The sequence below is a fragment of the Girardinichthys multiradiatus genome, chromosome 1 (assembly GCF_021462225.1).
Source record: "Girardinichthys multiradiatus isolate DD_20200921_A chromosome 1, DD_fGirMul_XY1, whole genome shotgun sequence".
Taxonomy (NCBI): domain Eukaryota; kingdom Metazoa; phylum Chordata; class Actinopteri; order Cyprinodontiformes; family Goodeidae; genus Girardinichthys; species Girardinichthys multiradiatus.
Window position 1 is genome coordinate 38,158,512 of NC_061794.1, and position 228,512 is coordinate 38,387,023.

The following is a 228,512-nucleotide window of genomic DNA, read 5'->3' on the forward strand; positions in this document are numbered from 1 at the left end:
GTCACACTTTTGTTTTAAATCCAGATTCAACTCACCACTTTGTCCTCTCCTCTCTCTCAGAGTTCCGTCAGCCGTCAGATCCCAGCGGGCGGGCCGAAATCCAGTCAAAGGGTCTGTGTGTCTTCCTGATGAAGACAGCCGTGCGCACGGTCTTTCCTGGAGTCTACCGACCCGCTGGAATCATCAGGCGTAGTTGGAATCCGGCTCGAAAGGACCAAATTAATGTCAGGTTTAAACAACCTACAATACTTATAACAACACAAAAAGAAAAGAGAGACAAAGTATTAGTTATTTTACTCGCTGCGAGGAGAAACGGTCAAGATGTGCTCACTTACATATCTCGCACCGCTCTGAACAGCATCTCTCCGAATCCTCTTTTTATGTAGGATGGTCCCTAGTTACAATGAACATTAATCTCTGAAGGATGGGAAAACAACAGCTGCATCGTAAACAAGTCATAAACAGCTTTATGTTGATTTATACATATATATATATATGGCTACAGGAAGTCACTGTGCTGTTGGGTGACATGGTATGGACCAGAGGATGCAAAGGAAAGAGTTGTCTAGGAGATTAGAAAGAAAATTACAGACAAGCATGGTAAAGGTTATAAGACCATCTCCACGCAGCTTCATGTTCCTGAGACTACACTTGCACATATTTAGTAACTTAAGATTCATGGGACTGTAGCCAACCTTCCTGGAGGAGGAAAATTGATGACAAAACAAGGAGATGGATAATACAAACGGTAACAAAAGAGCCCAGAAAAACCTCTGAAGAGATTAAAGGTGAATTTCAAGGAACATCAGTGTCAGATCGCACCATCCGACATTGTTTGAGGCAAAATGGACTTAATGGGAGATGACCAAGGAGACCATTGTTGAAAACAAATCATAAAGAAGCCAGACTGGAATTTGCCAAACTACATGTTGACAAGGCACAAAGCTTCTGGGAGAATGTCCTATGGACAGATGAGACAAAAATTCAACTTTTGGGCAAGGCACATCAGCTCTATCTTCGCAGACGGAAAAATGAAGCAAATGAAGAGAAGAACACTGTCCCTACTGTGAAACGTGGAGGAGGCTCTGTTATGTTCTGGGTCTGCTTTGCTGCATTTGGCACAGGGTGTCTTGAATCTGTGCAGGGTATAATGAAATCTCAAGACTATCAAGGGACTCTAGAGAGAAATATGCTGCCGAGTGTCAGAAAGCCTGGTCTCAGTTGCAGGTCATGGATCTTGCAACAGGATAGACCCAAAACACACAGCTAAAAACACCCAAGAATGGCTAAGAGGAAAACATTGGACTATTCTGAAGTGACTTTCTATGAGCCCTGACCTAAATCCTATTGAGCATCTTTGGAAGGAGCTGAAACATGCTGTCTGGAAAAGGCTACCTTCAAACCTGAGACAACTGAAGCAGTTTGCTCATGAGGACTGGGCCAAAATTCCTGCTGAGAGGTGCAGAAGTCTCATTGACAGTTATAGGAATCGTTTGATTGCAGTGATTGCCTCAAATGGTTGTGCAACAAAATATTAAGTTAAGGGTACCATCATTTATGTCCAGGCCTGTTTCATGAGTTTATTTTTAAAAATAATTCTGTTGAAACATGTTTGAAAAGCAATGTCTGACATTCATTTTTTCATTTTCATAGAAAGTTTATTCATTATTACCTTTGTCAGATTCAAGTTATTTATATGACCATTGTGGGTTTTTCTTTCATTAACCGAGGGGTACCAACATGTTGGGACCCACAGCCATGGATACAACATTAAAATCCGGTACAGACATTTCTGGAACTTTCAAAATAAATTGCATTTAACCGACTTCCAGCAACTGAGGAAGGGGGAGGGGTAACAGCAGACTTCCCATGATGCCACTGGCCGTATAAAACCACCACCTTTCCAAGGAACCAATCTCTGGTCAGGGGCGGAAGTGTGGTGCTGTCAGAGTCTGAGCCTGTGTGTGTGTTTGGTGTACTTGTCTACATAACCATTCAGTGTTTCTCAGTTGGTGCTGGAGTTCTCAGGTGCGCTGGATGGCAGGTGTCACCTATTTGCTGATTGCTTGGAGGAGTACTTAAGCGGGAGGCTGCCAGCACTTCGACGCCAGAGTGTTTGCCTTAGTGGTAACAAACTCGGCCTCTACTGATCTTTTGCTTCATTTTTTAATTTCAAGTAACTTTGTATTTTGTTCCCACGCAGGTTTTTACCTGAGGCTTTGTTTACCTTGCTGAGTTCTGATTCGTTCCAGAGTTTCTCTGAGCATCTGGATTATCAACTACTGAGTTAAGGATCTATATTCCTGTGGATTTCTCTCACCACCGGCTGTACCTTTCGGACACGGACCAAGCTGGCGGCTTCCCATTTCGTCCAACTCCAGGACCCAGGCATCAGCATACCCTGTCCCTTCATCCTTCTCAAACATCAGCACCTGAGCTCCATTTGGCTGGCACCAAGATCACAACAAAGAAGACAACTGAATGATCTTCCTTCGCAAGTTAAGACTTTGAATCTCTCTACCCGTGGTGGTTCAAGCTACAACAATTTAGTAAGCCATTTCTCAGATCCAAGTAATCAGTTACTTCATATTATTTGTTTGTTCACCAGTTCATTCTTCCTTCCCGTGCAGTTGGTGTTTCCAGTCCTCATCCCAGATTACTTTGTTGACCATAAAATCCATAAAACTTCTGAGTGTTCTCTGTATGTGGGTCAGATCTATATCAAAAATGACAGGTGCGGAGGAAGAACAAAGAGACAGAGCATGTAGGATGAAAGAAATAGGAAGGTGGAAAGTGACAAGTGTGAGCCACATAAAAGGAGGTAAATGGCAAAAAGGAGTGATTTGGGGAATACCGGCTGATGTCTCAGTTGAAGAAATAAAATCAAATATCAGCTCCTCCTCAACACAATTCAAAAGAGGTTAGAGTTTGGGCAGAGAGATATTTAGGATGAAATGTATGGAAGCAAATCATTACCATATTTCAAATGAAAAAGCATTTTCAGAAATGCTTTTTTCATTTTAAGAATGTGGCTGCATTATTTGACTCATAAATTAAATTAGTAATCAATCATCCTATTTGCATTTTAATTTTCTTCTTCAAGACTGCTCATTCTTTCACTTAAATAAAATGGAAAAAGAAAAAGACATTTGAGATTTATTTTTCAAAATGTACCCCAGCAAATAGATACCAAAATTCAATTCGAAATGTAAAATTTGAAAATGAAAAAGCATTTCCAGAAATGCTTTTTCACTTTAAGAATGTGGCTGCATTATTTGACCCATAAATAAAATTAGTAATCAATCATCCTATTTGTATTTTCTTCTTCGTGACTGCACATTTTATACCATAATCAAAAAGAAAACAAAGCAGACATTGATTTTTCGTTTTTGTGGTCTGCCCACAAAGTTCTGCCCAGAACTCGAAAACGAAAAAGCATTCCGAGCGGCGGGCGCAGCAGAGTGACGTCAGCAGCCGCTGTTCCTTAGCTCCCTGCTGACCGAGCTACCCATCTTGTTCGGTAGGGGGCGCTGTGCACGTCTGCATTGCATTACATTGCAAACGTGCCGAGAAATTTATTGAATTGCAGCAGGACCGAGCTCAATTTGTGGCAGTGACAGGCAGAACCGGTAGTTCCCATGGAAGGCTGTGGCATCCTCGTGGCAGCCTTATTATGGCCTGGGACATCCAGCGTGTTTTTAAGCATTTATTTATAATTTTCTGTGAGTGATAATTCAGAATAGCCGCTCGTGCTCTATAATAAACCGGCTGTTTGTGCAATAAATCTTCGTCATCCTTTCAACACGTCACACATACACATAGTGCTATTTATTTTCCATGTCAAGTAAATACAATCACCTTATGTTATGGGTCTAAAGCTGTTTATTAAATAATAATCAATAATGAAATCATTATGTAAAGGTAACAGGCTATAACAACAATGACATCCCATTTGCCGATAATCAGCATCAGCTTCCGCAAAAACAGCGGCAACCACATTGGCAAGCTTTCACCTGCCACCCTGCCACCCTGCTGTGGCAGTTTCGGTGGCAGCTTCGGTGGCAGGAACTGCCACAACCTGCCACCGGAACTGCCAGTTCTGCCTGCCACTGCCACAAATTGAGCTCGGCCCTGCTGCAATTCAATCAATTTCTCGGCACGTTTGCAATGTAATGCAATGCAGACGTGCACAGCGCCCCCTACCGAAAAAGATGGGTAGCTCGGTCAGCAGGGAGCTGAGGAACAGCGGCTGCTGACGTCACTCTGTTGCGCCCGCCGCTCGGAATGCTTTTCCGTTTTCGAGCTCTGGGTAGTACTTTGCGGGCAGACCACGAAAACGAAAAATCAATGTCTGCTTTGTTTTCTTTTTGATTATGGCATAAAATGTGCAGTCATGAAGAAGAAAATGCAAATAGGATGATTGATTACTAATTTTATTTATGGGTCAAATAACGCAGCCACATTCTTAAAATGAAAAAGCATTTCTGGAAATGCTTTTTCATTTTTAAATTTTACATTTCAAATTGAATTTTGGTATCTATTTGCTGGGGTACATTTTGAAAAATAAATCTCAAATGTCTTTTTCTTTTTCATTTTAATTAAGTGAAAGAATGAGCAGTCTTGAAGAAGAAAATTAAAATGCAAATAGGATGATTGATTACTAATGTTATTTATGAGTCAAACAATGAAGCCACATTCTTAAAATGAAAAAGCATTTCTGAAAATGCTTTTTCATTTGAAATATGGTAACGATTTGCTTCCATAGAAATGATCTTAATGTTTTTCATTTTATGAAGTTTTGTTTGTGTGAAACTCCGCTATCTTGGTGCAAGCAGACGATCTGCAGCACACGTGGTCAGTTTTGTGTTCTTTGTTTGTGTGCTTTTAAAGTTAAGACAAACTTTATTTAAAGGGGTGATTTTAACCCAGAAGATTGATCATAATGCGCCGTCCGCACTTATGCATTTCAAACCTTTTATTGACGGTATTTTTAAAGCTGTGTGTTTGATTCTGGTGCTAAGCTATCAGCTTCCTTTGTTAGCTTCAACTGCTAACAGGTAAGAACAGGTGCTTGCTGCCAAATAATATTTACCCAGAAAGGTTTAGTTTTCAATCCAGTAAATAATGTGTCCCTAACATCATTTTACTAAATTTGATAACTAAGTAAACACCATTAAGCCCCATGTCTCCAGAAAGATTTGGCTCTTTTCCAAAATATTCCCTTAATAATATTTCTTTAAATATTATTTTAATAAATAAAGGCAGCTAATTAGACACCGTTGAGAAATAGTCATCCAGAAGGTTGGTTTTATTCAGCAGATCATTATTTAAAACATTATTTTATTAAAATAATATTTAATCTGATCATGCATTGTGAATGGTTGTCTAAATGTTTGCTGATTATTGCCTAAGTTAGTTCCAAGACTTAACTTCATTTCCAGATTCTTCAAGATAATCCTTGGTTCTCAAACATAAACATTTCATGGTAATGTTGCATCACTCTTTTGGTCATGGTTTCAATCATCTTTAATCAACTTGTTTATATTGTACATAGCCCATTAGTCTTCCCTATTCTTTCATTCTGCTTGGTAGTTTAGTTGGATTGTTTTAGCATAGTAAAGAGTTTGTTGATTTAAATATGTTTGACTTTGAGTTGACTTATTTTTGTTAATAAATTCTTATATAAGAAATTGTGTGAATTCATTCCATGTATGTCCAGCGTTTTGATTTTGTCCTAATACCATCGCCTTACTTGGCTGGTATTCACAGGACAACCCTTAACAGACCAAAATATTATTTGATAAAATATTAAAGTATAAATATTAAATAATATACCGTATTCAGATTCATAGTCACAACAAACAATTTTGTCCATGTGTGTAGCTGCATTGCATTCCCCTCATTAGTCTCACCTGGTTCCCATGTCATCCAGTCACCTCCCGAGCAGTTAAAAGCCAGTCAGTTCTTGTCAGAGTCTTCTGTCCCATTTTATTACACCAGTTTGTTTTGAGTCTTTTTTTTCTCCTCGTGTCTCTGCCCTGTAAATACATTTTTCATTAAAATAAATCTTCTCTTTCAACATGAGTTTGCTCTTGGGTGCTCTCCACTTGGGTCAGTTGCCTTCAACACAATATGACTGGCATAATCTTTCTGTGACACCAATGGGTTTTTACAGACACTGGGTGACTTAAGATGCTGCTCTTTGCTGCAGTTTCCAAACAGTGATCTTTGGAGATTTTTTTAACCTCCACCATCCTCCATACTGTGCGTGATGGCAAGATAAACTTGGGTCCTCGCCCAGCCTTGTTAGTCGCAGCTTCACCTGTTTTAACCTTTTTATTATTGCTCCATTGCTCTGACTGTAAATATATAAGTAAAGGAGAGCAGAAATTCTATTGTTGTAATATCTGACCTATGAAGGTCAGCACATCTGTGTTACTTGAACAGCATGTTTTCTTGTCTATCCTGTTGTAATAAATGGCTTACAGATGTCTCTGTGTCACATTGTATTAATGCTTTAGAAAAAAAAAGAATCCATGTATTGTTATTAAAATTTCCCTTCTCCTTTCAACCTTAAAAAGTATTATGTAAACTAAAAGACCTTAGTTACATTTTTATCGTAGTTGTAAGGGGCATTGATTATTTCTCAACATGGATTTACTTCCCCTAAAAAATGTGTATACTTAAATTAATGGTTGACTTTGTCTAAACGGTTCACTGATTATGCAGCTACAATTAAGACCTTTACACATCTTTAATAAGAGTGCCTTGAAATGAGGAAAACACTCCTTCCTGCTAACATGTTCTTAATGAGTATTCTGCAGTTTCAATCTAATGTGATTGGAGAACATTGGTTCTACTGGTTCGTGGTCAGAACAATTGTCAGTTAAAAGAACTGACCACAGCAGTTGTATAGAACAGCTTACTGTAAGTATCATAAAAAATGCATTCAGTGGCTGTGTGACGAATGGTGTTCCAGGCTCAAATACAGCAGCAGCATGTCCCTGCAGAATGTCTCTATAACTCAGTGAAGTGGACTGTAGGACTGTTGTTTGGCTTTAGATGAAAAATGATCTTTGGTTAACTGTAGGAGCAGCAAAGGGGCTGCGGGGCTGTTGCTTTGTCTACAGAGTGGTTGTACTCCAACCAGAAGGCTAACAGTTTGATCCTAATCCCCTTCACAAAATGAAGCATCCCCAGGTTATCCTGATTGTCAGTCAGTCATTTTCTACCGCTTATTCCATAGTGGGTCGCGGGGAAGCTGGTGCCTATTTCCAGCAGTCTACGGGCAAGAGGCAGGGTACACCCTGGACAGGTCTCCAATCTATCGCAGGGCAAAATACAAACAACCATGCACACACTCATTCATACACCTAAGAGCAATTTAGAGAGACCAATTAACCTGCCACAGGCATGTCTTTGGTCTGTGGGAGGAAGCCTGAGTACCCAGTGAACACACGCATGCACGGGGAGAACATGCAAACTCCATGTAGAAAGACCCCCGGCCGGGAATCGAACCCAGGAGGGCAACAGTGCTACCAACTGTGCCACCGTGCTGCCCTACCCTGATTGATTGAAAGAAGAAATCCAACATATAAATGTGGCGGAGTCTAAAAGCAGAAAGCCATTGTTAGATAAGGATTATAAGGTGTTCTCTTCATGTAGCCTCATTCTGGTACAGATGTTTAAAAAGCCTTGAAATAATTTGAAATAGGCAAAATTAATACTCACTTTGCTTCAATTTAAATAAATTTATACAGTGAGGTAAAAAAAATTCTGAAAAAAAATTATTGTTTTAAGAAAATCACGGATTTGACAATTATGGGCACTCCTAAAAGTTAAACGCAATAAAGCATTATTGTGTCTGGGAACTTCTAAACAGTAATTCTATTCTTCAAAATGGGAAAGTCAAGAGACCATGTGCTGGTCTTCATGAGCCATGAAATTGCAACAAGAAAACAGCGACTCATCAAAACTGGCTTTTATACAAAGATCAATAATCAAAAAATTAAAACAACTGGAGCTGTGAAAAAACAAGACTAGAGAGGATCTAAGCTAATTTTCTTACAACGCACAGTGAGCAGGATAGTAAGGAAGGTTTAACAACATCTCCAAAAGCTCACTGTCAGAGGACTGCAGCAAAGAACGGGAACTCGGGATCAAAAAGTCTCCCTGTTAACCATTTGGTAATGACAACTATTTCACACACACAGAAGTTAAGGACCATTGCAAGTCAAAAACAAGTCCTATTCCTGGCAAGCACATGGCGATAGGGGAGCAGCTGCCTTATGACAGGAAGAAACCTCTGGTAGAACCCGGCTAATGGATGAGCGACCGTCTGCTGTGACTGGTTGGGAGCCAAAAGGACAGAAAGGAGACACAGACCAACAGAGATGATGTGGGTCAGGGGTACTTTCTAACCGAAAAAAAAAAAAAAGAGAGAAAACAAAGTTAGCCCTTTTTGGATTCTACAGTTGATGAAAATAAGAATCCAAATATTGAACAAATGTGAGTTTTATATATTATTTTATGATTCCCTTCACTTTCCTTTGCAAATAAACATGATCCTCTATAACAGCAATACTGATTTAGAAAATGCTGCAATCTTGTGATTAGCAAAAAATATGAAACACAGTGGTGACCTCAAACGACACAACAGAAATATAACATAAGGTCTACCAGCAACATTTCTCATTTCCAGGGTTTCTTCTTCTCTCTCATCAAACATGTTGCCTTCCTTTCTATCATACCTTCACATCAGTTCCTCCACAGTCTCAGTCCTCTTGTCTCATGTCATCTCAGTCCTTCTCTGTGGCAGCAGGCCCTCCTCGTTTCCTCTGTTTGATAGCTTTCACACACACGGTGACTTCTCCAGAATGTGAATGAGGCTCTTGGAAAAGGTCCTTTTAAACACCCTGTCAATCATCAGCCTTACTTAGTCAAAGAGGACACGTTCAAACAAGCTTGCTCTCCTATAAACACCTCCACAATGTGTGCATAACACAAACACGAATGCAAAACAACATAAAATATGGTTCTTCTTGCAGCATGTTATGCAGTCTTCTGCTCACAGTAGTAAATAAATTATGAGGACTCTGTTAAAATTCTTCCAGTACTCCATCTGCTGCTGCGATGAGGCCCTGCTTCCCTCTGAAGGAATAGAAAGCCTCTGGATGGAGGTGGAAACTGTGAGATCAGGCTTTTTAGTTTACATACTACTACTACTACTCCTAACTCTTGCATCTTTTTACTCCTTTCACTTCCATGGAAACTGTCTTAAAACAGCATTCCTAAACCACCTGGAAAAGTCTGGAAGTTGATATAAGTATTTTCCTGGTCTGGATAAGAAAAAAGAAAACAGAGTATGGAATAAATAATTGTATACCCACACTTTATTCATTGTCTGAAAGTTCCATTCATCCGTCCGTCCGTCCATCCATGCATTGATCTATGAATACATCCATGAATCCATCATTCCTTCCTCCCTTCCGTCTATCCATCTTTTATTTTTCATAAAATGCCAGATAAAAGGTTATTTCTTTCCTGTCTTGCAAACTGGTGATGCTTTGTGAATTGCAGACAAACTGGGGGAGACAATAGAAATGGTTCAGTTTTACCGCTGCATTCACGCTTACTATTCATGAAAAGTTAAGCGGTTAAGAGGGTAGAGCAACATTAGGACAAAGGTGGATCTCAGTTGAGAAATTAAAGGGCATTGAACTCCAGGTTACATGACCTCTGTTCAGATGAGGACTAAAAAAAACAGTAATAAACGACAAACTGTGACATTTAGGTAGGAAACTACCTTAGAAGACCTGCACAAGTTGGACCTGCTTGCTCAAGCGTGATGCACTTGGTACAGCTGATATTTCAAAACATGATACCACAATCCTATGGCCTTTTGGGTGCAGCTAAGTAATGCTGACAGACAAAACAATGTCTGTTCATGTGTGATTTAATCTTAATATGAGGGTGCTTTCAGGATTATGGCAAGATTTCAAACTGTAACACAATAAAATAAAAGGATAAACTTACCTTCATTAATCATAGATAAGGGCAGGCAAGTCATGCTTGAGGCAGTCAGTGTGGGTTGTTGGGGTTTAATATGTATTTAGTATTATTATTATTAAAGCATTTATATATATTAATGTGGCTTGTTAGCACTGTTGCATTGCAACAAGAAGGTTTCAGGTTCGAATCCCTGCGTGGACTATTTCTGCATGGAATTTACATTTATCCCTGTGCATGCAAGGGTTCTCTCCAGGTGCTCTGGCTAACTTCCACAGTCCAAAAAACATGACTTTTAGGTTAATTGGTCTCTCTAAATTGCCCTTTCAAATGACTGTGTGCGTGCATTGTTGTTGTTGTTTGTCCTGCGATGAACTGGTGACCTGCCCAAGTTGTACCCTGCCTCTTGCCCAATGACCACCAGAGATAGGCACCTGTCCCCCTGCGACCCTGCAAGGATAAATGGGTAGAGACAATAGATTTATGGTACTGTCAACAAACGTTGCAGCAAAACGGCCAACGCTGGTGTATCTGTAAATATCTACATTGACATTTCTTCTATTTCTGATCACCATGCACTGTAATTTGGCTGGCTTTACGCAGTAAAAGAAAGGGTTGTGGTAGGAATATGTGTAAGCCTGTTGAGCCACACACAGCCACCATGAAATCCTGTATCAGCCTGGATCATGGACAATATCCCAGGAGGGGAGATTGAATGGGTGCTTGTGTGTGTGCATGTTTGTGTGTCTGAAAGAGAGAGTGAAACAGAGGAAGATAGACACAAAAAAAACAGAAAAACAGACATAACAATAGGTGGCTCTTTATTTGGGGCGAGCTGATAAATGACTGTCTAATGTGGCAGAGAGAGCATCTTTCTCCTCTTTCCCTTATGGACTGGCTTCCTTCTGTAGCCTGGTGGCCATTGGCAAAATCCTCTGCAACATAAAGGCTTGCTTGAATGGGAAATCACTGAGTGTAGAATTGCAGATCAAATGAAGGAGACTTTTTACTCATAAATATCTTCCAGGCAGTTATTCAGAATGGAAAATCTCCAGTTTTACCCCCGCCTTCAGCAGGTCATTTTGATTACTGCTGGGAACCATTGTTCCACCTCGTCTCCGCTTCACCACCGCTCTCCCACTTACTCATTTGCATTTCCTCTCTTGGCTCTCCTCCACATCTTTCAATTTATCCTCTCACACCTGTTATTCGTTTGGTTTTTCTTCTCGTTTTTTCCCTATTTGGCTTTTTCTTTGTGTTCGCGAAAAGCCTCATCTGAATGCAGAACCAGTCACAAGCTCTCTACCTGCATTTTTACTGCTTGAAGAATTGTAATATTTTTCTTTTCCTTTTAGGATATCTAGAAAAAAAAAAAACACAAGCAAAGTCTGAACTGTCTAAATGCCATGAAATGGGTGACTGAATCCTGCTTGTTTGTGTCTTGATGACACGAAAATCTTCATATTTTATTCACTTTCATGCAGCTGTGCTTGTTATCTCGCTCTGTCCTGCACAGATTGAACACACAGACTTTCCAGTGCTTGCTCTCTCCCTTGTCTGCAAACGAGCAGAGACGGAGGCAGGATAGAGTGAGGAGGGGCGAGAGGCGAGCAAATGAGGTGTGGGTAAAAATTATGGGGCGGACTGGAAGAGATTGCAGCAGCCCAGCCCTGAATCAGGAGAAATGGAGGGTGTGAAGAGGAAAGGAGACGGAGAACGAGAGGAGTTCTTAGGTCCAGAATTCTGAAGAGTCAGGTTTAGTTGTGGCAGTGCTGCATGCAGATCTGCATCCTCCTTCACCACTAGGAAAAGAGTGCCTTTTGTGTTTTCCCCCTGCTGCAGAGGGGGGAGTGCGTTTACCGGCGTCCCCTGAGGGAGAAGGCAAGAAGTCTCCTCCAATCAGCCGTTAGAGCTTCCTCTGATCTTGTGGGGCTGCTGATGGACATTTATCACTGACCTGAGACAGGCACTGCTCACCACTCCAACCACCTGGAATGTTCTTAGTGCTTTTACATACTCGTTATTATAAAATTATACTTTAATGTGGACACTCCAATCAGCTTGACAAGAAGAGGAAGGAAGGAATAGCTGGACATGCTGGATTGTTGTTCTTGCTGCAGAGTGATGATGGACTAACTTTTACATGTGCATTTTTCCACCTGAAGACTATTTTTCTTAAAGCCAATATTTATCATGCCATGTTTTTCATCCTAACTATGTAAGGCTGACACATCCAGATAGATATACGGCAGTAGATAAAGGGAAAGGGAGACAGTTGGTGCACACCTAACTGCTGAACGCGTCTGGTACCTCGCTGCAGCCCGCTCTCCAGAGTTTGACTATTAGGGTTGTTATCGAGCTTCTAATTGTGCAGAGATAGCTTTCTTCTTGGTGTGTAGCCGATGTGTGGAGCTGGAGTTTTGGGAATTACTGGCTTAAAGCAAAAAGGAAACAGGTGCTGTGGAGCCTTGAACGAGGATTAGCTTGTGAAACCTCGTAGATGGACCTTTCAGACAAGACTATCCAGCTGCGGCCCCTCGCTCGAGAATTGAAGAAAAAGATGACGATATAACCAACATGATGAGACTGATAGCGTCAGGAAGAAGACAGGAGAGGAACTTGCAAGACTGAGATCAGTTCTCTGAGAACTGGATAAAGTGAGGTCTCTAGGACGTCTGTCAGTATTGACAAATGTGTTTGAAGAATTTCGAGAAAGAAAAAACTCTCTTAAATACGTCAGCAAATTGAATTGATCCATGAGCTGCTTTTCATTGATTTTCTCTGGACATCCAGGAGTCTTGTCTGATTATTGCTCAAGAGGTCTCTAATCTAAACATAATCCATCACTAGTTTTGCAATAAAGCACTTTGAGTGCTGAGTATGCCACATCTGAGGACTAATGGATGGACAGGATTAGATTATTGCTGAGATTCACCACGTGCATTTGTAGTGACAGTTAATTTAAATGTCTTGTATTGTTTTTAGGAAATATAGTGAGGTGTGTTTGTAAGTAGAAAGGCTTGTAGCTCAAATGATTGAGTGTTTTCACCCATCCTGACAAATCTGAAAGTTTGTATTTACCTTATCTTCACTGCACAGTAAGGGCTTACAGCTTCTGACTAATGGTGTCATGGGCACAACCTGGCACAAAGCTCTCAATCCCACCTGTGCCCTCAAGGAGTTTCAGTGCAGTTGCATCAAGAAATACCTCTAACCATGCACTGATCCTAAGTAAATGACCAGAGCAGAAGAGTGTGTTGACAGGGCTTTAAGCAGAGACACGTTATCTCAGTAGCCACACTCAGCCAACCTGGAGAGCACATAGCAAAGCAGGAGGGAAGGACAACATGGGACTGAGGGGTGAAAGGCAACTGAGGCAAGCTGCTAGATGCTCTCATTGTCTGAATGTGTAGCACTGCCAGAGTGGGGTAGTTCAGCCACACTTGGTGTCTTCTAGGAGAAACTGCTTGATGCTGCAGATCTAGACCCACATGAGTCAGAGTAGCTGGTTACAGCAGGGGTTCTGCACCATTGGATTTGACTGAATGAAGCACTGAGATGTCTAAAATTGGTGCCTGATTGATTAATGAAGCACAAACCTGCAGGACAATTAGAATGTGAAGGGAGATTGCTCAATACGCACACAAACGTCAGTGAATTTGAACCTCTAATGGAAAATAGCTGCAAATAAAACGAATTGTGGATGACTAACGTTTGAACCGTGAGCACAACAAAAGACAGCGGATCAGTGACGCAGCCAATTAAACTGTGCCGTTCCCTGTCGTGGATGAGCTGCATGTCACTCTGAGGAGGACACACAACCCCCTGCGAATGAGGGTGGGGCTCTCCCACTGCCACAGACAAAGAATACTGCCTTAAGAACCGATCTTCTGTTGGTGGACCAGCAGAGTGCATCATCCCCTGCCAACAGTCGCCATGGGGTGCAACATGTGTGTGGTTCAAAAGCCCGAGGAGCAATACAGGGTGATGTTCCAGGTGAGCGCTCTCCTCCTCTGAGCTAACACTGACTGCTGCTGCAAAAGTATTCGCATCCATTTCCTTTTTACATCTTGTCACATTACAACCACTGACTTCTGCGCATTTTATTGAGATTTCATTTGAAATATAAACACAAAGAAGTTCACAGCAAGGAAGTGTGGTGAGCATTCGTATTATGTCTCCCTGAATCCATCTTTTGTAAAGTAACATTTAAACTGTCTCTTTCAGCTTTGCCCCACATAGCAAAAGAGATCTGGCCTAGTTCTGGCCCACACAATGCAGTTACACTCGGGCAGCGTACCCCAAAGAATGACGGCCCTTCGGTGGCCCAGATTAGGTTTTCCAGTGATGGCCCAGCACAATAGCAGCTTGAAACATAGTGGTGGCTATGTACTGGCCCAGAACTGCTTCAGTACTGTCTCCAAATGCCAGCCTAACATAGTATATGACAAAAGTGAGTACATCCCTCACATTTTTGTGATGCACAGTTTTCATCCACACAATGTGTTTTGCATGCAGGCCAAAAGCTACATTTCTCCAACATGTTTATTGTGTCCCCTGCAGGCTGTTGGCAAAATACAAACAGCACTTATTATTGGTTTTTTTTTTATCAGTGGCTTTCTCCTTGCTACTCTTTTAAAAAGACCAGATTTGTGGAGTGCCCAACTTATAATCTCCCATCTGAGCTGCGGATTTCTGCAGCTCCTCCAGAGTTGCCAAGGGTCTCTTGGCTGCTTCCCACCCTACGTGGCGTGTTCCCTGGTCTTCATGTCTTCTGAAGGCAATATGTTGTGCTGTTTTATATTTTGGGTTATCAGAGTAAAGACTATGCATGCTAGATTGTTCCATTTTTCTTTTTATTCGTAAAAAGCTTAAACATCATTTAAATGATATTCCTTCCACTTCATAGTTATGCGTTTGTGTTTAACACATAAAATCCCACTAAAAGCTTGTTACTGTGCTTGTAACGTGACGATGTGTATAAACATGTGACTCATATGCTAGGCACTATATTAGAAAGTAACACTTCACCTGATGTTTTTCCTCTTAAGAAGCTGACACCCACAGTTTCATTACTATACGTTACATAAACAAACGATTCATTACAAAACTGAACAGCAACACACAGTTTTGCATGGTTAAATCATTATCACCAGATGTAGTGGTAACATCCCAACTTCGAATATTTGCATAAACATGAAAAACTAAACATCCTGAATGAAAATCTAACGTCAAAATATGATGCTAAAATATCACAAAACCAAGTTAATCAGAGAAATCAAGCTGGATGTTGGACTGAATGTGATGAAACTGATGCAAAACAGTTGCTTGACATGCATCTCCTTTTATGGTTTCAAATGCAGATATACGCTCGTTATCTCATTAGCCCTGCTCCTAATTGCTTCATGAAGCAGTCATTCAGTGACAATGATACTGATAATTAGAATAATGATGCTTCACTGTGATTATGAAAGTATGATAGGAGCACACAGAGCAAAAGTAGATAGAGTCACAGAGCCAGAAGGATAGATCGGTTGTTAAACTGGGATAAAGTGAAGAAAGGGGTTGCCACGGTTACAGCCTCCCTACCAATAGAAACCTCAGCCTGCTTGTGAGTAAGCTCATCTAACTGTGCTTTGCCACTCAAATGTTCCTGCTCACCTGATGATGCATCCGCTGGTCCTAAATAAGTCCCCATCTTGCAGAGAATTTAAAATTCTCTGTACTCACAGTAATGCGGTGGAACATTTTTACTATCTGTGGAGCCCACAAGCCTCAGCTGGGGCACTGTTGCATGCTGGACTGGGCTGCATCGGGTGCCAGAGGCAATGCCAGGAGAAACAGAAAGAGCACAAGTCCAAGCAAAGGCAAGCTAATGAGTTGAATAGGGAGCAGAAACATGCAAATGAAACCAGGAGAGAATAAGGTCAGACTCATTTTTAAGGCACATTTTGTCTTACAGCTTGACCTTCAAAATAATTAATATGAGTGCTTCGTATAGCAAGGTGGAATAGTAAAGCTTTGGGAGGGCTCAGTAATCTTGTAGGTGAAGGCTACGGAGAAGGGTGGTGCGTGCACAACCCAGAGGAGGGCAGATTTGTTCTACAGTAGCCACCTTTTCTAAGAGAAGTTAGAAACACCGAGTTCATGCAGGCAAACAACCCCTGAAAGAGACATCTCTAGCAGCAACCAGCCTCTTTAAATGTCTTTAATAATCACATGTGTCATGGGTTAACAAAAATCAGATGTGATTTCTTCTAAAGCATGAATGAGATTTCCCCATTAGGTCAACAATTTGAGTAGATTTTTGTTAACTTTATCATAAATATTTGTTCAAAGGAATAAACATGGCTGTCTTCTCCCCACTGATGAACTAAGGTACATAAATTAAGCTTGATGTAAATTACTATCTACAAGACAACCCTATTTATCGAGTAAAAGTTAATATAAAGACAATTGTTTTCATTCTTTTCAATAACAATTAATCACCCTAAAAATGATCAAGAGAGTTTGATTAGGATGTCCAGAAGAAGATAACTTTGATGGTCCAGCTCCAAAGTTGTATGATTTCATTAATGAGTTTAGAAGAGGAACATGGGATGAGAAAAATTATAGCTCCAATAGTACAAACAGCATATAAATATAGAACAACAGTTTGAAATATCAGAAACAAATCATGATTTTGGGAGCGTTTTGTTTTGGGAAAATTTTTTAATTTCAGTTAAACTAATACAAGACAATTCAGCTAAGTGGCTGGAGATGAAAGGTCAAAATGCAAACCTTCTACAGATTTCCCTGATTTCTGTTGAAGAGATCAACTGTGTGGTAGAACCCTGCCGTTTAGGAGCATTTTCAGCTTTGGCTGACACATGCACGGGCGTGGCGATGAGCAGAGTCCACAATGACAGCCAGGAAGAGTGGTGAAGTGTGGAGAGATGTCATGTTGTGTGCAAAAGCCGCAGCATGGATATCGTTTGTGCAAGGTAAACAAGAGTTTCTATAGACAGCGGTCTGTTGGAGCTGAAGCAGCACTGCTGGCTGGGAGCAGAGGAGCGTGAGTCCACAGTACAAACACAGATGGCATAACGAAGCAGTGAAAGAGCCTCTGGGTGCGAGTCAACATGCATTCAGATTAGAATAAAAACAGGGCGTCTCACAGAAGCCTGAGCTGGCACATGTTTAACCAAAAAAACAATACATCAAGCAAAAAACAATTCATCAGAAGAGAGATGATTGCGGACAGCATGCTGCTTTTTTAAATTTAGTTTTATTTCTTGCATGTAATGATCACAAAAACTGAAAATCTGGCTGTGCAGCTGCCTGATTAATTTTAATATCATGCCAAATAAAAGGCATGAGGTAGACATAATTAAATCTCAGTTTCATGGTTCACGCTCTGCTCTTCAACGTTACAGGATTGACGTTTGGGGCCGTTTTTCTTTACTCAAGTGTAAAATTTAACTCAAATTAGCTGTGTCTGTTTTCAGACAATAGTCACAAAGTTTTACAGCTCAGGGCCCCATTCTGCTGCAAATTTGGGCTCTTAAATTTAACTATATCTAAATGCTTCTCTTGCTGAAGGAATAAAACTCATGCATTATACATTCGGCCTTTTGCTGCACATTCATTTTACTCTCGTTCTTGGTACACACCCGTCGGCATGTTTCTCATCAATACTGCCTCTGTAGCCCCAATAGAGAAAAAGCAGGAGAAGTTGATAAATTAGACAGAGCGGCAGCAGACTTGTATTAGAAGCATAAACCATATTGGATTTTATGTCATTACCTGACCCACGCAGACCCACACTGACACGGTAAACCCTGTTACCCCCCCAACTCACTCCCCGAGCCCAACAGCCGCTCCCATCGTCTTCTCTCCCAGCTCACCGTAAAGCAGGAGGCTGTTTCCATGGCAACAGGCATCATTAAACAAGCCTAAAGTGTACTTTCGTTCAGCATGGCACACAGAAACAAGAGACACACACATATAGGAATGGATGCCTACGGACGACCTGCAAACAGATGCAGGTGTGAGCATACAGACCGAAGGCAGGGAAAACAAGTGATGACACACTGCAGAAACAACAATATAATACTGGAAAATAGATAAATCTGGTTGATTTGATTTTTTTTTTTCCCATTTGTATTTGGGTTTATTCTTTATTTAATCATTCCAGTAAAACCTTCCATAAAAAGAAGATTTTCATCTTTTGCAGAATTACATGATACATTTATATGTATATTAATCACAGGGTTCTGCTTGTCCATAAACTGGGTCGGTATCAGTTCCAGGAGGGAAACCTAGACATCCCTCTCCCCAATGATATTCTACAACTCATTCTAAAAGATCACAAAGCTGTCCCAGGTCAGGAGGGAGTTGGGCCAACACATTCGAAGTCCACCACTGGGTTTCCTCTCAGAGGAGACTGATCCTCTCAGCATCCTCTCATGCTCCTTTTGAATCCAAGTTTCTGCAGTTGGTTGGAGGCTCCTTTCCAGCAGCCTGGAGTAAACTTTCCAACTCTCTGGTCCCCTTTCTTAGAGACTGGGACCATCATCCTAGTCTGTCATTCCACAGATGTTATGCCTCCTGGGAACTTTTTACCTACCACAGTAATGACTACCAAGGTGATGGAATTACCTTTCAGTCAGTCCCTCAGATTCTGCATTCTCCATGGAGGACATGGTCACTGAATTAAGGAGCTCTTCAAGGTGCTCCTTTTACCACCTTACAGTCTACTTAGCCTGGTTTCACAGTTCAGCCTGGCCAAACCAAACACAGTCTGAGATGGTCTCTGTTTTTCTTCAGGGTCATTGAATGGTTTTTCATAACATCCTTGAGGCAAAACAAAGTTCTTCTACAATGCTTCTGCAATTTTCTCCTATGCCCTCATTTTTACTTCTGCAACAACACAAGCTACAGTCCTGCTCTTTCACTAACCCACAGAGCCAAACCAAATTAATTTTACCTTGACCTCTTCCAGCACCACAGTTGTCCAAAAAAAATAAATCGTTTGGTCAGACCACAGCTCCTGGAGGCTGCATCTGCAAATAAAAACCCTAAACGTGGTTCATTCAGATTCCATGTCTCCAACCTCCCTCAGAAGATCAGAGAAATTGTCTCAGATGTTCCCATTTCTCCCTCACTACTCAAAGCTTAAAAAAATAATACCAATAATAAAAGAAACATTTAGTTTCTCTGGAGGAGAAAATAAGGTAAAATTAAGAGATGTTTAAGGGGAAGACGTAGACCCAGCTGAGGTTACAGTCTGAGATTACATGAACTATTTAAGACCAGCATTATAAGAAGAAAACAGACGATTTCAAATTTGAAACTACATCAATACTTTTCTAACTTCCTGTAGAAACTAGCTGTGCCAAGATGCCAACATTAGCCTTTAAGTAAACAGGAGCAACAAAACAACAATTGTTAAAAGGTAATAATGCCTTTGTGCTATTTAATGGTAGAGTTGAAAATTGTTTAATAAATGTATTTGAAGCTTTTAAATACCGACTGTCAGACAGAGCAACAAAAAAACATTGATTTGTCAGAGCAACTGATAGATTGCTAATAACCCTGTGTGTCTGTTTTTATCAATGATCGTTAGTGTCTGTGCACAGATGCATCTGTTACTTGTAGGCTTGGCAGGAAGATAGGAGCAAAAGGTGGCTGATGGAGAGGTTGCCACTTCTACTGTACATTTAATAACACTGGAATGACTGAAAAGCACAGTGTTCCAGAGAGATATTGTCGAGTTATAAAGAGTGTTTTTTACTACTTTCTATTCAGACCCCACAACCAAAACACCTTATAAGCAATCTTTAGTTCTGACTGTATGATATACGGATTGATATGTATATTAATGTACTCCCAGTGAGGCTTGTTAACTGAATGCTGATCATTTTGAGAATATTTTGAAAACCTTTACCATCAATACCTCCTTACTGGTATCAGTTTTAGGTAGTCCTACCTTTTCGCTGCTTAATATCAAACAGCTGGAGCTGCAGAGGGTCAGCCCAGTCTCCAGATTAATTGATTTTCTGAGGTGACTGCCGCAGTCTTCAAAGTGGGGGAGATGAGAAAAATCAATTACCAAACAAGTGGAATTCAATGGATTCTTGGCAAGGATTTCGCCCTTGTAGGAAAGCTGTTTGAAATGCATATGAAGCAAAACTCCGTGGTGCCTTAGAGGAAAGCATTAGCATGTGACTGCTGATGTGGTTTTTTTATCTTAATGTGGCGTTGCTTTATCATGTGCAGCTTGTTTTCATCGCAGCTCCTGATACCTTGTCATGTGTTTGCTCTTCAAAGGACAATTAGATAACAATAATTGTGCAGCAGCCATTTAATATTTTCCCAGGAGCTCCTATTGTAGGTCTGTTTACCAGCAAGTAAACTGAGAATATTCACATCCATCCGTCACCTCCTTGTTTTCTTTGTTTCTCCCCCTCCTCAACCCTCTTTTCCTCTCTGTTTCCTGTAAACATCTTCTGCCTTGCTTTTTCTGTCTTCACACTTTGAAGTCCTTGCATTTCTTTCATCTATATCCACATCATCCCCACCCAGAGCTCCACAGCCGCTGCTGATACCGCCACCCACCCCCCACACGGTGGATTCTAGAGTACTTTTTATGAATTATAATTCCACTTTTATACACATTTAATCATGGGGTGTGGAGACCGGGCTGTTCATTATCGGAAAAACGCAAAAACATGTGTACCTTATAAATAGAAGATAGATGTGACCAAGTAACTCAGATAATGGAGAACAACACATGAACGTGGTCTAGTCGGGACCAAAAACATCCTTGTAATGCAGAACAACCATTACCCTCCATGAAGTCATCTTCAAAGCAATCTCAGCACCTCTCATTGATAATAAATGAGAACCCCCCTTCTTTTCCTTCCATCAGTATTCATACCTGTCACTCACGACCACAGAGCTGTCTACTAATAGCTTTCTGCTTACCTTTGAGAGTGCAGAGCACTGAGGCTAAACATACTGGGCCACTCCAAAGTATTCACACCATTTCACTTTTTTCCACATTTTCTTGTCCTACAGATTTATTCTGTGCAGTTTTTTTTATCCCCAAGAGCTGGTAAATTCAGTGTTTCATACATATTCACACCCCCAGCTTAATATTTTGTTGAAGCACATTAATCAGCAAGTCTTTTTGGGTGTGTCTGTACAATCTTGGCACGGATTTTTTGGGGTTAATTTTTCCATTGTTCTCTGTAGATTTTCTGAAGCTCAGTCAGGTCAGATGGGCAGAATAGGTAGCAGCCATTTTTTAAATCTTTCCAGAGATGTTCAGTTGGATTTTGGTCCGGGCTCTGGCTGGGCCACTCAAGGGCGATCACAGAGAGCTCCTGAAGCCGCTCTTTCATCATGGCTGCGTGCCTTGGGTCATTGTCATGTTGGAAGGTGAATTGTCTGAGCTGGTTTTCTTGAAGAAACTGCTGTTGTCATTTCATTATCTATGTGAACTAGTTGCCCTGTTCCTGATGCAGGAAAACATTCCCAGAGCACGATGCTGTCACAACCATGCTTCACATTAGGGATGGCATTAGCATGAAGTTTAAAGCTAAGGCCAAAAGGTCTGAATACTTACTATGTTCAAATGTTTGTGTACAGTTTTTCTTATTAATTCAGACAAACATCTGAAAATATGTTTTTACTTTGTCTTTACTGGATATTTTGTGCATACTTGTTCTTTTTTCTGTTTTATATTTTCTATACTCAAACCGGTCTGTACTGTGGAAAAAGTGAGAGAAGGTGGACATAAAATCATGAGTTCAAGGCAGAAATATTTGCACAATGCAGAACATAGAGATAATGAAGTGTTAATATCTTTCCTCACTAACCTGACATGTAGGCTGCAAGCATCTTATTTGCTGCAAAGAAGCTCATTAAGACAGACAGCAAGATTTATGGGGGAACGTTAGCTCGAGGAAGGACAAACACACACAAGGAGACGAAGCGGCTGAAATAGATGGAAAGAGAGGAGGGTGAGGCGGTGGTCCCTCCAGGGAGGGGACAGAGCAGACAGAACTGCTGAGGCAGCACAACAAAAGGAATCCAGAGTCCGGAGAAGCAGGAGAGAAATGTGGGGAAAGAAGCAAAGAAAGACAACAAGAGGGGAAAGGAGTAAAATATAGACCAGAGGAGCAGAGGTTTAAGAGTGAGTCAAATAAAAAAAAGATAGGGAAAAATATCAAGGGAGCAGGAGCTGAATGTGGCAAGAAAGTTTTTGCGCTTGGCTGCACAGGGGAACATTGATTTGACATGCAATTACTGGAAAGGGGACATGAGATGAGAGAGGGAGTTAGAGAATAAGGCGAGGCTGGAGAGATGTGGAGTCGCAGACATCCAAGGTCAACAGCTGAATGAAACTGTTCAAAGATGGTCTGGATCAGTGACTCAGTCAGAGCCTCGTTGGCATCATCGTGTTGCCTGCGTCTCTGTCTCATGTAATAAAATCCAAACAGCTGGACTTGTTTATGGTAAAAATGTGGGTAAATGTATCAGTTTAAATCAGTACTAAATCATCAGTTCTGTCAGGAGACTGCACTAGCTTATTCATGCTGATTTTAATGCAGGATCGATCTGAGCTAATGATGATAACACTTTAAAATGGGTCCCTGTTGAATTATTTTAATGGTGCTGTGTTGCTGACTTAAATCCCAAAGCAAAGCTGGGAATGATGGGAATGTGACTGGTTACCATAAACCAACCAAAACAAATCAAACTTTATGTTCAAAAGTTAAAATCTGATTTCTAAATAAGGTCAAATTGAAAACCACTGATGATCAAATTGCTTCTGATTTGACCTGAAAGGAAATGGCACTTCAGGCCTATAGTTGTCTATTTGTGACTCAAACGTGCACTCATTTACAGCAAATTATAATGACCACTTTGATTCTATACAAAAAACAACATTGAAACTTGATCAACATAAATGGTCTTGGGGTGAATTTGCTCAGACAGCCCGACCTGGACTTGCTGGCAGCTGTTTTAAAACTCCCTCACTTGTAGAATAATTTTCATTTAGTGGAACAGCTGATAAGCCCCTTACCAGGCTTATAATCAGCCACGGTCTTCTTTCTGGGTTAGGGCTCTTTAAATCTTATCATGGTGTTCACTTTCTCTTCAACACTGAAGAGCACTCCAAATCCGAGGTTTAAACAGGGCAAACCTTCAAAATGCTGAGTAAGGATGTTCTAATGAAGTGTGCTTTATGTAAAACACCTGTGTGTAATTGTTGCCATTTTAAATGCGAATAGATGTCCGTGTGTCATTATTTATTCCTCACCTGAAGATTTTTACATCTTACAGAAACCTTAAAAATTATTTTCCTCATTACCTAAACCAGTGATGAAAATGGGATTAATGTTGATGTTTCAGAAAAAGCTTCAAGAGACTAATTAGATTAAACATTTTTATTTTTCAGAGTTCAATCATTTCTAAAGTATCTTCTAAATAACTCCTGGGTTTTAAATAACAAAACTGAAACTCACTGCGTCTAAACCAGACATGGAAAACATTTTGTTGAACAGTACTATGTACCAGGTGGCAGGCTCCATCAAAATTTCATGAGGAATTATTATTTTTTGATTATTGCAGTCTTGTTTAAGAATAGGGTTGCACGGTGGAGCAGTTGGTAGAACTGTTGCCTCGCACCAAGATGCTCCTGGGTTAAAATCCTGGCCTGGTGTTTTTCTGCCTGGCATTTGCATGTTCTCCCTGACCATGCCTGAGTTTACTCCACATACTCTGGCTCCCTCCACACATGACAGTTAATTGCTTTAAATTGCCCTTAGCGTGTGTGTTTCTCTGTGTTGCCCTGTGATGGACTTGGCACCCTGTATGCCATCTCTTGCCCTGCAACACAGAAAGGATAAGTAGACCAAGATGATGTTTAGGATTATTTCTAAGAATATATAGTGGGTGGGAAATCATTTCCACATATTTGTTATTGTGGAGATAATTACCAACTTTGGTTATCTCCTTTATGACAGAAGTTCTCAGAAACATATTTTCATTCTCCACCAGATGTAAATATTCACTAATGGTACATTATTGTTGCTTTGTTTTCCATTTCTCTTTGCAGAGGGGTCATGTAGGCAACATGCTGTGCTCTTTTGACGCCGACGGTCGATTAAAGGTCTCTGTCATCTACTTTCTCCTCCGGTGCTTAGTGTTATCGTTATCCGTTAAAATCCTACATAGAAATATTTTTGTGGTTTCTTTCATCGCACCGACACAAGGCTAAAGGATATCCATGTTGCTTTTAGCTAATTCTCATACTTATGACGTCACTTCTTCACACATCTTTTCAAATTCTGGTTATGTTCGCATATTTTTGGCTTGTTTGGGTAAAATTAGATGCAAAGACCCACATGAGTGGCACTTTTTTACAGATCTTCTCCATTTATTACTGCAGTGTGATTTTCTGTTGCAGGTGAATGCAAAAGGGCTCTCTCGCCTTTCTGGAGATCCCACGCTGGACATACGAGACCCCAGGCTGTCCAACATCCTGAAGCGGGGGGCTCGAAGACGGGCGGGCCCAGCTGGAGCCCCTGGAGGGCAGGTGCCAGTGACCATGGGCATGGCCGACTGCGTGGACAGCTGCACCCAAACAGACATCAGCTTTCAGCATATGTTGACTCTGGGCAGGAGCAGAGAGCATCCCTGCGGAGCTCCACCCCCACCCGACCCTCCTCCTTCCCCTCCACTGCCCCCTCTGCCAGAGCCATATCTGTTCAACGAACTGTGAGTAGGAATGGTTTAATAGGTCTCTGAAAAATGTCCAAGAATCTAACTGGAGCTCACCTCTTGTGTTAGTCCATGACATGCTGGTTTATGCATTTGAAGCCAGACGTTGCTCCAGTTACATGGTACTCTCCTGAATGTTTTCATCCTCAGCTTCTCAGAACCTGTGTACTATGACCCCACTGACTACTTTGACATCAGTCAGCATGAAGTGGACAGGAACGATGAGCTAGAATATGAGGTGAGGGCCTTCCAAGCAACTTTAAATCACACCAGTACAGAAAGCCGGTCCTTTTTTATTTTTGCTCTGACAACCATGAACTCGCCTGTAACTGCTCTAGGAGGTGGAGCTGTACAAGTCTCGTCAGCAGGATAAACTGGGTCTGACGGTGTGTTACAGAACTGATGATGAGGAGGACCTTGGGATCTATGTGGGAGAGGTGAAGCCAGATATACACAAGCAAAAGTTCTATTAGTTTTTGAATAAATATTGTTTTCATTGTTTTATGGTTTTAAACTCCTTGTCCTTTTTTAAGGTGAACCCAAACAGCATTGCTGCGATGAATGGACGCATCCGTAAGGGAGACCGAATACTACAGGTATCATGAGGACTTTAGTGAAGCTCACACTGCTGCCCTATATTGCTATTGCGGTTTCATGATAGGTTTTAGACAGCATCAGTCCTCATATGCTACAAGAGGTTTAGGCAATTTGGAGTGCACTGCAAAAGTATTTACACCCATTGAACCTTTCCACATTTGTTAATGTTACAGTCACAAACCTTTATTGGGATTTTATGTGATAGAATATCTCAAATTAGTCTATCATTTTTACCAAATTTTTACCTAACATTATCTGGCATCAGTTCATCTTTGTCTTTCCCTCTCAGATAAATGGAGTGGACATCCAGAACAGAGAGGAGGCGGTAGCTATTCTCACCCGAGAGGACAGTACAAATGTGTCCCTGCTTCTCGCAAGGCCTGACATAGAGGTGAGGAAATTGATTATGCAGTCTTTGGGGAAGAGCGCTGCAAGACTCAATTCTGAATGTTGATCTGAAAAGACAGTTTTCTCAGTTTATCTTACAGAATATATTACAAGATGCTAAATTACATTTTAAAAGACTAAACATCCAGTTGTAAGAGGAAAAGGAAATGGGATTCTTCGTCTCATTCAACCGGCAGAATCTTTTTCAAATATGTACACAAACATGTTGAGACCAAAGATTGTGCTGATACAGAGACAAGGACAAATAGTGCATTTAACCAGAGTGCCAGTGTGGAGCTCACAAGGTCACCTTTAACAGAAATGAGAGTCTACATGAGCAAAGCACCTCCGCCAAGTTACCTACAAGTTTTTTTTAGTTGAATATATTTACAGGGACATGCACTGTTTATGTGAGCAAAGAAACATTTGTATTCTCTCTGAGATTTAAAAGTCACTCATTAAAAATGGTAGGTCAAACACTGACTCTCGTATAAGAGCACTGTGGGGCCTCTTTTGCGTTGTAGAACCCTCAGACAGAATGACAAAACCCAGCAGTTAGGAGGAGGACCATAAGATGAAAAAAAAGGCAACAACAGGCTTCATCAGTTTTCCAGAGCTCTGTTTTTTCATTTTATTTCTTTCATAAAAAAATGTGCACCATCAGCTCACCGGTGCAGATTCTGGTACAGTTCTCTTGCTTCACAGGTCAGGCAGAAAAATAACTTTGGCACAACCCATCTCAACAAAGAAAACAAACGAACAAACAAAAAAAACCACTCCTACTTTGCAATCCTGCTTAAATATATACGGATGCTACCACTTTTCAAATTCAAGGGGGATTTCCCTTAAGCAAAACAGCTACATAAGCTATCAGAATTGCTCAGAAGTCATTTTAAACACATACACACACTTGACTAAGAACTTAAATATGAATATACAAGTCAACAAAAACAAAAGAGCAAATCAAAACAAAAGCTTCAGTCCATTTCAACCCTCAGCTTCACCCAGTGGTCTGCCCCAATGAGATGGATGATTAGGGAAGTCCCTCCAGGTAAAGTCATTAGACAGCCATCATGTGTGCACTCCATGAAGCTAGCCCTCAGGAAGTGGACCTCAAAGAAAAAGTTAATCATCAAAATAAAACATTATACCAACTTGCTATTAGTGTTTGTGCGTGCTTCACTTAGTGAGGGGGATGCTTCCCAGCACCCTCACAAGCACAAACAACCTCTGCTCTCTGCCAACATGTCCTTGTGTTTGAATATAAAAGGACGAGTAAATACCTGCAATGGGCTTATGACATTTATATTGGCAGGGTATTGTCCCACATTAAGATTCAAGCTAGGGAAAGCAAGGGGGGAGGACGGAGAATCATCAGAGGGAAAAGTAGTAGAAGAGATTAGAGCTTGATCTGTTGATGAGGAAGATGAAGAAGTGAAGGGCTTTGCTAAAGCATGGGAATGAAGACGGAAGAAGATCAATACAACATGTCTAGCTGTCTGCATGCAGTTCACATTTAAGTCAAACCAATTAGATGGAATCTGCAGAGCGGAGGAAGAGGAGGAGAAGGAGGAGAGGAAGATGCTTAAGCATTTTCATTTCATTACATCAGCTTTTAAATAAAACTGCAACATTAACAAAAAAAGAGACTGCACCATTTTTAAAAGGAACATTTTCTTGTTTTCTTCTAACATCAAATAATAAAAAATGTCTCTTCAATAGATTAAGAATTGATTACTCCTTTTATCGTTCAAATCTCTCATTGGAAACAGAAGGCAATATTATGAATACTGAAACAGTGATGAAGGTTTCTCAGAACATTGGCGCCATCTGGTGTCAGAGACGACCAATACTCTCATTTAACAGATAAGGATACCGCAGATTGAATCATATTCAGTACCTACATGAAGAGTTACAATCAGGAATGTCCTGATCACAGTTTTTGTTTTGTCCCGGTACCAGTCCGAGTCATTTAAGAATGGGGATTTGCCAATATCAGATACCAGGTCAAGATGTTAATAAAAACAATGTCACCCAAACCTGGGGTTCAGTAGATTAAAAAATAACAATAATGTCCTGATTCTGCATCAGGAGGGACAAGTATAGCGGTCCATAAATAAATCTGACCAGACATATAGCAGTGAAGTCTTCAGTAGCCTAACGTGTTTCTCCTGACAATGTTTTCATCCAGATGAGTTTGTTGAAGTGCTCGGCTAACGTTAGCATGTTTCTCCCTGTTTTTATATGACTTGTTGATAATTCGGCTTGTAACTTATTTCAGGGCAGTTCCAGTTAATTGTGTGCAGAGAAAACTTGTCCAAAGGTTGTCCTTTAAGATAAGATAAGAACTTTGTTTTGAACCCCCAAGGGTTCAGATTGGGGTGTTACTTACGTTCTTATGTGAGTGAAGGAATATGAGCGAATACTTTTGTCAAAAGACAAGATCTCTTTACGCTTTAGAATGTATCTCCTACTACTGTCACATCAGCATTACCATCCTGTGAACCAGGATTACCGGAGGTTCTGCAGGACACCAGTGCCATGCCAGTAACATATGGGTCTGATTGTTCCATTGTTTTTTCCTGAATGTTAAGGTGTTGGCCAATAATTCTTGCATTCCCAAATGTTTTTGGTAATGCCAATTTGTTAATTATTGAGACTTTTTAAAGCTCAGCAACCTTTTAAGTCTTCCAGACCCTTTTTCCATTGCTCTTTTTCTCAGAAAGCACCAATATTACATAGATGTGACCATTCCAATGTTCCAAGTGACTGTTGACTTAAAAGTATTTGGAAAATGTTTTTATTTTCAATTATCTAGATGTGTCACTAATCTATTATTTCCCTTAATGTTTTCCTTTCTCAACATTAAACCTCTTCTCTGTAATGCAATGATCTAAATTCGTCAACCTGTGTTAGAATGAAAACCAACTGGATCCAGACGAGCTGGAACTGGAGCCTCTGGACAACACTGTTCATCTGAGCAGCAGTCCCAGACTGGGGAGCATTCCCTCTGTTCCCGGTGCAGGACAAATCAGTGCTGCAATCGGAGGTGTGCTTTCCAGTCACAGTCACTCTCACTCGATCAGGGATTCTCCTGATTTGCTCCAGACAGTTCTAAGTAATAGCCAGGAGTTGGATAGCGGGGTTGGCCGTACAGATGAAAGCACACGTTATGAGGAGTCATCAGAACACGATCTCCTAGGGGATGACCACACCAGTGCCTCCAACACAAACACAACCAACACACCTGGCAGCATGAGAAAGTTCTTGTCTGGCAGAGGGGACACCCCACCCTTGCTACACTCCCAAGACTTCCAGTTCAGCACAGACTCTCTCTTAGGACTGGACTGTTTTAATGGAGGAGGAGGCCTAGAACTGGTGGATCGGTTGGAGAGGACCTACATGGCCGATCCGATGAGGATCATGATGCCTGGGCTGACTGAAGAAGAGTGCGAGCGGTACAAAGAGCTCCTGGAGATCAAGTGCTTCTATGAGAAGAGCAGTCAGGGGGTGGCACAAGAGGAAGGGGATGTTGCACTGGATGAGAATAGGAATGAGAGTCTGACACAACACGAGATGGTCCTTATAGAAGAGGAACTGCGGCATCTGGAGTTCAAGTGTCGTAACATCTTGAGGGCACAGAAGATGCAGCAGTTGAGGGAACGTTGTATGAAGGTTTGGCCTCATGAAGACAAAAATGGAGCAAGTACAGGGGCTTTACTAGGAGCTGGGCGCTTGGAAGCAAATGGTTGTTTAGTGAGTGAGGAGTCCTGTCACCAGGCTTTGTCAGACATCAACGAGCTTCCTGAGAGAGAGCGGTCTGATAAAGACAGCACGAGTGCCTACAACACTGGAGGAGAAAGTTGTAGGAGCACACCTCTGGTCAGTGAACAGTACCCTTCGCTCTCAACTCAGAGTCTGGAAGGAGGGGAGTCTGCTCTTCCATCCTCCACCAGGCAAAAAGAGAGATGGGATGGGATCCAAGCAAACTTAAATCAACCATACTCTCCGCAAGCTCACAGGAGAGGAACCGAAGCAAAGACATCCAGTCCAGGGGCAAAGGTTAGGTCTCTGTCCCGGGATGTAGGAAGCAGGAGGGGCTCCGATGGGGGAGTGAGACGCAACCCCAGAACCAATGGGACAGTTGAGAGAGCTGGTGGACGCAGTGCAGAAAACAGTCCATATCTGTCCCGCCGTCAGACAGACTCAAACCCCCCCCAGCATTACCTGAGCTGCATGCAGCTGAGGACCCCCTCGGCGTCTGAGCACCTGGGTGGACTCAGGAATCCCCCAAAAGAGGACACCATAGAGATAGGAGATGATGCAAGTCCAATGACTTTAGGCAGCACATGTAAAGACACTCCCCAGATTCCAGGAAGCGTGTCGTCAGCATTGTCCCCTCCACTGCTGCCGGCCTCCCCTCGAATGGAGTGGAAAGTGAAGATCCGCAGCGACGGCTCACGCTATGTGGCCAAACGACCTGTGAGAGATCGCCTCCTGAAGGCGCGTGCCATGAAGATCCGGGAGGAGCGCAGCGGAATGACGACAGACGACGATGCTGTGAGTGAAATGAAGATGGGCCGCTATTGGAGCAAAGAGGAGCGGAAGCAGCAGCTGCTAAAAGCCCGAGAGCAGCGGCGGCGCAGGGAGTACATGATGCAGAGCCGTCTTGTCTGCCTGAGGGAGCGTGAGAGGGAGCAGGGTAGCGGAGGAGGTGGAGGAGGGGAACAGGGGGCGACGCAGCAGCAGGAATCAACGTCCATCCTGGAGCTCTGCCACCGCAGGAGCATGAAGAAGCGTAGTCGAAGAATCCTGGACAACTGGATCACTATACAAGAGCTGCTGGCGCATGGGAGCAGGTCTGCAGATGGGAAGAAAGTCTACAATCCCCTGCTGTCTGTTACCACTGTCTGAGATTAGACGGACAACGGAGACTTTTAAAGATCACATAATTTGGCCCAAATAATAAAGAGAAAACATCTTGTGCTTTTACCAGAAACTTCAAGAATCTTCCAAAAGCACAAGAAAATGCATACCATATATACACGGTGAGCATAAATATCCATTCTAAGTACAGCTTCTTCAAAGTATCCTGTAGCAATTCCAGTCCTAAAGACAAAGGGAAAAAGCACAGATTTGCATTCACTAAAACATATTTACATTAAGTGAAATAATGCTACATACCAAGATCACACCAGCTACTCTTAAAAAGCTCACAAATAAAAAAGCAATGTTTACAGGTCTTGAATACCTTTTTATAATTAATGGAAAACGGGGCCAAGAACAATGCAGCTGTGAAAGAAAACAAACACAAAAAAAAATCACTTGTGTGCCATAAAAACTGGACAATTAGTGTCCAAGTAGGACTTTTCATAAATCACCTTTTCTGCTTGCTGCATCTTTTGTAATATTTTTTGCAATGTTCATGTACAATTTGTGAAAGTTTTGTTTTTCCATTATCTAAGCACAGACGTCTCTTTGACACGAGGAGCTGACCGTGCCTTTCTTACAGGCAGAACTGACAGTATAGCACAAAAAAGGCTGGACCAATTCACTTTTTTCATTAAATCAATGCAAAATGCCTCTATAAAAAAGCTATAGGTCACAGGTGTTGTTGACCTTTAACAAGCACAGATTAGATGTTATTATCCTCACCTGAAGAATAGATTAGGCTGTTTGGATTAACATACACACCTAGACTCATACTTATTCCACCTTCCAAAGAAGAGGGAGCTGGTGGACCCCCAGTTGTAGCCCTTATTTCAGCTGGCTGACAAGTTAATGACAAATGTTCTGCACAAGTATTCATACATCCTGATCTTTTCCACATTTTGTCACCACGACGAACGTCTGTCTCTACCAACTCTGCATATCTAGAGACTCAAATCTGAGCCTTTTCTTCAACAAAACAGTTCAAACTCAGATTTTGTGGAAAGGACCTGTGATCTTGCAACAGGTTTCCAATTGGATTTGTGTTTTTATAGGTCACATGAAAACATGTGCAACCATTACATTTCTAACAAAACGCATCTTCACACCACGACACAGCCAACACCATGTGTTACTGTGTGAGGATGCGCAGTGTTAAATTTGATGCCACACTTTTCAATGTAAACCCTAAAGTTACATTTTGGTCTCAACTTACCATGTGTCTGCTGTATCCCCTCCGCTGCAAACAGGACTTTTTAGTGGCTTTCTTCCCACCACTCTTCCATAAAGCCTTGATGCCTGAGGTTGTTCCTGTGAACAGATTCTCTCAACTGAGCCGTGAATCTCTGCAGCTCTTCCAGTGTCACCCATGGGTCTCTATATTGCTTCTCTGATTAGTGACTGCCTTGTGAAGCCTGTCAGTTTAGGTGTACGGCCATGATATGTTTGCAGCTGTGCCAATTTTTGAATGATGGATTGTGGTCTGTGGGACTGCCTTTTCATAACCCATCTTTGTTTTAAACTTCTCCACAACTTTATCCATTACCTGTCTGCTGTATGTCTTGGTCTAAATTATGTTGTCTACTAATGTTCTCTAACAAACCTTTGAGGCCCTCACAGAACAGCTGGATTTACACCAAGTTTAAATACCAGATGGCTGAACACTAAATGTCAAAGTAAAATCAGAAAAAAGTGACGTTTATTAATGGGAAAACCTTCCTCTTCTAAACTGTGCACTAATATGTGATGGATATTGAGTTAAATTTCATTAAAAACGCACTGATGTAAAGTGATAAATGGTTAAAAAAAAGAAAGGGGTATGAATACTTGTGCAAGGCACGGTATATTCCCTCCCTGATGATTTTACAGTTCTCTACTCCCACAAACCAGTATAGTATTGTTTAAGACTGTGACCAGGTCTATCAATGGATACTTCAAAACACAATTTCTGCTGCTGTATCTGCCGTTTTCTGAATCTTGCTCCTACTATATGGAGTAACTTCGCTATTATACCCAGATAAATGCTGCTTTTCCATTAGACTCATGCATGTTTGATACAGAGATGACTTTCTCCCCCATATGCTCCAATATTGAAGGCTTTTACTCTAATTGTGTATGTATTTCTATGACTTTGCTAAAACCATAGCATAGAGAAAAGAACAAAACCCAGTGTAATTGTTAAATGTTGTGATGTGTCTGCAATTTTAAAGCTTTTATAAATAAATGCTGCGAACATGAAGACTGTCTATTCTTTGTAAGATTTTTACCAATTCACCAGTAAATCATGCTGAGGTCAGAAATAACCAGCCCAGAAGTCCTAAACAATTCTAAACCTTTATTTTTTACTAACAAGAGTGAAAAGAAACAAAGGCAACAGTAAAATGAAAGGTTTATACACAAACTCAAGACAACTTTGTGTCCGCAATATCAACAATAATAATAATAATAATATAGTCATTTGAGGCCATAAACAAAACAAGTTGAGACCGAGTGAGTTACAGTGAAGTAACCTTAATTTGAAAAGTGAAAATAATGAGGATGGATGAGACTGAGCGGAATACATCATGGAGTCCAAAGGATGGGATCTAAAAAACAAAGCGCTGAGCAGAAGGTAAGGATAAAACAATAAAGCCAAGAGGTACATATATTCATTTTGGAAAAGTAGCACCAAAAACATTAATGCCTGTTTTTAAACACTTCCCAAAATTTACTCAGGGTGTTGAAAATGCACGTCTCCTAGAAACAGCTTCAAACACAAGATTAAATACAACTAAAGAAGAAGCATGTGTGACCATGGTAACGTTCGTCTCAGGTCAGCAGTCTGAAATCCTGCACTGTACCCTCAATGTCGGGATTCAGGCCCAAATAACAGATTAAATTAACCCATAGCTTATCCAGGGTCAACATGAGAGCTCCTATGAAGTGAAACTGATGCTGTTGGTCCTGAGACTGAACTAGCATTTAACAACGTGGGGAGTACAAAGCAAACTGACCGACCTCGGAGAACTCGAAACCAAAGAAGCTGCTTTAACGGCAAGTCTCACATCGGTCCAACAGTCTCTGGAAACAAATGCTCAGGTAAGAAAGTATGTGACAAAATAATAATGAGAGAGAGATACTGCTGAGTTATTGATGCAACAGTGGAGTGTAGAAGAACAGTCATTTCTCTGTTAGTGTCTGATCACATGGGTGAGGGATGAAGCGGGCGTTGGGGGGGGGGGGTAAATGGAGGAGAGAGGGGATGTCCTGCATCGTTCTAGAACTTGACACTGTTTCTGGCACGGAAAGTTCTGCTTCTCCAGTATCTTTCAAAAGGACAAATCCTTCTGAACACAGCTCCCACGTTGACTGCATCACAAAATCTGTACAAACAGTAACATGATTACACTTTGGTATATTCAGAATAGATTTACAAGCATTTCTGAAAACAACAGAAAAAAGAAAGTCTTACCTCTGGATGGATTTCAACATTTAAGTGACGAGCTGGGCTGTTTTTGAGAAGACAGGTTTTCTTTGAGTGAGAGACATCCAAAGGTTGGTCTCCTGCTCCGTCTGCGCTGCTGCCACTGTGACCCTTTCTCTTCCTTTTGTCCTTTGGTCGTCCACGGCTCGTCCTCGCCCCTCGCTGCTCCTCAAGCTCAATCTGTGTAACAATCAAAATGATTCAAATTCAGTAACCAAACCTTGTTAATTACACACTTTTTAAATGATACGGGTGTACAATTTGGAGAACAAAGTTTCCAAATTAAGCATTCAATTTCTAGATTGTTCTGGCAGTTTGACCACTTTGGATTTATGAAATTATGTGGAAATTATCACGAAGATAAGGATTACGTGATCATGATCACAAATCATGAAAGAGCTTGATGCTGAGGTTGGCTTCACATTTAGCCGTGTGTTAAAGGACAATTTCATCATTTTATTTTGTTTTGTTTGTGAACAAACTTCGATCCGCACTATTTAAAAACCTATAATACTTAAAAATGTTGATGTGGGCATATTTGTGCCAGTGCTTTGTTTGCCGTCTAAACCAGGCCTAGTTTAGAACCTTATGCCAAGTTCCTGACCCTGACCTTGGAGAATCTATTTGCCAGAACGGAGAGATTTTTCCCTAGTTTCTATTTTTGTTGGGGCAACATGAGACACACCACTCTCCATAAAGGCCGTATCTCACCACTTAATCAATGTTTTCTGGTTTTTCCGAATGAGGAATAAGATTTTCACAGTAGCTAAACAGTTAATGCCGTTGTTTTTGACAAAATAGAAAATATAGAAATATAAAAAACAGGGAAATGAAGTAGCCAAACAATTACCTAAGGTTGCCGATGGAGGGGGAGGGATAGTGTAGCAGGAGGACACCCCAGTTGTAAACACAGCATCATAATGGCTTTCTGCTAAAAAGATGTTAATGATGAGAACTAAAGGCAGGATATTGCAAGGAGTTTTTTTGGGGTCAAACCGGGAGCGAAGAGCAGATTTCAATGCTGGATTCATGAGGTAAATGAGCCACAAAATCTTCAAGATTGAGCTGACTGAGCAGCCGACGCCTGGTGACCCAGATTGGTATGTTGCCTTTTGTAGTCATTTATTATTTGAGATGCAATGAGCATATTGCAGGTGTTGAGCAGGTGTTGAGCAGAATTCATTTTGTCTGCTTAAAATGGATCTGTGGCACATCTCTGAGCTAAAACCGGAATTGACACAAGAAGTTGAGGGATGCTGCTTCAGCATCAGGAGATAATACCAATCGGTATGTGTATATTCACACTATTCTTTAAACTTGGCAGCTCAACGTTTTGGCATCTTTTCAAAAAAGAAAGCAAACAAGCAAGCAAAAAAAAAAAAAAAACATGTTTTATTGTGAAAGGCAATGAAAAAATCTCGATTCATCTCACTGTCCTTTTAACGTAGTTTGACCATTTTCCATATATGGTAAAGATGAAAATTTTCACGATGTATCTCAAACTGTAAATTTGATCTACTTATCAAAAATTCAGATGCATGTTTGTTTTATTTGTTCTTGTTCATTTATATTTGTTTCGTGTTGAAACCAAAAAAAACCTAGGATAAGACCTTTCAGGTTTAGCACCTTGGTCACTAACATCTTTATCTGCTGTTTGGGCAATGCTTGCAGAGCTAAAATGCTTGACATCTGTAAATAAGACATGTAAGCAGCCCACTGGGACGGTGGTGCGCACCCATTGGACTGCGATGACGATCGTCAATAATTTCTAAATAAGAGTGGATTTATCTCTGGGGTTTGTCAATCCTTCAAGATCCATTAAAGCCATTTACTTTTTTACAAAGTGGAGAATTTTACCTTTTAGATAAAAAAAAGTCTGGAACATTTCTCACAGTCAATTTTCTTTTTCCCATATTTTAAGACTGTAGGAACCTTGTTCTCTACTAGCTTGTAGTTCAATAAATATTCAATAAACCTATTTCAGCAGAACTGGGTTAGAGTACATAAAAACAATATGAATGTTTTCAAAAATTCTAAATTTGATGGATGAAGCTTTAACAAAAATGAACTTTTTTTCACTCTGAAACCAATCAAAGAAATCCGACTTTTATTTCTGCCTGTGAATGCATCAGCAACTTTTTGATGCCCTATGTTTTGGGTTTAGTAAAAATTAGACAAATGTTAAGCAAATATGGATTGATGCATCAGAAACCTGCAATACATTTTTCATTTTAAAGTCAATCAAGTTAAAATGTTGTGTTAAAATAAAACTAATTTTAAACAAATGAGTTTGTGTGGATTACATAGAAATAAAGTACCAAAATCAGACTCTGCAGATTAGAAACATTAATCCTGACCAAGAAAAGCCTACGCAGTGCGTCTGCCGTTTTAACGTCTCACCTCTTTAATACCTTTACTCTAAAGATTATACATGATCACATCTGTAGCTTTTACCTCCTTATCAAACACAGTGGAGGCCTTTTCTGCTTGGTTTTACCAAAAGGTTCTACCATATGTTCTAGTCTGACCTGAATGAGTGTTTGCAGTGTTTCTTTGGGAGGGTCTGAGGCAGCTTGCAGGACTCTGTGGATGGTGTACGTCTGGTCCAAGGTGACCTCCAACAGGTCTCCTTCTAGCTGCAGCTCCTTCAGCTGCTCCCTGGTGGTTGGGGAAAGCTTCACCACTCGGCCTTTCAGCAAAGGCAGCAGGGGCATCAGAGACTCCACACCTGAAATAAAACAAGAGGGCAGCATTAAAACGGTGCTCTTTCAGCAGGTTACGGTCCATAGCTTTTATCAGCATGGTGTCCTACCTGTAACATTTGACTTCTTGCTGACACCATTCTGACATTCAGCCTGCCAAACAGGGACATGACAGATATTTAAATGTTTGCAGTGTTTATAGAAGATTTGACAAAACTCAGGTTCTGCTGCAACGTTAAGATTTGATTAAAGTGGTTCAACTGGAAAATATAATTTACCTGAGAAGCACTGAGTTCCTTTGTTTTCTTAATGGGGGAATTGTCTTCTGTTAAATCAATAACTCCATCCTCTCCTTCTCCTCCCTCAGAGTCTGATAAAACAATAACCGAATTCCCTTCTGCATCCTCTTCCTTCTGCTCCTCTTTCTCTGCGAGTTCTTGTAGCTCCTGAAGTGCTTGCTGCAGTTCTGGCATCTCCAGCGCCTCCTTGGCTCGGCCCTGCCACGTGATGGCTCTCTCTGTCAGACACTGTAGAGCTTCTCCTTCTGGCAGACGCACAGGTAACCTCTGCAGGGCTACGAGCAATGCGAGAATAGTTGCCAAACGAGGCCGGCGTGACCGCTGACACTGCGGGCATAAAAAGCGGGTGTCCCAGTCCCACCAACAAAGATGGTTACTTTGTGGGCTAGAGGGCGGCAGGAGGGAGGGGAAAGAAACACAGCCGCCATGGAACCAGTCTTTGCACAGATAGCAGCGGAGCTGAGGAGCACGGGAAGGCCCGGCGCAAACACACACTGACTGAAGAGGGGTGGTGCCACTGTGGCTACCGTTTATGTTCTCTTTAACAGAGTTCATGGTCTCATCCCACCACCCGTTGTCCTTACAGCTTGCTGTGTTAAGTCCAGATTTACACATGTTCGCTTTCTGCAACCTCAGAAGTGCCTCCTTTTCCTGATGCTCCCCTTCTTTGAATGCCAATACCTAAAACAAGACACAAGCAAATCACACAAACAAGTCTGGGAATGAGGCATAAGACATGAATCTACAGGGAAAGAGCTGCATGTTTCCTTAAAGATCTAGGATCAACGACAACAGGACCAAAAATTCTTACAATAGCTGCAGGGTCCCTCAACGCTTGAGCTGAGAGCCCCAGAGTGTTGGAATCTGAGTCATCTAAAGAATCATCCAACGGCGTAGTCTCGGTCCGCCTCTCCCTCCTCTTCACACATGGACATAAAACCTGCAGGAGGAGAAGAAGGGATTTCATTTCGGTCATCATTACAATTTTGCATTTACAGCACCATTTGAAAAGGCACAAAAACATTTGACTTTACAGTTTTAACAAATGCAGGGTTTAGAGGTGCACAGAGGAATTGTCTGATCCTGGCCAGCGTGTTCACCGAGCTTCTTACGGTCAATCGACACATCATACTAAACTTCAGCAGGTTCGTATTTGTTTAGTATCAGTGAGGTATTAAAAATAAGGCCAGAAGAATCAAGGGATGTAAGCAGCTACTTAAAAGAAAAGTGTGTCTTTAACAGCATTTTCAGATCATCCTTTCGTTCCAAGACCTTCAGTCACCACACTTCATGATCAACTGGGGAGGTTGTGAAAAACTCATCACCAGAACTCCACCCTGGGAACTCCCCGCAGGAGAAATCCTCTGCAGGTGAAGGCTAAGAGTTATAAGCCACACCCCTTTGATTTCATAATCACAGAAACATGACCTGAAAGCTCACACAACCCGTGATCGCGGCAGATCTCCTTTTAGGATGTAAAAGGACAATGTCATGCTTAATGGGGGTTCATGGTTGTGTGGTTATTGCAGAACTATGATGTAAAAGGGGATTATGACATGTCAAGACATGCCTGCGATTAATCCAGTCGGCAAAACAATGAGGCTTTCAGCGGATAACAGGAAGGCTAACTGGAGAACAGGAAAGCTGCTGTGTTTTAGCTTTTTGAGCTTTCTACCTCTATCTGTCAGCAAACATGCTGGATTAGGACACCACGGCAGCCTTTTAGGAATCTCAAAAATTAAAGTGGTTATCTATAATCTATAGGAAACACACACAGACTGCTGTTGTAGTAGTGCTAGCCATGCTAACCCTGCGAATCACCGATATAAGATGCTAAAGACTGTTCAGTTTCCCAATCATTTTTTTAAATTTTAAAAACAGTAAAATCTGTTGTGCAGTGAACGCTCTTACACTCTGACATGACATTGCATCTGGCTTGAAATGTAATATTTATATATAAAAAAAATAAAATATTGAGTGCTCACATATCTTCTTATAGCTCTTAATTGAGAAATCAAAAGCAAAAGCAACAGGCCAGAGCTTTACAAAAACCAGAGGTCATAAATCATGTTTGGCACTTCTCTGAAAAAATGATGAGCAGGTTTATTTCAGTCTTACCTCCAGTAAGCTGTGCTGACTGCTTTTCTTTAGGAAGGTCTTGGTGGCCTTGTCCCTCCAGGAGTGAGCACTGGCCACCTGCAGCTCCAGCTGCCTTAACTCTTCCATTAAGACTGGTAAATCCCTTCCTATTGCCACCAGACCCTCCAGATCATCCAGACATGGGTAATGCTCCCCATTCTAAAACAACACATTTCATTCATTTATTGATTTATCCAGCCAATATTAGATGGTTTAGAGCACAGACATCCAAGAAACAGCAAAACACAATAGTTGGCTTGGAAGAGATAATCAAAATTATTTAAAGAGGCCTTTAAAGTACCTTCTTCAAAATGAGTCCCAACCTCAAAGAGTGTCAGGGGAGACCAATATCTGAATAAAAAGCTATGTCTGTATTGTCCCACTCATAGTTTGGGTTTTTCCAGAAAGACTTGGTACTTGTCCCCAGCACGGTTCTCATTAGACAAAGCATAAATTCTGTCTTCCCTATCTCTCCCTCTGCATCGTCCTTTAATATTCAGCCTACTACAGCTGGATAACTTGAAGTCAGTAACAGCTTTAGTCCTTTAGTCTTTAGTCCTAATTCTCATGCAGTAAATACTTTGAAAACTTTAATTCATCTTTAACATGAACATAAATATCATAAAAGGTTCTGCTCTCTAATTCTGTATAAACTGTTTTAAGTCTCAGTTCAACAAACCTTTAAAGCCAAGTGATTCAAGTAAGAGGTAAACATTTTAAAATCATCCATGGGGACATAAAGGAAATTATTATACAATTATTACAAGCATTTGTACCTCATACTAACACAGTTAAGCAAAACAAGAAGGCACAGGCTTTTTTCGTACCTGGATTTCCTCCAAGTCTGTCACCCAGGCCCGAGCTCGCGTTAAACAGCCCCGTAGAGACTCAATGTTGGGAAGCTTGACGGGAATAAGCTGGGCCTCATTTACAATTGCCTCGAGGGTGGAGAGAGGATGCTTCTGCCTAGAGGAGCAAAACAAAAGACCCTATGATATCTTCACACGATGATCACTGTTGCCATTTTCAATAAGGGGAGAATGTATGATTTTATTACTTTTGTTCTAGGCAGATCTGTGCTTTTTCCTCCCAGCGTTCAGCGATCGTGAGCAGTTCCTGAAGCTCAGCCATGGCCGTCTCCACAGATACGCTCTGAGGCACGTTGCAGCCTGCTTCCATTAGGTTCCTCAGTACTTCCAGTGTTACTTCGTGTCTCTGCCCTCCTCCTGTGCCCAGAGTGCGCCTCACCTCTTCCAGCCAGTGGCCTTGTGCCTTTAGGCCCTGGAGTGAACCACACTCTGGCACCACGACAGGCAGCTTGCCTCCCTGCTCCAACAAACTCTGCAACTGCTCAGGAGGAGGCGACTCTTTCCTCCAGTCCTTGTTATTGACCAATACTTGGGCCTGTTTTTGGAAGTCCTCAACAGTCCGCAAAACCGCCTTGAAAAAATACAAAAATAAATAAAATCACATATTGACGGCAGACTTTTAGACTAAAGAAATTCATGGGGCAGTTGGCCATAACTTAAATCTGTTTGTAGAGAATAGAATATTACGATCACATTGGGTTATTTAATACGGCATTATGTTTCTTACCTTAACTTTCTCTAAATGGTTCATCACACAAGGTAAGTTTTGCATTTTCTCAACCAAGGACTTCAGCTCAGCCCAGGTCAACCTGCTATCACTGAATGAAATATAAAAGTAAGCATAAATCTGAATAGAAATGAGCACTAATGTAATAGGTCAAGTTTGTGATTCATCTCACCCAGTCTTTGAATTACTGAGCAGCTCAGCACTTGTCTGTTGGCAGTATGCTATATCTTTAAAAACAGTGTTGAGTTTCCTAAGAAGTTCATTGTCAGGAAACTTCTTCTCTGCTGCTTCGGCCTTCAACTTCTCCAAGTCATGAGTCTCTGCAATTTAAGATTAATTTAACATCAGCAATGACATCACCTACTGTCTTACATGTTTAGTTTATGTGTATTATTTATGGGGATTTCCCACCAATTTTGTTTCCTTCTTCCTGTTCAAGTGCTTCTTTTACCCTGTTGGCCCAGGCATCAAAGGACTCCGACCTAACCTTCAATCGATGGAGCATTGCTAACAACTCATCCAAGGTGTATCTGTACCTGCAGATTGAGGACCAAAAGCATGAGTAAAGGTTATATGAGAAAATAAATCTCAGAAAGCAAGTGGGGTATTTTTCTGTATGCATGAGGGAATAATCCTCTAATTCAGTTGTGGTATACCCCCAGGGTCTATTCTCGATCTCACTAAATGTTTTGGGATATATAATATTTCCTGTCATTGTATGTTTATGACAACCCAACTAATTTCCCTTTCCAGTGTCTCTGCTCGACTGCAGCTTCCACTTAAAAGCTACAGGATCTCAAAGACTGGTTACCACAGTATCTTCCGAATCTAAAAAAAAAAAAAAAAAACAGAATTCCCGGCATTTAAAATCATACTTCCTTGATTTGACTGATGCCCTTAGATTAGAGAAGCCAGTAAATACTGTTGTTAAAACCAATTTTTCAGTTACATCAAATTGCCTTCATCACCTCTAGACTTGTTACAACTCTCCATATTGGCCCCAAACAACATCGTCTTCATCTCTTGCCGTTTGTGTAAAATGCTGCGGCTTATCATTTAACAGCTATTGGAAAGCATGACCACTTCACTCCAGTTCCAGCAGATATTTTAATGGCCATCTATCAGTTTTCACATAGATTTTAAGATTATTTTACTTCTTTTTAAAGGTTTAAATGGTTAGGCACACCTTCAGTAACCGAGATGCAGGACCTATATAACCCTGAAGGAACACAGATTATGCAGCCAGCTGCTCTTACTGCTACTAAAGTTTAAACTAAAGCTCAGAAAGAATCTGGGTTTTGCACAACAGCACCAACTCTCTGGAGAAACATGCAACTTGTTACCCATAAAGTGGAGTCCACAGTGACTGAATTAGAGTTCATTTTGAGTCTTTTATGCTGTGGTGTCTACTTGTTGTAGCTGGTAAAAACGGTACAGAAATAAAACTGACAGTGACGATGTGTACAGACAGGATGAATACCTGAGGTAGAGCTTTTCAGTGGGACAGATGCACAGATCCTGAGTGTGGTAGAGACAAACCAGTCGTTCAGGACAGTTGGAGCAAGCCAGAGCAGAGAGGAAGCATGTCGTCTTACATTTGTCACACTGCCTTTCATCATCAGGCAGCAGCTCAAAAGCCTCTCGCTCGGCTTCTGTGATGCCCTGCAAGTGCACCAAAGACAATAAACACAAAATTCTTACAAGGTGAGCTATTGTTTACCTACACATAGAGTCACAAAGAATCCATTTGATTTATTTCAGTGACTCACCCTTTCCATCAGATTCTTGCGCAGTTTTCTCTCTTCTTGAACAATGATGAACATCTCCCGATGCGTAGCTGCAGCCAGGTTAAGGTCCAGTTTCTCTGGGGATGCAGCCATTTTACAAGTGAGCTCTTCATGAGAGAACACACAATACCTCCTCAGACGGCGGTAATGCTCAATACAGTGTCGGCCAGCAGGAAGCTGCAAATAGAGAGAAACTCTGCAGTATTGTGGATAACTCCAAATTAAGCCAATGTTAAGACAAGCTTACCCAATCTGCAGTGCAGAAGTTGACTGCTTCAGCAAAGTTATATCCCTGATTGAAGCCACTGTGGTAGGCTCTAGGAAAGGTGATTACAAACTCACCAGCACACTGGTTGGTGCGAACGACCTGAAGTTTGGAAACAAGAAGTTAATTAAAAAGAAACCTTCACAACCTGGTTCTTTTCTGAACATGTGGTGATGTGGGACTGACCGGGACACCATGAGCCATGAGGATATTTGGGTTCATAATGGTGACGAGCTGGTGCAGAAGGTCAGGCTGGTACTCAAACAACTCTGGTGTCAGCTTCTTCATAACATCTTCAAGTTGTTCAGCTGCCGCAGAAGGAACCCCATACCAAGTCTTGGGTTCGCCCCTGGAGATATAGGATACATGGAAGGAAAACGGAGACTCAAATTATCCTTCAACACCTTAAAACTTTCATAAATGTTCTAACATAGTCACAGAAGGTAGCGTACCAGTGCAGGTAGTTAATAGAGTAGCTCCAGTGATCCTCAATGTGCCAGCAGAACGTTGAAAATACCATGCCCACATAAAGCCATGGCACCTTCATCCCAGAAATGTCTCCATTAATGTGGCAAAGGAGCGACTGCTCCAAAACAGGCATCACATTTAAGTTCCAGCCAGAACGTGCATATTCCTGCCCACCAGAAGCACAAACAGCAGAAAACAAGGGGTCAGTTTAACTGTAAATGCTGTGATCTTGGCTGCTTCTTCTTTCGGCTTCTCCCTTTCAGGGGTCGCCACAACGGCTCGTTGGTCTCCATCTAACCCCATCTTCTGCATCATCTTCTCTCACACCCACTACCTTCATGTGCTCTTTCACTCCATCCATAAATATTCTCTTTGGACCTCCTCCAAGCCTCCTGCCTGGCAGTTCCAGCCTCAGCATCCTTCTACTGATGTAGTCACTATCCCCCCTCTTTACATGTCTAAACCATCTCCATCTGGCTTTATCTCCAACACATCCAACATGAATTTCCCTTTGATGTCATCTTGGCATAATCTGAGCAATTCAGACTAAAATTATATTTCATTAAATGGACATATTGCAAAACATGACCTACTATTTGCATCTATATTTCCTGATATCCTAGTGATAAACTCTTTGCCATCAGCTAACCGTCTAGCAGTATTGTGTTTCTTCTTCTCATCTGTACGCTTATTATAAAATGGAAAACCAGTGGTGGTCTTGGTTAGTTTTAAGATGATTTAAAACAGAAAGTGATATAAAAGACTTAGAGCACTTCAACTAAAACTGAATTTTCAAACAATGCTGTCAAATAAGAAAATAATGAAACATTTTTATTAAAAACACAGATCAGTTTACCTTACATTCAAACAGGTGTTAGTTGTTAACCAAAGCAGAGTAGACTGCTTTATGTGTGCAACTCCTCAAAGCAATGTTGGAAAAGATGGATCCCTCTATATTAAACTAATGCACTGATTAAATAATACACAAAGTTCCTGTTCAGTGTCACTGTGTGGCTCTCAAACACCTGATCGTTTTCTCCACCACGTTTGTGAGTTAACAGAATGCTTTGGGGTTTTGTATTGGGTCAGTTAAACAGGAAACTCCAAAATTGCCTCAACCTTTCTTAATTTTGTTGCTTTGGTGATCAACTCAAAATGCATCATTTACATTTGGTCTGTGGTGAGTTTTAGTTACAAATTAATCTTGACTGATTAAATTGTGTTCCATCAGACTCATGAGTGACAGAAGATGCTTCCTGAAGAGAGGAGGATTGGTGGCTGAAGACAAAGATTTTTTACCGAACTACTTGATCCTGGCAGTAATTTATAGGAGGAGCTCCAGTGATAAGTGCTGTTTGATGATGAGTTCTTTTAAAATAAAGATATATGTAGATTTTTTTATACTCAGCATATGAAACCTCTTACAAGACAACAGGTCAGTTTTATTTATAAAAATAGTTCAAGCACATTTATCACTTTAATCTCCTTTAACCAATCACCGTCATCCCAAACTAACATAATTGCTGCACTTAAGGAAACTACAGTTCTTACATTACCTTGTAGCAACTAATTAAGTATTAAATATAAATAGCATAGTCAATATTTTAATTACATTGTACACAATGATATATAATACTCAGCTTCTATTCATGTAATAAATAGAGAACTCTACAATATCACTAATATAAAACTAAAAGTAACAATAACTTTTCCTAAACAACAACAACAAGAGAAAACCATAAGCATACCTCTTCTTCTTTTGTGAGTTTCTTCTTCCCGTTATTCATCGGAAAGCCACTCCCAAACTCTTTGGAGTGTATGTCTGCTCCATACTCAACCGTCACGTCTTCTTCAATACTGCTGACTAATCTCCAGAACTCTCTCTCCACGAGCTCAGTGGGAACCATCTACACGTAACAGAAGGGTTGGACACTTTAAGCCTGTCTCTGTTTTACATCACATCAGACGGAGTCCTGTTTTCTAACAATCTCTAGGTGCTCTCACATGAACAGGCATGTTGAAGTAATCTGCTTTGAAAGCGTCTGCCATTTCTCCGAAGCTCTGCAAAGTATACTCTCTGGTTGCTTGTTCAAAGCCGAATGCTTCTGACGGTTTCTTGCACTCCTGAGGAAAAGACAGGAAGCGAGAGTGAGGAAACTCAAAAGCAACCAGGTGGGTTTTTTTTTTTTTTTTTTTTTAGCTGAAGTAAATCAATAAATCTCTTAAAAAACTTTGAACTTACTTCAACCACACACTTTGGGCATCGCCACTTGCTTTTGGGAGGATCAGTGAGGGGGGGCAGGAGACAGTAGGTGTGATAGTTTTCATCACAGCTGTCGCACTGAAGGAGCTTCTCATCCTCATCTCCCCGACCACACATTCGACAGATAAAAGAATCCACCTTTGGAAGTAAGAAATAAAGAAAAAGTTGATTAGACGTTTATTAGACCAACAAGTCAGAACAACTGGCTTGTCACCCCCGGTTAGCAACTACAGGACTTACACACTGTGGGTTGGTTATGTTTCGTCTAAGCCTCATGGTCATTTTGGACCCATCCTCTCCATCTTCCTCCTTCTTCACCTCAGTTTTCACTGTAACAGTGTGAGGAGGTAGCTGAGGGGTGGATGAGCCCCCATCAGTTTGCTTCTCTTCAGAGTCTAGTGGCTCAGATTTGACAGGAGAATCACCAGAAGCAGGGAATGTGGCATCCTTGATGGTAACAGTCTGAGGCAGCTCATCTAAAAGAAAACAATGAAGTCTTCAAGATTAGATTTCGGTCTGTTTATCCCAGACACTGAAGGGGTTTCAATTATGGATGAAAGCCATTATATAAACCAGACAACTTATGCTGAGTCAATGTTTAAGCACTTGCCTCTTTTTGTGACGCTTTCTTTGGTTAAAATAGGCTGGATACACAGGTATGTTTATAAGTAGGACTGAGAAGATTGGAGTCACTTGAGTGAATTGATTATTTTGATTTGATGCCATGTTTAAACCGTATGATCGTGCATCCCTTCTTGCCAATAATATGTTAGACCATGGTGATGGGACTTTATGCCCACATCTGATATAGGTCTCATTGAACGAGATCAGAAAACTCAAGGAGAATGTTGAGGGTGTGGAGATGCACAGAGATAGTCACAGAAATATTTAACAGTAATATCAAAACGTCATGTTTTCCTCATATCAGGCAGCCTGAGTTTAATGCTAGAATTCATGACTCGGTCTGTCCTTCCGACAGAAACATATTTGTGGTTTTGGGTTGGTTTTTTGCCAACTTATTAATGATTTTTTTTGTGTGGAAAAAACAACAATCAAATGAAACCATATTTACACTACCGGTCAGACCGGTCAGAGTTTTAGAGACACTTTCTCCAAGGATTTTCTTTATGTTTATGACTATTTACATTGTACGTAGATGTCAGCCTGTTTCATTAGTTTCACTGACGCCACGATACTCCATCTCACCTGGTAAACACTGTGCGGGCGGAGCTTTCAAGAAATGTAAGGGAGAAGGTAAGTTAGTGAGGTTGGGAAAAAATACTCTAAGCAAATTAAAACGCAGATGTGCAAAGACTGCGCTCCGTTTTCACACCTCATGATATTTTCGCTTCAGAAATCTTACATAGAACGAGCCTTAAAATATCAAATACATCTGATGTATTGCCCTGTCCTGCTTTGACATGTATGATGGCAGAAGGTAAAACACTAAGAGAAGAAAGTCAGAGGACAAGCCCAAAGCGTTATGCCTAACAGTAAAAACCAGATTAGCTAACAAGTGTTTGTACAAACATTTGTCCATACGAAAGAAAACATTTTTTGCCTGAAATGTCCTCCTTGAGACCATGAGCAACCGAACTGACAAGCAGATACAGCATCATCATATATAAACTGGGGGAAAACAATCATACAAATCATAAAGAGTATGCGTAATACTCATGCAAAGTCCAGTAGCTTCAAGCATGTATATTTACATACTGATCTGCAACATGTTCCATGAGCAAAGATGACCCTGTTTTAGTAGTGATAACATATTTAGAACACAGGACGGCAACTTTGCATAAAGGACACAAAATATCTAGGGTATGGGAGATCATTTGCCTTTAGTGACAAAAAGATTTTTCAAGAATATCATTGACAAACGTATTTTGGATCGTCAAAGAGACGTGCTGGTAGACGATGGAGTTTCAGGTTATTTATCTTAATCAGGTCTTTGTCTGGTCCGAGAATTCAGCGCCAGGTCAGAATAAAAACAAATGCTTTTAAGAGACCATCAAAAACAGCCTAGCTTATAATCTTTAATAAACAAGCTCTGCATGAATGAAACAATGTGGCTTTTTATGAGAAAAATGAAGGTTTTCCAATAATATAAAACTAAACTGATGTTTTATGGTGCATCTGCGCGTGCACAAGAATGTGCAGATATAGCGGGACAGATTTTATTGTAACAGGATGCTGTCTCCACCATAGCACCTGCTATCCGATTACTTGATTTAGTTGTTTTTTTATTTAATAACATACTTGGATACAAAACTATGTAGCAAGGTATGCAAGTATTTTAGAATCAAACTTAAGGGAATGCTGCCGAATAATAAAGCTTTGAAAGAAATTGGATCACATAAGACGATAATCCAGGATGCAGCATGTTAAGTAGGCTCTCCAAAAGGAGCATCATACTTCTAACATGAATGATAGAGCATTAAATTCACTTGTTACAAAAAAAAAAAGTTAAATAAAAATATCTTACCTTTTTTCTTGATACCTTTGTCCCTTGCTACCAGTCCAAGTCCCATCATCTTTGGCCCCGCACCGTAGATCTGTAGTTTCTTTAGCTCGGGGTTCTTCTCTATGTCTTCCTCTGTAGGTTCAGGCTGAGAATGAAAGAGCACTCTTTCATTATAAAGTCTCAGATGGACAATGGCTACTTCACCAAGCACACAAGCAAAGCAACAGCCGAATGATGACCAAGTGCAGAACAAACTAAACTTAAGAATATAATAATGCAAAACAATGCATCACAAGAAAGGATTAGGGACTGAAATCAAGGAAATATTAACCTATATCACCGTGACAACTAAAAAGGATAAGACCACCCATCACAGGAAAACACAACCACCAGCAGATGCAACCACAGTCATAATGAAGAAGATATTTTAAGATCCATCATGTCTCTGCGTATTGTGATAGTATTTAAATTTAATAAGAGGCATAGAGAAGAAAATAAATGTCTGCAGATATACGCTTCCATCTGCAGTTACTCGTTATAAACAGGCATGTAGGATACATTTGTTAATGAAAACCCACAACAATAAAATTATCCTTTTTTTAAATGACAAGAAAATATTAAGCACTTGCTAAGCTAACACGACCAAACCTTGGTCACAAAGATTTTATACCAAAATCTGATTTTGAAAAACACCTGTATGAACACTGGAACTGCTCTAATTTACTCTGGGTTTTGCTCTTATTTACACTGAAATGAACCGTGCTTTGTGGGGATTTAGGTTTTTTTTGAAGAAAGCTCAGTTCTGATAAAAATTAAAGAGATCATATTGCTCCTATATTGGCTTCCCTTCATTGGCTCCCTGTTAAATCCAGAATAGAATTTAAAATTCTCCTCCTCACATATAAAGCCCTTAATGATTTAACTCCATCATACATCGGAGATCTGATTGTTCCATATGTTCCTAACAGAGCACTTCGTTCTCAGACTGCAGGTTTACTGGTGGTTCCTAGAGTCTCTAGAAGTAGAATGGGAGGCAGATCATTTAGTTATCAGGCTCCTCTCCTGTGGAACCAGCTCCCAGTTTTAGTCCGTGAGGCAGACACCCTGTCTACTTTTAAGGCTAGGCTTAAAACTTTCCTTTTTGATAAAGCTAATAAGGCTTAGGTTATCCTGAGCTATCTCTGTAGTTATGCTGCTGAAGGACATAATAACCACTTTCACTCTCTCTGCTACATTCTCATACTACTCCCCAGTTATTTGCCGTTATTGTTTTTAACTTAATATTCTCTCTCTGTGTTTCTCTTCCTGTAAGTTTCACCACTAGGCCTGGTTCTGTGTTTAGCTGTGACACCTTCCTGGAGGGGGCATCGGCCCAGCTACTGCTGCCGACAGCTTAATGTTCTCCAGATGATTCACCTGACCCTGTCTGTCAGGGTTTAACATTGTCTCTCTCATAGACATAGCTTTTGGCTATGTGTTCTCTTTCATACTTAAGACTTGAAAACTGGCTGGAGTTCATTTGCTTAAAGACCTACTGCTGCCTTTAATGCATTTTTCTTTCACATTGGCAGTTCTCCTAGATCCGTGCTTCTGTGTTCTTTTGTGCGTATGGTCTGTTCTCTCAAACCCCCAGTCAGTCGTGGCAGAAGGCTGTTCACACCAAGCCTGGTTCTGCTGGAGGTTTCTTCCTTTTAAAGGGAAGTTTTGCTTTCCACTGTCGCTACATGCATGCTCTGTAAAAGGGATTGCTGCAAAGTCAACGACACAATGCAAGCGACTGTCCACTGTCGCTACATGCTCATCCAGGAGTGAATGCTGCTAGCCACTGACTTGAAACAATCTGTCAGTGGCTTGACTTGTATCCACATTGAATAATAAACTGAATTTGCCGGCATTGTTTGATAATTAGGATCAATTGGAATGTACGTACTTGACTTGGAATCGATATGATTCGAGCAAATTCTTTGTGAAGTGCCTTGAAAGGACATGTGTTGTAAATTGGCACTATATAAACTGAATTAAATTCAATCATTTCAAGTTATCAGACAAGAAAAAGAATCTGTAAGAAATTCTGTCAAAGCCCATAACTGATTCAAGTTTAAATCTGAAAAACATTTCAAAACACATGTAGACAAACGTTAACCCAGCAAACCATGTCATTAATTTGAACAAGTTACAATTAAAACGTACCCAATAGCAGTGTCATGAAATATAAATGCTGAAAGCAGATATCAGATCTAATGTCCAAATGTCCATTAGAGCTCATCCACACTGGATTGGATTATCAACATTTTTCTAAATCCTTGGAGGAGATATTGCCAAACCCCAATCTGAACATCAATGACAAAAAATGAAATATACATTGCCATAAAACATGCTTTTAAATAAATGTTCCTTTTCCAAATAGTTCCAAAATGGTTGCAAAAGAAGCACGAGTACCTAAAAGCAGTTGCAAGTAGAGATGCATCGAGATGTCGACAGATACTCAGGACTGATTTTCAGCTTTGCTAACCCTGACAAATGATAGGTCTGTTGGAAACTCAAAACAATCAAATAAAATTACATTTTTCCGATGATGGAACGCACCCAACGTCACTGTAAAAAGGGCAAGCTAACAACAGCACTCTTGGTGATGGAAGTCGTTACTAAGAGAAGAAGTCTCAGTTAGCTCTTTTCATTTTCAGTGAGGTGATTGAATTCAGACGAAACCAAAAAGCTGCCTAAAAGGAAACTGGATGGGTAGAAGCAGTGGTGGAAGGATTAAACGCGCGACCCATATTCAGAGGCTTCAGTCCCCGATGAAGCCGTTGCGGGTTTGACTCCTGGCCCAGGAGACCTTTGCTGCAGGTCTTCCCCCTCGCTCCACAAATTCCCGTCAGCTTACAGTGAAAAAAATTAGAAAAATAAAGGCCACTAGTGCTGCAAAAAAAAAAAAAAAAAAACATTGCAAAAAGGAAACTTTTTATTCTGTGTTTATTCTGGATTTATTAACTTATAACTTCTGCATTTCCATTAACTTGATGGTATTTTAAAAAAGCTTCATAAACAAGTTAACCGTCTAAAAAAAGTGAGAGTTTCAGCAGTTTATCAGTTTATGCTTTCAATCTCTGTCCATCCCTGACCAAGCAGGATTTTAAAATATTGGCAGCCTTTTGGAAAACTAACAGGTAAAGCTCTGTACTGCTTACAGTTAATAATGCTAACCATGATAATTACTAAAATAAGATATAAAGGACAGCTTAAAATGTTCAACTCCACTATCATTGTTTTTGATCTAATATAGGACCACAAAGCTGCTTTACAGTGACTCCTCTCACACACATGGTGTGACATCACCACTACGCCCATTATAAATACTTAATGAGTCCTCACAGCAGTAAAAAGCTGGAAAAACATTCCAAATGCTGAGTTATATCTCCTAAAGAGAATAAGAATCTGCTAAAATTGGTATCTGCAGGTCAAGGTTTTACAAAACCGGAATCTGCCACAAAACTCTGATCGGTGCATCTCTAGTTGCAAACCATTTAATCATTTAGCTGCAACTTGGTCTTTCCTCAATCTTTGCTTTATGCTCTCTACTAATGGAAAATTAGGATACGGAGAGACTAAGAGGTCGACAATAATTAAACAAGTAGTAAATATTAATGAGGGATCATACTAAGTAATTAAAGATGTGTAATAGGTCTAAGTAAGTGCACTCAAATGAGAACACATGCAGCCACACTGTTAGCTTTAAAAGTGATTACAGGGCAGGCCAAATCAAAGGAAGTGGAGAAAATAAGGTCACTGACAGCTCGGGAAGTCAGTATTTAAGGGCAAGCATTAGAAAGGAGAGAATATAGGTGAAAGAGCAAAGCGGATCAAAAAAATACACTGGAAGAGTTAATTTCTCAATAGCACTTTAAATGTTTTTTATAGGTGTATAGATAATCTGACCAAGGATACCAGAACACCTGCCAACATCTAAAATAAGGTGAATATGAAAAACCTGAAAAAACTGAAATTCACCTTTACACTATAAAGATTATAACAGAGTGGGTAAATCTACCAGTTTTACTGACAAACCTCCAAACTGAGACCAGTGATTTTTTATAATTATTGCTTTTGCAACTTATTGTCCTGAAAAAAAAAACAACCAAAAAAACACCCAAACATTGGGAACAGCAGAGGAGTGAGAGTGCATGTTAATGAAAATGTTTTAGTATTTCAAAAGAAATGTGAGACAGACATAATTTTATATGAGGTATGGTGGTTTAGGGTCAGCAAAAGGAAGGAAGAGGGGGCGGAAAGTGAGCTCTTATGCTCAAGGGGCAGTACCGCAGAGATGAGTTGAGAGCCAGTGGTGAGAGGATGTGGGGTCAAATCCTCTGGACCCTGCAAGGGGAGACAATAACAGCAACAATAAACTAAGACAAGGAAAATGGAAAGCGGTAGGGAGTAAAGTCTGGAAAGATGAGCCAGTATAAAACATGTCTGAACATCTGCACATTATATTCCATCAACATAATGTTCTGGAGAGAGTTGCCTCATTTAAAATATGTTTGTCTGTTCATTTGCAGTTTTCGCAGATTTGAATGTTTCAAGTTCGGGTTTTCTTTTTCAAAATTCAAAATCAGAGGCAATCAACTTTCTCTTTAATTCAGGGATTTTAAAATTTGTTGCCAAAAATACTAAAAGACATAAACAACTGGATTTGCCTTTTTTTTTTTTTTTTTAAATGAGGCAGCTTTTGAGACAGAAACAAAATTACATTTTTTGAAAGCTCTCAGTTATGCATCTAAATTCTCACTTACAATTTTGCTTTTCATGCACATTTTAAGTTAAAACAGTTTGCCAGCATTACTGGATAATGATTGATCTAGAAGTATATGTGAACAAATGTGCTGGGTCCAAACCTTGGAATCTGTCCACTCCAGCTGACCATTTTTAACTGTATGATTTAAATGTGATTTCTTGGATAAAAAAAAAAAAAAAAAAGAGCATTTGGGGCACTAATAAGTTTCATGGTGAGCACTAAGACCACATTTAAGGGATGTCAACTTGTGTGGAGATATTTTAATTTCAAATCATCAGCTCCCTGATGACAGCTGGAGAAACACAGTGAGTGATTTTGATTTTGTCTCGCTACAATATTAAGACCCCTGCAATTCCGATATATTGCCATTAGACTGAGGCTAAAAATGCAATACAGGTGCATTTCAATAGATTGGATGTTCATAAAACGTTAATGCATTTTAGTAATCCAATTCAAAAAGTTAAACTCACATGGATTCCTTCACAGAATCACATATTTGGACAAATTATTCCTGGCAATTTTGATGACTATGGCTCCTTTTGCGTGAATTCCTGTATCAATGCAGCACAGCATGGAGGCAACCAGTCTGTGACCCTGCTGAGGTGTCAAGTAGTCCCAGGTTGCTGGTTACAACAGCCCTTAGCTAGTCCAAATTGTTCCCTCTGGTGTCTTGCATATTCCTCCTAATACTCTACAGATCCTCTATGGGGTTTAGGTTCAGGCTTCTTTGCTGGCAAAGCAAGCCCACTGGTACTGTGGTTATTAAACCAGGTACTGGTACTTTTGGCAGTAATGGTAGAAGCCATGTACTGCTGGAAAATGAAATTGACTTCTACCGTAAACGTGGCTGTACAGGGAAGCATGAAGTGCTTTAAGGTTTCCTGGTAAACGGCTGCAGTGACTATGGCCTTAATAAAACACAGTGGAAAAACACCTGCCAATGACAAGGCGCCAGTGACTGTGGACACTTCAGACTGGACTTTAAGCAACTTTAGATTCCTCTGATGCTTTTAGCTCCCGAATCTGGGACCTGGATGCAGAATTTACTTTCATCTGAAAAGAGGACTTTAGACTAGTGAGTAGCAGTCAATTTCCTCCTTAATCCAGGTAACATGCTTCTGGCATCGTCTCTGGTTGGGGAGTGGCTCAACACAAGGAATGCGGTTGTAGGCCCGGTTCTCCCTGTTGCCTGTGGACTTTTTCCTACCACACCTTTTCCTTCTGCTACACTTTCAGCCAATATGCTTGAACACAGCCCTCTGATCAGCCAGCTTCTTTAGCAATGACTGTCTATAGAACAACTGTCAAGTCAGTAGTCTTCCTTGTCGTCTTCATTAAAAATCCTTGTTTCATTTGGTCCTATGCTATATTCTATAAAAAAACACAGTCTGGTGTTTTTATAGGCAGTAAGCCATTATTACAAAAATATACACCTGATATACTAATTTTATGTAAATCCATATGAGTTTGACTTTTCGATATTTAATTAATTAAATAAATTACATTTTCATTATATTCTTATTTATTATACAGACCTGAATATAAGAATGAAAATTCTGTCTAATTTCAGGCAGCTATGGTAAACAATGGCTGCAACACACAACTGAAAGCAGAATTTCTCCACTTGTGATTAAGTCTGGATAGTCACAACCCAAAAAAAATTTTGTGTTCAAGCTCAAACAGATGTATTGATTTTTAGCTACAGAGCGTAACCTATGGACCGCATGGACATCACTTTCTTATTCTTCTTATATATTTCAAATCTTCACACTGTCTCGCCTCTGTTCCTTTTAATTAATTATGCAAAACAATAAACAAAACGAAAAAAAGAAAAAGTCATTACAGTAAATGAAGAGAACTGAAGCCAATAGGCATGCATTAGTATTCATGTTAAAAAAAAGCATTGCAATAACCAGATGTAGCCTGACCCAAAAGCTTTGTTTGTAATAAACACAATAATAGCATGAAACAGATTTATACATCATACAGCTTGTAAAACAACTTCCTTTCTGTATACTTTGGTGAAAAAGTGCCACAGAAAAGCATGAGAATGCAAGCAGAGAACAAAATACCCCAGAAGCACAAAGCAATAATAGCAGAATTAGGCACAGCAACATGACCGGGTGGAAAGCAAGCAAGCTGGAATGCGCTCTGAGTGCACTGTAACATTTTCTGGACACAACCATGCCACCTGATGCTACACAGTTCACTGGTAAAGACTCAATTATAGTCATCATCGCAGCCCACATTGCAAGAGTAGTTTAAGATACACCTAATGTGCAGAATGCTGCATTTACTTGATAAGACTGCATCATTTATTTATTTGGGTGAAGATCAAACATATGAAACTGTTAAATGCTGCAAGAGGTTTTTATGCTTACAGCTGAAAAAAACAAAAAAATAAATAAATCAAAGAGCAAGTGCAGTTTTCAATCTTATGGTGAAAGTTATCCAAATAGCAGTTTCAATACCCAAGTTACTCAACCTGTCAGATAATTCTTATGAGTTGGGATAAAGGGCAAACACTCAAGTCGGTTACTGGAAGATCAAAAATATCAAGAATGGAGCTAATTTTTCCACCTACACTGTTGTTTGTGGTTTGTTTCTGAAAAAAAAAAAATCCTAATAATACATTTACTGATTATAAAGATGATGAAGAGGAGAGCGGAGACAATGAACAGCTAAAAGGTTGTGGGCGAACAGCATAATCTGAGTCCAGCAAAATGTGTTCAATCAGGAATGGACTTTTGGACCACTCCAAATTCCACCTCTGACCAAGCTGAGAACAGTTAAGACAACCAATTGATGTGTTATGATGAACTGCAAAAATTATCATTTAAAAAAATTATAAAAACCACAAAACTTTGAAATTATTGCTTTGCAGTGATTAGCATACACACACGTGTGCACATGTGGTTTCTTCAAACTGGATGAATCAACACATTGCCACAACATATGCTGTCCAAGCTGAGAAAAGTATTTTAACCCGGCAGCACACATGGACAGCATGCTTGGCATTGTGCTACACCAAGAAGCTGTGCTTCATGACCAGCAGATCCACTCAGCCGCTATGCAACACACAGGCATGAGCGGCTTGGAAGTGGCTGCTTTTAGCTTCCAATGTAACAGCATGACGATTCTGATGAAGCAAGAAGCTGCAGTCATGACTGTTTTATTTATGATGCTTTGAATATGGATGTTCATTCACAAGAAGCTACCACGGCAGATCTCTGACCTAGCAGCAGATATTTTACATATTTTCAGCAAAAACATGTAAAAAACACACAACAGTCTGCAAAACTTGAAAATATGTTGAATATGTGAGCAAACTAGAGTTTTAATCCATACCTTAAAAAATACAGAATATATAGACACACACATGGATTGTAATGTTTGGTTTCTTTCCTGTGGGAATCACTGCTGGTAATACAATTACATCGTTTCCTCTAATTTACTCAGTGCAAATGTCAAATTCATCCTCAAACAACCACAATCAATAAGAGGCAATGTGCAGCTGGACTGTATATACCATTGTCAAAAACAGTTTTCAGCAAAGGGTTACTGGTCCCAGAGGTATGCAGATATACAAAATAAGTAACAGCAGGTACTCCAACTCACATCGGGCTGGCACCGGTTTGCTCTGCGTCCATAACTGCTCATTTTAGATGGCGGCACAGACTGTCGCAATGGGATGGAGTGAGGCTTGTACTCTTTATCCACATCTTCACCGTCATAATGCTTTGGCTTGCAATGCTTGAAATTGAACAGAAAATAAATATTTTTTAGTTAAAACACCAGAAAGGCGATCAAAACAGAGAAGTTTTTGCGCAATAATGTATTTCTTTACATCTGATTTGCATGTCATCAATTAACTGAAATTGAATAAAAATAAATAAATAAATAAAAAACATCGGTAAAATTCAACTTAGAGTGGAGTTATACCGTAAGGCTGCCACCAGACTGAAACATTTCAAACGGATAGACAATCCTCTCATAGTGTGACCGCAGCAAAGACCCGAGGTTCTTCCCTGGAGGGTAGCCGAGCCTCTGTGCTATACGAGCCCATCGCCGTTCCTTACAGATCAGCTCAAAGCCACCTTCCTCTGCCACAATCTGAAAAAATAAATACACTGCTTATTTAAATCTTGGCACATCAAAGAAACCAACAGCTATTATTCCTGAATGAACATCGATTAAAAACTATTTGACCTTTACTCACCTTTGACAAGCTGTACAGATCGAGAATGCGCCTTTCGATATGTGGGATTTTTAAAGATGATCCTTGAATCTCCCAAAATCTGGCAATGCGGTCCAAATAATTGAGTTTCACTCTGGTCTCAGCCTAAAATGAGAACACAACGATCCCAAATCAAGCCACTTCAGACGAAATACCAGCTGATGAAGAGTTTCTATCAGACAGTCGCATATTTGTACAGAACAAGTGCAGTAAGATGCACAGCTGGAGAACAGTCTGAAGCCCTTTAGGTTAATGCAAGGTGTTCCTTTCAGTTCTAAGTTCTAACCAAATTAAGGTTGTTGGATACCAAATAATCACAGACTTCCTTGACTGAAACCCTGATTTTGAAATTAGATTGTGACACGAACAATAACAGTCGTCATTTTTATTGGAAGGTGACATTTAGCGCGAGAACAACCCTTACCTCCAACTCATTTAGCCTCTGGATGCGAGGAGTGAAGTGAAAGTTTTCCAACTCCACTGAAAATGGTGGCTGCCAGTCCTAAGTGAGAGTAAACACATTCAAATTATTAACTTGTGAACTCTGTATTATCTCGCCTTATTATTATGAATGTACCAAAAACTAAAATAGGATAGAGCACCAACCAACAAAGTTGAACTTAGATTAAGTTTAATTCCTCTTTAGATACGGCTTTCAAGCTTGTGAAAGTGGTAATAAAACATGAGGTCTTACTACAGGTGAAATTTGGCATTATCAGTTACAAGATTTAATTTGAAGTCTGTTCATCGCAGAACATTTCAGAGGTCTCCCATGTAAATATTCATACATTTACATAATTGTTTTAATGTAGTTTAAAATCCTTTTTTATTATGCTATCAACACAGATATCCAACTCATGGTTTTCTCCATCCATAGATATAACAGATCTACAAACTGTCTACCTCAAGATGATGCATCTTGGAGGGAATGAAAAAAAAAACATTTTTCACTCCAAAAATATGTAAAACATCACGTTTCTGCAACATAACTTAGAAGTAAGCAGGTACTCACTGGTGGAGGCCGAATTTTACAAATTCCGGATTTCTCGGCAATTGGACGTATCTTGGCAATGTAGCCCAGCGGATCCTGGAACTCCTCCCATGACGGCTCAAATACTGGACACTCCGGAGGAGGGATAAACTCTTCCACTTCCATTTCCCTGACAACAGGAAGAGCACAAAGTGAAACAAGGTAAACAACTTTACTTAACAAATGGGCACAATATTATCAATATTTCTGTTTGTTGAGTATGTGCAGCTATTTATAGGGTCCAGAATTTTAAATTAATATGCAACCAAATATGTTTTTCTAATCTGTCAAAAATACAAAAAATTAGAATAAATGTGTCACTTTCAAATAAAGCTAGAATTTCCAAATCAACAATTTAAAAAGCAAACCAAATTTTTACAGTTCGTTTCTACAAACAACACCTCATTTGTTTAGTCTTGCAAAATCAATACTTCCTCATTTTACCACCAGCTCTACTTTAAAAAGACAGTTACTAAAAATGTTTTTCAATCATTTTCACAGGACAGTAGTTTCTATTACGCTTGACGGAAAAAACCCAAGGAAGCCAATTTATTGTCCAGGAAATCCCCTCCCCCAACATCAGACACAACGAAACAATTCTCAGGAACATGAAGGGCCAGTAAGGGTTCATGTTACACCTTTTTAGGTTAATTTCAAACATTACCTAACTGCATAAGAACAGCTACCTGATCCGACAGCAATAATTTGCATAACAGTGCTGTTCCTTATTCTACTACATGGAAACCTGTACCAGCCATATTCCATTTTTTGAAAAATTTGTATTTCCCATCTAATTCTAGTAATGTTCTAGAAGGTGCCTATATGTATTAACTAACCATCTTTTTGGGTTTAATTTCTTAAACTGAATCACACAGCTAAACACAACAGCCCTTAAATCAACTTGAGCTAATTTAAGCAGAAGACAACTAAGTACTAACAATTACATATGTGACCAACATTAAGAAATACTGTAGAATTGTAAACAAACCCCTTAAACTTTCTCAGTTTTACTCCACAACAATGAGCAAAAAAGACGAATGTTTAACAGATGTTAGCAACAATCACACTGAGTTTGAAAGTATGTTTAGATCCATTTCGGCAATATTCATGAAAACAATCCTAAAATATACTCAATTTCATGTTGGGATTTCAAAGACAATCAACCACATTTTTCACGGGCCTTCAGGCAAACAATGGCGTTGAGCCAATGAGCCCTAATGCATTAAAAGGCCAGAAAGGCATCACCACTCGTAAGTGGGCAGAGCTTGGTTTACAGTTATAACATAAAACGTCCAACATTAAGCTAAATATGACACACAGCCTCGTTTTAATGTCTTTATAAACCATCATCCTTACATTATCCCATTAGCTGACGGCGTTAGCAAGTAAACTTGTGAGAACTGACGTAAAACACTACGCTTACCTTTAGCGACAGCCGTTAACAAAGGAAGTATTAAAAAAAAAAATGCCTACAAACTAAATTAACAGTAAACAGATAGCTAAATGTCATCCATCTGTCCCTACTGATAACAATGACCAGTTTTGACGTCTATTATCTAGCAACGAGAGGCCATAACACCACTAACTGCTTGGATTAGCATCAAGGCCTCCAAATTTTTCTAGCAGCACCGTCCCACTGCCTCACATAGGTGGAGATAACTAGCATCCGTTTGCTAACGTTAACTGGAGTCAACAATGTAACCGCAGACCTGCTAACCTATGACTACACAGCGCTAATAATGTCGAGCCAACATTCAACTATAAAGTAATTATTATTATTTTTTTTTTTACAAACAAAAATTCAGTTATGTATCCAGTCCGTTATAGTAAAGTGTCTAGCTGCATTCCTGTGACTGACCCGAAGACACCTCGATGTCCCGGGGTATGATAAGGACTGTGGCCGCACTCCTTCCTCTGTTGTTGGGATGACTGGTAGTTAGCTAACCAGCTGTGCTCGGTCCTGTTCTGTTGGCTAGCAAAGTTGACCGTTTTCAGCTTCGGTTCTCCATACACACCGCTCTGCCAACCGCACGAGCTTAATATAGGAGTGGCTGGTGTTCGTTTAACAGTAAACGACAATCTCAAACTTTTCTCAATAACTGTCGGGATAAATCATTTTTCGATCAACATCATGACTCTCTTCAGGCCATCCTGTGCATCTTAACGAGACGCCATCTTAGCTTTTTCTCACGACCGAAGTACAACCTCAAATCTGAACACGCCGCCTCCCACGTTTTCTTCCTGAAAGTAGTGCGCACGTACACCAACCATGTCATATAATTACAATGGCACAGTTGTGGGAGGAAGTAGGTCAAAACGATTTTATGTGGGGGTTTTTTACGAAAGTTATATCAATATCACAGCATACACGCGTTTCAAAAAGCCGTAGAAATATTATACGCACCCTGTGTTATATAACAAAAAAGGAAATTAGCTCAGGTCTTGTCTGGAATGAATGTTCTTGCAGAATTGATGAAACAGGGTTTAAGTAAAGCCTAGCCATCAAAACCTTTCAAAGCAATCTGGCGAATGTTGGATTATTACTTTCTAATCCTGTGGCTGAAGTCTTAACCGACGGGGTCAGTTCTGAGTTATTTAAATATTACAAGGGGGTGTCCTCAATGCTCGCAATTATCTCCATTTTTATTCAATTTGGCTAACGAACCACCAGCAATGGCCGTAAGGGTAACAATGTGCGTGAAATAGCTTTATATGCCGATGACGTAGTTTTATTCCTGTGACAGTTAAATACCTCCCTGCCAGCGTCGTTGCATTTGATCGAACAATTTGGTAGTATTTCTGGGTATAAAACAAACACATCAAAGTCATCGCTGATGCTGCTTAGCAAAGAAATTGGTCACTCCACAACACTTGTGTACTTTTAAATTATCATCCAGTATTACATGTCTTGGTATTAAAATAGTACCCCAGTTGGAAACTATAAACTATGAGGTGATGTTGGAATTCATTTCCAAAGACAGAAAGATAGATGTCTCTACCAAGTTCTTTGTTTGGAAGGATAAATATATTAAAAACACACTGGACCATTGTTACGCAGCTTTAAAGGACTCATATCATGCTGTTACCAGGGCTGTTCTGGGTTTTTCGGATCATTGTCTTATCCACCTTATCCCAACCTACAGACAGAGACTAAGAGCTTCCAAACCCAAGGTTCACACTGTTAAGAAGTGGACTGAGGAATCAAAGCAGATGCTACAGGCCTGCTTTGAATGCAGAGACTGGACTGTTTTTGAAACCTCAGCCACTGACTTAAACCAACTAACTGATGTGGTGACATCATACATCAGTTTCTGTGAGGACATGTGTGTGCAGACACATGTCCTCACAGACACCTTTGGGAACAATAAGCCATGGTTTACTCCACACCTCAGGAATTTGCGCATGGAAAAGGAAGAAGCTCACTGCAGTGGAGATTGAGTGCGGTACACGCAGGCCAGGAACAGACTAACAAAAGAGATCAAAGCAGCTAAGAGAAGCTACAGTGAGAAGCTTAAGAACAGCCTTTCTACTGGTGACACTTCAGCTGTATGGACTGGTCTGAGAAACCTGACTGCCTACAAGAGCCCCTCCACCCATCCTGAACAGAGTCGTCTCCTGGCCAACCGTCTGAATGGCTTCTACTGCAGACATGACAAGAAGCCGTTCACACCTCAAATCATCCCCTCCACATCCCATTCAGGAACAAATTCCTCCCATAAAGCAACCAACCCCCCACCATCAGATCCTCTGCCTGCACTAAAGATCTCCGAGGTAAACAGGCTCTTTCAGCGCATGAAAACAAAGAAAGCTGGAGGACCTGATAACGTCTCCCCATCATGTCTGAAAGCCTGCGCACATCAACTTGCTCCAATCTTCACAAGGATCTTCAACAAGTCACTGGAGAAATGTGAGGTCCCCTCCTGCCTCAAACGATCCACCATCATCCCGGTTCCCAAGAAACCCACCATTCTAGGATTAAATGACTACAGGCCTGTAGCCCTGACGTCTGTGGTCATGAAATCCTTTGAGCGGCTGGTGTTGAAGCACCTGAAAGACATCACAGGACCCCTGCTGGACCCCCTGCAATTTGCTTACCGAGCAAACAGGTCGGCAGATGATGCTGTTAACTTAGGTCTACACTTCATCCTGCAACACCTCGACCGTCCAGGGACGTACGCCAGGATCCTGTTTGTAGACTTCAGCTCGCCCTTCAACACTATCATACCAGACATCCTCCACCAGGAGCTCACACAGCTCAACGTCCCAGCCTCCACCTGTCAGTGGATCAACAGCTTCCTGACAGACCGACAGCAGCAGGTGAGACTGGGGAGCATTTTCTCCCGATCCAGATCAATAAGTACTGGTGCCCCCCAGGGGTGTGTTCTATCCCCACTCCTCTTCTCTCTGTACACAAATGACTGCACCTCATCGGACTCGTCCGTGAAACTCCTGAAGTTTGCAGACGACACCACTGTCATTGGACTGATCCAGGACGGTGATGAGTCTGCATACAGACAGCAGGTGGATCGGCTGGTACACTGGTGCGGTCAGAACTACCTTGAACTGAACCCACTCAAGACTGTGGAAATGGTGGTGGACTTTCGGAGAACACCACCCCCATACACCCCCCTCACCATTCTCAACAACACTGTATCGGCCGTGGACCACTTCAGGTTCTTAGGAACCACCATCTCTGAGGACCTGAGATGGTCTTCACACATAGACACTGTTCGAAAGAAGGCCCAGCAGAGACTGTACTTCCTGAGGCAACGCAAGAAGTTCAACCTTCCACAGGAGCAGTTGGTCATCTTCTACACTGCCATCATTCAGTCTGTCCTGTCTTCATCCATCTCAGTGTGGTTTGGCTCATCCACAAAACAGGACAGGTCCAGACTGCAACGAATAATCAGGGCTGCAGAGAGAATCATCAGGGCTGACCTTCCCTCCATCCAGGACTTATACAGGTCTAGGGTCAAGAAAAGAGCTGCCAAAATCTCTGCAGACCCCACACACCCTGCACATAAACTGTTTAGAGTTTTACATTCAGGCAGCAGCTACAGAGCACTGTTTACTAAAACCAGCCGCCACAAAGACAGTTTCTTCCCCCAGGCTGTTTCTCTGATGAACATTCAATAGAGTACAGAACAACAGCATACAGATGTTGCAAATGCACCTTTTCTATTACATATGTGTATATTGTACATTGTAAATTGTAAATTTGTATATTCTCTAATGCAAAAACAGAACAAAAGAGCAAAGTGTGCCGGAGTCAAATTCCTTGTTTGTATGCACGAACTTGGCAATAAAGCTGATTCTGATTCTGATTACCTAAATTCATATATTTATTCCAAAACATCCCTTTGGCGCCACCAGCTGGAATATTTTTGAAGATTGACTCATTGTTCAGGAAATATATTTGGAGTAAGAGATGTCCTCGGTTTCGGTTATCTTTACTCTATCTTCCATTTGATGCTGGGGGTTAAAATGTCCTAAATTGTAATGTTATTATTTAGCTGCACAATTGTGAACAATTATGTGTTATATTTCCTCTGGAAACAAAACAACATGGGTGGATATGGTGTCACGCTTTTCTGAATTGCTATTAAACTTGTAGGGGAAACCAGGGACAGTAGCAACATCTGACTCTTTGCATTCAGATGCAAATTGTGAAAAAAATTACTTTCTTCAATCAGCTTTAAATTGTTTTGACTATTAACAGATACGTGTAAGTTTATTGTATAAAAATGTTGTTTGCCTAATCCAAACCATCTCTGCGTAACAGAGTCAAACACAAAAAGTGCTGCAACTGTCCCCGGTCTCCCCAACATATACTCAGATAATTTCAAGCACTTGAAAACAGCCACCACCCACCCTATGGTTCGCAACATGACTGTAGTTTGATATGAAGTTAAAAAATACATGAAAATAGCTGATTCTTTTTCTCAATTTAGCCCCATTTGGGGCAACACACTATTAAACCAGGGAAGAAGGATCCAGGTTTTCAGGGATGGGCTAAAAAAAGACTAAGTAAAGTTGGTGATCTTTTTTTAATGTCATTTGAGCAAATAGATAAGAAATATGGGATTCCAAGAAGGAATTTCTTTAAATATTTAAAAAATAATGAGTTTTATTCTTTCTTGGCAAAACCAGTCACAGGAGTTGCCTGCACTCTCTCCTCTAGAAAAAGAAATTATCAAGAAATGCAATAATAAGGGATTATTATAACTTTTTTTTTTTTACCATTGGCTTTCAGCCGGGTCTACTGAACCAATAACCCCTAGACTTGAATCTTGGAAGTCAAATCTGAAAAGGGACATTTCAGAAGAGGAATTGAAACAAATATTCTCTGATATTCATTTTGGTTTAAAACCAAACCAGGAATCTGACATGTGTAAATACTATATTCACCCAAGGGAATGTCGAATCTTTTTATGACCAAACAAATATTTGTGTTCCTATACGTCCATTATTGATGCCTCCAAACCTTTTGAAATGTAATCACAGAAAACTAGTTATTACATGAAAGAAATACTTTCTTATTTTCTTGCTGATTGAATCATGGAGTTTTCAGAAATGGAAGTAATGTGCAGTTTAGCCAATCAAATAAGCCAGCGTGATATATATTCATTCATTCATCTTCTATACCGCTTATTCCATATTGGGTCACAGGGGAGCTGGTGCCTATCTCCAGCAGTCAGAAAGAACCCATTTCATGCAGAAAGACCCCTGGCTGGGAGTCGAACCAAGGACTTTCTTGCTGCAAGGCAACAGTGCTACCAACTGCATCACCGTGCAGCCCTAGTTTGAAACAAACATTCCTCTGATATTAATTTTGGTTTAAAACCAAAGCAGGAATCTGACATGTGTAAATATAATAGTCACCCAAAGGAATGTCGAATCTTTTTATAACCAACCAAATATGTGTTCCCATATGTGCATCATTGATGCTTCCAAACCTTTTGAAACATAATCACAGAAAACTAGTTATTAAACAACATTTTTACTAGCTGACTGACTGAATCATGGAGTTTTCAGAAATGGAGGGTCTGAAGTGGATGGGGCTAACACTGCAATAATTACAGGTGATTAGTCTAAAATAGAAGTAATGTGCAGTTTAGTCAATCAAATGAGCCACAGTGATATATATTCATTCATTCATTGTCTGTACCGCTTATTCCATAGAGAGCTGCGGGGAAGCTGGTGCCTATCTCCAGCAGTCTATGGGAGGGAGGCGGGGTACACCCTGGACAGGTCGCCAGAGCAACACAGACACACTCATTTACGCCTAAGGGCAATGTAGAGAGACCAATTAACCTAACATTCATGTTTTTGTACTGTAGGATCAAGCCAGAGTACCCGGAGAGAACCCATGCATGCATGGGGAGAACATGCAAACTCCATGCAGAAAGAAAGACCCCAGGCCAGGAGTCAAACCCAGGACCTTCTTGCTGCAAGGCAACAGAGCTACCAACTGCATCACTGTGCAATTAAATTGTACAGGGAATGACTAAAATTAATATAATTCAGGTTAATAAAATAATATTTCTGTTAAAATACATCAGAACACTTTTTCTGGGCCGTTAAGTTCTGAAAGTGCTCTTTAATATCAAATAATTCACACCCACACACACTTGTTACTTCACTGCAAGGACACTTTAATTTATCAGAAGCAATAAATATTCACATCTCAGTTCTTTATTCTTCCAGTACATGTAATACATACACAAAAAATGAAATCATGTTCAAAATAATATCAATAAGTGCACTGACATATTAACATATTAACTTTTCTCAGGCCTTGAATTTATAATTGCTGTAACTCATTCTCGCTCTGGCAGTATCAAACAATAAGAAAAGAAGAGGTCAATATTCCTTTTGGACAACATTTCCCGTCCCTGTCTGTTTAAAATGTGCATACCTAGAGGCACTCACATGCACGCACCTGAATACAGAATGGGAGCAGTTCATCCCATAATTATAAGAAGCCTATGTATATTTTAATATGTACATTCATGTTTATACAGTACAATCTATTCATTAAGTGCAGATATATTCATGCAAGAATAGTTAAAAAGGACACAATAAAAAGAATAGCCGTAACATACTTTGAAATTTTTAATATTCTTAACACTCTCCATACCTTCTTGAAATCCCTTTTTAAAATTTAAATTCTTCCCAAATTTTGCCATTCTTTTTCATCATCTTATTAAAGAGACATTTTAATTTTGTTCTCCATGATTTATTCTTTTCTGGATCAAAAAATATGGCACTGAATATTAAATACATCAGTGCTCAGTTTTATCTTGAAAAATGCAGTAGCAAAAAAGGAGAAACACTTACATAAAGCCCACAAGAAAATAAATAAATAATAAAACAAACAAAAGAACATGAATTACAGTACGTACCAGGCGTCAGAAAATATAACAAGGCATCAGAAAATATAATAAATTTTTTTCCAGAGTGGTAGAAGAGGGAGGATTAGAAGAAGACCATTTCTTACTTAGGACCCCACATGTGCAAAACCACAAAGCTTCATGTAAAAACGTGCATCCTTTAACATAGAAAAAGACACAATTACCAAAATCTGATAATTGTTAGCAAATAGTCCCGGTTTCAGTCAGAGGTTTACACACAGTCATCCAGAGCAAAAAATATGATATTAATTTTAGGCTTCTAATGATTTACTTAAGTTTTTCTATTTGCAGGGTGAAATGATTATGCAGTATACATCTTTAGTGATTTTTGAAAGCATAACTTGGGTCGAGAAGTTTATTTCATTGTGGCATTTCTTAAATCTAGACAGGATAAAGATGACAAAAACAGGCCGATTTCTATACATACAATCCTATTAATACTGGATCTCTTATCAAGTTGCATCTTGACCACATGCTTTTTGTAGCCATCAACAACCGTCTATCAAAATTCTGGCTCGACATCTGATCACTATTCTTGGCAAAATTGATTGAAATAACCTGGCACTGACTAGGTTTTAAGGATAAGTCCATGAATTTTTCATGGTCAAGGTCGGAGACATTCCCGAAGCATTACCTATTCTAGTTGGCCAAAACTGATGTGAGTTTGGGATGGTTGTTCTGTTGGTATACCCACCCACCCACTCATCCACCCATCCATCCACCCATCCATCCAGGAAATTGTTAGCTATACTGTTGAAACTCAGACAAAATTAGGTGTTCAAACAGGACAAAGAAGCCAAATATTCATGGAGGCAGGTTTAGGAATGATAATGCAGGCTATCTTTAGGTTTCAAACCTAATGAAAATTAAGTTAAGTCCTAAATAAGCTAAGTCTTTGCCAGGAAAGCAGTCAGCTTAGATAAACTTCACAAATTCTGACAAGAAAGTGGTCACATATCTTGCCAGGATTATCCCAAAAACATGTTGAGGGCTACAAAAAATGCAACTTGCTAAGGGACAATTAAGCAAGTATTAGTGGGGATGTATGTAAATATTTGAAACGGTATGCCCAATTTCGGGTCTGTGTGGATCAGATAAAATCCATAATACATTTAAGCTTTTGGACCTTGTTATTAAGAGATCATGAAAATTATATGTTGTATAATCATTCCACCCTGGAATAAAATGGGTAAAATGAATCATTAAAAGCCCCAAATTAATTTGACATTCAAGCAGAAGATTACTGTTTGCGAAACCTTGACGTGAACTATAGGTGCCCTGCTTGTTTATTGATAATTAAATTTCCACTAGCACATTTAGGCATCTCTTCAACGTAGAGGAACTCATTAAATAAATTAAACTCTCAATATTAATTTTCTTGGACATGTCATCTAATAAGTTGATTCTGTTTGGAAAAATCCAAACTTATATCATTATTTTAACAGTAAGAAATACTGAACATTAAAAACTGAAAGGAAAATATGATAATATGTAAAGAAACCACATTTCACAAATCAGAATACCCTTCAGTGTTTATGGCGAAATAAGTATGCGCACATACTTTCTATAACCATGTACAAACATTTTGCTGATATCATTAATCACTGATCAAAACAATGATTGGACAATATTCATTATACTCAGGTAGAGCAGGTATATCATAATATCAATAAAACAGCAAGAAGCTTCAGAAACATTTAAAATATGATTTATATCACTCGTTTGATTCCCAAACCCCACACACAAAGCGTTAACAAGCCCCATGACTCCTGCTGATGTGTGTAAGACCAGAAAGGCAGAACACCATTTAAACCTGTGATTGTTTTAGAAGTTTAAAAGAGAGCAACATATCTGAGGTCTTCTTTTGAATAAAAAATGCCTTAACTGCAAAGTGTAATCAGCAATAAGGTATGGAGACATCATGAAGCCAAGTAAATTATTGCAAAGTTAAGGGAGATTTTTTTGCAACTTTGTTTTCTCTTTTCAATGCAAAACTACAACTGGAATGCATTCAGTGGTTCAGTCTTTATGTACAAATCCATTGTCAGCCAGTGGATACATAAACTGCAATGTTTATAACATCTTGGTACTATACATTGTAATATTCTCATACATACTCATGACTTCAAACAAATAAAACTTAAGCATTATACTCAGATATAGATTTAGTTTCATTTTAACTTATATGGCTATAGACTCTTTTTGATTGTGTATGGCAAAAGTAGTGACTTGTGCTCATGTGGTGTTGTGTGTGCAGCTTTTTAGGTATCTTGACACAAGCCATTTACCTCTAGCTGTTCTCTTAAGCTCCACCTACATATGTGGGAAGCGGAGGTGAAAGTAACAGAGTCGGAGCAGCCTGCGTTTTCTCTTGTCGCCAGCACTGCTGCTGTTGCTTTCTGTCCGGGCGGACTTGCTTCGAGTCCGTGATCTGCCCACTTCCTCATATCTGTCCTCCAACCGGTGACCCCTGGAGGTCCACGTCCTGCTCACACCACGGTACTTATCCGGTTGATAGGCTTGGATTTGGAGCTGCCCACCGTACCTGTCGATCCAGCCCCTGTCACCTGCGGCCCCTGCTGAGGCTGCCCTTGGTGCTGGGGGGGGTGAGGGGAGAGAGGTGTAAGAGGGGTAAGGGGGGACGAAGGGGGGGGTAAAGGGGAGTGTGGTGGGGGAGGGGGGATAGAGGAGAGAGGAGGGTACTGGGGCAGATACGGGACGGCGGAGGCTGCGTGATGCGCACTGACGGAGGCGGATGGAAGGTTGTGGGGCAGTGTGCCGAATATAAAGTGTGCTTGATGGGTGGAATGACTGGTTGGGTGTGGTGTTTGAGCGTGCCTGGGGTGGGTTTGGGAGTGTGCGTGGGGGTGGGGGTGGGAAAGAGACAACGTTAGTGGGGGTTTGGAACCAGGGCCGCCGACCCCTCTGGCAGATTGTGTGGGCTGCACGTGGTAGAGGGCGAACTGCGGGCTCTGGGAATGTTGGGAGAGAGGAGAAAGGGGGGGGGGACATCCTACCACCATGTTGGTGTAGCGACCCTGAAGCCCATGCTGGGAGAGCTGGGAGAGATGGGCCAGCTGCGGGTGCTGGACGTGTGGTGGCCCAGCCGGAGGACGACAAGTTAGTGGGCCTCTCTGTAAAGTATGAGGGGGCACGCCTTGCAAAGGAGGGGGCACAGGTTGGACATGAAAACGATGGTGATGGTAGTAAGGTGGCGGAGGCTGTATTGTACCCATGTGACAGAACTGTGCATGTAGTGCCTGAATCTTGGAAGCCCCCCCCTCCAACTGGCAAAGGGATGAAGGGGAGTGAGGAGGGGGTCCTCCAGTAGTCGGTGGGGGTACAGGTGCGGGGTAGGGTGGCCCCGGTGGAATGAGGGGCCCTGGTGGTTTGACGCGTTTGCTGCCGAAGAGTGAACCCAGAAAGGAGGCGCTGTTGTTGCTGCTGTTGCTCCCTCCAGGGGCGCCCCCCGCTCCTGATCTCTCTACACTGCTGGAGACTCCCCCAACTCCTGTCCCAGCAGTGGTAATTTGCTGCCCCGGCCCACCCCCCACCCCCGTTCCGGGGCTCAGGATGGGGCGGTGAGGCCGGAATTCTTCTGTTCCGTAACAGCCAGGGATCACACCTGGCACTGGATAGCGCTGGTGAGGTTGTGGGCTGCTAATGATGGAGCCCTGGGAACATAAAAACTCATCAGGTTCTAAAAAACACACTGGAGAATTACAATCCCTCTCCCCCTTACATCACCAAACATGCTGGGGAAGATATAACTGCAAAAAGCCATGCAAGGGTTGCTTCAGAAATCACATATGCATGTTTACTCTATATGTACATGCATTCAGAAAGACATGGCACCAATTAGGGAAAAATCTTTGTCATTAAACTAATCTCAACTAATCTTTTATAGACTTACTTCCATTGTACTGTCCAGAGAACCAACACTGTTCCTGCGACCACGTTTCCCTGCACCCCATTAGGAAGAATCAGGTTAGCAAAGCGTAAAATATTGATTTAAAAAAAAAAGAATCCAGTGCCTTGCAAAAGTATTTTTATTCCGTCAAATTTTGTCACTTCAAAATGCATGTTATTGTGATTTTTTTGTGATAGACCAACATAAAGCATTACAGCCGCTAGTCTTTGTGGCATATCAACTTTGGTTTAATGGATGGAAAGTGTCTTGGAACAGCAGTTCTTAATTCTTGCTTTAGTTTCACAATTAAATTTAGGATCTATAATTTGACTGGGCATTTCTAACAGATTAATATGCTTATATTTAAACCATCCAAATGCAGCTGCGACTTCCAGAGTTACTACAACCATAGGCCTGTTTTGCTGCTTGTCTGTTTAATGTTCTTCTGGGCTGGCTGTGAGTTTATGTTTATGACTATGTCAACTTTGGTTTGTAGTTTAACAATACTGTTTCCATTTTGGATGATGGAATGATAAGTACTCTGCGAGGTGTTCAAAGCTTTATAAAGTGTATTGGTTGTACTAGATTTTTTCTGGGGTATCAGAGTAAAGGAGGCTGAGTACAATTTGGATGCCATACGTTTTAGATTATTATTCATAGAAAAGTTTGAGAACCATCTATCAGTTTTTTTTAAACTCCAAAAAATTTAATTTATCAAATCTAATTTGAATTGGTCTATGACATAAAATCCAGAGTTTGTAGTTGTAGTGTGACTAAATATAAAAAGGTCAAGGGGTAAGAATATTTTGCAAGGTACTGTATGAAACCTTAGCAAGACAGAGGAGCTAGATGTAGCATTAGAAAGAGAGAGTAAGATCAGCCAACCTGAATCAGAAGAGGTGATAGCAAATAAACAGTATTGACCCCGTCTCAGTGTTTATATTGTCTCACCTGTGTCCGAGAGGTCCCTGAGAGATGAGCTGAGTGCGGTGCGTTTGAGACCGTCACCCACTGAACAGTTGTCATCAAAACTCGTCCTTCCCAAGGCGCCATTCACAACATCGCTCTTCACACCTACGCCTCCACCAACCACAGTGCCAGTCAGTAAGCTGGGCCGCATCACACCTTTCTGCTTCTCCAGTTCCGCTGCAAATTTACACAGAATCACAAGGGAATATTAAATGAGGGAGAGACAAAACACAGAAGAATGAGCTGCGTAGCAACAACAGAAAACATTTGGGTAAGTTTCCATTCTCTGATGCCCAGAAACATGTAGACAATGGCTTTGGTAATCAACAACTACAATGACCAGCAGATGGGGCACTTACACTCCACTCTGTATTTCTCCATCTCTTGCACTTCAGCAATACTCTCCCTGAGGTCGCTAACAAACCGGGTGCGGTCTTGCTGACTAGGTGCCATAAACACGACAAGAACCTTCCTCTCTCCCCCTAGGCTGGATGAGGACAGCCGGATGCCGTGAGGGTAATCTAATTGGAAACAGCGGCATTACTGTTACATTCAAACAGGGAAATGAGGTTCAACTGAAAGATGCAAAAGGAAAAAGTTTCTTACATGAGTTCTGAAACATGTGCACTTGCATGTCAACCAAAGGGAAAGATTGTCTGAAACTATAAGTGACTGATGTTTTCTTCTTTTGGAAGATTTTGGTTACCTGGTGCACAATAAGAAATGTATATATTTCCAGTGCATGATCATTTATTAAAACTTCTATATCATATCAGTCTGAAGGTCAGCCTTACCACTAGCAGGTCATTAAAGAGGAAGACCTCGCGTTGGTGAACTCCTGTCCTCTGAGGTCTGTTGGGGTCAGGCACCTCGTAGAGCTGGCAGCAACACACCAGCCTGCGATGAGGAAGGGACAGCACCTATGTGGGCAAACAGGCAGAGACGGACCAATGGCGTTTAGATAAAAGAACCATTAAAAATCCTCTTATGATGCCTTGAACAGTTGTAGTAACTCACAGGCTTCTTGCCAACAATAACCCTTTCCACTGCCTGCACCTGCGATACGTGGTCATCATTTGTCCGTAACTCCCACTTCTGTATTCGCTGGTAGATCCCAACCAACAGGTCCCGGGGTATATCCTGACCATTGTCCACGCCTTGGGTTGGATAAAGACATTAAAGGTTTTAAAAAATAATGACACCAAACAAATGTATATTAAATACCTCTTACACAAGATGTACAGGTTATTAAAGAACACTACAGAAAACCTCTTATTAGTACTACACAGTCTAATTAATACCTTAAACCTTAACAGTGTTAGAGTCCAACAGCAAGGAGTATGTGCATGCTGAAACTCTTGTGTTTTATAAAGTGTTGCTATTAGCGTATGGGTCAGCACCTCTCAAATTCTTGATGAAATCTTCAAGTTTCATCTTCCTCTCCGCTTTGATGTTGGGGCTATACATGTCCGTGTTGAGGAGGATTATGGCAAACGCCAAAATGAAGATGGTGTCAGGGTTCTGGAATTGCCGCACCAAGGTCGGATTGCACACACAGTACCGCTGACTGAAAACAAAAGGAAGTAATAGAAACCTTATATAATTTTGGTCTAGTTAAGACCCAGCCAAAATTTACATACGGGGCCCAAGATTACAAGATTGGCTCAAAAGTAGCCCTACTTGTGTCCACTGACAAATATGGCCCATATTAATTGCAAATATATATCGATATATATCTAGTAACCCTTACTGGTTTGAGACACAGCTAAGGCCTAAAAAGAGTGTCCAGCTGGCCTTACCAATAAGGGTTGTATTTAGTCCACCGAAGTGGGTCACAAATAAGAAACTTGCTTTACCTATTCAGTCTGAACGAAGTCCTTATGGGGTCCACATACACCTGCTGGCTGGGCAAACCGATTGAAATACATTTCTCTTTAGCTATTTGTCATATACAAACCTGAACGCCTCTATGAGCCTCTCCACCTTTTGCGCTTCCCCTTGAACTTTAATTTGCGCCTGGAATTTCCTCAAAGCATCGTCGATGTCCATACCTGAGAAATCCATCTCATCCACCACACAGCTGCAAAAACACACACAACTCAGAGGTTTTAGCTGAATTTCTTTCACAGCAAGCATGCTTGGGCTTGAGTATCAGCATTACATAATTCTTATCACATTGTCTGTATATGGTGGTGGGTTGAGTAAAGGTCTAGAAAATCCCATTGCTTCAAAGGTTCCCCCTGAAGCTGCTAGACTATACAGATATACAGATATCTGCTGCTTTTGCTTTTTGTCACTCTTGAAGGTTTCAGATGATCAAACAAATTTAAAAATGACAAAAAGCAGAATTTAAATGATGCCTTCATTTTTTTTTAAAGAAAAAATTAAATCCAATGAGAATCAAAGTCAGTGACATCTGTCAGTCTGCAATGGGTTACAAGAGCCATTTTAATCCTTTGAGACTTCAGTGAGCCACAGTGAGAACAAGTATCCACAAATGAAGAAACTATGGAAAGGCATGAAACAGTGGCGAACCTTCTCAGGTGTGGCCAGCAAACCAAATGTTACTCCAAAAGTGCATAGATGACTCATCCAGCTGGTCTCTGAAGAACCAAAACAATCACACTACAGGCTTCACTAGACTCTGTGAAAGCCCGTGTTCATGGTTTACCACTTAGAAAGGGACTGAGCAAAATGGAATCCAGCTTTTACGGCAGAAACCACTGCTAACCAAAAATAAATGGTAAATGGCCTGCACTTATAGCGCTTTATCAAATCTGAAGACCGTAAAGCTCTTCATACCACCCATTCATACACACATTCACACTGACAGTAGTAAGCTACATTGTAGCCACAGCTACCCTGAGGTAGACTGACAGAATTGAGCCTGCCATACAATCGGCACCACTGAACCCTATAAGCACCATCAGCAGGCAAGGCAGGATAAATGGATGGAGCAAGGGTTCTAACTGGCAACCCATTGGTTACAGGACCACTTGAGCCACAGTCGCCCACAGAAAAAAAGCAAAGGCCCATTTACATTTATCAAAACACATCTTGATGATTCCCTAGACTTTTTAGGAAATATTTTCTGGACTGAAGAGACAAGAGTTTGGAATTTGGAGTAGTCAAATCAAAGTCTGGGCATAAATCCAATTAAGATGCTGTAGCATGACCTTTCATTCATGCTTGATAACCTCTCTGAATTAAAACATATTTGGTGAGAAAAGTGGGCCACAATTCCTTCACAGTGACATAAAACGCTTACTGCCAGTTATCACAAAAACTTGATGGGACTTGTAAATGCCAAGAGTGGCAAAAGTAATTATTTGGTTTAGAGGGCAATCATTTTTTTACATAGGTTAAGGTTGGTTTGGATAACGTTTGACTTAGTAACCTAATAATTATTTTAAAACAGTTTATTGTATTTACACAGACTTACTTTGACAATCAAAATTTGTTTGAGGATCTGAAACATTTAAATAGGACAATAAAGTAAAGATAGAATAACTCTGTAAGAAGCTAGATACTTCTCCACAACAGTTTTATACATATTTATTTTTAATACTTACTCCAAAACATCTTTGTTGAACTGTTTCTGCCGGTTTCCAAGAAACTCGCCAATCATCTGCCGGCTGAGGCCCTTCCTTTCCAAGAGGAAGTGAGCAATCCCAACAGGAGTGTCTGATACAAAACCTCTTTCTATCAGGTACTGGATGCCTTTTTCTGGTTTTCTATAGTTGAAGCAAAAAAAAGCATTAACCTTATCAATGTCCATATACGGACTTGAAAATATTGCACTTGGATGGAACTGCAGCTCACTTGTTGAAGAGATTGAGACCAATGCGGTACTGACGTCTCTGCACCACATCGCTGTTGAAGGGTGGAGAGTCCCAGCTATGGCGGCTCTCCCTCTGATACGTCTGCTTGCCCAGAGGAGGAAGAGGCTCCTGCAGGCTGTCCTGAGATGAGGAGCCTGAGCTGCAGTTGACTGTCTCGTTGGAATTGGTGGTGGAGTTGAGGGAGTCGTTATCTCCATCAGAGCAGCAAGGCTGCTCCAGAGCACCGGATGGCAGAGCTGTTGAGGAGGAAGATGACAGAGGGGTGGTTGGGGGCTGCTGAGGGGAGGAAGAGGATGAGGGTGTGTCAGGGTACTGATGGTGGTGGATTGGATGGTGGTGATGGTGGTGGTGGGCTACCACCTGATGTGGGATATGTGTTGGTATGGATCTGCCAGGTGGCCTGGTCTGACCCTGGGCAGCTGCCGCGGAGGAAGAGTGGGTGTCTGAGTTCGGGGTGTGCTTGAGGGTTCCCTGTGGGGAGCCTGAAACTACCCCAGGTTCCTGCTCATAGACTAGCTGTCTGCTGAGGGAGCCTCGGTCTGAACGATCACTCATGTCTACTGAGCTGTCACTGGGTGGCTCAATAGTAAGCAGAGGCAAATGGGCCCCCCTTAGTCGGTAGTCTCTGCACTCTGTGCATGGGGTGCTGCGCCTGCTGTTGCTGCTGCCCCCTCCTTCAGTATCCCTGCTGTCCTCACGCCCTCCAACACCACCGCTAGGGCCCCAGTACTCTGTATCTGTGCTGCTGGGTGCCCGGTCAAGGGACAGCGGAGAAGATGGCAACCCATCATCCATGTAAAGAGTAACGTCACTGTAAGAGGTGGCAGTACTGTCGCCATGCATACTGAGTCCTCCTCCAGCTCCTCTGCCTCTTTCTCCCAAACCTCTTTGGGAGGATGGGTTGCTGCTGCTACTCCACATGCACTCTCCAAAGTCTTCACTGGTAGGTCCACCCTCCCTGCTGCCCTCCTGGGAGTCATCGCGACCCGCACGGCAGGTAAGGGCATCATCAATCGAGTCGGCTAAGGACTTGACCTTGTGGAAACACGAGAAGTGAAATTATAAAGGCCAAATACATTCTTCAATTTTGTCAGTTTGAGGTTATAAAAAATATATTCAGTTGAATTCATCTTTATTTATATAGCACCAAATTACAACAAATATCATGTCCAGGCACTTTAGAAACCAAAGAGGTCCTATTCATATCAAGTTATACAGGTCCATAAATTATTTAATTAAGTCCACTAAAATCCAATAAAGAAGTCATAGATTCAAATACAAACACTTGAAAGTAAGCCAAATATAGTGCAATACAATGACAGTCAGCTGATCAAATAATGCCGAATGGTGGAAAGTTATCCATCTACACAAGTTCAACTGTGGTGGCAACCAACACTCAAATCAAAATTTTCACACACATTTAACTCTCCCACTATAAGTTCTAAAAAAAACACCTGGACAAAAGACTTCTAATTAAACAGAGATTGAATCTCCAAATCTTCAGGATATAAAGGTTTTAAATGACCTTGTCATGCAATTATGATCAAGAGCTGATTGTCAATTCATGTCAAACCTTCTGTTAAATGTCAATATTCTTATTTTAAAGTTGAATGATTCAGAAGTTTGATAAAATAATCCATAATTAATTCATGAGAAGTCCTAACTTTAAATAATGTGCATTTCTTCTGGGTTTAAAGAAACGAGGTAGGAAAAAGAGAACATAGTCCATTTTATTGTTGGTTGTCCATTGCAATGTGGTCTACTGTTCTTATTAGTGATCAGGCTTGTGATGCCTTCTTCCACAGAAACTAAGGTCTAAGTGTTGACACAGAGATTTAGATGAAGGACGGAGAAAAACAGAAACAACATGTTGCTAATCACCTTGGCAGATTTCAGTTGCAATAAATATTTTTGTACCATGTAGGTTTTTTTTTTCTTAGCTTTGTTTAATTATTGTGAGAAACTCTTTCAAAGTTATGCCTTTTGCTTGTCCTTCACACCTCCAACGTGCTCGGCATTACCCAGGGACTCTCTTAAGAGCATTTTCTAATCCCATTTGGTTCCAGAATGATCCAAAGTGAAGACATACCATCTTTTCTGACAACATTCTCCCTTCCAAATGTACCTTCAGACATTATAACTCATAATTTGGTCATATCTTAATAATCCAGAGAGACCAGTTAAAACTTTGAAACGTTAAACCTTAACTAAGTAACTTGAACCAGTGTAGGGATTTTATTTTGTGTTTTTTCTATCACTTACATAAATTACTATGTAATTGATCTTATTGTGATTACTGATTAATGTAGTTCTTGAATGCATGTAGTTACTTGTAGTGATTAAAAATATTATTTTGATAAATTTACAAAATCTCCTCATTCCTACGAAATGTGATAAGATTAGGAAATAATTTCTACTTCAGGTTAATTTTTCAGTATACATGAAACTGAGACTAATTTATGTTACTCTAAAATAGTTTAGTGTAGCATATAAAGGCTACATCATCCGACTGCAAAGAATCAATGTCTTTGCAGGAAGCACGCTTCCTAAGAAGCATGTGGCAAAAAAAATCTGAAGTAATTAGTGCTCTATCCATTTATTTCAAAAGTTTTATCTTTGGCTCGTGTGTTTCTGCTATAAAGTGGATTAGAGCTTATGAAGCTGATGGTTTCATAAAATCCCAACAGTCTACCTGTTTGGAGAAGGAATCCTCCAGATGGGTGTAGTCTGTAGAGCGGCCGGGATCAGGGGAATGAGGAGGCCCTATGGCCACACTGTGTGTGAAGTTGGTCTGTGTCTGTGCCTGTTGCTGGGACTGCCGCTCGTCAAAGGAGTACTGCAGTCTCATGTTGGACAGGATGATGCGGCGTGTCATGCGACTCTCTGAGGCAGAGCTTCGGAGGCGCTCAAAGTTCTTATTCATGCGATATTGTCTGAAGGCCGTCTGAATAGTTTTGGCTGCTCTGCGACTTACAAAGGAGCCTCCATACTTTCTCTCCAGCATCTCCACCTGGAGAAGGTGAGAAAGATAATGTGTTGTTAGAGCTTTGCGCTCATTATGACAGGAACCCCGTTTACACAATGTTTAGTGCTCTTTACACAACCAGCCTGAAAAATTACTTGTGATCATTTAAAAATTATATCACAAAGCAACCCTAAACTTGAATGTATTTCACACTAACAAAAAGTAGTAGATAATTGTGAAGTGAGAGGAAAATGACACATGTTTTTTAAAGATTACATCTAAACAAAGGTTACAAATATTTTCAAACAAAAATGTGAAATTGTGGTGTGCGTTTATATTTAGTCGCCATTACTCAACACTTTGTAAAGTCACTTTTCGCTGCAATTACAGATGAATCTTTGGTATCCAAAGACTTAAAGTTTTGCCCGTTCTTATTTGCAAAATAGGTCAAGATCAGTTAGGTCTGGACTTTACCTGGGGCATTCTAAAACATATCTATAATTTGATGCAAATATTCAGTTCTGTCTTTAGCTGTTTATTTAGGATGAACATGGAGCTCAGTGTTATGTCCTGTGCAGCCTCAGCATTACGTTTTCTTCTGGTGTTGCCCGGCATCTAGTTCCAACCATTTTCCATATCAGAACTTACCAGCTTCTATGTAAAAAAGAATCGCCACAGCATGATGATGTCAATACCATGTTTCACAGTGGGGATAGTGTGTATTTAAGATGCATATGGCCCAAAAACTTAATTTTGGGCTCATCTAAACCAGAGCTCCCTCTTCTATGTTTGCTGTGTACCCTGCAAGGTTAGCAAACTGCCAATAGGACTTCATCTGGGTTTCAAACATTACTTCATACAGTGGCTGACTTTTATATGACTAATCCATAAAGGACAGATTTGTAGAGTGCATAGCTAATTTCCTGCTAAAACATACTCCTACCTGAGTCATGAATTTCTGCAGCTCCTTCAGTGTTACTATGGGTCTCTTGGCTGCTTCCCTGATAATGCTCTTTTGACCCGACCTGTCAGTTTAGGCATGCGTCAATGTCTTTGTTAGTTTGCAGTTATGCCATTTACTAATGAGTGGTTGAACAGTGTGCCATCAGATGTTCAGAAAATTATTTTCTAACCTAAACCTCTCTTCAGTGTTATCCCTGAAAGCTCTTAAACATTTTAAGAACCCCCGGACTTATACTGAGATGAAATTACACACTGACCCAATTTACTAATTGGGAGCCCTCCAAACGCAGTTGGCTGCACTAGATTTTATTTAGAAGTATCAGAGCAAAGGAGGCTGAATGTAAAAGCATGCAACACTTTTAAGATTACTCTCTATAAAAGAACTTTGAGAACTATACATCATTTTTCATCGACTTCACAAATACGTCACTGGCGTTTCTGGTTGTGATATCACACAATATGAAAAGGGTAAAAGTTCTGAACATTGTTATTAATAGTACTGCAAAACTCTTTACAGCTCGTCACTCTAATTATACAAGGAATACCGTTACCTTCTTATCCTGCAAATCCGTTGAGAGCTCATAGCTATCAGAGAGGGCCTTGCATCTCTTATTTTCCTCCTCCTCTTGCTTGCGGAGGGCCAGGCTTGCCGGCTGGTGGCGGGTTCGTAGGGCCCAGGCCAAGCTGGCCGAGCTGGAGGTGACCACGCTGGCGGGGCCCCTTGAAGCAGAGGGAACACCGCTGCTGCTGTCACTGTAGCGCTCTGAGCCGTGAAGATAAGGCGACTGGCTGAAGGAGTTGTCTTTGTGTGTGACCGTCTCCGGACACTGGGACTCCCCTTCCACACTGAAGACGACAACAAGAAGCAGAGGTTAGAAGAATGCGTCACGAACAGCTTGAGAAATTATAGCACAAAACATTTTTGATGTCCAAAACACTGTGACTGAAGTAGATATCAGTGTTGTCCACAATAAACATGCTAAATAATCTTTCTGTATTGCTAAAACTGGACTTACTTGTAAATCTTAGAGCGGCGTGAACCTAGCCACTTCTTACCGGAATTCATCGTGAACTTCGGGGTTTATTTTATGCAGTGTCAGCTCCAGACAACATTCCCTGTTTACAAGGTGATTTGGTAATTCGACCAACATAAATGTTTCTGTCATCCGTCCACTTCTGTTGAAGAGTTCAGGGTTAAGTTAATATTTTGCCAGGTCAACATATCTTTCCTCAGTATTATGCTGTCCTTGTTTGACAAGCAGAGTAGCAGTAAAACTTTCTGACAAGTCAGCTGCTACATAAATACATTTCTGCAGCGCCGCATACCAGTAAATCTAACCTAACAGGAAAACCCAGCTTGTTATGTCAGCAGCAGCTGTAAAACCAGCACTACCAGGGTACAGGGGAATATGACAAAATGCATTAATCAAAATGCTCTTCAAGGTTTCGATTATCCAGAAATAATTACAAGTTATCCAAGATTAAACGTCTGCAGCCAGAAATGTTAATGATCATCAAACTTATCAGCAATCGAGTAAGTCCAAAAAATGTTCCAGTCCTGCTACTTTCTGACTAGAAAAGTCCACTCGAGTCAATCCCTGTGTGTGTGTGTATGTGTGTGTGTGTTTGGGAAAACAGCTACAGTCACATGTTCCTGCCTACATTTCCTCCCTGTGTTGGCCACACCCCCTCCTGTCAGCCGTGTCCGGTCTCACACTGAGTGCAGCTAAGATCAGGGATGTGTTTAGACATTACATTCAGCTCAAGAAAATGCTGATGAAAATGGCAAAGCATTTCTAAAAATGTGTGAAGATCACTAGTTAAGATTACAAAGAAAAACCGAAATGAACTGTCTGTCCAGCATTGTCCCTCCCTGAACTGTTACTTTTCAGCTGTACTGCAAGAACTTCCTGTTTAAGAGCTGAGTTAGTGAAAAAAAGCAATACTCAGGAAACAAGCTGCCCTTTTTAATTAGTTAAAATCAACATGTTACAATGGATTCTGTAGAGTTTCAAACATCCCAGCTGCCTCTTTACATCAAGACCTGGAATTTTTGGAGTGGGCAAACGGAAAGCATTGTACAATACAACGTCCTCTAGCAGGACATCCTGTGCCTTTAAGCAACACATGACTTAGCTCAATGATTGTTGAGTGTATTAACAGTGAGAGCATTGCAGCCATGTTGCATAACATAAACGTTGTAATAAAAAGTCCATTCCAACCTCTATAAGGAGGTAATTATTATAATCTGTTGTTTTACAGCAAGTCTAACAATCTAACTATAGTATAAGCCTACTTATGCCTTCTACACTGTTAATATTGTGCTTTTCCTCCACTTTGAGCAAATAATCTCCTCTTGCAGAGTTTATTATGTGCAGCATCATTTTTCAGTCCTCCTCCTCTGCTCCTTCAATAGAAAAACAGAGAACAGGGAGGGGGTTGCTTGGTGATGGTTGCTGTTGGACTTTTGTGGGCGACTAGGCAGTTGTTAGGATGAAAAACGTTGTTGCCATGGCAATGTATTGACTGTTATCATCTTTAAGGTGGGTGTTGAGGATGTTGCAAAGGTTGTGAATGACAGTCTAAAAAGTACTTCACTCCTTATGTAAATAGATGAAATAACATTTAATGACCAGAACTAAAGATGACATCTTACAGAATCAAGAACAGAAGCCTAGCTGCCTTCTTTCTAAGCACTCACAGAAGTGTCTCTTCACAATGCAGGTAGTTGCTGGAAAGGTTACTCTTACTGTAACTTGTCACACATGAGGAATGGACGGTATTTTGATTTGACTGAGTCGTAGATGTAAAACATATTGCACTAAGGATAACCTGAACTAGTTGTGAGGTTTTTAGACTGCAGTTTAAACTCAATGTGTAGAAGTTAAGCTGTCATCATATTAACAGATGAGGGAAAAGCAAGATCCGTGTCTCATAGGGTTTATAACTTACCTTATCTTGGGGGGGCATGCACACCTCCAAAATGTGCATATGGTTGCTGGGACATTAGTTGGGTTCTTCGGGCAATACAAAATGTATTTGTCGGGCTGTTAAATAGAAGCCCTGCAAAGTATTTAGCAATGAGGAGGAAGTGACTGGAGGAAAAATACAGGTCCTTCTCAAAATATTAGCATATTGTGATAAAGTTCATTATTTTCCATAATGTAATGATGAAAATTTAACATTCATATATTTTAGATTCATTGCACACTAACTGAAATATTTCAGGTCTTTTATTGTCTTAATACAGATGATTTTGGCATACAGCTCATGAAAACCCAAAATTCCTATCTCACAAAATTAGCATATTTCATCCGACCAATAAAAGAAAAGTGTTTTTAATACAAAAAACGTCAACCTTCAAATAATCATGTACAGTTATGCACTCAATACTTGGTCGGGAATCCTTTTGCAGAAATGACTGCTTCAATGCAGCGTGGCATGGAGGCAATCAGCCTGTGGCACTGCTGAGGTCTTATGGAGGCCCAGGATGCTTCGATAGCGGCCTTTAGCTCATCCAGAGTGTTGGGTCTTGAGTCTCTCAACGTTCTCTTCACAATATCCCACAGATTCTCTATGGGGTTCAGGTCAGGAGAGTTGGCAGGCCAATTGAGCACAGTGATACCATGGTCAGTAAACCATTTACCAGTGGTTTTGACACTGTGAGCAGGTGCCAGGTTGCGCTGAAAAACGAAATCTTCATCTCCATAAAGCTTTTCAGCAGATGGAAGCATGAAGTGCTCCAAAATCTCCTGATAGCTAGCTGCATTGACCCTGCCCTTGATAAAACACAGTGGACCAACACCAGCAGCTGACACGGCACCCCAGACCATCACTGACTGTGGGTACTTGACACTGGACTTCTGGCATTTTGGCATTTCCTTCTCCCCAGTCTTCCTCCAGACTCTGGCACCTTGATTTCCGAATGACATGCAGAATTTGCTTTCATCCGAAAAAAGTACTTTGGACCACTGAGCAACAGTCCAGTGCTGCTACTCTGTAGCCCAGGTCAGGCGCTTCTGCCGCGTTTTCTGGCTCAAAAGTGGCTTGACCTGGGGAATGCAGCACCTGTAGCCCATTTTCTGCACACGCCTGTGCACCGTGGCTCTGGATGTTTCTACTCCAGACTCAGTCCACTGCTTCCGCAGGTCCCCCAAGGTCTGGAATCGGCCCTTCTCCACAATCTTCCTCAGGGTCCGGTCCCTCTTCTCGTTGTGCAGCGTTTTCTGCCACACTTTTCCTTCCCACAGACTTCCCACTGAGGTGCCTTGATACAGCACTCTGGGAACAGCCTATTCGTTCAGAAATTTCTTTCTGTGTCTTACCCTCTTGCTTGAGGGTGTCAATAGTGGCCTTCTGGACATCAGTCAGGTTGGCAGTCTTACCCATGATTGGGGTTTTGAGTGATGAACCAGGCTGGGAGTTTTAAAGGCCTCAGGAATCTTTTGCAAGTGTTTAGAGTTAACTCGTTGATTCAGATGATTAGGTTCATAGCTCGTTTAGAGACCCTTTTAATGATATGCCAATTTTGTGAGATAGGAATTTTGGGTTTTCATGAGCTGTATGCCAAAATCATCTGTATTAAGACAATAAAAGACCTGAAATATTTCAGTTAGTGTGCATTGAATCTAAAATATATGAATGTTAAATTTTCATCATTACATTATTGAAAATAATGAACTTTATCACAATATGCTAATACTTTGAGAAGGACCTGTACAGAGCAGCAGGTTATAAGGTTTATACTATTTCACAGCAGACGCAGCTCATCTCATCAAAAATAACCTGGCATGGTTATTCTTTAAAGAGTGGCTGTTCCAGCTATAAAAGGGTGCTAAGTGTTGTGCAGCATGCAAAATCACCTGTACCCTCTGATGCTACTGATCAGATGATGAAAATACTGAGAGTGGAGAGAAAAACTTATTTGACAAGTACTAAGGGCACAGCAGAAATATAATTGCCCCAAACAGAAGAAGGGTTTGAAGACCATAGAGCTATATAGTTTCTATCAATCATGGCTTAATTGTCCATCATCTACCACCTATCTGAGTGAAAAATCCAGGAGGGAAAGCCAGACAACCCTTTCCCAAGCAACAGCCTCCAGCTCCCATTCCAATGTTTTCCAAAAGCCAGAGTGCATATGTAGTCGCTCCAGTGGGCTCTGGGTCCATCGCAGATTCTTCTCCCAGCAGGATGTGCCTGGAAAAGCTCCAAAATGAGATCTTTAGTAGGAATCCTTTTTAGAACCAACTCAACGGACTCCTTCTAATGCAGAGAAGCAACAGGTCTGCTTCATGCTCCTCCCTCAAACCTTGAAGTCTCAGTCTAGATCTCCCAGATTTGATTCTCATTATAGCTGCTGTAATCCAACTCCTTGTTCTTTCAGTCAGGATTGACATTAGATTAGGGGTCAGAACATGAATGGGCCATTAAATTCATGCCTTTGCTTTTTGGCTCAGCTCTTATTTCACCAAAACAGACCGGAGCAGTGCCAACATTACCCGGGACAAGGCCGCAGTCAGTCCATCAATTATCCGTTCCATCCTGCCATCACTTGTTAACAAGACACCCAAGATATTTCCTCTGGTTGAGGCACAGACCAACCCCCGATGTGGAGATAGCAGTCCATGTTTTTCAAGTTGAGTTTCCTGATCCAAAAGGTATTTTCTTTACAACAATCCCAAGGGGCAACAAGGGGGCAGCCCACATAGAGTCCAACCTGCATTGGGAACAAACTCGACTTGAGCCAAGGATGCGTATACAGCTATTGTACAACAGCTGGCCTTGTCTGAATCTGAATATTAATTAGTGATATTACATTTTAAATGCTTTAAATGCAGGTGACTTGAATTAAAATTTTTTATAAGCACTTACAATTGCCATGATGATAATTAACTAAAGTGATAGTGGCATCTAACTGCCAAGCTGCTAAATGCAAATCAATGAATATCCTTCTTACTATTTTCCCCTCCCAAGTACGTTGGAGAAACTATTGCATTTGTGGAAAAACTAAACTTCATGCAAGAGTATACCTATGTGCCATCTGTAAATAGTATTCTGGCCTGTTTTAAGGTAGTAGAACACAACTAATATTATTTGATCTGGTGTTATTCAAATGCTTGGGTTAGTTTTCTGCTTCTTTGTGCAAACTCATGACATTTCAGGTATTACTTCTCACAGTAGGATCACTACCCGACCCACCTCCAGATTCTATTCACCCTTTCCCATTCACAGTCAGCCAGCTCTGCAGGATTTCTTTATCAGCACGCGACTCAGCTGTCGGATCATGCTTGCCTAGTGTGCCTTGTAGCTTTCCAGTGGTTAAATACAGACTGACTTTGCTTGTTTACTTTTTCCACACATAGCAAAGTCTTGAGTATGTTTGGTTTTCATATCTGATTTATGCTACTTTGTATGCAAGATGTTCCTTTGGGTACATACTATCACTTATTTAATCATTCAATATTTTTAATATAAAAACTAATCTTTGTAACAGATCCTTGCTTGTTTTGCTTACTTTGGCTTTAATAAACATAGGTGTCCAGTTAGTTGAAATTAATTTTTTTGTCTGGGTTAAACCGAACTGACTGAATATAAATTGAGTAAATTAATGCTTTTCTGGCAGCAACCTTTGCAGCAATCATAACAAGTGAATATTTGTTCCTTACAGGAGACATCTTCATTTGACCACTGGTATTCTGGTCCTCTCTTACATAGAGAACTGCTCTTGCTTTCTCAGGTTTGAAGAAAAGCCTCTGCGCAGTAACTGTCAGGTATTTTCCATTGATGTTCAATAGGATTAAGATTTGGGCTCATAGAGAACCATTAAAGAATAGTCCAATGTTCCTTTTTAGCTGTCTTTGAGACCTTTTAGCTGAATGTTTTGGGTCATTATACTGTTGTTCCAGGATGGACTTGATGGTTGTGGTTCTCCGTTGTGCTCTGCACAGAATTAAGGTTTCCCATAACAGGCCTAAAGCAAAACTGAGCCCCTTCCATTTTTAACAGTTGGTTTAGTCAGTGTTCTTTCCTAAAAATTGTATTTTACGTTCTGTCAACATTTTGCTGAAATGTCTCTCCACACAAGTTCCAGTTAAACACCAGAGGTGGATAATAATTAGTTACATTTACTCAGATGATTAAGATTTTGGGAAAAAAAAGTATCTTTTGGAATAGTTGTACTGCACGATATATTTTACTTCTACTTAAATATTATTCCAAATTAATGCTACTCTTACTTGACTACAAATTCTGACTACTTTACCCCCTCTAGTTACTTCACTGAATGATGAACAACCTAGTTTTTACCAAAAATGCACCAGACACACATTTACAGTTTACATTAAAACGAGACTTCTTGTTTGTACACAAGCATCACTGTGTGAATGTTACTATCTGTCCGTTGAGCCTGTAAAGCCTGCACAGTCATTTGGAGTTCAATGAGTAAACAGTAAATATGGTCACTGGTAATACTTTGCACTGTTCTAACATATAAACTTCACCTTCTGTAAGTATTGGTTTGAAAAGCTTTATGTTCTAAAGAAATTGGTTTGGAAATGTGTGTTTTCTGCCTGAATGTATTATTTGTACTAAGTTTTATTTCATTCTTTAAAATACCAGAATTTGCACATAACTTTATATATTTTTGTCTTTTTTATTACATAATGTTTACGAATTAAATCAGGTGTTATAATCAAAAGTTTTGGCAGTCTTTTTACCAAATACCTTTTTAGTTTTATATGAATAATTGTTTGGATGGGAATTTTTTACTTGAGTACAAGTTTGGGCTACTCTGCCTTTCTCTGTTAAACACTTTGTAAAACATTCACTTTAGGAGCATCAACAAATCTGTCCAGACTATTTTCAGATATCTTTGTAGAATAACCAACAAGTTCTTTGTTGTCTGAAATTTATCAAATACTAAAGGCATGAACGTATACACTGGACAGCTGGCTTTAATCATATCAAAGAAATGAAGAGTTATAATGAGCTGTAACAAATGTCTCCCTTTCTGTAAATCGAATTAATTAAAGCTGTTGACAATACTGTACAAAAAGACAAACTGCATTCATTTTTAAATTAGAAAATCTGTCTAAAAATTAAGTATTTGCAACAAAATTCTTAGAGCTCTAAAAAAGATGGAAATTATTTCATTTATTTTGGGAACATCAGTTTACTCACTTTTACAAGCACCTGAAAAAAACCTCCCTGTTTTTCATGTTGCACAAGAAATAAACACCTTGAATTTTATGAGTAAGACGCACGGTGCGTGTTACAATTCAAAAATCTAATCGCCTCATTTTCTCAGGGGAGGTAATATCTGAAAATCCTAACAAAATCTGGCATCTTTACTTATGCCAAATAAAGGCTGTACATTTGAGAACTTCTGCAAATATAGAAAAATGCAGTTACAGCTTATTTAAAAAAATCTCTAAGGAGTTTAAACAAAAAAAAGAAATAAAATACAGTAACTGAAAAAAAGATGTCGATGAAATACAGTTTTGTTGTAGGAAACAGAAATGTGGCCACATCACAGCTGGCAGCTCATCATTTATGTAAGAAAGCCTGTTTTCTCATTGCAGAGCCAGAGAGAGAAATACTCTTGAGGTTTCCTCCTGAGGACCAGCCAACAGTATCACTACCCCTCACCATTTAATTGGAACTGAAACAGATGGCTGGACTCTAATAAACTTGGGAGTGGTCACAGATAAGAGTTTAAAGAATAAAACAAGTCGGCAGAAATTGAAAAATGAACGAGGGCTGCTGAAAAAGCACAATGTCAACTTCTCTGGCTCCTGTCCTCCAATCATAAGATATTAATGTGATGGTGTGTGTTTGTGTGTGTGTGTGTGTGTGTTTGTGGCTGTGACTGAACCCACAGCAGGACACGAATCTGCTGGATTAACCTCTCTGCAGTGTGCCCTGGGGAAGCCAATAACGGCATCCATTTGAGAGTCGACTCATTTCCGCCACAGCATTGCAGTTGTCTCAAATGGTTTCGAATCGTTTCACCATTAAACTTCAAAATAACATTTAATGATTATTTTAAAGCTCAGTATCTGATACAGTACCTTGCAAGCAATCTCCATCCTTTAAACTTTGTTTTTGATTTTAACCACGAACCTCCATGTATTTTATTGGGATTTTATGTGATAGACCAACACAAAGTAGTGCATTATTGTGACGTAAAAGGTTTTATAATAAAAGTTAGAAAATTGTTGCCTGCATATGTATTCACTTACATTTACTCTGATACCCCTAAAGAAAAAGCTGTGCAACCACTTCCATATAGAGGTCACCAAATTGGTAAATAGAGTCCACCTGCAGGTAATTTAATTTCAGTATAAATCCAGCTCTCCTTTGAAGCCTCAGAGGTTTATTAGAGAACATTAGTGAACAAACAGCATCATGAAGACCAAAGAACACAGCAGACAGGTCAGAGATAAGTTTGTGCAGATGTTTAAATCATGGTTAGGTTATAACCCTGGGATAAGCATCTCAAAGAACAGGGTACAATCCATGATTCAAAAAACGTATGACACAACTGCACAACTACCAACTGCCAACCTAAACTGACCGGTTAAGAGGAAGATATAAGAAGCCCCGTTTACAATTTAAGGCAAACATATGGAAGTATGTGCCCTTGTCAGATGACATTAAACCTTTTTTGGACTCTATGTAAAAGGCTACATGGGGCAGAAAAATTAACACTGCACATCCTACTAAACACACCATTCCCAGGGTGAAGCATGGCAGCATGTTGCTGTGGAGATGCTTTTCTTTCAGCAGGGTCAGGGAAGCTTGTCCAAACTGGAAGGAAGATGGAAGGAGTTAAAAACAGGACAAACCTGGAAGTGTTGTGGATCAAGTGTGGATCAAGAGGTGGAAGCTGCAAACGATTTGAAACTCGGATGACAGTTTAACTTCCAGCAGGACATGACATTAAATAGAGCCAGAGCTACAGTGTAAGGGGTTTGGATGAAATAATTTCTATGTGCTTGAAAGACCTAATCAAAGTCCAGACCTAAATCTAAGTGAGAAACTGTGGCAAGACATAAAACGTGATGCTAACCATCCAATGTGACAAAGTTTGGGCTCCTATGTAAAGAATAATGGGCAAAATTTCAGTCTGTCTTATGTCTGTGTCTATGTATGCCTTTTGTAGAGGTTTACCCCAAAAGACTCGCAGACTATAATTGAATAGAAAAGTGGTTCTGCATAGTAATAACTCAGAGGTACTGTGTACAAATGCACACCACACTTCAAATTTTTTGTTTGTAAAATACATTTTAAAAAACAAGTACTATTTTCTTCCACGTCACAATTGTGCACGTCTTTGTGTTGGTTTATCAGATACATACAGTTTCAATGCATTTAAGTTTGTGGTTGAAAATCGAAAATAATTCTTTTGCAGGGCGCTATACATGATGCTCAGGGCTGTCCTCTGTGAGACTTCAGCAAATACCTTTGGGTAAACCTGTGTGTGATAAGTCTTTGTAACAATTTCAAGGTTTAAAATGATACAATAATGAAATAACTGTTGGTGGAGCAGTTTCTGTAAATCTGATTTCCTTCTTTCAAATTGTCAAAATGAATGGAAACAATAAAATCATTCACGAGTCAGATCCGAGCATTCCTGTGTCGCCAACACTCTCCAGCCGGTCTGCTGCTTCACATTTTCCTGTGACCATCAAGTTTAAAACTGAAACGAGCTCAGAGGAGGCATCAACATTCCTGCTCTGTCAGATTGTTCAAAGGGCCAAAAAGTGAGGCAGGTGGAAGCATCTTTAAGCATAATCTCTTTGGATAATCTAAGGCTCTCATGCAAGAAAGATTAGGAGATAGGGATTGTGTAAACAGATACTGTCACAGAAAAATTTAAAAGTTAACTGCAAAGTGACTGTTAGTTCTGCTTATCTCTACTTATTAGTAAATTGCTTTCACTTTCTAGAAGAAATCGTATTTGAGGAAGTTGCTCATTCACTTAAGATATACTGTATGTTGTGTACTCCACCATCCCTGCAGACATGCAGAACCTAAAAGCTTTGAAGCTGCAGTAGGAGGCACAGCCATTTCTGATAATTGCTTATTAGCATTACCTCAAGAGTAGGACTAATTTTAGGTTTGGCATTTGTCATCTCAAAGGCATGTACTCTGTCAGACAGGTAGGCTGCAAACCGAAACATCATTTTTCTTTTGCTTATGCTAGTTTTTCAAAACATGTCCTTTCTTTCTAAAGATGAGAACAACTTCAAAAGCAACACATTTATTATCAATGTCCCTATTTTGGAATCTGTCTTTGAAGAAGGTCTTCCATCTCATAAACACAATGCCCCCGCGGTGAGACCCACCATCCAAACACAAAAACAGCCCAACTAAATTCCCTTTTGTGACAACTTAGGAGGTGAAATAAACGTGAAAAACCTCTTACCATCCTGGCGATGTCAGAGAAAAGACTCACACTGGTTGTGACAGCTTGAAAACACCCCCTCTCCTCTCTCTGTCTCTTTCACTTTTTCACACTCACATTTTATTGGCTCCTGTTCGCCCTGCTGAGCTGAACAGGCTGCATTCTCCACAGTCCTCTGACAGCTGCGAACTTGACTATCCTGCCCTGTTTCCCCCTCCTTCACCCTCTCTTAGTCAGACATCTGGCTCAGGCGTCTTTTTTTATCCAATGGGAAATCACAATGACACACACATGTTGAAATGTTTTTGTAATTTATTGATAAAAGTGGAAAGGTCAAAAAAGAACTTAATGAAAAAATGTAATGATAGTGTATTGTGACAGCTTAAACACCTTTTAAGCCGTTCATGTTGATATATACAGGAAGCCCCAAACATTGGTTAAAATCCTTTCAGTTTATTAAAAATGCTGCAGCAAGTTTATTTGAAAATCAAAAGGAAAGATCATGTTTCTCTAGTTTTAGCTTTAGTGTTCTTTTTACATGGTGTTTCTAAATCTCTTGTTTCAAATGTATCTCTGGTTATGAATTTGATCTTTTTGTCTTGTAAGGTACACTGAGATGACATTTGTTATGAATTGGTCTTATGCTAAAAATTCAATTCAGATTAATTCAATTATCTCAATTGATTTTAATATTGTCTCATATTTGAAACTGTAACAATACTTCAGCAATGCCATCATATTATTTTTATTTATTCAGCAAAAATATAATTGCTTGATTGTAAAACATTCAGTTTGTTTCTTCTTTGCATAGAAAGCACTCAAGGGGGCGCGGCGCTGTTAGTGTAGGGGTGAAAGCGTGCGACCATATACAGAGGCTACAGTCCTCAAATGGCAGCTGTCCCAGGTTCGAGTCCTGGACCCAGCGACATTTACCAAATGTCTCCCCCTCTTTCCTGTCTACCTACTGTCAAAATGGAAAATATAAAGGCCACTAGTGCCAAAAAAATATCTTAAAAAATAAAGCACTCAAGGCCCAGCTTCTGTGTTTAGCTGTGTCTACTTGGATGGCAGATGTTCAAACTGGGCCTGGTTCTACTGGAAGTTTCCACCTGCTACAAAGGAGTTGTTCCTCTCCACTGTCGCCACATGGTTGTTCAGGATGAGCGACTGCTGAAAAGTTAGCAACTCACTTCGTCACAGTTGGCTGGTAGCCTTAGATAGTTTACTTTTTCCAGATTGTCAGCTAAATCGGACTGTCCTGTTTTTTTTGTATCTGGTTTGAAATAGATCTGAATCTTTTATTGGTTCTTTTATCTGGAATGAACTGGATTGATTAAAACTAACTTATTTGATCAATTGAATTGTATATAATTTGTAATGAACTGGGCCTGTTTGTCTTGGAAAATGCCTCGTTATGACATCTATTATGAATAGGCACAAGATAAACGCATTAATTAAGCAGAATTGAACAGTATGTCTGAGAGTTCACACACGCCAAGAAAACATGCTAACACGTTTTTAAAAACTATGCACTTCACTCTATAATAAGGGCTTGCTAAGATAAAAAAAAAAAGTATTTTTGCAGCAAAAGTAGTTTAAAAGTCTTTCTTTTGAGATCTCATTTTTGCAACATCTCAGATTCAACTCTGGGCTTTACTGGCCTTTTAAATAACACTCATTTAGAAAGTATGTCCAAATAGAACAAGGTTGCACCAAGTTTCTTGCACATTTCATGATGCATAAAAAAACATGGTGTGAAAATGTGAGGCTGGAGTGTTATGTTGAGCAGCCCTGACTGTGTTTCACTCTTATCCGTTTCTGCCAGTTGACAGTTCCCCATTAAAAAATCACTGTCTCTACACAGAAAGCTTAAAATAAACTATGCAAGCAAATCAGTTATTGTGCTGTCAGTGAAAACACTATCATGAAGGTCTCTACCCAGTTGGTTTGGCTGTTTATGAGGATTATTTTGAATCACAGAGAAGCTTAACCTGCAGTGTATAGTTGCCCTAATGAGACGGTTTCTTTAACTGACAACTAAAGCTGCAACCTATATTCTAGCTGATGGGGAGCGATGTATTTAGATTTATTAGTATAGTGATGTACGGGAGCAATCAAGGTAACTAGTTTCACACTCAGTGAGATTTAAAAAAAGGATGTGAACAGTTTTACAGATGCAAATATTACATATAAATATTTGTATTTATTTTCAAAATTCACACTGTTTCATTTTTTATTCTGTCATTTATATGCTACTATTATTATATTATTTACATCAAACTGTAGAAGGTCTTTTCAGACAGCTCCTGATAAATACTCCATGCAGGTAAAAACTTGGTAAATGCAACCATCTCAATACCAATAACTGCAACTGTTGCCTGCAAGCAGTGTCATTCTGTATTATGATGGTTAAACAGCTTTTTAGCGCCAGATGATTATGTTTTGGGAAATAGATGTTTGCCAATCTGAATAAATAAAATTTGTATGTCACGATCCACAGGTGTTTGGGTTTTATTTTCTTTTGTGCTCCTTTCTAAATTTTCCTGGGTTTCATATTGTTAAAAAAGGTCTCACCATATTCAGTTGTTTACTGTTTCTTTTAGGGTTTTGCCATATCTGTTAAGTCTTTTGTGTTTAGTTTCTAATTTTATTATTATTTTTTGTGTTCTTTCATCTATGCAGTTTGGTTTATTCTCTTATGTTTGTTCCAGGCCTTTTCCCGTTTGGTGTGTAGATCCTTCTGAATCTCAGTTCTGCTCCCTTTGTGCTTACTAGTATCCCTGTCTCCATTTCCCTGCTTTTATTCTGCCACAGCTGTTCCACATCTCCTCTGATTAGCTCATGTGGTTCCTTTGTGACTTTCCGCCCCTGCCTCAGAATTTAAGATTTGATTTGATCTGATTTCATTGTTCCTTGCTGGATTCTTCCATTAATCTGCCTGTGCTCCATGTTCTGCTCTTCCTGTGATTCCCCCCCTGTATGTTCTCCAGTTATTTATGATTAAAAACACTGTTGCCACTTGGGTGCCTTACTAACCTGCAAACATGACATAATAGTGCTTATGGAGAATTTCCACTACAGCAGCCCAATTTGATTTAGTATATATATACATATTTAAAATTCTTATTTTAAGCTCTGTCCATAATGGATTATTATTCACCTGAATAACCACACATAAAAATTTAATTTTCAGATTTGTAAGTGAAATGGTTTAATTATTTATTCTTCATTGAAGATGGTGATCTGTTTTTGTAATTTAAATTGTCAGTTATTTAATTAATTTTGAGTTTATTTTTATTGCAGCTCTATATCCCTCCACAAAGAGTGGCAACCCCAGTAACGGTGAGTAAAAACGTTTAAATTCAGAAAATCAAACTAATCTTGAACACATTCACTCCTTTGGGAGGAAAATCCTATATTAAGTAATATTTATAAAAACATTCCCCAGGGACACAATTATTGGTACCCCTGCTGTTAATGCGTTGTTAAAACCCTATTAATATGATAGTAGGCCAATTTGTCTCCTATAACATTTTGAAAGGTTGGAGTACAGGGATAGGGTTCTTACCTTAACACCAGGGATCATCAATGGCCATCAGGTACTGTCCCACCTTTGTTATTACACTAGAATCACCTGTAGTGTTTGCCTGATCTGACCAAAGCACACGGTTCCAGTCCTGGTTCTCAGTGTGTGGTGTCAAAATAAATCTGGCTCCTCCTCCAGCCTTGTTTCTCACAGTTCCCATTGTTTGGGGATTTAAACATTTTCAGAAAAGCCATTTTCGTTTTATAATATATAAATTAAAGGCATTTCTGGACACGCAAAGATCAACTCTCATCTGCCTTACTTGAGTGGCATGCTCTCTTGTCTTTCTCATGTTGAAGAGTGTCGTCATACCACAAGCATCATGATGTTATGCATTAATATCTAAACGTTCATTTACACTGAAATAACTCTGAAACAATAATTCATAACTTAAACAAATTCTTCAAATATATATATACAGGGGTTGGACAATGAAACTGAAACACCAGTCATTTTAGTGTGGGAGGTTTCATGGCTAAATTGGACCAGCCTGGTAGCCAGTCTTCATTGATTGCACATTGCACCAGTAAGAGCAGAGTGTGAAGGTTCAATTATCAGGGTAAGAGCACAGTTTTGCTCAAAATATTGAAATGCACACATTATGGGTGACGTACCAGAGTTCAAAAGAGGACAAATTGTTGGTGCACGTCTTGCTGGCGCATCTGTGACCAAGACAGCAAGTCTTTGTGATGTATCAAGAGCCACGGTATCCAGGGTAATGTCAGCATACCACCAAGAAGGACGAACCACATCCAACAGGATTAACTGTGGACGCAAGAGGAAGCTGTCTGAAAGGGATGTTCGGGTGCTAACCCGGATTGTATCCAAAAAACATAAAACCACGGCTGCTCAAATCACGACAGAATTAAATGTGCACCTCAACTCTCCTGTTTCCACCAGAACTGTCCGTCAGGAGATCCACAGGGTCAATATACACGGCCGGGCTGCTATAGCCAAACCTTTGGTCACTCATGCCAATGCCAAACGTCGGTTTCAATGGTGCAAGGAGCGCAAATCTTGGGCTGTGGACAATGTGAAACATGTATTGTTCTCTGATGAGTCCACCTTTACTGTTTTCCCCACATCCGGGAGAGTTACGGTGTGGAGAAGCCCCAAAGAAGCGTACCACCCAGACTGTTGCATGACCAGAGTGAAGCATGGGGGTGGATCAGTGATGGTTTGGGCTGCCATATCATGGCATTCCCTTGACCCAATACTTGTGCTAGATGGGTGCGTCACTGCCAAGGACTACCGAACCATTCTTGAGGACCATGTGCATCCAATGGTTCAAACATTGTATCCTGAAGGCGGTGCCGTGTATCAGGATGACAATGCACCAATACACACAGCAAGACTGGTGAAAGATTGGTTTGATGAACATGAAAGTGAAGTTGAACATCTCCCATGTCCTGCACAGTCACCAGATCTAAATATTATTGAGCCACTTTGGGGTGTTTTGGAGGAGCGAGTCAGGAAACGTTTTCCTCCACCAGTATGACGTAGTGACCTGGCCACTATCCTGCAAGAAGAATGGCTTAAAATCTCTCTGACCACTGTGCAGGATTTGTATATGTCATTCCCAAGACGAATTGACGCTGTATTGGCCGCAAAAGGAGGCCATACACCATACTAATAAATTATTGTGGTCTAAAACCAGGTGTTTCAGTTTCATTGTCCAACCCCTGTATATTCATCTGACTTGTTCAGGGTGGCACCAGTAATTTTTACTGGTGCAATTAATATTTAAAAGCAAACAAATTAATTTAGAGATCTGAATTTTCTAAACTCTTTCTGGGGGAAATTTTGCTACTGCAATAAACCATGAATTTTATTTCCAATCTTTTCACTCATCTTTACCCGGCATGGCCATCCACTTGGAAGGTGCTTTATATTGGTCAATTATATATCCATTCCTTATCATATTTATTTTTCTCACTAATTTTTTTAATAAGAACAAAGCTGCTCTGTTTTTTTTTAAGTATCTCTCCCTGTAATAATGATAATGTCTTTAATCTAGCATCAGATATTGACAGTCTGCTGATGCAGGCTTTTATATTAATGGATACATAAAACAAAATAGACACCAGATCTTTAGCAATTGAAGGCAACACACTATCAGGATCCAAACATAAATGCTTTATGATTTGTGGAGAAATGCATTAAGGTTTGAAAATTCTGTGCACCACACAACAGACTTATTAATGACAAGAGCATTTCTGTTATTACTTTTAATGTGTAGAAGGGTACAATGTCCTTAAGGTAGAGAAGAGTGATGTAACAAATGTGTAGTGATCCAGCGTGACGAGAAAAACACAGTGGAGCGTATAAAAATACCTCAGGAAGGATGGCAGCGTCCTCAGGAGCTAAAAATCTTTATTAAATCGAAGGAATAATTAAACTTGATGGACGAGAATATTTAATAGAGGGAACAATTTACAGGATTAACAAACTGAATACAATTATTATTTTTACATTACATAATTCTCGGGGACAGAAGTTTATGGAAATCAGCACATAAATCATATGACATGACTCAACTAATGAACCCAAGAAAGGCATGGATGCAACAGCAATGAGCAGATGATGCTGATGTATTCTGACAGCAAGATATGGCTGTAAGAGAGGAAATAAATAGCAAGGAATACAGAGAGAACACAACATTGAGATTCCATAAAGTAATGATTAACACACAAAGCATGTAATACATGAATAAATCAGTGACACAGATACCACAGATTGCATGCGTTTCAATTTTCTCCCAACAGGAATGCAGCATTAATGTCTTTTTGGCGCACAGTGACGTCTCAGTTTTTATTTGCAGGTAAGCGCGCGAGTCGTCGAGAGGTCAGCCGAACCTCTGCTCAGCGTGAGGAGGGGCTGCTGCAGCCTGAGGCAGAGCAACAGAACTGATGGGCACCCTCATCCTCGCCCTCCTCACTGGGGAGGAGTCCCAGCACAGAGAGAAACACCGGACAGCAGGCAGACAAGAAAAAAAAGAGAAAAAAGAAAAGAGCAGGATAGAGAGTGAAAAACGAAGCAGTATGAGACAGAAGCAGAAAGCAAGCAGGTGGGATCTAGGACCCTTTAGTGTGGGTGGCATTAAAGAGATGAAGCTGAAACATAAAAGGCATCTTTGTCATAAATGATGCTTTCTTTAATCTGGGCTAGGATTCTCTGCAGCAGTCAATGCCATTAGATGGCAGTGTTGCAGCATCCTGTGCAGATGTGTTGGAGAGTAGCATCAGCTGAGGGATAAGTAAGAGCAGGAGATAAAAGAGGAAGAGAATCATCAGGTTCACTTGTGACTCAGTCAACCAGAGTCCCACACCTTACTGAAGATCACCGTTTCCTCTCGCTCTGCTTGAGGAGCAGTGTGTTTTTCTGAGTTTGCAGAACAGCAATCTATTAGTCACACCTGGGAGCGGTAGGAGACTGAAGGTTTTGTAGGAGAGGTGGAGGAGGTGGACGGGCTGTTTTACTGGGTTTGGAACTGCTGCAGGTGACTTACAGTGACTTGGAAATAATTTGTATGTCACAACAACAAACTTAAATGTATTTAATTGTGATTTTATGTGGTAGAGCAAAACAAAGGATACATGATTTTCAAAATCATCTATTTATATCAATAAAATCTAGTGCAATCAGTAGTCTACCTGTGTGCAATTTAATCTCAGTATAAATCCTGCAGTTCTGTGAAGGCCTCTGAGGTTTGATTTTTAGTGAACAAACACCATAAAGATCAAGGAAGACAGCAGACAGGTCAGCGATAAGTTGTGAAAAAGTTTAAAGCAGAGTCAAGCCTTGAACGTCGCACAGTAAATAAACTGGCATATAAACCTACAGGCCAGGCTATCGCAGCATTGCTCAGAAAATCAGCCAAGAGATCTTTAATAACTCTGGAGAAGCTGCTGAGATCTATTGCTTAGGTGAAAGAATATGTCAACAGGACAAATATTAATTATGCACTTTACAAATCAGCCTGAATCTGCCATGCCCACAATAAAACATGCTGTGGGGAATATCTTCTTTAACAAGGATAGGACAGAGTTTTCGGGAACATGGATGGACCTAAATACAGGGAAACACTGTAAAGAAACCCTGTTTGAAGCTCAAAAAGACTTGCGACTGGGGCGGAGGTTCACCTTCCAGCAGGACGACGACCCTAAACATACAGTCAGAGCTCCTATATAATGCTATTGATCAAAGCATGGCCATGTGTAAGATTGGCCAAGTCAAAGTCTAGAACCAAATCCAATTAAGAGTCAATGGAAATGCTTTAAAATTGTTCATGGATGCTTTCCTTCTAATATGATTGAGTTTCAGCTGTTTTACAGGAGAATGAGCAAAAATGTATCTCTAGACGTTCTTGCAGCATAAGGTTTTGACTCAGGGGGCTGAGTAAAAATGCACTTTGAGGAGTTTATTTGAAAAAACATTGTGAAAACCATGTATCATTTACCTTTCACTTTGAGTCTTATACAATGAAGTTCGAGGTTGTAATGTGACAATATGTGCAAAGGCACTCTACAAGCCTCCTTATCAGTGGAAAAGGTTAGCCTTGCTTCCTATACAATCACTGTAAACAGGAACGCTGTGGCCCTTACCTGTTGTCCTGCTGTAAACTTTGGTCATTAGACGGGCAGCAATACTGGTGGAGGCTGCCGAAGCTGTGAACGGTCAGACTGGTTGGAAACAGAGCGGAAAAGGCAACACCGCTGACTGCAGTGGGTGTGTTGGGAGCCGAGGTGGGCTGCCCTGAGACAGACGGACGCCGGACGCTGACAGGGAGCATTCAGAGATGGACAACACATACAGAGAGACACACAGAGTCATGAAGAAGCTGAGGGACACAGAGACACAAATGATCAGCACAGAAGCAGAAACAGTGACTGAAAGAGAAAGCAATCTGAAGCTGCACACTTGCTGTGTGCTAGAATGATCATACAAGGAATGGCAGTTCTGGAAGACACTAGATGCAGATGTGTGACAGTTTGCACAGAGGTCGACAAGAGCAAGGTCACTAACTTAATCTCGCCCACACAAACAAAACAGGTTTGCTGAGAACTCCCTTCTGGTAGATGCATGACTTATAAGGGGTTTAAAGCTGAACATTTAGAATTCAAGAAAAAGAAATGAGGCAATTTAAAATTCTGAGTTACTCAAAGCTGGAGTTTTGTTAAACTACCCTGCTAGATTACATAAAAGCTCTTTCCTGGTCTGCAGTGGAGTTCTTTTCTGGATCATCTTTTATGGAAATGGGAAAGCACTCTCTGTAATACATGCAGAAGTGCACATAAAAACACAAAAGCCTCTCGGTTGCGCCTCTGCTCTGATAGGAATTAGAGATGTTCCATCTGCAGCTGAAGAGTGAGCAGTGGTTAGATTAGCATGTAAATGGCTGGTTCCTCACTGGGGCCAGCTGCTTTAAGGACAGACAGTCTCTGACACTTTAGCATGTTAACCCTTTCAGAGAGGGTAAAAAATACACAAAGTGGGGTGAAAAAGGACACAAGATGTTGTATTTAAACAGTTTCCTGCTGTCCATGGTGAGCTAACCTATTCAGAGTAAATGTCTTCTTGAGTGACACTTTTCTTTTCCTAAAAACTCTGATTTTTACCAAGTTCCTTGAAACACAAAACAAATTTCACCCAGTTTTGCTGTATTATGTGAAACAAAAAGGAAAACACATCCTGCACTGAGTGACAAATGCCCTCATTAGTATGAATAGTAGTTTATTTTAAGTTAAGCCTACACATGCCCTCCTGCTGCCGTAAATGTTTACTAGTGCACCAACTCAACAGCTAAAAATAGTTCTCATCGCAAATGTAAAATTTACTCCCGCTTGAGTCGATTTTCTTAAAACTACAGAACCGAGCTGTTTTAGAAGAACCACTAATATTTTTACTTCCCACATTAATTATAACCCAATGACCTCTGAAATTGCTCATATGCAATGAATTTACAAAAAGTGAAAAAGAAACAGTACATCTCCACCTAAGGCACTCTTGAAGTTGCTGTTTCAGTATTAATGGCTTTCATGAGCAAGTAGAGAGCTGGACCAGCAAGTGAACAACGGACTTATAAGATGGAGAGAAATTATGATCTGCAACAACTGCTCTCTGTGAAAATATATTCACTTTATCAGTTGAAAAATAACTATGTCTAATTTGCTGTCTTATCTATTTAATTCCTACAGATCACATTTGGATTGACAAGATTAGCGTACAACATCACTTTCAAAGCCCTTGGGTTTTTGTGAAGAAACAAATGAGATGCACGAGTGGGCAAGAAATGAAAGTAATATTGTATGCATTATCCTTTAAGGGTGCATGTTTCATTTGACATAGATATGTTCAGCTGCAACTTTTTCCTCATTGTCTGACGTTACATCCGAATAAATGTTTTGTGTCTTTAGGTTAGGATTATTTAAATTATTTTTAAAGAAAGTATTTTTTTTATTTCAAATTAAGTGTCCATACACTACTTTCCCTTTCTTCAATATGAGAATGTCCATATGATAATTTAATGGCTTTATAAGTTTCTAAGAGTAAAAACAAAGTAATTCTGGGTCATTTGCAACATCTGAATTGATTGGTGGTACACCTGTGGATGTATTTTAAGGCAGCATCTTAAACATGCTGCTTCCTCCTGTGACATCACAGGAAATAAAAGAAACCAGGGAAGACATCAGATCCAGAATTATGTAGCTGCACAAGTCTGGTTCATTCTTGGGTATAATATCCAGATGCTTAAATGTGCCATGTTCATCTGTTTAAACAACTATCTGCAAGTCTAGACATCCTGAGAATGTCCAGCCATTATACAGGATTCAGGAAGGAGACCCTATCTCTGACCCAGAGACAAACATGTTTTGCAGGAAACTGTGTGTAACAACTCCAGAACAAACGCAAACATCCTTGTGAAGATCAGGGAAGGTCAATATACACAGTGAAATGGGTACTGAACCCACATGGGCTGAAAGGCCACTCAGAGAAGAAGAAGATGCCATTACTTCAAAAACAACATAAAAATGAATTTCCCTTTGCAGATGCATACAGGGACAAAAACCCTATTGTTGGAGACATATCCTGTGGTCAGACAAAACTAAAATGAAACTGTTTGGCTATAATGATTATTATTACATTCAGAGGACAAAGGGGGAGACATATATCATGCTGTGAGCGTTGCTGCTAGAGAGACTTCTGGATGGCGGTTTGAGAAAGGAAAACTGAGTGGAAATATTGAAACAACATCTCAAGACATTAGTAAAGAAGTTAAGGCTTGGTTACAAAGGGGTCGTCACAATTGGATACTGACCCTAATCATTCTGCCAAATTAGTTACAAAGTCCAATTTCTGGATTGACTATTTGCAAAGTCCTTATCTCAGCCCCATAGAAAACGTCTGTGTTCAGCTCTGAACACCAGTATACCAGCAAGGTGGCCTAAAAACCTTATTCAGTTACAGAAGTTTTGTTAGGAGGAACAACTGATATTATAACATGCCAGAGTCATATTTTTAGCAGATTTTAACTTTTATTCCCAGTGGGCAGTTAAACTCAAGGCAGGGTCATTGCTTTTTTTATTTTTTTATTCAAAAGTTACTTGAAAAAAGGAAACTTTGAGAGTTAGAGTCACAGCTAAGTCAGTTTTCTGCATAGGATGTTTTGATATTAAGTTGCTCCCCCAGTGTTTTACATGTTGATATGTATCGTGGTGTATGTAAAAATATGTTCTTCATGGGCCTAAACCTTAAAAGACTAAGTGCATATTGACATTTATCAAGTCCTTACATGTCAGTGATGCATGTCAGTCAGTCATTTTCTATACCGCTTCTTCCATAGTGGGTCGCGGGGAAGCTGGTGCCTCTCTCCAGTAGCCTCTGGGTGGGAGGCGGGGCACACCCTGGACAGGTCGCCAGTCCATCGCAGAGTGATGCATGTATACATAATATTTTCCATGACACCTCTGTCTCGTTTGTTTTTGTCCACAATGATCGCATGGCCATCTCAGGATTAATGTCTACATACACAGATGCACACATATCACATTCTGACCAATATTGTTGAAAATGCCCTTATCCTGACATTAGATTGTCCCGTCATGAACTGGTGACCTGTCCATGGTGTACCTCTTGCCCAGTGACCACTGGAGAGAAGGACCAGCCCCTCAAGAACATCCATCCATCAAACAATGGATGGATGGATGGATGGCACTGAATTGAGTTAAAATAATCCTGCAGATGATGACTATCAGATTGTTAAACAATGATCAAAGCAATGTTTTTATAACTATTATGGTGAACCATTTACTTGGATGCCTTGGAACAGATGTCAAATACTGCTCCTTAAAGTCTTTTTCCATTGTTTTTTCCATTAGTTGAGCCGAATGCACATATTGGTAATCTTAAAGGGGTATTATGCATCCAACCAGTGAAACAGCATCATAGGTTAGGTTTGGAACTCTGCAAGCAAAACAATAAGCTTTGAAAAAGTAGTAAAAGTTATATTTTCGTAGCTAATGAGACGTAACACACATTTACTACACTCCTCCATGACCGGTGTCTGATGACATTATAATGAGCTGACTTGTGGGACTGAAAAGGATGATGAGAGCTAAAGGGAGTAAAGGGAGATGGACTGAGACAGAAAAACATTCAGAGCCATTGGAGAAGTTGTTCCTCAACCAAAGTCACCATCTAGACCAGAACCCAATTTACCCAACCAGATTATTTTTGCACTGTTACGATTCAAATCCAAAGTCCATGTTGGGAACCCACTAAGACAGTCAAAGCCCAAATTTGGTTCCTAAAGAAAGGTGACACCACAGTCTGATTCTGGACCAAAGTTAAGAGGCCTTCTTCTCAGGTTTACCGTGGTAATTCAAGATGGCTAGAGATGATGGATCAAAGGTAGCTAACAAAGCTGACTAACTTGGAGTTCATTGTTTCTGTTTTCTTCGAAACCTTTCCTTTAAAGTTAGGTGAGTAATTTAGACAAAGTTAGACCCTCAATCAGCTAATGGTACTCTGAATGTTTTTTTCTCAGTTCCCTTCAGAAATTCTTTTGAATTAGTTGGTAGTGGCATGTTATGTTTTGTTTCATTAAGTAATTATTCATTGAAGTATATTAGTGCCAAATTCCTTTTGACGAGACACTAAACTTGACTTAATAAGATCCGGTCCTCATTTTATTGTCACTTCGTATAAAGAAATATAATAATAAGAGAGTTATCTTTTCTTTCCTTACAACACAAGTAGCCACATCTACAGTGTAACACCAAATGGTCACATGGTTAACGTTTTGAGAACATACTTGACATTTTGATAAGATTCTGAAAAAGAAAAGCACAAACCACTGTTTATTTTTCTGCAACTGCCTTTTTTTCTTAAATCTTCATAGCATAAAGAAGCTCTTTCTAATGGAGCTTCCTCTGTGTTCATTCACTCAGATCTTATTCCTGCACCAACTTACTACACTCTTCTTCCATTAGAATGTAAGTAGCAATCATGGCAATTATATTGTCATAATTACCTTAACAATCTGATTCTATTTTAGATGCAAGTACACTTTGTGTTCCACATGTTTCAATTGATGTACTATGCACTTGAACTTGCCCACAGATGGAGAAATAAAGGATTATTCTTTTCTACTCTAAGAGAAGATTATAACTTATGATGTGTCAACAAAGTCTAGGGACTTAGGGTGGATTCTGTTTCCAAAGTTTGTGTCTGTGTCACCAAGACATAGGACAGCATACAATATTTCAGTCCCACTGTTTCTTCAATTTAACTCATCTTGCTGAAATTCATGGGAAGAGTGTGAGAGTAAGCAGAGCTTTCTCCAGTCGTAGGCTATGTGATGGAGTAGTCTACCTTCTGCCCCACCTGTTGCTCCTGCATCAGTCAGCTGACTGAAAGACAGGCGCTGTGTTATGGGTAATGAAAAACCAAGACAACATTTGGATACACCAGAAGTGCCACTCAGTATTTTTATGTCAACACTATTTTTAGAGGGGGGATATGACAATGCTAGATCCTGAAGGATTAGAACATGCTGATAATCTGCCAAAGCAGAGGGATTGTGATATCGTCTAAATGGCACATTCCTGTTCTATGCTCTTGAGAGGATGGATCTGTTTATTTTTCTCCTTTACCTTGAGCTTCAAAAACCAGCTTTTATGAAGTGAGTGCATTTCACCAGAGAAGTGTTGTGAATGCCCCCTTTTTAAATTATTTTGAGTTAGGAAAAATAGTCTCAGAATGAATGTAATTTAAGTCTCAAATACAATAACATGTTTATTAAAAGTCAGTTGTGCTTGACAAAAGTTGACAAAAATGCACAAGTTGACAAAAATGCACAAACTGGTTAATATATATTTAGAAATGTTGCTTGGTCTGAAAACGTCCTGGTGTGTTTATTTATTTTTGTTATCTGAGCAATATTTTTACATAAGGAAACTGGGATAAAACTGAGTATGGTTTTACTGTTTTAGAGATATTGTGATATATTTTTTCCATATTTCCATTTTGAAACAGACAGCTTTAAACATTATTATATGCTCCTTAGATGCAGAGAAAACTGGCTGTATGTACAGGGGTTGGACAATGAAACTGAAACACCTGTCATTTTAGTGTGGGAGGTTTCATGTCTAAATTGGACCAGCCTGGTAACCAGTCTTCATTGATTGCACATTGCACCAGTAAGAGCAGAGTGTGAAGGTTCAATTAGCAGGGTAAGAGCACCGTTTTGTTCAAAATATTGAAATGCACACAACATTATTGGTGACATACCAGAGTTCAAAAGAGGACAAATTGTTGGTGAACGTCTTGCTGGCGCATCTGTGACCAAGACAGCAAGTCTTTGTGATGTATCAAGAGCCACGGTATCCAGGGTAATGTCAGCATACCACCAAGAAGGACGAACCACATCCAACAGGATTAACTGTGGATGCAAGAGGAAGCTGTCTCAAAGGGATGTTCGGGTGCTAACCCGGATTGTATCCAAAAAACCTTTGGTCACTCATGCCAATGTCAAACGTCGGTTTCAATGGTGCAAGGAGCGCAAATCTTGGGCTGTGGACAATGTGAAACATGTATTGTTCTCTGATGAGTCCACCTTTACTGTTTTCCCCACATCCGGGAGAGTTACGGTGTGGAGAAGCCCCAAAGAAGCGTACCACCCAGACTGTTGCATGACCAGAGTGAAGCATGGGGGTGAATCAGTGATGGTTTGGGCTGCCATATCATGGCATTCCCTTGGCCCAATACTTGTGCTAGATGGGCGCGTCACTGCTAAGGACTACCGAACCATTCTTGAGGACCATGTGCATCCAATGGTTCAAACATTGTATCCTGAAGGCGGTGCCGTGTATCAGGATGACAATGCACCAATACACACAGCAAGACTGGTGAAAGATTGGTTTGATGAACATGAAAGTGAAGTTGAACATCTCCCATGTCCTGCACAGTCACTAGATCTAAATATTATTGAGCCACTTTGGGGTGTTTTGGAGGAGCGAGTCAGGAAACGTTTTCCTCCACCAGTATCACGTAGTGACCTGGCCACTATCCTGCAAGAAGAATGGCTGAAAATCCCTCTGACCACTGTGCAGGATTTGTATATGTCATTGCCAAGACGAATTGACGCTGTATTGGCCGCAAAAGGAGGCCCTACACCATACCAATAAATTATTGTGGTCTAAAACCAGGTGTTTCAGTTTCGGTGTCCAACCCCTGTAGGTCTTAAAATACTTATTGTTGGTCCTGTCAAGTTTGTGACCCTCTCATATTTGGAGACGACACGTTTTGCCAAGCTTAGCCTTATGGCCTCAAGATCAGAACGGACAAGACAAAAGTCCTACCCAAGACAAAATTTCTGAGCCACTGTTCATCTTGAGTGTTCAGATAAGGAAGTTTAAACGCAAAAACCCAAAAAAATGTCATGGTAACTTTCGATCAAGCTCTCTTTGGGGCTCTTATTTTTATTTTTTTATCAAATTATGTGGCATCCTTTTACTCTTAACACATTACCCATTCCATATACAGCATGACTTTTTTTATTGAGATGTGATGGGCTTTCAAAATATTCCTTCATTTTTTTAAGCAGTGTATTTTATTATGGCTATAAATATACTAACCATAGCTCATTATGTAGGCAAATTTTATTATCATACCCATTATTTTATTATTATATCCATTATTTCAGTTTCATTGTCCAACCCTGTATCAGTATTAGTATGCTTTATCTGGGGGCTTAGGACAAGCTTTTAAAATCAAAGAAACAGAATGTAGGATAATTTTAGCGATTTTGAAACTGCAGCTTTTAAACATACCATGATATTAGTAACTGGTTGATGACTTCCAATTACTTTTGGTTATTAAACTACGCACGATGGTTTCAGAACCATGCTCCAAAAGGCTAACAGAGTACAGGTCCTATTAACTGCTAATGTGTGGAAAATTACCTTAAACTATAAGTGGGCTAACAATAGATTTCACTAAGAAAAAAAGTACAGGTGAAATGCTCAGAAAACAACAGCATTAAATAAGGTTGATTATTTTTAGCACTTTGTCCACAACCAAGCAGATCTTTGTCCACTGTGACTCCTGTCTTTCTAAAGCACAGCTAAAGATAAAGCTTTAATCTTGATAAAAGAAGACTGAAACAACAAGGAGGTGTGTTATCAGCACAAGAGGAGGAAACATACTTAAAGTTGGGATGTAATCATGTAGATGGAGATTGTAAAACAACAAACTGTCAATGACTATTTCAACTTTACAGTTTACGTAGATCTTGTTTTTATATTTAAGATTCATGTCAGCACCTTGATAAGTTTCAAGCTACGTAATTGGCAGAGATGAATACCATATTTCTACATATCCTAAAAGGATAGGTGGTGTGTCTTGTTAATTTTTTACTTATTAGCTCTCTGTAATGCAAACAAGTGAAATCCTCTTAAATAAACTCGTTGACCTGTTCGGCTTCAGATGGGGATGTTGAGAGAGGCAAGGGAGTTGTTATGTAAGGCTGAGCAATACTTGTACACACTGTGTGTTGCACACTGCCAAGGTTTGTGTTCCAGCAGCAGTAACTAACGTCTCCTGTTGGAGCATCCCCAGTGAGGCAACTGTTGACGGGCTAATCTGAAATCTGAAGAGCTGCTTCTGTATCTCTGAGCAGCATTCACACAGACACACCCACACCTCTTTCTTTAAATTCTCCAAGGAAAAACAAACATGCAGACAAGAACGTATCAATAAAGGTTCATTTATTTTAGTTATTCAATGAGAAAAGTGATACTCATGCATAGCATAGATTAATTACTAACAGACTAACAGATAGCTGACATATTTTTAGCATTTATTTCTGTAATTTTTATCATTTTGGCCCAAACAAGTTGAATAATTCATAAGAGCAATTAAACAAGGATTCCTAATATATAGATGTTATGTTGGGGCCTTCACCATCATGGGGAAGCACGTTAAACTGACACTAGAAACTCTTGACACACTACATGAGGAAGGTAAGCGGGGAAGACTGCTGACCAGACGGATGCCCACAAGACAGTCACAGACACATATTCAGAGAAAGCTGAGTGGAAAGAAAATGTGTGGTAGAAAAGGTGCACTGCAACAAAGATAACCACAGCTTTGAGATGATTGTCAAGCAAAATCCAGTGGAATGAGGCTGGAGTCAGCACATCAAGAGCTACTAAGCGCTTGATGTGCACTGCTCACCTGGGCTACAGAGAAAAACAACTGGACTGTTGCTCAATGGTCTAAAGCCCTCTTTTCAGATGAAAGTAAAGTTTGCAATTCATTTGAAAATCAAGATCCTTGAGTCTGGAGGAAGAGCGAAGAGCCACATAACTCATATTGCTTAAAGTCCAGTGTGAAGTTTCCATAGTCAGTCATTATGTGGGATGCCATCTACAGTTGTTTGTCCACTGTATTTTCTGAAGTCCACAGTCAACACAAGAGTCTACACTTCATGCGTCCTTCCTTCAGAATCAGAGTCAGAATCAGAAAAGCTTTATTGCCAAGTACGTTTTTGGACATACAAGGAATTTGTTTTGGCGTAGTCGGTGCAATACAATACAAATTAAACAGTATAAACATATCTACAATATAATATAAATATATGTGCACAGTTTTAAGTGAGTGAGAGTAAATATAGAGCAGTATTGGGTGCGAGAGCAGTACAACAGTGCAGATGATCATTGTGCAAGTAAAGCAGGAGTCCAAGCTGAGCGTTAATGTAACGCATAGAGTTGCGAGTTACAAGTGTCCTGTCAGCAAAAAAGGGGGGTGTGGGGGAAAGGGAGAGTGTCAGTGTGGTTTCCGGGCTTTGTTAAAAGACCCACCTTCTACAAGCTTTATGGAGATGCTGATTTCATTTTCGTGCCGGACTTGCCACCTGTCCACTCCGCTAAAGGTAACAGAATGTCTTGACTGGCCAGCAAACTGTCCTGACCTGAACGCCACAGAGAATCTATTGGGTGTTGGAGAGGAAGATGAGAGACACCAGACCCAACAATATAGATGACAGGAAGGCTGCTATCAAAGCAACCTGGGCATCCATTGCACCTCAGCAGAACCACATGCTGATCATCTCCATGCCACGCTGCACTGATGCAGTAAATCAAAAGGAGCCCCAACCAAGCACTGAGTGCAATGAATATACCTTTCAGGGACTGGACATTTCTAAAATATCCTGATTTTGTTTAACACTGAATTTTGGGTATTCATTATCTATAAACCATAATCATCCAAAATGACAAGAAACAAAGGCTTGAAATATTTCACTCTATGTGAATCTATGTAAGTTATGAGCTTCACATTCAGAAATCAGTGACAAAAACATTGAACTTAATATGTACCTGTATGCAATATGCGAGGCTCAGTTTCTCACTTAAAATACTGAAATAATTTAACTTTTTAATGATATTCCAATTAATTTAGCTGTGCAACTCAAGTCTCTCAATGTGTAAAGTATCTACTACTAATAAAATATTCAAGATAATGAATCAGCACAGCGCTGTTTAAAGGTTTATAGCCAAAACAAGAAAGAGAAAAGAGGAAAGGTGGAAGAATGTGTGAGTTTGCTCGTATTTTAGGCATGTTAGGCTACATGAGCTACAGGCAGGATGAACAGTAGAAAGGAGAGCTGTGAGAGGAGGGCAGGGCTGAAAATAATCAAGATGAATGGAGGCAAGTAAGATAGGAGGGGAGATTTAAGTGGGAACGCGTTGTGAAGTGATGCCTGCTGCCGGATAAAGCGTCCCCTCCGAACCCACCTGTGCAGGAGCGTGCGGGCGTCACTGCGTGGGTGAGCATCTATGAATAGACGAGCGAGGAGAGTGGGAGACTCACATTCACAGGAAGACATTCAACTGCGCTCTTGTGGCAGTTTTTGCGTACAGCAGCGCACGTTTCATCGAGCAGCAGCCCACGGCCACTGCAGAGCACAACCATTTCACAGCCATGTGTGCTTCCGGGCGGTGGAGACTGAGAACTGGTCCGCTTCAGGCGGCGCTTTCACCATTTAAGTTTCACTATTGTCTGTGAAAGCAACGTGTGGGAGCGCACTGCGTCATCCCACCTCCAGCATGTGACCCACCTGACTCCGGTAAACAAACTGAAGATGCTTGACAACCATACATGCTGCCTCGTAGCATAAAGTTAAGTCAGTTGTCAGCGCTCCCTCCCTCCTGAACCACTTGCACCAGCTTCTCCACAGCCAGCCTCACTGGTTTCCCACCACTATATCGAGTCTGCTGCTGCTTGGCAACAGTGTGCGCTGCCTGTGTGGGTGCCTGGTGTTCAGTGCCAGGAGAAAGGCACAGGAAAGCAGAAGGAGGGGCACATTTACAGCCATGGTTGGGTTACGCATAAGGGGCACCTGCTGCGCACTGTGGGTTTGAGTGCATGTGTGTGTGTGCAGCTTAGGTCCGTGTATCCAAATGGATGAACAATCAGACTTCATTTAAATGCTGAGCGGGCGACTTGGAAGGAGCAATATTCCAGTAGATCACCAGCGGAAAGACTGAAATAGATCCTGGTCATAAAGTACGAAACTTTTCAGAGGAGAACCTGTAACCTTTAATAGGTAAAACGTCTCCTCCTCCATCCCCCAATCAAGCCGTCATTCAGTCCTACTTCCGTCTTTCACCCGCTCCTGCTCTCACTCCTACCCTCTCTCCACTTCTCTCTTTCTTCCTCTAATTCTGTGTCTCTCGCCCACAGAGTTCTTCACAGAAGAGCTCACAGCGTTCCCACGGTAACAAGCATCCCTATTCTCATCCACGGAATGTGCGCACGGGTGTTTGTCAAACATCCCGCCTTAAAAGTGTTACTTATCCCTATTGGAACCGGGAAGACAATGAATAAAGTGACGCTAAGAGCTGTGAAACCGAGTCCTTGAGTTGGGTTTGAGGGGGGGAAAGGAAAACACCCGAGGAGGGAGTTCATGATCAACAGTGTCTGTCCTCTTTATTAATGACTGCTAATCTGCGTTTTTCTGCAAAATAAGAAGCAGAGGTCACTGTAAACAGAGCGTGAAGGTACAGGGATAAGGGCTCTATCTTCCAAAATAAGAATATCCCTTGAACTTTTTCACATTTGTCACATTACAACCACTTCAGCATAGTTTTTGTCGATTTCATGTGTTCGACCAACACAATGTAGTGTACAATTGTGAAGTGTAATGAAACTGATTTTTGGGTGTTTGTCTCCACCAGCGTTGCATGTCTAGAAGTGTGGCCCGTTGTTCTTAGTTAAATGGCTCAAGCTCAGTCAGATTGGATAGACAGGTTATGTGAACATCACACTTCAAGTCTTGCTATAGATTATTGATTGAATTACATGTCTGAACTTTAAATGGGCCATTCTAACCCCAGTTTCAACATTTTTGAAGCTTCTAACAATCCCTTTTTCCAGGATTGCCTTGTATTATAATTCTTTTAGGCATTCCCACAGCATGATGCTGCCATCACACTGTCACCATGAGGATGGTGAGTTTAGGTTGATTTGTTGTGTTCGTTTTCCACAACAATCAGTTTTTCCATGTAGGCTAAAATGTATAATTTAGTGTGATGTGTCTCATATGTGACTTGTGGCAAGCTACAAACAGGATTTTTTATGGCTTTCTTTATTACCAATTATCCATAATGACCTGATATTTGGAGGGCACAACTTATAGTTTTCCTGTTGATAGATTCTACCAAATAAATTATGAGTGAATGCAGCTCCTCCAGAGTTACCATGGGCCTCTAGGCTGCTTCTCTACTTAATGTTTTTCATACACTGCCTTTCAGTTTAAGTGGATGGCCTGTCTTGTGAGGTTGCAGCTGCGTCATACTCTTCTGTTTTCCGATGATGAATTGAACAGTTCTCCATTCTACCCACCTTCATCCCTGACCTGTCTGTTGTGTTTTTTGGTCCTCAGGATGGTGTTTGTTCACTAATGTTCTCTAAGAAACCTCTGAGGCCTACACAGAACAGAACAGCTGTATTTTTCCATCAATCCATTTTTTATACTATTGCAGTCGGGTTGGGGGTGCTTGGTGTCTATCTCCTGTGGTCAGCTGGTGAGTAGGAGAGCACACCCTAGACAGATCACCAGTCTATCACAGCTCAAGACAGAGTAACACAGGACAAACAACCAAGGACAAACGGAAACAAATCACAGTGCTTTTTCTGCATGTATGTATGTATGTATGTATTTGTATTTGCAGCATATTCACATCTGTACCCTTTACTAATGTTTATTAGTGTGCGTAATCTTTTCATAAACTTACTATATTTAGGATTGCAGGGGGCTGAATACAAATGAGAGCCACACCTTTCAGGTTTTTTGTAAAGACGTTGGGAAACCATGTGCCACTTTTCTTCCACATCAGATTTATGCACCACACTGTGTTGAGCTATCACATAAAATCCCAATAAAACACATTTTATTTATAAAAATACAAATGCGGTGGTAAGGTGACTGCAGGGAAAGGCGAGCAGCAGAAAAGGAGCAAGAACGTACAGAAATGTAATATTACTATTGTCTTGAGGCCTCCTGTACAGTTTCCACAGCAACTATACTGTGTCTCTCACAGCATTCTGGCTCCAAGAACATTGCACTTACAGTGGAAAGATTTACATCACAGCTATTCACTTGTTTTCTCACTATTTATGGCTCTTGGTATAAGCAAGCAGATGGGAAATGAAAGTATGTACAGGCAAACCCATTAGCACCTAGTAATTTACTGTCTGCGTAAATTAAATGTTGTATTTCTGATACCCTCTCTTCTGTTCTGCTGTATTTTCCCAGCAGAAACTACCAGGGAACTGTTAAAATGGGTAAAATGTACTTGGTTTTGATAACTATGAAACATGACACCATTCTGACAAACCATATCAACCTATGAACTATAAAAATCCAGCAAACACATCTGTATTTACACTCAGTATGCATGGCAATGCAAAATTGAAACTACATTTGTGCATCCAGCATAAAGCCCAGCGTGCCTCGGTGTGGTGAACACAACCATCTGCACAAAGCGGGAAGGTCATTGGTCACTGGGCAGAAGAAGTTTCAGAGCAGTATGAGGCTAAACATAGATAAACACAAATATGATTTTTCCACACGCAGCGTGAATTCACGAACAATCATTTCACTAGAAGGCAAAAAGCACCACCCACTTGCAGTTGCCTCCTACACAAACACACGCACGCATACACTCACTCACTCACTCACTCACTCACTCACTCACTCACTCACTCACACATAAATGACATATTTATCATTTAAATTTATGTCAAAATAAACTGCACCACTACAATCTTTAGCAACGCTGCAGAATTGAAAGGACAAGATAAAAACAACAAACAGATTGTTTTATCTTGAGATCAAACAGCTTCAACTGGACTGGCTTTCTTCTCCAAAAGTCATGGCAGATTTGGAGATGGCAGATTCCCTCCCATCGCATTCCTTGCTGTGTTTGGATGAGGTCAGAAAAAGCTCAGGTGAGCTTACCCACACATTTGCCCAAGGTCAGTTCACTCCTCTAACTTGTTTCTTTGCTAATGTGTAAAGAACAAGTCAGTAAGCACAAATAACTGCATGATTTGCACCAGGAATAAATGTTCAACCAGCGAGAATAGCTAGGCTTCAGTTAAATGTTGAAAAAAAAAAAAAGAAGGGACAGAGCTCAGAGGTGAAGAGAAAGAGAAAAGCACAAAAGTAATTTTTGCAGCTTCTCTGAGTCATATCTGCAGCAGTGGAAAACAGAACCAGCGAGGGGGAGAGAGTGAGTGTACTTACGTGGGTATGTGAGAGAAAGAGTGTGAGATGGACGGGGTGGAGTGGGGGGTGTGCAAAGGGGATGAGGGTTATATGTTGTGGAGCTCCTGAGCTGCTTCTGAGAGAAAACCCCATTAGAGTTCTCCAGGTTCCTGAAACAAAATTAACGTCTATTTTGGTGAGAATGGAGCCTCCAGTGAGGAGGGGAAATAGATGGAGACACAAACACCTTCGCGGAGCTCTCTGGAGCACCCCCACTGTGACAGCCAGTGAGAAGAAAAAAGACACGTCCTTTTTATTTGACTTCTTTTTTCTGCATTATGTAATAACTCTTTCCTAAGCAACGACTCTTCGGAGGCTGCTGTCAAGACCTCCAGCAGTCCCTGTCTCTCAACCTTTAAGCTGCGTGACAAACAAACGGCATGTATGTAGAACGGAATGAAGATTGCACTCCTCCCCCTTTACAACTGTCACCCACATCATGACTGCAGGGTCATTTTAGCTACAAAACAGCAGCCTGGCCCAGGTGTAGTATTCTGCAACCAATAAAAAGAGATGCAGTGAGTGTCATCGTTAAACTAATAAATCTCTTGTGTCTTCCTTCCTACACATACAGGCATGGACAAATTTGTTGGCAAACCTTGGTAAACATTTATAAACTTCCATAAAAAACATTCATATTTTACTGCAGTGTTAGAATCCCACGTTGAAAACCCAACTTTAAATTTAAGTAGATTTATTCAGAGGAGAAAACATCCTAGTTTAAGGACTATTTGTTTTTTTTAACAAAGTCTCGAGGTCTACAGCTTTTAACAAGTCATACAAACATTTAAGATTAACAACAGAGTTTGATCATTGACCAAATGTGAATCAAATTGCTGAATGGCCATCGTATGCATGTTTTCAAGTTCTGCAGGGTCCATCTGACCCAGAGACACATCTAAAAGTTGCAGGACTAGTCCCCCAGAGGACAGGAGTTTGAGACCCCTGCTCTAGATCATTCAGAGTATTGAGTCCTCTACTCTTCTTTGTCCTCGTCACCTCAGCCCACAGGTGTTTAATAGGTTTTAGGTCTGGGGACTGAGATAGTCAATAAAGATGGCTATTTCGGTGTCATAACAACCATTCCTATGTTGGTATGCCCATATGTTTTGTATCATTATCCTGCTGGAAGGCCCTGTGATGACCCATTTTCAGTTTCCGATATGAGTCCTCCAGATTTTTATTTAAAAAATCTTTGCATCAGGCTATACAGGTCCTTCTCAAAATATTAGCATATTGTGATAAAGTTCATTATTTTCCATAATGTCATGATGAAAATTTAACATTCATATATTTTAGATTCATTGCACACTAACTGAAATATTTCAGGTCTTTATTGTCTTAATACTGGATGATTTTGGCATACAGCTCATGAAAACCCAAAATTCCTATCTCACAAAATTAGCATATTTCATCCGACCAATAAAAGAAAAGTGTTTTTAATACAAAAACCGTCAACCTTCAAATAATCATGTACAGTTATGCACTCAATACTTGGTCGGGAATCCTTTGGCAGAAATGATTGCTTCAATGCGGCGTGGCATGGAGGCAATCAGCCTGTGGCACTGCTGAGGTCTTATGGGGGCCCAGGATGCTTCGATAGCGGCCTTTAGCTCATCCAGAGTGTTGGGTCTTGAGTCTCTCAACGTTCTCTTCACAATATCCCACAGATTCTCTATGGGGTTCAGGTCAGGAGAGTTGGCAGGCCAATTGAGCACAGTGATACCATGGTCAGTAAACCATTTACCAGTGGTTTTGGCACTGTGAGCAGGTGCCAGGTCGTGCTGAACAATGAAATCTTCATCACCATAAAGCTTTTCAGCAGATGGAAGCATGAAGTGCTCCAAAATCTCCTGATAGCTAGCTGCATTGACCCTGCCCTTGATAAAACACAGTGGACCAACACCAGCAGCTGACACGGCACCCCAGACCATCACTGACTGTGGGTACTTGACACTGGACTTCTGGCATTTTGGCATTTCCTTCTCCCCAGTCTTCCTCCAGACTCTGGCACCTTGATTTCCGAATGACATGCAGAATTTGCTTTCATCTGAAAAAAGTACTTTGGACCACTGAGCAACAGTCCAGTGCTGCTTCTCTGTAGCCCAGGTCAGGCGCTTCTGCTGCTGTTTCTGGTTCAAAGGTGGCTTGACCTGGGGAATGCGGCACCTGTAGCCCATTTCCTGCACACGCCTGTGCACGGTGGCTCTGGATGTTTCTACTCCAGACTCAGTCCACTGGTTCCGCAGGTCCCCCAAGGTCTGGAATCGGCCCTTCTCCACAATCTTCCTCAGGGTCCGGTCACCTCTTCTCGTTGTGCAGCGTTTTCTGCTACACTTTTTCCTTCCCACAGACTTCCCACTGAGGTGCCTTGAAACAGCACTCTGGGAACAGCCTATTCGTTCAGAAATTTCTTTCTGTGTCTTACCCTCTTGCTTGAGGGTGTCAATAGTGGCCTTCTGGACAGCAGTCAGGTCGGCAGTCTTACCCATTATTGGGGTTTTGAGTGATGAACCAGGCTGAGAGTTTTAAAGGCCTCAGGAATCTTTTGCAGGTGTTTAGAGTTAACTCGTTGATTCAGATGATTAGGTTCATAGCTCGTTTAGAGATCCTTTTAATGATATGCTAATTTTGTGAGATAGGAATTTTGGGTTTTCATGAGCTGTATGCCAAAATCATCTGTATTAAGACAATAAAAGACCTGAAATATTTCACTTAGTGTGCAATGAATCTAAAATATATTAATGTTAAATTTTCATCATGACATTATGGAAAATAATGAACTTTATCACAATATGCTAATTTTTTGAGAAGGACCTGTACAAGTTTAAAAAAAAAACATGTAATGGCAATATCAGTTGCCATAAATACACATTCCTTTACTGCTCTGTTTCTCATCTGACGTTACAATGTTTCCAACTCCCTCTGTGACCTTTAGCAGCTGTGTCAGGTTTGGGTAATTACTGCACTGAATCTCTATCCTACAGGCTGATTACGTTATTGGCATGAAAGTTATGAATTCCAGAAACTCGGTATACCTACCCCTGAATATACTGCGTTACAAATAGTCATTTGTGAAAATAACATTGCACACAATGATATTGCAGAGATTGTGTATTGTAATATATTGTGTAGCTCTTTCCTTGTATTTCCAAGAATATATGGAGCCAGGAGCCCTAACAATATTCCAAAGCTTTGAAGGGGAAAAGGGGGCCAGAGCATCACAGATCCTCCACTGTACTTAACAATAGCATGTATCCATCTTTTGTTTCATTTTAAACTGACTTGTGTGTTTTTGGTGAAGACATCAATCTAACTCTAATGTGACCAAAACATGGTTCCAGGTAAGGTCTCATTAAAGTTCAACAATTTCTTTGTTTTTACATTTGCGCTGGCAGGAAACAAATGTCAGTAGCTGTGGAAATAGGATTCAAATGCAGGCAGCACCCTGGAGGCAGGTTGAATCTAAATAAAGTTTTGAATTAAACATTTTTAATTTTTTTGTAAATAAAAACATTTACATGTAAATTTTGATTACATCCTATTCCTAATCTATAAAGTTAAAATTTGTTGATGGTCCAACTGTTGCCTGCAATAGCAACTTTAATTCCTCTGTAAACATCTTCCACAAGATTTAGGAGTGTGTTCACAGTTAGATGAGAAAAGCAGGATTGCAGCTTCTGCTCTTTTCATCTTCACAAGGTTGAAGTCAGGTCCAGTCAACTTTCTCCACACTAAACTTTATACACTTGCAGCCATGGAAGTGATTGTAACATCAGAATTAATTGATTTGGTGGTTTGACCTAATAAATTTGGCATTATGGTGTAAATGAATGGAAACAGTAGAGAGAAACCTGAGGTCTCAGACAACTTACAAGGAAAACACAGAAACCAGAAAACTAAACAATCACTAATGAGAACACAAGAATGAATCAAAATACACAGAAATAGGGTAACAATAAAACTGAGAAAGAGGAGAGACAAGCAGAACAGGAGGCCAATTAGAAAACAGCACACAAAAGGAACTGGACCACCAAAACAAAACAAGAACTAGGATCTGCAAAGAGCAGCACTAACTAAAGATTAAAGTTCTAAATAAAATCTTAACAAAGATATAAAATCCAATGCACAAAACACACATGCTCAAAATCAACAAAAGTCCTTTACTCGATGAAAATAAAATGCTTTTTTCTGGCATCACTCCCAAGCACCTGATTGGCAAGACAGCATCTAATTGTGGTTAAGGAGAGTTGGTGACCCCAAGATGCCACACTTTCTAGAACTTGTTTTACCACCATCACTGTGATCACTGTGCATGGTAGCCAGATAAATGTGGGTACTCATTCAGTCTAGCGGTTCGCAGCTAAAAGAAATGGGCTTCTGTGTTACTTCATATTAATTCCCGAAGGAAACAGAAACTCATGGATTACTAATCAGAAGTTCATAGAAACTCTAAACAGCTTCAAAAAGTAATGTATAAATTTAAAAAGCACTTTAATTTATTTTGAAGAGGCTGTTTGGGGCATCAATAATTGAGCCACAGTGAATAATGTACCCAATAAATGTTTTTGTAAATGGCTTTGCATAAGTGTTGGTACAGTAAAAGATGAATGTATTTAAATTTTTACACGTTTACCAGGAGAGTTTTTAAATCTGGCTTGCACTCTAAATGATAGAAAAATCATCTTCTTCTCACACACGTTCAATAATGTGCTCCCAAAATAACAGCAACAAAACATCATGTGGCAGTTCCCTCAATCCTGCTGCTTCCTGGGGGCTGGACTTGACATCGAATATCATTTCCCCCCTCGGCCACAGGCTCCTATTGTTCATGCTGCCGTTAAGAGCCAAAGAGGGACGTTACGGGGCAGCGTTTGGGACAGCTGCTTATGACACACCACTGGGAGAAAGAAGAGGAGGCGGCTTTGTTTTGATGCAGCCTCTACATGCATGACTAACAAAATGGAGATGGGTTACTCAGCCTGAAATGAAAAAACGAGGGTTATGTTAAAGCCGCGGAGGCGAATGCTCCTGCTTCAAGAGCTAAAACTAATTGGGGAAAAAAAAAAAAACTGGGCTCTTGGAGCCTTGTTCTCTCTCTCCCTTGCTTACAGCCTGTTGACAGATGGCAAATCAGTGTGTGTGTTCCACCTTTTCTCTTTTAGAGCGACGCATGCTGAGTGAGGTCACCCAGTCACTTTCCTCCTCTGTCATCTTTCCCCACTAGTACTTCATCCTTCTGTCTCTCTCTTCCCCCAGTCTGAGCCACAATTAGACACTCACAGGCACCGGACGATGAAGTGTGTGTTTATCTCAGATCCATTATTAGAGGAGAGCGAATTGTCACTGACCAGAGCCAGCAGGCCCGTTTGGGTGAGGCTGAGTCACAGCCAGACAGGGACAATATGGCTCAAGAGCGTGACTCTTTATTAAATGTGACACTCCATACGATGCGCTTGTCTGAGCCTGGATCCAAAGTTAGCCACAACTGCTACAGACAATTAAACAGGGGAGGATCAGCAAGATCTACATTAGCTATTCATCGCTGCATTTATCACCCACATAAATAACTAATATGTGCTTCTGTCTAATGACTAAGTCCTCTCTAGGGACACAGCAGGAGAGAAGATGGCTCTGATCGATGAGGGATTTGGGTAAATCTGAGTCATTCATTGGGAAGAGGATGGGGACCATAAGAAAACAGACAGTGAACAGAATCCAACTACAACTGCTGAGATGGTTTTTTGGATGGAAAGTGCATACTTTGGAATGTATTTTACTCTGTACTTTTTCACATGAATTCCTGCCTACTCACAAAGCTGAATGCTTCCAGAACAAAAGCCGACGCTGAGTGCGTGGTTAAGTAAAAGCAAGGACAGATGCTCCCGCTGTTTGCCAAAGCTGGGTTTGCAGCAATCTGGCTTCAGGTCAGCTTTAAGTTGGAAAATGAAAAACATTCAGTGCCGGCCACATTTACTGGCACCTTGGTAAAGATTTGCAAGAAGCCTTAAAATGAATTCATATTTTAAGGCAGCGGCATAGTCTCACACTCAAAATTTCACCAAAATCCAACCTTTATATTTTTCAGTGAGGGAAGTTATTGGTACACCTAAAAATCCTTTTAAAATTAATATAACTGAAACATCTTTAAAATTTATACATGAGTTGGAACATCAAATTAGTAATCCACTTTCTGTTTCTTTCAGGTATAACAATGAGATGACACAGATGTCCATTTCTTTCACACACTAGCCACCAGGCTGGACCCATGTTTATCTATTATGCTGCAAGGTAAGTGAGAAAAACACTCCAAAGCTCACTGAATGGGTGGCAGTTTCTCAAACAACAATTAGAAGCCATCTAAGTGCCTGGTCTACCATCACAAATGTATACATGTTGAGTTTGCCATAAGCTCTTGCATGACATTGACTGGAGCAGTGTGTTTTGGTTAGATGAGACTACGAATTAACATTTTGACAACAAACACTTCAGGTAGGTGGAGTTTCACTTCCAAAGGGCCTGGGATCCTAGCTTAGAACACGTTGCATCAAGAACACTTCAAAACCCCAAGTCATTTAAAAAGAAAACATCGGAGACTTTGGTAAAAAAAAACTTAAAATGGATCTTTTAACCAAAAAATTATTCAAAAGAAATGGATCGCAAGACACAAAAAGCAATCAGTCTAGATGATCCAGCTGAAATCGTAATGATCTGGAGAGAACATACACTTAGGAAAGGTGTAAGATCTCTGCACTGTTTCCATAAAAACCAGTATGTGCTAACATCAGACCAACTGGTTGTTTTTAGAATTATGCCTAGACAAATCTGTGAAATTTGCTACAGAGACTATCTAGAACTGAATGCTTTGGCCAGATGAAACTAAGATTTTCAGCAACAATCACCCTAGATGGATCTGGTATGAAACAAAAGATGATTAAGTTGAAAGCCCCCGGTTAAATATGGTGGATAATCTGTGATGCTCTGAGCTTCTTCTCTTCCAAAGACCATGGGAACCTTGTTAAATAACATATGAGAGCACAATGAACTATTCAAAATACCAGGACATTATAAATAAAATATAAAGGTGAACTCATCATCATTGGTCCTCTTAGCAAGAGAATGATCTAAAAACAAGTGAACAATTCAATCTAGAAATGGTTTCCAGTTACAAAATCTATGTGCCACTGGTTTTATTTGGGCTGCCTTTAAAGGTACTTGAAGGAAATTTTGCATTCATTATTTGCAGGGTAGAAATGAATAAATTAACTGATTTGAAGCTAATAAGCAGTAACAGAAGAATGGGTATTAACCAATACTTATTTCTACACTTTGTGCTTCCTTCACTGAATAAATGTAAAGTACTCAAGCTAAAGGTAGAATTTTTCTTGTTTTTTAGTTTGAGATTATCCTGGTGCAATAAAGTTTTAATGTTATGTTAGGGCTTTTTACACATCTTTAACAGTTATGCCAATAAATATTGCAAGCGCTGTGCAGTATAAAATATTTTTGGTCCATGTCGACATGAACAGCGTTACTACAGATTTGTTGGGCGCACATCCATGATGCATGTCTCCCTTTCCATCACACCTCAAAGGTGCTCTGTTGGACTGAGATCTGGTGGCCATTGGAGTATAGTGATCTGATTATGATGTTCAAAAACCTGTTTTGAAATTATCCTCGTGAATGGGTGCTTTATACTGCTGGAAGTAGCCATCAGAGGAAAGGTACAATGTGGTCATAAAGGGATAAACATGATCAGCAACAATGCAACATTTAAAATATGCTCAGATATTATTAAGGGGTCCAAAGTGTGGAAGTACAATGTCTTCCACACAATCCATGCCCTAACCCATGGACACGATCCAAGGGTTAGGGCTAGGGAGTTCTTGTTGTGTATACCAAATTCTTACTCTACCATCTGAATGTTGCTGCTGAAATCAAGACTTAGTGAACAAGGTAGCAATTTTCCTATCTGTTACACAAACCAGCTCAAAGTTCAGAATAAAAAGGAGAACACAATGTTTGCAAAAGTTCATTCATTCATTCATCTTCTATACCACTTATTCCATAGTGGGTCATGGGGGGAGCTGGTGCCCCAGCAGTCTATCGGCGAGAGGCAGGGTAGACCCTGGACAGGTCGCCAGTCCATCGCAGGGATACAGAGACATACAGGACAAACGACCATGCTGTTTTTTAAAAGTTAAGATAATAAAAAAATATATATATATTCTTCCTGAACTTTTCCTCAACAAGGAATCGTTTACACCTACACACACAATAATGTTAGATATCATTCTACCATTTAAGCTCCCTCTGCAGGCAAGACACCCTGATCTCTTAACAGTTTACCCACAATCCTCCAGTACTATGTTAATTTTCTTATGTTGCCCCCTCCAAATATTCAGTCCCTTAATGTGAGGATCATCATTAATGACAGGAAAGATAGCTGTTTTTCTCAGCCTGTCAGTATCAGGGCTTATAGTATAAATGTTGTGTCAAGAGTGGAGATAATTTGGAGATTGTGGTTGGACCTTAAAGTTAGACCAACCGGACTGCTCTAGCAGAGCTACAGAGGTGAGAAAATGAGGCCCATGTGTTTGGCAAACTTACTTTCTGCGTGCACTGGAGCTGGTGTTGGTGTCTGTGCTGTCAGTGCGTTCCAGCCGGTCACGGTCCGTGTTGGAGGAACCACAGGAGAGGCCTCGCGTCAGTCTAGCATGGCTCCTCTTCTCCCTGCTGGGCCCTGGAGTTGTGGCTGATCCAGATGTCACCTGAGGTGTTGAGGTGCCACCACTCCCACTGCTGCCCCCGCCGCCTTGTTGGACTGGAAGCGACAGGGGCTGGCTGTGGTTGTGGTTCTGCTCTGGGGTGTCTGACCCCCGTGGGCCACGCTCCTCCCTCAGGTCCTGGTTTTCTTGGCTGACCCGGTCCAGCTGGCCCTCGAGCTCCTCAATGCGCCTGCGCTGTGTCTCAAGGAGCTTGGCCTGGCTCTCAATGATGTTGTTGAGCTCCAGTAGGTACTCCACGGCCCGATTGGGGCTCTCTGGGTTGGACTCCATGGTGGGAGCACTTCCTCTTAGGGTATGACCACCACCAGCTGGAGTTTGCGACCCCCCAGTGGGGCCGAGATCCACCCTCCCCACCAGCCCTGATAAGGTGGGGGGAGGGAGGGACCAAGAAAGTCTCTGCTGAAGTTTAACTGTAGACTTTTGATGTTCAGAAACAGAAAGTCACAAAGGTGAAGGGATTGAGAGTTTCAAAATGACTACATATCCCTGAGGATGAGGACGAAAATTCGCATTATAACATGTTACGGCATGATGAGGGTTCAAAGCTCAAAATGAAGCTCAGGACACTGGTTATTGTCTGCTTTCCTGAAGTCACAGTCATTTTGACATCACCATGGAGAAGGTCAAGCACTTGAGACATCATGATTCACAATTTACTGGGAGAAAATGAAAAACAAAGAGAGATTGGAAGATGGAGGGATAAACAAGGGTAACTAATGACTAACAAGGATTGCTGGAACAAGGATTGCTAAAAGTTTTCTTGCCTTAACTGACAAAGGGAGAACAGGAGAGTAGATCATGAAGTTACACTTTCACCGATGGCACGCCCCTATCAATAGCTTTAAGATCGATAGTGTCAGTTCTTACTAAATTATAATCATCAATAAAAAGCACACCTTTTGGACAGACGGGGGAAGAGGAAGGGGAAGGGGAAGGGGAGGAGATGCCCGTTGTGATTTACCAATTTCTTATCAGGCGCTGTCAATCATTACATAACAGAGAAAATGCAGCTCCCTCCCACGTTGAGGGTCCCCGCAGTACATCTTCTCCGCTTTCAACCCATGATTTAAAAATCTCTTCAAGGCTCAAAAAGTACGCAGGGTTGGATTATGGAGTTCATCCTCGGAGTCCAGATCCTCTTACCCCGGGTCCGGTCCGAGAAAAAAAAAAACAAAAAAAAAAAAAACACTACATCCCGGTGTTTTTAAATTCACATCCCAAAGTGCGCGTCTCTGTGCTTTTCCTCCACTTTTCCTCTAGATTAAGCATTAACACACAAGTTGTTGCTTAAAAATCTGACAGGGCTATTTTCACGGTAATAGTGTTCAAATCCTAAAACTGCACTTCTGTGTTCGCAGCCTTCGAATCTGACATAAAATGTGTCTAAACAGCTCACCAAGCCGCTTTTCTTACTTATGTGATCTTCAGCTGCTTCAGGTCCTGAGTCTCTCCAGAGGTGAGGTGATGTTTTCCCTCTCAGCAGCCGAGGAGGCAGAGAGGTTTCGCTGCTTGCGCGTCTCATCAGCACAAAAAGGCGCTTTGCTTCTCCCCCGGAGCGCATCTCAGTCAAGTTTCCACTTAAAATACAAACAATCTCCGGAAAAGACTTTCACAATAAAAACCAGTCAACCTCATACATGTTGCTATTTTGGACGGAACCAAAAAGTAAATACTAATAATATTAATTATTAGTATTACTATTACCACCACCAGGATGCACTGTGGGAAGATATAGTTTAATGCTTTAGGTAATGTTCGGCTAGGAACCTTTGGGCCCTGCAAACATGTCCATGCTACTTTGAAACTACTTTTTCGGATAATGCGATTTGTTGCAGTAGATTTAAAGCATCAGCTGTCAACATATTGGCGCAAGATACCTCAGACCAATATCAGGGGTCTAGTAAAGTCCAGGCCAGGTGGTCACGGTGGGAACATTCTGGGATCCCCGGAATGAACTACAGTGTCGCTGGGGATGGATGGATGGATGGATGGATGGATGGATGACTTTCCTCTCACAATGTGTCACACAATGCTTCACCATATTTCATTTTTAGTAAGATTTGAGACTAAAATGTGTTCCCTACATGAACGCGTAAGCGTGACGCTTCAGCAGACATGAATTTGTGTATTTTATTTTGAAAGTCCTGTCAGAATCTCATATGCGTCTTCGTAGCTTTGCTCTGTACAGTGAGTAAATCCAGTGAGGACAGGTAAAACAACACAAACAGTGCGGTGGCTGCTCTTATCCTGCTGAATATTTCTCCATAATCAGAAATAATCAAAAGGCCAAAACTTGATTTCACATGTTCTTTTATTGCATTGTCTCTCATTATCATCAGAGAAAACAAAGCTTTTTCTCTATTTTTTACTAATAACGTCGAGCCTGAGCTGACTTGAACAGAAGGATGAGGCTTTTAGTAGATAACAGAGAAAAACAGGCCTCAGAGCGCTGTTATTTTTAGAGCTCATATGTTCACCTGCTCTCTCTCGCTCTGTGGCCTTCATAATGAAAAAAGAAAACAACCTGAGATTCCTCGTGTAAAAAAGTAAGTTTAAAAACTAAAATGATGAGATTTAACACTGCAACCTTAAATATGTTTGCAGATTATGGTTTATTTTTTCTTTCCAATCTTGTCACAATGACAATAAACCTAACAAACAAGTCTAATTTCCGTCTTGTCCAAACACACTCTAGTGCATTTGTGCTGCCATCTGCTGTCCATTATTGAGGCTCCAAAAACAATAATAACACAGACATTCGAGCCAATGCATAAAATTACATCAGGACTTTATTTGCACTTTACAGTTTAGCGAAACAATCCCCCCTTTCAAAATGAATGTTTTTTTGTTGTTGTTTTTTTTTTCAAAAAAAATAATATTAACAAAAGTAAAAAAATAGGCAAAGCTACACTGTTGGGTGACTGGTTGGAGAGTAGAACATGATCGTTTGGTCATTTGCAGGTAAGTTGATATATGTCTTTGGGAGATGACTGGTAACAATAACAGTCTGTGTCTCTTAATGCTGCTGCAAAGAATCAACATAATGTTGCTTTGACGTTTAAATAATGCGGGCCCACATCGTGTTATGACCATGGTGTACCTCTGTAGCTTTTCGTCCTAATGGCTTATCTAGAGCAAAGTGTCAGAAAACCTGAGTATATAAAAAAAAAAAAATGTTTTTGATAGAAAAATAACATCTCACAGTATCCATGCAGGTACGGAATATCCCTAAAATATTCATTTAAAAGGAGAGCAACAGAAAATGATTTGCTGTTTCACCATCTCAGAGCTCAGATTATGCAGATTTTCCTTTTTTTATTTTTTAGCATGGCTGAAATTCCTCAACGGCACACCCATCCATAGTATTAGACACTTTCAAGCAAAAGATTTTCACAGTAAGAAAAACCAGTGGTTAGGAAAAAGTGGTTTGTTACCAAGGCAACTGTACGTGGCACGATGGGAACAGCACTCTCAGGAATCTAGATATTGTTTTTTTCTGACCTCACATACACAATGATAACAGTACTGGCAATATGCACGCCAGGTGCATATATTTTGGCATCCTTTGCTAATGGTTTAAGAAAGGGTGCAACATGTCTGAAACACACTCAAGCAGCATTTTACAAAACATTCATTTAAGACTAGACAGGTGCTATATTTCTGTGTGTTTACAAAAGGTGGGATCTTCACATCATTGCACAGTAATAAATAGGAACAGACACATGTAATTTGAAATGCATATTTACAGTGCCTTGCAAAAGTATTCACACTCCTAACTTCTTGAGATTTTGTCACATAACAACAGGGATGTTGTCCAGCCCTCGAAAGCTACTATTCTGCACCTTTTAGATGCTTCCCCTCTCCAGCACACCTGATTCAAATGAATGAGTTGTTGCCAGGCCTCTGCAGAGCTGAATGACAAGCCATTTGATTCAGGTGTGTTGGAACAGCGATGGATCCTTAAGTTGCAGGTTAGTGGCTCTCGAGGACTGGACTTGGGCACCCCTGTTTTACAACAACAAACTTCAGTGGCTCTTATTGGGAATTGTGTAGCATACCAACATAAAGTAACACCTAAATGGGAAGTGTAAAGAAAAAGATCAGCAGCAGTTCCTGCGTGAATGGTGCCCTGGGCTAGCCACTTCTTCTGTCGTCTCCCACTTGCACTAAAGGTCTGAACAACCCTTGCTGTGTCTTTAAGTTTCCCAGTTGGGTTTGGCCAAAGGTAGACAAGCTAAAAGAAGCAAAGATGCAGGTAAACTTGAAGCTCCTTCTACGTGGGCACTTGACTGACTGCAAACACAGCAAGATCTTCCTTTTCTTAGCAGCAAGCAGAGTGTGCCTACTTCTATTTGACTTCTAATGGATAATACAATTAGAAAACAGGGATAAACATTTTTCAAATGGTGTTTGTGCACCCCTTACCCCTTTCCAATGTCACCCTGGGCAACTTCCCATATGAACAATATCAAAATCAACCACTGAAAGTGTTGGATGGGTGCAAAAACTTATCACTCATGTAAAAACCTTGTGTTGCAAGGCACCTGCACTATGCCTTCCTCCCTGTGTGTGTGAGATCATTGTTATCTCTGTGTGAACCAGCCTCCTTTCCGTCTCACACACACACACACCCTGTCTGAACTGTCTGTTGAACTGTGCATATAAATAAAGAGATAGGGTGTCAAAAACTTTGTAGTTTCACTGCAAAGTGGGCTACCCTTGTCACAAGTAACTCTGACTGTATCGTTCTTACCTCTGAGTTGACTAAATAATACCTTACAGAAAGGGATACAGTGATTTCTACATTTTTGTGTGTAATTTAATTTCAGTATAAATACAGCTATTCTTTGAAGGCGTCAGAGGTTAGTTAGAGAACATAAGTGAACAAACTGCATCAAGGAGATCAAGTGGCAAAGCAGACAGAGCAGGAAGAAAGTTGTGCAGAAGTTTCAACCAGGCCTGGGTTATAAAAACAAAAGCACCACTGCAAAATAGGGCTGCACAAAATGGCACTGCATCATTGCATACAATTATATGCAATGGTAATATGCAAAGAACTACTTGGATTGCAATTAATATTTGCTAGTTATGTACATACCATACTAATCGTTTTTGGCATATGCATTTGCAATAAAAAAAACTATTAGTTTATTAAGTTTTTATCACAAATTGTTTCATTATTGCAACATTCACTAGCAATATTGCATATTGCTTGTTTTTCTGCCATCGGGCAGCTCTATGGAAATCCTACCAAGACATGGATGTCCATCTAAACTGACAAGCCTGCTGGGAAGAGCATCAGTCAGACAAGCAGCTAAGGTAACTTTGTAAGGGGTGCAGAGATCCACAACTCAAGTGGGAGAATTTTCTGACATAACTATTCATGACACACTCCACAGATCTGGCATTAATGGAAGAGTGAAAAATAGAAAGCTATTATAAAAACAAATCCATAATAAATTCTGTTTCTAGTTTTCCACAGGACATGTTGGGGACACACCTAACATGTGGAAGGAGGGACTGTGGTCAAATGGGGCCAAAACTGAACTTTCTGGCCTACATATAAAGTGGTATTTGTGGCAGAAAACTAGTACTATCTTGAACACACCATCCCCACTGTGAAACATGGTGGTGGCAGCTTCAAGCTGTGGCAATGCTTTTCTTGAAAGTCACAGCTGATGGGAAAATGGATTGAGCATCAAGTCAAATAAAGCATATCCATGCATCAGAATTACCTAGTACAAGTACAAACATTTAACAATCAGCAAAAAGACTTCATAAATTGATGTGCACATACCATTTCCATTCAATCTGACTGTCCTTGAGCTAACTGACAAAGAACTGGCCAATATTTCAGTCTCTAGGTGTGTTGCAGCTCTAATTGCAGCAAAGTGTGGTTTTACAAAGTATTGCCTCAGGGGGGATGAATACAAATGCACGCCACACTTTTCAGATTTTTATTTTAAAAACATTTGGTCTATCACATAAAATCCCAATACGATACACTGCATTTTGTGGTTGTAAAGTGGCAAAATGTGAAAAAGTTTAAGGGGTTTGAATACTTTTGGAAGGCACTGTATTTTCATGTGTACAATAAGTAGGAACCAATTTTCACATTATCACACAACAATAAAAGTGATCAGTTACCTGTTATTTGTAAGATATTTATAATTATATGTGTGTGTGTGTGTGTATTTGATTGTGGCATATATTCAAATATATAGACTTATAAGTTTTACAATAAAGGTATACAAATCAGGGCTTCTCTGATTATAATATTTACAATAAACTCTTAACTTGTTTCTGTACAGATATTTACAGAATAAAGAAGCTTCAAAACAGGGGTTTTCACACACAATAAGACAGTTACTGTTACTGTACAGACATGTTACACTGACACAGTGGAGTGCATATGATAGTTTTGGACAGTCGCAGCATTTTTATTGCTCAGTATCTTCATGAGGTAAAGGTGTTTGCCGTAATCGAGAGTGAACACTCACAGAAGCTGATGAAACGGGTGAGTGGCTAACAGAGGGTAAGCTGAAAATTACCATGGTTTCAAATTAAATGTGCAACAATGCTCTGAAAGGACATTTACAATGTTGGGGGAGGTTCAAACTGAACTGTGATATGACATCATCCAGAGATCAGCGGCAGAAAGGCACAAAGAATGTGAGCTCTATTGTAGGTATTAAAGTGACTTAGAGAAAAGGTTGATGATAGTTGCAGAAAGCAAGTAGAGATCGAATGGTGTGAAACAGAATCTGATCTGGGGTCATTTAAATACTGCTTGCTTTGTTCTCTATTGACAATCAGGAGACAGCGCTTCGTCTTCCCCTCTGCCTGGTCCTCCTCCCGCCCCGCCTGTGTTCCTCACCTACAAAGTGAACCAGACTCTGCTGACCCGGCACGAGCCACGGGCCCGGCAGCGCCCCGGCAGCCACAGAAAGACCTGAAATACTGGCGGCAGAGAGGCTGCCATCAGACTGACTGTCTGACTGACTGTCTCCTGACTCTGACCCGGCATCCCCCAGCTGGTCCACAGACCATGTGGAGGTGAGGAAGGAGAAGGACTCTCTCTGCCACTTCGGATCAACCAAAGCAACACCTGGTAAAGGCCTCTCAAAGGTCACAGACTCTGCATCATAGTTTCGCTCGTTATCATTCAGCTCCACTGCTGAAGCCCTGTCCTGTAACCTCTCCTGCTCCTCATCCCTTTTTAACCCCCTATACTCTGCTGCCATGTCCGAGGTTTCATCAGTTTTCACCTCCCAGTTCTCCTTGGGTTTGGGAAGTCTATGGATTGGGCTTGGAATAGGTAGGAAAACTTTGTCTTCTTCACTCTCTAATAAGTCCACTCTTCCCTCCAGTTCCTCCACTCTTTCCTTCTGCGTCTCTTCAACAGTAGATGCTTCCTGCTCCTCCAGTTCAGACTCCTCCCCCCTTGTCATCCTCCTCCTCTCCTGACTCCTGCTTTTTCTCTCTCTGTGTCTGTTCCTCCCTCTTCTTCCCCTTACTGTCTCAGCATAATCTTCTTCACATTTCCTAATAATATCTCTTGGTAAATTCTGAGATCTCCTTTTCCTCCTCCTCTCCCTATCCTCCCGGGACCTCTCCCTCCACTCGGAGATGGGGCTCTGTAAGCGTTCTCCTCCTACTGAGCCCCGCCTTCTTCTTCTTCCTCTGCTGTTTCCCCTCTTATTCTCTCTCACATCTCCGACTGATTTGCTTCTCCCCTTCTGGTTGGAGCGGCGCCCCCTCCTCCCAGCGGAGTTTACTGCAGCCAGACCCTGCTCTTTGGGGTTGTACAGGAGGGAGGGGGAGGTGATTCTGTGCTCATGGGCTGGACAGGTGAAGAGGAAAGAGGGAGAGAAAACAAAATCAGTCTGCAGATAAGAGACAGAAAAACTAAGATTTATGTAATCTGCAGTGCCTTGCAAAAGTATTTATGAAATTTTCCACATTTTGTCTTGATACAGTCACAAACTTGTTATTTTAATCAGGGATTTAATTTAAAAGACCAAGATATAGTGCATAACTGAAATAGAAGAAAAAATACGCATAATTTCTATTTTTTTTTTTACAAAGAAAGTAATATGAAAGTGTGGCATTTATGTGAATTGATTCCCATTTACTCTGAAAGACCGTAAATAACATCTAGTGGAACAAAATGCCTTTAGAAGTCTCCTAATTTCTAAATAGTCCACCTGTGTGTGTAGTTTGTTTAAGCATCATGAAGACCAAGGACCACACCTGACAGATCACAAATTCGGTGATGGAGATATTTAAAGCAGCAATAGGTTATAAAACAATATCTCAAGCTTTAAACGTCTCCCTGAGCACTGTTCAAGCAGTCCACAAATCTGGCTTTTAAAGAAGGGTTAAAAGAGTGTCAAGGAGAACGCCAAAAAAGCCACATTTATATTTTGTCTAGCTATTTCTTAATCTTGTGTTTGTATAAGTAGCCTATTTTGCATCTATGTAAGTAACTCTGCCCCAAGAAGTCATTGAAAGTTTGCCACAAACAAGGGGGCAAAGTAAACATGTGGAAGAAGGTGCTCAGGTCGGATGAGACCAGAATTTAACTTGGGCTACATGTAAAGTACTACATGTGGCAGAAAGCTAACACTGAACATTGCCCTGAAAACCTCATCCCCACTTTAAAACATACTGGTGGCAGCATCATTCTGTGGGGAAGCTTTTCTTCAGCAGGGAAGGGGAAGGTGATCATGCTTAATAGGAAGACGGACTGGGCTAAATACAGGGCAACCATGGAATAAAACCCGTTAGCACTGAAAAAGACTAGAGACTGGGGTGGAGGTTCACCTAACCAGTGGGAAAATGACCCCAAACATACAGCCAGAGCTACAACGGCCTATTCAAAGGCCATACGGAAATCCAACTGTGCAGCAAAAAGTAGTTCTACCAAGTGTTGACCTATTAGGGCAGAATACAAATGCTCGGCGCATTATGCATTACTTTGTGGTGGTCTATTTGACAAAATGTGGAACAGCTCAAGTTGTGTAAATACTCTTGCAAGCACTGTACATTTAAGTGATTTACTGGTCTTAAGGTTAGCTTGGGTAAGAACATCTGCTTTTTTATTGTACTGCTACATTAATTAGTCATACAACATGTATTTAATTATCTGCATGATCTGATATTTTGCAGGTATGCCGATAACTTTGCATACTCACAAATTATGATGGAAAGCATTCTGCTTAGAGGCAAATTTGCAAGAAACAGAATGTTGTACATACCTAAAGTACTAATTAATCCTCATAATCTTATTATGAGAAAGTCCAACATATGCTTATTGCTATCTTTTGCTGAGTGCAGACAGCCGTGGTGAGTGGTTAAAGAGATGTAGAGAGGCAGAAAATGGGAGAACTAACAGGAACCATTACCAACCGCGTATTCTCTGTTCGTCCAATGACATAGAAGCAAGGCTCGCCTAGCTTGGAGTTGGTCATACATAGAGACAAACTGGAGAGCTCCACTGAGAGTCAAAGAAAAGAAAAAGGTAGACACAAAGAGGAATAAAAAGGGTAAACCAAAGCAGGGCACAGGCACAATGAGTTACCAGAAAAAGAAGATTTTAATGAAGCGGATTAAAAAGTGGGAGACATCAAAAAAGTGGAAGAGAGAATGAAAAAATGGAAAAGTATTTTAGTTAGTTATTGTGAAAAAAGAGAGTAATAGAGGAAATACCAGCCAAAAGACATACTTATCACATTTAAAAATACAATATGTGTATCATTAAACATTTCTGTTCATTCATGTACCTAACATACTGTATTTTAGTGCTTTTATCTTGGAAAAATCCCAAGCTGTGTTTTACCATAATCAGGCACGTAGCCGTTCCCCCTCTTGAGGACCAGGTGGATTCGGTGTCCTCCACGGCGGATCATTTCCACAGCTTGGCTGTGGGTCATCCCGGTTGTACTGTCTCCGTTGATTTCCACAAGCTGGTCACTCACCTGCAAGCACAGCATCACTTTTGATTTCACTTGCAGGAAGAGAATTGATGCAAAAGGTGAGATGGCATTTCACACAGGAGAACCTCATGGTGGTTCTAGATCACTAGATTCACCAAAAATCATCCTGTTAACATTGTGATGGTACCAAATGTTACCACAGGTATGTTGTCTATATTTTAAACTCCTGAATTACAGTTATTTCATGTTACAGAACAACATGTTGCAAACATTGCAGTATACACAGTAGTTTTGGTTTTTTTTGACAGTAGGTAGACAGGAAAGAGGGGTAGAGAGAGGGGGAGACATTCGGCAAATGTCGCCAGGTCCGGGACCCGAACCCGGGACAGCTGCTTCGAGGGCTGTAGCCTCTGCATATGGTCGCGTGCTTAACCCCTACACCATCAGCACTGCGCCCATACACAGTAGTTTTTGCATACTATAAAACATTTATTGCATATTTATGACCACTCTTTAAAGTCTTGTGATGTTTAAATTAAAATTTGCAATTAGCAGTCATTTTATATGATTTGAGATTAACTCAATGCTCCCAACTTGTTGAGCAAATTTAGCAACCACTGTAATGGAGGAAAATTTAGGGTTTCAGAGAATTGGCTTCCGTTGAGCACATATGTCATGCTCCAAAAACAGTCTGAATTTCTTTTTGGAGAATTCTCTTAATAATAAGCCCGGACTATATTAAAGTCTCATAACATATTTTCTTATGATAAAAAAAAAAACACTAAAATGTTTAGATAAATCCAGCCTTTAATTTAAGTACATACGTTCACTGGAGAAAGTAAATTCCATGTTAAACATCTAATTTATCTTCCTGGTAAAAAATATGATGGTGTAAATTTGGACCTATTTTACGGTCATTATCCTGCTAAAAGACCCACTGACAAGCAGAGACCACCAGATTTTTATTAAACTGTCCTGGTATTACAAATATTTCATGATGCCATACTGTCTAAAACATTACCCAGGGTCTTTGGAAGAGAATGGGGCCCTCAGCATCACACATCCACCACCATGCTTAATAGTGGACGTGAGATTTCAGTCTCCAACTGACTAAAAGCACAGAGTCCGTGTTAATGCCCCAGGAGAGTTTAGCACATTTTTTCGTTTGCGCTGAAAGGACATGCCTCCCAAACAAAGAGTTGGCATGTAGATAGTTTATAATGGTTCTTACAGTAACTTGGTGTCTAAAAAGATGCCTCTCTTTTCTGCAGTTCTCTAACAGTGAGCTTTCATGATTTCACCTCCCTGACCTCCTTTTAGTTTAAGTTGTTTTAAATGTTTTAATTATTGCCCTGACTGTAGATATGGACAAACTAGCTGCTTTCTTTGTAAGAATTACCTCAAATGAAGAATAACACCATATCTTTTCAATTTTAAAGAGTGTCTAAGAGAAATGGGCCTCTATTTTGTTATTTTATCACCCAGGAATATAAGAAGCCATTGATTTCTCGTTAAAAGTTTTAGACACTCAAAAGAAATGAACTATAAATACGAAAATACTGATTAAAAATAATACTATAAGAAGTGTTAGGAGTCATTTTATTTAATCCTTGTCCGAATGGGTTTTGGAACGAAACCGGAGTGCAGAAAAACACTTGGCAGCATAGTGGACATGAGAATCTTGAGGCTTTAATAACGAAAAGATAAACTTACACGAGTTTCCAAAATGACAAGGAACAGGGATCAGCATAGAATTAACAGGAGGACCGAGCAAGGAACAATGAAAATGATCAAAATATATACTGAGGGAGAGAGGAGTAAGAACCAATGAAAATAGATGACAGGTAATCAAAGGAACTAAGAACAGGTGAGACAAGGAGGCAGGGAGGCAGAGGGAGCAGGTGAACCTCATAAAACTAAAGCGTGAGGAAAAGAACTAAATGACGAGACAGTGAGCAGACCTAAGAGAAACTATAAACCAAGATAAATAAAACATAGAATCAAGAATAAACATGAACTAAAGGAAACTGAGAAACTGGAGGTAACACAACAACCTAAGATCTAAGGACTTAGCAAAATAGAAACAATAAGGAAACCCTGACTAGAAAAGTAAGCAAACCTAAACAAACACTGACTGAACCAAACAGGGAAATGAAGTAGAGGATGTGAGGACTTAAATACAAACCAAGATGTAAACAATAACTAAAGCTGACCTAACAGGAGGGAGAACTAGAACTAAAATGTGCAAACCCTGACAATCCTGTTGAGTAATCTTACTCAAATTAAAGGTTGTATTTTTCTAAATTTTTCAGTGTGAAATTATGCTGCTGCAGAAAAAGCCTAATGTCTTCGAAAACGTTTTACACACCTTTACCAGGGGCCTCAGTAAGTGCAATGGAAGCAATGAATAGCACTAACATACCTGTATTTTTTGGCTCCGTGATGCAGGACCCCCCTCCATCAATCCCAGGACATAGAGGCCCATGTTGTACTCACTTCCCCCTCGGAGGCTGAAGCCAAAGCCCGAAGGCCCCCGATCTAGGTCGACACTGTAGTACCTGGAGTCACGCTGGATAACAAAGTTAGAAAGGGTGAATGGAAGAGTGATCATTCCCATTGCAGAAAGTATAAAATTCATAAGGAAATGGTTTGGCAACAAGATTTGTCTTCACCTTTGGGCGTGACCTCTGACCCTTTCTGCTCCTGTGACCATGATCATGGTCAGCTGTTTCTGTGTGATTTGAGGAGTCTGAGAAGGATGAATATTTTGGTTAGATCATTAGCTGAGAACCAAGCTGTATTCCTTTGTTGTATGGCTGGTGTCTTTATTTTTCTGTAACTTACAGGTGCTGGGCCGGGGGACGATGGTTAGACGTAGAGTGTTTCCTGCTCTACGAAGAATTTGAGCGAGCTCTCGATGAGGCAGAGTTACCACTGAACGGCCTTCTACAGCCTCTAAACGATCTCCGGGTCGGATCTGGCCGCTCTTTGCCGCAGGACTTCCGCGTCGGACAGTGACAAAACGGTGAGGAAGAAGGGACACAGCTGAAATAAAAACAGACTGAATCAGTCAAAGTATCCTAAATGGTAAACGCTTAATTTTATTCAAACACTCAATTATATTCATTACTTAAAATAACAAAACCTTAACTAGCATTAAAGTGTTCCTTTTAATTGCCGATTGCATTTAAGAGCTGAAAGATTTATTCCAACAGTGCACATGCCAGATTTACTAAAATAAGCTGTAATTAAGCCCTGGACTGTTTTTTCTGGCTCGGTTTACCTTATGAATTACATCCAATGGCAGCTTTTTCTTTATAACCACCCTCTTTGTCTCTGTGAAACATTCCCTCTCTGTTTCATATTCCATCTTTCATCCTACCTCACCTCTTTCAATTTGTCTTTCCCCTCAAGAACAAAGAGTCATGACCAGAAGCCTTTAAGCAAATATTTCTGTCCTGAATCTGTAACACAACAACAGATTTGGGATTTTTATACTGACAGTATATACATTTTTATAGTATGCTGTTCTGCGATTGGCATATTTGCAGGCTGTCTGGATTAGTATGGCATCTCCTTTTAGAATATACCAGAGAGGTGCCAAGACCAAAGTAGACTTCTGTCATCTGAAACCAACTCTAGTATAAAAGATTTATTTTACACAGGTACATTTTATGAATCCTTACCCATCGCTAAGTTAAATTAGAGGGTGATTATTTACATGGGTAATGGAGATAGGAGATGTTGTGTAACCAATGATCTCTCTGTGTGAAACATAGAACAGAGCTTTTCCAGTCAGAGAAACTATCTTAAATAGAAATAAAGCATGTAAAAAGCTTAAATATTATAGCTAATTAAAGGGCAGCTTTTTTGAATTATTCGTATGCTGCTTTACTCTGACAGGAAAGGCTTTTCATGTTCTGTTTTCAATGCATGTTTCACACAGGAAGATTACTGATGGTGCACCACCTCCTACCTATATTTCCTGTGTAAATAATTATTGGCTTATTTGTAAATATTATGCCCAATTTAAATCTAACAGCTAAAATATTGTTCACATGAGTTACAAGTTAAGAGATCGAAGTTGTTTTAAGTGAGTGTCAGGATCTGCCATTTTGAGTTTTTTGTTAGTTTACTTTTTCTCTGTTAGGTGTTTTTCTGTTCCTTCTGATTAGTAGTTTACTTCTGTTAAGTTATCACTGTCTAGATTCTGTTGTTCATGTGTTTCCCTTTAGATCTAGTTTTTCCCCCAGGTCTGTTAGTAGTATAGTTCTCTTTTGGTTAGTCCCTCTTGTTTATGTTCTCTGTCTGGTCTCTGTCACTTGGTGTTCTGTGTGTGTTTATTTTTCCCAGTTAGGGTTTTGCTCTTATCCTCAGATTACTCTTGTTAGCTGTTGCTTTCCAGATTCTTATATTTTATGTTTTGGTTATAGTTTCCTTTGATTTGCATCCTGAGTTTTGTTATTTAGTCTTGCTTCCCCTTCTAATTCGTTTTCATCAGATACATTCCCCTTCAATTCCCTGCAGCTTGTCCTCACACCTGTTCATTATTCATCTGATTACCTGCCTCCCTATCTCATTGGTCCACACTGCATTCCCTCTGTTTATAAGCTTACTGGTTCTCGTTGTCACTCGCTGGTTCCTCCTGTAAATTCCCTGATGTCTTCTGGTTCCTGATCTATGTGTTGTCAGTTAATGTAAGTCCATTTCTGGTCATTATTAAAGAAAGAAGATTGAATCGCACAATGTTGGTTCCAAATGTTTGTCCGCGCTTTGGTCCAAACCAACCACAAACCCTGACAAAGAGGGCAGAAGTCTGTTTTGTTCTTGTCCCATTTTTGACATGCTGCCTTCGTAGCCTTCGTAATCAACTAACATAGATTTATACTAAACAAAGATACCAAAAGAGTTTTCTTCTGCAGGTAGTATTATGATAAACCTACACTGGTGACTCTTGGGTTGCCTTTAAGGAAGGCATTTATGTGTCAACCGTTTAAAGGTAAATTTAGAGCTAATAACTGGGATTTGGAGCAACTAGGCCACAGCCAAAGAGATGAGTTGTAAAACTGTAATATATTTAATCCACATTAGTTTCTTCATAAAATCTGAGCTTTTCAATGAAAGTCTAAGCCCTTTTTACAGTTTTTTTTTAATTTCACATTGAGAGTGAGAAAAGAGGCTTCAGCGGATGTTATGTGACCTGTGTGTTAGGTGCATAAGAGAGAAACACTTGCCAGCAAGTTTTATTATGTTCAAAACAAAGACAACAACCTTTCCTGAAAGTTTTTTGATAAGAATACGTTAGAAGACGAATAATCAACAAGTCATATCAAAACTGTCTTTTAGAAAATTGACTTTGTGTTGGTTCTATTATGTGCTTTGAGTCTCAGAAATATTGTTTAGGTTTTGTGGTGTTAGGTTTAGTTACTGTTTCCTGTATAAATCTTAGTTCATATTTTTTCTGTAATCTGGTGCCATTGTTCACTATGTTCGATCTTTTCTGTTTTGCTTTCATATCATTTTCATTTCAAACTTTTTACTTTTGGCTATGTATTTTGAGTCATTGTTGTCTTGGGTTAGTCTTCTGCTTAGTAACTATTAGGTTTTATGGTTTTTGTCTTTTTGCTTCTGTTCAAGCATTCCTCCATCAGTTTCTGGGACTAAATAAGAATATTCTGTAACACACACACAAAGCAGGCTCGTGAATGTGATTTCGGAAAGAAAATGGTGGCCATTAGGGCGAACCTAAGGCTTTTTGAACCTGAAAACGGAGTCATCCTTAACAAGACTGGATGGTGACACTGGAAAGCACGAGTCAGGGTTGGATGTGAAGAAATCAAATAGGAAGAATGAGATGAAAACCATAGAGACTGCGTTACGAGGGGGATGAGTAATTTTCTTCCTCAACATTCATGCCTTTGTGGTCCAAAGAAATAATAAATTTTTCAACTAAATAAATTAAAATGACGGAGTTCTACTTAATATCTGTTCAAATGTAATGAAGGTTAATATAAATTCAAGGGAAATTTTATGCTCCTTTGCAACTTTGTAAGCCTACTCTTGACCCAGTCCATATTCTCGTCACCCCTTTATACTATTTATATTCTATTCTGTCTTTGCTTTGGTTTTGTTTCACTACGTTACCTCATTAAACCCTTTTTAGTGTTTTGCTACTTCTGCTTCTTGTCTGCATTTGGACCCTTTCAACATACTGACATAAAAGAAAGAGCTAAAATGATAATGTTAGCCAAACAGTGAGGAAAACTGCACTGCATAAACACAGCAGGGTGAGGTCATAAATTTCCTGTATTTGTTGAGTCTGTTTAGAAATATATGATAAAGCTAGGCACATTTTAGGTCTTCACCTAAGACATGTTCAAGGCTTTTTGAATTGAGATAATCTGTGTTGAAGCAGTGTATTTTGAAGATGATCTGCAAAAACTCTGGTTGAAACAAAATATTTGTCAAAGTGAATGTAAGTGACTTTATTTATTTATTCAAACAAATCTGCTATAAGTTGAAGGAATCTTCTTGTGCAGTACATCCTATTTACATTCTGTTACACCTGTTTCTGAGTATTTTATCCCTTTTGGTCTTGTATTTCTAGTCAGTCTTATGTTTAGCCATGTTCTACTCAGTTATTGTTTCCCCTGGTTTCCCTTTTGTGCTTTTCAGTCATTCCAGTCAATAGGTTTTCCTCTGTCTATGAGTAAAATACTGAGCAGCTGAGAATTTAATGTTCCTCCAATAATCCTTTTCAATAGCTAAAAAGCTCCTTGCAGTCTTTAGCTGGACAGCATTCCTCTGCTCAGATGTGAATCTTCTGGTCTTTTGATATTAGTTAACTCCCGGGTAGTACACCCTCAACCCCACCCCCCACCCCCCATCCCTGCATTGAGAGCAAGCTGTGTTTTGGTGACAGCTGGCCCCTCCAGAGTCCTGCCAGGGACCTTACGTAACCAGGAATAAAAATTTTTAAGGCTCTCATTTAAGCCAAAATAAGAAAACCCTCATGGCTCTCAGGATAAAAATAGCATGTTTGAACTGCAGTTAAAATGCTTGTTAATAGATTAAACCTGTATAGAGGGGGCAAAGAAAATGCCAAAGGAGGTAAAGTGCATGTCAGACAGGGCTGATGATTCAGTTAAAAGGCAACTCAGAGCCCAGAAACATCTCCAATCAGGGTGTAATCTGGGTGACCCAGGCAGAAACAGCAATCAGGTCAGATCAAAGCCAAGGCAGCTTTGGACATAGTCTTCTTATCATGCATAATACATCAACAAACAGATGAATAAACCCACACGGCACTATTGTGCAGACACGCATGCCCAATGACTCACACACCGGGAGACTGGGACAAACACACTTGGTCACAGATGTAGAAAAACTGGCCCACTCAGACACATACAGCTGCATGCTAATGCACTGATTTATTTATTATTTATTATCCCGTGGCTCTCTGAGTTCTCCTGTCTACAGTAATCCCACTGTGGTATGTCCTGCAGTCAGCCTCTGACATGATGCACCGATCACCATTCATGAAAGGTAACAGCCCCCTTCCTCTGTCATCATGAAGTCCCCTCCTCTGCAGCCCAGATGAAACTGCAGACGTTAACCGCCAAGCATAGGTAGGTTCTTCAAGGCAAACATGACTCCAGAAAGTACTGCTAAATCCACTGCATGTGTTTTCATACAGCTGTAATACACAGATCATGACCACATCAGCATTGTGACATGCAAAAGTCCCTTCTATAAATGTCTGCCTCCGTCATCACTAAAAAGAGCAAAAATATTAACAGCATCTGGCATTTAGAACATGTGACCAACTTTCATACAGCTGACAGACGAGACCAAGCAAACTTCAGAACATGCAAATATGAAGTGAGAAGCAGAGCAAATTCAAATAATTACGTTTAGACTCCTTCACAGTTTTCAAAGCAGACTGTAGTCTCTCCAGCATGGCTCTTTGATTAGCTAATGCAACAAAAACGAAAAGAAAGAAAACAACAAAAATGTCCTTTATTCCAGCAGTCCAGCAGCTTGACAGCTCAGAGGTGCATTTGCAACAGGAGCTACAACACAAGCTGGCCGTTCCCCCTCTGTTGCTCCGCAGCGAGGGAAATGTTCAGCGTAGCATTTCCCTTAAGCATTCAGAGGGTGGTGGAGAGAGCACGGAGGTAAGAGGGAGGGGGGAGAGAGGGAGAGTTTTTAATCTTCTGAAAAACCAGACTGGACGCTTTTACTGCAGAGTGAAAAGGGAGGTGAGAGATAGAGAGTGGGCGGGAGCTTATGAGATGAAAGTCGGGGAGGGAGAGAAAGATGGGACATAAGGAAGAGAGAGAAGGGGACAGAGGGGGCTTGACACGATAAGAAGAGATGGAGGTTTATCGTCGTGAAAACATGCACATGTTCATGTTAGGCCATAAAACAGCTTTATCTGCATCCCAGTGGCAGCCTGTACAAGAGAAGAGAAAAGGTAGAGAAGGCTGCATAATGGGAATGCTGCGTTTTACCTGCTGTAGATCCATTAAACACTGCACTGAAAGGTAATGAGAGCAGTACTCTTCTCAGAGAGAACATAACGAAGTTTTGATGCTCTTTTGTGTCAATGGAAAATGGTTCTGCAGGACACAGTTGTGATTAGGTGGAAACAAAAGTTCACATAAAGTATTATTGTTAAGAGGAAAACCAAACGTCTAATTGCTTGGTGCCTCTAATTCTGTTAAAACAAACATCATCATCCAAGTATTCATAACACAAAGCAGTGCATAATTCTGCAGTGGAAGAAAACAGATGCACAGCTTTGAAAGTTTTTATAAATAAAAATCTGAAAGTTGTAATGTTCATGTATATTGAGCAGCCCTGAGTCAACACTTTGTGTAATCACTTTTCACTACAATTACAGCTACCAAGGAGCTCTACCAGCTTTTGCATATCGACGTGGAAATTATCCCACTATTATTTGTCGCCCAGTCAGATTGAGTGGAAAGTCTCAGTTAACAGCATTTTTTGAGTCTTGTGACAAATTTTCAATTAGATTTATGTATGAACCTTGACTGGTCCATAAACTAAACCATTCCCTCGCCACTTTGGTTGTATGTATAGGGTGGCTGTCCTGATGGAAGATGAGCCGTCTTTCTAGGATTATCCTCTATTTACCTTCTTTCATCTTCAGATTAAGTGTAGCCAGCTTCCCCTACTTTCTGAAGAGAAAACATCCCCACAGCATGATGCTTTTACCACCATTTTTCAGTGTGGGGAAGGTGTGCTCAGTGGTATGTGCAGTTTTAGTTTCTGTCACACTTAGAGTTTTGCATGTAGACCAAAAACATTTTGGTCTAATCCAACTAGAGCACCTTCTTCTACATGTTTGCTCTGACCCCTAGAGTTATCACAGGCTTCTTGGCTGCTTCTCTAAATACTGCTTGCCTTGCGGATGGCCATGTCTTAGTGGGTTTGCAGATGTGGCCTTATCTTTTGGATCAAACCTTCCTCTATGAGGTGTTCAAAGCTTAGGATGTGGTTTATGACACCACAGTAAAGAAGGTGCAAATGCACACCAAACGTTTTAGGTATTTATTTGTAAAGCCTTTGAAAAACATTTATCCTTTTCCCTCTACTTCACCGATTTAGGTGGGTCTATCATAATAAATACTACCAAAAATACACTGAAGTGTGTAGTAAATACATGATAAAAAAGCGAAATGCACAAACGTTCAAGAGATATGAACAGTTCTGCAAGGCAGTGTACATGACAGATATGAGTATGGGTGGATTTAGGACACTTTTTTTAATCTTTTGGGAGATCCAAGAAAGTCCTATTAATCAATTTGTAGTTGTTACACTCAGGTTCTCATCTGCAAGCCTTTAATATAATATAATCAACTCTGGACAAATGCCCAAAATTCCATTTCAAGCAAGCAAATTAATTCCAAAAGTAGCAGCAGATAGCGATTTCAAAATATATAATTGGATGTTTTGCATTTCTGTAAGTTGGCTAAACGTGGACCTTCAAGTAGGTTACGCTGAATCTATGTTTTTTTTCTGCTTCATCCTACAGTGGCAAGATAAACAACAGACATGAACCTTACCTAGAACACTGTTGCTAAACTTATAGTTAACCTGACCAATGATCAACTACCTGAATTCAATGCTCCGCAAAATCAATAGAAACAAAGCTTGGACAATCTACTGGTCGAAGACCATGCCAAATGTCAGTCCCCTTTTGCATTGGCTGTGGATGCAAGCAAACAGCTCAAGAAACAAGAAGAAGCATGATCCTAAAAATAACTAAGCCTTAGATTTCAAAAATTGGTGCAGTCATAAAAATATGGCCTAGCAGTGACAAAACGGAATTCTTCACAGGAGCTCTTCGGTGTCCAATTACGTCTAAGAACTCTAAAGCTTGACAGGGTCCTTTGCTCTCTAACAAAGGACCTGAACCTTGTTGAACTCTAGGAGGTAATTATTAAAGAGGCCAAACAAAAAAGTGTTCTGAACTACTGAAGCCAGGAGATTTGTGGAAGATTACAGTCCTGAAATCCTGAACTTGCTTTATGAACGAGGATTAAAATTGGTCTAATTAACCAATTGGTCTCTGTAATTAACCCGTCTGATGGGTTGTAAATGCAAAGGAAAGTTGTTTCAAAATGGAAGTTAAACCAAGGTGGACAAATGCACCAGAATAATGCAATGATGCATTCTGACTCATTCAGTGGCTTGTGGCCATGCCGACCACTTTTATTGTGCAATTACCTAATGGTACTTCTTTCCACAAGGGCATCCAAATAAAACCCACTTCTCTGGGCAGGTAACCAAATGCTTGTGATGGGCCAAAAAATGCTATTCAAACATCCTCCAGTTCTGTTTTCAATCAGCTGGTAATTTAAAGCATTGAAGTGGATGATGCTAGTTCTTACCTCTCCCATTCTCCAAGTCCTGTGAGGCAATCACAAACCCAAATCCTTCTTCTGGTTTTCTCTTCAGTTCCACGTCGAACCCTCTAAAGTGCCGTGTTCGTTCGCCTTTTCGCTTTTCCAGACTTGCTTCAGGCACAGGTACACCACCGCAAGCCTCGTCTTCAAGGCCAGTGTCGATCCAGTCTTTGGGCTCCATGGTCAGGGTCACTGGAATTGACTCCAAAAAACTGGTGCTCTGGATCAGACAGGAACTTGTGAGGAGCGGGGAGGAAGGGTTGCTGGTGGAGATGTGGGGCACAGGCAGGGCTTCTGGAAGCAAGGACGTATTGTCTGAGTCAACAGGAGGAGGTGGAGGGCGTAGCAGAGGTGGAGGGAGTCTCCGAACAGAGCCAGGAGAAACAGATGAGTGATAGGTGCCTGACAAGAAGAGAGTGAAAAAATTATCCACTCATATATCCACTGAGTATTAAATGTTAAGAAGTCGCTGAGCCCAAGGAGGTTGTGAATATTGTACCTCCTCTGTAAACCAGCAGAATAACTTCTCCCTGCTTTGTGTGCTCCTGCAGGATTGTTTGAATCTATATAAAAGCAAAAGTTTGGGTTATTTTCTTCATTTCAGTTAGTTTGGGAACTATTGTAGACAAAGATATGAAAAATTAAAACTTAAACAGATTGTTAAAGCACAGGTTTAAGAGTTAAAATCATCATGGTGGACTCTGAACTTTATTACCTGCATGGGGCTGAGACTCTGGACATCAGCTCCATTGATCTTGACAACAGCATCCCCTGGCTGTAGGGAGATGCACCGCTTTCTGTCCCAGACTCTCTCCACTACAGTCAACCTGCCAGCAGAACCACCAGCCATCAGGTTGAACCCGAGGCCCCTGTCTCCTTCAGTTTGCGCCAAGGCCACTGGAACGAGTTCCCCTCCACTGAATCCTCCAAATCCACTGCCCACACTCATAGCACCAGAAGAGGAAACGATGCTGGGGCTGGCAGTGGGGCTGGTGTTGCCATGAAAACCATTCACACCATGGAGGTGAGGGCTTTCTCGGGTGGGAGGTGGTCTGAGATGGGAGGTCTGTGGTCCAAAAAGGTGTGAGTGAGCACTGCGTGGACCACCAGGGGAAGAGGAGGGTCTCCGTGGTGACTCGGGGAGTGGCAACCGGGTCCCTGGCATCGTGCATGTGGACAGGTCACTTTCAGAAGACTTTGACGTTCCATTACGATGCTGCGGCGTTGTAAGGGAGTTATTGTTGTGATTTCTGATCATCGACGCCCTGATGAGAAAGAGAAGCAGGTAAAATCAACACTGAGCTAATCTCTGCACTGAAAAGTGAAGTTTGGGTTTTTACCTGTGTGATCCAACCGCAGAAACAACCTCACTGTCACTCTGGCTGGCCAGCATCGGGTCTAGCAACTGCAGCCTGGCTAGGCTCCTGTGCGACTGAACTGGGGAGAATGATGCAGCATTGCTTACACTGGAGCGTCTGTATGGTGGAGGGAGTCTGGAAGCGTAAGATGTGGCATTTCCATTGGCATCTAGAGTCACGCCATGTTCCACGTAGCCTCTGTTGCTGTGGAACCCGTTAAATTGCTGGCTCTGCGGCGAAGGTGTTGAAAGGCGAGGTAGCTGGTGAAGAGGTTGGGGCTGGGTGGTGGTAGGTGCTACATTGTGGTCCTCACTGTCCAGTAATCTTGGTGAGGGATGCCTAGGACAACCGTCAGGGTTGTAGAGCATTGGATACCCTCTTCTCACCTCTATGTCTATGCTACAGCCCACAGGCACGGATTTTAGCATCTCTACAGCCTCTTTGTGAGACATTCCCAGCACACAAGCATCATTGATGTACACGAGTATGTCCGCTAACAAAGCCAAAACAAAACAGACACAGAGATATTTATATATAACAGACATTGTCATTTTTGGTCCTTATTTAATATTTTTGGGAAATTTTGCTTGGGTTTGTACCAATCCGTTGGTACCCTTGCAGCATATTGAAACAATGGTCTACTGTCTGACAGGATATTGTCTAATGTATACCAGCACATCTTTAATACTTAAAAGAGTAAACAAATAAAATTGTGAAAAGAAATAAGTTGTTTTTCATGTTACAAATATAACACGGACTAGCATGTACGGATTTATGGTAGCCCCAAAGAAACACCTAATCATAACTTAATAGGCACATTTTAAACTGTTTAACCTTGACCAATAACACAGGTCTCTTCAAGCTTTTCACAAACCATAAACCAACAAGCCTATGTCAAGGGAACAAACATGCTGCTGGGTAGTTTGGTATCACTCTGTGCACCACACTGACAATGTATCAGAGACGGCAAAGGTGAGAGCTGTCTGAGGTGTTCACTAAGACGATTATAGACTTCCATGTTAAAGGTAAAGGCTGTAAGAAAATCTCCAAGCAGTCATGACCATGACTGCCAATATTATAAAAAGTTTAAGGTTCATGGGTCAGTCGCCCACCTCCCAGGACATGAATACAAGAGGAAATGCAATGCCAATTAATCAGAGAGCTAGTGAGGGTGGTAAAAATAGAACTAAGGGAACTACCCTGTAGCTGAACTTCTAGGTCAAGGTACTTTACTTTTGATTGCACCATCCACCACATTTTTAACCATAGCATATATCAAACTAGCTGTTGGCAGATGCAGACTTCTTTCTCCCTGTGAAGTACAGAGCTTGCTTGTTGGCTGTTATGGCTGCAAAAATGATGTTATCTGTTTGTTTGTTCATACCATTGCCTTTTGTTTATATGAATCAATCATCAAAAGCAAAGTCTGATGTAAAATTGATGCCTTTCAGTCTTTTTCAGTGTCAAGTTATTGTGGTAAAATGCAAAGACCTTCGCCTGCGTTTCTACGTGTTTGCATATAAAATTTAGTTTGTGCTTCTGTGTGCTTGTGGACTAATCCAAAAAATTAATCTGCCTAAACCAGCCTATTTAACAGATATGAACTAGATCAGCCCCTGCAGAGACAGCCAGTGCTCTGGCCTCCTAGAGTGGTAATAGCTGCCTCTGTAAGACTTTGCGTGGCTGTCCGTAAACAGGATGTGCACCACTGTATTTGCAAGTGTTATGATAGCAAGATTATGGAGTGCTAGCCACTAGGATTAAAGGGTTTTACCTACACTTTCTCTTTTATATGAAAAAGTTGTAGAACTACGGGTGTAAAAGAGTTGTGCAAACACACTATTGATTTCAATACAGTAAAACATTTACAAGACTTAAGTAATTGTAGGTACAGTCTGCATATAAGGCTTTTTAAAATTGTTAAAAGAAATAAGCTTTCTCAAAACAATTTATATGCTTCTTAAATATTCCAAGCGCTTCTAGTTCAACACTCTTTAGTGTGGATGGTGTTACTGAGTAAAGAAAATTCAACGTTAGTTAAGTTCAGTTTCGCTGAGAAAGGAGTCAGAGATATAAAAGGCTAATTCAAGGAAATTGTGCATTCTTTGACATGTTGAGATATCTGTAGTTCATCCAGGCTGCAAGAGAGAGATTGAGAGCAGGACTTTCAGATTGAACAGTGTACAGCAAATATGTTTTTTTTTATTATTTTTAGCTTTCTACATCTGTCTGTAATGGAACATGCTGGCATTCAAATTGATGGCAACCTTTTGGAAATCTCAGTGCTAAGTAGAGAAAATACGCATAAAGCTAAATGCTCTAACTGGGGTAATCACTAATATAAGATGCTAAAGATAGATTGAAATTGAAACTCCTTAATAATTTAGTCATTGTTTTCAAATAGTAGTAAACGTCTCTTATACAGTGACTGCAAAAACCTAAATTTAGAAACACTTTTTCATTTTTCATCTCTAATGTTTTTACCTGTCTTAAGAGTCGAGGGTCCACTTGCTGTCACACTGTAGACCTGGAGAAACTCTCCTGGTCTGCTGCCTCCAACTATGTTGAAACCAAACCCTCTGGAGCCCTTGATCAAGTGTGCATGGACAGGGAAACCTCGGAGGTCCTCGGGCTGGTCCGTGAACCCTGGTGATCATCAGCGTAAAGAGAGAAAAACACAAAAAAGTAGAAGAGTGATTGATGAGATAGATGTCAGGATAAGATCAAGTCACCGGATAGAAGAAAGAAAGTGAAAGCAGTCCAAAATTTTTATACACAACTAAATGCTTGGAAGTGGCGGGTTTGAAGAGGGAGGGGAAAAAAGGAGCCTAACACTAAAAACCAATTGCCAGATGGCTTTTAACAAAATGCTACGCAACTCAAAGCATATGGTGGAGAGATTGCTTTAAAAGCAGAATCCATTACTGAATGTGTGCTAAGTTAAATGTGGCAACATAATCCATTTGCTTGACCAAGAGTTGCAGAGTTTTGTAGGTCATTTTTGTATTTATTTTTATATGTTAAATTCCATCAAAAAATCTGTAAAATAGTTGTTCAGATTGTGTATATTCCACAGGTTCATCTCTTATAATGTAAACATATGTGCTGTCTGCATTTAGACATGCATGATATTACAGCCAGAGACAAGATCCCTTTAACATGCAGATGTCAGTGATCAAAACAAATACAACATTGCCTTCTGCTGGTAAGGAAAGGGGACTACACCTAAACTAAGAGATTTGAACCAAATGCAAGTGAAGCTTTTCCTTTTCATGATGCTCTGATTACAGACAGGCATCATAAACGACATTTGTTTCATTTTTATTTGAAACAGCAGATTATGATGGCAGTCACATGTTCTTCCCATGTTGACCCGGCCAGCCTGCGCAGCAGGTCTGGCCCTCCTCCAGCAGCTCAGAGCTTTAGGCGTTAATCACTTACATGCCTCTCTTTGGCCAAAAGCTCATTCTATCTCATCCTATCTCATTTGACTCTAACAAGCTTGCTGTGTCTGTGACTTCCATGCGTTACACATTTGTAGCTTCATTTAGCATGTTCAACTGTTAAATATGTTGCTCATGTGCTGATAATTGCATAGTGAGAGACAAAGAGGAAGAGAGACTGAAGGAGACAGACAGGAAAGAAAAACAAAAAAAGCTCACATTCATTTTTGTAGTTAGCCTCTCTGCTTGAGGAACGAGGACCCAGCCAGCTGGTCCTCCTCGGGCTGCGCCTTGGGTAGATAAAGGGGAAGAAGAAGAATCACCAATTTTAGTCAAATTATAATGCTGAACACAAAATGAGAAAATGGGATTTACTTGGCAAAAGACAAGGGCTTTGTAGTAAAAATGTTTTTTACTTAAACATCCATTGATTTTCTGTACTGCTGGTTGCTGGTTCCTATCTCCAGCGGTCATTGGGCGAGAGGCGGGGTACACCCTGGACAGGTCACCAGTTAATCACAAGGCAACACAGAGAGAGAGAGACTCACAATCTAGAGAGACTGTTGTCCTACCAGTCATATTTTTGGACCTAGGAAGGAAGCTGGAGTACCCGGAGGGAACCCACAGATACACAGGGAGAACATCAGAATGTGCAGAAATAACCTTGGGATGTGAACCCAAGACCTTCGTGCTGCAATTCAACTATGCTACCAACACTGCCACCATGCAGCCCTTTATTTAAACAAATAATTATAAAAAAAAAAACAACTGATGGTATATCTTCTTTTTGCATTCAGTAAATAGCGTTCTCAATATATGACTCCAGAAAGAGTTAATGGAAGTCAGTAACAGGGTGCCAGCCAAGGCCTGAGATGCTCAATGGTGAAAGCAGAGGAACCTTTTCTGCAGAACGTGGACTCATCAGACTCTTTTAAAAAGAGATGTTTATACTAGATTGCAAACTCCATCTTTTTTTGTCCACTCACCTGAAGTCAGTCCAGCAAGGAAAATCAGAACTCCTTCATCGAACTGAAGTCCTCGAGTTTCTTCTGGGCAAATCCAAGACCTTTCCAGGCCAGGAAGGATATGTATAATCCCAGTAATAAATTCTATGTCTTCCATGGGTTTTTTCTAGTTAGATATGTCACAAATACCCATAAAGGGACGCGACAGGGAGTCCTGATATAATGATTAGAACAACACCCTTTGAAGGAGAGAAGCAGAACTACTTTACTCCAAGCTCTCTCCAAGTATCTCTAAGGCTTAGACCCTTTCCAGAAAATCTCATTTCAGGTGGTTGTCTTCGCCGTCTAATTCTTTTAGTCAGGGTCCAATCAGAGGTGAGGGGTAGAATATGGATGAATCAATAAATTATTAGCTGTGGTTTCATCTCAGCTTTATCATGACCTTACAAGCATCCTACCAATAAAGCCCTGACTTATTTTTATTTCTACCCTTTCATCCTACCATCTCTAATGAAGAGGATGACACCAAATTTGATGTTCTACACTTCAGACAGGAACTTTCCTCAATGACAGGAGATCTCCTTTTCCTTTCAGGAACCATTGCCTTAATTGTAGAGAAGTTATCTCACTCCAGCTGCTTCACATTTGGCTTAATGGCTTGAAGACTTCAGCAGAACATTCTTAAAGGTTCCCAAAGCAGGCACTCTCCTCTTCATGATTACATTGTGAGGCTGCATCAAGCCCTTGAGGAGCACAATTTGCACTGAAAACGAGCTTGACTTAGCTGAGGCCCAACAGCAGACAAAAATGAGCACCCGCAGTGATGGATGTAGCCTTCAGAGCTATCAAAACTACAATACATTTACTAATTCTTTGCTTTAGTTATTTGCTAATCAGCCAGTGAAACTACAGTCAATCTTTTATAATTTTACTGCAGAGAAATTTTGTTGGAGAGAAATTTAAAAAGAAATAAAAAAGGATGCTTACTTCCAAGAACAAAATGTCTTCCAATTTTCCACATTCCAAACCCACAACTGTGTTGTGATTTTGTGGTAATTGTTGAAATCATGTGTTTCACTTCTACATTACTGTGGCTAAACCAAAGTAAGACTAGAATACATTTTTATTCTAGGGAAAACAATGATAAAAGATAACAACACTAGCTCTAGCTAACAGCTAACAGCTGGTTAATATGCTACTGAAAAAACACATCTGAATACTAACTATTGAACTTACTTGGTTTTAAGAATTTCTGAGAGAAAAATAGACACTAATATGCAGCCACTCCCTCTTCCTTCGTGATTCACCCAAGGCTCCATTGGATCAGCCAAATGGTCCATGGTTATCAACCCGCCTGCATGCACAGGGCACCAGGAGAAATGAAGGATGCTGTGTTGCTAATGACCAGGAGGACAACAGCATGTGTGTAAGTGTGTGAGTGAAGTTTGAAGTGATGGATGCTTTACTATTTAGTTAAAACTAGATTTTGCTTTTTCTTCAAGGATAGGCCTAGGCTTTCAGTTTTGTTGGTATATGATAAAAATAAGGTTTTAAAAACAAATGGGTGCACATTAATGTATACATGATATATTTTAAAAGACAAGTATTTTTACTTTTTTACTTTAGAAATTTTCCATTGTTGTCGACCTCTGTTAATATTATTTTACACACTTGCCCTAATAGTTATTAGTACCTTTGGGTATTTACTTGTTTGGTACCATGCTATCTGTATGTTATTTGATTCTTGCATGTGTCTCCTGTTTGTAATGCCTGCCGGTTGAATTTGGGTTTGTTAGCTGATCTGGTGCCCACCATCTGAGTCCACTTCCTTGAATAAATTATCACAAGATTTGGACATCTGGATGAATCACTTATTCATTCTGCTGGACAAAAATAATGACTCAGTTTTAGTCAAGTAATTACTCAGAGATTTAACTTAGACTTAACTTTAGTCTAAGAATTAGCTAAAATCATCTTTAGCCAAACAGACTTGAGCTCTTTTGACATATATGTTGTACCATATTGAGCACAACAACATGTTTTTGTTGGACCCTGGTGGTTTCTTGGTAATACTAACAGACCATGTAGACGAGGTGCTGTTTAATTAGCTGACAGCAACTTTGTGGTTCCACACTTATTGGAACCCTTGGCAAAGATGTATAAAAATCCTGAAACTTACTTCCATGACAATAGTGTCATGGAAGTTTAAATTTGTATTAAATAATTTTTTTTAAACTAACAAATATGACGTAAGGCACAATTTCTATTAGTAATTCTAAATGGAAAAGACCATGCCATGAAGCGGAAGACTACAAGTACAAGTACCAGTACATTGCAGGAAGATGAAATCAGTCAGTTCTAATTTTAGTTGTATTGAATGGTAGGATGAGCTGGAAAAATACCCAATGTTGAACTCTTGGAACAATACAAAAAATACATTCCTAAGCGGGTTCATATTTAGTTGACTAAGTTTTCATTAAATTTAGACCACTAAATGATACTAAAAATGTGTCCATTAAAACTAGCATAAAACAAAATTTGGTTATAGTAAAAAAAAGTCTACCTAAATTTAAATTTACACATTTCTCACTGCATGGCAGGTAAGCCTGTTCTCTAATCTCCTACCATCACAAACATAAATGTTTTGACTTTTACTATTAAAACAGATCAAAAAAACATGAGAAATAATTAATCAATTAAGAGAACGATTCTATATTGCTTATCACTTCTCAAACAAGGTTTGCCATTCTTTGAAGTCTTTAGGCCAAACTAAGCCTCTGTTTACTCTCCTTCCTTAGGTAGAATTGACATGCATATGAACACAACACAAAACGACCACAGTTCTTAAACTTCCCTGTGCCAGATTTGTTTGGTGAACACTCACTCTATGTAAAGTAGTTCTCCAGGATCGCTAAAGGCCTGCTCCCAGTGATCTGGCATCATGCATCTGATTCTGGCGCCTCTTCTGCTGCCGATGATCCCATTCTCTATGCCATGACCCTCACCTCCACTGCTGGATGCCCGGGGCCGACCAGGGGACCGGTGGCCAATAGGAACGCTCACTCCTGCAGAACCTCCTGTAATAATAGTGATGAAAGTTAAGACACAAAATTAAACAATGACATATCCAACTGATACAGAGAGTGAAAAGTTTCTCTGCAAGCAAAATGTATTGATGTTTGTTCTGACAACTCACGTAGAGTCAGCATCTCTGCCATTTCTGTCTATCCACTGAGAAGTATGAGTGGCCATGCGTATCACACAACAAGCAGAATGAAAATCAGCATTTTTTTTTCCTTAGCTCTCCTTGTAGCTGTCCTTCAGCTTTCAGCTCCAACATGGATCGGAGAGATCTCAGACACTGGGGGCACCCAGAGTCCTGCTGCACATGACAAGTGCTGCCGAGCAATCCACCCACAAAGTTACACTTCAAAAGATGACTCAGCAAAGGTCAGAGTGTTGGATGACTCTCTCTTCAGACTCCACTCTGCCTCCATCCTGCATTCACCCCCACTGGTCCCGACTGCCTGCCGAACCTACCTGACTGTCTGGAACACTATCTTTCTTTATAATTATCTGGATGTCTGCCTGCCTGCATTTTTCTCCTCCCACTACAGGTCCCTCTCTCCTTTTTATTCTGCAGCACTCTGGCTTCTTGCCTCAAACCTCCACTTACCCTCCTTCCTTGCCACAACCACGTCTCTATGTTGCTTTTTTCTATGTTAACTTGACCGTATATGCTCTTCCTCACCAAGTGTTGTTCTTGCCCAAGGAGCAAACTAGACAACAATGACATGCAAACACATTTGGACCCTTTTGTTAAAATGTCAAAAATGTCAGCATTTTATTGACTACCAAATTAAACTGAGGGATTTTAGTGCCGTCTAGTGGCACAATGCTCAATATTAGTGATCTTACAGCCCAATTATTGACATTTACAGTCCTACTAATGTGACTGTTCTGAATACAGCTTATAAGCCTAATATTCTAAAGCCATCAGAATAAAATGCCTTTTGTATGAGAGTTGAAACAAGAGTTGAGATATTCTGCTGGGGACTTCAACACCCACGTGGGAAACGACAGTGACACCTGGAGAGGCATGATCGGGAGGAATGGCCTCCCCCGATCTGAATCCGTGTGGTGCTTTGTTATTGGACTTCTGTCTAGTCACGGATTGTCCAGACTTGTCCAGACTTGGCAGGCCCAAGCGCATAGTGAGGGGTCTGCTGGGAACGTCTGGCGGAGCCCTCGACCAGTAATGTATTCAACTCCCACCTCCGGGAGAGCTTTGACCAGATACCGGGGGATGTTGGAGACATAGAATCCGAGTGGACCATGTTCTCCACATCTATTGTCAATGCTGCTGCCCGTAGCTGCGGCCGTAAGGTCTGCAGTGCCTGTCGCGGCGGCAATCCCTGAACCCGGTGGTGGACACCAGCAGTAAGGGACGCTGTCAAGATGAAGAAGGAGTCCTATTGGCTGTGGTTGGCTTGTGGGACCTCCGAGGTGGCTGACGGGTACCGTGAGGCTAAATGTGCTGTGGCCCGGGCTGTGGCAGAGGCAAAAACTCGGGCCTGGGAGGAGTTCGATGAGGCCATGGAGAAGGACTACCGGTTGGCCTCGAAGCGATTCTGGCAAACCATCCGGCGCCTCAGGAAGGGGAAGCACTGTTTACAGTGGGGGTGGGAGGCTGCTTACCTCAACTGGGGACATTATCGGGCGGTGGAAGGAGTACTTTGAGGATCTCCTCAATCCCGCCATCACGCATTCCCTGGTGGAAACAGAGGCTGGGGACTCGGGGTTGGACTCTTTCACCCAGGCTGAAGTCACCGAGGTGGTTAAAAAGTTCCGCGGTGGCAGGGCTTCAGGGGTGGATGAGATCCGCCCTGAGTACCTCAAATCTCTGGATGTTGTGGGGCTCTCATGGTTGACACGCCTCTTCAACATTGCGTGGTGGTTGGGGACAGTGCCTCTGGACTGGCAGACTGGGGTGGTGGTCCCCCTTCATAAGAAGGGTGACCAGAGGGTTTGTTCCAACTACAGGGATCACAGTCCTCAGCCTCCCTGGTAAGGCCTACGCCAGGGTATTGGAGAGGAGAGTCTGCCCGATAGTCGAACCCCGGCTTCAGGAGGGGCAGTGTGGTTTTTGTCCCGGCCGTGGAACACTGGACCAGCTCTATACCCTCTACAAGGTACTCGAGGGTTCATGGGAGTTTGCCCAACCGGTCGGTCCACATGTGTTTTGTGGACCTGGAGAAATCATTCGACTGTGTCCCTCGTGATGCCCTGTGCTCCAGGAGTATGGAATCGGGGGCCCTTTACTAGGGGCCATCCGATCTCTGTACAAGCGGAGCAGGAGATTGGTTCGCATTGCCGGCACTAAGTCGGACCTGTTCCCGGTGCATGTTGGACTCCGGCAGGGCTGCCCTTTGTCACCGGTCCTGTTCATAACTTTTATGGACAGGATTTCTAGACGCAGCCAAGGGCCGGAGGGGGTCTGGTTTGGGGACCAGTGGATTTCGTCTCTTCTTTTTGCAGATGACGTGGTCCTGCTGGCCCCCTCTAGCCAAGACCTACAGCACGCGCTGGGGTGGTTCGCACCCGAATGTGAAGCAGCTGGGATGAGGATCAGCTCCTCCAAATCAGAGGCCATGGTACTCGACCGGAAAAGGGTGACTGTCCTCTTCAGGTTGGAGGGGAGTTCCTGCCTCAAGTGGAGGAGTTTAAGTATCTCGGGGTCTTGTTCACGAGTGAAGGAGGAATGGAGTGGGAGATCGACAGACGGATCAGTGCAGCTGCCACAGTAATGGGGGCGCTGTGCCGGTCCGTTGTGGTGAAGAGAGAGCTGAGCCGAAAAGCGAAGCTCTCGATTTACCGGTCGGTCTACGTTCCTACCCTCACCTATGGCCATAAACTTTGGGTCAGGACCGAAAGAACAAGATCCCGGATACAAGCGGCTGAAATGAGCTTCCTCCGTAGGGTGGCCAGGGACTCCCTTAGAGATAGGGTGAGGAGCTCGGCCATCCAGGAGTGGCCCGGAGTAGACCAGCTGCTCCTCCATATTGAGAGGAGCCAGTTAAATGAAATGGTAAACAGACTATATATAGCGCTTTTCCAGTCATACAGACCGCTCAAAGTGCTTTACACTAGAGCCACATTCACCCAATCGCGCTCACACATTCATACACCGATACACAGATCGGTAGGCAACTTGAGGTTAAGTGCCTTGCCCAGGGGCACATTGACATACAGAGGGGGGAAGCTAGAATCGAACCCACAACCTTCTGATTGCGAGACGCCTTCCTCGGGAGGTGTTCCAGGCACGTCCCACCGAGAGGAGGCCCAGGGGACGGCCCAGGACACGCTGGAGGTACTATGTCTCTCGGCTGACCTAGGAACGCCTTGGGCTCCCCCCGGAGGAGCTGGAGGAGGTGTCTGGGGAGAGGGACGTCTGGGTGTCTCTGCTGAGTCTGCTGCCCCCGTGACCCGGTCCTGGATAAGCGGAAGACGACAAGTACGAGTACGAGTAATTGGCTGATTTTTCAGTTTTGGTCTCATCTGACCAGAGCAACTACTTGCCAATGTTTGATGTGTTACCTTCATGGCTTGTTGCAAACTGCAAACAAGACTTTATCTGGCTTTCTTTCATCTAGAGCTTTCTTTATGCACCTCTTCCATAAAGGTTAATTTTACAGAGTGTATGACTAATGGGTCTGCTGTCTACAAATTCTTTCACCTGAGCTATGGATAGCTGCAGCTCTTCCAGAGTAGCATTCACAGAGCAGGTCTATTCATACTGAGGTTAAGTTAAACACAAGTGGATTGTATTCAATCATCAGATGATACCTGGAGACAGTTAGTTGCACAAGATCTTATTAAGGGGTATTAGAGTAAATGGGGCTGGATGCAAACACATGCAACACCTTTTGAATTTTCATTTGTCAAACAATAAATAAAGAAATAAGACCATGAATCCTAATTTGCATTGGTCAGTCACATAAAATACCAATAAAATGCATTGAAGTTTGTGGTAAAATGACAAAACGTACATTTGTACAGTCTCACTGATCAGAAAGTAAATGAGGTGTATGTGAAAAAACAGAGGATCAACGGATTTGAAGTTTATCTATTTTAAGACCAGTTTTTTTCATCTAACATAATTATAGTAAACTGGGCTGTTTTTTCTCTTCCTTTGGCTCCCAGTTTTTATGCTTGCCTATCTGCTTAGTCTGCGCTTGTTTTAGGGCTCCTAAGACAAAACGACCTTCCTTTGGAGGTGATCCAGCAATCAATGAGGCCACAGCTCCAATGAGAGTTTTCAGCATACTAATTGTGCTAATGATTGATTAATTTGGGGATCAGAGACTCAGCTATAGATAGAGGGAAACTGGATATTGTGCAGAGCTTGGCAACAAACAGTATCTTTTACTACTAAACAATATCTAACTATTTCACTTTTATACCTTGAGCTCTGAACACTAAAATGCTACTTTTTTAAATTTTGCAAAGTGAGACACTAGATAGCATTTATGTTCGACACTTCTATTTATGGCATAATTTAGTTCTACAACACTTGCCTAAGTCGTCCTCACTGTTTATGCCTTCGTCTGCAGCCTTTTCCAGGTTGCTGAGGGATTTGCTGCGTGTGCGGAAGTTTCTGAGCAGGTTACGGTGTTCCTGGTAGGTGATGGGGGGACTCTCTGGACCTATGTGAACAGGCCGAGGTGTGCCGTAGTAATTCCCTGAAATAAATAAGGGCAGAACAAGATAACATAGCTTTAAAACATGAAGCAAGCACATAAATCTGTAATACAATATACATTTAGGGGAGGAATATACATTCGTTTTGAACAGAAGTTCCCAAATCATAACTATTATTGTAAATCAAGCCAAGTTAAGAAAAAAGGAACTGGAATAACACATACCGTAAAATAACGTCATTTCTTTCAGCATGGTTTGAATCCATGAGACATAGTAGTCTTATGCAGTTATGGACACTTACAGAATAGGCCACCCATGCCTGTATGTACATTATGTACCCCCTGGGATCATACACTGTTTTTGTTATAGCCATCTGCTGCCTCTTCTAAAAACAAAATGACATTATCCGTGCCACCCCCACCTTCCTCCCTTTTGGCTGATAGGGACACAAATGGGTTGAGGGGCAATATTAGATTAGAGAACTAAACAGCAAGGTCACCAGCCGTCACCGTTTACTGCAGCTTCTGCAGGCTACAGCATGCACAGCTCTGCTGATAGTGCTGACACTGATAGCAATGTGCATGTCAATGTCAGATGTGAGGCAGGTGAGGATGACATTTATTGGTCCCATTAAACTCATAAATTATGGATGCTAATGTATGTGGGCTTTTTAACCAGAGGCAGTACTCTTACGGGAGAATGGAGATGGGAGCTGAGGTCAGAAATATACAAGGAGTGGATTTTGACTTGGTGGCAATTGCTGACTTTGTAAATCAATTTTTTTTTTTACAGTTTTAAATGTATTTGTTGCAAGTAAATATGTAAAAAAAAAAGTATAGATAGGGATAAGGTTAGAGGGGATAGGCCGGGGGTAATTCAGATATTTGAACAACATGATTCGTTTTTCTTGGAGTGTCCTCCAATTTAAATAACTTTTATTAGTAGTAATCAAGTTTCCAACATATCTTGCACACACATCATGTTTCTATTAATAATAGCATCCTATTAAACTAAATCACAATTTTATTGTAAAAAACAACTTAAGAAATACTTTGACTGGCAATTATTTTTGGATATGAACCCACCAGTGTTGCATCTTTTACTTTACAGTTAATTCAGATTTCTATTACACTGATTGCATTGCTAAAAATTAATGATTTGTGGCAAGCGGCTGGTCACAGGCAATGATAAACCACATGATCAATAACTAAAACCTCTTAGTTTTATACAGTCTGGTAATGACGTATCTTGTTGCTATGACATAACAATCAAGCAGCTCCATCTTCTCACATTGCATCAAATAGTGTGAGGAAACAGTAACAATGATGTATATTCTGTTGCTCTAAAGGATTAAAAGTAATTATTAAGCAGACTTCAATGATTGAGGGAAGATGCCCTTCAATACCTAGGCACGTCAAGAAATACATGTTTTTTAGGCAAACTACTGAACTCCACTTGATCATTCTCATATACACACTGAGCAGAGTGTTACGTGATCAAACTAATCAAAGAAAACATATGTGCAAAAACATGTTTTTGAAGGGTAAAAAAAATACTATGTAACTGCCAACTACTTACAATTCATACTTTGATGTGCCAATAAATATATTTATCTTAAGAAAGGAAGTCTAATTCCAAGGGTTATCTAGTTATGAAGCGACAAGTGCTGACCAACACACAATCGTGACATGAATTTTAAGTGGCTTAATTTGGAGTCTAATGATAACAGGTGTACTTAACTGCAAAAGATTGCAAGATTTAATTAAAATCAATACAAAAAAATAAACAAATGTCCTGTAAATTCAGTCTGCCTGTTGGTTACCAATGGTGTGTACTGTGTGGTTAGTAACAACAGTTTTAATGCCATAGGGGCACATTAATATAACACAAATTCAGATAAATTTGGTACAGGAGAAATCAACTCTGCAAAATACTGTGCTCATTTAGTCCTAACTAATATTTTGACTAAATGTTTTATTAATTTAAATGAGGTTTTACTAAAAGATCAAGTCATTTCATTTTATTTGCTATCTTACAGTTTCAAATACTTAGGTTATATTTGCTCTGCATCTGAATCCCTATAATGTTTAAAGAGAATCTTGTTGCAAAAAGACAATTTCCGATTAGTTTAACCTCACCTTTGAATTTTCCACTCTCAAGCAGTGCTCCGGACTCTTCCAAGGAGAAAAACTCCTCAATTGAGACAAAATTGTAATCTACCCCTGAGATTTCCGCATCTCTGGGCTGTCTGGTTGTACCTGTGATAAAGGAGACGATGTCAAACATCAGAGTGATGAGGCCACATATAAAGTCAGCTGTGACATGGGTGATGTATTGGATAATAAAAGCCCTCTCCTCCAATCAAGGGTCATCCATCTGAGCTCAGTGTTTAGACAAACTGCAGATCAGCAAACTATAAATAATCAAGCTTTGACAAATGACGCAAAATGTAAAAATTACACTCATTTAAATAAAAATGGGATTATTTAGACTCAGCATTGTCATTTTGTCAACAGAGCATCCACTATCAAACCAAACTTTGCCCTTTTGTTTGATAAAAGCCGATGTTTACCAAGGCCTCATTATAATGAACAGATCAATAAGATGTGGATCAAATATTAATGAGACACTGGCAAAGTCTTAAAGTGTTTCTGTCACCATTGCAAAGGTGGAGCACTTAGATGATCAACGATCTGTCATCATAATTAATTCACATTGACCTTGGCCTGGAAGAAAGCAGTGAGGGTGAAGCATCCTGCACAATACAGGATCACTTATGTGCTTTATTTCAACTCATACTGCAGATCTACACACAGCTGTATGCAAGCACAAGCATGTGGTGTGAAATATATCACATTTATCCCATTAAGCTACTGGAGTGGTTTTAATTAGCAAATTGAAGGGGAAAGCACCCATCCTGACCTTGAAACATGTCCAGTCGTTCCTTAAGACAGAATCACTTCAAAGTAAAGACAAATCTCCGTCCTTCCCGGGAGGACCACATGTGATGTCTCTGTGTGTGGGGCCAGCAGGATGAAGTCACACCCAGCTACCCTATAAAACCTGTGATTAATGCACTGCTGTCCTGGGAGCAGCTCTCGCAGCTACAATGACACATGCAGGACTGCCCTGAGTATCCACATACACATAAAAACACGCTTAAGACAGGAAACAAACAAAATGAGGGCTTTTACACACTGCAGCCAACTCTCACAGGTAGCCACACAGGAGGAGACACCAAACACTGGACAGGTCCTCCATCACCCTACCCTGTTCCCTCTGCAGCACAGAGTGTATTTACTTTGCAATCTGCTCTGGCTGTCTGCCCTCTGGTCTTCTGCCAGCGGTAAGCCCTGTACTTGTAGCCTGTGTCTCGCCAAAATTTCCACAAGTCTGAGTTAAGTTGTCCAGTGCTTTGATTTTAGGGTATTTTCTTCCATTTACAATGCCTTGCAAAACAATTCATACCCCTTGAACATTTCCACAATTTCTTACCTTTCGTCTATAAACTTGAATTTATTTCAGAGGGATTTTAGATGATTTACAAATAAAAGTAAGTGGAGAATAAAGGATACAGGATTAAAATGAAATTCTAAAAGGTTGCTTTTCAGGCCCATATACTCTGATATCCCAAAAAAAATCCAGTGCAACCCACAGCCTTCAGAAGTCACCTGATTTGTAAAAACACTTCATATTCTCTGTGAAAATACAACTGTTATAAGAGGATAATAGCACAACTGCAAAGCTGCCAAGACACGGATGTGTACCTAAAATAACAGTTGAACAAGGATAGCTTTGATTAAAGAAGCAGCAAAGAGGCCTATGATAACTCTGGAGGAGTTGAAGCGAACCACTGCTCAGGTAGGAGAATCTGTCTAGTATTAATCATTAACTCCACAAAACTGACCTTTATGGAAGAGTGGCAAAGAGAAAGCCACGGGTAAAAGAAAGCCATAAGAAGTCCTGTGCGTAATTTGCCAACAGCCATGAAGTCCATGTGGTCAATGAGACCAAAATGGAACTTTTTGGCCTTTATGTAAAATTGTGTGGTAGAAATATTACACTTCACATCACCATGAGCACCCCAACCCCACAACGAAACATGGTGGTGGCAGCATCATTGTGTGGGAGAGCTGCTCTTCAGCGGGGACAGGGAAGTTGGGCAGAGTTGATGGGAAGACGGATGGAGCTAAATGTAGGGCGACATTGGAAAGAAACCTGTCAGAGGCTGCAAAAGACTTGAAACTGGGGTAGAACAACAACCATAAACATACACCCAGAGCAACAGTGACATAGTTGAGATGAAAGTATAATTATGTGTTAGAATGTCGCAGTCAAAGTGCAGGCCAAGACTCGAAAACTGATCCACAGATGTTCTCCATCCGAATCTAACTGAAACTTCAGTCTCCAGGCCTGCAAAGCAGGTGCAGACATTCCCCTAAAGACTCGCAGGTATTATTGCAGCTTTTATTTATAGAAAATATTCAAAATCATGTATCCTTTTACTTCTGCTTTACAATTATGTGTTTTTGTGTCCACCAAACACCCAAATTCTAATTTTATTTAATTCAATTTCATTTTTATATAGTGCCAACTTGCAACAAATATCAAATAAAAACGTTACAAATGCTACATATAAGTAAACTGAGTCCTGTCATACAGACAGATTTAAAGTCAATTACATGCATCAATTTGGTCTTAGTTAAAAAACAGGGCAGACAACTTCAGTTTATAATGGAAAATGTTAAAAAGTTTTCTATCTAAGGAAAACCAGTTGACTGCATCAAGTCATTGACTTGCCCCAATCACTCCTCCTGGATGAGCATGTGGCGACAGTGGGCAGTTGATTGGATTGAGTTGACAACTTTGCAGCAATCCCTCACACTGAGCATGCAAAATACATGAAAAGCATGAGAAAAATCAAGGGTTATTAATACAATTTCAGGGCACAGTAGTGCAATGAAACCTCTTGTTTTATCTGCTTTCATGTAGCTGGGATAGCATAGTGCATGCAAGTTTATGTGTGTTCTTGCACCTTGTTTTCATGCATTCTTGTTTCTAAAAATATCCTTTCTTCTCTATGTGTGCGCAGCTCAAATTTGAACAACCTCCACAAAAAAAAAATCTTGTGTCTAATTAAAGACCTGATAACAAACTGTCACATAACGTGTGTAATTCTTCTTGTTCCCTCAGGACACACAGTATCTCTCCAGCTGATATGGTGCAAGACAGGGAATCATTAACTATACACCCTCCTTGGAGTTATATATATGACATGTCAGCAGGGAGACAGAATGGATTATTGACATCTTCTTCTTCCCTGACTGTCCCTGTAGGCACCACACACACTGATCCCTTGCAACATGGATGAGAGAGGGATTGAAGAGGTAATTACACAGAACTCTGTATCAACACCCAGAGAGCTCTGTCCGTCAGGATCAGACGCGCACAAATAGCAAAAACAACGGACACTATGGAGTCTAAAAGGCCACAGACGGCCTGGCAGACATGCTTGAGGGGGTGCATTAGAACAAGTTGAATGATGATGCTCCTTATCTCAGAGTCAGACAATTAGAAAAGTCTTTCATGGAGGAGATGAAGACGCAGTCAGCCTTGAGACCATGTCTTGGCTCTGAATCATCCAAGGGCACATGTGCAAATGCAAAGTGTGATTATAAAAGAATGGATGGGAAAGTTGAAAAAAAAAAAGGGTAACGTGAGATTTGCAGAGCCGAAACCCGAAACAAAACAGTATGAATGAAGAGACAAAGAGGTTTAATCTACTCTTAACTGTAGCTCAGTTTGCACATGTCGAGCCATGACCAGGAATGAGATTCTTACTCTGTGATACCTTTCAATAAGACTGCCACATTTCCTTGGTATTTACACAAACAATTTATGTAAAAATAGGTGTAATTGTTGTATTTAAACTGAAAAAATCAATGATTCCAATTGATGCTGAAATAATATTTTTAATTTTACAGGAATGATGTTATCTATACCTTTCAATCATTGATATTTCAATTTTGACTAACAGACTTAAAAATACAGAAGAAACACCCCTAGATTTAGAAGTTTTCAAAACTTCGCACAATGTTTATAACTGCTGACCTCCACCCCTGTGCGAGTGCTGCAGACAGAGATGACGACACACATATTGACCGGTCACATGCAGTTTGAAGAGAAAAAAGTGAGAGAGAAGTGGAAAAAAAACCTCAGCTCCCAATCAGGAGCCGGCACCGGTCATTAACTTTAAAGGACCGGCTCTTACCCACAATTTACACAGCGTCCGTCCCCACTCCGCTCTGCCATGGTACAACTCAATAACAACAATTACACTGGCTCCAAAGGGCAGCATGGCGCGGCACAAGGCGGCCATCCAGAAAAATTCAGAAGAATTTGACCCAATTCTATTTTTGTCAGATCCCGGAGCCAATCAGAGGTTGGAGTCATTCTACACAGATCACCCTGCACCAACAGGACACTGAAAGAGCACATCTTTATTTTCAAAATAATTCACTAAAGACAGACTAGATTTTCTTAAAGGCCTTGCTGTTTAATAAATATATGCATATATTTATATGACCATATTAGCAATTGATTAGATCTGGGGATTAGATCTGGGGAGAGTCCGACCGATAGTCGAACCTCGGCTTCAGGAGGAGCAGTGTGGTTTTCGTCCCGGCCGTGGAACACTGGACCAGCTCTACACCCTCTACAAGGTGCTCGAGGGTTCATAGGAGTTTGCCCAACCGGTCCACATGTGTTTTGTGGACCTGGAGAAGGCATTCGACTTTGTCCCTCGTGATGCCCTGTGGGGGGTGCTCCAGGAGTATGGAATCGGGGGCCCTTTACTAGGGGCCATCCGGTCCCTGTACGAGCGGAGCAGGAGTTTGGTCCGCATTGCTGGCACTAAGTCGGACCTGTTCCCAGTGCATGTTGGACTCCGGCAGGGCTGCCCTTTGTCACCGGTCCTGTTCATAACTTTTATGGACAGGATTTCTAGACGCAGCCAAGGGCCGGAGGGGGTCGGGTTTGGGGACCAGTGGATTTCGTCTCTTCTTTTTGCAGATGACGTGGTCCTGCTGGCCCCCTCTAGCCAAGACCTACAGCATGCGCTGTGGCGGTTCGCAGCCGAGTGTGAAGCGGCTGGGATGAGGATCAGCTCCTCCAAATCAGAGGCCATGGTACTCGACCGGAAAAGGGTGACTGTCCTCTTCAGGTTGGAGGGGAGTTCCTGCCTCAAGTGGAGGAGTTCAAGAATCTCGGGGTCTTGTTCACGAGTGAGGGAAGAATGGAACGCGAGATCGACAGACGGATCGGTGCGGCTGCCGCAGTAATGGGGGCACTGTGCCGGTCCGTTGTGGTGAAGAGAGAGCGGAGCCGAAAAGCAAAGCTCTCAATTTACTGGTCGGTCTACGTTCCTACCCTCACTTATGGCCATGAACTTTGGGTCATGACCGAAAGAACGAGATCCCGGATACAAGCGGCTGAAATGAGCTTCCTCCGTAGGGTGGCCGGGCACTCCCTTAGAGATAGGGTGAGGAGCTCGGCCATTCGGGAGGGGCTCGGAGTAGAGCCGCTGCTCCTCCACATCGAGAGGAGCCAGTTGAGGTGGCTCGGGCATCTATACCGGATGCCTCCTGGACGCCTTCCTCGGGAGGTGTTCCAGGCACGTCCCACCGGGAGGAGGCCCAGGGGATGGCCCACGACACGCTGGAGGGACTATGTCTCTCGGCTGGTCTGGGAACGCCTTGGGCTCCCCCTGGAGGAACTGGAGGAGGTGTCTGGAGAAAGGGACGTCTGGGCGTCTCTGTTGAGTCTGCTGCCCCCGCGACCCGGTCCCGGATAAAGTGGAAGATGACGATGACGACGACGGAGATCTGGGCTATACGCATTAACTTAGGTAATCAAGACCCAATGATTAAACATTAAATGCAACAAAATAAGCAAAAACATAGCTTCTCTCTACTCTGTGTACTCAACCATTGTAGAACAAACCTGTGAAAATATCTGGATGCAAAAAAGCAAAAAGTGAAGCAGTTTTAAATGTTTAAACTTCCAAAGAATTAATTGTTTTGGTCTGACTTCTGCATGGTGGTTTTTTATTGCGTGATTTGAGCATGCCTCACTGAGCATCTCCTGAGACCATAAAAGTGTTCACAAAGTCAGATTTTTACCATAACTAGTATTTATTTGTCAAGCTATTGGCTCAGTTGCCTAGTTTGGATGCCTAACAGACCTGCTGCTTGTACCTTGCCAACAGCCAACAGCAGTTTTACCTTAACAAGAGAGATGTGTGGTGCTTCTTTAATTTCCACCAAATGATTGCCCATAACTTTGAGTCATAAAATATTTCTCTTTTTACAGCAATAGTAAAAAGAGATAGCACAGCAATAGTGTAACTTTAAATCTGTATTACCCATAATACGGTAGACCTACATATTGCTAACCAGTCCGACTCCCAGTGCACAGTACCATTCTGTCTGCCTCAGCATGAGCACACAAGTCCATTAGACCGCCCTCATGCCCTCTTCACTTTGGCTGTGATAGACATTAGCTTTTAATTTAATACCTCTCTGTAGATTATTGATACTCCAGAGCATGCATTTACTTAATTCTGTCGTTCATTTCCATTTTTACGAGCTGCCCTCCCAAATGAGCCTATGTTATTTCTTGCATCAGTGGCAACTTCAATATCGGAGAATATTGTCTCATCAAAAGAGCTTGACGCCTGAATTGCTGTAAAATAGCAAAGCAGCATGAAGCCACATTTACACAGAGAGATAAAGCACCTAACAAAAAAATCTGAAATAAAAAAAGATATAATCCGATGGCCTAAACACTTTGCTTCCTTACTATAAATACTATTTTAAAACCTAGAATTGAACCACATAACAAAACCTACAATGACAAGTCAAGGAAGAAAGCAGGAACATACTTATGGTCCTGAAGGGGGCCACAATGAGCCACTGATGAGAACTCCTCAGCTTTTCGCTCCTGTTAAACACAGCTGCCTCATTCAAGGGAAAAAAACAATACGGGAAAGAAAAGGCTCTATAGTCTGGAATAGTGATGCTGCCAGAGCCGTGTGGGTATCAGGCTCACACGGGTGTGCCGGTGTCAGCATGAGAAAAACAGCATCTTACTGTGTCATCTTCAGAAGATCAGGGGATTACACACCCATGGGGCTGAGCCTACCTTGTTGTCACTCTTTCTAAATTAAAGCGCCCAGAGACGGGAGGAAGTTTGCCAAGTTTGGCAACAATAAACCAAGACGGAAGTTAGTTGGGATTTTAATTTTTTTTAATCAATAATTAAAATCAGAGCACTGTTTTCTTAAATCCTTCTCTGGCTCGACCTTATCTGATTCGCTCATATCCATGCCTTTTTAATTATTAAAAAAAAAAGCTGAGAGCACCACAGTTAATTTGGCAAGCGCCCTCCCAGAGCAGCCACTTGTAGATGCAAAGCGTGGTAATAAGATGAAAAGCAGTTAAAATTGCAATTAAACTTCAGCTTGATGTCCGGAGAGAGATAAAATGAAGCTCTTATACCATCCTGTGAGTTCTGAACTGTTCTTTGTTCTGTCAGTGGGTGAGTTGTGTGGCGCGGCGGCAGACTGTGCCATTTGACCTACTTCCTGGACTAAAGGAGAGATTAACAGCAACGCCACACTCCCACGACAAGGTTAAGACTACACACACACACACACACACACACACACACACACACACACACAAACACACACAGAAAAGTGGTGGTTGGTGTCCTTTGCATCAACTCTTGTACAACAAAATTAAAAACACAAATCAAGGCAGAAAATTACATTAAAAAAATTAGATCGCTAGGCTTGACTCAGAAAAGTCAGCTGTTATATCCTGCAGCCATTTGCACTGACGTCACGATGGAGGGGATTAAGATAGCAACAGATGTACAACTACTAGCTGCCTTTGGCTGCCACTGTAGATGCTTTTATTCATTATAATCAAAATGAAATCGCTTGAGCAGGATAAAAAACAAAACGAAACAAGAAGAACCTGTTCCATACAACTACCCTCAGATTTAGCACCACCTGGACAAACTGCCTGGAGCACTGAGGTGGTGGATTCTAGGTAGCACACAACATAAACAGTGTTGTGGCAATACTGAGTGTCCAAACTGGTTGAATTGTTTGTCTTTTACTTACATTTAGGATATTCTAGTGATATAATTGACCCTTTTATGTGCAATGCTTAATTCACAAAATTGAAACACCTAGTGTGACCATGCTTCAACATGAGGAAGTGAGGAAAACAGTTCGGCATGCTTAAGTACTAATTAACACCAGGATATTCACGTGACAGCAACAGGAGATATGTTGTCACAGAATTAATGAGGCCGGTAATGAACAGAAAAGACACGCTTGGCTAAATTATGAATATGAGCCAGGTTGCAGTAAGTTTAATATTAGCCTTAAACAGAAATGGTCTGACAGATCACTTGAGAGGTGTAAATGTATGTAGAGGAAACCTAAAGGACATAAACCAGCAGTAGGCAAAGACTGAAGACATAAGGAGAAATAATAGCATCAAAAGAGAGAAAGAAAGACTTACAGGGTACGGCTCGGAGGTAGAGGTTCTCTCTGATGACCTGCTGAAGCTGGCTGTCCACTGAGCCAGGTGTGAAACATTTACTCAGATATAACCTGAGATCTTTGCACAATGTGGAGCCTGAGGGGAGGGCAAACAAAACAAAGCATAAAGGGGAGGAACCAGGAGGAAAGAAGCAAAGTGTGCAATTAGGAACCAGTCAGTCAGTCATTTTCTACCACTTATTCCATAGTGGGTCGCGGGGGAGCTGGTGCCTAACTCCAGCAGTCTGTGGGCGAGAGGCGAGGTACACACTGGACAGATCGCCAGTCCATCGCAGGGCAACACACATACAACCAAGCACACACTCATTCATACACCTAAGGGCAATTTAGAGTTACCAATTAACCTAACAGGCATGTCTTTGGACTGTGGGAGGAAGCCGGAGTACCCGGTGAGAACCCACGCATGCACGGGGAGAACATGCAAACTCCATGCAGAAAGAGCCCCAGCTGGGAATCAAACCTAGGACCTTCTTGTTGCAAGGCAACAGTGCTACCAACTGCGCCACCGTGCAGCCCAATTTGAGTATCTGGTTCCCAATTAGGAACCAGATACTCAAATTAGGAATAAGCTGGTATGAGATTCTCGTGGTATTCATAACTACTATTATGGTAATAAAACAAAAATTAAGAGCAAAAAATGACATGATATAATGTTTATGAAATGTATCTTTAACTCTATTTTTTTGTTATCCTGATTTTGATACATAGACTTATTTAAAAATATAGAATAACCACCAAATACATTATGCAATAATTTTTATAGCCTACCTTTTAAGCAGATTATTATACCTTTTTGCTGCTCTTAACTTAATAACACAAGAATAACAAGCTGATGTCTGTTTGTCAGGCTATGTCTTGCAAACTTTCAAAACAGCGTTAAACAAATAAGGGTGATGGATGGCGTTCCTTTACGTTCTACCTCATGATTCGCCATGTTATCATTGGCCAGAAATATTTCCAAACAACAGTTTGTCTGTTTTGTAAACGAGGGAAAGGCATATGAGTCTTTTTTTTTAGCCAGCTGACCAGCAGTGCACAGCAACAAGTGGGGGAGGGGCAGCACTAAACCCTGACACTGACACCTGCTCATCCCTTCATATCACTTTACATATAACCTGACTAGGAACTGTCTTGCATAAAAATAGAGGGTGCAGAGGTTAATGGAGACATATGAATAAGTTTGAGTTGATCAGCAGAACTCAGTTTCCTTTCGGTGATCTCTTAACATCTCGAGTGCTTTCATGACAGGCTGCTTCCTGTTATTGATGGGCTGAGCACATCTTCACTTGTCACCCTCACAGACGACAACTCTGTCAGTGCCACCCCTGCAGGCAGCCGCCTGCCTGTCTACACCCCTGACACCTCCATACAGACACCCCCCTGTCTGTTACACTTGTCCACCTAGTAGCAGACTGATTATAATGCACGGTTCAAAAATATCAAAGAAATTAACTTAATGTTTGATAGTAAGCTGCATGTAAGTATGAATGGTCACATATGGTGGCTGTCTTTAAAGGAAAAAATGAATCTAGTCTGTTGCCTTTAGGGAGAAATGATGGGCTTTTGTTCAACGTGTTATAAAACAGCTGATGTTTTCTAGTCTGTTCAGGCCTGAAAATTTGCTCTTGGATTCAGTGAACAAACAGAGTTCGGATTACGGTGCCATGCAAACATATCCACACACTTTTAAATGTGTTTTAGTGGGATTTTAGGAGATTTAACAAAACAAAGTGGCAAAAAATTGTGAAGGAATAATGATAGAGACTTTTCTAAAGTTTTTACAAATACAAAACTAAAAGTGTTTTGTATATTTGGATTTAATGTCTTTTATTCTGATACCCCTTCAAAATGTGTGATTGCCATAAGAGGTTATTTAATCAGTAAATAAAGTGCACCTGTGTGTAATCTAATCTCAGTTTGAATATAGCTGTTCTGTGAAGAAGTTTGAAATTAGGTTTAAATTATTAACGAATTTCAAAGGCAAATAAAGCATTACCTTAAGAAGCACCCAAGAGTCCAACACTAACGCTAGAGGAGCTGCAGAGATCAGGTGGGAGATTATTAATTGTGCACTCCACAATCTGGCCATTATGGAAGAGTGTCCAGAAGAAAGCCATTTTTGAAAGAAAGTTATATGCAATACTGCTTGCTGTTGACTAAGCTATGTAGGGGACACGGCAACCTTGTGGTAGAAGGTGCTCTGGTCAGATGAGACCAAAACTGATTTCTTAGGCCTTATTGCAAATTGTTATGTGGTGGAAAACTAAGACTACACTTCACTTGAATAGAACATCATAATAAATTTCTGCTTCTGGTGCAGTAAGCACTGGAGGCTAGCTAACCTAGGCAACAATGTGGATAATTAACCAGCTAATATCAGCGTGTTAGAGTTCTAGTGTTTCCCTGTAAACAGCAGAATGGCAAGAAGTGATAATTATTTGCACAAAAAGTACATTTACTTAAAAATGTCAGCTAAATTCAATGGACATCTTTTTCATATTTTGCCCTAGTTTTCCACCAATGTGTACATCTCTGGCCTGCATGTAAAATCTGTTAGAAGCTGCAAAAGGCTTGGAATTGGTGCAGAGATTCACCTTGCACCACAACAATGACCCTAAATATAAAGCCAGAAATACAACAGAATGGTTCAGATCAACGCATGTTTATGTGGTAGAATGGCCTAGTCAAACTTCAGACCTAAATCCAATTGAGAATCTGCGGCAAGACTTGAAAATTTACATTAAGTGATGGTCTCTATCCACTTTCACTGAGCTTAAACTATTTTGCAAAGACAAATGGACAAAAACTTCCGTCACTAGATCTGCAAAGCTGGCAACGACCCCCCCAAATATTTGCAGCTTTAGATGTAGTGCAAAGTGTTCTGCAAAGTATTGACTGAGGCTCGATAAATGCTAATACACACCACACACTTGCCAAATATTGTTTATTAAGTAAATTAGAATTTATGTATCATCACAATACTTTGTGTTGGCCTTTCACAAAAAATCCCAATAAAGTTTGTGTTTAGAATGTGAGAAAATTTGAAAAAGTTAAAGGGGCATAAATATGTTTGCAAAGCACTATGTAGGACAATTTTACAAATTTAGCACAGAAAGGACATTCATCATGTAAATATGAGCATCTAAGACTGTCTGTAATAAAGCCCCTACTCTAATTTCTCAGTTTATCAAGACATCGGTGCTATTTGTGCTTCCTGCGTCTGGGGAACACAGCTTGGTGTCCGGTATTTGAAAGCTGGGGCAGAGGGAGTTGTAGTAGTAGTAGTAGTAGCTCTACAGAGAATGGGAGGAGGAAGTGTGCCACACCGACCCAGAGCAGCAACACATCCATCACTGTCCAGGCTGCATGCAGTCAAGCTGCCCGGGGATGGCCAGGAAGAATTTCACAGCTGATAATGGATCTCTACCAGCAGCAGAGGTACCTGGAGCAAAGGTCCCCATTTATACCCTTGTGGCCAAACCAGCTATCAATCAAACAAGCCAAGGCCACGGGGGGCCACGGTCAGGTGACACTTCAGTGACATATTACCCTGTTCAGAGCCAACAAAGATATCAATGTCTCAAGCCCCCAACTCACAACATCAAGGCCTCTTGTGGCTGACAGAAAACCATATTGCAAACCCTTTTGTCATGTGCCATTAGTGATTGTAGAGACAACCTGCATATCGACCAGTTTACTTGACATGCACAAACAGACTTATTGACAAATCAGCACTAACATGCTACAAGGAGCAGATTTGGGTTGTGAGAGTCTAAAAGGATAACAGAGCTACATGTAAATGGATGACAGCCTCAGTGTGACAGATTATTTTGGTGTGAAATGACACATACAGAGTAGCACCAAGTCAAAACTCTCTGCAACTGAATGAAAGTTTATTGATACCAATATAAAAAAAAAGAACAGTCAATTTCATAATAAATACATGTAAGCAGATATTTAGCATTTCATTCATCAGTCACTGACAGAAGTTCTGATGCTCAAGAAGCTGCAAAATCAAGCTGCACAATCAATGACTTAAGACCTCCTTAGATAGACAGCTTTTTACCAATGGTATCATAGGACAAATTGTTTTTGATTGTAAATTCCAAAGATTGTAACTCAATCTGGATGTGGTGATATGATTGGAATGGATAATGTTGTTATTAAATAAATCATCCCAAAATAATCTGGGCTGAATTGGATAATTTAAAACTTCAGATGATTTGTCCCTGTTAGTAAAATGCCTTTAGATGACATATGTTGCAACTTAGTGCTATTTAAACATTTATAAAAATCTATTTAATTTAATTCCTTTAAATTTGTAGCTTTTTTTAGTTTGGAATTAAATGTCTAAATAAGATAAATGATAAATAAATAAATATTAAATATAAAAACAAGTACAAATTGTATAAATTGTAATATAATAATTAGTAATATTGCAAAACGTCTCCTAAAAATGATTTGAATTTGGTATAAATAGATAAATATAAATATTTATACAAAAAACTATCAGTATATTTGCATAAAGAAAGTATTGCTAAAGATACACTGAATTCAAAATAATGAGAACATGTGTAAAAATTACATTGCATTTTTAATTAATGGACTAAATTTCTATAGCACTTTCTAGTCATATCGACCACTCGATGCGCTTTACACTAGAGCCACATTGACCAACCACACTAACAACCTGCACACTTTCATTTACCGAGACACAGATCGGTAGGCAACTTGGGGTTAAGTGCTGTGCCCAGGGGCACATCGACATGTGATAGGAGGAAGTTAGAATCAAACCGACAACTTTTGGATTGCAGGAAGACTACTCTTCCACAGTCTTTGGGACCAAGTTATTAGGAAACATTTTCAGAGTAGTAAATTGGCATCTTGTAATAATGGAAAAACTTTTCAGATCTGATTAAATGTTTTAAGAAAATAAACTCAAAATACATAAATAATTTAGTTTGTATTGGTGAAAATCTCAAAAAAATATTTTGATTAAAGGCAATGCTCACATGTTTTGTGTGTTGCTGTTTCTGTGCTTAATATTTTTACTTTATTAAAGTAAAATCTAAATTTTATCGATGTGATCGTATTGGCATAAAAATGTCACCTGATATCTATAAGTAATCAAAACTAACGTCATACCTGGTGAAACGGTTTTGATACGGATAGGATGGGGACAGGAGTTGAGGACTCCTCGAACATCTCCTAAAGTCATCCCCAGTACAGGTGTTCCCCCGATTTCTAGGATGATATCTCCCACTGTGAGGCTGCCGCCTGGAGCCGACGTGACAAAAGGAAACTCTCCATAATCTGCTCCACCGCCAATTGCAACCCCAAGCTCTCCTGATGCACCAAGCAAGGGTATGAAGGTGTCCTGCACATTGGACCGCCAGTGCAGCTTCTTCACCGCTGTCTTAGACATGGCAAATGAGCTGGAGAGGAAAAGAAAAACAGGAAGGGAGGATTAGCAGAATGTATCAAGACTATCAATTACATAACAAGCAAGAGAAATAACCTGCGATTTTCAGTAATGTAACCTTTGCTAGTTGTCAGCGATTCAGTGTAGAAAGTTGCACCATTTCACATCAGAAGGTGCAAAAGTCATGAATAATTCCAGCGTCTTATGCCAGGATATTCTAGCAAAGAGGGTGGCGACTTGAAATTCAGGAATAACGTCACATGGAAACTGCGCCTTTGTTTTATGCAAACACATCACGGCCTTGAGAACATGCTCTGCAACCACCAGAATCAGAGACTTTCCCTCATGTTCACATCCTTAGCTGTAGGCTGACATGTTTACATGTAAACAGGCAATATAGGAGCTGGTGCACATTCCATCATATTTACGGTCAACTGGGAGAACCACGTTTACATTTCAGGAATCTACGTACATACATTTCCATAGGCAGGCCAAGACATTTCACTCTCTGACACCATCAATTAGATTAGTGAGGAATTTTGTACAAAATTGTGAAGCATCAAAATAAGTTAATTTGGACAAATTTCAATTACATCGATAATCCCAAGTATGGAAGGTTAAAGTCTCATGTTGAGCAGGCTCTACAAATATCCTACATAGGCACATTAAATGTTTTTGTACTTTAAATTGTACTATTTTTAGTAATTTATTCCATGATGAGTATATTAAGCCATGGAAATAATAAACATTTAATATAATGTATGTTTTGAACATAAGCAAATTCTTTCACGCATAGTTTTACATGATTTTTGTAATACATCAAATTCAGCAACAAAACAAAAACCACAGGAGCCACTTTTCTGTGAAATGGCTCAGGTCGTGGAAAATTAGACTCCATTTTGTAAAACATGTCAAGAGATTTCTGCAGTTCAATCAAGAGGGGACATTTAAACATAGAGTCAGACTTCAGAATATAACATGAAGGCTCAATGTTTTACAGCAAAGATGTTCTGATTTATCCATTTGAGCTTAGAACCTCAGGCTGTCACTAAACATGCTGGATTTGGAAATTTTTCCTACCTTTAAGAGAGATAAGGTTAAAATCAGCGCAATGAGACTGAGGCAAACACAGCAGCCAAATGTTTCTCCATAATCAAGACAGTAAGGAAAACTCCTGTGTTGGCAGTAATTAAGAACATCTTGAGGATTTTTGAGAGAGAAGGTAATTGCAGTGATACATGAAGAGACACATTCAACAAGATGATACTGCTATGCTGCCGGGACCTCTATACATTCATTCATAAGCTTTATTTATAGAGGTAAATTTTATTGAAAGACAATGTCTCATTTTCAAGTGAGACCTGTTTAAATTATCATACAGCACTCATACAGTACGAGTACGCTTTATCTGGGACCGGGTCGCGGGGGCAGCAGACTTAGTAGAGACACCCAGATTTCCCTCTCCACAGACACCTCCCCCAGCTCCTGCGGGGGGCGCCCAAGGCGTTTCCAGGCCAGCCGAGAGTCACAGTCCCTCCAGCTTGTCCTGGGCCACCCCCTGGGCCTCCTCCTGGTGGGGCGTGCCTGGAACACCTCCCGGGGGAGCCGTCCAGAAGGCATCCAGTACAGATGCCCAAGTCAACTGACCCCCCTCCCCTCAGTGTTGAACAAGACCCCGAGATACTTTAACTCCTCTACCAGGGCAGGAGTTCCCCTCCAACCTGAAGAGGACAAGCACTCTTTTCCGGTCGAGAACAATGGCCTCGGACTTGGAGGAGCTGATCTTCATCCCAGCCACTTCACACTCAGGTATGAACCGCCCTAGTGCATGCTCTAGGTTTTGGCTAGAGGGGGCCAGCAGAACCACGTCATCTGCAAAAATAAGAGACGAAATCCACCGCTCAAACCAAACCAACTCTGGCCCTTGGCTGCACCTAAAAATCCTGTACATGACAGTTATGAACAGGACCGGTGCCAAAGGGAAACCCTGTCAGAGTCCAACATGCACCGGGAACAGGTCCGACTTGCAGCCGACAATGCAAAACAAACCTCTGCTTAGCTTGTACAGAGACCGGATGGACCCTAATAAAGGGCCCCCTGGCAAGCACCTTGTAGAGGGTGTAGAGCTCTACCAGTGTTCCAAGGCTGGGGCGAAAATCACACTGCTTCTTGAATACCCTTCATTCATTCATTCATTCATTCATTCATTCATTCATTCATAAGCTTTATTTATACAGGTATTGAAAGACAATGTCTCATTTTCAAGTGAGAACTGTTTAAGTTATCATACAGTAACACTACTCATAAAATATTTTTATACTGTATACATTTTCTAGTCCTGCTTATGTTCATCCTTTTGGAAATAAATGTAATTATTTACATATGCTCATACAGTCAAGTAAGACACTGCTGTGTTTTTGTTTTTGACTGACTTCATGGAAACATATCTGATTCTGTAATCTAGGTGGAAGTACTCGCAGCACTGGTAGCTGAAACATACATGAAAACAATGAACAGTGGCTCTGCCACTGCCATGTCTTGAAAGATGACCAGAAAAATCTTCTGAAAACCTCAAAATCTAATTTGTGTGCTACTAAACAATCTGGTAGTTTTATTTAATAGGTTCCCAACATTACATCATTTCACATATAGTAGCAGTGAGTGCAGCTGAGGGATGCTCAAAATGCAATTTAGCTATTTTATATAATTATCTTTGTATAAACTTGCCACATTTTTTAAGTGTTTGAACTGTTCTCAATTCTATCTGTTTTCATGGTTTTATGTGTACAAAAATGCTGTGGGACCTCACTTTTGAGGGGAAAAGTTACAAGGTAAAGTGGCTCTGGGTTGAAAGTCTGCTGAAATGTGGTTCCTCAAGAGCAGCTGCGAGCTTGAGAGGCTGTAGACGAGGCTGACATGGTGAAGATCTGTTTGAGGCGGCCGTGATGTGACAGCTCTGATGCAAAACAACAGATGATGTTTCTCTGATGTGATCAGAGGAGGCCTGTCACCTTAACACACAGGACGAGAGGAACGAAAGATGGTCGCTGATCAAAGAGGCAAACATGGCATTTCAAAGAAAAAGCAGTAAAGGTTCATAAAGGAATGCTGTGAAATGTAGAAAAAATCAGAAACATTAATTCCACTTTAATACTTAGCTGCCTTTACAAACTTAAAAGCCAAGAGAGACACATTGCATATATAGTAAATTATCATTATCTAGGGGCTATGTCCCAAAATGGCAGCGCAAAAGTTAAAAATAGTAGTGATCTATCTTTTTTTCACAGCTTTCCTTTTTCAGTTGTGTTAAGGCTTGTAGATCACAGCACTTATATTAATTTACATGTCTAAAATAAAATAAATACTTAAAAAACCATGAAAGAAGGAAATTCAGCTGCATGGAAGACAATGGCTATACAAGTTAAAGTAGTGAGCAAAGTAAAAAAAAACTCAATTGTGAGTTCAAAATTAGAAGATTCATATGCAGATTTGTCCGAAAAAGGGGAAAATCAACTGTTATGAAGAGCAGAAGATTGGAAACCAGATAAACTGACACCCTTCCAAGAGATTTAAAAGTGGACTGTGGTGGGTCTAGTTCCACCACAGTGGGAAATGAAGCCTTGCTGTTCTTAAAAAAAATATTCTGTTAGCATTTAAGTAGATGTTTTAAACTCTCCCCCATTTCTGGCCAGCCTTGATGTTCGGTGGGAAGTACCACCACTCCCATTTCTCCCAACTGTGTCACTCGAATTATCTACTTTCTATTAACGAGCCATCTAGTGGATGAAGAAAGCTGAAAGTCTTAGTTTTCTTAACATACTCAGCCCAGGATTTAACTGCAGTGTAGTATGTAGCCTTAAAAATGTTTTAAGGACACTGTCTGTCAGGCCACTCAAACTCAATGTCAGTCTAGAATTAATTTTCTCACAACATTTTAGCCCTAAAATAGTGATATTGTGATGCTTCTTGGGTGTTTTGGTTTTGATTTGTGTTTTAAGCCCAGCACAGCACTACCGCAGCCCTCTCTTTGAGTACCCTGGTAGTGTGGGCCAAATAAGTTGATGTGGGGAGTGTGAGGAGAAAAGGATGTATCTGATCTTTTCCATTTGAGTGACCTATCAACAGGCTGAACTGACAGATATCCTCCTTTCTTACTGCTCTGCTAAACGCATAAGGTCCCAGGTGATTTACCGGCAAATAAGGAAAGGAATTATTTAAAATAATTTAAAAAATAGACATATATGAATTGTCGTGCTAAGAGTATAGGGAGGGAAAAGAGAAAAAAGGGAGGCATAAAGGTCAAAGAGAGATGGAGAGGCACCGCACAGCCTGAGGTTGGCATACAACTCATTTTATTGACCTTGCAAAAGAGCAGCTCAGTAATGAAGCGCTAAAACTAGAGACACGGTTTAGGTTCTGCTACATCAGGAATGCCTTCAGAAAAAGTTAAAATTAAAAAAAACATGCAGTACTGTCTCATATCGTAATTCCTTTATTGTTAAGGCATAGTGGAATAAAACACTATTAAACCTAAATTTTGTTTTATTTTAGCATAAAATTATTCTTAGCACATCCTCCGTGCCACACCGTGCCCCCATTCTTCCTCCGTCTACCCCACTGTGAAGCCTTCTGCAGCAACATTATCCTCCTGCTTCCCCAAAGCCAGTCTGCCATCTGCCCTAAACCTGAACAGAGTAACCCTGCAGGTAAACTGTTTGCCTGGAGAGGAAAATATAACCACAAGCAAATTAAATCATGCTTTAATTTTACATGCAATGTCAGACATGTTCTGAAAAACCCATGAACATCAGTCTTACAACATAACAACATAATTCTCTTCGTGCTCCATTCAAAGATTTCTCAGAACTGGTCAGCAGTACAGATTAAAATGCTAAATATAAATCATATGATAGGTTTTGTGTATTATCCTCTCCTGCCACTGAGCATATTTTTGCAGATGTAATATGCATACATGCAGAGCGTTTCGCCTGAGATTTATCTGTCATCTTGACCTCCTGCGTCTGATGGGGGTTTAATGAGCCACAGCCTGTCAGGTCCACAGACACCAGGACTCGTCCTCACGACGTTGGTGGAAGTTGGTGAATGCCACAAACATGCTCATGTCACCCACGTTCCTTTTAATTTGTGACAATAAATTGTCATCACAAATACTGTGCTTTGTGTAACTGAGACTGCTGGTTTATGAATGAGCTCCAAACAACCTTAGCTTGTCTATTACTGTAAAAAGGAAATGCGTGACATTTAAAAGATGACAGGCTAAAATTATGACCTATTCACTGACTCGTGCTCCTTTAAATTAAGAAATAAGGATCTATAGCTGTGCTTGGAGTCCTGTGATTGGCTCTAAATGAGCTATAGCTCAACTTAAAGTGACAACAGGTTGAGAATGAATTGGTGTAATGCTGACTATGATGACAATGATTTATTTCATTAAAGAGGATATTTGCAGGTTGATGTTTTAGTTTAAATCCAAGCTCACATCCTTTCATTTTTAATAAATCTTTTACTTTACTTTTTTTTACTCTTCATTAATTTATACTTTATTTGGAGAACAAGAAAAGAAGATTTCTGTATCAATTAACTACTAAAGGTATGAGTCTTACCACTTAGGGATAGGCCGGCTATTAGTTCAAAAGTATATCAAGGTTTTAAAAATGAGAGAAGATGGATGGATAAGGTGAGAGGAGGCATGAGAAAATAGGGATGAGGAATGAGAAGAATAGATGAAAAGGATGTGGGCAAAGAGTTATCACAAGATGAAATGAATAAGGGAACTGGTATGTAAGAGATGAGGTATGAGAGTAACAATCGACGCTAGGGATTGTTACTAGGGACTCTAGGGAACTAAAGGAGAAAATAGGGATAAGAAGGATGGAGAACAGGAGGGATGAAGTAATAAAGACAAGAGCGCTGACATTGAATAAAGGGTTAATGGATGAGAACAGAGGGGGATGGTGGACTAGAAGGAAGTGGGGTGAGGGATAGGGGAATAAGAATGAGAAGGATGCTGGATGAAACTGAATAAGAGATAAAAAGCGATCAGGTAATGTTGACAAGAGAAATAAGGGATGAAAGGGATGATGGATGAGAGGAATGAGGTAGTAGGAATGAGACGGACGATAGATGAGATTGAATGAGGGTTGAAAGGGATGGTGAATTATAGGGATGATGGATGTGACTGAATGGAGGATAAGATGGACGAAGAGTCATATAGTTAAAAACATCTACTTTTTTGTTCTATAAGCAATAACAAATGCACTTTTTGTTCTGAGAGTTAGGTTACAGCCTTCAGAGATCTAGTGAGAAAAACATTGCACCTGTCTACCACATGTTAAAAAGATGCATTTTCACATTCACATTGAGAAATATCACAATCTACTCAGTTCCTTTAACTGAGCAGATTCACATCTACATTAACACTTTCTGTTTCTATCTGTTGCACCAGCTGGGATATGTTAAATTAAACTACACATGTTACCACTTTTCAAATCAGATTTTATTGATTGTTTAATGTTTTAAAACCAGTGTAGTAGGTCAATTAAATTGTAAAGCCATAGACTATACTACTTTGCACCATCTGTACCTTGCTTTTAAAGCAGCAACACTTAATGCATCAGAAGCAAGCAATTTGGCATTCAATTTGCTGGTATTTGGACATAAAAAATGATCTTTGTTTTTGCATATGTACCAAAGGCTGCAAACAAACATGGACTTGGCTCTCCAAAATCTGCTTCAACATAGGAGTTGTTAAGAGAATCCTGAGAGAAATTAAGTGTTTGAAGACAAATCTCCTCTAATCAAACATTAATCTTACATAAATTTTATGAATATATGAAATGCACGCTAAAAAATGCAGACAAACTGAAATCTTTTTTCCCTGTATTTCATACAACCAGATTACACAACCTGACACTACTGACTGTAGATGCCTGTCACAGAGGTGCTTTGTTCGCAGGGACCAAATGCGAGCGATAGGAAGAGCCCACTGGGCTGATAATTGTCGCTGAGTGGTTGCTCAGGTGTGTCACAGATATCAGAAGGTTTTTCAGAGACAAGGAGCTGCAGGTGAGACTGAATGAGGAGAGGTTGTATCTTTTTTCTGAAGCAGCAAAGTTAATGCTGCCTCATCTTTAAGCCTATAAATTAATGAGTTGAAAGAATCCTTAGGAACCTTAATGGCTCTAAGCATTTTTGTAAGGTAATCTACTTTTAAAAAATAATTTCGGTACACCACCTTCCAAGTTTATTGGATTTCTCTGGCAAAGAAGTGTAAAAAGCCTTAAAATAATTTAATCCTTAAAAATCTATATTTAAACTGAGTACATTTATTCAGGGAAGGAAAGGTCCAACTTAGAAACAGTTGCTTTGTGTTTAGGAGGATCTACACACATATGCATTCAAATGATGCAGATGTGTGTAGATCTTCCTAAATCAGGAAAGTGCAATAAGAAAATATTTACAATCAGCAATACTGAAAATGTTTAAAACAATTGGAACGGTGACTGGAAAGGATGGACAACAAATATGTTTATCTTTCCACCGCACAGGAGTGTGAAAGAAACTCTCCGTGTAGCATTATTACTAACGTTACAATAACTTTATCTAAAATCAAACCAATGACAACTCTTCATTATGTGTAATATGTATTTTTTAAGAATTTCTGACCACTGAAATTGCTTTTATACAACTCACTTAGACTCAAAATAGAAATGTCCCAGAACTGCCAGATAACTCTTCCTGGCTGAACAACAACCACCAAAAGCGTCCAAATTAAATTTTCAAAATTGAGACAAGATGACTTTATTGTCATAGTGTGGTTTGAGGGCGGACCAAAGTGCAGGCAAGAGCTGGGCGGCAGCATGTTGTAAAAGGTTTTAGCTTTATTTCCAGAGGTTTTCAAAAGAAACCAAACAAGGCACTGCAGATACAAACAAAGTCCTGATCCAAAAACTTACAAGAGGTTCTGCAGGCACATGGAAAAAACTCAGCACAAATACGTGGGTTGAGAACGGGGTATGACAAACACAAGGAACCAGCAACAAACAATGACACAAAACCAACTAATATACTGAGTGATAACAAAGGGCAGGTAATCAGAGAAAACAGAAAACAGGTGTGACGAGGCAGGAGGAACAGGTGAAACAAATACAAAGACTGAGGATGGGCAAAGTAACTAATAAACAATAAACAGAAACACAGACCAAGCAAACCTATAGACAAAGATAATTCATCAAATGGGGAATAAGAAAACTAGAATAATCATGACTAAAGTAAACAGAGAAACTAGAGGGAACATAGGAACAACAATAACAACCTAAGAACAAACAAAGAACCCATAAAGAAAACCTGAATACAAAAGTAAATAAACCTAACCACACTGACTGAATTAACTGGAAAGGAAACAGAAAATAAACTAGTTAACAAGAAGAGTGCAAAGGAACAAATAATAAAACACAATTAAACGCAAAGATACTATAGAGAAATAAAAGTAGAGAATCCAGGGAAGATCAAGAACTATAATAATTACAATAATAATAATAATAATAAACCATACAAAGTAATAAGAAAACAACCATAAAAGAACTTAAGAAGTAAACACTAGGAGGCAGAAGAGGGAGAAAAAAAAAAACATGATACAAAAACCAAAATGGAAACATCTAAACAAAATAAATCACAAGAAACCATAAAACAAAGTCCAAAATGTCACTCCGTGACATTTATTGATCCAAATAGAAAAACACCACTAACAGCACTAAAGGTGACAAAATGACAAAAAGCAAAGATCTTAAAATTCTGCGAAGAGTTTTAAATGTATGATCACACAATAAAAATTTATAATAAATAAATAACTAAATAAAATAAAAGTTAACTTAAGTTTATATTTAATTTGAGCAGTTGGTATAAAAACCCACTGATAGATTCTTTATAGTTATTCAAAATTAACATAAAGCCAAACTATGTGCAATAATTGTTCAGAAGACCTTAAGATAAAATTTGTTTATTCATGAATAACTCAGTTATACACAGTCAGCTAGAAGCCAAACCAAAAAGGCACATCTTGAATTAAAACAGTGGGTACTAAAGTATCTGACTGCTGCAGGCACAGAAGACCCTCTCATTTGTTTACTTGTGAACCAGGGCACCAACACTCCAACCCTTTTTCTTCTCTTGGACCAAAAAAAAAACAAAAAACAAATAATATGCTGATCTACAAATGCCAAACCCAAGGCTTCAAAACACGTCTTCCAAAACCAGTTACTGAAATCACATTTTTATCTGAACTTCTTATAAACGTCTGTTATTTACAGGTTGCCTTTTAAATCAGAACCGAAAGAGGTCTGACACCTGTGTAAAACCCAGGTCTGCTTTAACTGTCCAGTGCCACTGGCTGGTACAGACACAGACCACCACTGCATGTCAGTATAGCTGAAAAAGTACAAATCTGAGAAGATGATTCAGTGGGTATAAATTAGAATATGGCCCAAAGCTCAGAATGAGTCATCTTCATTTTTAATTGCATTCCAAAAAAATGACAAAGTCTATTAGGACTAATATCTATAAAGAGACCATTTTTTTCTTCGTTGGACCAAATACTGGTGTAGAGGTAAATACACGATGATGAATAAATATTTCAGCATGGATATTTTTAATGCCAAGGAGTCAACAAAGCAACATTACTGTCTTTATCAAGCCAAACTATAAGCGTGACTAAAAATAACAAACTGTATATGAATCACATGAATTACAGTCATAAGTTAGGGGAGCACAATATAGGATTTCAAGATTTCCAACCCTATAAAAAGAATGCTGCATTGAGATTTGTGTCCTTTAGGTCAGAAAAGAGCTGACAAGCACGTGTCGTGTTACCTGGTTTCTTCACCATCGGCAACATGCTCAAGATCTTTACAGATCCTAACCATGGCCCTCCACTGTAATGGCAAACCAAAGTGAAACACACACACATTTTACTCGGAGGGCTACTCTTCTTCTTTATTTTGCTCCCTTTATTCTGATACCCATAAATAAAATCAAGTCCAACCAACTGCCTTCGGAAGGCTCTTAATCAGTTAACAGAGTCCACCTGTAACTAATTTTATCTCAGTAAAAATCCAGCTGTCTTGTGAAGGGATCAGAGGTTTGTTAGAGACGATAGTGAACACCCTATAATGCAGCCAAAAGAGGAAGCAAAACATCAGACTGGTCATGGACACAGCTGTGGAGAACTTTATCCAGGGTTCATTTCCAAAATAGTATCCCTAAGATTTTACAGAGAACTGTTCAACTGCAAATCTTCAATAACACTGCTGTTCACCTAAACTGTAGACATTCCTTCCCAGGCTGGACAAGTAGAGCATTAATTAGAGAACCAGCCATGAGATAACTATAGTAACTCTGGAGGAGCTTCAGAGATTCACAGCTCAGGTGGAGAAATCCCTTGACAGGAAATCTAGTCTCCAGTCTTCATAGAAGAGTGGCATGAAGAAAGTCATAGTTGCAGAAAAGCCATAGGAAATCCCATTCACAGTTTGTCAGAGGCCAAGGACACAGCAAATATGTGGAAAAAAAGGTGCTCTAGTAAGAGGAGACCAGAGCGTATGTGCAAAATATTAAGTTTGGTGTTAAACATCCCCTGAAACATGGCGGTGGCAGCATCATCCTGTGGCTTTCCTCCAGAAAGCTGTAATTGCAGCTAATTGTGGGTCTACAAAGACTCAGGAGGGCTGAATACAAATTTTTGCCAAACTTTCCTTATGTTTTTATTTACAAAAAAGTTTAACTCTAACCCTAACTATTTTGTTAATCTATCACATAAAATCCCAGTGGAATACACTGAGGTTGTAATTTGACAAAATGTTATAAAGGTTTAAGGGGTGTGAATACCTTTGAACCATACTGTATGCAGTTATAATCTCTGCAGTGATTATTCTAAAACAGTTGGGGCCCCTTCAATACCAGCAGCTCATGAGAGAAATATCTTTATTACACAAAAAATAAACAAGCAGTTATTTCAGGCAGTATCTGGGGGGGATTGCTGATTTATTAAAAAGTTACAGAAATTAACTTTCCCATTAAGCTTAATATATCAATGTCATCTTGAAGCATGAAAGCTGAAACAAGACGGAAGAGGTTTTGACACTGGGCCATATGATTTCCCTTAAAGACATATTCAAGCAGTAAAAAAGGTATAAGCAATACACATTTATTAAGATAAATGAATAATGGAATTGCTTTGTTTAAATTAGTTCCAGCAGGGCTGTAAAAACAACTGTTTCCTCTGAAATATTTATTTCAAGATAAAGTCTAAAGTGCACACTCTTTTATTAGAAATACATGGAAATCAACCCACTTTCTAATTACATTTTTGCTCCCAATTATTTAAGAAGAAGAAATAGCTATTGAGATGTACAATTACTGTCTCAGACTGTTATAAATCCAGAGGACTCACAAATCCACCGCCTGCCAGGAAGTAGCATGCTTAGCTGGGCTTGAGCCAAGGCAATAAAAATGAAAGGCTGTTTTTATTTAATTACTCTTACAGGGAAGATGGGTGACTAGAAAACAAACTTCTGATTCTGTTCAATAGTTGTCTTTTAAGACTGTTTTCCTTGTGACTTGTGTGGTTTTCAATGCACAGACATCTTTTTATCCTTTTCCCTATTATCAATAAAATGTGTCTGGCTGGAAGAAGAAAGCTACGACTGTCAGCTCTCGTGACTCTCCACATGTTCCTGATGTCTATCTAGATGCCGAGCCTCATCCTCATCAAAGCCAACTCTCAGCTTGTAGATCACTCCCTGACATAATCGGCTTTGACCGCAGCTGAGTTTTAACAACTTTGGCAAAGGTGAGAAAACCTTTAACACAATCAGATTTTGCTGTGAAAGTTGCTCCAATAAAACCTTGTTTTACTCAGTCTGTTTGTGTAATTCTTCTTGTTTATGTAAAAAAATATGTTTCTGGGTAGGGTAAGGCAAGTTAGTTTATCAATTCATGAATAAACGCACTTTAGAGGAAAATAAATAAGGTAATAAAATTACATCAGAAGCAATAGAGGTTAAAAGTAACACTTAAACAACACAAAAATTTAAAACAATTAAATAGCAACGACATGATAAAAAAAGAAACAAATCAAGTAACCTTTGACTTTCATGGGAAAGTTACAGTAAACAGCAATGTTTCGGTCCTGAATCAAAGAAGTCAACAGTTTTCTCCGGCCTCCACTTGTTTAGTTCTGGTCGTGGTAACACTGAGTAAACTGGTTGCTGTTTACCTGAGGGCTGTTGGTGGTTCATAAGGCCATTTAGGCCAAAAAACATTCAGTGTACGCCAAAGACATTAAAATCTATATTTTTACAAGCAGAAAGCCAGTGCAGGCATTTGAAGACTGGTGTAATATTATCAATTTTCCTGTTGTTGGTCAGGACTCTGGCAGGAGCATTTTTTTGATTAAGCCTCAGCTGCCTGATTGATCTATTTACAGTGACCATTGAAGACACCAATACAATAATCTAACATGCTGAAAACAAAAGAATTCAAAGGGTTTTTCTGTGTCCTTTCTTGATAGGCAACCCTTCTCTCTGGCAATGCTTGTGGTCGTAGGCAGTGGATGTTGAATGTAGGTCTTAGTCCATAATCATTGATACTGGTTGAGTGCTGACCTTCACCCATGCATTCTTGTTTGAGACCAAAAGCAAAGGCTGTCTCCTTTGCATTAGGTTTGAGGAAGTTCTGACCCATCTTCTCAGTGATATTAAGGAACCCCCACATGTGATCCTTCCTCGCTCGGATTTATAATTGCCAAATGACAAAAAACAGTCCCAATTTGCCAAATAAACTTTTAACCAATCTAAAACACTGTTAGAAAACCCATGCACCTTAATGTCACCTGTTTTAAACAAAGCACTGAGATCCAGTAAAACCAAGAAAGAAGTCTTAGAAGCAAAATGGTTAAGACAAATGTCTCTTAAAACATTTACTATTGCCACCTCAGTATGATAACAAGTGGATTATAATCTGTGGATCATGAATGTTGGAGCTGTGACCTTTCTCTGTTGTTGATACAGTGCTGTGATAAAGTTTATGTCCCCTTACAGTGTTTACGTTTCTGTCAGAAATTTTCAGATCATTAAATAAATTGTTGTATCAGCCTGATACAAGATGCATTTCTCAAAAAGTAATTTTATTTATTAAGGGACTAAGGTATCCAAACGCATATGGCGCTATGTAAAAAAACATAATTGCCCCCTAATCCTACTAACTGGTTGTACCACCCTTGGCAGAAACAGCTGCCATAATGGACTTACAAAAACTGGCAATGAGACTTTTACATAGCTGGGGAGGAATTTTGGCCTACTCTTCCTAGCAGAAATTATTAGAATTGTTTATAATGAATTGCCTTTTTTCAAAGTTATGTCATAAAATTACAGCTAGATTCGAGTCGAGACTTTGACTAGATCACTTCAAAGCTTTTAATTTGGTCAGTTTTGAGCCAGTCAGAGGTGGACTTGCGTATGCATTTCAGATTATTCTTCTGCTGCTTAGCCCAAGTGTGCCTGAGCTTAATCTCACAAACAGACGATCGAAGATTCTCCAGGAGGATTCTCAGCTAGAGAGCAGAATTCATGGTGCCATGAATTACAGTTAGTTGTCCAGGTCCTGAAGCAGCAAAGCCACCACAAACCATCCCGCTACCACCACCGTGTTTGACTGTCAGTATGATCTCTCTCTAAAATGCTGTGTTAGTTTTATGACAAGTGTAAAAGGATGTACCTCAAGTGACGTCTGCAGTTTTTTAGATGTTGTTTAGGGTTCTTTTGTAACCTCACTGTGGTTTGCTGGAGTCATAAATCCTTTGAAATTGCTCTGTGCCCAGACTTATAAATGTCAATGACTTTGTTTCTTTTTGGTTCTTGAAATTGTTTAGATCTGGGCATGATCATTTCGTGTTGTCACACAGTTTCAACAGGTTCTGGCAGTAATCAGACTGGGGTTTAGCAACTGACAATGAACCTAAAAGTTAATTTAACAAGGGGGGCATTTACATTTTCACACTGGGCAAGGTTGCTTTGCATAGCTTGTTTCTCTTAATTCAAATGAAATCATCATAGGAAAACTGTTTGTTTGATGACCTGAAACATTCAAAGATAATCAACCAAAGATATACACACAAGAAATCTGTAAGGAAAAAATACGTTTTCAGGACACTGTGTATTATTTATCTTCTAAATGAAGTCTTCAGTAATAAACCAAAATCAATTGGCTCAGCTAGAGTGCTCTTTAATTTTCTGTAAGCCTTTTTGTATTTTATGCTTGTGCTCTGAAGGCTCAATGCAGTGAAAAGCTGTCTTTCCTAAATGTGAATTGTGGTGGATATTGATGGACTGACTGTGTGGTTTGTCAGTTAAAGTGTGACCAGAATTTCGAAGGCTTCATTTGTCCCTCAGCGAATACTGGCAGTGAATAAACAATTGAAAAGGACTGGTATTCTTTTAGGTATGAATATATACCATAAATAATTTTTATACAGTTACAAAAAGAAATTGATTTACTTCTGGATTAACTGGCTAATCATGGTGACTTTAAATCAAACACTCAAGTGTTATAGGATGTTGAATATATTAATAGAAACAAATCTGTGCTTACATTACCGCTCACCAGCAGGGACCACACCACAACAGTGTGGATTCAAAGATTTATGGAAGAGAATGTTGGGAGATTTGATGCTGCAGTCTTTAGAGATGGAGGCTCAGAGTGGGGGCTCCCCGGATGCTACTAATCACACAGAAGAATGATTAGTGGCTAATGGATGAATAGCGGTATGAAAGAATGAGGAAGATGAGAGGGATTGGGGGGGATGGTTGGAATGAGAAGGATAAAGTGATACTGGTTTGAGGGACGGAAATAAATGAGGAATGGAATGGTTGCAGGAACAAGGAAGAGGGGGATGAGGGTGGAGATAGGGATGAGAGATTATAAGGGTAGAATGAGAGGAGGTATGAGTGATGAATGAGGTATTTGAAAAAGAAAAAGAGCAAAGATTAATGAAGGATCAATGGGATAAGAAAATAGAGGGGTGAGATTTATTGAGGAACAGAAGGATGAGGGAATAGAGATGAGGCTGATCATCGATGAGGGGTTGGGAATGAGAATGATGTTAGTAATTGGGGAAAGGGTGGATTTGTTAAATAATGGATACAAGGTATAAGAGAAACTGGTAAAGAAGAGGGATTTAATTAATTGAGAGATAAGAGGAATGAGGTAATAGAGATAAGAGGGATAATGGAAAGGGTTGAGATTGAAGAAGGGATGAAGGAGGGTATGGGGACAAGGAAAGATGAGAGTGATGACGGATGACAGAGCTGAATAAGGATAAGAGGAATAACAGTGAATAGGGATGAGAGAGATGAGGTAATCGGGATAAGAGTGACATTACTAAATGAGATGTAAGAGGAAATAAGGGAGTAATCACTGGGAGGGATAAAGTAATAGTTATAATACGGATGAGATTGTATGAAGAATGAGGAATAAAGGTTAAATGATAGATGGGAGAGATTGAGTTATATTGACAAAAGGAATGAAAGAACAGTAATAAGAGTAATACAGGGTGATGAATGAAAGGAGTGAGGAAGCAGAGATGAGAGGGAGGTGACAAAATGATGGATGAGTGGGATGATTAATGAGGAAGATAATCAATGGGACTGAATGAGAGATGAGAAGGATGATGGAATAGGGACAAGAGGGATAATAGATAAGATTGAATAATGAATGAGAGGGTTGATGGACTGAGGTTAAGAGGAATGAGAATAAGTGAGAGATGGGAGGAATAAGCGGTATGAGAGGGATAAATTTAATGAGGAATGAAATGGTTGCAGGAATAAGGAAGAGGGGGATGAGGATAGAGATAGGGATGAGAGATTATAAGAGGGATTAAGCATGAAGCGATGAAGAGTTAAGAGTGAGGCAGGTTGGTGTTTGAGTGAACATGAAGAACAGTGCTGAACAAGTGAGTCAGGTATAGACTGTTGTGTTGTTAGAGGTGTGATTAAAGTGAGACCCTGCTCCCAATCCAAGGTTAAACACAATTGCATCATTTGCAGTTTGCATTTTTGTTAGTTGCACAATATACATTTTTAACAGATACCTGACATAAGCAAGCATTTAATTGCAAAGACTGACCAAATATGCTCTTCATAAACTACTAGGCAACTTGCTAAACAAGATAGACACAATGTACCAATTTAACCATTTACATGCACTGAATTGAGCTGAACTGAACTGAATTAAATTGCTTTGAAATTATTTGGTGACAGTCTCAGAAATTGTCAAGTTTTTAAATATTGTTGAGCTTTCAAACAAAACTGAAATTGACTGAAATATGCTGGACTTCTCTTTACAGATGCATTATCTTTAATATCACATTAATAACACATTTTATAATATATATATGATGATAAAAACACAGTAGCGCAGTTGGAAGCCCTCTTGCCTTGCAGCATGCCTGGCCGGGTTCGTTCGACTCCCGCCCAGGGGTCTTTCTGCATGAAGTTTGCATGTTCTCCCCTTGCATGTGTGGGTTCTCTCTGGGTACTCTGGCTTCCTTCCACAGTCCAGGAGAAGCAGGTATAAATAAATAGATGGATCTTTTCTCAGTTGTAATTTTGAAAGTATTTTACAATGTTTAATAAATAGCTGAAATATGAAGATACATTATTTGATGCATTAAATCTCTCAGATTGAAGGTTTAATTGGCAGGGAAGACATTCTAGGAAAAATAATAATATGGGAAAAATATTGTTGGGACCACAGCCATGGATTGCAACATGAAAACTCCTGTACAGACTTTTCTGGAACTTTCAAAATAAATTGCATTTAACCGACTTCCAGCACAACTTCAGAAGAGGAAGGGGGTTAACAGCGGATTTCCCATGAGGCAACTGCCCGTATAAAACTCCCACTTCTCCCACAAGTCTTTCTCTTCTACGTGGGTCACACAGGGACCTGGACAGGGAGACCCAGCGTGCTAATGTCTCTTTGCTGGCAAACAGACATTAACTCTTCAAACTGGATCCAAGGGTGTCATACGATCATCGATCATATGCACTGAGTTAAATATGCACTGAGTTAAATATGCACTGAGTTAAGTATGGATGAAATACTGTTTGTGTATCCGGTATTCATTCATATAAAAGGGAAATTAAGGTATAAGCATTGCTTGACTTTCTCTCTGAGGCCTGCAGAAGCAAATGGTGTTCCAGAGAATTCCCTGCAGAGACGCGGTCTTTATAAAGCCGAGTGGAGCGGTTTTCCCAGTCTGGAAAGAGGACAACAGAGACCGCATCGCTGTGGTAACGTGCAGCTTGGTCGAAGCTAACCTTCGTTCAAAGTGGATGTTTTGTCAAACTTCGTCGTCGCCCGGACAACTCCTCAGCATGGTTCATACAAGGTTAGGGTTTGGGCAGAGTAATAGGGAAAGATTTATGATCTGAACGTTTGTCATTTAATGAAGTTTGGTTTTGTTTGTGTTGAACTCAGCTATCTTAGTGCTAGCAGGCTATCTGCTACACACGTGCTCAGTTTTGTGTTCTTTGTATGTATTTAAAGTTAAGACAAACTTTACTTGAAGGGTGATTTTAAACAGAAGATTGATCATAACGCGCCGTCCGCGCTTATGCATTTGAACCCTTTTATTAACGGTATTTTAAAGGCGTGTGTTTGATTCTGGTGCTAAGCTATAAACTTTTTTGTTAGCTTTAACTGCTAATAGCTAATGAAACACCATTAAGCCCCATTTCTCCAGAAAGGTTTGGCTCTTTTCCAAAATATTCCCTTAATAATATTTCTTTAAATATTATTTTAATAAACAAAGGGAGCTTAATGAGACCCCGTTGAGAAATAGTCATCCAGAAGGTTGGTTTTATTCAGATCATTCTTTAAAACATTATTTCATTAAAATAATATTTTATCTGATCTTGCATTGTGAATGGTTGTCTAAAGGTATACTGATTATTGCCAAGTTGGTTCCAAGACTAACTTAACTTCATTTCCAGATTCTTCAAGATAATCCTTGGTTCTCAAACATAAACATTGCATGGTAATGTTGCATCACTCCTTCAGTCATGATTTTCAATCGTCTTTAATCAACTTGTTTATATTGTACATAGCCCATTGGTCTTCGTTATTCTTTAATTCTGCTTGGTAGTTTAGTTGGATTGTTTTAACATAGTAAAGAGTTTGTTGATTGAAATATGTTAGACTTTGAGTTGACTTATTTTTGCTAATAAATTCTTGTATTTTAAGAAATTGTGTGAATTCATTCCATGTGTGTGCAGAGTTTTGCTGTTCAATAATGTCAGAGATCGCCTTACTTGGCTGGTATTCACAGGACAACCCTTAACAGACCGAAATATTATTTGATAAAATATGAATATTAAATAATATATTCAGATTCATAATCACAACAATATATATTTTCTTTAAACCTTCCTAACACTGAACGAAGGTCCTCTGGTCACTGAAACTTGTGATGAAACACTCTGCTGCTAATCCTACAACATTTTTCTCTGTTAGTTCATAGGGTCAGCCAAGTAAAGCATCTTAAATAACCAGAGGTCCTAAATTCATTTAAAATGAAAAACTAGTGGCGAGGCAATCAGATGAAAAAGAAAATCCAGAGAACTCTCCCAATGCGTTAACGTCTCCTTTTATATGCATGCTCTGACATCTTCCTCCCAACATTAACACTGGAACGCACAAGCAACATGGGGTGTTGTAAACCTCACTGATGCGCGCTCACTTTCAAATCTAGGGCACGGGACTGCTCAACACAAAACAGATAGCATAGACAGATTTAGAAAAAAAAAAGATTAAACATGTGTGAGCTGAGGAACACACAAAAATATCCCCTTTCTGTCACTTACAGAGGCATTTTGCTCGCTAACACATTTAATCAGAAGATAAAAAGCAGATAAGTCTCAAGCACATGAAATAAAAAGTACATTCGTTGAACTCCATATTCCCCTTCTACAATAGTGTGTGATTTACCTTAACATCAACTAAAGCTGCTCTGGTGTTGACCACAAAAAGATTTAATCAATGATGAGCGCAAATGTTCTCAGACACACCTGGAAGGATAACACCAGCCTACTGATGCTCCCTCTGGGGAAACTGTATATTTAGAGTCAGGGGATCAAGGTCAAGGCAGGGGGCAATGCAGCATAGTATTGTGTACACCTCTATTTTTTTTTTGCAGAAAACCGCTGTGACAACAGGTCATTTTCTACAGAGCCTCACAAAGTATTCCTACCCCTTGAACTCATTTTGTCTCATCACAACCACAAACTGCAATGTATTTTATTGGGATTTTATATAGTGAAGAAAATGAAAAATGTTTTTTTTATTTTATTTTTTTCAAATAAAAAACTGAAAGTGTGGAATGTATTTGTATCTATTCCCCTTTACTCTGATAACCCTAAAAACATTTTTAACTTATCGCCTTTAAAAATACCTAATTAGTTAATAAAGTGTAATTGTTTGTAATTTAATCTTAAATATATACAGCTGCCTCACACATCTGGTCAGGAATAAAGTTGTGGAGAGGTTTAAAACAGGGATAGGTTATAAAACTACATCCCAGCTTTCAACTTCTCACAGATAAGCAGAAAGACTCTGACACCATTGCATACCTATGAAATCATGGCCGTCCAACTAAGATGGTGATGGCTGTTGATATGGGCCACATGGGCAGTTGCCCAGGGTGGCATTAGAAAGAAGGGCGAATAAGCACAGTCAAAGAAAACATGTGGAAGATTGTGGCCAGATAAGATCAAAATTAAACTTTTTGACTAACATGCAAAATACTTTGCAAGGCAAAAAACCAATACTGAACATCACCCTGAACACATCATCCCCATTGTGTAGCACGTTGGTGATGACATTATGCTGTGAAGATGCCTCTTTTAAGCAGTTCAGGAGAATTTGGTATGAGCTAAATACAGAGCGATCCTTTGGGAACATACAGCCAGAGCTACAAAGGAATTGTTCAGATAAAAGCATATTCATGTGTTAGAGTTCCCAGGTCCAAGTCTAGACTCTGAGGCTTTAGATGTGCAAAAGTGGTACACACATGCCAAAAAAGGCTTGCTTCCACAAAATACTTACTCAGGGGTCTGAATATAAATAAATCCACTCCTTTCAGACTTTTTTGTGAAAAAGAAAAATTGAAAACCATGTGTTATTTTCCTTCCACCTAAGAATTAGTCACAATTTTATGTTGATAAATCAAATAAAATCCCAATGAAATACAATATTTGTGGTTGTAATAATGAGTCAAATTGCAAAAAAGTTCAAGGGGTGTGAGTACTTTTGTTGAGTAACTAAATGCGTTACACCACTCACTGAGATCCCAGATTAGCTCTCATCAGGACGAGGTGGCGTTTTAATTAAACAGAGCAGATCGGCTCCTTGACTGTCTGATGGATAAGGGAGGCAGGGATAGGCGAACACAGCAAGAGAGAGAGATTAGAAAAATTAAAGGTGAATAAAACAGAAAATAGATCCAGTCCGGGAGGAAAAACAGAAGAGAATAAACACATGGAGGGATGCTGTAACCACATAAAAGAACAGCTGATATCATAATAACAAAATAATAATTCACAAGTGAATGGGGAAAAGATTCAGCTTTCTATAATGAGCGTTTTTGTGAGGTCATAGTTTTGTAACCTAAGCAGGCCTTTGAGCGTGCACGTGTGGTTGTGTGTGAGTAGGAAAGATACTGCTGATTCAGTAGGGATAGATGAAGGTGACCCTCTCCTGCTCCTGCTGCCTGTCCCTCCTCCTGATATTGATCCCAGTTGTCCAACTCAGATCTTACTCAAGGATACACTCATTGCCTCCTTGTTATTTCAAAGATGAGTGTGTGAAAGCTGCAACTCCATGCCTGGTTACTGAATAGTTGCTGATCTGCATGCAAAGTTAGAGTAAACCACTTAATGTTAATGCTTCAGTTGATCAAAACAGTCTCTAAATAGGGTTGCACATGGGCCACGCTTCTGGCTTAGATGTGTTGCTGTTGTTTTTGTTTTTATACCAGACTGCACACAAAGAGTTGAGAACTAAGAATAGAGCAAGCTACAACTGCAGAATTCAAATGCAGTGGCTGGGAGCAAAGGTTTAGACCACAGATGGGAGAATGTGCCAGCGTAGACCTGCACTGTCAAGGGTAAACTACCTTACACACACCACACAGACACACACACCTGCATGCTTTCACCTCACCACAAAACAGCAGCATGAATATGCATGATGCCGAAGGACGCAGGAGAAACATAATTAGACAATCAACAACTCCCAGATGACACGCATTACTACGACAGACAGGATGTGCCCCTCACTTCATCCTCCCCTCTTGTTAGCAGTAAAAAGGGGAGTCGTGGTTATACGCCAACATGAATTTCCACTTACTAGTGGCTCAAACTTGGGCTGAGAGCTGGAATGAGGCAGAAGGCAAACAGAGAATAAAAGCCAGAGGTTCAGCCACTGCTAAAGTAACAGCAGTGGCTAAGCTCATAGAACAAGACGTGTGAGAAGGATGAGAGCTGCATGTAATAACAATTCAAAATCACATATATCTCCTTCACAGATAAATGAATTACATTTTATTAGTGGCAATACCTTGAATGTGCTTGAAATTCAGAGCATTGCCCATGCACGAACAGGTCAGGGTCTGGCATGCATCATTTTGGAACAAGCTCCTGGTTTCAAACCAAGACACACCCTAAACCAACAGCGACACACACACACACACCACACTGTCACACTGAAAGTGCTGCAAGGCTCTTGTGCATGCACACACACCTGGCTGTGAAGTACAGAGTACATTTGAATGTGTGAGTTATTACTGGATGTATGGGAGCAGGTGTTTTGAACAAAGGCTTCTGTTTAGGTTTCATTAAGGTCATTTGTGGAGGAGATTGGAAATTTAAAACAAAAATAGGAAAGGGATTAGAAAAGTCACACAAGCTGTTAAAGCATTCAGATGCACTAACACAATCAGGGACAGTTCTTAAACAAATGGTGCCCCTTAAACAAAGGATGTGCCCCTTCCTATGAGCCCTATAACACCCTTTATATATATATAGATTGTTTTCTCAATGCTTGTAGCATTGAGTTAGCTTCAATTTTGTGTCAACTACAAATCAAAATTTTTAAATTCCTTTCATCTTTTCAGCTGATACTGTCACTTAATTTTTTTTTTTTTTTATGGCTGTGCTGCCTTCTTTATATCATTCAGAAAACATGTTTCTCAAACAGTGCTTTCAAAATAATAAAGGCCTTTATTAATATTATTATTATCATTATAGGGTTCCTGTGTAACAATAACACATTGAAAATACAACTTCTATGTGTTTCAACAGATGATTTTTTTTTTTTTGTTCCTTTTCAAATCTGTTTCTCAGAAAATTACAACTCAGGTACAACACAGCAAATAATGGAATATTGTCAAAATTTTGAAAAGGCTCATTTGTCAGAATAAGAACACCTTTTGTAAATACCAACCTTTAAGCAATTATTAAACAATTTAATTTCCACAGGCCTATATTTCTATATTAAAATGTTTTTATTGGTCTGATGTAATAATATAATCTTCCAATATATTAAATGTTGTAGTTTCATTAGCTGTAAACCAGAATTATTATAATCAATGGAAATAAAGGTTTGAAAAACAGGCGTCTGTGTGTAATAATCTGTATAATGTGTTTCACTTATTGAATTTAGTTACTGAAATAAATGAACTTTTCTGTGATATTCTACGTTATTGCACAAGATCAAAGAAAAATGATTTTTCAGATAGAAAAATCAGCCTACTAAAAATTATGTCCATGTACTGCACCGTATATGCAATCCAAAAATATTGGTGGTCCTTTTGCATGAATTCTTGCATGAATGCGGCATGGAACCAACAGCATGGATTTGATCAGCATAGGTTGCTTTCATAGTGGCCTTCAGCTCATCTGCATTGTCAGGTTTGCTGTCGCTCATCTTCCTGCAGACAAACTCCATTAACTCTCTTTGGGCTTCAGGAGTTAGCTGGCCAATCAAGAACAGCTATGCTATACTTGATATTTACCAGGTTATCCTTGCTGCTTAAGAACCTCTTTTTAACCAGATTTTTTTCTTTCCATTCAACTTTCTACTAATGTATTTAAAGGGTTAAGATACAACTCAGATTACCTTATCTATAGGTTTTAAGCAAGTGGTCATGTTTTTTCAAGCAACAACCCATAAAGTTGACGTGGGAGATAGACAGTGCTAACAGGGAGGTCTGGAGAATAATTTCAGGTAGTGTGTGTTTTCACATCTAAATATTTTTTATTGTGCTTCAAATAATCTCAGTTTACCATTAAAAAATTCAGTTCGGGTTTTTTACATTTTAAGTAAAAGATGATCAAATGCAGTCAAGATTCCCAATAACAGTGTAAAAAAGTTTTAAATCAGACCTGCTTTCTACAGCCTGATTGTCCTAAACCGCTTTTACTAGGCTTAACATGGAGGGTAACCAGTCCTTTACTGAGTGGACATGCAGATGAACAATAAAAACTTCTTCTAGGTGCTACTGATAATAACCTAAGGGCTGGTGACGAGACCCCACCGCCCCCACCACCCCAAAGTCGTGCAGCCATGAGTGGAGAGCCATATCACCCATATCAAATTCACTAAACAAAACCACTTACATGTAGCCTACATACACAAACTAAATCAGCTGCAAAAGAAACTCTCATCCCAAACATGGCTGACTTTTTTTCAGAAGCAAACTCACTACAGACACCATGCTGTCAGTCACACACTCCCTCACTTGGAAACAAACACGTATAATTGGATTTCTCACAACAGATTATCATATTTCTCATATTTAGTCATAAAAAAAGAAAAATACTGACCTGCCATGCCGCTGACACACACACATTCTCTTTAGGCAGTTCAGCCTTTCAAAGAGGATCCGTTTGAACGCGTCTATATACATTGACCCTGTTGAGGTTAAAGAACAAGCCAGCACTTTAATATTTTGACGAATCGCTCGGTTTGAAAAAGCAGCAGCAGCAGCAACCAGAGCGTCCTGATAAATGATGAGGGGAGGCGACCACCGCAGTCAAACCCAAGAGAAAGAGAAAGTCAGACACGATGTGCGCGGCTGACGGGATGTTTGGACGCTACTGATGCTCTGAGAGCTCCGTGGTGATCTTGTGGAGAGGGAGAGCGGAGAGAGAGGGAAACAACATGCATGCACACTATCAGGCAAATCTGACAGCACCGCTTATAATGTTAGAGCAGCTGCTGCACAGTTGGGAGCAAACAGCGTGCAGGATGAATGGGCTTGCTCAGAAGGAGCTATTTTAACTTGTGCAATTTACAGAACAATCAATTTTACCTCCATATTTGCTGTCCCCGCCTCAGATCCTTATTTCTCCCAGACCGCACCAGGTATTGAAGCGTATATTTCGGTGCAATAAAAGTAGACGAAATTACAAAAAAAAAACATAAATATCAAGTAAGACTGCTTTAAGTTTGAGGAAAGTAAAGATGCTCCTGAACTTGTTCCCAGACGCATTACTGCAGAAAACGGTGCTTTTGGTAAATAGAATAAAACTACTACATGCGATTAGGGTGATGATCCTGACAGGTTCGCTGGCCGAATAGAAACAATGACACATCAAATGAGAAGGTTATTATAAGGAGTTCTGGAGCAAAGAGGGGGGAGGAGAATAAAAAGAGTTAAAACACCGCCCCCACCAACCCAGTCTATCTATCTGAAACCTACCTGCATCAACAGCATCGCTTTCTGCTTCATTTTTGCTTCCGGGACTAACAGGCGTGAGAACAAGATGAAAACTTGAGTTTTTCCCAAAACATGATATGCACTGGGCCATGTAATCAAGTGGTAAAGGTGACTGACTGACATAAAGCGATGTTTTCGTCATATATCTGGGAATTTTGTATTTAAAGAACACGAAACTTACATAAGAACTGCATGTGCATCTTAAAAAATTTAAATATTAATAATAAATACATTTATTTCTAAAAGTGAGCATCATAAATAGCTTAATCACGCACAGAAATTAATATATTTCAATCCTTTACTTCTATTAGCTAGAATGATTATGGCATGCAGCGAATGAAAACCGAAAATGGTTTCTCCGAGAATTTGTAAAACTAAAGGTTATGTATGGCCATGACTTGACAGTTGTCCTGCAAACAGTCACTGATACCTTTCAAAAGGGAGGTAAGCCTCAAAAATGAATTGCTAAAGAAGCTGGTTTTTCATACAGGGCTGTATTCAAGGGTAATAATGGAAAGTTAGGTGGAAGGAAGAAGTGTAGTGTAGCCCCTGTTCTGGGCTACCCTCCAAGAGGGGGGGGGGGTGACCGCGGATGTGGCTTCGCTTCAGGCCGGCCGGCCAGCACCTCAGGCCTCTGCTTGGGGAGTGATGTGCCCTCAGGTCTGCTGGATGGTTTCTGTGTGGCTCTCGACTGCTCTCCTCTGGGGTGGTTCCCAGGTTCCCGTGCTCTGGGGGGGGCTTTGGATGTCTGTGGCTCAGATCTCCTTCGTGTCTGTCTCAGGTCCAGGGAAGCAGGTCTGTGACTCCTCACACTCACTATCACACATTTTTACGGAGAAACCTTATAAACACAAGTGCACTCACACACCCACAGGTGTTTAGTTTCAGGTGTTGACAGATACACGGATGTTATATATCGAGCCGCAGTTACCACTAAATACATCTTGCATTCATTAGTACCGTGCATTTTTCGGTAACATTCCTGTTGTTATATATGTTTCTGCATATGTAGAAAAGGTGTTATTGTATTCTCTTCATCCTTCTTTCTCTCCTCATTCTTCTCTCCTTCTCTCCCTTTTTCCATTTTGCCCCACCTGTGTCTTTTTCTTGCTTCTTTTCCTTTTCTTTTCCGTGTCCATTGCATTTGAAATAATCCCAAAAACAGTTTCTAATAAAGTTTATTTTATAAATATCTAGCGGAGCATTAAAGCGTTAGCCGTAATGCTCCACTTGTGAAAGTAAATGTTCTGGGCTTCTTGTCGGACAGGACACCGTAAAAAAAAAAGCAGCCTGGGACTTCTTCACACTTCAGAAGAGTCAGCTGATCAGCTCCATGCAGTAATTCAGGCAAATACACATATACAAATAATATAAAGACACAATCTCCCACTTATATTTGATTAAATGTAGCTTTGTAAATAAACAGCTTCGTGGTTGAATTTTGGACACAACTGATTAGTCTAACAGGACATTAAAGTCCACAGAATGGCTGATTTAGGGGCTGTCAAGTTTCTGGCAGGACTGGATTCTTCAGTCATTTAGTTTATTTCTTCAGTTGGGCAGCTTTGGTTCCTCAACTAAATAAACTACATCTAATTTTTTAATAACATTTTATATTTCCTTGTTCAATATTTGAGACAAACAGGCATTCTCCCCAAGGGAAGATGAAACATAGATAGTCCAGTCCCGTCTGAATAAAAGCACGTTTAGGGGTGCCCACTGCCAGGGCAAGTCAACGCACTGCCCTCCTTGATGGCAGCAGTCGCTTGGAGCTTTGTTTGGTGATATCATGGCAGCATAAAATAAGCAATTATATTTGCTCTTCAAATGAGGGTTTAGGATTATTTAAAGAGCCATAAAATCATTTTAAAAATGTCACAAAAGCACACTATTTTCATTTTTCAAAACCTGTGTTTATTTTATCTGAAAAACAAATTGAATTTGAGTGATAAGTTAATTTACAGTCATAATCAATAAATTAGACTATGCTTTTCGATGATGCTTAGTCAGATTATATGTAGCCACCTTTTGAAAATAACAACATTTAAGTAGGTATTAAAAATACTTTTTATTAAGCACACATTTCTGTATAACCAATGTTTTTTATGATCGCTCTGACGTCATATTCTAATCTTAAAAGTCATGTTTTCATTAGTTGTAAGGGGAAAATTGTCATAATTAATAGAAATAACGGCTTGAAAACATCGTTCTGGTGCAATTATCTACATAATGTGTTTCACTTAAGGAACTGAGTTATTGAAATAAAGAACTTTTCAAAATTATTACAATTTATTGAATGAATCTGTATGTATAGCAAAATCTATTTGAAAAAGATCTGAACATTTCGATACGACTTTTTATTTATTATTATTATTTTTGCCGAAGTAAGATAAAACCGCAAGGGAACAGAAAATCAACGCATGTCTGTACCCGTGATGCATTATGGGATATGTGGTGAAGTTAAGCAGGAGGAGTATGTTCAAATTTAGAAAATACACAAGTCCCATAATGCACTGTTCTCGTTCGTTTCCTCTACAAACAATAATGGCGTCGCACGGAGAAGATACAGGTGCTAGCAAATCTGCTTTTGGAGAGGACCAAGGAGAGAGAAAAACGGCGGCGGTGTCATTTGGTTTCACTAAGACAGTCAGTAAACTTAAGCCGGCCACCGGCGGCACTGCGACTGCTAAAGTTGAAAGAGATTATTTGACTGGAATTGACAGGAATGAATTGCGGAGGTAAGCTCATTGTGCTAATGCTACTATTAAATCGTCTACGTGGTGGTTACGTTAGAAACGTGACGTTATCTGGTTATGTGAGAACGTCATTTAGCCAAAATAGTCGTTGCTAACTCTGTTGTTGGACTCTTTTTCTACCACGTCTTTAACTATCATTTCCTTGCAGTTCAAAACCAACCGAGAAGCCCAAGGAGCTCATCATCCCCCTGATCCAGAAGAACCGCTGGAACAAGGCGGATCGATCGGGCCAGAGCGAGGAAGGGAACGGGAAGTCCGCGCCACCGAACCAGGACGGGGATTCTGTGGAGTCTCAGGCTGTGAAGGAACTGATTGAAGGTGAGCATGCGAGGAAAACATTAAGGTGGAGAATGAATGAGAGCATCAGTCTCCTCATGAGTCTCTAACATTTGCTTTTAGATTCGCGGAGGCAGCTTGACCTGTGGCAGAATGGACCTCAGTCAGACAGCAATCTCAACCTCTCCATCCCTCTGCTGATGCAAAACAAGGTGCCGGAGGGCTTTGAGGATGGAGACCAAGTAAAGGTGGACCTGCGGCCTGAATCTGTAAGTAGGGGACATAATTGAATTTGATTTAAGCATTTGTAAATTAAGGAATCGGGATGGAAAATGAAAATAACGTATAAAAACATATTTGTAGATCCAGAAATTATTCCCTGTCCCTTTGTGTAAATCTTGTTTCCATCCATCCATCTGTTCTTTAATTTATTTGTACATATGTTTGGCAGTTTATCCACCCATTAATTCACCTGTTAGTCCATCAACCCCAGTCAAGCTGCCCATCCAATAATTCTTTCATTAATCCATCCATCTGGTTTTCATTCATTCATCTCTTAATTCACATTATTTCTCATCCATCTGTTCATCCATCTATGCACATCATTTTCCAGTCTGTGGTTTTTACAGTTTTTGGATTCAGAGCCTGACCTCTGTAGTATTCAGCTTATTTAAAAAAAAAAAAAATTTCCATATTGTATTCATACTTCATAAATGGGACACCATGAGATGGGAACTCCGGAAATTTGAGTCCCGAAAAGTGTGGAGTTTGGACATGAACAGTGTGTAGGACCCATGCACCTGAACATGAACTGGGAATTTTTATAGTCCATTTAAAATGTACATTACACGTGCATTGATTAGACTGTGTTAATGTTTTAAACCGTAATGACAAAATAAGTTCTCTGTTATTCCAGGAACCATATCCAGACATCTGTTTAAAAGCAGAATGTTGAATTTATGCATCTATTCTCAGTTCTATAGTTCTCTGCTTAAAAATCCCAACTTCGCTGCCTTTCACATTTGGGAAATAGACAATAAAGAACTGCATCACTTTCAGGTTTATCATCCATCCATGCATGCATCCAACAATTCCAGGAGGGAAATCCCAGCTGAATACAAAACGTTCCAGCTCATTCTGAACATTTAAACGGTAAATGAAATATAGTCCGTTCAACAAGTTGATCTGTAACAGGGCCTCCTTGAATGAGGCATGAAAAAAAAACCAAACCCGTCTGATCGATTCCTTTGGATGCAGAGGAGCAGCGCCTCTACACTGATCTCTCCCTGGGTGATGAAGCTCCTCACCCTATCTGTAAGGCTAAGTCCAGAAACATTAAGAAGGAAGCTCATTTCAGCCACTTGTATTCAGGATCTTGTTCTTTTATGCATGATCCATATTTTATGACCATATGGTGGGTTGAAACTCTTAATTGAGACCTTCACTTTTTTTGACTCAGCTGTTTCTTCCCCAGGACAGACTGGAGGAGTGTTTGCATTTCTGCAGACAAAGCTTCAGTCGGTTTCCTAATTTGTTCCATCTAAGGCTGATTAGGATTTCCTCAAACAGTATGAAAACGTGATGTGAACATCACGATAGAATCTCTGAGGCAGGCATTTTAGTGAGTGCATGAAAATTCCTGACAGTACAGAATCTCTCATACAGTAGTCTGGCAGCTGAAATTTGAGTGTGTGAAAGTGCTGAGTGAAGTAACATGGCTGTATCCATATACAGTTGCAGAGATGACTGTCAGTACAGTAAGGCCTCGGTGGCAGACAGACATCAACGTTCTCCCCAGAGACGTGAGGGCAGCCAATCAGATCTCTTTGTGTCTTTTCAAAAGTGGCCTCGAATGTCTCCTCAGTATGTTCTGTCTGTGCTCAGTCACCTCAGATCTGAGTGGCAAGACACGAGTCAGGAGGCAAACTGGCTCACGGTGGCTCCGAGCTCATTTTAATGTCTTCTCCTGTGTCCTGTGATGCTTCCGGCCATCCTCTGAGGAAAACTTTCAGTGGAGACAGGGATGGGTGGGGAGAGTGGGGGCAGCTCAGATCAGCCTTTTGACTGTAGTCAGCTCAAGCTGAGTGTGACAGCCTGGGGACAAAAGACTGAGTAAGAGCCACATTACAAACTGCTTCTCTCTGTCAGTTGCTACTAACACTTTTGTTGTGTTTCAGAACTCCAAGGTTACATAATCTTCTAAATAAGCCTTCATGGAGGCCATGTTGTCTCGGTTTATTACTTGTCTGTTTAATAGGTCTTGATTTGTCGTTAGCTGATTATTGTTTTTAGTCGACAGAGGCAGACTATGAGAGCATTCCTGTTGAGGCCTATGGGCTCGCTATGCTGAAAGGGATGGGTTGGAAGAAAGGAGAGGGGATCGGACGGACATTTAAACAGTAAGTGAAAGATTTATGTTCACTTTACTATTTGTATCTGATCAAACTACAATTATTCTAAGTGACCTTCTGCTAGGTGATGTTATGTATTTATTGGAGTTATTGAACTCAATGTTTTTTACAATAGATTATAGGTAGAATATAAAAAATTACTTTAAATCATCGGTTAGCAAACCGGATGTAAAACATCTTCCTGGCAGGCACGAATTGACACTTCCCACTGTGGGGGGCATCATTTCATACCTCACAAAAGTTGGCTGGTTCTGAAACCGTGAAGGGCTTAAGTGACCAGATCTGCTCGAAATCCTTGAAACAACCTTCACAGTTTAAACTTAATTAGATGTTTTTAAGGTTTCAGAAGTGCCTGAATTTTGAAGAAAGAGCTTATAAGTTGGGCTGCACGGTGGCGCAGTTGGTAGCACTGTTGCCTTGCAGCAAGAAGGTCCTGGGTTCGATTCCTGGCCTGGGGTCTTTCTGCATGGAGTTTGCATGTTCTCCCCGTGCATGCGTGGGTTCTCACCGGGTACTCCAGCTTCCTCCCACAGTCCAAAGACATGCTGTTAGGTTATTTGGTAACTCTAAATTGCCCGTAGGTGTATGAATGAGTGTGTGCTTGGTTGTTTGTGTGTTGCCCTGTGATGGACTGGTGACCTGTCCAGGGTGTACCCCACCTCTCGCCCATAGACTGCTGGAGATAGGCACCAGCTCCCCCGCGACCCACTATGGAATAAGCGGTAGAAAATGACTGACTGACTGACTGAGCTTATAAGTGCTAGAAATGGCCACAATTCTTTTGTATGGTGTTACTCTGACCTGCCACCTGTGCATATTTTGTGTAGCTAGCTACACACTCTATCTTTTTTTGCATATTCAAACCAGATGCTTCCTCTGGTTAGATTCTTGAACCTGGAATAAGGAGGTGAATGGAGACCAAAACTGAAACTGTGATAGTCGAGCTGATTAAAAATAGTAAATATGTGTTACGATGTAGTGTGTGCCTAGACAGTATTACTAAGAATTTCGACACATGTACCCTTCAGGCTGCATGTACATTGGATCCGTTTTGCAGCACCTAACTTGCCAGGGTTAGCACTTCAGTATTTTATTGTATTATTGCAGGAAAATATTGAGTTTTACAGAATAGATCTATTTGACAGGGACTTTGTACATTGATAGCCTAGCTGCAAATGCATCAGAGTTGGCAAAAAGGCTGTTTTTCATCTGCAGTCTCAGGGGAGAGAAAAAACTCTGCAACATAAAAATAACACATATATATATATATATATATATAACAACAATTAAAATATAAATATACACAATAGTCTAGGTAAGTACAATAATAGGTCAGCACAGGGCACACAAACTGTTAATGGTATTGTTGGCATGTCTGATTATCAATAAACCAGTTTTTTAGATGTATTTTGAACACGTTGTATAAGGCTAGTTTTCAGATGTTCCTACTGTGCAGCTCTAACAGGAAATGAATTCTGACTCTTTCTGAGAGGAACAATGCAATACCCTCTTGCTGCTTTTATCTCTGACTTGTTTCAAACGTGTGTAAAGCCACCAAAATGTTATGTTAACCATATAAACATATTGGTCACTCTTTTTAAAGACGACAAATATATTTTTGCTATCCTTTGTTCGGTTATCAGTATCGGGTATACCAAAGTTTCAAACAGTTTCAAAACCTCAGAAATGCTGTTTCATACGATTTCTATGATCTCACATCCTTTCCATTAGATGTCTACGGTGGCCGACAGGTGCAAACGCTCAGTAAACAGCTAAACGTGCCACAAAGGGGAAAAACGCCCTGTAAACACATGAATGATGCAACTCCAAAACACAAAAATCAGTGCAACAGAAAAACAATGCATTAGAAAACCGCAGCAATCACAGAAAATAGCCAGAGGCAAAAGAAAAAAAATATGCAAATATGAAAACAGCAAATTAAGAAAATCTGCAAACTTGCTTCACAAAGCTGCTTGTAAAATATTATGACCTTATACTTAAAAAAGACATTAAGGAAAATGTACCTTTTTCTTTCTTCCCTACAAGTTTCTTCTGGGCATCGTGTCTTTACTGAGGGTCTGATCCCATATGACTTGTTGTTCAACTCCCCCCTACTGGTCTACTGCACTTTCGTTTTGTGGAGCGAGTTTGCGGCTTTTTTTTAACTTGCTATTTGCTGTTTTTGTATTTGCAGCATTTTTCCTTCTTCTGGCTATTTTCTGTGACTGCAGCAATTTTCTTTTGCAGGGATTTTTGTGTTTGTGTGTTTTGGAGTTTGCATCAGTCATGTGTTTGCAGCACGTTTTCGGCCTTTGTGGCACTCAGAGCCGTTTGCTGCGCGTTTGCACCTGTCCACCACCGCCAGAGAATGGGCCGGAGTAAATAGCATTTTCTCCAGCTGCTCCATTCTTCACCTGTTGCTGCGTACTGCTTAGCAGCTGGCTGAAATGCCTTTCCGACTCATACAACAAAGACAAATTTGGCTGTTTGGAAATATTTGCAGTTGCAAAAATCCCAACTTTGGTGTGGAAGCTCAAAGAGAGCATCCCATCCCTATAACCTTGTTTTGAAACTGCAGTAAAAGGCATAACATCCTGCATAATAGGCGTGTTAACTTGAAAACCAATACTGGAAGTACGTGGTGTTTTTTTAAATATTTTAAGTAACATTATTATAACTGTAGTGATCAATATGTTTGATTATTTATGCAATTATCTGAATAATTGATGCTTTTTTGCAGATCACATTATGTATTTTTATTTGTACATTTTTGTCCAAACACAGTGATGCAATAAGATTTAGATATTTTTACTCAACGTTACAATACCATAAAATCATAAACTGGCACATGCCTAGCTACTGTAATAATCAGTATCTTTTAATATAAAGCATTTGGATCTTTTTATCCATTTTTTGTATAAAATTTATATTGAATACTATGGGCTTGAATTTGTTCATGTTAAGAACTGTGAACCTAGTAACAAGGCAGTGTATTAAATCTGTGTCTCTTTTCATTCATATATGCTTATTTGTGAAGGCCAATGTTTGCTTCTGCACTGCACCCCTAACAGCAGATAGGAGCAGCATTTTTTAGAGCAAAACAGTTTGTTTCTTTAATAAAGTACCAGTTTTTGTTGCTGTTGCTGCAGTGAGCATCATATCTGAATGCAGGCCGGTCAGTCCGGTCCTCTGATGCTACAGAGCCTTGCTGTTCAGATCTATGCAGACGCTAGTTTTACCATGTGATGTTTCTACAGAAAATGAGGTCTTCTGGATGGCAGCACACGCTTTACCTAAACCTCCATTTATTGTGCAGCAGAAATGATGTTTTTAATGACTAAATTACTCATGCTCCGATCACTACCAAACCTCCGTACCAATATTAGTGCTGATTTATGAATTGTGCAAAGATAACAAGCAAGGTTATTATGCAGGAGCTGTGATTAAAAACAAAATATCAAGCTGATTCATTTTTATATTTTGGTTTTATTGTACAGTTTTGTGTTTGTATTCCTAGATGTGGCAACAAACAATGTCCTCTTTTGATGCTGTTCTGGATCGCTTCGGAGCGCTTGCAGAGATTTCCACAACACTCATCTCTATTTTTATTGCAACTGCCTCAGGGCTTGAAGATCACAGCCATTCAGTTGTTTTTTTGTCTCCTTCCACTTGTACAGATTTGTTTCTGCTTTCTCTGAGTGTACCAATGATTTAATTCAGCGTATATAGTAAAACCTTTATTTTCCTTTCTAATTTGGTTCTTCATTTTACTTATTTATAGTTGAATATTGTTTGAAGTATTGCATAACTTTGTCTTTGTTGTAGGTTTTTTTTGGAAAGCTTTGTCAGCCATTAATAAACGCTGACTTTCTAAAAATGATTAGATCGTCCATGGTCAGCATTTAATTAGATTTTCATGCAACATTTTTATTCACTGCAAATCATTGCATTCCTTAGTTTAAAATGTGTAATTCTGCTCAGAAAACTGAAGCTGTGTGTCTCCCTGCTGCTGGTTTTAAATCCTGCACATGTCCACGTCTTTGTTCATTGATTTAACTCTGTCGCCTTCAGAGACGTGAAGCCGATCGAACACCAGCTCCGTCCAAAAGGGCTAGGCCTCGGAGCGGATCGTTCAGCAATAAAGGATCTAGAGCCGAGCAAGCGTCGGCGTCCCCCGAAGCCAGGCGAGGAGCAAGCCAAAGAAGAGGAGTTAGTGATGGCTCCTGGAGGATGTGTTTTGGTGGAATCAGGGGCCCATAAGGAACTTTACGGCAAAGTAAAGCTTCTTATTTATTTAGTGAACCCAGCTTTCCTCTGGCTGACTCATTTGTAGAAGAAATGTTTCATAGCTCTTTATTTCTGTGTGGCAGATTGAAGGTGTAGATGCAGACAATGCTCGGGTCTTAGTCAAGCTTGCTATCGGCGGGAAGACGGTGACAGTCAGCCAGTATGGAGTTAAACTGGTCGGAAGGAAAGAATATGAAAAATACAGCAAAGACCTCAGTGAGTAGTTTGACTGTTCTTGATATGTTTTGTTTTTCATAAAAAAAGAATGAGAATATTGACAGCTGCCATTTCCAGCTTTACTATAGGTGCATCACAATAACTTAGAAAATGACCAAAACATTTATTAATTTCAAGAAATCAAATTCAAAAGTGAAACTCGTATAAATTCACACAAAATTATATTTTGCAATTGTTTTGTTTCTGTTGATTTTGATAGTAATGGTGTACAGCTAATGAAACCCTGGAACTAATTTTCGTAGACCATATATATAAATATATATATATTAAGTAGCACCAATAAAAATGATTGTTTTAATAGAGAAACGTTATGGCCTACACACTATCATGTAGAAGACTGCTGACAACCTCAACAAACGGGTACTAAAGGTCATTGCTAAAGTAGCAGGCTGTTAACAAGGCTGTAACAAAGCATATTAATGGAAAGTTAAATGAAAGGAAAAATTGTGGTAGAGAGAAATGAGAAGTGTAGTGGAAGGAAAAAGTGGTTGGAAGAAAAGGCACACAAGCAGTAGAACTGCACAATACATCACAAAATTATCGTTGTACGCAATAACTGCTTGAATGCAATAAATATTAGCTTATTAAACAATTACTAGGAGTTGGATAGTTTTTCTGGGGACACCCGTTTAGTTTCAGTATTTGTTTACTTATTGCAAGTCATAATGTTATTGCAGCATTCACCAGTATTATCAAATATGTTTTGCTAATATTGTGCAGTCCAAACAAACAATTGGGAGACCTCCACTCTGGAGGGGATTGTTAATTCAGGCCTGTTCAAGAATTTGTGGATTAAAAGAAGGTAACATTCCAGTCTTATTCTAATTTATTATGATGCATCTGCATACTGGGTAAACAAGTTTATCCTCTTATGCTGAGAAATTTGAGCTTTTATGCAAAAAACAAAAACAAAATAGAAACCAAAGAGTTTAACCCAAACTTCTAAAGTGCCTTCTTCCTAGAATAAAACCATAGGTCAGAAGCACACATCCTTCTCCAACAATACAGCAACTAATGACATTGTTCTGCCCATCTAACAGGCCGGCTCAGTAAGGCCCACAAAGACAAGCAAAAGGAGAAAGAGCGACAGAGACTTGAGGAGAAAGACAAGAGTAGCGGCAGTAACAAAGTTAAACACAAGTCATCTGAAAGGGATGAAGCCAAAGATGAGAGGAAGAGGAAACACAGAGAGTCGAGTCAAGACAGGTATGTTTTCTCTTTGAATTGTCTTGTCCAGTCCTATTTTAACTGGACATGTCTCCTTAAATGTTTGGTTTGCTGCTGGTTCCTGTGCAGAGATAAGCCACCAGTGAAAGAAGCGAGGCAAACATCAGCTCCCCCTTCCTGGCTCCAGAGAGACCTGAAAGTCCGCTTTATAGACAAGGCTTTTAAAGGTGGCAGGTACTACAACTCAAAGGTACCAAAGCCTCAGCATCTTTTCTGTGTGTCAACTTTTCATGCAAAAGTAGATCAGTGCTTTAAATTGATCAAGGTGTAAAGTTGAAGATGAGCGCATGATTATTGACTCTTTCTCATTGCCACCCTACCCAAGGTTGTCTTTGTTGCCTACAGATAGAAGCCTAACCCCACCATGTAGTGGGGGAGGCAATAGTTACAGCTATACTTTAGATAATTTATATGTTGATATCTTTTAAAGCAACCTGAAACAAATCTAGTTGGGAGTCAGGTGACTCAAATGTTTTCCAAACTCTTTATTTGGAAGTGTTGTTTTTACACAATTGGTTCTACTGCTGCTGAACCAATTCAGTATGACATATTAATTATCGTAGCTATAATAATTCGAAATGCACCAATCTAATGGTCAGAGATGGAAACCTGCTGTTTTTGCCTTGATTGGTTCTGATTGGTCGACAACAACTCAAATACACTGCTCAAAAAAATAAAGGGAACACTCAAATAACACATCCTAGATCTGAATGAATGAAATATTATAATTGAATGCTTTGTTCTGTACAAAGTTGAAAATGCTGACAACAAAATCACACAAAAATCATCAATGGAAATCAAATTTATTAACCAATGGAGGCCTGGATTTGGAGTCACACACAAAATTAAAGTGGAAAAACACACTACAGGCTGATCCAACTTTGATGTAATGTCCTTAAAACAAGTCAAAATGAGGCTCAGTATTGTGTGTGGCCTCCACGTGTCTGTATGACCTCCCTACAACGCCTGGACATACTCCTGATGAGACGGCGGATGGTCTCCTGAGGGATCTCCTCCCAGACCTGGACTAAAGCATCCACCAACTCCTGGACAGTCTGTGGTGCAACATGACGTTGGTGGATGGAGCGAGACATGATGTCCCAGATGTGCTCAATCAGATTCAGGTCTGGGGAACGGGCGGGCCAGTCCATAGCTTCAATGTCTTCATCTTGCAGGAACTGCTGACATACTCCAGCCACATGAGGTCTAGCATTGTCCTGCATTAGGAGGAACCCAGGGCCAACCACACCAGTATATGGTCTCACAAGAGGTATGAGGATCTCATCTCTGTACCTAATGGCAGTCAGGCTACCTCTGGCGAGCACATGGAGGACCATGCGGCCCTCCAAAGAAATGCCACCCCACACCATTACTGACCCACTGCCAAACCAGTCATGCTGAAGGATGTTGCAGGCAGCAGATCGCTCTCCACGGTGTCTCCAGACTCTGTCACGTCTGTCACATGTGCTCAGTGTGAACTTGCTTTCATCTGTGAAGAGCACAGGGCACCAGTGGTGAATTTGCCAATCCTGATGTTCTCTGGCAAATGCCAAGCGTCCTGCACGGTGTTGGGCTGTGAGCACAACCCCCATTTGTGGACGTCAGGCCCTCATACCATCCTCATGGAGTCAGTTTCTAACCGTTTGTGCAGACACATGCACATTTGTGGCCTGCTGGAGGTCATCTTGCAGGGCTCTGGCAGTGCTCCTCCTGTTCCTCCTTCCACAAAGACGGAGGTAGTGGTCCTGCTGCTGGGTTGTTGCCCTCCTACGGCCTCCTCCACGTCTCCTGGTGTACTGACCTGTCTCCTGGTAGCGCCTCCAGGCTCTGGACACTACGCTGACAGACACAGCAAACCTTCTTACCACAGCTCACATTGATGTGCCATCCTGGATGAGCTGCACTACCTGAGCCACTTGTGTGGGTTGTAGAGTCCGTCTCATGCTACCACGAGTGTGAAAGCACCACCAACATTCAAAAGTGACCAAAACATCGGCCAGAGAGCATAGGTACTGAGAAGTGGTCTGTGGTCCCCACCTGCAGAACCACTCCTTTATTGAGTGTCTTGCTAATCTCCAAAGATTTCCCCCTGTTGTCTATTTCATTTGTACAACAACATGTGAAATTGATTATCAATCAGTGTTGCTTCCTAAGAGGACAGTTTGTTTTCACAGAAGTTTGATTTACTTGGAGTTATATCGTGTTGTTTAAGTGTTCCTTTATTTTTTTGAGCAGTGTACAAATGCATTAAACGCATCAAAACTAAGAACTTACACTGTTTTTTTGTCTATAACATATGCTTTGATGCGTAAATGGGAATGATCTTGTATTATTTTTTTTCTGGGGGTTCCTTACCACTACCTCAAAGAAGTTTCAGCCCAGTTTTTCTCTTTTATGTTTCTGAAGCTTAGAACCAAAAATCTGAATCCATGAAATTAAGGTCGGACCTCAGAAAATACATGAAACTGATATCTGTCTGATGAGTGCATCTCTAATAATAATGTTATCTGCAACATTTACTCTTTATTTGGATTTGTATGTGCAGACCTGGGCAAAACTATAGCAGAAACCAAATTTAACCTAAATGAGCTGAATATTATACATATATTATTGTCTGTATTTTGTCATTCTGCTCTTTATAGAGGAACACGGAGTGAATCCGGCTGACATTGGCTAATTAACAATAGTTAGTCAGGCTGTCAGCTCAGGTAGCCAGCATGCAGTCTGCTGCCTTACAAGCATTGTGCTTGTGGTTTAATTAAAACTGAAGATAGCAAATATTTCCAAACTGCTGAATGTGCCCATTTTCTAAGTCAGGGAGAAGTGTGGTAGCCCTTTTTCAGCCAGCTGAGAAACAGTGTGTAGCAACATGTGGTCAAAGAAAGCTCAGTGCTACTCCGTGCAGCTGGAAAAAAGTCCAGTCACTTCAGCACTTTCTCTGTTATCTCATTAAAACATTTTTAAACTGTATGAATTGTATCAATGGAAATTTCAATAGTTTTGAAACTATAACTTTTTAAAACCTTTTTAAAGCTTAAAACCAGTAAGAGACTCATTTCTTATTTGCTTTGATAAATTCTGAATTTCCATCCCAGCATTTGAACTCAGTCTCACTTTGCTGCAGATGCGAGTGGAGGATGTCCTGACGCCGTTTACCTGCGTGTGTCGAACTGAAGAGGGAAGACTGTTAGACGGTGAGTCATCTGTGCGATTTCTTCCTCACTCTGTGTCAGTTTGTACTCTGATAATCCCCTATGGGAAAAATGTGTGATTATTGGAATTATTGGAATAAAGTCCCTAACTGTTGCTCAGCCATTTTCCTTTACTTTGGTTTCAAATAAACTGTGAGTGGGGGCGTCGTGGTGAAAACTGCCTCAGTCGGGATCAGACCTCTGTATGAACTCCTTTAACCTGTTTTGGTAAGAGAGGTTAAAGTTCACCAAGTCCAACAAGTGTTGTTAGTAGTTTCAAAAAAAAGCAGAAGCAGTGAATTTAGTTTGGTTTACAAGTGTAGCATGACAAATTCGACATGTGTAAACAAAAATCTTTCAAACCACATTTTCCATCTTGTTAGATCAGTTTTTTTACACTTATTTGATTTAAGCATGCTGTACTTACATCCCCAGTCGGTCGTGGCACTTCTTCCTGTTAAAGGGAAGTTTTCCTTTCCATTGTTGCTACATGCATGCTCTGTGTGAGGGATTGTTGCAAAGTCAACGACACAATGCAAGTGACTGGATGCAGTCGGCTGGGTTTTCTTAGAAAAACCTTTTAACCAATTTGAATAATAAACTAAATTTGACTGCATTGTTTGATAACTAGGATCAGATGGAATGGATGTACTTAACTGTCTGAATCGATTGAATTGACTTGAGACGACGTGTTGTGAATTGGCGTTATATAAACTGAGCTGAAATTGAATTAAATCATTTTAATTTGTGCACCACCTGCATGCTGTTTTTCTGATGAAGCATTTAGTTTTATTTCTTTCGCCCATTAATTTAGCCTTAGCTTGCTAACTTTTCCACCACACTTTTCAGATTACTATTTGCAAAAAAAAAAAAAAAAAAAATGAAAATACAAAGTATCACAAACTAAACAATTACTAAACAATGCAGTAATTTGTTTGTCACATAAAATCATATAAAAACAAGTTCTCAAATAATGAATACAATTTGTAAGGCACTGGACAGTGTTGATTATAACACAGATAATTTATTCTGTTTCTAAATGTTAAACCTTATTTTCTGCCAGTTGCATACAGATGCCTCTAAATTTTTTGCGGGTATGAAGAGAAACTGGATGTTCAGGAAATCTTACAATTCTGAGCAGAAATATTCAGCAGCTTCCAGTCTATATAAGTCTGCAAATAATAATTGGTGACCAGGTAATCAATCCACTCCCGACTGTTGCTATAGTAACAGCCGCTCTAAATTACATTAGCGATTAACCCATCTCTTGTCTCTCTGTGGCAGACGTGAAGCAGGACATGTTGGAAACCATCGTCCCTAAAGGAGAACATGATGCTGTAATGGTTGTACTGGGTGAGCAGAGGGGACAGGTGAGCAGCCAGCCAGCTCTAATGCAGTAGGCTTGTACTGGTTTAGAAGTGATTAACTGTTGCTAATCACCAAGTCTTCATTTGTCTCAGGTCGGTCGTATTCTTCAGCGGGATAAGAACAAGTGCAGGGCGATGGTGCAGCTCGACAGATACGAGGAGAAATTATTTACTCTGGATTATGACTCCATTTGTTACTATGTGGGAGCCTCAGACCACTGATCTCAAACCTGCACTCTGGGAACTGTACCTTTTAATCCCATCTCATTCTTTTCAAATATTCAAAAATACATCTTAAATCATTGTAACTTTTTTAATTAAAAAAAAAATGACATCAAAAATTGTGTTTTTACAGATGTTTATTTCATTAAGAAAAGACATGAATGGTAGGTTTCACAGCAATGTTGAAATTTCTTACGGTCAGAGGTGGTTCTAGTAGCAACAAAAATGTCAATCTTTAATATAAAACATATTTACAACATATTTGATGTGAGTGTGGAAGCACTGAATCTGACATGCACACATCTACAAATAAAAACATGTTTAGATGTGCTCAAAAGAACTATCATCAGTACACTTGTGTGTTTGCAGCTGTCTTCACAAGATCTCCGTTCACTCCTTGGGTGGATGGTTAGCAGCGTTAGCTCGCAGCACAGCTCCAGGACTTGGGTACGGTCGCTGCTGGAACAGCGGCCCTGCCGCTGTCGTGTCTGCGCCTGTCTTTGCTTCATTGCGTTTGGGGAGACCACTTGACCAAGAGCCCCTGTGAAGATGAAAACAGTTTTAATTAACAGCCTGATTTCATGCATTATTCCCACAGCTGTAAGAGGGATCAGTGACTTTACACATCAAAGCTACACTATAAGTACTGGTTACACTTGGCTTATAAAGAAAGCTGCTGGAGGTTTCTCTAATAGGAGCTCTCTGAAGAAAACCCCAATTTGTTTGATTCCTGACTACGGCAGACTTCATTATCGGTGATGTAGAGAATCGGAGACTTCACCAAGTCAAGCAAGGATAGTTTGTTTTAAATCCATTGATTGTATTTTGCTTATCAGAAATCAGGAAGTAACCCAGACTTTGTGCTCTGCAGCTCAGTCTGGGGGTACCAAGAAATTCCTTAGCCTGAAGGTATTTAAAGCCACATCACAAATTAATCAGAATGTGAAAGTTTTCTTTTCATTCATTCAATTCAAAAATTGAAACAGATTCATTAAACACACAGTGATAAGTGTTTTTGCTAATGTTGATTTTAGTTTACAGTAAATGAAAACCCCAAATTCAGGTTCTCGGAGAATGGGATTATTACATAGGACTAAAGAAAGGATTTTTTTAAATAGTTATTAGAGTTTAAGTTATTTTAGTTATTTTATGTGAGGGATGGAACATAGAGCGGTAAATCAAGAGCTCTACTTTTTAAGTTAAGCTCCATCTTCACGGCAGACCAGAGATGCAGCAGAGACCTTAGTCTGTCAATGCGTCTTCTGCTTCATCCTGCCATCACTTGTTAAAAATTGATGTTCCTAGTAGTATAGTTCCTTTATAATTTGTCTCAAAGAGACTGACTTTATTATGATCTTTAAAAGTGGCGACCAATATCTCTGAATGATAACTGAAGGTCTTTAGGGGGCCAAACAGGCCCCTCTCTTTATATTTCCACTATTGCCAGATATGTTTTTGAATGAGAAGCTGCATAACTTGTTGGGATTTGTATCTGGATTCAGGTTGAAGGTGAAAAAAACTATTTTGAAGTGCATCCTATTAAAGGAGTTCTTTTTCCCTAAATGTTTAATATCAGAATATTTCATCTCGCAGTTCCTCCATCCAAATAAACAGCTAAAGCAAAAAGGTCTCCACAAGGTCTGCTGATACTGTACCTTGGAGCATCAGAATAAGCACTTGGATCCATGGGGTCCATCTCATCATCTTTTCTTCCTGAAAAATAAATGAAGCACTCAACATTCATTTCTGTAGAAAACTTAAGTGTAAAAACAAGACATTTGGGTACATTACCTCTTTTGTTTTTGCCATACGGTGCAATGTCGTCTCTCCTCTGTTTCCTTCTGTCCCTCCCCTCATCCCGGTCTCGATCTCTCTCTCTGTCCCGTTCTCGCTCTCTGTCCCTCTCCCTGTCCCGGTCTCTTTCCCGTTCTCGCTCACGGTCTCTTTCCCGTTCTCGTTCCTTCTCTGACTTCTCAAATGGTCTTTCTGCTCTTTCATCAACGACATCAACTTCAGAAAAACAAACAAGATGATGTTCAAAAAACAAAATTGACAAACAATATTAGTCAAAAATGAACTGCTCTGTGAGACTAATTACAAAATGATCTCCAGATCTGCGTTTATATGTTAGTTTCAGAGACATAGTTCTAGAGAAAGGTTTGCATTCACTCATCATGGGCATGAATCATACTTATGTTGAGCTTCACATTATTTGAATCATTCTTTATAATAATTTTATTGTTTATTTTATCTAATATGCACAAGGTCAAAATGATGCATACATGCTCAGATGTACACATACACCCCAGCAAATATTTGGCTGAATGTCCCTAAGCAAAGTGCAGAGAAACAACATTCAGTTCGTAGCAATCAACAAGCCTCTGGCATCATTCTGAATGGATTTTCAACCCGTCTTTCAAGCAGAACCAGTATAGTTCCTTTTTGTAAGCCTAGTTCAGAATTTATTTATTTTTTCATGCCATGGCTTTGGGAAGGTCATTCAGAAGTTTGATATTAGTCTCCTTTACCTTCAATAAAACCAGTTTGGGGGTTTGTTTGAGATAATTCTTCAGTTGGAACACTCAACTGAGCTCAAATTTCAAAGAATTTGGCCCAAACCGTCATCCTCGAATATACGGAAATTGGTTAAGAAAGTTCAAGAACAACCCAAGAAGCAACAAGGCTCAAGCCTATTATAAACTGGAGGTTGCTGGAACACCAGTGTCACTATCCACAATGAAGACAGTTTTACATCGACAGATTAAAAGGAGATAGAGAAAGTAAAAAGCCCTGCTCCAAAATACCTTCAAGCTCGACTGAAACATAGTTTGCCCACACGGACAAACCAAGTGCAGATTTTTCAACTTCGCCTTAGAACAACTAGATGGTTGAAACTTGGACATGACTGAGAGTTCCAGGACAGTGATCCAAACACACATCAATCCTGGTTCAGGCATACATAAAGCTACACATAAGCTTCTGAATTGGCCCAGACTTCAACCCTAATGAGAACGTATGGTCTGTGAATAAAAACTTGGGTCAGTGAAACCAAACCAAAGAGGTTAAATGATCTCTGCTATTTCAGAAATTTCAGGACAAAGATTTGGGATTTTTTTGCAACTTGAAAAGGATATTTATCAAAATATTAGTGGGGGTATAATATTAGTAGGAGTATAGTTATATATATTTAAGGCCTGTATGTATATATTTGATCCTGTGTAGGTTTCAAAAATGCTAATTGGTTTAAACTTGTGCATATAATTTAACTTTTTTTTTTTTTAGAAAAACATTGAAGTTATATCTGTTGTTTTATTGATAAACCTGGGAAAAGGAAGAGTTAAAATAAATAATTAAAAGCCCAAAACAGTCTAACATTTATCTAAAACATGTATATGTAAACCTCTGACTACAGCTGTAAGAATTAACAACTAACAGATCATTCAGAGCTCTGGCTGCTCTATAAAAATCATACCTTTCACTTTCTTGGCAGGTTTTGTTATCACTGCAGTGGGGTCATTTGGTGATAGCCAGGCAACCATATCTGTCTCTGCATTCCAGTAGTAAGGAAGACCACTGTGGATTACAAAAAAAAAAAAAAAAAAGGGGTCATAAATCTGTAAGGTAGAACTAATTTAGGATTACTATAAACTCCCAAAGGGTTGCATTTAATTTGAGTACATACCAAGCCGGATCAAACACTTTGTACCAGTTTGGAGGTAAATTCTCTAATCTGGTGGCTTCATAATCCACATTGTTGTCATCGTAATCTTCAGCAATAATCTCCTCATCTGTTTCTGCTGTAATTATTCAAAAGATTGTTGTTAGGCAACAAGAAAAAAAAAATATTATGTTGATTGGCCTTAAATGTAAAAACGAGTTAACTACCTTGATCTGATGGTTTAACAATCCCTCTCTTGGCCAAGCGGGCCAGAAGTGCCGGAGGAAGAGGCATTCTGAAAAACAGGAGTTAAGACGAGGAAAACGTGAGACGGTTATATAATTTTTTTATATTCTAATGACAATATCAGTTGTGATTTACCCACATGTCTCTATTTATTCTGTCATAATAAGACATTATTACATCCAGCAAAACTGGCGGGCCAGGTAAAGACAGCATTAATTAGAGGAGCAGCAAAAAGACAATAACTCTAAAGAAACCACAGAGTTCCACAGTATAGTTGGGAGAATGTTGATAAATCAACTATTAGTCATGCACTCCAAAAACCTGGTATTAATGGAAAAGTGGCAAGAAGAAAGCTGCTGTGAAGGAAAGCCGTAGGAAGTCTCATTTGCCACCAGCTTCTGGTCAGATGAGGCCAAAATTAAACTTATGGTTTTTAAAAATACGGCAGCATCATGCTGTAGGAAGGCATTTCCACAGCAGGCACAGGGAAGGAGTGATTGGATGATGGATACAGCTAAATACAGAGCAATCCTGAAAGAAAACCTCAGAAAACATTGATTTTTGTTTTATTAGTGCTGCTGCATATTGTGCACGTGTCCATCTATCAAAATAGTTTTGATATTCAGCAAAAATGCTAGGGGATGTTATTGGAAATATGCTCTGATATTCCAAAGCTTCCAACCTAAATCATAACGTATGGATTTAAGAGTTGTGTTCAAACAAAAACACAACAATATGAATTTAGTGTGTCGAGCTGGTCTCGGGGTTTACATAGATTAAGGATGACCTTATAAGTTAATGGTAAATAAGTCATGAGAATTAGGATCATTTTCAGATTACCTTTATTGAAAATTAAAGAAGGAACACTGCTAGCTCACATCAGTGCATACAACAATAATAATCAGCCTCCTTTTAATGACACCTTGGCTGTTCCTGGGTTGAGACTATAAATTAGAATAACTCGGTTTTAAGCTGCCTTAGTGTTTCAAAGTGGAATAAACCTCTAATGCAGACTACTACTTTAGATTTATTGTGTAAAACAGTCAGCAAATCCCTCGCAAGAAGAACATTGCATGGCTTGGAAGGGTAACTTTGTAGCAACAGCTAAAAAAACCAAAGCTACAAGCACGCTGTCATTTCCCCAGCAAATAAAGATATACACTAGAAAAATAAAACACAAGTATTTATGTAAAGATGAATAACTAAAAATAAGTTACTTCTTACCTGTATGAAAGGAAACTGCTTCTTATTCGTCGAGAGAACAGAAGATAAAACCGCCTCTAAACAAAAAAAGAAAAATAGAAAGCCGCCGGCGCACATTGGTGACGTCACCGGATCCGCTTGACGTCAGCAAACATGGAGGAGTATGCCCGTGAGCCTTGGTAAGGATAGTTAATAAATATTTGTGTTTAGCTGTTTATTAAACGTATGCAACAGTTACATATTGAGGTGTTGGAATTGTTTTTTAGCGTCGTATTTATTCTGTCGGTGAAAGTGAACTGACAGACCTCGCGTTTTTATTACGGCTGGCATTTATAAAGATAATAAAATAACCAGCTGTTGTCCAGCAGTAACATCTCTTCACACTGACAGATTTATTGTAACGTTTAACGACATTTTACTGGAATATCCTGTTGCTCTCAACTTAGAGTTGAATGGGTTTTATTCGAGTATATCAGTTCAGTGCATTGTTAAAATTTAATAGATTTATGCTTCAGATACATTATTGAGAACAACTAAGTACACCCTTGCTATTTAAGAGGGAACGTACCAGCCAGGTGCTGCAAATCAAATGCACTTTATTAACTGCTCAGTGTGACCACCTCTGGAAAACAGGAGTTTTGGCAGACTGCTGCTCTGGAGCATAAATATATGGGCTGATACAGTCTCCAGGGTGGAAAGACACCAGCAATGAGCTTAAAGAAGCAACTGTTTCTGCCCATTAATCTGGGAGCGGGTATAATAGCTATTCCAGACTATTTTTTTTTTTTTCTAAAATAAGATAGTTGCCATTCGTTTCAGGAGAGGATGTCCAAGTACATTCTCCTCAAGGATGGTCCACAGAAAGTTCAAAGAAACTGCAAAAGAAAAGGACATAAACTAAATCTTCAATGGAGAATTTGCTTCTCACTGTTAGCATGTTTAATATTAAAGTGCATACCAGACGATTATAAAAAGAATGAATAAGTACAGGTTGTTTGAAAGGCTTTTAGGGAGTAAGGCTTTTAAGTGTATGATAGCATGACTTCTTTTTGCAAAGCTGCTTCTTATTGAACCACAATACTTCTGGATCAATGTCCATCGAACACGATGAGACCAAAATAGAAATGTTTGGAGAAAATTTAACACTGCATATTAGCACAAACATCTCTTCGCCATTGGACTTAGACCTCTTGGACCATCACCTTCTCTGTACAGGTCCTTCTCAAAATATTAGTATATTGTGATAAAGTTCATTATTTTCCATAATGTAATGATGAAAATTTAACATTCATATATTTTAGATTCATTGCACACTAACTGAAATATTTCAGGTCTTTTATTGTCTTAATACGGATGATTTTGGCATACAGCTCATGAAAACCCAAAATTCCTATCTCACAAAATTAGCATATTTAATCCGACCAATAAAAGAAAAGTGTTTTTAATACAAAAAAACGTCAACCTTCAAATAATCATGTACAGTTATGCACTCAATACTTGGTCGGGAATCCTTTTGCAGAAATGACTGCTTCGATGCGGCGTGGCATGGAGGCAATCAGCCTATGGCACTGCTGAGGTCTTATGGAGGCCCAGGATGCTTCGATAGCGGCCTTTAGCTCATCCAGAGTGTTGGATCTTGAGTCTCTCAACGTTCTCTTCACAATATCCCACAGATTCTCTATGGGGTTCAGGTCAGGAGAGTTGGCAGGCCAATTGAGCACAGTGATACCATGGTCAGTAAACCATTTACCAGTGGTTTTGGCACTGTGAGCAGGTGCCAGTTCGTGCTGAAAAATGAAATCTTCATCTCCATAAAGCTTTTCAGCAGATGGAAGCATGAAGTGCTCCAAAATCTCCTGACAGCTAGCTGCATTGACCCTGCCCTTGATAAAACACAGTGGACCACCACCAGCAGCTGACACGGCACCCCAGACCATCACTGTCTGTGGGTACTTGACACTGGACTTCTGGCATTTTGGCATTTCCTTCTTCCCAGTCTTCCTCCAGACTCTGGCACCTTGATTTCCGAATGACATGCAGAATTTGCTTTCATCCGAAAAAAGTACTTTGGACCACTGAGCAACAGTCCAGTGCTGCTTCTCTGTAGCCCAGGTCAGGCGCTTCTGCCGCTGTTTCTGGTTCAAAAGTGGCTTGACCTGGGGAATGCGGCACCTGTAGCCCATTTCCTGCACACACCTGTGCACGGTGGCTCTGGATGTTTCTACTCCAGACTCAGTCCACTGCTTCCGCAGGTCCCCCAAGGTCTGGAATCGGCCCTTCTCCACAATCTTCCTCAGGGTCCGGTCACCTCTTCTCATTGTGCAGCGTTTTCTGCCACACTTTTTCCTTCCCACAGACTTCCAACTGAGGTGCCTTGATACAGCACTCTGGGAACAGCCTATTCGTTCAGAAATTTCTTTCTGTGTCTTATCCTCTTGCTTGAGGGTGTCAATAGTGGCCTTCTGGACAGCAGTCAGGTCGGCAGTCTTACCCATGATTGGGGTTTTGAGTGATGAACCAGGCTGGGAATTTTAAAAGCCTCAGGAATCTTTTGCAGGTGTTTAGAGTTAACTCGTTGATTCAGATGATTAGGTTCATAGTTCGTTTAGAGACCCTTTTAATGATATGCTAATTTTGTGAGATAGGAATTTTGGGTTTTCATGAGCTGTATGCCAAAATCATCCGTATTAAGACAATAAAAGACCTGAAATATTTCAGTTAGTGTGCAATGAATCTAAAATATATGAATGTTAAATTTTCATCATGACATTATGGAAAATAATGAACTTTATCACAATATGCTAATATTTTGAGAAGGACCTGTATACCAAAGTATTCTAGAGTCAAATGTAAAGCCATTGTTCAATCTTGACCCAAGCTATCCCAGGGATCCCAAATGCATCAGCAATTGCAACAGGATGGCAGAAAAAGTATAGAATCAAGGAGTAAAGGGCTCTGTCAAAGTCCAGACTGAAATGGTGTGGCAGGACCTTAGGAGAACCATGGAGAAATTAATATTTGCAAACCTAAATGAACTGAACAAGAGCTGTAAAGAGGAGTGGGACATAATTCCTCCCCAACAACCTGAGAGACTGACAAAGTAAATGCAAAATGAATTCTGACAGTATCTGTTTCTAAAGGTGTCTCCACGCTCTATTGGATAAATGTTTTCCATGGCTGAATGAAAGCTTTCTTTTTTCTATGAGTGTTGATAAGTCATATTGCAGGGCTTAATCAAACTGGAAACTAGCTGTGATTAAAACCTGCTGATTTGAAATGCTACAAATGTCAGAATGTGGTAAATGTTCACAATAACCCAGACCCCATGAGATTTCTGTGTGAGACTATTTTTATAACACTAATCACAATGTGTAAAGCTTCCTTTTAATTTCTGAAGCCGTTGAATAGAACAGTTGAAACGTAAACTAAAGAAGGATCCTGGAATGAAACTTAATGGTACCTAAAATAAAACTGCTAAGGATCTTTGGAAAAATATCTTTTGTTTTTAGAATAAATGTGCTTTTATTTTATATTCTTCTTATGTTCATTCTGTACATGAATATTACATTCTTGGACTCTTCCAATTGTTGATTTGATGGCATTTAGATATTTAATATTTTCTGAAGCAGATTGGTTATGTTCCCATTATGACCAGTGTCTGGGTATGGATCTTCATCTTCTGTCTGCTCCCCTTCCTGCAGCCCCTGGAGGATAGTGGATGACTGTGGAGGAGCTTTCACCATGGGTGCAATTGGAGGAGGTGTGTTCCAGGCAGTGAAGGGCTTTCGAAATGCCCCGGCTGTAAGTTAAAAAAAGAACATGATTGTTTGCTCTCTGAGTCCTCTTGTTAAGGTCACCATCGACAGCTCTGTTATATTTCAGGGTGTTGGACACAGACTGAGAGGAAGTGCAAATGCAGTAAGAGTAAGAGCTCCTCAGATTGGAGGTAAGGGAGGCTTGTTTGTTGATCTCTATCCTGAACTTTTTTAGTGGTTATCCTGTTTATTCAACTCATCATTGTATTGTGAAGTTTGAGTTTTTTAAATGCAACAGATTGTTGGTGCATAGCTCCATTTTTACTTCGAAATGCTTTTGCATTCACACAGGTTAACTAATAGTAACTAGTTTGGATTTCCAGGTAGCTTTGCTGTCTGGGGAGGCCTCTTCTCCACAATCGACTGTGGTTTAGTTCGTCTGAGAGGAAAAGAGGATCCGTGGAACTCCATAACAAGTGGTGCCTTGACTGGGGCCATCCTAGCAGCACGCAGTGAGAGAAAACGCCTACACAAGCATCGTCTGTCAATGACCACTATAATAAATATCACTCAGTGACTGCTATGTTTTTCTTCAGGTGGTCCGTTAACCATGATGGGCTCTGCAATGATGGGGGGAATCCTGCTCGCTCTCATTGAGGGTTTTGGTATTCTCCTGACTAGATTCACAGCACAACAGTTTCAGAACCGTAAGTAAAGCTCATATACTTTGGAAAATTACATTTTCATCGTGGTAATTGTATTGAATGTCAAAGATGCCATTTTATTAAAAATTGCAACGCTTCTAAATCACTAATGTGAGAATAAGGTATCTTGGTATCTTTGACCTTCTGTGCAACTTAGGTGGCAAAACAAATCATTGAGTTGTAAAACATTTGGTTTCTATGGTGTAGTATGTTGGAGCAGCAGTTTATCTACAGCTGAGAGGAAACGGCTAGATAAGCTTATCAGGAAGGCCAGCTCTGTCCTAGGATACCTCCTGGACACAGTGCATGTGGTGGGGGACAGAAGGACTCTTGGACAATGTCTCCCACCCCATGCATGAAGTTGTTGCTCCTTCATTGACACCTAGGTGCAGTTAGGAGCATTATCGCAGATCCTGCCTCCCGGCAGCTGTTAGACTTTATATCCATCACTGCTCCCAACACACTCAGTGTTTAAATTCTTGCTATGATTTGCACAGTTGTCCATATTCTTGTAAATAGTCCGTTGTTCTATGCACAAATATACAGTCGCCGTTCGTACATTTTTTAAACGATCCTACTCAGTTGCACATTTCTTGGAACTTGAATATGACATTTTTAAAAACTACAATATTCTGTAAATTTGCCCTTACTGTACAGTCTTCTATCTGAATGCTGCTGCTGGTACACCTGCATTTCCCCCACTGAGGGGAACAAAGAATATTGCATTCATCCACTCAACTACCACCCTTTCCTCCTTCACAGTTTTTTCATGTACTGTTGAAATATCTGTTGTAAATACACTGTGATCATTTATATTTATATTTTTAAAAAGGTTAAATACTTGGGAAATTTGAATCTGGCAAAGTAGGAAATTTGTTTGTTGTTTTTTGTGTTCTCTAGCTATTCCCTTTGTAGATGACCCCAGTCAGCTCCCTCCAAAGAACGGAGACCAGCAGCAGCAGGGTCCAAAGGGGCTGTTTCACTAGATAACCTCTGGAAACTGTAGACACAGTGAGTCTGGCTGGAGCGTAATGGGAATAACACCACAGTTAACAGAAGATTGTGGTCCCTACAGCATTGACAAGTAGTTGCACTTTGTTATTGTACCTCAGGGGTAAAATATTGTAATTTAGTGTTTGTACGTGAATTCTGACATGTGAGCAAGAGTCCTAACTTTATGTAGTCTTCATCAGAATGTTGTATCATTTTGTTTTCATGGTTTTGTGTCATTGCTGTGGTCTCTTTTCTTTATGGATTTATTTATTCTATAACTATATGCTAGAAATATTTTTTAAGGAAGGGTATTTATTTGCTTTGTTGGATAGAATAAGGTAAGGAGCATCTGTGGGATGCATACGTATGGCTGCTTGCACATGTAAATCCTAAGGAACGTACAGATAACTTGATCCAGATTTTGTCAACATTAACTTTGCTGCTGTTCACTTTTGCACAGCAGGAGATTTTCTACTGGAGTTGTTCTCACATGGTTTATGCAATGAAAGAAGGCGTGCAGGTGAGCTCCTACCTCCCAGTAGGACATAAAAGCCATTACACCAGTGAAATCAAAGCTTTCTTGAATTTGTCTTTGTAATGAGTATTTTCCAGCTGATATTAATACTTTGTGGTTTTTTATTACATGCACAGAGCAGATAAGTAAAAATCAACTTTCACTTCATCTGGAAAAATAATGTAGCACTGATTTTAAGTAGGATGCACAACTATTGGGCAAACAAATACTTTGGAAGATACACATTTACTTTCACAGCTTGTCTTCCTGGCATTTTACTGGGACGCTTGTACAATAATATTCACACAAACACTACAGCCAATTGCTTTTGAAAATGCAATCCCAACAGAACAATCTGTTGAACATTTTATTTCTGCAGCTCATGTCTTCAAAGGATGTGCAGAAACTGTTGCTGAAACTAGCAGTCGGTGAGCTCGTCACAGAATCTGGAATCACGGGGAAGCTGATCTATTAACATTTACATTCATAAACGTGTAGAGAAAGAGTATTCTGCCTTTGTATGGAATATAGAGCCTTGCAAAAGTATTAATGCCCCATCAAGTTGTTCCATGTTTTCTCATGTTGCAGACTTAAATGCACATGTAGAAACTGAAAAATTATCCATTCTTTTTGCAGAGCAGGTCAAACTTGGTCAGGCTGAAAAGAGTGTCTGTAAACATCCATTTTCACTTCTTGCCACAGACTCTGTTTTTGGATTTCAGTCCGAATTGACAGGGAGATTCTGACACATGACTATGTTTTGATCCGAACCGTCTTAATGTACCCCTGGCTTTCTTTTCAGCGTGATAATCTTGTTGAAAGACGAATCTCCGCCTGTCTCTCAAGTGTTTTGCAGACTCTTACCGGTCATTCAGAATTTTGCTCCATCCATCTTTTCATAATTTCTGTCCCGCTTCACTGCTGAAGAAAAGCATCTCCATGCTGCCACTGCCATGTTTCACCACTGATATTGTGTGTTCCTGGTGACATGGAGTGTTATATTTTTCTCCACATATAGGGTATTACAAATAAAATGTTTGGTATTATCTGGTTACACGTTTGCTGTGTCCCTTTCATAGCTTGTGGCAAACTGTAATCATGGATAAACATTGCTGTCTTTCAACAATGGTGTTTCTTCTTGTTCTCAAAAAATACCAGAATTGTGAAGTTCACAACTAAAGGTTCTCCTGTCAACAGATTCTTCCACCTGAACTGTGGATCTCTGCAGCTCATCCAGGGTTTCCATAGGTTCCTTGGCTGCCAGTCTGTTTAATGCCTTTCTACCCCAGCCTGTGAGTCTAGGTGGACGACCATGTCTTGGTGGGTTTTAAGTTGTGCCATCCTCTTTCCTTTTTCAAAAGATGGATTGGACAGAGCTCTGTCAGATGATTAAAGCTTGGGATATGGCTTTATAACCTAATTCTGCTTTAAACTCCCTGACATACCTGATCTGTCTGCTGTGTTCTTTGGTCTTTATAAGGTCATTTGTTCACTAATAATTTCTAACAGAACGACAACAGAACAGCTGGATTATTACTGAGATTACAAGCAACTGAACAGTATTTACTAATTAGGTGACTCCCAAAGGCAATTAATTGAGCTGGATTGTAATTAAGGGTATTAGAATGCAAATTCATGCCACATTTTTAAGGTTTTTTACTTTTGAAGTCCTTTTTCTTCTACTTAACAATTATGGACTGCTTTGTGTTGGACTGTCACATCTATATAAAACTATAAAATACATTCAGGTTTATGGTTGTAGCATAAAAATGTAAATAAAGCTGAAGGGGTATGAATAGTTTTACAAAGAACTTAATATGAAGGATTTGAAACGAAGTAAGTAAGTGTCTCTTTGAACTGATTTACACTCTAAGAACCAAAGATTTATTAGTAAAGAGCAAAGATTGATTCAGTGTTTTACTTGCCTAGTTGGTGACATTACATCCTGTTTGCTCTGACTGAATTTTATTTTCTGTATTTAAATGTCAGCTGTGACAATCAGTGCTGATGAGCATCGGTTTTTGAATTATGCATGTGTCTATGATGGCTCACCAAGCATCATTCCATTACTAGCTTCATTTTTCTCTCCGTCAGTAATTTTTCAGTCTTAAATGAGCAAAGATAACATCATGTCTGCATTATGGAACAATCGATATGGATGTTCCTTAAAGCAGGTTTGTTAATCTTTCATTGTAACCGCTGCAATAACCGTCAACTAACGCAGCGATTTTTATCTAACTGAAAAACTCTTCCCGTGGTCGCCCAACACAATGTAATGCTTTATGTGTCAACTCTGTATAGAAAGATGGTTTATTTTATCAAACTATATTTATTGTGTAAAAATTCATTAAAGCAATAAAGATTTGAGATGTTATTTAAGAATTTAATTGTTGTACTTTTTGGAAATAAAATTTTTGCGCAGTCATCTATAGGTTGACATAAGAGAGCATAATAATGTCCATATTCTTTTATTTATAAAGCACATTTAAAAAAAACAACAAAGTGCTGTACAGTAGTTAAACAGGTCAAACCAAGACTCAAACAACAATAATAAAACATAACAAAAAACAATAAAAGCAGAATAAAACTATTACTATAATAAAAGTGATCTGATCTTTACCAGGTTCAAAAATAATTCAAATCTAAATCTAATGCTTGTACTGAGTGTGAAAAAAAAATAAATCACTGATTCTCCACTGATATCATTTCTTAATCTGAGGAAAGGCCACAAAGGGAAGCTTTGTTAGTAGAAATAAACTTTGTACGTCTGTGCAACTTCTATAGGATCTTAGAGGGAAGATATCAGCCAGGTGCTTATAATTAAAAGCGCTGGATCAACTGATTCTAACCTGTGTGTCCTCCTCTATAAAAGCAGCAGTTTGGTGTTGTGGAGCATAAAGGAGCGTGTTCACACAATGCCAAAATGCAAAGATCTCATCAATAACTATGGAGAAGTAAATGTTGCTGCTAATCAATGAGAAAAGTGTTACAGGATGACTTCCAAACTATTTGAAATCCATTATTCTGCAGTGAAAAAAGTGGTAAGTTTAGTTGCTCTGCTCATCTTCACACAAATAAGTGTTCCAGCAAATTCAACCCAAAGTCAGAGTGCAAAATTACAAAACGCCCGAGGGCTTTGTCTCAAACCCTGCAGGCCCCAGCATGTTCAGTTTTAAAGTTCACGACAGTACAATTAGGAAAAATACTGAACAAGTATGATTTGTATGGAGGGGTTTCTAAAAGCAATGTTGCAGCATTCAGGTTGCACTTGGATGAAGCACAAAACTTGAAACTCATGAAACGACTTCCTCTGGACAGAGCAGAAACGTTTGGCCACATGTCACAGAACAATGTTTGGAGAAAACCAAACTCGGCATCTCAGCAGAAACGCCTTATACCAGCTGTCGAGAGTGGTGGTGGAGGGGTGAGGAACTGGGCTTGATTCACAACCACAGGACCTGGACACCTTAAAGTAATCAGACTGACTCAGGCAATGCTGAACACACCTAACAAGATAACATTCCTCGTTGGAGACCCAGAGCTGTCAGGAAATTGCTCTTAGAAAAGTTTTGAAGTGGCTCCAACAGAGTTCAGACCTGAACCCAACCAGCATGTGTGCAAGGTAGAAAATAACTGGATCTATGTAATGGAAACCTTTTTAATGCAAATACCCATGATATGTGCAGCGGATTTAGAATAAATCTTGGAGGAGACGTGCAATTAAGGTTTGTTGCAAAAGCAATGACTGATACTGTGAATTTTGGTATTCACTGAAATCCCTCATTTTTAGCACTTTTATTGCAAATAATATATTATAATTTATCATTTAT

At 40.2% G+C, this 228,512-nt stretch overlaps 8 protein-coding genes and 2 long non-coding RNA genes across 22 annotated transcripts in view; 4 read left to right on the plus strand and 6 right to left on the minus strand.

The window, feature by feature from the left end:
* LOC124874266 overlaps positions 1–8,853 on the minus strand; it is a 35,391-nt gene extending 26,538 nt beyond the window's left edge. Inside the window, exons 1-2 of the long non-coding RNA XR_007039743.1 lie at positions 8,751–8,853; positions 5,913–6,038 (exon numbers count right to left, since the gene is read on the minus strand). This is a non-coding gene — a long non-coding RNA (uncharacterized LOC124874266). The remainder of the gene's footprint in view (positions 1–5,912; positions 6,039–8,750) is intronic.
* Positions 8,854–11,692: 2,839 nt separating this feature from the next.
* Positions 11,693–32,935, plus strand: LOC124872669 (PDZ domain-containing protein 4). Of its 3 annotated transcripts, XR_007039345.1 has the most exons (9): positions 11,693–14,004; positions 24,119–24,172; positions 24,470–24,780; positions 24,934–25,021; positions 25,122–25,220; positions 25,317–25,379; positions 25,670–25,771; positions 28,684–30,815; positions 31,947–32,935. XR_007039345.1 is itself a non-coding variant. In XM_047372922.1 (8 exons), exons 1-8 carry the CDS (start codon positions 13,945–13,947, stop codon positions 30,679–30,681), a joined length of 2,775 nt encoding a protein of 924 aa, XP_047228878.1. In that variant the 5' UTR covers positions 11,693–13,944; the 3' UTR covers positions 30,682–32,935. The 3 variants fall into 3 exon arrangements, 2 of the variants coding, with proteins under 2 accessions (XP_047228878.1, XP_047228890.1); XM_047372922.1 differs by having other exon boundaries at positions 28,684–32,935; XM_047372934.1 differs by lacking the exon at positions 24,119–24,172 and having other exon boundaries at positions 28,684–32,935.
* A 76-nt stretch (positions 32,936–33,011) lies between these two features.
* kdm5c (lysine (K)-specific demethylase 5C) lies at positions 33,012–60,410 on the minus strand. Of its 3 annotated transcripts, none has more exons than XM_047366880.1 (29): positions 60,063–60,410; positions 58,187–58,334; positions 57,599–57,676; positions 57,157–57,279; positions 56,880–57,050; positions 56,556–56,690; positions 52,460–52,516; positions 48,164–48,287; positions 45,919–46,154; positions 45,658–45,816; positions 45,420–45,539; positions 45,164–45,322; positions 43,400–43,581; positions 43,134–43,296; positions 42,930–43,049; positions 42,665–42,859; positions 42,376–42,557; positions 41,307–41,431; positions 41,068–41,215; positions 40,896–40,986; positions 40,357–40,739; positions 40,127–40,265; positions 39,279–39,458; positions 37,972–38,100; positions 37,140–37,841; positions 36,972–37,014; positions 36,688–36,887; positions 34,148–34,339; positions 33,012–34,058 (listed from the first exon to the last, which is right to left on the minus strand). In XM_047366880.1, exons 2-29 carry the CDS (start codon positions 58,328–58,330, stop codon positions 34,050–34,052), a joined length of 4,689 nt encoding a protein of 1,562 aa, XP_047222836.1. In that variant the 5' UTR covers positions 58,331–58,334; positions 60,063–60,410; the 3' UTR covers positions 33,012–34,049. The 3 variants fall into 3 exon arrangements, with proteins under 3 accessions (XP_047222836.1, XP_047222842.1, XP_047222849.1); XM_047366886.1 differs by lacking the exon at positions 60,063–60,410 and adding an exon at positions 59,628–59,651; XM_047366893.1 differs by lacking the exon at positions 52,460–52,516.
* A 5,428-nt stretch (positions 60,411–65,838) lies between these two features.
* iqsec2b (IQ motif and Sec7 domain ArfGEF 2b) lies at positions 65,839–123,932 on the minus strand. 5 transcript variants are annotated; one of them, XM_047378022.1, is made up of 15 exons: positions 123,799–123,932; positions 122,207–123,041; positions 79,819–80,113; positions 78,032–78,349; positions 75,320–76,374; positions 75,070–75,231; positions 73,455–73,577; positions 72,898–73,064; positions 72,515–72,654; positions 72,292–72,417; positions 72,104–72,203; positions 71,857–72,018; positions 71,480–71,674; positions 70,532–70,581; positions 65,839–70,292 (listed from the first exon to the last, which is right to left on the minus strand). In XM_047378022.1, the coding sequence occupies exons 2-15, from the start codon at positions 122,653–122,655 to the stop codon at positions 69,108–69,110; spliced, it is 4,527 nt and encodes a 1,508-aa protein (XP_047233978.1). In that variant the 5' UTR covers positions 122,656–123,041; positions 123,799–123,932; the 3' UTR covers positions 65,839–69,107. The 5 variants fall into 5 exon arrangements, with proteins under 5 accessions (XP_047233978.1, XP_047233968.1, XP_047233987.1 ...); XM_047378012.1 differs by having other exon boundaries at positions 123,347–123,932; XM_047378031.1 differs by lacking the exons at positions 122,207–123,041; positions 123,799–123,932 and adding an exon at positions 80,324–82,391.
* Positions 80,000–97,903, plus strand: LOC124875716. The gene is made up of 3 exons (XR_007040106.1): positions 80,000–80,138; positions 93,981–94,019; positions 97,085–97,903. It is a non-coding gene; the product is annotated as an uncharacterized LOC124875716 (long non-coding RNA).
* A 4,929-nt stretch (positions 123,933–128,861) lies between the features above and the next one.
* LOC124876372 (membrane-associated guanylate kinase, WW and PDZ domain-containing protein 3-like) lies at positions 128,862–153,110 on the minus strand. Of its 5 annotated transcripts, none has more exons than XM_047379090.1 (15): positions 151,908–153,110; positions 150,260–150,377; positions 148,278–148,348; positions 147,100–147,261; positions 144,598–145,108; positions 143,973–144,522; positions 143,757–143,820; positions 143,243–143,659; positions 140,235–140,297; positions 135,168–135,368; positions 134,996–135,072; positions 134,746–134,892; positions 132,227–132,365; positions 131,781–131,884; positions 130,014–130,228 (listed from the first exon to the last, which is right to left on the minus strand). In XM_047379090.1, the coding sequence occupies exons 2-15, from the start codon at positions 150,361–150,363 to the stop codon at positions 130,160–130,162; spliced, it is 2,679 nt and encodes an 892-aa protein (XP_047235046.1). In that variant the 5' UTR covers positions 150,364–150,377; positions 151,908–153,110; the 3' UTR covers positions 130,014–130,159. The 5 variants fall into 5 exon arrangements, with proteins under 5 accessions (XP_047235019.1, XP_047235028.1, XP_047235037.1 ...); XM_047379099.1 differs by having other exon boundaries at positions 130,091–130,228; positions 131,797–131,884; XM_047379063.1 differs by lacking the exon at positions 131,781–131,884 and having other exon boundaries at positions 128,862–130,228; positions 151,908–153,103.
* A 2,748-nt stretch (positions 153,111–155,858) lies between these two features.
* Positions 155,859–196,903, minus strand: LOC124869051 (membrane-associated guanylate kinase, WW and PDZ domain-containing protein 3-like). The gene is made up of 6 exons (XM_047366762.1): positions 196,740–196,903; positions 172,506–172,795; positions 167,320–167,436; positions 158,863–158,982; positions 156,601–156,765; positions 155,859–155,869 (listed from the first exon to the last, which is right to left on the minus strand). The coding sequence occupies exons 1-6, from the start codon at positions 196,820–196,822 to the stop codon at positions 155,859–155,861; spliced, it is 786 nt and encodes a 261-aa protein (XP_047222718.1). The 5' UTR covers positions 196,823–196,903.
* Positions 196,904–200,161: 3,258 nt separating this feature from the next.
* Positions 200,162–213,728, plus strand: gpkow (G patch domain and KOW motifs). Its single transcript, XM_047364123.1, has 11 exons — positions 200,162–200,373; positions 200,540–200,709; positions 200,791–200,936; positions 202,960–203,066; positions 207,150–207,354; positions 207,449–207,581; positions 208,643–208,808; positions 208,899–209,019; positions 211,954–212,023; positions 213,305–213,390; positions 213,481–213,728. Exons 1-11 carry the CDS (start codon positions 200,180–200,182, stop codon positions 213,607–213,609), a joined length of 1,527 nt encoding a protein of 508 aa, XP_047220079.1. The 5' UTR covers positions 200,162–200,179; the 3' UTR covers positions 213,610–213,728.
* pqbp1 (polyglutamine binding protein 1) lies at positions 213,729–218,876 on the minus strand. Its single transcript, XM_047364148.1, has 7 exons — positions 218,738–218,876; positions 217,495–217,562; positions 217,292–217,406; positions 217,082–217,182; positions 215,401–215,619; positions 215,265–215,322; positions 213,729–214,150 (listed from the first exon to the last, which is right to left on the minus strand). The coding sequence occupies exons 2-7, from the start codon at positions 217,559–217,561 to the stop codon at positions 214,000–214,002; spliced, it is 711 nt and encodes a 236-aa protein (XP_047220104.1). The 5' UTR covers position 217,562; positions 218,738–218,876; the 3' UTR covers positions 213,729–213,999.
* Positions 218,783–227,064, plus strand: timm17b (translocase of inner mitochondrial membrane 17 homolog B (yeast)). Its single transcript, XM_047364159.1, has 6 exons — positions 218,783–218,895; positions 222,418–222,517; positions 222,599–222,662; positions 222,855–222,983; positions 223,068–223,178; positions 224,076–227,064. Exons 1-6 carry the CDS (start codon positions 218,870–218,872, stop codon positions 224,159–224,161), a joined length of 516 nt encoding a protein of 171 aa, XP_047220115.1. The 5' UTR covers positions 218,783–218,869; the 3' UTR covers positions 224,162–227,064.
* Positions 227,065–228,512: the final 1,448 nt, after the last annotated feature.

Bases quoted from the DNA above. Each gene is read 5' to 3' on its own strand.
- LOC124872669 (XM_047372922.1), top strand. From the start codon at position 13,945: ATGGGGTGCAACATGTGTGTGGTTCAAAAGCCCGAGGAGCAATACAGG. The intron at 25,022-25,121 runs GTGAGGGCCTTC...TAACTGCTCTAG, and splicing joins ACGATGAGCTAGAATATGAG to GAGGTGGAGCTGTACAAGTC. The intron at 25,772-28,683 runs GTGAGGAAATTG...AACCTGTGTTAG, and splicing joins TCGCAAGGCCTGACATAGAG to AATGAAAACCAACTGGATCC.
- kdm5c (XM_047366880.1), bottom strand. From the start codon at position 58,330: ATGGAAGTGGAAGAGTTTATCCCTCCTCCGGAGTGTCCAGTATTTGAG. The intron at 43,297-43,399 runs GTACGCTACCTT...CTATATCTCCAG, and splicing joins TCTATTAACTACCTGCACTG to GGGCGAACCCAAGACTTGGT. The intron at 34,340-36,687 runs GTCAGACTAGAA...ATTGTTACACAG, and splicing joins CACTGCAAACACTCATTCAG to ATTGAGCTTGAGGAGCAGCG.
- iqsec2b (XM_047378022.1), bottom strand. From the start codon at position 122,655: ATGGAGTCCAACCCAGAGAGCCCCAATCGGGCCGTGGAGTACCTACTG. The intron at 72,655-72,897 runs GTGCTGACCCAT...ATCCAACCCAAG, and splicing joins TTTCATCAAGAATTTGAGAG to GCGTGGACAATGGTCAGGAT. The intron at 71,675-71,856 runs GTAAGTGCCCCA...GTAAATTTGCAG, and splicing joins GGAGAAATACAGAGTGGAGT to CGGAACTGGAGAAGCAGAAA.
- LOC124876372 (XM_047379063.1), bottom strand. From the start codon at position 150,363: ATGGACCATTTGGCTGATCCAATGGAGCCTTGGGTGAATCACGAAGGA. The intron at 144,523-144,597 runs GTAAAAACCCAA...CTTTCTCATCAG, and splicing joins TCTGCGGTTGGATCACACAG to GGCGTCGATGATCAGAAATC. The intron at 140,298-143,242 runs GTAAGAACTAGC...TTGTTGCATTAG, and splicing joins GGACTTGGAGAATGGGAGAG to CTAATCAAAGAGCCATGCTG.
- LOC124869051 (XM_047366762.1), bottom strand. From the start codon at position 196,822: ATGTATATAGACGCGTTCAAACGGATCCTCTTTGAAAGGCTGAACTGC. The intron at 158,983-167,319 runs GTAAGTCTTTCT...CCTTTATCACAG, and splicing joins CTACCTCCGAGCCGTACCCT to GTACAACCAGACAGCCCAGA. The intron at 156,766-158,862 runs GTGAGGTTAAAC...TATTTATTTCAG, and splicing joins TGAGAGTGGAAAATTCAAAG to GGAATTACTACGGCACACCT.
- gpkow (XM_047364123.1), top strand. From the start codon at position 200,180: ATGGCGTCGCACGGAGAAGATACAGGTGCTAGCAAATCTGCTTTTGGA. The intron at 208,809-208,898 runs GTATGTTTTCTC...GTTCCTGTGCAG, and splicing joins AGAGAGTCGAGTCAAGACAG to AGATAAGCCACCAGTGAAAG. The intron at 209,020-211,953 runs GTACCAAAGCCT...ACTTTGCTGCAG, and splicing joins GCAGGTACTACAACTCAAAG to ATGCGAGTGGAGGATGTCCT.
- pqbp1 (XM_047364148.1), bottom strand. From the start codon at position 217,561: ATGCCTCTTCCTCCGGCACTTCTGGCCCGCTTGGCCAAGAGAGGGATT. The intron at 215,323-215,400 runs GTAATGTACCCA...TTTATTTTTCAG, and splicing joins GTATGGCAAAAACAAAAGAG to GAAGAAAAGATGATGAGATG. The intron at 214,151-215,264 runs GTACAGTATCAG...TCATCTTCACAG, and splicing joins GCTTATTCTGATGCTCCAAG to GGGCTCTTGGTCAAGTGGTC.
- timm17b (XM_047364159.1), top strand. From the start codon at position 218,870: ATGGAGGAGTATGCCCGTGAGCCTTG. The intron at 218,896-222,417 runs GTAAGGATAGTT...CCCTTCCTGCAG, and splicing joins GAGTATGCCCGTGAGCCTTG to CCCCTGGAGGATAGTGGATG. The intron at 222,663-222,854 runs GTAAGGGAGGCT...TTGGATTTCCAG, and splicing joins AAGAGCTCCTCAGATTGGAG to GTAGCTTTGCTGTCTGGGGA.